The sequence below is a fragment of the Sorex fumeus genome, unplaced genomic scaffold (genome assembly GCF_029834395.1).
Source record: "Sorex fumeus unplaced genomic scaffold, SorFum_2.1 ptg000051l, whole genome shotgun sequence".
Taxonomy (NCBI): Eukaryota; Metazoa; Chordata; class Mammalia; order Eulipotyphla; family Soricidae; genus Sorex; species Sorex fumeus.
Genome location: NW_026606108.1, coordinates 14,097,824 through 14,386,181, shown reverse-complemented (window position 1 = coordinate 14,386,181; position 288,358 = coordinate 14,097,824). Strand labels below are relative to the sequence as shown.

At 42.3% G+C, this 288,358-nt stretch overlaps 2 protein-coding genes and 1 non-coding gene across 3 annotated transcripts; 1 reads left to right on the top strand and 2 right to left on the bottom strand.

Annotated features, from left to right (window-relative positions):
- The first annotated feature begins 57,365 nt into the window (after positions 1 to 57,365).
- Positions 57,366 to 186,819, top strand: STK32A (serine/threonine kinase 32A). Its single transcript, XM_056124593.1, has 13 exons — positions 57,366 to 57,478; positions 64,134 to 64,281; positions 92,518 to 92,573; positions 93,942 to 94,093; positions 115,449 to 115,622; positions 142,366 to 142,403; positions 164,788 to 164,877; positions 173,868 to 173,965; positions 179,640 to 179,756; positions 182,088 to 182,213; positions 183,958 to 184,086; positions 185,486 to 185,550; positions 186,555 to 186,819. The coding sequence occupies exons 2-13, from the start codon at positions 64,230 to 64,232 to the stop codon at positions 186,646 to 186,648; spliced, it is 1,191 nt and encodes a 396-aa protein (XP_055980568.1). The 5' UTR covers positions 57,366 to 57,478; positions 64,134 to 64,229; the 3' UTR covers positions 186,649 to 186,819.
- Positions 186,820 to 197,096: 10,277 nt separating this feature from the next.
- DPYSL3 (dihydropyrimidinase like 3) lies at positions 197,097 to 263,448 on the bottom strand. Its single transcript, XM_056124421.1, has 14 exons — positions 263,238 to 263,448; positions 234,002 to 234,090; positions 228,296 to 228,480; positions 225,498 to 225,662; positions 223,582 to 223,643; positions 222,033 to 222,113; positions 217,135 to 217,203; positions 214,221 to 214,341; positions 206,422 to 206,578; positions 205,632 to 205,773; positions 202,880 to 203,050; positions 201,324 to 201,503; positions 199,221 to 199,383; positions 197,097 to 197,348 (listed from the first exon to the last, which is right to left on the bottom strand). The coding sequence occupies exons 1-14, from the start codon at positions 263,274 to 263,276 to the stop codon at positions 197,260 to 197,262; spliced, it is 1,713 nt and encodes a 570-aa protein (XP_055980396.1). The 5' UTR covers positions 263,277 to 263,448; the 3' UTR covers positions 197,097 to 197,259.
- On the bottom strand, positions 257,576 to 257,708 carry LOC130033152 (small nucleolar RNA SNORA71). Its single transcript, XR_008793901.1, has one exon. It is a non-coding gene; the product is annotated as a small nucleolar RNA SNORA71 (small nucleolar RNA).
- Positions 263,449 to 288,358: the final 24,910 nt, after the last annotated feature.

The following is a 288,358-nucleotide window of genomic DNA, read 5'->3' as shown; positions in this document are numbered from 1 at the left end:
CGAAGGAGTCTGAGAAAGTTCAGTAATGTTTTTAGAGGAATGAGATGGCTCTTCTCTGGGGCAAAAGGAGGCCTGGCACATGTCAACTCCAGCAGGATTCTCAGGGGATGTATTGCTTGCTCTTTCCCGCTTCATCCCTGATTAGACTGATTTCACATCAAACACATAATGTTCAAGGACATCTTTCAAGATTGGGAGGTAGGAGAAGAGCAAGGGAGAGTGAGAGACAATCAGATATACACATGTGAGAAACAAGATGGAGTCATGCTCGCTGGCTACACAATCAACTTGTCTGAAAATGCTGTGTCCTCCTTACCCCCATTATTGTCTCACTTTCCAAAGTACTGCTAACCTTTGATGTCTTTCATGAGCAATGGGAGAGTAAGGTCGCTTTTTCATACTTGGCACAGATCTGAAGAGAGACCATTCTCAGCTGCTCTCTCAGAGAAAATGCTCCAGCTACAAAAAAAAAAAAACTAACAAACTTTTCACAAGTTAACATTTGTTCAGCATAATTTCCTACCATTGACTTGTCCTGTTTTATCTTTGTAGATTGGAACCATCTTTCCTTCCCTGACAAGTGCCACTGTCTGTTCAAGCCTCTAGAATTTCTGACATGTAAAATGGGATATACAGTCAAAATAGTAAAATTACTATTTCATATTAAGGAAGCTATTATCATTGACACCCACAAAAGAAAGATTTTTTTATACCTTTTAAAAGAAGGAGTTTTGAAATGATGAAAAAAAATCACTGACACCCACAGATGGAAATTGGGGTTTTCTATTTGTAGACCCTCCTCTTATTTTATTTTTCCAAGTGGCCAATTTCTTATGTCCAGTGTAAAGTTCATCTATGTTAACCAGACCCAACTAATTGGTGTCCTTAAATGCTCTACACGCCTTAATATCTCAGAAGTCTATGGTCAACATATAAATTTAACCAAGTGGTCCTATAAACAGAATGCACATATCTGCCCTCAGCTGAAAATGTGCATCTCTGATCATATATTTAAAAAAAATCCAACACATGAGACCAGATGGATAGTGTAGTAACTAGTGAGATTACCTTGCATGAGGCCGATCAGGGTTTGATCCCTGGCAACCCATGTTGTCCCCTGAATCCATCCAGGAGTGATCCCTGAACACTGAGTAAGCCCTGAGCTCAGCTGGGTGTGCCCTTCTACCACCCCACTCCCAACCAAAAAAAAATTTCATCACAGTCCTGTAGCAATGCCCCAGCACTGGCTCTTTTATTGCAATAGTTTTTAAATTATTTTTTTATTACTCTCTGATCACTTCTTTTGTTTATTAGTTTGTTTTTTCCATTTTATGTATTTGTTTATTTTCATGTTTGGGTTTCAGTCATAAAAATGGTCCAAGATTCTCTTTTCACCAGTGTACATTTTTCCTTACCAGTATTCCCAGTTTTCCTCTCCCCACCCCCACTCATCTCTAGCAAGCACATCTCTCTCTCTCTCTCTCTCTCTCTCTCTCTCTCTCTCTCTCTCTCTTTCTCTCTCCCCAGCTTCCCGGCTTGTATTACTGAAACACTTTCAAGCCTGTCCACCCACTATCCTCAAGAAAAAATTCCAACATCAAGGCCTTGTGTTCAAGACCTTTTGAGATCTAGCCCTGACAAATGGGCAGTCGCTATTCTGTTCACTCTTGTCACCAACTGGCTCAGCTGCACTCCACTCATTCATTATAGTGACAATATTGGCTCTGAGATACAGACATTATGAAAACAAATTTCAGGTGCTCACTGTTCAAACACCAACTGCTTGAGAGAGGAGGGTTGGGGTGGGGTGATAAACTGGCTTCTTCCAGTTCCAGCAGCAGAAAAAGATGGTGGACTTGTGGCCCTAAACAAAGTCTTACTTCCAGGTTACAGGCTGATATAGGAATAACTGGAAAGATAAATTAGGATAAATAATGGAAATTGGCTTGGGGGAGACAGGGGTCCTTCTTGAGACAGCCTGACTGGCGTCAGTGGTTTAATGAATCCCTAGGAGATGATAGTCTGTTCCTTATAAAACTTTGTGATAAAGTTAATGTGAAACATACAAGGACAACAGCCCTCAGGCTGGGAGCCAGGGCAAAGGCCAAGGGAGGGAGTCGCTAAGAAGCACGTCTGTGGTTCGAACCACTTGTAGTCTCTCATGTTTTCTTGTTTACAGGCCGAAGCTGATTTTTGAAAGAAAAAGGATTGGGAGAAAGTGTCTTTCTCCTCCCCACTTCACATAGCCACCTGTGGGATCCACTGACATCACCACCAACACCAACTTCCCTCCACCAGTGTTCCCTGGGTCCCTCTCCTGCCCTCCTACCTGCAGCCTGCCATCTTGACAGGCACCTTTTTAAATTTGGTTGCTAAGTTTGGGTCTCATGCATTCTCCTCCCATTGGATCACTGGTTTAGCTTAAAGTTCTAACTCAAAAGTTACTCAGGCGCTGCAGTGTCAATGACTGAGCCACCTTGGCAGTGCCAGCCCCATGGAGGTTGCTCCCACAGATGCTTGGGGGAACTTGTGGTACCTGAAATCAAATCTGTGTTTGGGTGCAAGTCATGTGCCCTAAACACCTTAATATCTCAGAAGTCTATGGTCAACATATAAATTTAACCAAGTGGCCCTATAAATAGAATGCACATATCTGCCCTCAGCTGAAAATGTGCATCTCTGATCATATATTTGACAAAGAAAAATATTTGAAAACAATCATATGTCTATCTATGTATCTAAGATATATAAAGAAGTCATACGTTATTATAAAGAACAAAAAAAGAACAAAGTTTTTAAAGAACCCATTCACAAATAAGATCTCTAATAAACATGCTTTGAAATGATGTCTTCTAAATAAAATTAAACTAAATTTAAGCAAAAATTTTATTCAAAGGAAAGATTTCAAGTTACATTTCAAGTAACATATATATATATATATATATATATATCACTGTCACTGTCCTCCCATTGTTCATCGATACATATGTATATACATATATATACATATATATATACACACATATTGCTCCAGCTGGAGTAATAGCACAGAGGGTAGGGCATTTACCTTGCACACGGCCAACCTGGGTTTGATTCCTTCGTCCCTCTCAGAGAGCCTGGCAAGCTACTGAGAGTATCCCACTAGCACGGCAGAGCCTGGCAAGCTCCGCATGGCATATTCGATATGCCAAAAACAGTAATAACAAGTCTCACAATCGAGAAGTTACTGGTGCCCACTCAAGCAAATTGATGAACAGGAGGACAGTGCTTATAGTGTGTGTGTATATATATATATATATATATATATATATATATATACCTATAGATATATCTATATATATCTATAGACAGACAGATAGATAGATAGATGTTTTTTAAGGAAATGAACAATAAATGTAAGAGCACCACACTCACCAGAAGGACAAATAAAAGATGTCTGCACCCAGAGCTGGTGAGAAGAGCAGCTCACCATGGACATCACACTTAGCAGACCTCGGGTAACCATCTGTGGTGCCAGGCATTGACCCTGGGTCAGTCTCATTCCAGACAAGTGTCTTGAGTCTGATAGAATTATCTGGAGGGCTCAGTCGATATGACGATATGACGTAGGCAGGTAGATAAGGAAGGCCCCCTCCTAAGGCAATGGTAAAAGCCAGCCCTGTGGAAAATAGGAAAATAGGAACTAAGGCTTAATAAGACCCTCACCTGGCTCCAGCAACAGACTCAAAGAAGCTCCTGCAGGAACAAAAGGCCAGGAAAAGAATTTCAAAGAAGACCATCACCTTTCCCAACCCCCCCTGGTAACCTTCTTAACAACTGGCCCACCTGGGCGAGGTTGGAGAAACCCTGTAAAGATCACCTTCAACAAAGGAAGGGCACGCATATGCTGCTTGAGCCCATGTGCTGCTTACACCCACATGGCAGAGTGCATGTGGTGCCCGAGCACATGTGTTACCCACATCTCCCCTCTTGAGATGTGTACTTTCATGCTTTTGTGTCTAATATTAGGATGTGTGTAGGGGCTCTCTCTCCGCCCTTGGAGAAGCCTGTGTTCTCTCTTGAGTACATTACTCTCTCACTCTCTCCCCCTCCACACCTTAAAAATCCTCCAAATAAAATCTATTTATTTCACTACTTGTCTATGTTGGGATCGGGAGTTCCCTAGCCCTGGTTGGCGCAGAGAGACCAGATAGACACAATTCCTGCCGGAGTAAAAAACGGGGTTTATTTACACCAGCATGCTGGGGCTCCGCAGCATACCCCAAAAACGGGCAGTGGATGAGAGCCCCGAACTTCTTCAAAGGAGATCTTATATAGGCCTTCACTGGCCATTACAGCAAAGCCCGCGCATTTCATAGCCAATAGATTTGTAACAACATATACTTTCTTAACCAATCCATTTAAAAGTACCTCACTCCTTAGCCAATAGATTCAAAGATCAGCATTTACGTACATCGATTGTCAGCACAAGCAAGGTTATAGCGGGAATCATTAAGCCTTAGGTAATCTCCCTTGACCATCCACATTTTGAGTTACCCAAGTCTGCAGGGTGCTTTAGTGAGACAATACATTCCAGGAAAGGGCAATTTCCCCCAACCACCCGCATCCTGGGCTGGAGCGATAGCACAGCGGGTAGGGCGTTTGCCTTACAAGCGGCCAACATGGCCGACCCGAGTTCCTCTGCCCCTCTCGGAGAGCCCGGCAAGTTACCGAGAGTATTCGATATGCCAGACACAGTAACAACAAAGTCTCCAATGGAGACGTTACTGGGCCCGCTCGAGCAAATCGACGATCAACGGGAGGGCCTTTACTTTACTTTACCCGCATCCTGAGTTATCCTTTACCCAAATCTGCAGGGTGCTTTACTGAGACAATACATTTCAGGAACAGTAAATACACCTGAATCCTGTCACACTTGGTTTAGAAACAAGTTATGCCCTGTTCACTTTCCAAGTTCCCTCTCCCCCAGGTGCAAAGCAGCCAAGCAGTTTTACAGAAAGCAATGTTGCAAGTTAGCTGAAGCACACAAAAATTTGATGCCCTAATATGGATTCTTTCAGTCTACTCCTGAAATTCCTTTCTGCGAGGCGAGACAAGGACCCAGTAACTCTGGGTCCCGGGTGGCAGATGCGGTTGGGGAAAAAGTGACTGTCTTTCTCCTCCCCATTTCACATAAGTCACCCGTGGGGCCCACCAACATCACTTGCAGCCCTTTGGTCTCACCCCATGGACCATTTCTGAGACTTAGTGGCAGTGGTTTTTGCTGAGGAGTCTTGAAGCTGGATCAATATATTAGTTACTTAATTAGAACAAAGGGTGTAACTAAGAACCAAACAGAAAAGACACATCGGACAGGTATCAGGGCAGGTGTGAAACTTCCCTGCCCCTTGCAGGTGCCTCATTCTCCCCAGGCCTCAAGTTCATTAGCCTGAAGCTTGATCCTCTCCTGTTTGGGGTTTTTAATGAAATTTCTGGACTTAGACCTAGTTGATTAAATCACTGGTCACTAGCAACTGAGCTTTATCTCCATGCCCCACCCATCCCCCCAGTCTGAGGAACATTCATTCTAGTCTCCTTGGTTTCCCTGACAACCAGCCCCAGCACAGGTATTTTGCACACTGTCTTCATTAGCATGACAATAACCACCATCACTCTCAACACTTTGAAAATCCTCCCTGCTTTAGAGACTTGGAGCCAAGAACTGTGGTCAAAGACCCACTATACATAAAAAATAAGCCTTTGTTGTCCCCCTGAACAACAAAATATATATTTCTTAAAATTCAGTCTCACAAAGATTGCCCCAGAAAAGCATCAACCCACAGGTTTCTGTAGACACCTGAGCTGCAGGCCTAAAGCCAGAGGTCAGGACCGGTTAGCAGAGAGCTAGGAGACAAAGGAAGGGTCTGAAAGCAGGAAGAATTTCAGAGGCTGGATCCAGCTTTGTCAAAAGGCTCCTTGAAAACCCGGCAGCCTCTCTCAGGAGCCGGGAGTCTATGGAGCCTGGAGGCTTTCGAGCACTCAGAAAACTCATTTCAACAAATGGAGACAGGGTATGAGGGGCTTGAAGGAGGTGCTAGAACCCAGGCCTCATGGGGTTTAAGCCACAGGGTGGTGAAAGAATTTACCAAGCGCGAGATGGTCGAGTCAGAGCAAAGATGGTTTATTGAAAGAAAGAGCACTGAAAGGATGCCTAAATTACCCTGGACCCTAGATTATAGTGAAAGAATCCATATTAGGGCATCAAATTTTTGCGTGCTTCAGCTAACTTGCAACATTGCTTTCTGTAAAACTGCTTGGCTGCTTTGCATCTGGGGGAGAGAGGACTTGGAAAGTGAACAGGGCATAACTTGTTTCTAAACCAAGTGTGACAGGATTCAGGTGTATTTACTGTTCCTGAAATGTATTGTCTCAGTAAAGCACCCTGCAGACTTGGGTAAAGGATAACTCAGGATGCGGTGGTTGGGGGAAATTGCCCTTTCCTGAAGTGTATCTTCTCACTAAAGCACCCTGCAGACCTGGGTAACTCAAAATGTGGATGGTCAAGGGAGATTACCTAAGGTTTAATGATTCCAGCTATAACCTTGCTTGTGCTGACAATCGATGTACATAAATGCTGATCTTTGAATCTATAGGCTAAGGAGTGAGGTACTTTTAAATGGATTGGTTAGGAAAGTATATGTTGTTACAAATCTATTGGCTATGAAATGTGCGGGCCTTGCTGTAACGGCCAGTGAAGTCCTATATAAGATCCCCTTTGAAGCAGCTCGGGGCTCTCAGCCACTGCCCATTTTGGGGTATGCTGCGGAGCCCCAGCATGCTGGTCTAAATAAAGTAAAGTAAAGTAAAGGCCCTCCCATTGATCATCGATTTGCTCGAGCGGGCCCAGTAACGTCTCCATTGGAGACTTTGTTGTTACTGTGTCTGGCATATCGAATACTCTCGGTAGCTTGCCGGGCTCTCCGAGAGGGGCAGAGGAATCGAACTTGGGTCGGCCATGTTGGCCACTTGTAAGGCGAACGCCCTACCCGCTGTGCTATGCTTGGCTGGAGCGATAGCACAGCGGGTAGGGCGTTCGCCTTACACGCGGCCAACATGGCCGACCCGAGTTCGATTCCTCCGCCCCTCTCGGAGAGCCCGGCAAGCTACCGAGAGTATTCGATATGCCAGACACAGTAACAACAAAGTCTCCAATGGAGACGCTACTGGGCCCGCTCGAGCTGGTCTAAATAAACCCCGTTTTTACTCCTGCAGGAATTGTGTCTATCTGGTCTCTCCGCGCCTCCCAGGGCTAGGGAACTCCCGATCCCAACAATAGAAATGAGGACCGGGGAAAAAAATTATCCAGAAGGGTGGTAAGAAGAGATGGACAGGAGATACTAGGGGCAGTGGGAGGGGCGCCTGAGCATGGTGGTCGTGTAGAAGTGTGGCTGATCTATGTGTCTGAACCCCAGAGCCAGAGCAATGCAAGAATGAAACCAAAACGACAAGAACCAAAAAAGTTTAAAATGTGCCCATGAAGAAGGCAGGCTGCGGGGTGGAAAGGAACGTTAGCGACATTGGTTGAGGGAAGTTGGCACTGGTGGCAGAATTAGTGTTGGAAGGTTGTATGCCTGAAACTCTATCATAACAATTTTGAACATCACTGTGCCTTAAAAAAGATAGAGAGATATGAGGCTGGAGCAATAGCACAGCGGGTAGGGCTGATGTCGGTGGGCCCCACGGGTGACTTATATGAAGTGGGGAGGAGAAAGACAGTCACTTTCTCCCCACCTCTGCCACCCAGGACCCAGGGCTACTGGGTTCTTGTCTCGCCTCGCAGAAAGGAATTTCAGGAGTAGAGAAGCAGTGAAACAATATAGATTTTATTTGGAGGACTTTTAGGTGCGGAGGGGGAGGGAGAGAGAGAGAGAGAGAGAGAGAGAGAGAGAGTAAAGTTGGACACGAAAGCATGAAAGTACACATCTCAAGAGGGGAGATGCAGGAGACACATGTGCTTGGGCACCACATGTGCTTGGCCATGTGGGCACAAGCAGCACATGGGCACAGGCAGCATATGCGCGCCCTTTCTTTGTTCAAGGTGGCCTTTATAGGGTTTCTCCAGCCTGCCCCCACGTGAAGCTTCTTTCCAGGTAAAAGTCCCTTGCTAAGGAGGTTACCAGGGAGGTCCAAAAAGAGGAATTTCATGGGGAGGAGGCCTATATCCTCAGGGTCTGCGGATGGTCTTGGAGGGTCTTATCAGGTCTTTGTTTTCTGTATCCACAAGGTGGGTGGATCATTCCTAGAATTCTTCTTCCATGAAACTTTGTTAATTCACGTTTCATCACCAAGGGTCTTTTCCCTATCTACCTGCCTACATCAGGGCGTTTGCCTTGCACGCGGCTGACCTGGGTTCGATTCCCAGCATTCCATATGGTCCCCCAAGCACCATCAGGAGTGATTCCTGAGTGCAGAGCCAGGAGTAACCCCTGAGTATCGGCTGGGTGTGACCCAAAAAGCAAAAAAAAAAAAAAAAAAGATAGATATTTATAAATTTCTTCAGCTTGAAAATAAGCCACCTGTCCTCTTCCTGGGGTGGCAGTCATGGGCCACCCCACATCTTAGGCCATACACCTTCCTCTCCAGTAGGTGGCACCACCTGCACGTCCTGTGCCCCAGAGGACCCCACGCCATGGAGTGCAGACCCAAGAGCCCGCCCAAGAAAGATGACATGGAACTGGAGACTGGGAGAACACCCAGGGCCTCCAAGATGTGATGGCAGATGAAGACTAATGAATGTAAGCATTGTACCCCCAACATCCGCGGGGTCTTCAGTGTCTCTTTTTTTGTACAGCAACTCCAGTATTCAGCACCAGAAAACCTCTCTGTCTTCCTCCAACAGTGGAAGGAACACAAAAGCCACCGGTAGAGACAAAAGGGGCAGCAAAGGTTGCTGGGAAAATTTAGAATGGTAAAATTTGAGACCAGGTCCAAAGCAGCAAAGTCCAGGAGGAAAAATAATAAACATGAAAAAACAAGCAAAAACAAACAAACAAAAAAAACCAGTCACTGAGACTTGCAGAAGCAGCTTGAGGAAGCTGGAGCAGAGCCAGCAAGGCAGGTGTGGCAGCGGGTGGGGGGGTGGGGTGGGGGGGGGTGTTGGGAGGGTAGCAGCAGCATTGTCCCTGGTCCTTCATAGTAGGGTACTCTCTCTGACTGTCCCAGGAAAAGTCACTGAGATCCCAAGAAGCGCCCCCCAACCCCACTATGTAGGTTATCCATCACCCCTTGCCCGCCGGGACTGAGGTGGCCCCAAGGAATTGAGGGTTTGTCCAATCAGCAGCATAAGCCACCAACAGGAGACTTTAATAATCTGGTGCCTCCCTCCTCACTTGCTCTACCACAGCTGTATTGGATGGATGATTTGGAATTTAGCAGCAGAGCTTCAAACCTGTTGTGGGAAGGCACATAGAAGCCATCAGTAAAGACAAAGGGGCAGAAGCGGTAGCAGCACATCTCTGTTTGTTTGCAAGCCTCAGGTTCTTTAATATTTTCAAGAATGAAAATATTGAATAATAAGGATGCTCAAACTCAGAGTAGGAAAGTAGAAAATTTTGTTGGAACGCAGAAGAGAAAAGAAAAGTAGCTCCCCCAAGTAGGGAGGAGCAAAGTATAGGACTAAGTTAGCTATGGCTCTTTCCATTAGATTTTTATAGTCAAACCAAGTCTTTGTGTTACAGGGAATGCAGGAAATCTACAGGGCGATTAGGCTGGTTGGAGTCTATCTGACCATCTGCTTCAGGTGTTGTCCATCATCTTAGTCTCCCTGTGAGCCTAAGTTCTGGGGCAGATTTTATGATGAACAATCTCACTGTTATTTATCACAAAAAGCCCTGGAATTTTCAGGCAGCCAAAAGTGGGACTGCTCACAGCAGCTGGCGAGGGTAAACTGAGGCCTCCTCTTTCAAACCCCTGATCAGATTTCTTTCTAGAGGCCAGGGTGATACTCTTGTCCTAGGAAGGCTGCCCTGAGTTCAGGCACAAAGCACTCCCCACTGAAAAACTTGCCTAGAGCTCTGGCCTTTCAGAAATCTCTGTTTCTGAAGAGCAAAGAACTGAGGCTCGGGGGCATGGTGCTGCCAGCAAGTCAATCTGTACCTGTGAGGCAAGTGCATCAGCAGCCTAATGACACCTTCAGACTTCCAGATATCCTAAACTTGCTGCTGTGCCTTTGGCCAGACCCCAAAAACTTGGGGCAAAGTTTACCAAGAAAGTAAATGGCCAAAAGTTAGGTATGTGGGAGACACACCCACAAACCACTTCAGGCTCAGCTATATAATTGGAGGCATGGCCTCTCTGGTTCCTGATTGAATTGCTTAACGGCCATCACCCCAGAGACTCAAAAACAAATCTCGAAACCCAATGGCTTTTGGCAGAAATGCGTCTGGACCCCGCAGTAGGTTACTGTCGCCAGGTCACCCCATAGGGGAAAGGGTGTTATCCCTCCGCCTTCTCCCCTTAGGCGGCTCGGTGGCTGCCATCCTCCAGAGGCCACTGGGCAGTCAGGTTTGGGCCCTCAGTGACAAGACACGTGGGGCCTCATGGGATGGTGGTGGAGCCGGCCCTTTCCTCCCCATCCCAATGAGACCCTGAGTCAACACCCATGAACAGCCTTTCTGGTTCCTGCTCAAGCTGCTTAATGGCCATGAGACTCAGAAACAAATCTCTGAACCCAGCAGGTTTTGGCAGAAATCCCTCCAGATTTAAGTGTTAAAATTTTGGAATTTCAAAATTGAGCAGCCACTACTGTAGTCACACGACAGCACATGTTATTCTTAACCAGCAATAGAAAACAAATTGTCTACTGTTGCCTTTTCAGCAGATCTGAGTGTTGGAGTAAAATCCCAAATAATTATGGTGGGTCTGGTGTCAAAATATTGAATGTGATCAAAGTAGAGAGAGAGTAATGTGGAAATCATCTGCCCCACAGGTAGGGGGAGGGTGTGGGATGGGGGTATACTGGGGATTTTGGTGGTGGAGAATGGGCACTGGTGAAGGTACCGGTGTTTCATTGTATGACCGAGACTTAAACACGAAAGCTTTGTAACTGCTCTCACGGTGATTCAATAAATAAAATTATAAAAAGGTAAAGGTAAAGGTAAAGGTAAAGGTAAAGGTAAAGGCCCTCCCGTTGATCATCGATTTGCTCGAGCGGGCCCAGTAACGTCTCCATTGGAGACTTTTGTTGTTACTGTGTTTGGCATATTGAATACATCACGGGGAGCTTGCCAGGCTCTGCCGTGCGGGCGAGATACTCTCGGTAGCTTGCCGGGCTCTCCGAGAGGGGCGGAGGAATCGAACTCGGGTCGGCCATGTTGGCTGCGTGCAAGGCAAACGCCCTACCGCTGTGCTATATCACTCCAGCCCAAATGAAAAAAATTAAAAAATGAAAAAAAAAGGTAAGGTGGAGTTCATGCCCAATTCAATCAGCTAATCGGTGGCTGAATAAGTAACAGTACTCCTACATTGAAAAAAAAAAAAAAAGATCTGAGGCCCATTCTGTAGCAGTGTCTATTTACCATCGCATGCTATAAATGGAATCTGCCAAGCAGCCTGTGATTTCCAAAGGTGGGCAGTCATGGAGCAGAGGAGACAAGCATTTCGACCTTCAACCTAGCTGAGCTCCTTCTCCACCATGTCCTGCAACTCTGTCTATAAACACTGAAAAGTTTTGTTTTGTTTTTAATTATTTTTTTCTTTTTATTGAATCACTGTGAGGTACAGTTACAAGGTTGTCCATGATTGGGTTTCAGTCATACGCTGTTCCAACATTCATGCAGTGTATATTCCCCACCACCAGGGTCCCCAGTTTCCCTCCCATGACCCACTTCCACACCAGTCACCTGTTTTCTTCTTTTTCTTTCTCTCCTTTGGTGCATTATGGTTTGCAGGTACTGAGAGGTCACTGCGAAATTTTAAAAATGGAAACACATGTCCAAGGAGGACAGAAGTGAAGAACTGGTCTTTGGCAGGAAAGTTATCCAGGAGCGGGTTGCGGGGAACAGGAAAACACAGGACACTCTAGTAGAGGGTGTGGTGTTGGGCTGTTTTAGCATGAAACTTACTCTAACCTTTTTTTAAAAAAACACACACACAGCGCCTAATTTTTTAAATGAAAATACAATAATTATTGCAGCAAAACTAACCAGAAATCAAGGTTGCAGTGTCAATTCAGAACCTGGAGGAAGCAAAAGCCTCGGAAGACAGACTTTGGAAGCAAACGCTGCCTGCTGCTGCCCTCTGGCGGACGCCGGTAAGAATGACTTCTCAGCACTGCCATGTTAAATTCTAAGGAACTTGCTTGGGCAAGTGAAAAACAGAGCTGTTTTCCTGAACTGGGGGAGGGAAGCGCTACTGTGATTGGAGGGTGTGGTGTTTAGAACACTGTATGCATGAAAGCCTACCACTCATAGTATTCTCAATCACGTGACTAAAATAAATTTTTAAAAGTGAACTTGTGGCTGTGTGCTGAGCAAGCAGCAACAGTGAACTGGGAGACCTCTCCTTGGTTAAGATACCCAAGTAAGCACTCTAGCGGTTTAGAAGTGCGCCAGAAGTAGAATTGTAACCCCTACTGGCATCAGCGCAGGGCCCCTCCCCCACAGGTAGAGCGCAGGGGGGAAGGGAACACGTGACCTCCCGGAGTGAATGCCCACCAGTTAATTTCTCCTTTCATAGTGCACTGGACTCATATTTCAGCCTTCATTGCCTCTTATGAGGGAGGGTAACCTAGCTACTCTAACCACATTAGGTCAATAGTCCACTAGCCTATTTCAATCAGAATACTCCCCAAACTCACCAAATTCACAGTGAACACAAGAATCTGTACAAACCTAATATAAAAGAACTTGTTTCCTGAAACTGCGCTAGAGACCTCACATAAGTCACACAGGAACACCAAAGAAGAAGGTAATAGCCTTGAAGGGGAAAGAGGAGACCACCATTGACCCGAGCTCGTTCAGAGTCCTCCCTTGCAGTGAGAGGGGGACACTGAAAGTGAATTAGAGGAATCCACCTCCACACTACTACAGCAATGTGGGGAAACAGTGCAGATTCCCAGATTCCCAGTGTAGATGAAGAAAAGAGTCCTGAAAGAGATGAAATGGTGAGGATGTTCAAGGAGCACAGTAATATACAGGGACATCAATGTTCAAGGACATCCAGCAATATACAGGAGTATATAAAAGAAAGAGTGGAATGGGTCAGCCAATAAAATACAGGAAGAAATGGGAGCAGAATAAGCTACAAATAGAAGTGTGACTAATTAAAAAAACTTGGTAGATGAAATTAAAAACTCAGTAGTTTCCCTCAAGGGGGAATGACACCAGTCAAAGACAGACTCAGTGAACTTGGAGATGAGCTGCAAAGAGCATACAGGCAAAAACAGAAGATGGAAAAAGACCTCAAAATAGTTCAAGAGTGAGTAAGAGACTGACCAAGCAAGTGGAAGCAAAGATAAACAAATAGGACTATCTTAAACTAAGATGCTTCTGTACCTCAAAAGAAACAGTGAACCAGGATACAATGACAGCCTATGTAATGGGAAAGGCTATAACCCATTACCCTTCTGATGAGGGGTTAATATTAAAGATATAGAAGATACTGGTTGAACTCTACAAGAAAAATCATCCAATCCCATCAGAAAATGGGACATTGAAATGAGCAGAAACTTTCTCAAAGAAGAAATTTGAATGGTCAAAAGCACATAACAAAAAGCTCCTCAACACTAATCATCAGGGAAATGCAAATCAAAATAACAGATGATATTATCTCATACCACAGAGACTGGCACACATATAAAAGAACAAGAGCAACCAGTGCTGGTACAGATGTAGAGAGAAAGGGCCTCTCCTTCATTGTTGGTGGGAATGCCGACTGGTCCAGCCTTTGTGGAAAACAATACGAACAATCCTCAAAAAAATAGAAATTGAACCCCCATTTGACCACTACCACTTATGGAAATATACCCTGGGGGTCCAAAACCACACAGCAGAAACATCATCTGCTTTTTCATTGCAGCACTATTCACAATAGCCAGAATCTAGAAACAACCTTAATCCCCGAGCACAGACAAATGGATAAAGAATTTATGGCACATCTACATAATGGTATATTACTCAGCTGTTAGGAAAAATGAAGAAGTCATGAAATTTGCCTATAAATCTATGAAGCTGGAGAGTATCATGCTAAATAAAATGAGTAAGAAGGAGAGGGACAGATGTAGAATGACTGCATTGATTTGTGGTATATAAATACACACACATATATATATATATATATATATATTTATTAGGAGGAGACTGATATCAATGGCCAGGAAATACAGGGCTAGGAGGACTGGCCAAATGGTTGGAATCAACCATAAGTGTGTGTGGGGATGAGGGTAGATACCATAAAGAAAAGACCAGTATGATGATAATAGCTGGGGATTGTGAGTTTCAAAAGAAAGGTGAGTGGGGGCATGTGGGACTCGAGTGTTCCATGGCCAAGTACCATTCCCCTGGCAAGCTGACGGCGACAGATGGACAAAGGACCCGGGACCGGAGAAACAGGTACTGGGTCCCAGGCTTGTTGGCAATCAGTTTATTTCTCTTTCCTACCCAACATAGTCCACTCTCTCCCCTTACAGCACAAGTTTTGGTTGTAGTCCCAGTCATCATAGTTCCATCATCCTAGTCTCGTCATAGACCTCAAAGTTCTCTACTTTGTTATCTCCCTCTTTCCCTTTAGAGCATAGTTATATAGAAATCATGAAGGGTGGGGGTACACAAAGGTGGGGTTGAACATTGTCATAACAACAAATAGAGGTAAAGCTATTCCTTCAGGGGAAGTCTAGGAGATTAACTCAAGGACAAACTTTCATCTCAGTGTTCAGCACTCCAGATTACTAGGAGATCCACTCAAGGGTGGGATTCCATCTAGGATATATTGCTTTACCTTTACTCAGCCAGTAATCCATTTAAACAATCATAGTAAATTTACTTCTTCGAATATTTCTAGTCATTTTTTATGAACACAGTGAGAGATATATTAAGCTCAAAGTTTGACTCTTCCTGGGCACATCTCGCTATATATCCCAGACTATAGTCCTCAGGCCATGTTAGTCTTTCCTAACCCCAAGAAGGGTCTTTATTGAGTTACTTGTTGGGTCATGACAGAGTTTGTCCCATGACCATGTTCTTAATTTATTATACTTATGATGCTTAGCTTGTCCCCTTTACAGGCCAGGTAGTTTACAGCTTGCCCTGCGTCCATCCAGTCCCTTTGTTGGGACCCTCCTTTAGGAGGTGTTAGGAAGTAAGGGCAACTGAGGTTTAAGTCAGGTAAATATAATGGATTGCCAGGAGTAAATATTATTTGAAGTTAATTAACTCCTCCCATGTTACAAAAGCGTAGCTTCAACTGTCTTCCTGTGTCTATACAAAAAAAAACATTGCTAAACCATACAAGTGACATAAAGGAAAGAGAAAAGCAATATAGGATTATTAGTGCTTGATGGAATTGGGTATGCCTCAGAAGCACTGTTGTGAAAGTAACTTAATAAACCTAAGCTCCTTGCAGTAGAAGCAAGGACAACCCAATGATATTCAGCAGGGAATGATCACACTGGACAAGAACTGAGTGTTAAAAGTAGGTAAAGGGATATTCTTTATATCGTTTAAGTAGCACTATTGCAAACCACAATGCCCAAAAGAGAGAGAGAGAGAAAGTAGAGAGAAAGACAGATAAAGGCAGACAGAGAGAGAGAGAGACAGACAGAGACAGAGCCAGAGGCAGAAGAAAAGCACCTTCCATAAAGGCAGGCTGAGGGGTGGGAGGTGATGGGAGGGAATCCAGGGACACTGTTGCTGGGAAATGTACACTGGTGGAGGGATGGGTGTTGAAATATTGTACGATTGAAAGCTAATTGTGAGCAGTTTTGTAAGGATCTATCTCACAGTGATTCAATACATTTTTTTCCTATAAAGTGAACTTGAACATACTAAAACCAAAAGCAATAGACCTCTGTCCAAATTCAGGTCTTCTCTGAGCAGTTTTATAGACATATACCTATTGATTACAGTGATTATTATCCCCCCTAAAATAGTAATCAGTGTATGTCAAAAACAAAGGCATTTCCCAAGACTCTAAGGTTAGGTAGCTCAGGGACCAAATGTTTCTAAAACTCATTTTGTTCCACTGTAAAATGGATGAAAGAATAAAATGTTTTTACGCATGCTTTGTGGGATGTTATAAGAGTAAAAGGAGGATGTCTATCTATGTGACATTATCATACAGACTTTTATGGGGGTGTGTAAGAACTCAATATAGACACATTTATTAATTGTTGCATTTATTATTATCATTTTCATAATTAAAAAAGCACACGTGTGCATGAATACAATCTCTGTAATTAGGAAAATAATCAAGAATTATGTTTGAATAGTATAATTGTGCATATTTTGCATGTGTCCTATGACTTCTGTAAGCTGGTCAAAAGCAACTTTACTGTAGTTTCCTTTATTTTGACCTTAATGTTCACTCGCTATTTTGAAAAACAACCCAGAGTCTCTCATGATTGATTTTCACCCTGGTTCTTTCTCCTTCAGTGGCAGTTGTCTAAAAACCAAAGCACAGGAACACCTCTAAGTCTTTTTCGTGGAAAGTTACTGCCTAACTTGAAAACCTCCAAGGAAGTTACAACTTAACACTTGCTTCCTTGTTGATTGACTGTTGTATAAGTACCAATCCACAATATAGTGAATTTAAACAATATTGATTTCTTGTTCTTGTCTTGCGGGGTCAGAAAAGCTGTTCATCAATCCACTGGTCTGTAACAGCTTTGCTTTTTTGGCTGGATCATCTGTCTACATGGCCTCTTGTCTCTCAGTGAGCTCCTCTGGGCTTGGTACAATGCGGCCTCAGAGTCCCAGCAGCAAGAGGACTGACTTGTGTTCAAGCTCTTCTTGAATCTCTGATTTTGGCACATGTACCAATGCACCATTTGTCTAAGGGAGTCCCAAGTCCACTTGATCCCATGAAAGGATGGGAATGTCCTCCTGTCTGGAGGAGTGGTGAAGCTACTACAGAGGGGTGTGAATTTGAATTTTGTGGCTATTTTTTGGCATCTGTCACACCAGCTGAAACTCAGGTTCTGCATCTAGCTTGTCATCTAAGTCCACAAAAAAATAGCAACATGCAGCCTAACTGATAGCATCTGACATACACGGACCACTGTCCAGGATTCTTTTGCTTCATTGTTGATAGGAACTTGACTACTATAGAAGGCAAGAGATGATTTTAGGGAGGGGATTATGGAAAAATATAGTCCACAAACAAATTTTCTTGTAAAATATAGTTCAAAGACCATTTTCTTTCAGCAACAGCTATTGCCAGAAAGGACCAAAGGTTAAGTATTTCTAGACTCTTCATTTTTTTTCAGAAGATGGCAAAAATCCGGATTGTTATATAACATGTCCTAATATTTCAAATGCTGACAATCAATATAATTTCTTAAACTTGGTGCAGGCATAAGCAAATTATTCATTCTTCTGTGGGCAATAAAATGCATTGAGTCTTCTGGGTTATGCATGTGGAGCTGTAATTTTTATTAATATGGATTTGGGAACCATCTGATCCACACAAATGAGTTGTGAGAATTTGAGATGATGGGCACTGGGGGTCTGTGGGAGAGGGAGGTGGGTACACTGGTGATGGGTATGTTGTTTAAATTAAGTGCATAAGAAACCATTACTAACAGTGTTATAAACCATAGAATCATGATCACGACCACCCTGTTGTTCGTCGATTGCCTCGAGCAGGTGCCAGTAACGTCTTCTTTGTTTTAGCCCTGAGATTTTTTTTTAAGTGCCATATTCAAGGTTTTTTCAGGGTTAGGAGAATGAGACTCATCATTGTTACTGGTATTTGGCATATTGGGTATACCACGGGGAGTTTGCCAGACTCTGCCGTGTGGGCAGGTTACATTTGGTAGCCTGCCAGTTTGTCCAAAGTAGGAATGAGATGATAAGATGATAAGATGATAAGATGATAAGATGATAAGCTTCTGGGAGCTGAGTGTGATAATCTCTGGATCCTGGTCGTTGTTGGAGTTACACGGCAGTTGGTGGGTGTAACTGTCTAGTTACTGGCAGGTCCAGTCCCAAACCATGCAGGCTTGGAAATCTCAGTCCCGGGTCTCACACACCTGGGTTCCTCTGCCAGTTCTTTTATGCGTGAGGCTCATCCAAGTGTGTGGAGAGTGGTCCCAGCATGGCCTTGGCTGGGCCCCGGAGGTCTTCAGCTGTTGGGCCCTGGTGGAGACAGTCAGGCACAGGGTAGGAGACTCAGTAGAGCAAACCATAGAATATCAACCAAAAATTTAAAAAATAAATGAGGCACAAGATGGGAGGAATCCATAGAGTAGAATTGCTGGGCAGAGGGCAGAAAAGTGTTTGGAGAAAGAATTAGACTTTTAAAAACTTTAGTTCAATCTGTGGCACTTGCTGGGGTGCATAACTATATGGATTTTAGAGGCAGATGGATCCGCTTTGCTGATTCTCTCTCACACACTCTCTTCCTTTCTCTCATGACAAAAATTTTCTTCATTTTGTTAAAATTCAAATATTTTCTGAGAATTCAAAAGTACTACCCACGGAACAGACTGCCAGCATTGCTCCTTGCCAGTTGTGTGAATGTGCTTTTCTTGTTGTCTTATGTTTGCTAACAAAGCACTCTGCATATAAAGAGGCAAGAAAACGTTACGTTTGCTATAAGTCGACCTACTCTGCTCACCTCAGTACACCATCATCTAATAATGATACCAAGGATATTGGAAGATATTTAGCTTGTATATATCCTATGCCTGGGGAATTGAATTATTTACAAGCATTGTGTCAATTAGCACAAGTCTAGGACAGTCTTCTTATTATTCCAGTCATGTAGACAGTAAACAGAGTCCATAAAATGAAGTTAACTTGTACACTCAGTTTACTCTTTAGAAAATTGGTAATATCATTTGAATTGATAGATTGACTATAGATTCCCTGAGTTTGTGCCAGGACATACTTTTGAGTTTTACCATTTCTCTAAAATTTTTTAGCTGTCGGATTTATTTAGGAAACATGGGACATTTCCCATGAGTGCTTCTTGAATATCTGGATGCTCACTTTCTAAATAAGTACTGCTGTGTGGTTTTAGTGTCTAGTTCACACTGGTACTTGGTGACATTGTGATGTCATAGGCTAGAGACTAGAGGAAGAGTCAAATGACTACACCATGCTCAAATCATGTAAAGTCCAAAATAGATCAAAATAAACAGAAGCATCTTGGCATATTGGATAAAGTGCTGGCAGAATTGAGTCACCATGACCCACAGTTCTTGGGCATGTGGAACCCAAAATAATTTTCACTACAGATTTTCATACTACACTTGCTATGAGTGGTAGTTTAGTTTTCAGTAAAGCAACTTTCATTTCCTTCTTAAATTGTGTTGACTTGGTTTTTTAGAATTTGTCTTAGTAGTTTACAAATATATTTTGGTTTTTATGTGAGCTGTAAATCTATGAAACATGAACCTAAGTATATGTTTTCAATTATAATAAATCTATAATAAACAAGTAAGCAAGCTAATGATATTGATTTTTTTCTTTAAGAGTTTTTCTTTAACATTGATTAACTGTGAGGACTTAATATTATACTTCAGTATTCCTTAGGGTAAAGTAAAGTAAAGGCCCTCCCATTGTTCATCAATTTGCTCGAGCAGGCCCAGTAACGTCTCCATTGGAGATTTTGTTGTTACTGTGTTTGGCATATCGAATACATCACGGGTGGCTTGCCAGGCTCTGCCGTGTGGGCGAGATACTCTTGGTAGCTTGCCGGGCTCTCCGAGAGGGGCAGAGGAATCAAACTCGGGTCAGCCATGTTGGCTGCGTGCAAGGCAAATGCCCTACCGCTGTGCTATCACTCCAGCCCTTAGGGTAAATTCCTTAGGGTAAAGGACTGAAAAGGAATGGCCTAGGTTATGGATTCTGAAATCACATACATTAAATGAGTTTAAACTCTAGTACCTATTCACTTTATTAACTGAAACAATTACTTTTCTCTAAGCCCCCTGGCGCTGTGTAATCCCATCAGCGGCCAAGATTCAGAGACTATAAAAACCAGCTCCCGGAAGAGAACAGTGCAGTATCCTGCCCCCGCACCTGACTGTCCTCACCGCTGGGGCCCCTTGGAGGGGAGCGGGTTGAGCTTTCCTCCCCGCCCCGACCAGGGCTCCGGCAGCCAAAGACCTCCAGGACCAGCCACCACCATGCTGAGACCACTCTTGGCACACATGAAGGTACTGGCAGAGGGACAAAGCCACGCGGGTTCCGGGGCCGAGACCTCCAAGTCTACTCGGATTGGAGTCGAGCATCTTCCATCCAGATCCTCCAAATTCCAGTAGGCAGAGGGTCACACCCACCAACTGGCCCCCTGGCGCCGTGTAATCCCATCAGCGGCCAAGACTCAGAGACTATAAAAACCAGCTCCCGGACATCTTATTATGACATCTTATTATCTCATTCCTACTTTGGACAACCTGGCAGGCTACCGAATGTAGCCTGCCCACACGGCAGAGTCTGGCAAACTCCCCGTGGTGTACACAATATGCCAAATACCAGTAACAATGATTGGTCTCATTCTCCTAAAGAGCCTTGAATATAATCTCAGGGCTAGGACAAAGGAGACGTTACTGGGGCCTTCTCGAGACAATCGACGAATAACGGGATGATTTGTGATTTGTGATTGTGAAGCCACAGTTTTATAATTGATAAAATAGGATAATAGGGGTTGCGAGAACATAAAACATAATGCAAGCAGCAGTGGCAATGTACCTGGGACATCAGATAATAAGGCAACAGAATGTTTTGTCTAAGGATTCATTTGTAGGGGCTGGAGTGATAGCATAGCAGGTAGGGCATTTGCCTTGCATGCAGCTGACCAGGGTTCAATTCTCAGCATCCCATGTGATTCCCCAAACACCACCAATTCGTGAGTGCAGAGCCAGGAGCAACCCCTGAGCATCACTGGGTGTAAAAATTTAAAAAAGAATTAATTTCTAGACTTTGATATAAAGTTTTTGTACCTGAATCAAGTTAAGAACATACTAGATGAAGGGGAAAATTTTTACTTTTTGTATACCATCTTCGTCCTAAAAGTTTGTCATTCCTGAGAGGCAAAAAAGTCACTGTGCTTGTGTACCGAAAGTAGATAAAGGACCATACATGATAACCTCTCAGTACCTGCATCGCAAACTATAATGCCCAAAAGTAGAGAGAGACTATGGGGATATTGTATGCATGGAGGCAGTGGAAAAGTGGGAAAGGTGGGGTATACTAGGGATATTGATGTTGGGGAATGTGCACTGGTGGAGGGATGGGCGTTTGATCATTGTGTGATTGTAACTCAAACATGAAAGCTTGTAACTATATCTCATGGTGAATCAATAAAATTAAAAAGAAAAGAAAAATAAAGTCATTGTGCTTTATACAGCCATTTAATTTCTTAGAGCATCTTTCTTTTTTTATCTTACAGAGTAACTTTCAGAAATCTGGGAGAGCTTCCAATTAAGCAATTAGATTGGTTTCCCAGAATTCATTTCTTAATTCCAACTCAATGCATTTCAAAACCTCTCTCTTCTCCTCATATGTCTTTGTGATCCAGAATATAGGAAATTTACTGCAGATATTACTTAATTTCATTAGGGAGTAAGTACCCTGCTGACCCTTGGTTTGGCAAGTCACTTGAAATAATTTCAGAGGAGGAAATGTAAACTTTATAAGAAAAAACATGAATCTCAAACACCATGAATACTTTATTGAGATAGTGACATTTAAAGTAGTTGTGTAATAATTTTGACCACTATGCCACTAGCTAAATATCATAAGTAAAAGACACCTCCACTACAGTTGCTGACATGTAGCACAAAAACTGTGTGATTTCAGCAGCTCAGACTGTCTAAAGTTTGAAGTCTAGCTTGAATGTTTGAGTAAATCTAAAATAACTTTTTTGGGGGTGGTAAATAAGTTACCCACCATTTCTTTTGGTAGCCTCTGCTTCCCATATGACAAAAAATTATCATTTTGATAGCATGAATGTCAACAATTTCATTTCTCTTTCTACTCTCTCAGAGGGTCTTCTGCCCCAATACACTGTTATAGCTATTTCAGGGTGTGTGGAATAGTACATTTCATTCATTGAGCAAACACTATTTGCCAAGTTCTCTGGGGACTCAGTGATGGGGAAAAGAATCAAATTCCCTTTTCTCAAGAATTATTAGCTTATCTTTTGGGGTCTGATAGTACAGCAGGTATGGCACTTGCCTTGCACATGGCTGACCAGGACTTCAGTTCCTGGCAGCTCTTATAGACTCCCTGTCCTGCCAGGAGTGAGTCCAGAGCACAAAACCAAGAATAAACCCTGAGAACACAGGTTGTGTATGAAAAAAAGCAAAAAGAACAACAGAAATAATCTTTTCTTTAACTGAAGTTTTAAATAAGAAACCAAATAAGTTAGTTTCAAATCTGAATTAATTCTGATTTTAGCCGAAGAGAAGGACTACATGGAGGGCGGGATCCACAGATCCTGAAGGAAAAAAAAAAAAAAAAAAAAAACAGGTTCCAAAAAGAGCCGAGATCATCGGGAAGTCCCAGATGGGGTAGGTACTGCATCCCGCCTCCCCCAGATGGAACCCCGGTGACCAGAAACCTCTACAAGCACAGCTCGAGTATGCGGGAACTAGGACTTTTCCTCAAAAATGCCGGGACTACACCTCCCAGGTAACCTCAGATTCCGGAAGTCACGCCCACAGCCCGCCCCCCAGCGCCATCTTGACAGCACTTAGCCGAAGAGAAGGACTACATGGAGGGCGGGATCCACAGATCCTGAAGGAAAAAAAAAAAAAAAAACAGGTTCCAAAAAGAGCCGAGATCATCGGGAAGTCCCAGATGGGGTAGGTACTGCATCCCGCCTCCCCCAGATGGAACCCCGGTGACCAGAAACCTCTACAAGCACAGCTCGAGTATGCGGGAACTAGGACTTTTCCTCAAAAATGCCGGGACTACACCTCCCAGGTAACCTCAGATTCCGGAAGTCACGCCCACAGCCCGCCCCCCAGCGCCATCTTGACAGCACTTAGCCGAAGAGAAGGACTACATGGAGGGCGGGATCCACAGATCCTGAAGGAAAAAAAAAAAAAAAACAGGTTCCAAAAAGAGCCGAGATCATCGGGAAGTCCCAGATGGGGTAGGTACTGCATCCCGCCTCCCCCAGATGGAACCCCGGTGACCAGAAACCTCTACAAGCACAGCTCGAGTATGCGGGAACTAGGACTTTTCCTCAAAAATGCCGGGACTACACCTCCCAGGTAACCTCAGATTCCGGAAGTCACGCCCACAGCCCGCCCCCCAGCGCCATCTTGACAGCATTTAGCCGAAGAGAAGGACTACATGGAGGGCGGGATCCACAGATCCTGAAGGAAAAAAAAAAAAACAGGTTCCAAAAAGAGCCGAGATCATCGGGAAGTCCCAGATGGGGTAGGTACTGCATCCCGCCTCCCCCAGATGGAACCCCGGTGACCAGAAACCTCTACAAGCACAGCTCGAGTATGCGGGAACTAGGACTTTTCCTCAAAAATGCCGGGACTACACCTCCCAGGTAACCTCAGATTCCGGAAGTCACGCCCACAGCCCGCCCCCCAGCGCCATCTTGACAGCATTTAGCCGAAGAGAAGGACTACATGGAGGGCGGGATCCACAGATCCTGAAGGAAAAAAAAAAAAACAGGTTCCAAAAAGAGCCGAGATCATCGGGAAGTCCCAGATGGGGTAGGTACTGCATCCCGCCTCCCCCAGATGGAACCCCGGTGACCAGAAACCTCTACAAGCACAGCTCGAGTATGCGGGAACTAGGACTTTTCCTCAAAAATGCCGGGACTACACCTCCCAGGTAACCTCAGATTCCGGAAGTCACGCCCACAGCCCGCCCCCCAGCGCCATCTTGACAGCATTTAGCCGAAGAGAAGGACTACATGGAGGGCGGGATCCACAGATCCTGAAGGAAAAAAAAAAAAACAGGTTCCAAAAAGAGCCGAGATCATCGGGAAGTCCCAGATGGGGTAGGTACTGCATCCCGCCTCCCCCAGATGGAACCCCGGTGACCAGAAACCTCTACAAGCACAGCTCGAGTATGCGGGAACTAGGACTTTTCCTCAAAACCGCGCGGCCGCATAAGCGGCCGCGCGACATCTCTCTATATACAAAGTGATCCATGGGAAGTAAACCACCTAACGTTTCTCTCTGAAAAACATAGTTAAGCTTTGAGCATGGCCACAGCCCCAGAAACACAAGTACTTAATGCATAACCCAGCAGCTCGGAGCAGAAAAGTGAATGGGTTATGTGTTAACCCAGGCCATCAAGTCTGCCAGAGGGGAAAGGGTGTTGGTCCCTTCCACCCTCCTCCCTCTGGAAAGAAAGGTGGCGGCCATCCTTCACGCCCTACCGAGGCCACCAGTTGCCCCCCACGAGCGGCTCTACAGCACGGCCACAGCCCCAGAAGCACAAGGACTTAATGCAGAACCCAGCAGCTTGGAGCAGAAAAGTGAACGGACTATGCGTTAATCCAGGCCATCAAATCTGCTGGAGAGGAAAGGGTGTTGCCCCATTCGCCCTCTCCTCTCTGGAAAGAAAGATGGCGGCCATATGGGAGCCTTGTGGAGAGCAGGCATGAGCCGGGGGAGCGGGGGCGACTAAAACCTCATGGGAAGGGGGGCGTTCCGGTCCGTCCTTCACGCCCTACCGAGGCCACCACTTGCCCCCCACGAGCGGCTCTACAGCACGGCCACAGCCCCAGAAACACAAGGATTTAATGCAGAACCCATCAGCTTGGAGCAGAAAAGTGAACGGACTATGCGTTAATCCAGGCCATCAAATCTGCTGGAGGGGAAAGGGTGTTGCCCCATTCGCCCTCTCCTCTCTGGAAAGAAAGATGGCGGCCACATGGGACCCTTGTGGACAGCAGGCATGAGCCGGGGGTGTGGGGGCAAATAAAACCTCATGGGAAGGGGGGCGTTCCGGTCCGTCCTTCACGCCCTACCGAGGCCACCAGTTGCCCCCCACGAGCGGCTCTCCAGCACGGCCACAGCCCCAGAAGCACAAGGACTTAATGCAGAACCCAGCAGCTTGGAGCAGAAAAGTGAAAGGACTATGCGTTAATCCAGGCCATCATGTCTGCCCGGAGGGGAAAGGGTGTTGGTCCCTTCCGCCCTCCTCCCTCTGGAAAGAAAGGTGGCGGCCACATGGGAGCCTTGTGGACAGCAGGTATGAGCCAGGGGTGTGGGGGCGACTAAAACCTCATGGGAAGGGGGGCGTTCTGGTCCGTCCTTCACGCCCTACCGAGGCCACCAGTTGCCCCCCACGAGCGGCTCTACAGCACGGCCACAGCCCCAGAAACACAAGGATTTAATGCAGAACCCAACAGCTTGGAGCAGAAAAGTGAACGGACTATGTGTTAATCCAGGCCATCAAATCTGCTGGAGGGGAAAGGGTGTTGCCCCATTCGCCCTCTCCTCTCTGGAAAGAAAGATGGCGGCCACACGGGAGCCTTGTGGACAGCAGGCATGAGCCGGGGGAGCGGGAGCAACTAAAACCTCATGGGAAGGGGGGCGTTCCGGTCCATCCTTCACGCCCAACCGAGGTCACCAGTTGCCCCCCACGAACGGCTCTCCAGCACAGCCACAGCCCCAGAAGCACAAGGACTTAATGCAGAACCCAGCAGCTTGGAGCAGAAAAGTGAAAGGACTATGCGTTAATCCAGGCCATCTTGTCTGCCGGAGGGGAAAGGGTGTTGGTCCCTTCCGCCCTCCTCCCTCTGGAAAGAAAGGTGGCAGCCACATGGGAGCCTTGTGGACAGCAGGCATGAGCCGGGGGAGCGGGGGCGACTAAAACCTCATGGGAAGGGGGGCGTTCCGGTCCGTCCTTCACACCCTACCGAGGCCACCAGTTGCCCCCCACGAGCGGCTCTCCAGCACGGCCACAGCCCCAGAAGCACAAGGACTTAATGCAGAACCCAGCAGCTTGGAGCAGAAAAGTGAACGGACTATGCGTTAATCCAGGCCATCAAGTCTGCCAGAGGGGAAAGGGTGTTGCCCCATTCGCCCTCTCTTCTCTGGAAAGAAAGATGGCGGCCGCATGGGAGCCTTGTGGACAGCAGGTATGAGCCGGGGGTGTGGGGGCGACTAAAACCTCATGGGAAGGGGGGCGTTCCGGTCCGTCCTTCACGCCCTACCGAGGTCACCAGTTGCCCCCCGCGAGCGGCTCTCCAGCACGGCCACAGCCCCAGAAGCACAGGGACTTAATGCAGAACCCGGCAGCTTGGAGCAGAAAAGTGAAAGGACTATGCGTTAATCCAGGCCATCATGTCTGTCCGGAGGGGAAAGGGTGTTGCCCCAGTCGCCTTCTCCTCTCTGGAAAGAAAGATGGCGGCCGCATGCAAGCCTTGTGGACAGCAGGTATGAGCCGGGGGAGTGGGGGCGACTAAAACCTCATGGGAAGGGGGCGTTTCGGTCCGCCCTTCACGCCCTACCGAGGCCACCAGTTGCCCCCCACGAGCGGCTCTCCAGCACGGCCACGACTCCAGAGCACAGAAACCAATTTCTTAACTATCTGACTCTCAGTATAAATACTTCCAGGGTCAATAAGTAAAATAGCAGAAATCCAAAACCAACATTTAATTCTTGAACCCAGCTGTAGAAAGCAAATCACGTCACAATGCTTTTTCAGCATGTCTGATTTGGGGGGGGGGGGGTAAACTCTAAATAATAGTGGTGAATCTTTTATTGAAACAATGAATCTAATCAAAGCAGATAGAGTGTTAACTAGAATTCATCTGCCCCACAGGGATTGGGAGGGGTGGGGGGTGGGGTTTTATTGGGGTTCTTCATGGTAAAAAAAAAAAGTATTGGTAAAGGGAAATGTGTTTGATATTTGCATGACTGAGACCTAAACCTGAAAGCTTTGTAACCTTTCCCAAGGTGATTCAATAAATAAAAAAAAAAAAATCTGAATTAATTCTAAACACAATGCTAGGATGCCAATTAAAGGGTACAGAAGCAGTGAATGGGACCTATTTTGGAAGGCCTCTATGATTAGGATCATCATGGAAGTTACTTATTTAGGGGAATTAAGACCTGAAGAGAGAAATGTTTATGGTTGTGTGAGGACATCAGGAGGGAAATTCTATACAGAGGGAATATCCATTACAAAAGCTGTGAATGAAAAAGGAAACTGAGCTTATGGATGATGCTAACTCATGTTACTAGCTGAAAAGACAAATTCTTAAATTTGATCACTTGATCACTTGACATCCCATTACTCATTGATTTGCTCGAGCAGACACCAGTAACATCTCCATTTGTCCCTGTCGCATGCTAGTGTAGCCCAATGGCGTCTGCTAGCTCCAGGAACACGAAGAGCCTCAAACCGATTGTTCAGGGTCTTCGTGAAGAAGTCTGACCATCCTGTAGGTGGGAGGCCATACGATCTTTTGACATCCTGTGTAATTCAGTTGGTAAAGGCTCTAGTCCAGCGGTCATCTCCAAATTGCATTAAGTGTCCAGCCCATTTGATTTTCGATGCCTTGGAAAACGAGACAGCAGCCCTGATTCTTGATCATCAATGGAGGTTGAAACTCCGGATTCTTTCTCTCACTTGAGTGAAGCGTGATACTCCAAGCATAGCTCTTTCGATTCCTCTTTGGGACACACAAATAGCGTTCTCATCTTGTTTTCGTAGGGCCCGACCAGGTCTCTGAGGCGTACGTTAATGCAGGAAGAACAGTGGAATCAAAGAGATGTGCCTGGAGCCAGAGGTTCTGCATCCTCTTAGCTATTTCTTTGATGCTCTTAAAGGCATTCCAAGCCACTCTGTTGCTCCTGCGCAACTCAGGTGCCAGGTCATGCGTCATGTTGACTTCTCCACTTAGGTACACATAACTGTTGCATTTGGAGATATTCTTTCCATTGAGAGTGAATGGAACGTTGAGATGTTCGTTCCATTGAGAGAGAATGGGACGTTCAGGAACGAGACTGTTTCTCATAAACATTGCCTTCATGAAATTCAGCTGTAGTCCGACCTATCCATACTCATGGTCGATGTCGGCCAGCATTTGTGCTGCTTGGCTAATGTTTGGTGTTATTAGAACGATGTCATCAGCAAAGCGGAGGTGGTGTAGTTGCTGACCATCTATCTTCACTCCCATTTCTTCCCATTCCAGTCGTCGCATGATGTTCTCGAGGGTGGCACTGAAGAGTTTCGGTGAAATGGTATCACCCTCCTGAACTCCTCTCCTGACATGGATGATCACTTCCTTGTAGAATGGTGAGATCCTGGTAGTGAATCCATAATACAGCTCATGGAGAATCCTGATGTATTGAGTTTGAAACCCTGTTTGGCTAGGGCTTTGATGACTGATGTACCTGAGTCCCCGTCATCCCTCCCCCTCTCTGTTGCTCATCTGTCTCTTCTCCTTTCTCCTCCCTATAGTCAGGGTACAAGGGTGATTGCACATTAGACATTGCATTCCCTCATCCAATTATTCTAAATACCACATACAAGTGATATCATCCTGTGTTTTTCCTTCTTCTTCATTACTTAACATGATATCTTCCAGTCCCATCCATGTTGCAATGAATTGGATGATTTCATCATTCCTTACAGCTGCATAGTATTCCATTATGTATATATACCACATTTTCATGATCCACGTATCTGTCATTGGACATCTAGATTGATTCCTGCTGTTACCTACTGAACTGAGTGCTGCAGTGAATAATGGTGTTCATATATTCTTTTGAATGAATGTTTCTCTGTCATGGGTGTAGATGTCCAAAAGTGGAATTGCCAGGTCTTATGACAACTCAATTCTAAGTTTACTGATAACTCTCCATACTGTTTTCCATAGGGGATGAATCAGACAACATCTTCAACATTTTCACCAGCAATAGATTAGAGTTCCTTTTACATCACATCCTTGCCAGACACAGATTGTTCCCAGTAAATCTCTAAATATTCTATAAAAAATCACTTAGTTATTGTATTCAATAAAGTGGCAGAAAACAAACCAACACATAAAAATCTGTGGTGTTGTTGTATGCAAACAATGAGTCATTAAAAAGGAAAATTAAAGAACAATTTCATTTAAAATTGCATCAAAAAAGATTGACTCCAAGGAACTCTAACAAAGAAGGTGAAAGACTTATCTATGAAAACTATAAGACATTGCTAAAAAGGTAAAGGCTCTCCCATTGATCATCGATTTGTTCGAGTGGGTCCAGTAACGTCTCCATTGGAGACTTTGTTGTTACTGTGTTTGGCATATCAAATACGTCACGGGGAGCTTGCTAGGCTCTGCCGTGCGGGCGAGATACTCTCGGTAGCTTGCCGGGCTCTCCGAGAGGGGCAGAGGAATCGAACTCGGGTTGGCCATGTTGGCTGCGTGCAAGGCAAATGCCCTACCGCTGTGCTATCGCTCCAGCCCAAAGACATTGCTATTTCACTGTAAATGGAAGACACACAAAGAAACTCAAAAGACATCCTGTCTAGAGAGATAGTACTAGAATTAAGACACATGCCTTGCATATAGGGTACCCTAATTTAGCCCTTGAGCACTAGCAGGAGTGACTCTTGAGCACAGAGACAGAAATAGCTCCTGAACATGTATGACTCCAGTTCCCTTTTCCTTTCAGTAAAGGAAGAAAGACATATCATACGAATAGATTGGAAGAGCAAACAATGTTAAGCTAGCCAGATTATGAAAAGTATACAGATTTACTATGGTTCCTATCAAAATACCAATAATATTCTTCGATGAAAGAATATGAACCCCCAAATTTTTATGGAGCCACAAAAATCTCACAAAGCAATTTTTAGAGAAAATGAAAAAAATGGAGGCATCACTTGCTCTGACTCTAAACTATATTACAAAGCAATGTTAATTAAAACAGTATGGTACTGAGACAAAAATGTTTATTGAAATAGAAAATAATAGAAAGTCCAGAAATAAACACACACTTATTCAGACATATAGTAAGGTAAGGTAAGGTAAAGGCCCTCCCGTTGATCGTCGATTTGCTCGAGCGGGCCCAGTAACGTCTCCATTGGAGACTTTGTTGTTACGATGTCTGGCATATCGAATACTCTCGGTAGCTTGCCGGGCTCTCCGAGAGGGGATTCAGACATATAATCTCTGAAAAAAGAAAACATGGCCAAACTATGGAGAAAGGAAATCTCTTCAACAATTGGCACTGCAAAACTTGGACAGACAGTTACATTTAAAAAAAAATTGGATCACTGATTGAACCCACACAAGTTAACTCAAAATGAATGAAAGCGTTGGATAAAAAAAAATCACAAAGAAGAAAAATTGTTGATACAGTTCAGGTTACCAACATCAGAGATGTAACAGAAGACTTAACTTCAATAATATGGGAAATAAAAACAAGAATAAATACATTCTACTACATCGAATTATAAGACCTTTTTGTATAAAAATAAATTTCCATAGGCAATGAGTAGATAACTCTAAGGGCTGGAGCACATGAACTGTAGTCAGGAGCATCGTGCTCCACCCCACACACTTAATGCTCCCCTGGGCATTTCCAAGAACAACTTCTGAGTACTGTTAAGTGTGACCTAAAAATAAGAAGGAAAAAATAGAGAAAAAAATCGTCACAAAACCCAAAAGTTAGTAGAGAATTTAGAGAATTTATGATAATTTATGTATATCACACATCTGATAAAGGACTAATGTTCAAAATATGGAACTCATACATTCAACAGATACAACTGGAAGTGACCTAGTAAAAATGGTCAAAACACGTGATTAGATACTTCTCCAAAGACATACAGATGCCCACACACACATGACAAAAGCTCAACACCACTTATTATTAGGGAAGTGCAGTCCATAACTATATATGATATTGTTTAACATAGGTGAGAAGGAACTTTATCAAACAGATTGGAAACAATATTTGTGTGTGAGAATGTGAAGAAAGACAAAACGCCTCTTCTTTGGAAATAGTAAGGATACTCTTTAGAAAATGAAAATGGATATTGCATATGATTTGATACAAAATGATTTGAGACAAAACCATTCCTAGGCACTTGTCCAAAGTATATTTTAAAAAGGTATGTAAAAACACTAAATTTAAAGAATATTTGTAGTTCTTTATTCATAGTACCATTGTTCACAATCCCCCAAACATGAAATCAAACTAAAAGACTATTAACAATGAGTGGATAAAGAGTCTGTGGGATTTATACTCAATGCAATGCTACTCTGCCATTTAAAAAAATGGAATCATGTTAATTGAGACAAAATGAATGGATCTTTGAGGAGATTCTGTTCTTTTAATTTTTTTATTTTTATTTATTTATTTTTTATTAGTGAAACACCATGAGGTACAGTTGTAGACTTACAAACTTTTGTGCTTGGGTTTCAGTTATACAATGATCGAGTACCCATCCCTTCACCAGTGGCCATTTTCCACCACCAATGAACCCAGTAGCCCTCCCACCCACCCTCACTCCACCTCTTCCCATCCCACTCCTCCTCTGTGGCAGGGCATTCCCTTTTGCTCTCTTTCCTTTAGGGTGTTGTGGTTTGCAATAGAGGTATTGAGTGGCCATAGTGTTGGGTCTATAGTCTACTTTCAGCAGCCATCTCGCATCCCAAGCGAATCCTCCAAACACCTTTACTTGGTGTTCCCTTCTCTATCTAAGCTGCCTTTCCCCCCAGCATCTGTTGCAGGCTTCCAAGCCATGGGGCAACCTCCTGGTACTTAGAGGAGATTCTGTTCTGAAATAAGCAAGGAAGTGAAGATAACTGGAAAGCTTCGCTCTTATGTAGATGTGAATAGCACAACAAATAATTGGTTTACAAAAACAACAACAGAGTTGTAATTCTTAATGAAACTATGGCAGTTACCAAGCAAGAGTAGGGATAGGAGAAATGAGTAGAGTGGTTCTTTCCTTGTTGTTCTTTTGTTTTGGGTTTTTTGTTTTTAACTTTTATTAAGTCACCACTACTGAATACAAAGTTATTCAGTAGTTTTGAGCATACAATGTTCTAACACAAATCCTAACACCTATGACCCCTTCCCTCCACCAATGTGCCCAGGTTCCCTCCCACCCCCAGTATGCCCCCCTTAATAGAAATATAACAAATTCATTTCATATTACTTACTTCAACAAAAGGAATGGCAAGTAAACTTATCAGAAAATAAATCAATAAAAGTTAATTTGTAATGATTGATTTACTTGGTTTACCCTTTCTTAATCTTGGAAAACCATATTCAACATTAGTGAGTGCCATATTCAGTGCCACATGTTGGGAACTTTCTCCTGTCCTTCAAATTAAAGGAGCTCTTTTTAACACTTCTTACAAAGTTTGTTTCAGAACTATGAATTCCCTAAACTCTTGTCTGCCCATGAAGCTCTGTATAGTTCTTTCAAATATGAATGATAATCGAGTTGGAGAGAGTATTTTTTGAGAGTTGTTTATTTCATCGAGTTTTTGTACAATATTCTTCTTTAGTCTCTTGGCTTGCAGAGTCTCATTTGACAGATCTACTATACATCTGGGCTTGAGCAATAGCACAGCGGGTAGGGCGTTTGCCTTGCACGCAGCCAACATGGCCAACCTGACTTCAATTCCTCTGCCCCTCTTGAAGAGTCTGGCAAGCTACCGAGAGTATCTCATGTGCACGGCAAAGCCTGGCAAGCTAGCCATGATGTATTCAATATGCCAGACACAGTAACAAGTCTCACAATGTTACTGGGCCCGCTCGAGCAAATCGATGAACAATGGGAGGACAGTGAGAGTGACGGTGACTATACATCTATTGGGCTCTCCTTGGTAAGTAAGTTCCTTTTTAGACCATTCTGTTTTTAACATTCTGTCCCTATCTTTGGATTTTGTCATTTTGAATAAAATGTATCTTGGAGTTTTCAAAAAATTTGAGACTAACTTTTGTTGGCATCTTTCAGGCCCATTGGATCTCTGCACCTGTATTCCTCAACTCTGGGAAATTCTTTTACTTTTATAAAATTTTTATTAAAGAGTCATGATTTACAAAGTTACTGATAGTTTCATTTTAGGCATACAATAGTTCAATATCAATCTATACAGGTTTTTTTTTTGTAGTAGGTTGGCACTGGAACTGGAACTTTAGTGGTATAAGTGGTGACAAACATATGTAGAAGCATGAAGTGTACCCCACCACAAGATAAAAAGGCATTTTTTCCTGTCAAATACTTTCATATTTTGTACAAAGTCTGTAACAGATTCTTCATCTTCTACTAACAGCATAATGAAAACAGACTGTTTAACCTTGTTGTTATTTTTAGTTTACTTGTTGGGTTGATGGATTGATGCGATTTTATTTGTTACCCTCCCAATTTTGAAAAGAGATCTTCCAAGACCATGCTGGATGACACAAAAGGGTTGTATTCCACTACAAAATGACAAACACCCCTTCATGGGTAGGCAAAAATATTGGTGTTGAATTGCAGCTATATCTACCAATTCTGTTTGGATTTCCGGCCTCCCAACCCCATGGATCACATTTTGGGCCTTGTGACATGTTCTTTGGACAACCAGGACACAAATTCCTCTGGCAGCTCCCTTTGTTCCTGTCCTCATTGGAAAGTTGTGCCCAGAGACTGCAGCTGGCAAACAGAGGCGGAAAATCATAAGGTTTTCTTGGGCTGCCTTGAGGAGGGGAGGCTGGGAGGAGATCTTCTTGTTTGTTTGTTTGTTTGTTTGTTTGTTTTTGGCTTTTGAGGTCACGCCCAGCGATGCTCAGGGGTTACTCCTGTCTCTGCACTTAGGAATCACTCTTGTGGCACTTGAGGGACCATATGGGATGCTGGGAATCAAACCCAGGTTGACCGCGTGCAAGGCAAGCACCCTACCTGCTGTGCTATCGCTCCAGCCCCTGGGAAGAGATCTTCTAATGTGTCTCCAAACTCCTTATGTCAATGTGCAAGTGTCCAAACTCCTTATGTCAATGTGCCAGTGCACAGGTTCAGACGTGGACCTGCAAAGTATATAAGGAATGATTGGGTGACATGAAGAACCAAGTACCCTCAGCATGGTTACATGACAGGAAACAGTTTAGAAAGCAGCAAGTTAGAGTCAAACCAGCTCCTACATCTGCATTTTATCCCCACTCTCTCCTATTCCCTCTCAGGTCATCAGTTACTTGGAAGAAGAGTTAGAAATCCCAGCATCACAGAGAAGCCATGGTCTTTGGGGAGTCACATTGGTAAGGTTAGATTTTCCATAATAAATAAGAACCTATAAGATTAGGTAATGCAAAAAATAAGATCATGCAAAAACAGTTTGTCTCTCCTTTTTCAGAGCATCTATTTATTTTCAGCCAGGGTATGGAACTCATTATTTGTAAGTTATAGGTTTTGTATGGATACAAGTTGGCTGCTATTTAGAAACCAGTTGTCTCTGAGCTTTCCATTGTTTAGGTTAATCCATAGAAACTTATCCTCTTCATCTGAGACTGTCTTGGCAGTAGCCCGGTAGTGGCCTTAAGAGTTTTACTTTGCTCTTGTGCATTTGAGAAGTGGAAGCTCCTGTCCTCGCTGGTGCCAGCGATAGTTGAGATAACATAACTGATGACTGGACTCTAGTTGATTCTAGCAATGTGCCCGGGCAAAGAGACCCAGGATCTCTCTTCCAGTAGAGCCCTCCCAAAGTCCTGCAGCCATAGGAAGAATGTCAATGAGGGGCATGTGAGGAACCTTCCTTAACTTAGTAATTGTTGCCCACAAGCAACAGTTATTACCTACAAGTGACCTTTCAGAGACTTTTCCCAGCTGAGTCTCCTTCAGAGAAATTTGCATTATCCAGGACCACCCAGGATACAGGAAACCTGTTGGGGGTGTAGGAGCAGGAGGGTACCAGAGGAGTCCTTTGCTTTGATAAGTACTCTAAGTACTCTGCAAGCTTAGATTTTTTTTATTAAAAAATAATAATAAGGGCTAGTCCTAATAGAACATGGTCCTTGTGGTCAGCAAGAGTGATGCTTAAGGGTTACTGGAACCAAATTTAGTGGTGCCTGGGGGAGCCCATCAGGTCCACACTCAACAGTTCTCAGTGGGGATGATAGGGCTTGACCTGATTATGCTAAGGGGGGCATATGGTCTGGGTTACGGAACTCAGAGCTTTGTAGGCCTCTGATCTGCCATTTGAGCTAATTTTCTAGCCTCTAAACATTCTCACCATTGTCCCAATAACATTTACAGATAGTGGCAGTAGTGGACATACACAGGCAGTAATTTTACTTGTGCATAATCTTAATAAAATGCCTCTCGGGTATTTTACCTGTTTGAAGCTCTTAGGCCTATTTGTCAAGTATGTGACATAGTTTAGAAACAAAATTTTTACTATCGTTCATCAAGTAGGTATTAGAATTGCTGTCAGTTCTTTAGGTATAGAAACAGAGGAACAAAACAGTGAGCAATTTTCTGGGCCACATGGAAAATTAGCAGAGATACCAGGGCCCAAACCCAGGCAATTGAACTCTAGAGCACATTGTGATGATGCATGTACTTGTCTGTGTGTATGTGAAAGCTAAAGAGAGAAACGTGGAGTGATGGCATATACTTAAAATTCAAAACAAAAACGTATGGAGGATGTTGTACCTTTTTTTGAGATATAAATAAAAGCCATTATGTGAATGTCCATGTCCTCCCACCCCAGTCTATTCCAATTCAGATGTGTAAATATGAATGCTAAGTGTGATGGTATTAGTAGGCAGGTCCTTTGGGAGGTGCTTAGAACTGAGCATGTCACCCTCAGCAGGAGGAGGCCCTGGAGAGGTCCCTTGTTCCTTCTACTGAAGAAGATATAAGGGCATAAAATGTGACTCTGGTAGAGTGCTTGCTTTGACTGTGCAAGGTGCCAGCTTAAAAACAAAACAAAGCAAAAACCTTCTAAACAAAAATAAATAAAACCACTTTAAAACCACTGGGTGACGATATAGCCACAAGGCATTGGGCATAAGCCAGGAAAAGGATCCTCACCCAGAGACAACTGGGCTGGCACATCCTGCTAGACTTCCCAGGCACTAGAATCCTGAACAATGAACTTCTGTTCATACCCAATCTGTGTTATTTTATTACAGCTGCCAAAGGACTCAGAATTAATTTTCATGGTTTGTGCCTAAGGGAAAGATTAATTTTTTTCTCTGCTTCAAAGAACTTCTGTGGAGAGTAAATTTATTGATTGATTCATTCAATAAGTATTTATTATTAAGTGTTTTTATATGTTCAAAGTATTAGATGCTGGAAATAAAAGATTTGAACGGTGTTTTTTAAGGAAATTCTAGAGAGGGAACTAAATTCTTGGAATTATAATACCCTGAGCAACTTATACTACAAGTTCCTTCCCCTGTCTTCTCTCACCAATACATACACACACACACACACACACACACACAGAGAGAAAGAGAAAGGGAGACAGAGAGAGAGAGAGAGAGAGAGAGAGAGAGAGAGAGAGAGAGATTTTGGGTCTTATACTGCATCTGGATGAACCTTGAGGACATTATCTTAAGTGAAATAAGCCAATGCAGATGACCTCTTATATATTGCATAATCACACTTATATGAGTTAACTGAAGTAGTTAAATTCATAGAAGCAGGAAGTGAAATTGTTGTTGTCATGTGTTGGGGTGGGGTGGGGTGGGGTGTGCAGAAAAGATTGTACAGTGAAGATGAGTTTCAGTTACGTCAGATGAAGACGTCCTGGATGTCTGGATGTCTGTTATACACCATCAGGCTTAGAGTTGCTGCTACTGTCTATACCTTGCTAAGTACTATCACTGTATCACTGTCATCCCGTTTATCTTCTATTTACTCGAGCAGGCACCAGTAACATCTCTATTCCACCCTGCCCTGAGATTTTAGCAGCCTCTTCTTACTCGTCATTTCCCAGTCATTGGAGGCTCTTTCAGGGTCAGGGGAATGAGATTTATTGTTGTTACTGTATTTGGCATATCAAATATGCCATGGGAGGTTTGCCAGGCTCCACCTGTGCAGGCAGGTGGGTTACTCTTGGTAGATTGCTGGGCTCTCCAAGAGGCATAAATGGGTAGGAAACCTTATAATGTGTTGTGCGGCCGAAAAGTGGCATGGAGCATGGTGGCGGTTGGGCACTGAAGGTCAGCTTTCACCTGCCCCACAGCCTGGTGCGGAGTCCAGTGGCATGGTTTTAGGGGCCTCTTTTTATACTCCCGTCTGGGAGGAGCATCTTTGAGTTCTGGAGGGTGGCCAACGAGAAGATTATCTGGGTGTGGCTTATGGGTATGATCCCTGAGTCACCAGAGACTGATAGAAGCAGGCAGAGGATCTCTGTTCTGGGTCCCCCGTTGAGTCCAGAGTTCAAAGTCACAAAGTTCCGCATTATCTGGGTTCTGTGGGACTTCATTAATGTGTGAAGCTCATCCTGAGCGTCCGGAAAGCAGCCTGGAGCGTGGCAGTGGTTGGGCAGTGGAGGTCAGCTACCAGTGCTGGGTCCCTTGGGGTGGGAAGGGCTCTCACCCTCCCCACAGCCTGGCGTGGACTCCGATGGCATGGTACTATACATTAAAAGTACTATACATTAAAAAATTTATTGAGACTATGTCTTGGGCTGGAGAGATAGTGCAGTGGGCAAGATGCTTGCCTTGAATGTGGTCAACTAGAGTTCAATCCCCAGTACCCCATAAAGTCCCCTGAGCCCACAGGAAATGATTTATAATTCAGTTTATGAGTCAATGTGACAATAAGCACTCAGCATTATCTTCAGTCCTTTGCACCCTCGTGGGTGAGTATACGAAGAAAAGCTGAGCTAAGGCTTGGTACTATCTACAACTTATTACTCCTGAGTTGAGTCCGGGGTAAACCCTGAGCACTGTAGGATGTGATCCAAAAATGAGAGAGAGAGGAAAGGCGAGCGAGCGAGAGAGAGAGAGAGAGAGAGAGAGAGAGAGAGAGAGAGAGAGTCTTTCACCAGAGCAAAAAAAAAAAACTAACTTAAAACTAACCAAGAGTTTAGAAAGACATTTACCTCAACAAAAGTTTTCATTTCCCAGGAAACAAAATATGGAATTACTTAACTTTTATGTTTGTAAAGCAAACTAGTATGTCTTTCATCACCAGAAAATACAATTCTTCACATGTTAACAAGCTTCTGTGGAAAATTATCAGGGCTGCACAAGTAAGCAGTGTTCATGAAAGTCTTGAAAGGGGCAAATGTGAACACTGGGTGTGCTGTGTTCACTCCAGAAAATGGAAAGAATGCTCCTCTTCTTTTATAACATTATTCTCTTTGACTCTCTAGTTGCATCTGGTTTGAAAGAGAATTATTTATATCACAAAGATTATTTGTGCCATATTATCTAGTTAATACAAAGAAAGGGCAATGGATTTTTTTTCACTCAGCTAATAATTTGGAAGGGTACGTTCAGCAAATAGTCACTGACTGCATGAACTAAAGAGTACCAGCAAGTAAATTATAATTAATTGGAGAATTACACAGCTTGTAACTCACAAATAATAATCATTATTGAACAATATTTATCATCACAATTTGTCCATAGTGTTGAATTAACTAAGAAATTATATTGAAACACGGTATGTCATCTATTCTTGTGGCTATCTTCTGCCAAAGCAGAGAGAAATGACATTTCCTTTATGATATAAAAAAGCCATGCTGAACATAAAAAAATGATAGGGGGAATTCAAAATTACATGAGTTATGATCAGTATGACTATGGGTTGACTCCCAAGCACAAACTGAGGTTGACCATGGCTAAGGGCCTACATTAGTGCTACTATATTTCAAGTATGTTGGTTGAACCGTTAGTTTTATCCCATTTCCTCTGTAGGGTGAGTACTTGATATAGATATCTAAATGACAAAGGTAAACTCATGGTTTTATCACCTAATAAAGTTATCAGGAAGGTAAAGAATATTCTTTAGCTCTGATCATTATTTGCTTTCTCTAGTTATCAAAAAATCATTATTAAAATAATGAGTAAAGATCCCTTCTAGAAGACCATTCTAAGATTTTAAAGGAACAGGATAAATTATTTTAGTTTATGAGTCAATGTGACAATAAGCACTTAGCATTACCTTCAATTCTTTGCACTGTTGTAGGTAAGTATACAAAGAAAAGTTGAGTTAAGTCTTGGTACTACCTTCAACTAGCCCATAGGAAAGATGAAAAGAGTCATCAGGGAAAAAATGATCTAACTCATCAAAGTATGACTGACTATGGATAGACATTCGTATTTTGTATTAGTATTACAATCCTTTTTAACTGGTAATTAATGCTAACACATGCTTTTGCAAGTCTTTAAGTCTGCAATCAATTTTTAAAACATAATTATAATTATACTCTAATTAAATTTTAATTTATGTCAAATAGGTTTGTTTAATATTAACTATAGATAATAAGTAAACATTGACTGGTTTGGAACCTTGCTACAATCTTTCTTATTTCAGAGGATTTTAGAGTTGTTAATGACTTCATATATGTCAAAGAAATAGAGCTCATTAGCGGATACATAATTTTCTGCATCTTTAACTCTCCTTAGTATTTGAATAACAATATTCAGTTCCTAATTACTGAACAATTACCATAAAAGGAGTGGTAAAAAACTGGCTAGTGAGAAAAAAACTAGACATTATATGATTCATTCAAAAGAAGAATGTCCTCTATAGTAAACTTTATCTGATTCTACATGCTTGAAAGAAAGATGGCAATAATGATGGAGAAGGCTAGTAACAAGGACCATATTTACAGGGGCTTAATATACAAATGAAGGAAGAAAAAATGAATTAATAATTCAGACATTTTCAAGATCCTAGTTATTTGCACATAAAAAACAAGGTGCTTGGACTCACATTAATACACATGTAATAGAATCTAGATTAATAATTAAAGCATTAAGATTTATCTATAAAAAAGATTTATCTACTAATTTTTTAAAAACCATAAGTATTAATCTTGTTGAACTAAGCCATAATTGGCAGTAAATGCTATTCACTACTGAGGTGAGAGCATAACCTCACCTCAGTCTGATAACCAAGACTCCCTGAAAATCTAGTTGGCAGGAACCAAGTCACATGCTGTGTAGATCAAGTGTGTTTGAGTTGCAGCTTCCTTAGTGGGACTGGGAGGACTCACACAGACTGCTACCAGCCTTGAATTCACTTCTGCAACACTGCAGTGAATCATGCAGGCGTGAATAGCATTTACTGGCAACAAATATGTGTGTATGTATTATACAGTTATTATTTTATTTAAAGTTTAATATGTATAGTCTGCTAAATGCTAAAATTCATTAAAATGTTCTTTTTCAATGCCGGAGCTATTTATACCCATTACATATTTTTTTACTTTATTTTCTAATGATAAAATTATGTTTTTGATTGTTCTAGAAATACAAATCTGTTGTATTTGTTTCTGCTCATATTTAATTAATGTTGTTTAAAGAAGTTGTAGACGACAGACAACAGGCAGATTGGGCGGAAGTTCCCAATGTCGTGGATGTCTCCCTTCTTGTACAGTAGAACAGTCCTGCTGGTTTTCCATTGAGATGGAACCTTGCATTCAGAAAGGTAACATGTGAAGAGCTGAGCCAGTGTATTGATGAGTACTGACGGCAGGTTCTTCAGGTGTTTGGGTCTGACCTTGTTCTGGGCCAAGTGCTGTTCGCTTCTTTACCAATGAAATGGCATGTCGGATTTCAGAAGGGAGAACATTGGGAACAAAATATCCATCCTGCGGAATTTGGTATCCACCCTGCGGAATTTGGTATGTGGGCAGGTGGACATGGCTATCGAAGAGATCTGAGTAGAAGTCATGGATAATCTTCTCCATTGCCCTTCTGGAAGATGTGATAGATCCATCAGAGGGCAGTCATCTTGGTCTTGTAGTTGGCAAAGGACAGGCGGGCATTGCGAATGCTTTTGCCAGCTTCTGCCGCATCTGCCAGCACTGCTTCTCTTCTCTCTTTGAGGTCTTCCTTTATCGCTTCTCTGCACTGCTTTGCAAGCTTGGACCTTCGCTTGTGGTAGCCTGAGGTTTGCGCCAAGCCACGGTGGGGAATGAGCTCAAGAGTTTTCAAAGACAGGCATCTTTTTGTGGCTCTCTCTCTCTCTCTCTCTCTCTCTCTCTCTCTCTCAGCGTTCCTCACACAATCATGGAGATGCTGAACTAGTCGATCATATTCCTTGTCAATGTTGTCAAAGACAGTATCTTCCCATGTTGCCCAATAGTGCCAAAGACCACCAAAGTCCCAGTTGGTGGTCATTCTGGGAGTTCTCTTCTTAAACTTTGCAGCCCTTTCTCCCTGCTCTGTGAAGCAGAATTTTGCACGAGGGAGACGGTGATCCGATCCCGTTTGGAATTTTGGGACAACGGTGACATCAGTCAGGCAAAACCGTCAATCAAATATGATGTGGTCAATTTCATTGTGGAACCATTCACCGGGAGACTCCCATGTCCAACATTTAGATTCGACCTTCTGGAATTGTGAGTTACCCTGGATGGTCTTGATCGACATGATGAACTCAGACAGTCTCTCACCCTGTTTGTTCCATTCCAGGTCATGGGTCCCAATGTGGTTCTTTGGCTGATCTTCTCAGTCCTATCTTGGCATTAAAATCACCAACAATGATCTTGTAGAAGGTGTGGTCTTCTTTATAGAACTTCTCCAGCTCCATGTAGAACTTCTCAATTTCTCCTTCATCATAATTGGATGGTGGTACGTAGACAACAAAGATAGAAACTGCAGGCAGTGAGCCACATCCATTCAAGTGTAATCATCCTATTCGGGTTGTTAGACTTTCGAATGAATCAATGTTTTTGGCCAAATTCATGTTGACAAGGACACTGACACCACCGATGCCTCTTTTGTCGCATATTCCAAGGAACAGTTCCTCTCCAGTGTCAAAAATGGCGTGATGTGATGGATGCCTTCTCGTCTCAATCAGACCAATGATGTCATACTTGATCTTTCATGCTTGCACCATCAGGTCCTTGATGGGTGCATCTGATGCCAGCGCATATGCATTGAAAGTACAAACAATAATTTTTGTCTTTCTTCGTTTTGACAGCCTAGTTCCGCCCTGATATTTTATTAGCCTCTCCTTCCTCATCCTTCTTAATGCTGCTGTATTGGTGGCTCTCTCAGAGTCAAGGGAATGAGATCTATTGTATTTACTGCTTTTGGCATATCAAAAACACCACGGATAGCTTGCCAGGCTCTGCCATGCGGGTGGGATACTCTGGGTAGCTTGCCAGGCTCTCCAAGAGGGATAGAGGCTTTTAAGGAAGCATCTAATTGTCCTTGCAGGTTTTCCCATGGTTCAACCATATTTGAACCTCGAGTCATCCTGAATAGGATTGGCAGAACACTAGATGAAGGACAACCATGCGAGCAAGCCAGGTTCCACAAAGGATTCAGCACAATCAACCATATCTACATGATAACCAAGCTCATTGAGGTTTCTCGGGAGTTCAAGATGTCACTCTGTCTAACATTCATTGGTTTAAAGAAGGCCTTTGATTGTTGAGACTGAAGCGGTCTTTGAAACCCTAGCCAAACAAGGCGTTCAAACTCAGTACATCAGGATCCTTTGTGAGCTGTATTGTGGATTCACTACCAGAATCTCACCATTCAACAGGGAGGTGATCATTGACATCAAGAGAGGGCTTGGCAAGGTGATACCATTCCACCAAAATTCTTCAGTGCCACCCTCAAAGACGTCATGTGACAACTGGAATGGGAAGAAATGGGAGTGAAGATAAACGGTCGGCAATTACACCACTTCCATTTCGCTGATGACATCATTCGAATAACACCAAACATAAGCCAAGCAGCACAAATGCTGGCTGACTTCGACCGTGAGTGTGGAAAGATCGGACTACAGCTAAATTTCATGAAGACAATGTTTATGAGAAATGGTCTTGTTCCTGACATTCCATTCACTCTCGACGGGATGAACATCTCCGAATGCAACAGTGATGTGTACCTAGGTCAAGAAGTTCAACATGACGAATGACCTGGCACCTGAGTTGCACAGGAGGAACAGAGCAGCTCTGGGTCCAGGCACATCTCTTTGATTCCACTGTTCTTCCTGCAATAACATACCCCTCAGAGACCTGGGCCCCATGAAACCAGGATGAGAATGCTATTCGGGTCTCCCAAAGATGAATAAAAAGTGCTATGCTTGGAGTATCACGCTTCACTCAAATCAGAAAAGAATCCGGAGTTCCAACCTCCATCAACTATCAAGAATCAGGGACACTGTTCCGTTTGCCAAGGCATCAAAAATCAGAGGGCTGGACATGTAATGAGATTTGGAGACGAACGCTGGACTAGAGCCGTTACCTACTGGATTCCACGGGACGTTAAAAGATCGCATGGCCGCCCACCTATGAGATGGTCAGACTTCTTCGTCAAGTCTCTGAATATTCAGTTTGAGGCTGTTCATATTCCTAGAACGAGCAGATGCCATTGGGCTACACTGGCACGTGACAGGGATGAATGGAGACGTTACTGGTGCCCACTCAAGCAAATTGATGAGTAACGGGATGTCAAGTAATCGAGTGATCAAAGAAATTATTTCTTTGCTCAATATTGAAAAAATATCAGGGTCTGAAAGCAAGAAACCTGAGAAATACAAGTATTTTTACTTTAAATCTTAAAGAGCAATAGCAGAACTCAGATTTACATAAACTATAAATGTAGTTGTTTTGAATCAGAGGAATGATTGAATCAGTACTTATGGAAAAATAAGGACCCTAAATTTAGGGCCCCCATGATTCAAACCCCATTTTGGCTTATTGTCACTTTTGACATATGACTTATCTTTTCAGAATCTCAGTCTTCTTATCCTTAAAATGCAAATAATAATAATAATAACCAGGAATCATTATGATTCAGTTAGTGAACATTAAGTGACTTTTGAATACTTAGTGCTAAAAAAAGGTTATAATTGTTATATAGCCACCCTTTTATTCCCTTTCGGACCAGCCCACTAGAATGAAGTGAAAGGAAAGAAGAAGAACCCATTAAAACTACTTGAATTCATGAGAAGGGAAAAACATTCCCTGGTTTCTTTAAAAAATCTACTCTATTACCTAGTTTTTCAAGAGTTGATCCAGGAGACAAAAAGGTAAAAGTCAAAAAAACCCAAAACTATCCAATGAAACATTGTTCCCAGAACAATGAGGTGAATGTGTCAAACATTAGAATGAGGAACCCACAGTCTAGTTTTGCCTTGAATCATCCCGTTAGCACTGAAAATCCTAATTTTCCATCAACTTTTTACTTCTAGAAAGGGACAAGTCCCGTGGTGTATTATAAAATCCCAGAGTTGACTTTTCTCTTGTCTAAGTGCCTGAGTCAGGCCTGATGCTGAGGACTCCCTATCCAAGGGGCATCCACTTCAAATAAAACTAAAAAATTCAGACACATGCACAGTCACACATCTCAGTAAGAGCCAGACTGCCTGCACCATTGAGGCTGTTTAGTTTCACAGACTCTGAGAAATTTATATAACCAGTCATAAAGACTGACTTGTGTCCTTCCCTTTACCCTTCTCATTCTTTTGTTTTTCTTTCTGCACTTTTAACTTCCTTTCCTATAACTTGAATTTATTTAAATGATTCGTCGATTCAAGTTACTTAAAAGTAAGTCCTCCAAGTTCTGGACACTTTCTATGGCCTTCGGACCTATTAAAGGAGGAACTAATTCTCTTTCTCCTTGCAACTTTATTTTGACCCAGGCTGTTATAATATTTTCAGTTTTCAGGTTTTGTAAGTAATGAAATGCTCCTCAGCTTTCTGGTGGCTATCATTGAAGGGAATCTTTTATTTATAACAAGAACCCAAGGAACTGGCCCTTTGCTATTATTAATACTAACTTAAAAGAGAAATTTTTGTGAGTAACTGGGAAAATTTTGGTGCAGGTGAGTGTTCCCAGTTATTTATGACTTCTGATATTATTACCAGTAGATTGAAACCAACACAAAATCCATAGTCATAGAGTGGCAACACTGGAAGAGACTAGGAGAATACAGATTCCAGTCTCATATGGATCAGGCAGAAGGTCAAACTCCAAGTATGGGTTGATGACATCTGAATGCTGCAGAGCTAAATGCAGAGAATGTTTCAGATGACAGATGAACTTAACTTTTGGATTTGTGAATGTCACACAGAAGGAAAATTTTGAGGTGTCAAAAAGAACCTGGACTTGATGTCAGATTGCTTATATCTCTATTCTATGACTCTAGGCAAACTATAAAAGTAATTTTAGACTCTAATACTATTAACTAAAATTGCTATTTCTAGCATTAACTGGAAAGGTGGATACAAAATAAAAGCACTAATTATTTGTTATTATGAGTGGTAATCTTATTGTATTTATTTCATTCCCCTCCATGTTGTTATCATTATATTTCTATTTTTTTATTTTTATATTATTTTATTTTTTATTTCTTCCTATTTTTATTTTTTATAGGCAAACACAACAAAAATAATAAAACTATTTCTTGCATTTTCACTAAAATCATATTGAATTCTAATTACATCCAAGATGTAATTGTGTTTCACAATTAGAATTTCCTTAAAATAAGTCATTATGGACTGCTTTCATGCTGATTTGAACAATTTACAGTCACTTTTTACAGATAAATATACCTAAATTACTTGAACAATTTTGCTTCAAGGTGCCCTATATGACTCTTCTAAAAGGCTCATTTCAAAATACATAATTGTCACCACCATTCCCTAGATTCAGGAACATTCTTTGTACAAAGCCACATTGTTAAGAGTACTCACCATGGGACAGACCTCCTCAAATATGTAGTATAATTTAAATAATTTCCTATACAAATAAGACAACACAGTTTATAGAACCAAAGTTTGGTATAGAAGTAATGCTCATGAATATAACTAGTATTCAAAAAAATATGGGCTGATTTGGGATATAGGAAAGAAAAATGCACAGCATCTCTTCTTCTAGTCCCTTTTTTTGTTATTGTTGTTTGCATTTTTGTTTTGCTTTTTGGTTTGGGGGCTCAGGGTTTACTACTGACTGTGCTTAAAGATCATTCCTGTTGGTACTAAGGGGCCATATGGGGTGCTGGGGATTAAACTAGAATCCACCACATGTAAAATGCTGCACTATTTCTCCAGTTCTTCTGGTCCTTTAAAAGAATTGTTTTTCATTTGGTGTGGGGGGGGGGGGAGCACAGCCTGAGTTGTTCAGAGGTTACTCCCACTTAGTGCTCAAGAGCCACTCCTGGTGATGTTTGAAGAACTATATGGTTCCAGGGACTGAATCCAGGACTTCTCCATGCCTGTATATAATACATACTCAATCCATTGAACTATCTTTCCAACCTATTCTTCTTTTGTAGTTCAGTATAGTAATTTGTTAAAATCTAAATCAGAACTTACTTCCCATGTGTGAGGTCCTAGCTTTTATCGATAGCTCTACCAAATAAACGAAAAACCAAAACATGGGGATATGGTGCCTCCAGCAGGTCAACCTGTACCTGCGGGGCAAATGCATCAGCAGCTTGATGGTGTCTTCAGGCTTCCTGATAATCCAAAATTGCTGCTGTGCCTCTGACCAGACCCCAACAACTTGGGACCATATTTCCTGATAAATTAAATGGCCAAAATTTAGGTATGTGAAATCACTCCCACAGACCACCTCAAGCTTAGTTTTTGGTCTTGCTTCAGAGACCCATAAATAAATCTTGAAAGACATCAAAAGCTGCAGTTAATCTTAGACCCACGCAATGCTGAACAGACTGAGATAAATTGGAGGGGGCAGGTTAGTCTGGTGTCCACTCAAGCAGAACTCCTGGCAGCCGCTTGTTCTCAAAATCCAAAATCACTGCCATGCCTCGACCTGACCCAAATATCTCAGGGCAGATCTCACTGAAACATAATCTGCTGAAAATTCTGGCATGTAGGTTTTGTGACTGAAATCTCCATGCTTTCTCAGGGTGAAGATGGGCTACTTCCCCCACCTCTCTGTACTTCTGGAAGCCTCAGCAGTCACATTCACACCACAAAGCTGCCACCCAGTTAAAAAACTACTCCAGCATTACCATTCTGATAAAAATACTGAATGCCTTAAACAAAAACAATGATCTCTTAGTACCTGAATTGTAAACCATAATGCACAAAACTGGAGGGAGGCTGGGGGTGGAGGGTGAGGTTTTGGGGAATAGTGGAAGGAAAATGGAGGACATTGGTTGTGGGAAATGTCCACTGATGGAGAGATAGGTTTGAATTATTTTATGACTGAAACCCAATTATAATCAGCTTTGTAATGGTCTCTCTCACGGATATTCAATAAAAAATATTTTTAGTGTTATGTGGAGTCCATGCCTGCTTCAGTCAACTTAATCAGAAACTGAATAAATAGCAGTACTCCTACATTTCAAAACAAAACAAAAACCTAAAATCAATTCCATGCTCAGAAATACAAATAATGATAGATTCAACAAATTTTAGAAATCAATTCTGGTGCCTATGAGAATCTAGTGCATTTTCTTAGGTGTGAATTAAATGGAGAAATAATTAGGAGGAGCAGAGAACTATATTTTGTCTACATTTGCATTCATGAATTCGTAAGATATTTTACAGTTTCCTGATTTTATTGGTAGCTTGGATATATTTCATATATTCCTTTACTAAAAGAAGAAGAGGAGAAAAATAGAAGATTTTATGCATTTTCTATGCTAACTAGGTAAATATTAAGTCTATTTCCCTAATGTAATCTCTCCTTCCCCTCACTTTCATTAGCATGAGTTTATCAAATCTTTGATGAGAATTAGGTGCAAATAAATGATGTAGAAAATAGTCAAGATGTGAGCATCTGATCTTTTTCTTAGTAATACAAAGAAAAAATTTTAAGAAATTGTTTAAAGATGTGGAAAATATGTTCAATGTAATTATAAGCAGGTGAAATATATATATAGACATATATGTATATAAAGATGAAATTTTTCCATTTGCAACAACATAGATGGATTTAGAGGTTCACTCAGCATAGAGAAATACATATGCACTATTTTACTGATATGTTTTCAAGTGAATAAACAAGAGTAGAACAAATTAAATTAAAAAATAAGACCAAATTAATTAGCGGTTACCAAAAAGTTAAGGGGAAAAGGAGTGGCTAAATCGGGCAAAAGGATCAATTTTATGGAGCTAGAATAAAGGTTAGTAGTAAACATAATACACTTAATACTGATATTGATATATAATGACAAGCATTTAAGACTTTTATAATACTACAAATCAATTTTGCTTCAATAAAAGTTAAAGAACATATTTAGGTATACATTTTGGGTTGCTATTCATAGATCGTTTGGTAGAATAATATGAAGAGTTGACATCACATAAACCATGTTTAAATCTCCTGCCTTCAAAACACTTAGAGATATTCTCTATCTAAGATTGTATTTATATAAATTATTTTAATTTGTGTACAGAAGATATTAACATTGCATCACACAGACTTAACACACATATACACACATAAGCACGTAAACATGCACACAGAAAGGAAGCTTATATTATAATGAAGAGTATTGATTTTGTAGTAAACTAGAACTGGGAAACTTATTTAAGCCATTTGAGTTTCTATTTCCTGTTCTGAAAACAGAAGATAGCTCCATGCTGTATATGAGCCTGTCAAGCAGATTAGATAAAGTGATGAGTACACATCGCCTCTGTCACTTCCAGGATATTGCACTACTGCTTTCTCTGTACAATACAGGGGTTAGGGGTGTTGAACCGCACAAAGCTGAGAATCCAAGTATAGCTTTGGCCATCAGCCACTCAAAATTAAATGACTAATAGTCTGGTAATTACCAGAAGCCTTCCTGATAATGTAATTAGTCAATTGCATAAAAGTTTGTATATTATATACTGCATTTGTACAATAAAATAAGAGAGAAAAAGAAATATCCATAAGAAAATCATAAGGAAAACGTCTTCATAGCATTGCACTGTACTCATTGCACTGTACTCATTAATACCGTAAGTTTCCTCTTTTAAAGAAAATCCCCATAAAAGTGGACCAGTGCAGCTCAAATTTTGAGTTGTACAAGGGCAACTGTATAGAGAGTCTGTCTCCTCCACAGTGCAGCCTCTCTGAAGTTCCTTTTTTTTTCTTGAACACAACCCATTTTCTATTGCCAACACACTTCACACATGCTGTTCCCTTGGACTGGAGTATTTGTTCCCCTTTCCTTTTGTATATTCCTTGTACTTTACCACCAAAACTGAATTTGGATACCTTGGATATCTCTGGATACCTTTATTGACATATTTGATGACATTCTTCATTCATGTGCTCATGGAACACTCTAGTTTCTATTATCATGTTCCTATTACCTTGCATTCAAATTGTTACTTCACCTGCCTGAACTGTTAATATACGATTAACTCCTTCTAAGAAAAATCAACCTTCCTCAATATTATAGGTACATCTCCTAGGACTGGCCTTTCAAATGAACATACATGTTCATTTCTTTTGTGTTTAAACTCATACTCATTTTTCTTTTTTCCTTCCTTCCTTCCTTCCTTCCTTCCTTCCTTCCTTCCTTCCTCCTTTCCTTCCTCCCTCCTTTTTTATTTTCTTAATATTATCTTAAAATATTATATAGTATTCATGTATAGGGTTTCTTATCTTGGCAACTACATACACGCATGCATATATACACAGATATCTACCATGAAAAGTGAGTTATTCCTAATAAGCACTTATGAGAAAATAATTTGATCCATATATTTCATCTGGACACTAGGAATAAAATCTTCCTTTAATCTTTCTTTATATTTTGTTTCTCTCTCTCTTGATTAAACTGTCACGCGCACAACCTGAGTAGAGGCAGTGACAGTGCTGTGCACATCCCAGAAGTTGCCTGTGCAGAAGAGGAGGCTGGTTTGTTTATCTGTGTCTGCAGCTCCATCCATGGCATGGCCCCAACCCCGCTGGAGATAAGTGATAAACACTGCAGAAATGGCTTATTAGAGAAAGCATGAACTTGAGTTCACAGAATTTGTAAAGGCAATTTAGAAACTGTGAATGTCAATCAATGAAATTGAAAAACAAATGGAGACTTTTTGCAAAGATAAGATCAAAGAGAAAACTTCAAGGAGTTATCACAATGGATAAAACTGAACATTGAATTGAATTTAACCAATATTTGTGAACTTGCTGGAGCAATAGCATAGCAGTAGGGCCTTTGCCTTGCACGCAGCCAACATGGCCAACCCGAGTTCGATTCCTCCGCCCCTCTCAGAGAGCCCGGCAAGCTACCGAGAGTATCTCACCCGCACGGCAGAGCCTGGCAAGCCACCCGTGATGTATTCGATATGCCAAACACAGTAACAACAAAGTCTCCAATGGAGACGTTACTGGGCCCGCTCGAGCAAATCGACGAACAACGGGAGGGCCTTTACCTTTGTGAACTTGCTAAATATAAATGTTTATATAACCACTATATTATAATAAAGGAGAAATTTGTTCCTACTAGATGCAACTAATTATTTTCGAAGCATGAAATAATTTTCATACCAGACCAAGAGAAAATAAAGCTTCATTGCACTTAAGAGAGGAGCAGCCTCAACTCTGATAACTCTCCATTATTTCTTCTCACTGTATCTTCCTTTATTCGCTATGTTTCCATTTCAAGCAGTTTCCCTTATATTTGGCTCTTCACATCTTTCTGCAATTCTCTCCCATTCCTCTGTATTCTTTATGGACCAGCCTCACTACAAAGGTCCATTGATCCCACAATGCTGGGAGATTTTGGAAGCCTTTCTCTACATCTAGTAAGTCTACATCCATCTCTCAAGTCACATGCCTGATATTGAAAAGCTTGTGGCTCCTTTAGGCAGAGCTATCTTATTTGATGAGTTTTCTCCACGGGTTACCAATCTATCTCTCTCAGCTTGGGGTTGCTGTTTCCACCCAAACACAAAATCCTCTTGTCTGGTTCTTATTTCCGGCAAGCTACTCAGAGTATCCCGCCTGCATGGCAGAGCCTGGCAAGCTCCCCGTGGCATATTTCGATATGCCAAAAACAGTAACAACAAGTCTCACAATGGAGACATGACTGGTGCCCTCTCAAGCAAATCGAGCAGTGCTAAACTTTAAACACTGCCCATAAGGACAGTGTGTGTGTTGTGAGACACTTTGACACTTTGGCACAATAACATTACACCAAAAGGATAAACATAATTGTAAACTTTGTTACCTCCACCATAACACCACCCCCAACAACAACAACAAGAGATCCCCCAGGGGTCATTTATGTCTTGAGAATGGTTATCACTTTGAGGTATGTTTTCTTTGTATAATGAAAATAGTCACTTATTAACTCTCATTATACAATAGACTTCTTCATCAAGACCCTGAACGAAAGGTTTGAGGCTCTTCATGTTCCTAGAGCTAGCAGGCTCCACTGGGCTCCACAAGCACCTGACAGGGACCAGTGGAGACGCTACAGGTGCCCACTCAAGCAAATCGATGAGTAACGGGATGTCAAGTGACCAAGTGATACTATATATATATATATATATATATATATATATATATATATGTATAAGTAAAGTAAAAGTAAAGGCCCTCCCGTTGATCATCGATTTGCTCGAGCGGGCCCAGTAACGTCTCCATTGGAGACTTTGTTGTTACTGTGTCTGGCATATCGGAGCGATAGCACAGCGGGTAGGACGTCTGCCTTGCACGCAGCCAACATGGCTGACCCGAGTTCAATTCCTCCGCCCCTCTCGGAGAGCCCGGCAAGCTACCGAGAGTATTCGATATGTCGATATATATGTATATATATATTCATATATATACATATATATTAAATGAATATATATATACATATATATATTCATTTAACTTGAATTCCTGCCCTTCACTCTATGGAGGGAAACAGAGAAATGAAGTTACTTAAGGAAGGTGTGTGATTAGTGATTAAACTAAAGTCACCGCAAGGGGGAATGAATGGAGGAAGTGGTGGGTATTGCCTCAGGGCAGGAGATGAGGGAAGGTCTCTCAGAGCTACAGTGAGGGGAGCTGAATGCTGAGTGAGGGAGTCAGCTGTACATGGAGTCAAGAGAATGTCATGAGGCAGGCCCAAGTTCAGCGTAATCTGCAAAGAAAAATAGGTCAGTGTGGCTGGAGTGAACTGAGGAACAGTGATTCAAGAGGAAGCTAAAAATTGGCAGGAGATGGGCTTTGTCATAGACCTCTGGAACAGCAAAGAATAATATTTTAAATGCAGTGAAACCAGCTGCAAGCCATCGGTATGATTGGATTTGTGTGGTATGAATGTCTGTGCTAGAAACATTCATACTTCTGTTTTCTTTGTTTTTGTTTTCTTTTGAATCCTCCACTATTCTTATTGAGGTAGAGTATTATTAATACTTTTTATGCTTGCATTGTTCCAACACCACACCCATCACTAGAGTGCTAGCTTCACTCCATCAGTGCCCCCAGCGCCCTTCCTAGCCACCCCTTCTCCCAGGTAAGCTTAGTTCTGTAGACGAAATCTCCAGTGGATGAATTTAGTCGTTTGTTGTTTGCCTAACTATATTTCCTTATATTCCACATATCAGGAATTCTTTTTTTATGGTGGAGGGGATGACACCTGCACACATATGGTGAATAAAGCAAGACTCCTGAAATTCCACAAGATCTTAAATCAATGATAAGCTTTACAATTTTTTTCAAACAAAAACAATTTTTATAATAGACATATAAATTTTAAAAATTCAGAGTGAGTAATTCTGCTAACACATCTTAAAATTTACAGGCAGGCAGGAAATAAATCCTACAAATATACACTTTTGTGAGGAGAGGAAAATTTTAAAAATTAAAGGAAAATCTGAATAGCCCTATACAATTGTGAAAGTGTATTTCTTACTAAAGTGAGACTATTGCTTTTATGTTTTAAATATTATAGATAATTTCTGAGTCTGCATTATTTTTTAAGATTTTTTAACTGAATCACAGTGAGATAGACTCTTACAAAGCTTTCATGATTAGATTTCAGTCATGCAGTGTTCCAATACCCATCCCTCCACCAGTGTACTTTTCCCAGTGCCAGTGTCCCCAGTTTCCCTCCCATTACTTCCGCCCCACATACCCCTCCCCAAGCCTGTCTCTATAGCAGGCAATTCTCTTCTTTCTCTCTCTTTCTCTCTTTCTCTGTCTCTGTCTCTCTCTCTCCTTCTCTCTTCCTCTCTCTCTCTCTGTATTATGGTTTGTAATACAGATACTGATAGGTTAGCATATATATTCCTTTACCTACTTTTAACACTCAGTTCTTTGCCCAGCGTGATCATTTCCAACTATTATTATTATTATACTGGTCCCTTCTCTATCTTGCCTACCCTTTATACACTTGTGGTCAATGCCAACCATTGACTAATCCTCCTAGCCCCTATTTTCTGACAGTGGATATTAGTCTTCTACCATACAATTTTATATACCACAAATGAATGCAGTCATTCTATATTTGTCCCTCTCCTTCTGACTCATTTCACTCAACACGATACTCTCCATGTCCATACATTTATGAGTCTGTATTATTAAATAAAAGATTGTAATAAGCGTCTTTATAGATGTAAAAAAAATCACCTGGGTAGATAGAATGGTCTATATAAATGAAGTGTTAATTAATTACTGGAAAAAGTATAAAAACCCTTATAAGACAAGCTAAGAATCAACATTTACTAAACTAATAAAGGATAAATTGTGAATTTCTATCTGGATGAGACTTCCTCTGGTTCATGTTCCACTTTATTCTGTTCTCCACTGGGGGGCTCTAGAGATTGTCTGAAATATCAAGCCTAATTTGATATTTCCTAAGTAACTCTAACAATCTCCCCCTTGCCCCCCGCCAGTTTCTTCAAGATTTTTTAAAATAGGAACTTTGTTTAAGATAGGAATATTGACCAGAGAGTACAATGACATTAATTAAAGATTAAAATGGGGCCAGAAAGATAATACAGGTTTAAGGCACTGCCCTTCCACTCAGCCAACCAGTAATAAACCCAAGCACCTCCGTGTTTAACCACCAAATCAAACTCTCTGAGCCTCAAAAGATAAAAACACATTTAACTTTGAAAGACATTAGGCATTTGCTAAGATGCATGTGTTAAAGTAATAAGAATCACTTTTGGGGGTCACAGAAGCTAGGGTATCCCAAATCTTTACATGGCATTAGGACTGATTGGTAATTGTACTTTCAATAAAAGCTACTGTACCCGAGGAAGAAAGATCTTTTGAACTGATCTGAAAATATTGGGACAGAACCTGACAGCCTTTAACCTTGATAAGCTGAGGAGTTTCCTGTATTCCTGGCATCAGGCTAAGTGCGTTATCATGCACATTATTTCATGCAATCCTCTATCAATCATCACTGATAGAAATGACCCCTTTACTGAAATCAGAAAACTAAATTTAGGGCCGTGACATAGTCGACATTTCAGAACTATTAAGCTAAAGCAGCTTTTGCTATGAAGTCTGGCTGAGCCCAAGGCCTTTCTCCTAACCAGTATACTAAAATGAAGAAGTTTCCAGAGATTTAAACCTTGGCTTCTGTTTCTTTTTTAAAAAAATATTTCAGTTTTCCCAGAGGAAAAAAAAGAATATTATTGGGATTTCATTATCTGTTGAGGGCAGAGGAAATAATTATATAGGTCCACCAAATTCCTAATGCATATCCAGTGCCTTGAAGACAGTCAAAATGTTCTGCAAATGTCCAGATGCTATGCAAAAGTTTTCTGTTTTTATCAAAGTTCTTGATTTTGTCTTTAAAAAACATTCTTGGGTTGAAGAGATAGAGTAGGACGTAAAGAGAGATCCTTGAGCACAGAGACAGGAGTAAACTCTCAGCAGTGGCAGGTGTAATCCCCCCCTCATCCATCTCTCTCAAAATTAATTTCATTAAAATTCGATTATTATTATTATTATTATGATTATTATTATTTTGAACCTGGTTACCCTCTTCTGAAACTTGACCCAAATTCCACACTACATGATTATGGCATCAGATCCTCTGCTGGATATGTTTCTTATAAAGAGTTAGCCTCAGTCTCTACCACCTACTCACAGTGTGACTTTGGGGAAATCCCGTCCTCCTCTGGATTACAAATCTAAAAGGAGAGTGGTGGGTGAATTGAAGTTCAAGGCTGTTACAAGTTTTCTATTCCTAGCATAGACAGTACCCCATGGCTGAGACAAGCGAAAGAGGGAAGGGAAGGGGCAGGTAGCAGGAGGGATTCAGTGAGCTGGAACTGAGACTTCTACCTTGGAAAAGCATACTCAGTACTGTGATTGATCTGGAGCACTCCAAGTTGGGAGCACTCCACCCCGATTTCCTCCAGCACTGGTAGCTATTGAGGAGGGGAGAAGGAGAAGGAAGAGAAAGAGGGGGAGGAAGAAGAGGAGGAAAAAAGAAGGAAGAGAAGGAAAGGAGGAGAAGGAAAGGAGACAGAGAAGGAGAAGGAAAGAAGAAGGAGGAGGAGGAGAAGGAGAAGGAGAGAAGGAGGAGGAGGAGGAGGAGGAAAAGAAGAAGAAGAAGAAGAAGAAGAAGAAGAAGAAGAAGAAGAAGAAGAAGAAGAAGAAGAAGAAGAAGAAAGAAGAAGGAAGAAGTGAAAAAAGAAAAGAAAAGGGAAAGAGGCTAAGTCCTAGTTTGGGAAGAGTTACGAAAGAAAGAAAGAAAGAAAGAAAGAAAGAAAGAAAGAAAGAAAGAAAGAAAGAGAGAGAGAGAGAAGGGAGGGAGAGAGGGAGGGAGGGAGGGAGGGAGGAAGGAAGGAAGGAATCAGAAAAGTTGAGGCTCAAGAGATAACACAGCGGGTGGAGTGCTTGCCTTGCACCAGGCAGGCCCAGGTTGGATCCTTAACGTCCCATGTGGTCCCCTGACCACTGCCAGGAGTGATTTCTTAGTGCAGATGTGGAGCCAGGAGTAACCCTTGAGCACCAAAAAGTCAAAGCAGAGAGAGAGAGAGAGAGAGAGAGAGAGAGAGAGAGAGAGAGAGAGAGAGAGAGAAAGAGAGAGAGAGAGAGAGAGTTTAATCAATTAATTTAATGAAGCAGTGTGCAGCTGACTAGGACGTGACCACTGATGTCGGTCTTCAGCAACATCAGCATATATTTTCGATGCATCCCACCGCAGTCTAGGAGCTGATTCTAGACGTGATGAACAGGGAGACTGCGCTTCCTGAGAGGGCAAGTGGGAGTCTGGAAAGGACATGTCAGCCGCAGATGCCTTTGTTGGACCGCGCAGTTTACTTGCCAATGTTTAAATGATGGGCGATTTCACACAGGACTTCCTAGCTTCTCCTTTAAAATCTAGACAGCTGGCGACGCTGAGCTGTCGTCCCATCCCACCAGGAAATTAGAAGCTATCCTCGGCACCCCCACCCCCACCCTCGCCGGCAGACCCGCTCTGCGCTTCTTCCCCTCTTGCTTCCCGGGATGCTCAGACTCGCCCTTTGGGTGAGCGCCACAGGCTCTGCTGGCGTGCGCCCTGGGCTCCCGTATCCCTACGAAAGGTCTTCCTGGGAGGTGCCCTGCAGAACAGCAACAACTCCCGCCATCTGGCCTTCACGGCCGCCCCCAGTCCAAGTCCCCTCCTGGGGTGTTGGGGGTGACAGAATTGCGTGCACAAAACCGGTGCTGGGACCTTTCTAGAACTCTGGGACTAGGAAGCTCAGCGCGTTCATCGGGAGGCTATTGGGCAAGTATTTTTTTCCTTCCCCGGAGTCCTGCCAGCCCTGTGCCCAGCACCACCCTCTCGAATCGAACCCAGCGCCCGGAGAAGGAGAGTCTGGCAAAAGAAGCCCGGCTCGCACCCGAGCTCCGCCGCACGGCCGGGCGTCTGGGGAGCGGGAAGTGGGGTCACTTCAGGGGATCCGGGCCTTGGTCCGGGAAGTTGGGGAGCGCTGCGCTTCCCGGAGGCTCCAGCGGGTGCCAAGGCGCCGCGGGATCCCCGCCGCCGCCTGGCAGCCGCTCCCGCCCCTGGCGACGCCCCGACCCTGGGCGACCAGCCGGCGAGGCGCACCCGGGAGGAGCTGCTCGCCCGCACCCCGCCCGGGCCCCGGGCTCCCCCTCCGGGAGCATCTGCGCGCTGGGGCGGCGCTCCGAGTCCTGGGCGGCCGCAGGTGCGCCTGCCCCGTGCGCACCGCCCCGCGCCCCGGCTGGGCCAGAGCTCCCGGCCCACTGCTCCCCGCCGCTTCTCGACTGGCCCCTGCATGCATCCCGGGGGCAAGCACAGGGCTGAGCTTCCAGAAAGGCGCGAAGGTGAGTGCTGGTCTCCAGATCCTCTTTTCTTTGCACGAAGCCTGCACGTCAGGGGCACTGTTGTTGCAAAGCTAGGAAGTTACAAGGGAAGCGGGAAGAAGACAAAGGCGGGCGGTGAGGAGAACCTTCCCAAGACGGGCAGGGCTGGGGCCCCATCCCAACCTGCCCTATTCTGGGGTATCGCACCTTGCCCCCCACCAGCCTCTGCCCGTGGGTCAGACTCGGACTCGCAAGGATTTTTGCTTGGTGGAGAAAAGTGAGGACGGCGTTTGCCACTTGTTTCGCTTATCCAGCATTTTTTTTTTTTTAAAGAAAGCAATAATCTTTTTTAGAAATAAGCACAATCTGCCTTTGATGTTTGGCTGGCTTCGTCTCTGCAAGGTTGACGAAGCGACAGCCTCGCTCCTTCTAGATTCCACCCCTGACCCGCACCTCAAGTCTGGATGATTTGAATATATTTTATGCAAATAATTTGCCACTTGTGGTGTTCATAGAAAGGACTGCTATGCAGCGCTTTAAAAGGAAGAAACCAGAGCTGCAGAGGTCAGCATGCCTTCTTCGCAGAGTAAAATGATAAGTAACGCAAATAGACCTACTCTCAGATGACTTTTGTGGGACTTATTTTAAAGCACCGGTCACGTTGTAAAATTGTAGAAAATTCTTGATTATGGCTATCTTTCCAATCTATAAAAGGGAAATTAATTTGACATGGGAGTTAATATGAAATAGTTTTTAACAGATAAAAATGTAGTAGACCCCGTACTTTTCAATAAGAATAAATGATGAGACACCAGTGAGAGAATACACTTATTAATTGTGGGTGGTTTAAATGTGGGTTTGTTTTTCATGTTTTCTTCCTTCCCATGTTTCTAAATATTCCTCCATTGAAGAGGTTCTGTGTTTCAAATGCAAACAAGGTAAATTATGTGGGGGCTTCCTGTTGCACTGAAATCCAAATGATTGTGTGAAAAGTTGCAGCTTTTTGGGGCTTCACTCCCTGTGTTCTCTGATTTCTGGAGACCAATTTCTCTGGGAGACAGCTAGTTGAGACAGCTTTTCATACGAACCCCCCCTCCTTTTCAACAAAGGTCAAAGTAGAATTGGAGAAGATTCCGGACTTAGTAATCTGATCATTGGCTAGGACAGAATCTGAACACTTCCTGGGTCCCTATTTAACAGTTTGCTCATTGCTCCTATTTAACAGTTTGCTCTTTCCTCTCCTTACTGTTTCTGAGTGTTTGCGTGTCATGCCCAGTAATATTCAGGGGCTGTCCCGCTTTCTGTATAGGAGTGATCCCTGGCATTGCTTGGCGTGGAGGGATTCCAACCCAGATTGGGTTGCAAGCAAGGCAAGTGCCTTCAAACCCTTTTCTACATCTCTTGCCAATCTGACTTATATTTTCCATGCTGAAGAGTTTCTTTCTTTCTTTTTTTTATTGAATCATCGTGAGATACAGTTAAAAAACTTTCATGTTTGAGTTTCAGTCATACAGTGATCAAACACCCATCCCTCCACCAGTGCACATTTTCCACCACCAATATCCCCAGTATCCTCCCCTCCATCCCAACCCTCCCTCTGCTTCTATGCAGAAATTTCTCGCATACTCTCTCCACTTTTGAGCATTATGGTTTGAGATATAGATACTGAGAGGCTATCACGTTTGGTCCTTTGTCTACTTGCTGAAGAGTTTCATTGTCATGTGTCATGGCTGTGCTCCTGACCTCTGGGAATCAAACTTATTTAACATTTCCAGGAAGTCACTAAAACTGTGGATTTGGAAGAAGAAAGTCCTATAGCTCTTCTGGGCTCTGTTCAACAGAATGAAAAGGATGTGTTTCCATTTTTCTGTTATAGAAAAACTGATTTTTTTTCTGGATATGATAAAAGTCCTCAAAATTGGCTATTCACATAGAGAATAAGAGAGAAAAGCAATTATAAACTAATTGGTGTATGAGGCACAAGGGGATGACTCTGCCCCTCTCCTCCATCCACTATGCATAGATCATTGAGGGGGTCACTGTCTGCAAATTTTCTTCTCTGCAAAATCTGGGTCTTTGGAGAACAAAGTTGAATGCAGGTCAGAATGGAACTCTCTATGTGGCAAACTGGTCATCTTTCTTCCCCTTTCTCTTTTCTGATTTGACAATGTGCAAGTCTCAGTGCTTGGCACGTCTAATGATGAAGGAAGACAAAGGGCTACTTGAGAAATGCCTGAAGTGTGAAGAAAAGTCTAACAATGACAGAATCAGGTGTGGTGTGAAAATTTAGGGTATTGAATTTTATGTACAAAATTTAAAAAAAAAAGTGGATGGAACTGGGGCATGCGTGCCGGAACTCCCAAGAATAGTTGAGATAAGTACCAGGAGGTCTGCTCCACGCTTGGAAGCTGGCAGCACATGCTGGAGGAAAACGCATCTCAGATAGAGAAGGGAACTTCAAGTAAAGGGTCTTTGGAGGACTCGCTCGGGAAGCGAGATGTGCGCTGAAAGTAGACTGTAGACCGAACATGATGATCACTCAATACTTCTATTGCAAACCACAACACCCTAAAGGAAAGAGAGCAAAAGGGAATGCCCTGCCATAGAGGTAGGGTGGGGTGGGGGGACTGGGGGGTGGGAGGGCTACTGGGTTCATTGGTGGTGGAGAATTGGCACTGGTGAAGGGATGGGTACTTGATCACTGTATAACTGGTACTCAAACACAAAAATATGTAAGTCTACAACTGTACCTCATGGCGTTTCACTAATAAAAAAAAACAGTGGAGCCCCATTTTGCAGTTATCAATTGAGGTTTCTGACAGTCAGTGTTGTCTTTGGTGTCATTTCTCAAATGTCACATGTGGTTCAACCCATACATGAATTCTTATTGGAGACTCTGAATGCAGCACTAGCACCTAAGTGCTCTCATTTGGCTCCTACTTCTATGAAACACTAACATTCTATTTCCATCTCTTTCTGCAAGAGTTCAAAGCTCTTTGCTCTCTTGGGAGAGACTGTTGAGTCCTTTCTGTTTTCTGGATCTCTGTAACCTCCCAGAGCTTCCTCCTCCAGCCACCTGTGGCTGCCTGCCCCCTCCCTGCCCTTTTCTCATACCATCTAATTGCTTGCTTCCTAATTGCTGACTCTTTATTTATTCTCTATTTAATGCATCTTTTTAGGTCCACAAGGCCCTTTGCCAGCAGTTGGCTTTTAGTATGAAAAGTAGCATTTCCTTAATGAATCTGCCTTCTAAATGAAAACTTTACTTAAATTTTCCTAATGGGAAAATGAGATTTTCTTCTCAACTTGCTTTGGGGTTTCTCAAGTTCCTTTTCAATAACTTACACTAAGTTCAGGTTAACTTGGAACACTTGATTGAATTCTGCCTCTAATCTGTAATTCCAATAGAAAACAATAAACAGGTGTTACACTTAAAATAATACATGATAAGAAAATACAGCGTTATTCAAAACAGCCACAGGTGAAACATTATTATTATTATTATTTTGCCTATTATATCCTGGACATCATGCTAGTTGCCTTACATTTATTGTCTTATTAAGTATAGTCTCAGAGCTCTATTTGTCCCATGGGTGACTTTTGTTCAGTTCATGTAGTTAAAATTAAATTGTAAACATAATTTTTGTATAAAATCTAGGTCTTCATCCTTTTTTTTTATAGATCTAAAGATTTGACTTCCGGGTCATGTTATCTCTTGGCAATAATCCTTTAGATCTGAGGGCAACGATTTTAGAAGGGGTCTGAGTTTCCCAGGGTCCTAAGATTCCCACCAGGAGCTAGCACTTGTACTCTCAAAACTTTCACTCATTTGCTTTCAGGTGACATTGGGCAGGGGCGGGGGCCATGCTGAATGAAGATGTCCTGATGCCCTGTGCATGCCATTATGCATTCCAGCCTTTGAGCTATCTCCCATGCCCCACCTTTGCTTCTGCTTGATTCTCACAGACATCTAATCAAGCTGTGAATTCACTTGTATCCTCCATTTTATTTATTATTTTCATTGGGGGCTCCCTGAGAGAATCATCCTTCTGGTGATTTCTGTCCAACCATGCCAAGTGGTTCAGTGCAAGGACCCAAGGCTGCAGTACTGCCCAGGTCCTGCAGTGATGCCACTCAGGAGGTTATGTGCCAAAGATTATCCGCATGCTAACATCAAAGCCTTTTGGTTTGGGAGCCACACCAGCAGTGCTCAGGACTTGCCTGGTGGAGCTTGGGGGAATGTGTGTGGTCCTGGATATCGAACTCCAGTTGGCAGTTTGCAGGCAAGGCAAGAGCCTTTCCTGCAGTACTAATGCTCCAGATAATCTCACTGGCCACCCTCCCAGAACTCATGGCTGCTTCTCCCAGAAGGGAGTATAAAATGAGGCCCCCATAATCATGCCATCAGACTCTGTGCCAGGTTGTTTTCACTCAGGGCGCCCCAGAGGGGAGCAGGTGAAAGCCCTCCCTGCCCCAAGAGACCTAGCCCTGGCAGCCGACCTCTACTACCCAACCGCTGCCACACTCCAGGCTGCTTTTAGGTCGAGCCTCACATATGAGTGAACATATTCCTGGACACATCATAAGAAATTCCCTACCCATTTTCCATAGTTACCACACCATAATTGATGAGGTTCAGACAGTAGGCAACAAATCATAGAGGGAAATATGTATATCTCGGATATGAATATCTTGGAGAGCCCGACAAGCTACTGAGAGTATCCTGCCCACATGGCAGAGCCTGGAAAGCTCCCCATGGAATATTCGATATACCAAAAACAGTAACAATAACAGGTCTCATCCTCCTAACCCTGAAAGAGCCTCCAATATGGCAGCTTTGGGAAAGACAAGTAAGGAGAGGCTGCTAAAATCTCAGGACTGGGAAGAATGGGGACGTTACTGGTGCCTGCTTGAGTAAATCAATGAACAATGGGATGACAGTGATACATTGATACAGTGATACTAACGCGCCAGCTCATTTCCCCCATTTTAAAGATGAGAGATTAAGCACCTGATCTAGTGTGACTATCAAGTTTCAGTTTTGGAACCCCACATTTCTGGTTGTTGCCCTTTGCTACCAATTTCAGAGGAAGTAAAATTCATTATGATTACCTTTTTTAAAAAGTCATGAATATATATTGGCAAGAACTTTGTGGCTTTTGCAGACAGCATTTAATTTGAGCTTCGGAAGGGCTCACTGTTATTGAGCATTTCTGCCACAAAAATACTTTACTTATTGTCTCATTAAATCACATTTAATTTGCCTTTGAGATAGGGACCATTATCATCTCTAAGTTCTTAGGAAGGAACAAAAGAATCATAATCAGCAAAATTCAACGACCAGAAGGTATAAGAAAGCCCTAACACAGACGAAATTCTTTCTTTTCACAAGGAATACCTTATAGGGAAGGAAGAGGAGATAGGGGACTATATGTACACAATATATACTACATGCACACACATATATCCTAAGGGTGTACATATGCACATTCGTATCTCCTAAGGCTTTGTATATATATATATGTATATATGTGTACATATGTACCCTTACATATACATGTATACATGTATATATGTTTACATACATATCCTTATATGTATATGTGTGTATACACATATATTAATAGATTATATGAGTAGGGGCTGATAAATTGTGTCTATATATTTAAATAGGACCACACCTAGCAGTATTGGGGGGCAGGGTCACTCCTAGGGATGCTTGACTGAGTGGTGGTTAGCCTGAGCTGACAGCTTGATGCTCAGTCTTCAGGTCCAAGAAGTACACTGGCACCATACCTGGTGGTGCTGGGAGGGTGACAACATGCAGTGTTGGGATTGGACTCAGGGCTTTGCATATGTCAGGCAGGTGTTCTGCCACTTGGGCCACTTTCACCACTTTCACAGTTCAGACATATATTTTTGTAATTATGGAAAAACAAACTAGCCCATCACACATCAAAAAAGTTTTTAAAATAGTTTATTTTCTTGATAAAACAAACTGTCCTCCCGTTGTTCATCGATTTTGCTCAAGCGGGCCCAGTAACGTCTCCATTCTCAGACTTCTTGTTACTGTGTTTGGTGTATCGAATACATCATGGGTAGCTTGCCAGGCTTGGCCATGCGGGCGAGATAATAAAGCCAAAATTATAATAATAATAATAAAATATTTTCATTTTATCATAAAAGCATTACTGACTCACTTTAAGATTGTTTTATACTTCATTTTTTTTCTTTTCCTTTTCCTTTTTTTTTGTTTTGCTTTCCTCTCTTTTGGTTTGGGGACCATACCTGGCAGTACAAGGATCAAGTCCTGTCTTGGTGCTGGGGTGGGGGTGGGGTCACTCCTGGTGGTGCTGGGGATCAAACAAAAACAGCTTCTGTAGGACCAGCTTGTGCTCCCATCATTTGAGTCCACTCCCAGCTCCTGCCTTTCTCCTTCTGAGCAGGTCTAATTTGACTAACTGACCGGAGCTACTACTGATGAGACCAGCAGCAGATACTCCCAGAAGCTCAGTGCTGTGTTCTTACATGATCAATTTCAAACACTAGAAATTCAGCTACAGTGGTACAGATTATTCAGTATTCTATTTTACGATGTTAATAATTTGATGACAGTGCATACTCCTGGGGCCCAGAGTGCATTTCTGTAAGAATATAATTTCTTTCTCTCCTGTAGATATTTAGCTAAGGTTTCAGGACCTTTTTTGAGAGAAGATGAGTGTGTCTGCCAGGATAATGTAACTGGAGGGCCCAGGTTTGTGCCGACTCAGCCATGGGAGCCAATACTTCAAGCAAAGCTCCAGTGTTTGATGAAAATGCAGACGGTAAGAAATGCATGAGAGTTGTGGTCAAAATATAGACTTTGCATAATTCAAATATGAACTCTTAGTCTCACAAGTGATTTGTAATGTAAGAGCATTCTTCACAAGATAGAACAAGGCTAAGTGCAAGGACCTTGTATCTCTGTAGTTGGGCGCTATCTCCCTCATGCCCTGAGTACTGAGGCACCTCTGTACTTGCCCCTTTGTCCAAAGGGAGCCGCACTGAACACCTTGTGGATAAAAGACCTAGAGTGAAATGATATTTATTTTCTGTGCTATTAACCCTGACAGTTGAAGTTACCTTTATTGCTTATTTTTATAGAAAATGTTTTGTGGAAGCATATTGTATGACAGTGTAATGGATATTCATGATTTTTTAAAGCAGAGTTGTGTGAGTGAGTAACTTTTGAGTTTCCCACTTATATATGTTACATATATTATTATATTATATTATTATACATATTATGTATACTATATATAATCAGCATTGGCTTAAGGCATTTTCTTGGGTTAGACTGAATGCCAGTGCTGAAAGTAGACTATAAACCGAACATGATTGCTACTCAATGCCTCTTTTGCAAACCACAGTACCCAAAAGGAGAGAGAAAACAAAAGGGAATGCCCTGCCACAGAGGCAGGGTGGGATGGGGGGATGTGGGGGTAGGAAAGATACTGGGATCAGTGGTGGTAGAGAATGGACACTGGTGGAGGGATGGGTAACTTGATCATTGTATAACTGAAAGCCAAGCAAAATATTGTAAGTTTACAGATTTACCTCATGGTGTTTCACTTATAAAAATTAAAAATAAATAAACATTCAATGACATAAAATTTAAAAAAATAGACTGAATTCCAGGTAACAGTGGGGGGAAGACAAGTTTAGGAAGATGAACTTCAAATGAATGATCTATAGATTCTAGACACGAGGCATCAGGAGGCATCAGAAGGAAGTGGATGGCCTAAGACTCAGTGGGACTGGGTTCAAAAGTCACTCTCTTATCTGGGATTCAAGGTCCCAGACCCATGCAACCAGAGCAATAGAATCAACCTCGCTGGAGAAAAGACGAGCTTGCAAGGCCAGGCTCGGACAGAAGAGACTTCAAGGCATAGATGATTCTGATCTCCTGTCCTCTGCCAGGATAGGTCATGTCTTTCTTGTCACCTCTCTTCCTTTTATGAATGGGTGAGTAGCCCCGTAGGTCAGGGTTGTCTTGGGAGTAATGAGGGCCCAGGTCCCAGTTAATCACTTGTCCAGAATTTCTAGCCTGAGTCTTCAGAGTCATTTCCAGGGAGTTCTGCCAATTGGACTACAAAGGAAAAGAACAAAGAACTGAAATGCAGGACCCTAAACTGGAACTCCTCACTCCCTGAGGCTCACTTTGTATTCAAATGTCCTCATCCCTAAAAGGTAGGACAGGGTGATTTTGAAGACCCTTTTTTTTTAACCTCATCAGTTTTTATCTTTCTGAGATCTTCATGTTTCAAAAATGATGATGCATTATGTAAGTCATCACGGAAAGTGTTTGTGTAAGAATGTAAGGTTGAGTCTTAAAAGAGTGAAAATAGTGGCCGAAAAACAGATGGACGTGATTTTCTGCGGAAATCTCTGCAGAACCCTGCAGGTGATTTGTGGGTGGCTCCAAGCCTGAGGGAACTCTAAAAAGCTTTCTCTGCTCTCCTTCCCTCCCCTGTGTTATGCTGACCTGCGCGGGCCATTTTGGAATTGCAGCCCTTAGCAAGGAGAGACTATGCCCCATCCTTTTAAGCTTTTGATCCAGCTACAGCTTTTTATATTCAATCACTTGTTTAGAAGTTATAAGGGAGACCAGGAAATTGAGTTATCTGTGTGCTCATAAATCTAATTTTTTTTTGTAATTAAAGGCAGAATCAACTATTTGCTGTGGTAGGAGAGTGATGGAAAGTTTGCTACGATTGTTGTTTTTAAATCTCTGGACAAACTCATTTAGCTAGATAATTATTTTTATGGTGCTGAGGATTAAATTTAAGGCTTCACCATTGTGACGCTTATGCTCTATGTCAGAGCTACATCCCTGACTTCTGTATGCACCCCTTTAAAAATAAATATCTGGGATCCAGAGAGATAGTACAGCAGGGAGACCCAACCCAGGCTAGATCCTCAGCACCCAATGTGGTCCCCTGAGCACTGCCAGGAGTGAGCCCTGAGCACAGAAACAGGAGTAAACTCTGAGCACGACCGGGTGTGTTCCAAAATCAAAAGTAATTAAGTAAATAAAATATCTGACTAATTGAGATACATTTCTTTTTATTTACTATTAATTTAGAGTCATAACTGTACAAATTATACTAAATATTACATACAATCTCTAAATTGTCTAGTTAGAAAAGTTTTAGGGAAGATTTCCTCCCCCTGCATTTTTTTTTGTTAGTTTAAGGGCCATACCTGGCAGTGCTTGAAGCTTACTGCTGGCTCTGGGTTCAGGAATCACTCCTGGCAGTGCTGGGTATCACATGTGGTTTGAGGGATTGAACCGGAGTCAACCATGAAAAAAATAAGCATGTTACCGTCTGTACTATTGCTTCAACTCTGCATTGCTTTATCAAGTGATAATGGCAAGGGCCAAAAATTGAAAATATTACCTGATTTTTTTTTTCCGCTGGAGCCATAGCACAGTGAGTAGGGTGTTTGCCTTGCATGCGGCCGACCCAGGTTCGATTCCTCCATCCCTCTCAGAGAGCCCGACAAGCTCTCAGAGAGCACGGCAGAGCCTTGCAAGCTCCCCGTGGCATTTTCAATTTGCCAAAAACAGTAACAACAAGTCTCACAATGGAGACATTACTGGTGCACGCTCAAGCAAATCAATGAACAGTGGGAGGACAGTGCAGTGCTGCCTGATTTTTTTATCACTAAGCTTGGAAAACAAGTAGACTGGGACTTGTTTCATCTTGGTTCATTACAGGTATCATTTAATAGTATTAGGTAAAGGTAAAAGGTAAAGGCCCTCCCGTTGATCGTCGATTTGCTCGAGCGGGCCCAGTAACGTCTCCATTGGAGACTTTGTTGTTACTGTGTCTGGCATATCGAATACTCTCGGTAGCTTGCCGGGCTCTCCGAGAGGGGGGGAGGAATCGAACTCGGGTCGGCCATGTTGGCTGCTTGTAAGGCGAACGCCCTACCGTTGTGCTGTCGCTCCAGTATTAGAATAACATTATTATGATAATACACAGAAATGACTATGTCCTCTAGAATCCAACTTTTTTATGTGGAGTCCTCCCACTTTCTAAAAAAAAAAAAAAAAGACACACCGAAGGGATTATGGCAAATGGAGATTAAGTGCCACTGTTAGGGTCCGAGCTCAGGACAGCCTCACCTGTCAAGGAAAACTCTGAGAGACCAAGTCCATGCAAAAGCAAGAGGTTTATTCCAGCATGCTCGGGCACACAGCATGACTGCAAACTGTCAGTGACTGAGAGCCCCAAGTCTCTTCAAAGGCGACTTTTTATAGGGCATCTTCCCACGCATTTCAGAAAGCCCGCGCACAAATCACCCAATACATTTGAATTATCACATTAGATGCTGCACGCAGGCAGCCAATCATTTTGCAACAAGCCATCAGCACCAGCCACTCTCTTCTGTACCTGTCACCAGGCCCTCCGAACGGGCAGTCAATTAGGCCTTTTCTGGCCTTATGGCCCTATTAGGTGAACTCCAGGGCAAGAAAATACCTCATTAGGCCTTCTCCGACCTTGTGGCCTTATCTGGCGAATTCCAGGTGCAAGGAGGAGATGGGGGTACTTGGTGTTGCTAGCCTGCCGCAGCTGCAGGACGGGATATGGGCTGGGACTTGCTTTGCTAGGGCCCAATTGTCATGGGGCTATCTTTCACCACTATATAAACTTCTTCAGGTAACTATGGAAAACTAGATTGAGGCAAAGTTAACCTTCGAGACCTAGCAGGTCCTTCTTTCTTAACATCCTCTAGATGGCCACATATTTGTTGTTTGGCTCCCCAGTCCATTGAGACGAACAGTACCGGTAGAGTGAATCACAGGAGTGGATCACAGGATTATGTGGGTACATGTGTGAGTCACAACTCTTGTCTGTTTCCACTCTCAGTTAGAAGGCAGCAGTAAGTAGCAGGGCAGATGCCCCTACTGTGAGTCTGTCACTCTGCTGGGCATGAAAAATAGAGTAGGAACCAAGATGGGTACTATTCTGTGCCTCTAAGCTCATGTTCTAATTGTGCAAGGCAGACAATACGCAAGTGAACACATGAAGCAGGTAACTTCAAATAGTGCTTACAAGTCACCAAGGGAATGTTTCTGAGGGGTCTTATGGAGTGTGACAGGGTGACGATGGAGCCCATTTGAAATAGGGTGCGATGAGGGTTGACCTTTTGAACAGGGGACATTTGAGCTGAGCGTGAAAGATGAGAAGCATTCATGAAATGACATGGGAAGAAAAGTTCAAGCACAGGTAAATGTCACTCAATAATTAAAATAATGACAAAATTGGAAATGAGTAGCTAGTTTTATAATAACATTCTGATAAGTACTACTTTTCACTAGATAGTTGTCACAGATATTTTTACCTCTTTATTTTTTTCAAAACAACTGATGTGTGATTATTACATGAAATTTTATTTAAAAATTTTGCCAGTATTATGTAAAAGCAAGTAGTAATGAGACATAGTATAGACTTTTATTTTATTAAAAGAGACTGCATATTTAATTACAGATTAGCATATTTGTTTATAGGATCATTGATTTTGCAGAAAATTTGCCATTTTGGGGAAATCTCTTTTATCTAAATAGCTAAATTTTATTAAGTTCACTTGAGTTGATTGCTGTGAAACTTCTGACCAAGAAAACAAGTACAGAAAGCACAATATAATCAAAAAACATTAATGCTCCTGTCATTGTTTTTGAGATCACATTTTATATAATCATGGGACAGAATCTAGGACATATAAAATGAGCCAATTTAATTATTTTAAAAATACTGCTGAAGAAAAACTCTCATATGGGATGCACAAATGCCTGATGGTTCTTTCAAAGTATATCCAACTTACAGATTCCAGAGAAAATTAATTTTTCTTTCCCCTACTTTCTCCAAAAAAGTATTTCAAAGTTTCTTTCTCATGGAAAAATACTTTGGTTTACTTCACAGATAATTAAAGAGTAAGGTAAAGAGTTATTGGTGGTCCCTTGAGCTAAGCTAGTCTTACAAGTATTCATCCTAACAACATTACACGCTGTTCCATCTAATAACTGATCTAGAAAGAACCCTTTTATTGCGTAAGTTGATCTTCAGTGACTGTCACTGTCACTGTCACTGTCCTACCGTTGTTCATCGATTTGCTCAAACGGGCCCAGTAACGTCTCCATTTTGAGACTTGTTACTGTGTTTTGGCATATTGAGTAGATCACGGGGAGCTTGTCAGGCTTTGCCGCGTGGGCGAGATACTCTCAGTAGCTTATTATTTATAGTACTGTTGAACACAAGACTTATTTGGTTTTTAACTCATCTTCTATTAAACAGATTTTTCTTTAGTTTTTCTTGTTGTAATTCAGGTGTTTACAATAATGTTAATGTTTATGGTCTTGATGTATAGTTACTGATCCTCACTACCACCAAAGTGCCCAACACCTTCCACCAATATCCTTCTGTTTCTTCTTTATTCCCTCCCAAACCCTCCCTACAAAATAGCTATTAAATGAAATGTTTTATATTGTGGCCTTTTGTTTTGTTTTGTTTTGTTTGGAGGCCACATCTAGTGATGCTCAGGGATTACTCCTGGCTCTGCACTCAGGAATCACTCCTGGGGGACTCATATGGGGTTCTGGGATCCAATCTGGGAGAGCTGCATGCAAGGAAAATGCCTCACCTTTTGTATTATCTCTCCAGCCCTTGTATTGTGGCTTTTTTACTTTTTATATTTTAGTTTAAACTTAAGTCCTAATTGCTATATTTTGTGGAATATACATAATAAAATATAAAATTTTAATGATCTTTTAGTGCATACTACTGTGAAGCAAACATTAGTACAATCTTTCTTCACCCTTTTTATCTTTCTAAATGGAAACTCTGACTCTATTCATAATTGTTCCCCATTTCTTTCTTTCTGCAAACTCTAATTCTTAGCAATCACATTCTACTTTTATATCTCTTTTGGACTTGACTCTTCCAGGTGCCTGATGTCAATAGAATGATGTAGTATTTGCCCTTTGGCGTCTAGCTTTTTTCACTTAGCTTGTTTTCAAGGCTCTTATGTATCATTGCATGAATAAGGATTTCATTCCTTTTAAAGGCAGAGTGAGATTCTAATGCATCTATGTACTACATAGTTTTATACCTTTCTCATCAGTAGTCATTTCTTTGTTCCTCATTTTATAATATTGTGAATAATGTTAATATGAACAGTGGTGTACAAATCTGTTCAAATTTCTGTTTTTAATCTTTCAGGTATATATAATATATCATATACATGTATATGTATGTATATAATATTCGGCAAGTCCTTTTCTACCTATAGTTGATGTAGTAATTTCTTCTGATAAACTACCATGTAGTTCCTCCCCAATTATGTTTGGCATTTGGTGATGAGAGACTGTCTAGCCTAAGATCTACCAGTACAGATAGTTCTGGCTAGTTAGTTTCACAAAGATTCAAATCTCAGCTGGGCCAAAGACTAGTATTCTGTCTGATTGGTAAAAATCAAAGGGGATGTAGCCCAGCCAATTGTGATCATAGATTAGTCAATTAGCCTAATTATAAACATATTCTAAAGGAGCTAGGTACCGATTTAGAAGACCTCCAAACTTATTTAACTATTAGTGAATCAATTTGAGGAAAATGTCTTCTATTTTGCACATTATTAGACTTTTATTTTAAATTGGTTACTTCCTATGTAAATTCAAGTAACGGGCATGTTTCACTGAATCATTGTGAATATTAAAGAATTTAATGCAAGTAGGATACTTAGGTAGCTCATGTGAACTGATCAATTAATGTTATTGTATTATTTGCTGGCATCAGAGTCTCTTCAGATGAACTCTTTGAACTATTTGAATATCTAAAAGAGAAAAATTCTGCAGATGCTATCTACACTTAACATCACTTATTTACAATTGTGTCAATGGAACTGTCTTCGGAATGGCACATTTTATAAATTCTTTGAAATTTTATACGGAATCCTCTGGTGAAATCAAGTTAATGACTGCACAAACATTTATTCTAGTTCAGTTTCTCTTATAACTCCATAGGGTGACTATTATTATTTAAAGTAACATCAAGAGCTTATTGGACAAAAATCAATAAGCTCTAATTTTTCTGATAGAAACCCAAAGCCATTTACTTAATCGACTGATACCATGACAGTTGTTCCTCACCATCAACTACCATATGATCCTCTGAGAAATAATTAACTAAAAATACGAAAAGATATTTTAAGTTTTCTGAAAATAAAGGAGGCAAGTCATTCATGTGTTAAATGGGTTTTATTTTTCCTCTTCTCCTTTAAGTCTGCCCTTTCCTCTCAGTGCTGTGCTTTTGTTTTGAATCAGGTTCTTTTATTTTTACAAATCTAATCAGTGAGTTTTTGAGACTGAAATTGCATTTTTTAAAAAATGACATAAGAAAATGAATTTGTTTACAATCTAGAGTTTAGAGTTCTTTAGAAGAAAGAGGTCTTATAATCTGTTTTGGTAGAAGGTGTTTTTAGTATACACAAGGGATGTAGCTGCTATAATTCTAGTTTTGTTAAACCAAGACAGAACTTTCTTCTAGAGCAAAGAAAAGTTGGCTTTGGGTTAAAAAAACAAAAAAAAAAAAACCCCAAAAAACCTGCTGCTAAGAGTACATCAATGCCCTGAGTTATTTTTTAGACTTGCTGAAAACTCAATGTTCTACTTTCATTTGGCAACACTTGTGTCCTAAGATCTGTGACCTTTTCCAGTTTTTCTACACCTTCAGCTGTGACAGAAGCAATGGCTATTGAAAAAATCTGGTCCAAGGAAATTGGCTATGAATTTTCAAACAAAAGAAATGGAAGGCTACAGAGTTGATTCCAGGGAAAGAACTTTCTTATTTTAATATCTGTTCATTGCATATTTGTACCCACTTGGAGAGGAGATGAATTTCAGACTTCCCCTCTCAACCTTGAATGAAGTCTGATTTTTATATTTCCTAATTTACATTCAGATTACTGGAAAAGAATGAGGAAAAATTATCTCCTGAGAATTTTCTTTTTATAAAATTAAGTCATTTTGAAGGATCGAACAGTAAGTATAGGCCTTTGTCATAAATTCCTCAGATCCAACTGTATCTGCAAACACTTCACTTGTGAGGACTTTATTTCTCACTTCCCAGTGTATTGGAAGAATCAAAGAAAAACAAACTAGACAACCAGGAAAGCGGATCTCAAAGACTGAACCAGTGATTGACACTTACATATTCCCTGAGCAATTAGTTACAACTATACGTTTAGGAGAATCTATTTCAATGAATCGAGCAAAGTTATGCCCTGCCTTTGGAGATTCATGATGCTCATTAGCATATTGAAGTCTGAAACATCCTACAACATTGAAATTTCAGTATTCTGACACTTTTCAAATTTATTTCACAATATAGCCTTTTCTGTGGACAAAGTTAATGGCATAGTATTTTGTGGATCTTTATTTGGGAAACGCTTCGTGATCACAATCACTCTGTTCTAATTAGAAATACTTTTCCTATTGCTTCCTCACCACCATTGTAATGGTGATAAATCATGAACGTGTGAAATCCATTCCCCATGTAAAGTTTCCTTACAAATAGCTCAGGCAGAATAAGTCAAGTTTATTGAGATTTCTGAGTAAAACTTAGGTCGCTCTGTTAAAAGTAGGGGATAATAGATAGTTATTATCCATTATTATTATTATTGTTATCCCCTAAATAGATGGTTCTAGTTCAAATAGGAAGCAAGTTGGATCCAAGTTATATTTGTGAATTTAAGCAAAAAAATGAAAAATAAGGCTAAGGTGCTAATTCACGTGGTATAACATATACCAAGTATATAAAAAGTCTTGTTCATGCTATCCCCTCTGAATAAGTTCTGAGTTCGATCCCCCAAATCAGAATGTTTATTTCCCACCCTAATAGCATCACTGGCCCTGAGCACCAACAAGAGTGACCCCTATAAAAACAAAATAAGCAAAGTAAATTAGTAAAAAAATGAAATAAGTGAAAAAATTAGTCCAAAGAATGCCTTAGAGATTATGAAGTATTCATTGAATACTAAATAAATATGTTCCCCAAACTATCAGTGTCATATCCAAAGCTATATGTTATTTTTATTTTCAATGAGATCAGAGTGAAAATCTTTGGAGGATCCAGTTCTTCTGTTTGACTTTACCTGGCCAGTTCCAGTGAGTAGGGTTGGCTACCAGAATTTTGCTAATTCAAGTTCTGTGAATTATACTGGAATTTCAACTATTCATTGCTATTTGACTGTTCATGAAAATTTTATTTTGAAACACAAATACTAAAATTGAATAATAATTTAATGATAATTGCCACCAATTGAATAAAACTCTTGGTACAGTACTTTATTGAGCACAGCTTCTATGGCTGAAAGGACAGCAGAATTTATGGTTATATATTTGGAATTCGATAGACTGGTGCGGGCTTTATTTTTTTCCTTCTGAATGATTTTTTTCTTTCCTTAATTGAGGTGAATTTTCAGTAAAATAAGCAATATTAACTTTATCTTACGCTTGAGTAACTTGTGTATTCTGTTGTTTCTGAGAGTGATTTAAAGTAGAGGCTGACATACTTTTTCTGAAGAGCCAGATAGTAAATATTTTATGCTTTGCAGTTTCTCCTCAGTCCCTGGACCCAATTTCAGTGTGTCTAGAGTTCCCACATACAATCAAGCAATTCTCTAGACACTAGTTGGGTGTCCTACAACTCAATTAAGTTCTAACACTCTCTACTGAGAAATAGCACCAAATCCCAGAGGTTAAGGAGTCAGTCTTGAAAAATTTTTTCTTATTCCAGTTTATATGCAGTCTCCTATGCTTTTGACTGGATGGCTAAAAATCTGAGGTTTCAAAACCCTCTGATTAACTGGCTGACATGGCTCACCCAACTCGTAAACATTTTACTTATTAGAACAGTAGTTTATTGCAAAAGTCTGTACATCTAGAATATCAGATGGAGGAAATGGAAGAGGGAAGACTGTGGAAAAGGTGTTTCCATCTTCTCTCCAGGGGTTCCAGTTCCCCCAAATTTTCATGAGTTTACCAACCCGGAAGTTCTTCTGATCCCATCCTTTCTGGTGGTATCTGATATAATCTGCCTTATATACAGATGATTAATCAAATCATAGATGATGTAACTCAATCTCCAGTCCTTCCTCTCTCTTCCTGAGATTTTGGAGGGTTGGGGGCTGCGGGGGGTGGGGGCGGGTGGGGCGCGGGCGTCAGAGATCTAGACTGAAATTTCTGTTTATATTAACCTCAGGTTCTTGTCTCTAAGTAAGTCAAAATTGGAAGCAGGAGACAAAGATTAATGGTTGAATTCAGAAGAGATTTGATTTAAAAGACAGAAGAGAGGGAAGGGGATGGAAAGCAGGAAGGCTCACAGGACGGAAAGGGGCTCCAAAGCAGGGTTCCAGAGAAAGGACGGGTTCCAAAAATTAAAAAAAAAAGGAAGGACGGGTTTCCCCCTTCTCCTTTCATGTCTTTAAAACTAGAGGGATGGATGAGCACTTTATATTAAATTTAAAGCAGGCAGATTGGTAGGACAGAGGGCAGGACTCTGATATGATTATCTTGTTATCTCTCTTCCTGACAATCAATTTTCACAAATTTGTGGAATCTGGTCCAACCTCATCCCCATCCAACCCCAGTCAATTCCAGTTTTCTAATTGCTTAGATGGCAGCACAGATGCTTTTTGTTAGATTAATGAGGTAACCTTTGGAAAACAGCCCCAGATCCTTTAGGTGCTTTCCTTGGTCACCTCATTAACCTAACAAAGGGCATTTTGATCACTCAGCACTCAAGATGCAAATGTCTGGGGATTTGGGAACCAGAAACTTTGGATAAAGATCAAGTACATAAGAAAAATTTATATCTGGTTGTCCAGTATATTTATTTTACATATATTTACATTATATATGTATATCTGTAGCACTGTAGCACTGTCCTCCCGTTATTCATCGATTTGCTGGAGCCGGCACCAGTAAAGTCTCACAGTAAAGTCTCTGAGACTTGTTGTTACTGTTTTTGGCATATAGAATATGCCACAGGGAACTTGCCAGGTCCTGCCATGTGGGCAGGATACTCTCGGAAGCTAGCTGGGCTCTCCAAGAGGGGCGGAGGAATTGAACCCAGGTTGGCCGCATGCAAGGCAATTTCCCTACCCGCTGTGCTATCACTCCAGCCCATATATATATATTAAATCAAAACATGGATGGTCAGGCTCTCTACACAATGACTCAACTCTGCCAGAGCATAAAAATAATTCTAGCTAATAAGGAAATGAATGAAGTGGCTCTGATTCTTTAACAATTTATTTATCAGCCCTGAAATTGGACTTTTCCCACAGTTTTTTCACTTGTTACAAAGCATTCCTTCTGTCTCAGGCATTTAAAAATATAAAATTCAGAGCCAGAGAGATAGCTCAACAGAGAGAGCATATACTTGGTATGCTGGAGGCCCAAGTTTTATCCCCAGCACCAAGAGCAATACTAAGAGTGGTTCCCAAAACATAGCCAAATATGAAAGCCGTTCTTAGCTTACAAATCATATAAAATAGATGGTGGGTTGGATTTGGCCTGTGATCCCCTTTATGCAATGCCTTGCTCTAAAGCATCCTCAGAGATTTATTAATATGTCCAGGCCTTCTCTGCACATGTTCATAACACTAAGTCATAAACTCAAATGCTGAGCAAGGATGCCCCAAACATCCTCTACAGATGCTAAACACATTCACTCTTTACTGACTCTTCTGAGTTTTAGGGGTGCCAGTGGATGTATTTGGACCCAGAAAACCAATGCTTTGGAAGATACTATTTTTATAAGACATATTACTTATGATAGCTATGCAGCTGGGTTCAATTAAGTAGTTAGAATCTATAATTAATTTATAATATGACAAAGTTGAACTTATTTGTGACTAGGGGCTTTTATACAACCGAGAGACATTAATAAATGGGGTTGTTGAATTCCTCATCCTGCTCCACTGTTCTACTTTGGGATGTTTTCTAAAGAAATAGCCAGTGTATTTCTGACTTCTGAACAGATTCATGAATTGGAGGCCAGACAGCAGGAAAAGAAGCTGTTGGTGCCCATTGTTTGGTGTTGGCACCAGACATGGGCGTCAGTAAATCCCAGACGCCCTGGGGCACTGGGCCTCAGAAAAGGGAAGTGCTGACTATTCAAACAGATGCCATCAATTGGCCTTGGAGACTGCTTTCTGGAGAGGTTCCAAGTATATTCTTAAAGTACCTGCCAAGCTCCCCATGAATTAGTGGCAGCCATTTGCTGGCAGCCATTTAGGATGATAAAGAATTGGTGAACCAGCTGAGTCAATTTTCATCTGTGGATCACAAGTGAATATGCTCTAGAATGACCTTCAGCCTTAAGTAGTACAGGGAGAACCCAGAGTAACAAGTTAAATAAGTGGATCCCAACTCCTTCAAGGAATCTGTGAAGCTATTGCAATGTTTTTCTTTGAGGTGAAAAGAGAAAAATGAGGACAAAGTAATAGGTTTTTTCTTAAAGTTAAAATGGAATTTTAAAAAAGTACAATAGTTCTATTAAAGAAATATAAGGAGAGAGAGAATGTGTGTGCTTTGTGTGTGCATGTACGTGTGTATGTGCGTGTGCATGTGAGTGAGAGAGAGAGGCAGAGAAAGAGACAGACATAGAGACAGAGAGACACACACACAATTGAAAGAGAATAGTAGCTTCTTCAGAGGGGAGACAGAGAGTACACATCTCAGGTTGAGATCTGGTTAAACCTTGGAACGGGGAAGCACATGAAATAGATTTTTTTTATTAAGGTAACATGATTTATAAAGTTAATCATAGTTGAGTTTCAGGAACACAATATTCCAGCACCAACCCCACCACCAACACCCATTTCCCTCCACCAGTTTTCTCTCTATTTCCCAGACTGCCTTCTTGGCTGGTACATTTGTAAGTCTGATTGTTATACTTTCAGATTTTGCTTACAGTGCTGTTGGTCCTGTGGTTTAGATACGTAGATACAGCTCACCTCTACACCACTCATGTGCCCAGGGTTCCTGATTCCTGCCCCTGGTACTTTTGTTCCCCTCTTCTTACTTTTCCCCCTTAAAATTTTCTTTCCCTGACCTCGTTTCTATAATCTATGGTCAAGGGTAATAATGTCGGCATTCCACACTTTGATATCTTGCATTCCCTTGTCCTATTATTCTCTATATCCTGGATAAGTGAAATCATCCTGTATTTGTCCTTCTTCTGACTTCCTTCATTAACATATTATACATATTATACAGTTCCATCCAAGTTGCTGTAAATAACATGATTTTGTCTTTCTTTACAGCTGTATAATATTCCATTGTGTATAAGTGCCACACCTTCATTATCCACTCCTTCATTATTATTGTATACCTGGGTTGATATTTCATTTCCTAGCTTTGATTCTATATCCTAGCTACTTAAAACAAAATCCTTATCTAGCTTTTTTGGGGGGTATTGCTATTTTGGGGCTGAGCGATAGCATAGCGGGTAGGGCATTTGCCTTGCATGCAGCCAACCCAGGTTCTATTCCTCCATCCCTCTCAGAGAACCTGGCAAGCTACCGAGACTATCTGGCCCCATGGCAGAGCCTGGCAAGCTCCCCCTGGCATATTCGATGTGCCAAAAATAGCAACAAGTCTCACAATGAAGACATTACTGGTGCCCGCTCAAGCAAATCCATAAACAACAGGACGACATTGCTACGGTGCTACACATTCTGTGGCTGCACCTGATATGCTCAAGGCTTACTCTTGACTCTGTGCTCAGAAATCATTCTTGGTAGAGTTCAGAGGACCATATGGGGTGCTAGGAATAGAATTCGAGTTGGCTGTGAGCAAGCGCCCTACCTTCTTTACTACATCTCTCCAGCTCATAATTTAGTAAGTGCTGCAATAAATAATGGCATGCCTATATCCTTTAGAATGAATGTTTTTGTATCCCAAAGGTAGATAACAGGAAGTGAAGTTACAATAGCAGCTTTTATCTTATGTTTTGAAAAACAATCTCCATACTGTTTTCCATTGGAGTTGAAACCAACAGTATTCCTACCAATAGTGTTAAGAGAGTTCCTTTTTCACCACATCCCTGCCAACATGAATTGTTCCCGTTTTTTTTTTTTTGATATGTGTCATTCTTACTGATGATATCTCATTGTTGTCTTGATTTGGATCCCCTTGATAATCTGAAATAGAGGTTTTTTTTTTTAACAGTGAAACTATACACAACTGATTTACCTCTTTGATCCCCAGTTTTCTCATCTGTTAAAGGGGAACTAATAATAAATAACATTATATACTTCTATGGGAACCAAAAAGGAATTATCCATATAGTATTTAGCATAATATTTAGCATAGTAGTTGCTCCATAAATATTATTATTCTACCATAGTTATTGCCATCATATCATAGTTTTTAATGCCTTACATGGCAATTTAAAAAATAAAAGCTTTCTCACATCAGATTCTCATTACTTCCGTTAGTTTTTTTAGATATCCGTGGTGATTCTCAGCAGTAACTCCCACCTCAGTGCTTGAGGGGGTCATTCCCAGCAGTGCTGAGAATTGAACTTAGGCCTTCCACATGTACAACAGGTTTCTAGAGCCCTTTGAACTATCAGTCTGGCCCTTTAGTTTTTCTTTTGTTATTGATGCAGTTTTCTGATTTGTCAAATACAAATATAAATTATTGTTTTCATAAAGATTCCTTAGCTGCTGCTTGCTAAGATTAAAAAATAATGTGGTTCTAATTAAAAGAAAATCAAATAATTTAAGTGAAGGATAATAAAATCTATGCTAACAATGACAATGAAGATGGAAAACAAATTTCTCAACTTTTATTTTTGATATAAAAATTGTGAATTGACATTTATTATAGGTGAAGAATTGAAAGAGCAAAATCAAGAATGAAGTTGAGCTGTTTTTCTTGAATAGTTAAGTATTTGGCTATGAGATTTTGCTAAAATGGGAAGAGGAGCCTTTGAGGGATTAAAGACATGTTTAGATAACACTAAAGAGATCTAATTTGTATGCTTTCACTTCAAAGTTTATACCTGTTTAGAGTATGTCTAAATAGCATTTTTAATGACATGGTATTCCACATTATATGTACAGTCATATATCACTTAACAAGATTTTAGTCTTAGATGGGCCACATGTACATTAGTTGCCAAATGACTAACATTAGCGTTCAGTTCCTATTTCACTTCTGAATATTACAGACCTATTGTTTTTTCATACTGGAGGATTGGGTACTAGCTATTTTTGCCCAATACTGATCTCCTTTGGGAGAAGAGAGTCCATTTATCAGGAATGCCTGGTGGCAGCGGAGACTTTGTGGAGAATTGGCGAGCAAGTAAATGCGTCCTGGGGCTCAGGTTCCTACTCCTTCTTGGCTCTGATGATCAGTAGACTCATCTTGCTGACAAGAGGATGGCAGAATCTTTCCCAAAGATTCTGACCAATGTAAGAGGCAAATCGAAAGTGATTGTCAGGGGAGTTGTTCTCTCCCCCCACCCTAACCACAGTTCTTTAGAGAGAAGATTACTATTGATAAGATGCTTTGACATGCTTAGAAGTTTCAAACAGAAGTTCTGGTCTTCACAATAAATATGAGCAGACAAATGATTTTCAGATATGTGAGAAAAGCTTCAAACGAGATTGACAGAAACACAAATGAAGGAAAAACAACTTACGGAATGCTAACAGATGTTAAAAGATGAGGCAACCAAATTTTTAAAAAATAGATTTAAATAGAATACTAAAAAATCATTGAATATTATTTAGAGAGAAAAGATAGCTTTAAGGTGGAAATTATATGAAAGGAAAGATCAAAAAATGGTTAAAATGTAAATATAGGAGAATTTTATGAATTAATGAGCAAACATATAAAAATATTTACATAGGGCCAGCACAATAGTACAGTGGGTAGGGTGTTCGTCTTGCATGCGGTCGACCTGGGTTCGATCCCTGGCATCCCATATGGTCCCTCAAGCACTGACAGTAGTAACCACTGAGCATCAGTGGGTGTGACCCAAAAAGGAAAAAATAATTTACATAGGTTAAAATGATATAGCAATCAATCATCTCAAATTGACTTTTATTTATTTATTTATTTTCTGATAATTCTATATACAATTCCTTTAAGTTTTGTCGGATCAAGCAATATAAAATAAAATTGTTTATATGCCTGATAGAGGGGCAGACTTGGGAACATGAGTTTAGAGGGAAGGTCACACTGGTGGTGGGATTTGTGTTGGACCATTGGATACCTGAAGCAACTGTGTACATAGTGCTCCCTTAATAAAAATAAATTTTAAAATGAAAGAAAGATACATAAAAGAAAACAGAAGGGCTGATCTATAGTTTCTAAATAATTGAAGTTCCGGAAAGAGAATAAAAAGAGGGAAGAACTCATCACCACATAATTAAGGAGAAAATGAAAAGCCCAGATTGAATGAGTCTATCAGACCTGTGACATAATGAATAAAACAAGCACACATCATTGGGAAATCTCAAAACATTCAACACAAATGCAGCAATCCTGAAAAAGAAACTGTTACAAGAAAGGATCTGCATCAAAATAACTTTAAATTTCTCAATGATGACACAAGAAGCTAGAAATTAAGAACAATGCTTCTAAATTCTGAATAAAAATAAGTTCTCAAACTTGAATTCAGTACTCAACTAAGCTCTGGAGTGTGAGTAGAATAAAAATAGTTTTCTCCAAGGCAAAATGTCAAATGTTATCTCCCAGTGTTTTCTCTGACACAGCTGTTCTCAGAAGCACTACTCCAAAAAAACACAGGAGGAAAACAAGAGGGAGAGAGTTTGAGTAGCAAACAGGACATCCATCATGAAACAGCTGTGAAGGAGGCCCTGGGAGGATGGGGAAGAGGAACCCCAAGGTGATGGCTAGAAGCAGTTCTAGTTGGATTCAGTTAGAAAACTCAGGAAGATGGTGAATGGATCTATACACCTCAACATGTCAAAAGGGAATTTAGATAACTAGAGAAGAGCTTGGGAATGAATTCGGAAAACAAAACATTCTCGAAAAGAAATCACATATATAAGCAAGATAGTTATTAATTCCAGTTTAAAAAACACACAAAATTATGTGAAGTAAAGGAAAGCTTATTACTGTTTTCTGCATAATTCAATTACATGTATATTGACATATTCATAAAAATGTAAATGCTAACTTTGGAGCATATTGAAATGATATCAGTATCAGCTGCATTGGAAAAGATGGGAGCATTTTGGTTTTCCTTATTTGTTTGTTTTTGTTTTGGGGCCACAACTGGAGATGCTCAGGGGTTTCTCCTGGCTTCTGCACTCACGAATCACTGCTGGTGGTGCTCAGGGATGCCAGAGATTGAACTCAGGCAGGCCAATACAAGGCACATTGTTTTATCACTCTGGACCCTATTTTGGTGTTTTAATATCAAAAGCACATTTATCTAATTTTAAAATAATCTTCATTGTGAACAAGAATATGAAACTCAGAAAGGTCAGATAAATTTCTTCTGATGGGTGGATTTTACAGTTTTCCATTAGCTCCCAAATACTCACTGGATCATTTTAGTGAGGCAGAGACTTGGTCCCAAACTCTTTCTTTTTTTCATCAATGCATAGCAAAGTCTTGGGCATGCAGGTGTTCAGATGTTCAGTGAACATTTGTTGGTTTGACTTGTTACCAAACCTATAGCTTCTGGAGAAATGATTTTTATTATATCATTCTTTACTTTTGTTTAGGGTCCACATACAATGGTGTCACCCATGGCTGTGCAAGGCACTGGGAGTAGGGTGATGGAAAGTAGAGTCCAATTAGTACCAGGAACTGAATTCTAGTCTTCCATGTGCAAATCATGCACTCCAGACTTTTGAGCTATCTTTCCGGCATGGAGAAGTGATTTTAATTTAGTTCTCACCCAGAATGACTGTCTTTAAAGGAAGCTAGTGAATAGTTCTGTGTAACTATTCATCTCATTTGAGAATGGAGTACCATGGTGATTCATTTAGCGAATAGAAAATTGTAAGATCCATCCACCAGAAGAACTGCGTTTCTAACCAGAATTTTATATTTTACTGTCTTCCCTCTGCCTTTCTTGATAAATCATGCAATGTTCATTGTTAAAAATGAGTAATGTGGCAGCAGGACTTGGAAGAAGACTGATTTCATTTTTATTCTGATGAGGTATATGGCACATTGTAGTTTAATGTTTGTGCCATTTTGTTGCCATAGTGAAACCGTTTTCTTATGTTCAAAGATCATGCAGTGCTGACAAAGCAAATGCCTTCCTATTCTCCCACCTATTATTAACCTTCAGTGTCTGAGAATGGGGGGCAAGGGTGGGGAGTTCATCCATGTCTGCCCTTGGATACTTTAAAGTTGTGGGGTTCATGGGTATTTAGGATAGTTGAACATTTCTGAACTGAAAAATGAGTAAGTCAATTGTCTTTAAGATCTGATCCATTCTTCTGAGATATCTGAAATTACAGTATTAGAATAGTATTCAAATGAGGACTTTATTGCCTACCTAGGATTTAAGAAGCCTTTTGTTAATACATTTTGAGTGGGACATTTCTTAAAGGACCCAATAATAAATGATGATGACTAGGAAATAAGTATGAATAAAAATATCTTTATAGTTTTTCCTCCAAAATCACCCATATTTTCTAAATCTTCAATGGCAGTGCTTCATTGCCTCTTTCTTCCACTTCACAGGGTTTTTTAAAATTATCTACCCAGTAAGTGCTTCTATAGGGTTATAAGGTAGATAAAATGCTATCTTTCTGGAGGTTATAACCTTGGCACTGTTTCTGCTATCTGAAATACGACATCATATTGCCTAATGTTTTGGTAAGAAAAGTGCTCTGGATGGATATCAGGATGAATCATCTAGTATCAATAAGAAAAACAGCACTAATAGCAATATATTTTTTGAGTTTGACTACTGCCAAAAGTATTTGATATGTACCTTTGATATGGCTTATTTTATAGTCCTCTTCATAATCTTGGAAGGGATACTGTATATGACTAAAATTTCACAGAGGAAGATATTGAAACTCAGAAGTTAAATCATTTATTTAACTCCCCAAACTAGTAAATAATGCAGTGAAACCCCAAGCTCAGAATTTCATATCTCAACCTATATTGTTTGGCAGAGCATCTGGGGACTCATCTGTAATATTAAAGTCACATATCTTGAAGCCACTGAAAGCCACTAAAAATTCCCATCCAAGTCTTACTCTGCTAAATTTAATGGTGGACAGGGGTAGGAGGGGTGTCTCTATGCTTGCAGAATAGCAAAAGTATTATTTCATGGTGTTTTCATGAGGATAAAATAATACAATGTATGTGTAGTGTATGGATAGTGTCTGAATGCTTGCATTTAATAATGAAAGCAATTATCAAATATGTCCTAAGGTGGCACACTGCAGACAATGATCAAGATCACGATCTTCCTGTTGTTCGTTGATTGCCTCGAGCAGGCACCAGTAACGTCTCCTTCGTCCTAGCCCTGAGATTTTAAAAAACGCCATATTCAAGGCTCTTTCAGGGTTAGGAGAATGAGACCCATCATTGTTACTGGTATTTGGCATATTGGGTACGCCACGGGGAATTTGCCAGACTCTGCCGTGTGGACAGGTTACATTTGGTAGCCTGCCAGGTTGTCCAAAGTAAGAATGAGATAATAAGATGTCGCACGGCTGCAGACAACAGAGGCCTATTAATAAAAAGCCTCATTATTAATGTATTTCATGCTTACGGGATAGAGACAAAGCTTTAAAGAGAGAATTGAGACCACTGCTTTATTCTGCACTCTCTATGGAGAGTCTCTTCACCCCAGGGTCTGTCACTCTGTAAGCACACCCTTCCTTCTCCTTCCATTGGCTGCCTATTGAATGCCAACCAATTCTTCAAGGTCCAGCTGAATTGCTGTCACTCCTTGAAGTTCTTTTATCTTTATATTTGGATAGTTCATCCACCTTAGGAGTCTGGAGTCTTTATCTCTGTGTTTCAGCCATGAAAAAAATAAATAAAAAAGACCTGAAAACTGGTCACAGGTAAGTGTCCATCAAAATCCCTCCAGGAAGTTGCATACAGGAGACTTCTCCAGGGCTCAACTCCTTAGACTGATTCCAATAGAGTCCATGACTCACCACATTTTAAAAAATCAAGTAAATTTTGATGGGCTGATACAACTGGCAGTCACTGTAGGCCCATTCACTGTATCGCTGTCATCCTGTTGTTCATCAATTTCCTTGAGCAGGCACCAGTAATGTCTCCTTTGTCCTAGCCCTGATATTTTAGAAAGTGCCACATTCTAGGCTCTTTCAGGGTCAGGGGAATGAGACCCATCATTGTTACTGGGTTTTGGCATATCGAATATGCCACAGGGAATTTGCCAGACTCTGCCATGGGGGCAGGATGCTCTTGGTAGCCTGCTGGGTCCTCCAAGAGTAAGAACTAGATAATAAGATGCATTCGCAGCTGTGAGCTTCTGGGAGCTGGGTTTTATAGTCTCTGGGTCTTGGCCATTGATGGAATAACATGATTCTGGGGGCAGTTGGTGGGTGTAATGCCAACCTACTGGAAGATGGGGGTTCTTGGTGGAGGAGGCCCAGTCCCCATCTGAGCAGGCTTGGAAATCTCTGTTCCAGGTCCCTCATTCAAGGGTTCCTCTGCCAGTTCCTTCATGCGTGAGGCTTGTCCAAATGTGTGGAGAGTGGTCTTAAGCATGGCTGTGGCTGATTCTAGAAGTCTTTGGCTGCCGGGGCTCTGCTCAGGGTGGGGAAGGAAACTCAACCCGCCCCCCTCCAAAGGGCCTAGTGAGGACTCTGCACTGTTCTCTTCCCAGAGCTGTGTTTTATAGTGTCTGGGTCTTGGCTGTTGATGGGGTAACACAGTGCTGGGGGACAATTGGTGGGTGTAACGCCTACCTACTGGAAGATGGGGGATCTGGGTGGAAGAGGCCCAGTCCAAATCCGAGCAGGCTTGGAGATCTCAGCCCCAGATCCCGCATGGCTGGGTTCCTCTGGAAGCTCCTTCATGGCCCATTCATGAGGTTCTTAATATGTACACATATTGCTTTCTAGTGCCATTTTTCTTTTTTTTTTTTTTTTTGGCCCTTTATTGTATTTTATTTTTTTTTAAAGTTGTAGATTTACAATTTTTTGTGCTTTGGTTTCAATTATACAATGATCAGATACCCATCCCTCCACCAGTGCCCATTTTCCACCACCATGGATAATATCCCTCCCACCCCCATCCCCCCATCCCCCCTGTCTCTGTGGCAGGGCAATCCCCTGTGTTCTCTCTCTCCTTTTGGGTGTTGTGGTCTGCAAAAGAGGCATTGAGTGGCAAACATGTTCAGTCCATAGTCTACTTTCGACATGCATCTCCCCTCCTGGGAGGATCCTCCAAACATCCTTTATTTGGTGCTCCCTTCTCTATCTGAACTGCCCTTTCCTCTAGGATACCTGGCTGGCCTCCAAGTCATGGAGTAATCCTCCTGGTGCTGATCTCAGCTATTCTTGGGTATTAATCTCTTACTTTGTTACTTTATATCCCCCAGATGAATGCAATCTTTCTATGTCTATCCCTCTCTTTCTGACTCATTTCGCTTAGCATGATACTTTCCATATTGTACCACTTGTATGTAAATTTCATGACTTCATCTTTTCTAAGAGCTACATAGTACTCCATTGTGTAGATGTACCAAAGTTTCTTTAACCAGTCATCTGTTCTTGGGCACTCAGGTTTCTTCCAGTTTCTGGCTATTGTAAAGAGTGCTGCAATGAACAAACATGTGCAGATGTCCCTTCGACTATACATTTTTGCCTCTCTGGGATATATTCCCAGGAGTGGTATTGCTGGGTCAAATGGGAGCTCAATTTCTAATTTTTTGAGAATCGTCCATACTGTCTAGTGCCATGTTTCACATACCACTTTCCCCCATTATGCCACTGGGAATAGAAGGTTCAAGTTTAATGTGATTTACGAGGTTATTTTGGGGTCTGTGAATGCTTACAAACCTTCCATATAAAGTGTTACTAACACCATTAAGTGTTAGCATTGTCATTAAGGTGGCATTTGCTGGGCACCCTAACTTATATTATTCCCCAAGAATGGTGGTGGAGTAGTAGTAAAAGTAGTTCCGGTACATAAATTATGCATTTTGCACATGTTAACTAATGTCATCTTCTTATAGACTATTGTGGGGTACATAATGTTTTCAACCCTATTTTACAGATGAAAGAACTGAGCTTAGAAGCAAATTGTTATCATTACACAGCTATTCATTGTTAAGAGCAAGCATTTACTTCCCTTGTGTTGCCTAGCCACACAGACTATGCTCTTGTTTTCAGGAACTGACAACCATTTTTGTACATGTCCAGCTATTAAATATGCTAGATTTTTAGATGGCCTTGGCTGAATATTTTTATTGCTTTTTATATGACCTTTTAAAAATGTCAAAGCCAGTCAACGGCAAGTTGCAGGCCTATTCTGTTCTGTGAACTGCACGAAATCTGCTGACTAATACTGCACATGTGGTCAAAGCTTTAAGGCCACAGTGGGTATGCTCTTCCAAACTCTCTTAGACAAATTCTATATGCCTATAGTTGATTGATTTCTGTTGAAAAACCCCCAAATTCTCTCATTTTGTTTAAATTTATGAGATTGGAAATTTTTGTTTGTTTTTGTTTGTTTGTTTGGGGCCACACCCAGTGATGCTCAGATGTTATTCCTAGCTCTGCACTCAGAAATTATTCTTGGCTGTGCTTAGGGGACCATACCGGATGCAGGGATCAAACCCAAGTTGTCTGCATGAAAGGCAAATGCCCTATCCACTGTACTATTGCTTAAGCCCTGTTTGGAAAACTTTTTGATTCACCTAACTAGTGGTGCTACTGTTGGACTTTTAAGAAGAGTCTACACAAATAGAATAGGAGGTTCTTCTTCCTGTCACTTAATCTGTGACTGACTTTCTCTGCAGGTTACATTATTTCGCAGGGAAGTGGTGACTTTATGCAGGATAGGATTACACTGAAGTCTGTTCTTCCATTGACTGACTAGAAATAAAAACTAATTAAAACCATTTTCTCTAAGACTTTCAGCCTGTCATTTTTGGGGGCAACTGACCTGAAATTAATTAAAGTTTTTCTCATAGAATTTATCAGCAAATTGGCATATCTTACTCTACCATTTTCATTAAAGCTTAAAATTACTGGGGCCGAAGCGATAGCACAGCGGGTAGGCCGTTTGCCTTGCATGCGGCCAACCTGGGTTCGATCCCAGGCATCTCATATGGTCCCCCAATCACCGCCAGGAGTAATTCCTGAGTGCAGAGCCAGGAATAACCCCTGAGTATCGCTGGGTGTGACCCAAAAAGTAAAAAAAAAAAAGCTTAAAATTACTCCTAAAAGAGAAAAGTTTATGATATGGGTTACCGTAACAGAGAGCTAGTACTCTAGGAATTGCTGTCAGCTTGGAGATTCAAATGTTATCACAGCGTTGCAAACTAGATGGACTAGTGCAGAGATTATAATAAAATATTAGACTTGCGAATAAATCCTGCTCCCTTTTTGGATAATGCTTCCAGGGTACTTATCATATCACTCAGCCTCACGTGCTGAGCATGAAGAAATTATTGCTTTGGTTAGGTCAGTTTGAAACTTAAGAGAAGGCTTTCATAGAGTTTCCCTAGTTATTTCATAACCCAAATAAAAAATATACAAGCTGATCATGTTATGATCTTGTGCTTATGCATCTGCATACACATGTAAAACAGAAACACAAGTTTCAAAGGAAGTAGTACTCAAACTACTTTTGAGGGGCAGGAGAGATAGTACAGGGGTTAAGGTGCATGCAACTGACCTTGGTTTGATCTCCAGTACCACAGACAGCCTCTGAACAATACTGAGAGTAATACTGAGCATTGCTGATCTCCTTCCCAAACAGAGAAACAAACAAACAAACAAACAAAATACTACATTTGAAACATCTTTTATATCTTCTAATCCATTCAATCCCATTAAATAATTTTATGCCAAATTTATTTTGTAAGTAATGGCTGAGTCTTGCCTCAGTTTGCAAACACTTGTTAGAACCTAAAAGCTCACACTGCTCATATTTGTGGGAAAGAGTTGTGGTTTGAGGTTCAGTCTACCTTGCAGCTCAGTTTGATTTATTTACTCAGAACCAAACCTGTGTAAATCTCTGTGTTAGACTCTGCAGGAAATAAAAAGAATTAGGTCTTCAGCAACCTCAACAAGGAGCTTGGAAGTTGCCAGGGAAACCAGGGTGAGAAAAACGGCATATCATCTTTGCCCTCGTGACTTTATGATTTAGGAAATAAAAGAAAGCCAGAGCACAAGGAATTTGAAGAGATAAGTCTGACTAATTATGCTAAGTGAGTAAACCATTTTATCAGTATTTTCTGGGAAAAATGAGTTCTCTTACTGAGAGGGTCAATCCTGTTTCACAGATGAGAAAACGAAGGTTCAGAGAATCTGTTTTTTATCCCAAGTCATTTGAGTATAGATCAAGGTTATTCAGAATTTACATGCTACCTCTCGTGATTAGATAGGTTTGTGCTAGCAATAAAGATATTTGGAACTTAAGAGAGGAGAAAATAATTGTTATTATAAAAGTAGCTTGACCCTCAACTTTGAAAATCCTTAAGATGTGAACGTAAATTGGTGTAACCACGATCACGATCATCCTGTTGTTCATCGATTTCCTCGAGCAGGCACCAGTAACGTCTCCTTCTTCCTAGCCCTGAGATTTTAAAAGAGCCATTTCAATGCTCTTTCAGGATTAGGAGAATGAGACCCATAATTGTTACTGGTATTTGGCATATTGAGTACGACACGGGAAGTTTGCCAAACTCTGCCATGCGGGCAGGATACTTTTGGTAGCCTGCCAGGTTCTCCAAAGGAAAAATAAGATAATAAGATGTTGTGTGGCTGCACGCTTCCGGGAGCCGGGTTTTATAGTCTCTGCGTCTTGGCCGTTGATGGGACCAACCTGGCGCTGGAGGCAGCTGGTGGGTGTGACACCTACCTACTGGAAGATGGGGGGCCTAGGTTGAGAAGGCCCAGTCCCAATCCGAGTAGGCTTGGAGACCTCAGCCCCGGGACCCGCATGCCTGGGTTCCTCTGGGTTCCTCAGAGTCTCCTGCCCCCACGCCTGGCTATCCTCACCAGGGTCCCTTGGAGGGGGGAGGGTTGAGTTTCTCTCCCCCCCACCTGGTCCCGAGCAGAGCCCCAGCAGCTGAGGACCTCCAGAGCCAGCCACGACCATGCTGGGACCACTCTCCACACGTCCGGATGGGCCTCATGCATGAAAGAACTGACAGAGGAACCCAGGCATGCGGGTCCGGGGGCTGAGGTGTAACCACTTTTTAAAAAAAATGATTTTAATTGAGTCACTGTGAGGTGCACAATTACAAAGTTGTTCATAATCAGGTTTCAGTCAAACAATGATCTAACATCCTTCCCTTCACTAGTGTCCATTTCTTACCGCCTATGATCCCCTGCCGCCTGCCTCTATGGCTTTATAGCAGGCACGTTCCTTCTTTCTTCTTCTTCTTCTTCTTCTTCTTCTTCTTCTTCTTCTTCTTCTTCTTCTTCTTCTTCTTCTTCTTCTTCTTCTTCTTCTTCTTCTTCCTTCTTCTTCTTCTTCTTCTTCTTCTTTCTTCTTCTTCTTCTTCTTCTTCTTCTTCTTCTTCTTCTTCTTCTTCTTCTTCTTCTTCTCCTCCTCTTCACTTTCTCTCTCACTCTCTCTCTCTCTCTCTCCCCGCCGCCCCCTCTCCTTCTGGGCACTATTGTCTGCAACACATATACTGATGAGAGGTTATCATGTTTGTTCCTTTACCTACTTTCAGCACTCAGTTCCTATCCAGAGTGATCATTTCCAATTATCTTTGTCATAATGGTCCCTTCTCCATCCCAATTACCTTCTCTCCCAGCATTTGAGGCAGGCTTCCAACCATAGACTAATCCTCCTTGCCTTTGTCTCTACTATATTAGTCTCATATTATATTTTTTTATTCTGCAAATGAGAGCAATCATTCTATGTCTGTCCTTCTCCTTCTGACTCATTTCACTCAACATGATACTCTCCATGTCCATCCATTTATAAATGAATTTCATAACTTCCTTTTTCCCCAACTGCTGCATAGTATTCCATCGTGTAGATGTACCACAGTTTCTTTAACCAGTCATCTGTTCTCGGGCACATGGGTTGATTCTAAATTACGGCTACTGTAAATATGCTGTGATAAACATAGAAGTGCAGATGGCATTTCTACAGTGTGTTTTTGGGCCTCTGGGATATATTTCCAGAAGTTGTGTTGCTGGATCATATGGAAGCTCAATTTCTCATTTTTCAGGGAATGTCCATATTGTTCTCCACAAAGATTGGACCAGTTGGCATTCCCATCAACAATGAACACATCCTCACATCCACTCCAACACTGGATTTGGATTTCTGATATTTTACTTATTAAGCCTGGAGGTATTTCTGTAAGAGCCAGATAATTACGAGATTGGTTTCTGTGGCTCTGGAGCCATGGCCGTGCTGGACAGCCACTCATGGGGGGCAACTCGTGACCTCGGTAGGGCGTGAAGGATGAGCCAGGAACACCCCCCTTTCCATGAGGTTTCAGTTGCCCTGTCACCGCCGGCTCATGCCTGGCTTTCCAAAAAGCTCTGAGGAGGCCACCATCTTGCTGCCCGGGGGAAAAAGGCAGAAGGGAGAGACACTCCTTCCCTCCCGGGCAGGCATGGTACTGTGATTAACGCATAGTTCATTCACTTTTCTGCTGCAAGCTGCTGGTCTCTGCATTAAGTCCTTGTGCTTCTGGAGCCATGGCTATGCCAGAGAGCCACTCATGGGGGGCAACGTGTGACCTCGGTAGGGCGTGAAGGACAAATAGCTCTCAGTTTTAAAAGCACCATAAGAGGTATCCTTATTGCTCTTCCTCCCTGAGAAACTAAGCTAATTAATCTAGGGGCAAAAATAAAAACCAGTGCTTTTGAAAAGAGTGATTTCTTCCTGCGCATTTAAAACACTCTAAATAACATCTGAAAAATTCCTCATTTGGTAGTTTACTAAAATCTTATTTCAAAAACCAGGAAACAATATAGGACCTTTTCTCACTATCAAGGTAAGAAACTACAGATGATCTTCCTTCTGAAAATCTTAACTTGTTTCTTTTCATTATATTCTCACCAAATATTTCCTGAGTACAGATCCAATAGACCAGCTCCCTCTAAATTAAGAACACATTGCTGTGACTTCTAGGAAATGGAGTTTTAAAATGTAATGGTGCATTATCACTCAATATCAGAGCACAATTCAGTGGACTTCAGATGTATATTAATCCTAATTTAGTTATATCTGTGCTTCTTCTTAAATTAAGGAAATAGTTTCCTACGTGGAAAACTTAAAATCATTTAGTTCCAAAAGGAGAGTATAGTCAGATTATAGGAAAGAAGATTTTTAAAGTGTCGATCCTCAGCAGAGGATTATACAGAGGAACAGATCTTTCAGTATGTAGAGATGACTCTTGGATCTTGCAAACTGGCAATGTGAAAAGTCCATGTTAAATGCTATTTCAATCCTCTAACTTTTCTCTTCCTTAACTCTGGTGTCTGTCCACTTATTTAGACTATTTGATTCATAAGACTCTCCACCTGGAGTTCTAACTTTAGGATCCATCAAGGTAAAGATTCAATATCTATTATCTCCCCAGTACTGTGGTTAATGCATATGCTTAAGAAATATTTACTGGCTTAAGAAATATTTATTGGCTAAAATAATATTTATTGGACAAACAAAGGGTCACTCATTCATCCTATCTGAATTCATTCTACCTGGCATAACTGTTGTTTTCAGCAAGGTAGTTGGATTTAGTCCAATCTTTCCTAGCTTCTAAAGAATGACTTATGAACTCATGATGTTCCTCTTTTTTGTTTTACAGTCAACTTTGACCACTTTGAAATTTTGCGAGCCATTGGGAAAGGCAGTTTTGGGAAGGTGAGAACCACACAAATTAACCACTAGCAGGGTTATCTATGTGTCTCAGAGTAGAGAGTCCTAGATGTTCAGAATAATGAGTAATGAAGATCGCAGAAATGATCATCCAAAGATGTGTCTAGAGTGAATTTTATAAAATTGTCCCCACAGTTTGAAGATATCTGAGTCACTGCAGGCAGCTGCATATAGAGTACATCCTGTTCTCAAAATTACAGCCGAGCTGAATTCATCTAGCATTTGAAACTATTCAGGTGGTAAAGAAACCCCCCATGTTTGCACCATGTTTTTATTTCAAAAAAACTACCATGAAAAAGATCTTTATCTAGCCTAACTTTTTCATGGGCTGGAGTGATAGCACAGTGGGTAGGGCATTTGCCTTGCACGCAGTCAACATGGCCAGCCCGGGTTCAATTCCTCCGCCCCTCTTGGAGAGCCCAGCAAGCTACTGAGAGTATCTCGCCCACACGGCAAAGCCTGGCAAGCTACTCATGACGTATTCTATATGCCAAAAAACAGTAACAACAAGTCTCACAATGAAGACGTTACTGGGCCCGCTCAAGCAAATCGATGAACAACAGGGTGATAAGTGACAGTGAACTTTTTCATAATAATTTCTAGGTTCAAATCTTGATTATTAATTTTTTGATAGACACTTTCAGTATGATATTTTTAGAGTTCCTATTGAACTTGCATTTTAAAAATCATCTGATGGGGACCTGGAGTGACAGTACAGTGGGTAGGTCGCTTGCCTTGCATGTGGCTGACCTGGGTTCAATCCCCAGCCCACTAGTAAGTGATTCCTGAGTGCAGAGCTAGGAGTAACCCCTGAACATCACTGGAAGTGGCCCAAAAAGAATTAAAAAAAATCATCTCATGTCTTTTTTTGTTGGATATTATATGAGCATTTAAAAAAATTTATTTTTTTATAATACATTCAGTATTTCTCCAATGCTTACAGTGTTGTTTGATTTTATCACCCAGGTGGTTAGCAGAAGATCTTTTGCATGGTATTGTTCAACTTGATAGCTTAGCTATGCCCATTTCAGTCAATGAAGCAGAATAGGATGTTACCTGCTTTGTGAATATTCCTGACCAGTAGGGAGATGTTTTCTTCAAAATGTGGTCAAGACAAAATAAAATTGTAAAGAGCAGAAACAAGGCAGGTTGAAAAAGCAGAGAATCAAGCAACTCTCTGTAGGGAAAGGAAATGAATTGTCACCCTATATTCAGAGCCAAGTGGCACTTTAACCTTAAAGAATTTATGAATGATCAGGCACCCAAAGCCATGTGAAAACATAAGCTTTGTTCTGTGTCTTATTTCTTGGTCTGTGGTATCCCTGATCACTTTCCCATTCTGTTTTGCATTAGGTCTGCATTGTTCAGAAGAATGATACCAAGAAAATGTATGCCATGAAGTACATGAACAAACAGAAGTGTGTTGAGCGAAACGAAGTGAGAAATGTCTTCAAAGAACTGCAGATCATGCAGGGATTGGAGCATCCTTTCCTGGTTAATTTGTGGTAAGTGGTCCGGGTTCTAATGCATCTATGAATGCAAAATGAATCACCCCAATGCTATTATGTAAGTACACAACTTCTAGGCGAGTGTATACAAAATCCCCAGTAGGGACTTCCTTCAGGGCTTTTGTTCTCTTTCATTTCTGGGACTTTATAACAACAACAACAAAAATTGTTTTGTTTTCTTGTCACCCATAAATACTATTTTGGCATTGTCACAGTTCCACTGGTTCTAAATGTCAATTAGTTTTCAAGCACTGTAATGAAATAGGCTGCTAAGAACTGAGTTCAGGTGATTTTCAGAGCCTCCCCATGAATTGTGGGTTAGAGCTGTGGGTCTCATTAAGTACATGCATTACTGACTGACTTGAGGTTGACCGTTAGAACTGGTACAGTGTGCTTTTTCCTTAACATGATGGGCAAAAAAAGCTGGTTTCTTTTCAGCAGACTTCTTGGCTTAGAAAAAGATCAAATAGTTCTAACAGAGCTGGTCCAACTAGACTTCAAATGACTGTGATCAGATCTCAATGCCATTGTCACAATCTAAGGTTTAGAAAATGGGCATGGTGCACTCAGTGTCTATTGCTTCCTGCTCTTTTCTTGTTCATAGATTTTTTTTAAATGTGCTTCCCTCATATTTTAATGCATTCAGTATGTTAAGATCCAGTTCTTAGACATAATTCAGCGCGACTATTATTTAAACATGCATAGCAAGCAGTTCCCTAGAACTATCAAAGGCAAAAGAAGCCTTTATTTAGAGAGTACTAATGGAGAAATAATTGAAGTGTCTCTGCGTGTTTAGGGGGCATTCCTCTGGAGGAATCAGTGCGTAAAAACTGTCTCTCTCCATCTTTAATTAATCCAGTTCACTTAATGTACAATTTGCTCAAAGACTCTGTGCCACATTTGAAAAGGGGATGGCTCTGTTTGACTTGGAAATAGGTCGATTAAGGTTTATGCACTTCTCAAACACGGTAGAGTCTAATTTTGACTCAGACAGTGTATTTAATCCGTATCATAAAGTAGCCTATTCAAAAGACTGCTGTGGAAAGAGTTAAAATAATTCAGTTCTTTCTTCCATCCTTAGCAATCATCAAATTGCCTCCCCATGCCCCAAGAATGACAGGTGTTACAACTTTATAGCCTTTGTTTCAAGTTATATTTTCCTTTCTTCAAAAGTTCAACTAATTTCCTTCTTAAGAGTAGGAATCCTTCAGGATGATGTTCTTTGTATTTTGCCCTCTCTTGCTTGTCTCTCATTATATTGTGGGCAAAATTCATTCCAATTCTATCCACATTTTTTTAGAACATGGGTGTTAGGATACTTAAAGCTGGCCAACATTGCTAAACTTTTGCTAATTGCTAACTTGGTGTCATTTCAAAAAATGATCTGTTCACTGTGCATGCCCACCTGGTGATAATGGACCGTGTTTTCTATTGGAGAGGGCAGAGGGAAATTTCTCTCTACCTCTGTAGGTTCTACTAATTAAAATAAAGTAATGTCACCCAGATTAGCGGGAGAAAAATGCAATTAATTAAGCTTGCCTAGAAACCCCCATTGAGAATGAGGAATCTAACTATGGTAAAGGAAATAAGAGAAGGTTTATATTTGAGCTAAGGAATGGGAAAGGGGCCCCGGGGGTCCCAGGGAGAGCACTCACATGATGAGAAGAGAATGACTCATACAACAGAGACTTGATACTCTGCAATGCCATTTGCTTTGCTGTTATTCCTAGTAAAATTCTGAATTCTGGGAAAGACGTTCGATTTTCGTTCTTTTAGTTAGGATAGTGATATATTTTCTCTTAAGTCCAAGGCTTCTGCTAAAACCAGCCTGAAATAATCTGCACGCTAAAATGGCATGCTTTAGGAAGACTGTTTTGGAGCATTTTCACTGTTCTTCCTTTTTTTCTCATGGTGCATTGCAACGTGGAACAATGAACACCATGACTATTGAGAGAGGAAATGGAAGAGACCCTCCTTCCAATAAGTTTAGCACCACATCCCAAACTGGAAATTATCCAGAGAGACAGTTCCTAAAGGTAGAATAGAAAGCCTTGTCATCCAACCCTTGAGATTTCAATCTTCAAAAAGCAGATTTATTCCTTCCCATAAAGGAATATAGCATCATAAAATGTAAATGACTCTGCCCATAACTAGCGAGTATCTTACAATGCTTCTTGAAGTGTGACTGAATATAATTTTGTCATTATTAAATCACATTTTCATAAAAAGAAGTTAATATATGTAACGAGAGTATTTTATGGGTGACATAGGAATGTACTCTGTCCAGTGTTCAACATATTGGAAATGTCTTCAAAGTGGCATTTTCTCTTCCCTGCTTTATGAGATGGAGCATCTTGAGCTTACCCATGGCTAAGGGGTCAGAGTGGCTTTTGAAAGCAAATTTAGTCAAATAGTCACACCTAGTCAAGAGCCACATGAAAGTGTGTGTGAGTGCATGCATGTGTGTGTGCAGAAAGTTAGGGGCCTTCAACTCATTCTGTATAAAAGTATGTTGGTTTCATTTTGTTTTCTTCCCTTATTCAACAAATCAAAACAGTCTCTGGCTCTGTCCTCTGGGATCACTCCTGACACTGCTTAGGAGGAGACCTTATGTAGTGAGTTGGCTGCATGCAAGGCAAGTACCTAAACTGCTAGACTCTCTCTCAGCCTGCATTCTATATCATTTAATCAAGGTTTTGTGTCCTGGATTCCATGCATCTTTCTAGCCTCACTATTCCAGGAGCTGATTCCTTAAGAAACATGACATAGCATCAGTATTTGTGCTACCATTCCCTTTGCCTCCTCCACGCTCCTGGAACTCTGGCTAGCCCTTGACATTGCTTTTAGGAATCCTCTCAGCAGTGCTCACAATGGTTCTGCCTGCCGGGGATGTGTTAGGAAAATTCTAGTTTTCAGACTGAGGGAAAACAAATTGTTTTGCATTAATATTAACATATGTATGTGTGGATTGTAGATATGGATATACACATAATATTTGAGATATAAAAGATTTTTCCGCTCATTGCAATTTCAAAAACAAAAAAAAATCACATTAAAAAATAAAAGTGTTCCAATAATTCTATCATATCACCTTGCAACAACCATCCTACCATGTTGCTGTGTTACTTTCTTGTAAAATGGTTGCATTTGGGCACCTGGAGAGATAACGTAAAGGGCTGACACACGCTCTGCCTACAAAAGGCTTGGGTTCAGTCCCCAGCACTAAATGGTCTCCTAAGCACTGCCAGAAATGAGCTCGGAACACAGAACAAGAAGCAGACCCTGAGCACAGCTGGCTATGGCCTCCAAGTAAAGCAAAACAACAAGTGTTCTGGTTTTGATTATGCACTGGGCCCATGACATTGATATTTGGAGCGATAACACAGCGGTAGGGCGTTTGCCTTGCACGCAGCCAACATGGCCGACCCGAGTTCAATTCCCTCCGCCCCTCTCGGAGAGCCCGGCAAGCTACCGAGAGTATTCGATATGCCAGACACAGTAACAACAAAGTCTCCAATGGAGACGTTACTGGGCCCGCTCGAGCAAATCCACGAACAACGGGAGGGCCTTTACCTTACCTTTACCTAACATCACATAGGGAGACTTTCCAGGTGAAATACAGTATCCCATAGTTAAATCTGAATTTCAGATAAATCACCAGTTATTTTCTGTGTAGATCTCAACTATTACCTGGGACATGAATTTGTGTGTGTGTGTGTGTGTGTGTGTGTGTGTGTGTGTGTGTGTGTGTGTGTTTGAACACATTCAATATCCAATCGACTTTCTAATTTACATGGGCATCTTATGCTGTTTATTTGCTAGATGGGCAGCTCTATAAAGCCCCTGAATGGTAGGGAGCAGTAAGGTGATGTAGAGCCCCTCATCTGCCTGACAACACCGTGAACTACAGTAGGAGACCCACAGTGAGCTCAAGCCCAGGAATCCAAAAAGGGGTGGGGGGGATTGCAGGAAGGAAGCCGGAGAAGGAGGGCTGTGTGTGCCAGGGGCCTCTGGGAAGGAAGTTCGATGTGTGTGTGTGTGTGGGGGGGGGGGGGGGGGGCCGCCGCGTGTTCAGGGTAGAAGGATATCCTGAATTAACATTCGTTCCCTGGGGGGGAGGGGGGGCGCAGGTCCTGGCCCCACTCAGGAACAGAGCCGTCAGATGTAGGCCACATTTTAAAGTGAAGGCTGCCAGACAGGGCAGGCATCCAGAAAAAGCAAATAAAATTTCCCTGCTCCCCAGGGCTGCTAACAAAGCCCTGGCAACCCGCAGCCTGCAAACAAATAGGCCCCCGGTGCTGCCCATCACTGCCGGCTCCCCAGGTGGCCTTTGTTAATTGAGCTGCAGCCTGCAGCTGCACACCGCGCCCGCGCCCTCCCGCACCGGGCGCCTGTTCCCGCCAACACAAAGGGTCCGCATATGGCTGCAGGAAATTAGGAGGCGCGATTGTCTGTCTTTGAAGTGGAAAGGACCACCTGCACTGAGCATGAAAAGGGGGGAATCCTGTCAGAAGGCGGGACTCAACTCCCCCCGAGAGCTGAGGCCCTCGCAGCAGCCTCGTGTCTAAGTGCTCAGGAGTCTCAGAGTTGCGAGGACCCTTCAGAGCTCCACCCTAATCACCCCAGTCACCCCAGTCATCCTGGCTACCCAGTTTCGACTCTGGGGCTCGGAAATGTCATCTCACTTCGCAGCTAGCAGAACTCAGGAATCCTGACTTTAAGTTCCTGTTTTGCCCGGGTCCTCTTCACTGTCCTCTGAGACTTCTTGTTTTGGGTGGTTTTGTTTGGCGGCCACCCCCGGCTCTGTTCAGGGCTTCCTTCTGCCTCTGTGCTCTAGATTCATTACTGACATTGCTTAGAGGACCTGATGCAGGGCTGGGTATCAAACCCTCGTCAACCGCCGTCAGCCCCCGTCAAGGCAAGAGCCCTACCCACTGTAATATCCCTCTGGCCTCCCTACAACTTCTTGTGAGACTCCCTTGTGAAAGAGGAAAGGAAACACACTTTATTTTGTTTGTCTTTCACGAAAATACAACATCATAAGGCAGATGTGTTTGTTAAGTATCTATCACTTAAAAAAATAAAACCAGGTCACCCCAGAAATGCTGGGAGATATCTTGTGGCAAATCTTATTTTTCCTTTGGTTTCTGGGCCACACCTGTGATGGAATCATCGTTGGTGGTGCTAAGGGAATCATATGGGGTGTGCAGGTACGAACTCATTTCTGTACTGTCTCTCCTCTGTGCAAATCTTGAAAAAACTCTTACCTTACCTTAAAAAAAACTATAGTTGATCATGTTTAGTTACTCTTTTGCATATAACACAACATACTGTATGCATTTTACTATTAGTAAAATAGTATTTACTATTAGTATTATACTTACTTTATCTTCATGTTTATATGCTATTTTAATTTATATTTATTATAAGGTTTTTATTTGCTTGAGTGGGCACCAGTAACGTCTCACAACAAATTGTGAGACTTGTTACTGTTTTTGGCATATTGAATACATCACGGGTAGCTTGCCAGACTTTGACTTGAGGGCGAGACACTCTCAGTAGCTGGAGTGACAGCACAGCGGGTGGGGCGTTTGCCTTGCACGCGGCCAACTTGGCCGACCGGAGTTCGATTCTACCCCTCTCTGAGGGCCTCAGGGCAAAGCCTGGCAAGCTACCCGTGACATATTGACATATTCAATATGTCAAACACAAGTCTCACAATGTTACGGGGCCCCCCCGCTGGAGCAAATTGATGAACAACAGGAGGACAGTGGCAGTGAAGGTTTTTGTAAAGTTTTTCATAAACAAATGCTTTGAATGCAAAAGAATCTGAATGGAATTGACAATGTTGTATACAAAGGGGAAGATTACCAGAGAGGTTCTGATCTGGAGAAAGCGTATGATCCAGGGCACAGGGAAATGGGCTGCCCTTGAAAGCAGAGGAGAGAAGACAGAGTGTGGAAGTTTATATACTTGTAAATTGGTGTATCTTTAAACAGATAAAATAGTTCTGTGACACTGCCTCTAAAATAGATGAGGATGTCCATGGAGTGTAAGGAGAGGGTATAACAGAAAAATTTTGAGGAAAGAGAAACTAGGTGAATAGAAGTGTAAAGTTAACAGGCAATTAGAACAAGATCTCCTGTCTATTTGAGACTTGTGGTTACATATTTCATCAGTCAGTATAGTTTGGATTTTTCTTCCTAGGTTGCACTTAATAGCTGCTAATTCGGTTGGTTGCGCTTTTAAACCAGAAAGGTGCGTTTTAGAAGGATTGGAGTATAATTAAGTGCCAAATATCTTCACTACAATAAAATCTGAGAAGTTGAATAGTATATAATTTAGGAATTAGAATCAAGAAGTGGATTCTTAGAAGAGACTTATGGAAATTACCCAAATGTGAAATTATTCTTTAAGATAACTGATACTTCTTATTTCTCTTTTTAAAATGGATTTTTTAGGGTTCAAAGAGATAGTCTAGGGATTGGAGCTCCTGCCTCAGATGTGGCCAACCCCTGGTTCAAATTACTGCATCACACGCAGTCCCCCAAATGCTGCAAGGAGTGATTTCGAGCACGGAGCCAAAAGTAAACCTTGAGCACCACAGGACAAGGCTCCAAAACAAACAAAAATGAAAGAAAAAATTAGTTTCCTTATTTAGCAATACATGTAGTTTCAAAAGTGCTCTAAACAACAAAACAACTCTATGTTTATAGAACTCACTGCACCCATTATCAAAATTTCAGCTCCATCCTATAATGAAAAGATCTTTTTAGCTCATTCCTTCCACTCCTCTTTTCTGCCCTCTGGTAACCATCATGGTTTTGTTTCGTTTAATTGAATACAAGAGTTAGTTGTGTGGTATCTTGCCACTATTTGCTTTGGTTATTAATATTATATACATGAGTAAAATAATTTGATAATTGTCTTTCACTTTTTTATTACTGGGCTGGAGTGATAGCACAGTGGTAGGGTGTTTGCCTTACAAGCGGCCAACATGGCCAACCCGAGTTCGATTCCTCCGCCCCTCTTGGAGAGCCCGGCAAATTACCGAGAATATCTCGCCTGCACGGCAGAGCCTGACAAGCTACCCATTACGTATTCGATATGCCAAACACAGTAACAACAAGTCTCATGATGAAGACGTTACTGGGCCTGCTCGAGCAAATCGATGAACAATGGGAGAACCGTGCTTTGGACCGTGCTTTCTTATTAATACAGTAGGCAGGATCACCTTAATACTTAACCATTTGCCCCAAATAACACATTTTTTTTCAGACCAGTAGTCAATTGAGTATAACTATTACAGTTTCTTTATCCATATATCAATAGGTGGGTATAGGTTGATATTCCACATTTTGGCTTTGTGAAGCACAAAATTTGCTTGATTCTCTCTTAATTTTTTTTCTGGACCCCTGATAAACCATATGGGTGTGCATCTCATTTAATCATTCTCAGTTTTCCCTCTCATATGGTTAGCAAGATATTGTTATTCCCTTTTACCTATTTACTTGAATCTCTTATTCTCTGAGGTAACTGTCTTGAGGTGTTTTGTAGAAAATAATAATAGTCAAATTCTCCCCCTGGAAGCTTCATATATAACATCTCCAGAGTCAGTATAAATGAACTAACATATCTTGAGCATAGCATTCAAAGCTCTGTTAAAGTGTATTGTACACCCAGGACTTATATAAACCAATGTTTCTTCAATTAAAGTAATCAAAGAGAGAGAGAGAGAGAGAGAGAGAGAGAGAGAGAGAGAGAAGTCAATTTTGTGGTGGCCTAGCATTGTAGCATTGTTAAAGAGTATCCATTAAGAAGAAAGAGTCTAGAATCCTCTAGTGATGAGATACCGCTTGCAAAGAAACTGCATTGGCTCTGATATAGAATCAACTAATTGACATTTTAATTTAGAGGTAGGGAGTTGGGCCACACCTGCCTGGAGATGCTCAGGGTTTACTCCTGGATCTGAGCTCAGGGATCATTCCTGGTGGGTTCAGGAGACCATATGTGTTCTGTCTCTGAGCCTCCATAACACCTTACAGTGAAAATTGGGACCTTTTCTGCATCTCTATCACAGTTCAATATGCTGTCTTCCATAGCCCATTCCATGTCTTAAAACTAAACACTTGTATACACACACTTATCTTTCATGAAAAACTTGTTTCAAGAAGAGAGAAACCATTTTTTAAAAAATTTACTCCATTATCCTCAGCACCTACAGCAAATAAATAAACAAATAATACTTAGTTGCAATGGCCGTTGAATATGTATTACATAATATGTATATTAAGTAATATGTCCCAAGCTCTATGACAGGGATACTGATGGATTCAGCAGATGTAGAGATAAACAATCACAAAATTGTTATGCTTGGTCAAATAGGAGTTTAGGCAAAAATATTCATGGTTATACTACAATTCAAGCACACACACCTGTTTTTCTGGAGTGTTCTGTGATAGAGAAATATCTGTGTGAGGTGGAAGCTCAGAGAGGGATAAAATCTATAGTCTGTTTAGCAGTGTGGCCCGAAGCACTAATGTAGATGAAAGATGAACTCAGACCAAGATTTCTGTCTTCTAAATGTACATAAAAGTTCATTCTTCAAACAAAAAAGGAAAGTTTTAATGAACATTTACTATAAATATTTGATAGTTCTTCAGATTCATTTCATGTACTGTCAATATAATCTGCATAAATTCTAAATGATCTGTGCTTATGGATTTTAAAGAAGTATTTGTTTTGATTTTAGAGAAGTATTTGATTTGGTACATAAGAGTAGATGGTATTTAGCACAGCGGTAGGGTGTTCACCTTGCTTGCAGCCGACCTGGCCGAGCTGGGTTCGATTTCTCTGCCCCTCTCGGAGAGCCTGGCAAGCTACCTAGAGTATCTCGCCCGCACAGCAAAGCCTGGCAAGCTACCTGTGACATATTCAATATGCCAAACACAGTAACAACAAGTCTCACGATGGAGATGTTACTGGGCCCGCTCGAGCAAATCGATGAATAATGGGAGGACCGTGACCAGACCGTGATACATAGATATTTATTTGTTGTTTGTTTTTTAAAATTTTTAAATTAATTATTTTTTTTATTAGTGAAACAACATGAGGTACAGTTGTAGACTTACAGATTTTTGTGCTTGGGTTTCAGTTATACAATGATTGAGTACCCATCCCTCTACCAGTGCCCATTCCCCACCTCCAATGCTCCCAGAATTCCTCCCACCCTCCCAAAAGGGGCTTATTATGAATAATATAAAGATTCTACTCCTATATCGTGTAATTTATAAAACTCCAAGGGGTTAGAAGCTATATACAAGACACTATAGAAAATGACTATATAGATATGTTTAATGGGGCTGGAGCGATAGCACAGCGGGTAGGGCGTTCGCCTTACAAGCGGCCAACATGGCCGACCCGAGTTCGATTCCTCTGCCCCTCTCGGAGAGCCCGGCAAGCTACCGAGAGTATCTCGCCCGCACGGCAGAGCCTGGCAAGCTCCCCGTGACGTATTCGATATGCCAGACACAGTAACAACAAAGTCTCCAATGGAGACGTTACTGGGCCCGCTTGAGCAAATCGACGATCAACGGGAGGGCCTTTACCTTTACCTTACCTTTAAGATACTGCAGATTTTTAGAGATAAATTTACATAGAGCTGAGCAAAAATTACATATATTTTTACTTGTCATCTTTACAGACTGTCTTAAGACTTAATTTTAGAAATCTATAGAAACATTAGTCAGGATAGTATAGAAGAAGACACAGAAGAATCTATAATGATTTTTCACTGTAACAATAATAGTAACAGCAAAAGATGGAGATCAATCTGAATGCCCTTAATAGGAATCAGGTGAGTAAATATCTACCATGCAAAAAATGTAGCACTATGTAGATGATATAGGAAATGAAACCTATTCCTAGATACTGTTATAGTCTCCTCTCTGGTAAGTGGAAAAAACAATGTTACCACAAATTGGTCTATAGGTCTACATATGAAAAGGAATCTTTTCTGACTTCTTTGCAGAAGTTGACAAACAAAAGGGAATGCCCTGCCATAGAGGCAGGGTGGGGTGGGGAAAGTGGGGGGTGGGAGGGATACTGGGACCTGTGGTGGTGGAAAATGGGCACTGGTGGAGGGATGGGTATTTGATCATTGTATAACTGAAACCCAAGCACAAAAATGTGTAAGTCTACAACTGTACCTCATGGTGTTTCACTAATAAAAATTTTTAAAAAAAGAAATTGTAAAATTTATGTTTTATAACTCATAACATTTAAGATTTATAATTCATGAAATTACATTTTTAAAGGTCTTGTAAAAGAAAAATTAATTCGAAGGAATCAAATTTGACAATTTCAAAATGACTTCAAAGCTGTAGTAATCACGACCATGGGGTACTGACATATAGACAAAGAACAGAACTGAGAATCTAAAAATAAGCCCTCACATTTTTAGTCAAATGACTTTTGACAAGGGTGCCGAGACAATTCAATGAGGAAGTTTTTTCCACAAACAAATGCTGTGGAGATAACTAGACGTTCAAACTTAAAAGTATGAAGTAGGGTTCCAATTTATATCAAATACCAAAATGAATTCAAAATGGATGATAGACACTAATAAAAAAGCTTAAATTATAAACCTGAAAAAAATAAGGGGAGATTTTAAGGAGGAGGGTAGCCCAAGTAATCTTAAGTAATCCCAAACATCACAAGGCCTGAACATATCCTTAGGCCTTCACATTGAATCACTACTGACTTAGCCAGAAATAGTTTAAAGAGGCACTCAGAGGCCCCTACACACAGCTTGGGGACTCCCCATCAAATATCATAAACCCCAGGGAATTCTTGGATGTAGTTCATTCAGATGAGTTATACCGGATAATACCATGAAAAGGTGCACTTTATATAACTCTGATCAAAGTTATGCTACCACCTGTGAAGTATTATTCTATTCATTTTGCTATAAATCTATCTTGAATCTAAGATAGCTTTGAAATCTAACAACCAATTTTTATGCTCTACAGATAGTTGTACAATATGTAGAACTATATTCATCAGTGAAGTCAACAAAATTAAAAGGGGTTGGAGAGATAGTACCACAGCTAAGATACTTGCCTTGCACACAGCAAACTTGAATTCAATCCCTGGCATCCCATAGGGTTCCCGAGCTCCATCAGGAGTGATTCCTGAGTGCAGAGCCAGGTGTAATCTCTGATCCTCAACCAGATGTGCCCCCAAAACAAAACAAAAGAAATTAAAACTGAAAATGTTACAGAAAAAAAAATGACTTGGTTTCCTCAGCAAAATGTTACTAGAATAAAAAGAATTGGTTAGGGAAGCTGTAAAGATCATTTTAAGGACATAAAAAAGGACACATAAACCACAAGTGTTATATGGACTTTGTTTGAACACATTTATATTACCAAAATTCATGGAGTTAAAGAAATGAAAAAATTGGGTATTTGATGATAGCTATAGTCTAGATAATTTTTATAGTTTTTGACTCATCTGTGCTAGTTTTCTTGATGAGACAACATTTATTAGATATTTCAGGCTAAAAGGAAATAGTTTGTTATAGTAGGCATTTAAACATATAATCATAAGTAAAAATAAATTATAATCCTATCATTTTGATAACTTATAGACTTATTTTCAGAAAAGCATTAAGCATACATAAACATACTTATATAAGAAGTATATATTTATTTTATTTTTGAGAATCTATGTCCTGTTCTTGAAAATTCTATGGGAATTTTATTTTCATCTAAATAATACAATGTATAAGTATAGCTTAAACATTCAATGCATAAATATCTTGGAATTATTTCTTAACAGTGTACAGATCTACCTTATTTTAAAAAATATTGTGCAAGTAGAGGGTTTGTTTTTCACACAGCTAACCTAGGTTCAATCCCTAGTACTCCATTCCCCTGAGCACCACCAGGAGTAATCCCTGAATGCAAAGCCCGGAGTAAGCCCTAAGTACAGTTGGGTTTGGCCAGAAAACAAAAAGCCCCAAAACAAACAAACAAATTTGCTGTATTTTGTCAACACAAAAATCCCCCAAACAAAAAATTTGCTCTGTTTTGTCAGCACAATTTTCTAACAATTAACTCGTAATTATGGGCATGCAAATTGTTTTTATATCATGTAATTTCTATTTTTATAGATACATGATGCTCTCATTTTTCAAATGTGTCCATTGTACAAATTTCTAGAAGTGAAATGACAAAGTCAAAAGCTGTGTGTTTTTCAAAAGAGACAATTTGCAAGTTGTCCTCAAATGTCACCCAATTGCCCTTGACCCAGAACATGTGCGAGTGTCCATTTCCAGCAGCAGGTCTTGTCTAGCTTTGATGAAAGTGTTCTCTTTCCAGTAAAGAAAGGGGTCGAAGTCACAGAAAATAACTGTTAAACTTCTCTTAGCTTGTTATGAGGTGGCATTTTAGATAACACACACACACACACACACACACACACACACACACACACACACTAATTAGGTAAAATAACCTTCATTTGCTTTCATGTTTTAACAGATTTTAGACTAGATACATTTCAGAAAACTACTACAGAATCATGAAAAGAGAAATGGGATCAGTCTTTTCTCAAAAGAAAGATTTAAAATTAAAATTTAAAAACTTCCTTTTCACCCATTCCTTTGGGATTTTTTTTTTTCCCCACAAGGACTGCTGCTTTTCCTAAACTGTGTAACATCTCCTGTGAATTCTCCCTGTTCAGAGTCTGGAAAACACAGATTAGTTATTTGATCAATTTAGTACATGGGAGATTAGGTTTTAAAAAATTCTGCTTCTTCACAAAAATGTGTAAGTCTGCAACTGTACCTCATGATGTCTCACTATTAAAAAAAATTTTTTAATAAAAAAAATTCTGCTTCTTGTCAGGAGCGTCGTGACTGATGATCAGAAATGTCCCACCATGATACAGAGACTAACCAGGAGGCATGCAAATTGAATTCTGAGAATTTATTTAAAGGGCACAGAAATATTTACCCTGTTCCCACAGGGACTTCATTATAAACTCCTGCTGCTTTTTTGTCTTGTGAACTTTGATGGTCATTGTACACACAGCATGCCATGCAATTTTAGACGCAGCCTAGTTTCCATGATTTCCTAATAGTGAGCAAACTTTTAGCCTCTCTACACCATAAATTTTTTGGAGGAGGAGAAGGTATTTCCAGATGGGTTCAGGGGTTGCTGCAGGCAGTGCTCAAAGGACCAGGCTGGGATCAAACACAGGCCTTCTATATACAAATCATATCTATAGCCTATGAACTTCTTTTTCTTAACTTTATTGAGGAACATTTTACACATCATAAAATTCTCTCATTTCAAGTATACAATTCAGTGGTTTTTAATAATGTTTCTAAGTAGGTGCAACACACATCAATTATGGCCTTACATTTATGTCACTAACCTATTTGGGATTATGGTTGTATGGAGTATGGGCACTAAATTTATCTTTTTTGAAATTTGAGTACCTAATTGGCCCAGCATCTTTGTCTAAAATCAACTGACAACAAACATTTAATTGTTATTCAAATTCTGTTTCTTCCATAGATAAATCTGTCCTTAAATTAATTCCACACTGTCCTGATTCAGAAATTGGGCCGTGGAAAAACTATTTTCTTCTTTAAAATTATTGCGCTTACTCTTTAGTTGTTTTGCATTTTGTTTTTCATATCCCCTAAGCATTTTGGGAGATGCTTGTGAATTTATGCAAAAACAAAAAACCCTTTGGGAGCAATTGTATAGAGGGTAGGGTATTTTCCTTGCACAAACCTGACCCAGATTCCATCTCCAGCACCCCATAGGGTCCCCTGAACCTGCCAGGAGTGATTCCTAAGCACAGAACTAGGAGCACTGCTGGGTGTGCCTCCCTTTCTCAAAAGCCTTTTGGGAATTTATTTTCACATTGTTCATTGCCTGTGAAAAAATTCAGTTGAGTTTTGTATATTACCTTATATCCTGATATCTTGCTCTCTTGAGTCCTGATAATTGAGTTCTTTTTGCCTTTGCCTATGTCAAACTATGTTTGTGATTAAAAGCAGCTTTGTTTCTTACTTTCCAATATGGATATTTTAAAAATATTTTTTGCTAATTAGACTAGCTAGAACTTTTAGTACTATTTTGAATAGGAATAGGAAGGAGTTGAATTTCTGTACTTGAATTTCTGATCTTGAAGGGAAAGTGTTATGTTTATCCTCATTAAACATGATGCTCACAGTTGATTTCACCATAAGTACCCTTACAGATTGAAGAAATGTTTTTTCTTCTTAAGCATATTATCAACAGCAGTGTTGATATAATGTTAATTAGACCATCATAAATGTTACAATTTTGTCAAATGGATTTTTATTGTCTACTGATATGATCAGATGTTTTCTCCTATAAAAGACATATATTTTATATTATAAAATATAAAAATTAGTTTGAAATTCAATTTTATTTTTCTATTTTCTATTTTAATTCCATTTGGGCATCATGTATAATTTTTAAATATGCTGATGAATTTTGGTGAGCTAATTTTTGAGGATTTAACCTGCATTTTTATGATGAGTGAAAATGGGGATAACAGGAACCAATACAGCAGGTATGGTTTATGCCTTGCATGTGACTGACCTGGGTTTTAATCCACAGAACCCCAAATGATCCCTCAAGTCCTGCCAAGAGTGATCCCTGAGCACAGAAACAGAAGTAAGCCCTGAGCACTTCTGGATATGACTCTCAAACAAAAATCAACTAAAAATATGGTATAATGGGGGCCATAGTGATAGTACAGCAGGTAGGGCTTTTGCCTTGCATGCAGCTGACCTGGTTTCAATCCCTGGCATCCCATATGGTCCCCAAGCACTGCCAGGAGTAATTCCTGAGTGCAGAGCCAGGAGTAACTCCTGAGCATCGCCAGGTGTGACTCCCCCCCACCAAAATAAATAAAGATATTATTAAAAAAAAATAAAAAGAAACTTGTTCACATGTAATATCCATTCATTTCATTTTGGGCCTTGTAAACAATGCTCAGATGTTTCAGGGCTAGTCTCAGTGATATTCGTGCTGGATGGTTCAACACTAGAGTCTGAGGATGCAGAGTTGCTTGGGCCCTGCTATGCTGGGATTCACATATATTTAAACCCAGGTCTGAAGCCTCTGGGTTTTCATGAAGAGCATGTTTTAATTTATTGATTTCATCTCTGGTGAATGAATCCATGTCTTTTTCACTAAAGCTAGTGTGAAGTCCGATACCTTTCTTTCTTTTCCCTTGCTATGATAAGTGGTGATGTGTGAGCTGAGCCTTGCTCAGGTAGACTGTGAGTGGGGACTTTGCCAAGGAGCTCTACCATGGGCTGCTATGCCCTCTTGCCCCAGGGTTTTCAAGCTTTATGGACTCCAACTCATAGGAAGAAATATACCTTCTCCAACAATACAATAGATAGATTCATACTGACACACATTATATCCACAAGAACAAAACTTTCATAAACAACATTAAGCATGATGTTTAATAACATTTATTCTGTTATTCCATTATTTTATTTCTTTAATGAAATTGCTTGTCATAACCAATGAAACTGACTGCAGCACCCATTACTCATTGATTATGAGCCAGAATCTAAAAAAGCTGGCTGCAGTGAAAGATATTTTATTTCTTAAAAAAAAATTGGGGGGGGGGGGATGTGGTACAGCCAATTGTGCTCAGGCTCACTCTGCCTCTACTCAGGGATCACTCCTGGCAGGTCTTGGGGGAACATATTAGATGCCGGGAATTAAATCCAGGCTAGTCCCGTGCAAGGTAAATAATGCATACCCACTGTACTATCTCTCCTGCCCAAAGTGTATGTATGTGTGTGTGTGCGGGGGGTGGGGATGGGTGGGGAGATGGATATTTCAGATCTCTTTCAGTATTCAGATTCAGATGTATCACAGGGTTCCTTTCAAGGGCTAGGCATTTGAGCAGCATCTTTTAATTTCCCTTGTGCCATGCTAATTTCTAAAAGTAGAATCCAGGGGGTTTATATCAGACCGACCCCAGACTGCTGTGTGCTTTAACCTTGCTTATAACCTTTTCAGTAATTCCTTTATTGTTTTATGAGGTGCCTGTGGAGTGTACAGTTTAGGTAGGATATAGGTATGAGAAGGGAAGGGAGAGTTAAGGCAGACATCTATACTCATGGCCTGGAAGGAAGGAAAACAGTTCATCCATAAGTGCACAGGGAAATATTTTCAAATCATAGTAAATTCTGTGACTACAACATATTATAATGTCATATATCAGAAAACATTGTTATAGTGCAGGGGAACTTGATGGGGATGGAGGAATGTCTCTGCAAGGCACCACTGGATCAAGAGGAGTTGAGGAAGAAAGAATAAGCAAGTACTGGGCAATATCATCAGGGCAGATGCAGGTCACACCAGAGAACCAACTTGTAAGGCTGAATGGGCAGAACTGCAGGCTGATATGTGAAAGGAAAAAAGCATCACGATGATGTCTGAAACTTAAAGGGTCCAAAGATATCTAGATCATGGTAAGGAAGTTATGAGTCTTGATAAGCATGACTTACATTTTCAATGTCTGTCATTTATATGTAGATGAACTGGAGAGCTCCAAGCAGACACACTGAGAGCTGACCCACCGACTGCAAAGGTGAAGGTCAAATATGAAGGCCAGGCAGGTCTCGCTGAGAGACTCAGAACAGACCTTCCCCCAGATCCATATCCTCACCCAGTCTCTTCACCACCTAGAAGAACTGACATTGGGAGTGGCCACACCTGGCAGTACTCAGGGATAGTCCTGACTCTGCACTCAGGAGGCTGAATGCCCTTGTGGGCTCGGGGACCCATATAGAGTGCCAGGAATCAAACCCAGTTTATCCACACGCTAGGCAAATGCCCACTATATAATCTCTCCAAGTCCCCCAAGGTATTATTTTTACAGATTTATCTTTTCTATCAGTTAAGAGACAGCTGTTGGAAAGGCAGGGCCAAATCTCTAGTGACAGAGCATCTGCTGTTCATCAGGCTTGTGCTCTTCATGTGCAACTCCTTCCTTGCTCCTTGGCCCTCCCTATTCATCCCATTTCTTAGCCCGTGATAAAAATATGTGGATTATCCATATAAATGTAAACTTGATTGTTTGACTAGCTTCAGAAAGAGCACTAGAAGAAGGGAAAATCCCTCACAGTTCCTGAAAACATCTTGAAGTAGATCACAATGGGGTGTGGTCTCTCAAATCTTTTCTTCTCTTTCACAGTTTGTCATGCATCTCCTAGGCACTGAGACCAGACTTACTATTTTGGAGCAGTCCATTAAGAAATAAATAATCATGACAGATGAATTAAAATAAAACCATATAATAGGATTGGTGTTTGAACGTTGTATGCCTGAAATCCAATTATGAGTAACTTTGTAATTCATGGTGATTCTATCATTTTTCTTTTTAAATTTTTCTTGGTTAACTAATCACCAATGAATAGAATGAATGTATATGGTGTACCCATTGATTTACTTATTCCCCAAATAAACATAAATTCTATAAACAGTAATGCTTAGATTCAAGTTATGTAAAATATTTCATGAATACTTATGTATAGACTTCTGCATGGCTGATTAAAAAAGCTTTCTTCTTCTTAAAAAAATCATAAGAAAATAGGCTAATAAATGCAGCAGTGAATCTGTTTGATAATCAAAGTACAAGGAAACTCTTCCTCTTATTTTTCTTACATTAGATTCTGATAGAAACTGGTATAGTCCAGTTTATCAGAAAACTGTGTGATACCCACGGATTTGACTGGTGAGTTCTGGAAAGAAAATTATCTACTCTCCCTCTCAGAGTTTAGAATCTGTAGTCAAGGGCTTCAGATCTGATGTGCTGAAGCATAAAGATAATTTTTTTTACAGCTAAGCCTGGCTCTGTGATTAAATCTATATTCATACTGGGCTAGAGAAGCGTGCTGTCTCTTGCCAAGACCTCTTCTTCATTAATAATCTCCTCCACGGTAGAACATTTTTGTTAACTCGCCATGCCTGGCAACTTTGTTTTGGGGATAAAAATAGCCTATCAATGTTCCAGTAAAATGTTTGTCCATAAAACCCCTGTCCCCACTGTGTCCCCTGCTCCAAGCTGGGGTTGGACCACGCTGCTCTATGCTTGTCCCATCTGCAGAATTTGTTTTCCTTGGCACTTGATTAGGTCAGTTCCGTTAGTTTGGTTAGTTCTCTCTTCTTCCCTTTCAGGTTCTTCACGACTTGCACCCCACTGGTTCTGCTGTCCCCAAATGACTCCTTCACATGCCATGAGCTGTCAGTCTTTCTGTTTTATTAGCCTGTGGCACGCCACCAGGTCCAGACCCCACATCATATTATTTGTACATTACTGAATGTAATTTGGTTCCATGGGACTGATTGTGGCCCAGTGGCCCAGCTTCCTTTAGAACCAGGGCAGAATTGAGTTCAGCCAGCCACTGCATAGCAGTGATGATGTGAGTACCTAAAAGACATCACCCAGGAGGCCTTTGTGAGACTGTGACAAAGCACTTCCTGGTTTGTCTACTTTCCGCCTGGGCTTCATTTCTGATCTCTTCTGTGCAAATCAGACTTCAGCAGTAAACAAAATTGTAGTTATTGAACAAGCAAGCATCAGGGATCATTAGTCTTCATTAGACTTCCCCCCTCTCAGATTAATGCTTCATTGGATTTCTCTTCCCTCTTTTGTTTGTTGAGTTTCCTGCCTCTGCTTTTACACAGGATCATTATAAAGAAAACACATGTACCAAGTGTAGTTCTTCCGTTGTTGGTATTCCGGGCTTATTTCCTGAGCAGAGAATTTGTCACTCGGATTTGGTTTGCCTCCCTGGGCTTTGCGTGCCTACACTGATTTATTTGATTCAGATAAAAATTTAAAAGGTGATCTCAGTGACATTATGTAAAAAGAGACATGTCAAAACAGTGTGGATACAAAGAGCTGTACTTTGAGAAAGGAAAATAAATTGGATCACTAGGAATGCATTTTTACAGGTTCTTTGTAAGCAGAGGAGGCCAGAACTGCTCTCCTATGTCTCATTTCCTCTTCCTATCTCTCCACTCCACATTCCTTCAAGTATAAAGCTCACATAGGCTACACTTCTGCTCGTACATTCTGCATCTAGCATCCCACGGTTTCCCTCACACTTGAAAACTCATGAGCCTAGGGGCCAGAGTGATAGTGCAGTGGGCAGGGCATTTGCCTTGCATGTGGCTGACTGGGGTTAGATCCCCAATGTCCCATAGGGTTCCCAGAGCACTGCCAGGAATGATTCCTGAGTGCAGAGCCAGCAGTAACCTCTAAGCATTTCTAGGTGTGACCCAAAGAGAAAAAGAAAGAAAGAAAGAAAGAAAGAAAGAAAGAAAGAAAGAAAGAAAGAAAGAAAGAGAGAGAGAGAGAGAGAGAGAGGGAGGGAGGGAGGGAGGGCAGAAGGGAGGGAGAAAGAGAGAAAGAGAAAGAGAGAAAGAGAAAGAGAAAGAGAGAAAAGAAAATAGACCTCATGAGCCAGCACCTATCTTTTTCCCTTTGCCTTCTCAAACTTGCCATTATCTTTGGGGTTGGTTTTGAAGGTAGAGGCAGGGAGTGTCCAGCTAAACTAAACCACACTCTTTACCCCACACATGTCGACTTATATTTCATGCTTAGTCCTATGCTAAGCATATGCCATGTTTTTCCTCTTGTTTTGAGGGAAAGAGGGATCAAAATTAACACCCTGTGCTCACCTTGACTCCGAGTGATTCTTGACCAACGTGGCTGGTGTTTCAGTGTTAGAACCCAAGGCTACCCTGCTGCTTGGTGTATCCTGGGTGCTGGGGACAAAGAGCCACATGGCCGTTAGTGCTCAGGGGTCTCCAGGCTACACCCCACAGTGTTCTGCAGTGTGTGTGGGGAAGGAGTGTTTCTTTTAGACAAGAAGTACCTTATCTAAGCGAGCACCCTGCTCTCCTATTTAAGTCATATTTGACCTGTGCTATTTATCCAGAAGAAGTTTCTGGTTAAGTGACCTCCTCATTTATAAAATAGAAGCAAAAAGAGATGAAGGGGTCACAATTCTAGAATGCTTTGGAGTTGCCTCAGGTAAGTGACTTGTCATTTGAGGGACTGAGGAAATATCACAGGACCTAGGGGCAAAGCATAGGAACCACCACTCTGGTTCAGTCTCGGACACTCGGGTCCTAGCCCTGAGCCATATAGCTTGATTGAATATCTCCAGGAGCGTTCTCTGGGGCCCCTGAGCACTGCTTAGCTGGAGTCCAAAAAGAAAGAAAGAAAAAGAAACATTGGTGATTTTAGCTTTATTCTGTAGTTGTTATTGTTGCCATCCATTGGCATTTAACTCTGGGGTTGAACTCAACTCTTATATTCTCATTTTGTTCTTTCCCTTACTTCCCAAATCTAAGTCAATTACTTCCTTGCACTATACACTTCTTTACTGCTCTCTTTAGATCTTTCTCTCCTTTTTCCTTTTTTTGTTTGGGACCACACCCAGGAGTTCTCAGTGCTTACTTCTGACTATGTGCTCAGGGATCACTCCTGGCAGAGCTCAAAGGGGTCTGAGGATTGACCCAGCTTAGGTTCAGGTGCATGCAAGGCTAGCAAGCACCTTAACCACTGTACTATCTTTCTGATCCTAGATCTTTTTCTTAACATTGGTACAAAACGGATTTGTTTTGACTGATTATTATTTTTGTTTTTATTTTGCTTTTTTGGGGTCACACCCAGCAATGCTCAGGGATTACTCCTGGCTCTGCACTCAGGAATTACTTCTGGTGGTGCTTGGGATGGGATGCTGGGGATTGAACCTGGATCGGCCACGTGCAAGGCAAATGCCCTACCTGCTGTGCTATTGCTTTGGTCCAGGTAATGAAGTTTTTAGTGTAGCAAAATGACAGGAGAATGGCTCAAAAAGTCCTTATAACTCCTATTTTAAGGACTTCCTGCAACTGTGTGGCAAAGATGTGATCGGGGATGAAAAGTACCTACATGGAATTTTCTTTCTTTCTTGGCTTTGCAGCTTTGTCAGTAAATAATAAATGTCGACATTCTGTGTGCCAAGCTTGCCTTGAAATACTAGCCTTATCCAAGTTTGTCTTTATTGTGATCAGATGTGGATCAGATATTCTTATTATCCCCATTTTTTTTTCAGTGAAAACTTCCTGGGATCCTAGCACTCAGGATGGGCCATCTATTTCCTAACCTTGAGCGCTTAGCTCAGGAACATTCTGTTCTAACCTGTGATGTGCCTGCCTCTCAGAATCTCTAGGGTGTGGCTGTGGTTAACGTGATGTCATTCCCAATTCTCTTGCAGGTACTCCTTCCAGGACGAGGAGGACATGTTCATGGTGGTGGACCTCCTGCTGGGCGGGGACCTGCGTTATCACCTGCAGCAGAATGTTCGCTTCCAGGAAGACACTGTGAAGCTCTTCATCTGTGAGCTGGCCTTGGCCTTGGACTATCTGCAGAGTCAGCGTATCATTCACAGGTCAGTCCAGGCCAGGGAGACACAGAGGGAGCTGCAGGCCTGGGAGAGCACTTAACCTGCTGCTTCAACAAGGCCGTCTTTGCCAGATATTAAATTTTCATTTAGCTCATGCAACAGTCCCTGGAGATGGGGTCACTGCATTCTCCAGGTGAAAAAAGGCACTGAGCTTAAGGTGACCAAGATTGCAGTGAGTCAACAGGACAAGGATCAGTGAATATCAATGCGCTTTGGCAGTCAGGTCTAGAAAAAAGAGGAGAGAAGGTGATTTGGATGGATCTTGTAAATATAACAGAAGTGGAGAAAGAAAACAAAGGGACAGAAATAGATTGGGCGAGATTAAAATTGGAAGTGAGGGCTTGGGGGGAGAAATGCGATTCTGTTTCAGGTGTGGGGACTGCAAACAAGTCAAAAAGAGCCTGTGTCTCCTTCATTGGGCATTTGTGCTAAACCAGTAAATAAAATGGCTCTAAGCCAGATTGAGACAAAGGGATGATACTTGTTATTAGTAAGAGTATTGCTGATTATAGTGATTTTCCATGGAGCATTTCACTGGATTTCTATAATAACTTGTGACAAGTGATCAGAACAGGTAGAGTTAGGCTAGTATTAAACCTGAAAAAAAAAAAACGGTGATTTGGTGATGTTACTTATCATTTAATTTACAAGGATTTGGAACCTGTGGCATGGGTGACTGGAACTCAGGAGGGGTGATGGTGTGTTATTTTTTTTCTAACGCTAGAAAATAAAAAGTATTTTTATATTTACAAAATAAAAGAATTTGGATCAAGTGTCCACTGATAGCTTAGGAGCAAGAGTACCTCTCTTGCAATCTTGAGCATGGTGAGACCACTAGTTGAATTCCCAAGACCACCTCACATACCTATTGTCATCATCCCAGTAACTGATTTATTTATTTATATATTTATTTATTTACTTTTGCTTTTTTGGGTCATACCCAGCAATGCTCAGGGATGGCTTCTGGCTCTGCACTCAGGAATTTCTCCTGGTAGTGTTCAGGGGACCATATGTGATGTTGGGGATTGAACCCAGGTCAGCTGCATGCAAGGCAAATGCCCTCCCCACTGTACTATCATTCCAGTCCCCCCCCACCGCCATTGACTGTTGTTTGGGACCCCTGACTCCACAACTAGTGGACTGATGGAAATTGTTCTTTCAACAGTTATTGCAGCTATGACAACTAAGGGAAAGGAAGTAGGATTCAACAAAGGATAATTCATTTGAACCTAACCACTATCAAAGCAACTTACTTCCACTGAGAACTGTCATTTATTATTTATTATCTTAAATTATCTAAATATAAAGAAGACTTAATATTTTTTTCCTGAAGCCCTCATTAGAAAACTGTAGCTCATAGATTTTCCATGGATAAATGGTTGTCAGATGGTATTGCCCAATTTAGAGCCAGACCTCTCTTATCCCACAAAGTTCCTTCTATTATAGCTATTTGTGTTAACACACATATGAAACACATGTGTTAATTGATTTCACATCATTAAAAGTCCACATATGTGACTGCTACTGTCAACTCTCATTGTTGAAGAATTTTCCAAGTTTTCTATTTTGTTTCCTTTAGTAAAGCCTAACTAGATAAAAATCTAACTATGACTAATTGGTGCTATTCTGGAATTTACTTTGATGAGTAGCAAACCTGTGGACAAAGATGTCAATTGATAGGTTCTCTGTGCGGGCACCATAGACTGATCCTTTTGTTAGTGACGAAGTAGTTATTATGTAAAAATAATATTGTAAGAATTATTATATAAAGAATAATGATCCATTCTTGGAAAGGCCTACTTGCATGGAAATGTGCTTATGAAATAACAAATGAATGCATACCGGTTCATCTCTCAAGTGAATTTACACTCTTGGTTCTTTTGGTAACTCAACTCTTGTTTGAACACGGTCTTCTTCCCATACTAGTTTTGGAGTGTTTCTTGATACTTTTGGAAAAGAACTTGTGTTAATATCTGCGATGTCCCTCTTAAGCCTTCACAAATGTTCATACTCTCCAAATTCTCCATCATCAGTGTTTTTTACTTGCTGGCTTACTAATCTCAGAAGTTAGCATGGCAATGCCATTGTCGTTTAACTCTGTGGGCATTTGGGTTCTATGAATTTCCTTCTGTAACAATTTCATTTTCTCAATCTTCACAAGTTAATATGCTCTGAACATTTTTGCCTTGTACTTAGATTTGTGTTCTAAGAGAAATTCAGGAGAAAAAAATAAATGAAACATTTTCACCCTTAAGGAACTTAATAATACCAAATCTCAATTTCAACTTTTTATCCACATCATCACCGGTCATTGCTCCCATCACTGAATTGCCACTTAAATAAGAACTCAGGTTTAATTTTTCTTCCTTGCCCTTTAAACACTGATAATTATAATGTCATAGGCCTTAAGAAAGATCTTTTTCACTGAAATGTCTGTTCATCTTGGCAAACAAGTGAAAGGTCAACATGGGGATACTATGAACTGTGTTAAACCTAGTGCTATCCTCTTGGAATCAAAGACCAATTCAGAAGTATTTCTATTGCTGACTGGCTCCCTGCCTTACATCCCTGTATGTGTGTATGTATGTATGTGTATATATATATGTATATGTGTATATATGTATATATATGTGTGTATATATATATACATATATATATATATATGGGTAGGGAAGCATCTAGTGGTGCTCAAGGCTTACTCTTGGCTCTGCAATTAGGAATCTCTACTGGTGGACTTGGAGGACCATATGGGAATTGAACATTTGTCTGCCATATCTGTTGTCTATCTTCTGTCTCCTTTCATGTTATATTTTATTGACAGGACATCATGTAGCTTTCCTGAGGAGTTGTGCATTTTTAATGTGTAATTAATTAATGTAGGTTATTTCTACTAAACTGTAAATTCCTTGTGAGTAGGGCCTTGTGTGTTTCTCTTTCAATTGTAAAAACAGCATGCAGCAGAAGTATAAAGGCATGAACTCTGCCTAAAATAGAAATGACTGATGGACCATAATTATGCAAAACTCAAAACTGTTTAGGAAATAAAAAGACACATCTCAATTTCACTAAGCCTTTACGAGATACTGTGAACCAACTATAGGAATTCTTGGGAGATATTGCAGGTTCAGTTCTAGACTGTCACAAAAAGCTAATATCATAAGGTAGGTTCCAGCAAGTGTTTGGTTTCTCGGTGAATGTTAAAGCTACAGTTATATTGGTCAGTGGTCTATTAAGTATGCAATAGCATTATGTCTATACAATAATGTACATACTTCATTTAAAAATAGACTGGGGATGTGGAACACATACTTCGCATGTATGAAGATTTGTGTTTGATCCCTGGTACTGGAAAAAAATGATAAAGATCTCAGCTTTTAGAAATCCTATTTTTTTTTTGTAGCAGAGGGTTTTAGGGCACCAAATAATTTGAAATGGTTTCAAGTATCTCTTTGTCTCAAGCATGTAGAAAATATTAACAGTGGCATTCTGAGACTGGCCATTTTGGACAGAGATAAAACACCAATAGCAGAAGAAGGGAGATAGGCTTCTGAGAACTGCAATTGTCTTTATAAGATTCATTTTTTCAAAAGAACATGCAAAGTCATGATGGATTTGATTGAATTTAAACAACAGAACAAAGCTTCTTTCAGTTATTTAGAAGACAGGATTGTAAGACACATGCTGAGTTACAAAATACAGAATTCACAAAATACAGCAGGTTCCCCAAATAAGGAAAAACCATCTGCATAAAACTGCAGCTATAAAATATGTGACTTCTTTATTTCAGTTTGGGAAAGGCATTTTGCCTCTGGTCATGCTAGTTGATTTCTTAAGTACCCACAGCAGCCTGTAAATCTATGTGGTGGTGTGTAGGAGGCTTTCTAAGCTCTAGTGAATTACTTCACTCCATCTTCCCACAACCCCAGGAGGTTGATGATGTTATAGTCCCCATTCTACAGTCGATGAAACTCTGGTTCAAAAAGATTAAATAACTTGTCCAAGGTCTCCTGGATAATAAGGAGGTGTGACATCCCTTAATGGAAACGCCCAGTTCCAGCCTTGTACTGCTCCTCGGACCTGCAATGAAAACCCAGGTCAGGGCTGTCCCACTGCACTCAGGTTATACACAGTCTGACACAGGTGAGGGCACTAATAGACCAATCAGATGGGAGAGAACAGTCTAAAGATAAAAGCTGCTTGAGAAAGATTTAAGTACTTCAGAAAAGATGAGGGTTTGGGATAATCAAAATTATTTTCTTAGTGCTTAGAAGGTTTAAAAAAGTATTTAAATTCGTCGGAGCAAAAAAAAAAAATATTCCCAGTGCCTGTAAAGTGAAATAAAAGAGTGGTAGTACTTGTGATCTCCCTATGCAAATACAGAATGAACTGGCTTTAATTTTTTGTACAATTTGACTTTACTTCCCAACCATGTCTAGCTTAGTTATTTTTTGGCACCATTAGTCCTGTTTCAGGCATAAATCCCAAGCAAGACATCAATGGGGTTTTGTGTTATATTTTTCATAAAATTTTTAATCCACAGACTTGATTTTTTTTTGGGAATTTTATAAATAGGTAGAATATAAAGCTGACTTTCCTTAGTTTTTGAATTTTTTCCATAGTTCTGTTAAACTCTGAATTGTATAATAAACATTATTTTAGAATTGTTACAATTAGACAATGCTCTTGTTAATCAAGAAGTCAAATGTTTTTCTGTGAATTCAGCTTGGGAATTAGCATTCATTTCCAAATTATGCCCAATTTCTAGCTTAGTACTCTCTGTTATGACTTTTAATCAGATGTTATACTGAAGATTTTAAAATGTGAGCAATGTACTTGTTTGTATTTCAAAAATAAGGAAAGTAAAATCATAATCCTTCCTGTGGGGCTAGTACCACTTGATTTGTTTATGTCAGTTTTCTCTGCTGAATAATATAATTACTACAGACCAAAGATGAATTTGTATTCACTTCTTTGCCAGACATAAAAACAGATCCATTATGATAATAAACTAATGAGGAAAATTGCATAGAAAAGCTAAATAGTAAGTCATCTGATCAAAATGCTATTTGAATAGATGTTTGATTGCTTTTCCCTTTCTAAGAATTACCCAACTCCAATATGTTATAACTCAGATTTTTCTAAATCCCTATAGGAATAAGATAACAATCTAATTAGACAATCTGTGCTAATAGTTGTTGTATGAAGAGAGTCTTGCAGAATGGAACATAGAAATGTTGAGGAAATAAAAAGAAAAAATGTCGAAAAAACACAGTGAAAATTTTATTCATCACCTTTTTCTTCTTGCTATAATTGCAGAACGAGTAGCAAACCTACAAGTTCCTCTCAGGACCTCTGTGAAATGCTTTTTAGGAATTAATCCTTTTAATCGCCTCTTGAAATGATGCTTTTAAGATATCTACTTTCCTATCAGAAGCTAAATCTTGATTGTAAAGAAAAGAACTGAGGAATAATGGTGCTTGCACAAACATTCATTCAAAAGCTATTTCTCTTCCCTGCCCCCAAAATACACACTTTATTTAAACACTCAATCTAAGTTAGGTGGTTACTGGGAAAATTAAGGACTAACCAAATGAATGAGTTCATTACAGACATTTGATTCTTGGGTGCTCGTGACAGTCAAGATTCCTGTGGATAATGTCTTCAGTGGCTTTCTAATCACCTTACATGGGTGTCCATGGTCCATGGGCTCATATGCTCTTTCTTCTTTGATGTCTTTTTTTCTTCCCTATCCATCGAACTCGGTGACTTTAGCTAGCATATATTATCTCATATTTTCTTGGGATCAGGACTCTGGACACAACTTACCTGGGACTCGGCAAAGTTGCAATAAAAGTCTGGCCAGAAAAGAATTATCTTCTGGAGGCTGGAGTAGGTGAAGGTCCGCTTCCAAGTTTTTTTGAGATTATTGAATAGAAGGGATTTTCCTGTGGTTTTAGCACTCTGGGCAGTTGGTATGTTCAAATTCAGCAAGGAGAGTGACTGACAGTGCAGGCTAGCAGGACAGAGTGTAGAGCAGAGAAAAATAATCACAACGGTAAAGCTTAACATAGTCAAGTGTTTGACATCCCATCACTTTATCACACAGTATTCTTTAGTCATTAGCCATACATTCAGGTCACTTGCAGGGACTGGGGATTATACAAAACATGAACACCAGGAGGTCTCGGGTGACCATATAGTCTCTCCCAACCCCACCCTCTAATTTCTTCTAAAGAAGTTATTTAATGATGGACTGCTACACCAGTTTTTCCAGTGACCTAAACATAGCCCTAGATTTCCAGTCAGGAAAGAGGGAAGAAGATGGGACCAAACAATAAGAATTGGTTCTTTCCCACTTAAGCAATAGGATTATTTCCCCACAGCCTTCTGAGAATGTTCTGCAAAGTATGATCTCGTTATTCTGCTTTCTTCCCCCCTCGTTCCCAGAAGTCTGCAGGCCCACTAAAATGATCTGTCTGAAGAACAGGTGATGATGAAGTGAGATAAATAGCTATTAGCACACTTACTAATCAAGGTTTTGTTTGCAGTTCACTTGTGAACCAAAAGTACCTATGCTTTAATCAAGGCGTTAGATTTGCTAGCAGGCCTCATCATCTGAGCTGAGAGTTCACCTTTTTATCTGACTCACTCATCCTAGTGTGTTTGAGAATCATATTTTTCTTTCCTGACATGATGATTACAGGAAAAAATAAAAATCTTTCTCCAGATAATCATTTTCATCAGTCATCACTGAGTGACAGGTGAGCTCCCAATGGATGAACTGTGGCTGGCACAGTGACACCTGAGTTTTCTGAAGCCTGTGGGAATGAGTGACCCAAGGGAGATGCTTTTCAATTCCTGACAGTGTTTGCATCATTCTGCTCACCAACAGCTTTTAACAGTGCTGTAACTTTACAACGCATGTATTTTCTTATTTACTTAAGAAAGTGACCGTGTATTGTGCATGTATGAAAGTGACCATGTATTGTGCATGTATCAAGAACTGGGCTCACCCTAATAATAATTTACATACATGCCCTCATTCGATTGTCAGCAACACTGAAAGGGTTAAGTAACTGGCACAATATCATCTAGTTCGTGTATTGAAGCTGGATTCAAAGTAGATAAACCTGCTTCAAAGACCCTGCTCTTAGTTTTTCACTTTTTAAATTGAGGAGTTGTTCCTCAGCAGTGCTTGGGGGGTCCAGAGACTGCTCCTGGCAATATACCTCCCAGGTGTAAGGGTGAAGTGCCACAGTGCTCAGATTTGACAGTTCTGGGCATCACCAGAGGTAGTCAGGTGGTGTTCAGCAGCCACCAGAGTCACACTCTGGTGTGTGGAGAACTATGCAAGGCAGGAATTGAACTCAGGACCTCAACTATGCAAGATATCTCTGCCAGCCCTTTGAGCAATCTCTATATTAGTACTTTTATGAAATTATACTCAAGGTTAATTCATTTACTTAGTGCTGGGACCAGAGAGATAGTACAGCAGATAAAATATTTGTATTGCACGCGGCCAACCCAGGTTCAATTTCTGGCATCCCTTATGGTTCCCTTGATGTTGGATGTCGGTGGGCCCCAGGGGTGGCTTATGTGAAGCACAGAGGATAAAGACAGTCACTTTCTCCCCATCTGCTTCTGCCAACCAAGACCCAGGGTTACTGGGTTCTTGTCTTGCCTTGCAGAAAAGAATTTCAGAAGTAAATGAGCAGTGAAGTGAAACAAATTTTATTTGAGGGTCTTTTTGAAGGGAAGGAGGGGGAGAGAGAGAGAGAGAGAAAGAGAGAGAGAGAGAGAGAGAGAGAGAGAAAGTGTAGCACACTCAAGAAAGAACAGGCTTCTCCAAGGGTGGAGAGAGCCCCCAACATACATCCTAGCATTAGGTATGAAAACAAGAGAGCACATATGTCAAGAGGGGAAATGAAGGCGACACATGTGCTCACAAGCAGCACATGGGCTCCGGTGGCATATGTGCACACCTCCTTTGTTCAAAGTGGCTTTTGTAGAGTATCTTCTTGGGATGTCTTGGTCTGAAATGTTCTTAAGTCTTCTCTGGGCTGAATTGCTAAAGTTAATCAGATTAAGGGAGAGGTCCGAGGGTATTCAAGAAATTTCCTTCATGCGGAAGGATCCAGTCTTCTTAGGGTTCATTGCTGGTGTCAGGTGAGAGTCTTATTGGGCCTAAGTTCCTGTTTTCTGCAAGGTTGGTTTGCCTTTGCAACTTCAGAGCTATTATTTCCCAGGAAATTTACTGCCATTGTCAGATAGCTGTGGCATTTAAAAATAGTATTTTTAAATAGTATTTCAAGGTCAGAGAGATAGTGCAGCAGGTATGGCACCTGCCTTGAACCTTTCTGACCTGGGTTCGATCCATAGAACCCCATATAATCCTTTCACTCTGCCAGTAGTACGCCCTAAGCACAAGTGGGTATGGCCCAAAAACCAAAACCAAATTTAAAATGAAATATTTCTTTGGTTCAAGGTGTTTGGGTTTATTTTTAAGTATCTGCAAGAGAAGCTAATCTATTCCCATTGATCCAAGCAGCAGACTTGGTATGATAAAAGCAAGTTTCATTATACACTATCTTATTAGTTATCTTGAATGTGTCCCACTTGCTGCTGCCTTTTCCTTTTAGCATTTTCACACTTTTTCCTGATGGAGTGGTGGTTAAGAACTTGCCCTTTCTTTTTGTTTTGGTAAATCTTTTCTTCAGTAGATCACAAACCCTAACAAACATTCTCTTTTGCTAACTTCCATGATGGAAGGGCCACTTGATCCTCAAAAACAAAACGGCAATGCAGTAATGAGGAGCTCAGGTTGATCCGTTCTATTCAGCACCTGCTCCCAAGCTACCAAATAATGAATGAGCATGAATAACACATTGTGAAAACAGGAGAACCTGCCTTCTTTGTGTTATGCTTCAGAAGTTTCTAAGGGAGCTTTGAAATGACTTCTGATACAAGGCCTCCCATCTGTGAAAATCCCTATTAAAAAGGCAAAGAACTACTTGTTTACAGATTAGTCTTTAACTAGCCTTGCTGAGCTCTAATGACTTCTATAAGGTTAAGAATTTTGTTAATATGCAACCAGGGACTTGCTCCAAATTAAATCTGACTTTGTCAGGTATATATTTTAGTTCAGTGCTTCAGTTTTGTTCATTTAGCACCTAGTATCAATCAGTCATGCACCAGGCATAGCTCTGTGCTTAAAACTTTGAAAAGTGAAAATATGGTTTCTATTCTCTTAGAGTTTATAATTTTGGTGGGGGAGGGGAGAGAGAGCGAGAGAGAGAGAGAGAGAGAGCAAGGAGCAAACAGATTGTGTGTAGTGCATCATGGGAAATAAAAAGAGAGCTCAGGGAGAGACTTCAGTATTAGGGCTGTAGCTACTTACCCTAGCACTGAAGCAGAACTGGTTGTTAATGACATTTGCAGGTGGAAGGCTATGATGTCCTGGAGCAGAAAGAGACCTTTGTGGTTGGGACAGTGAGAATAATTCAAAAAGGCTTGGGAGAGGTCAGGTGAAGGCTGGTGACTTTGCCAAGATCAGCCAATGCTCTAGCTCCATCTTTCTGTTATCAGGGCTACAGAGCCAATTAGGAAGAGAACAGGAATTTGAATCCTCTGTTTAGAAATCAGGATGCAACCTTCACAGTGGCTGGTAAGAGGAGAAAGATGGAAATAGAGATTGGGCTCCTTCTGTTAGTTCAAATATTAGTGCATGATAGAACTGGTGAAATGGTTACTCCAACCTTTTCATTCAGCAAATAAAGGATCAGCACTTTTTGTTTGGGGGTCAAAGCCAGTGGTGCATAGGGATCATGCTCAGAGGACAATCTGTTCTTCCTCAGGATTGAACTGGGAATGGCTACATGCAAAGAAAGTGTCTTAACTCCTATTCTATATCTCTGTTCCTTTTTTATTTACCCCCTGGAGATAGGGGGCAGAGACTAGATAATATTTTTGCCTTTGCAGGCTCTGAAGTCTCTATCATTGTTCATTAATACTGTCAGTGACAGGGATAATATGTAAACAAATGAACATGTCCGTGTTCCAATGAAACTTTATTGAAATTTTAATCTCACATAATTTTATGAATTCTCAATATTCTTTATTTCTTTAGTCATAAATATAAAGAATGTAACCATGGAGATGGCCTAATAGTCAGGAACACATACTTTGCATAATCAGGGATCCAATTTTGGCCCCCAGTAGCCAGCAAGTGTGTTCCTGGTGGCCCCCAGTGTTTCTGGGCCCTTGTAGAACCATACCATAGAGTTTGAGTGTTGACTGAGCACTGCCAGGCATGACTCTAGGGGCTCCTGAGAATTTCTTGAGAACCTCTATTCCAGTTTTTTCAATGAAAAATTAAATTTATAGCTCACAATCCATATAAAAGCATAAAATATGCTGAATTTATTTTTTGTATTTTTTCTTTCTTTGTTTTTATTGAATCACCATGAGTACAGTTATAAAGCTTTCATGTTTGAGTTTCATTCATAAAATGGTCAAACACCCATCCCTCCACCAGTGCACATTCTCCACTACCAATGTCCCCACTATCCCAACATTTCCCCTGCCTCTATGGCAGACATTTTCCCCCTTACTTTCCCCCTTACTCTGCCTCTCCTTTGGGGCATTATGGTTTGCAATATATATACTGAGAGGCCATCATGTTTGGTCCTTTACCTACTTTCAGCACACATCCCCTTTTCTGAACCATCCCTCCAACCATCATTGACTTAGTGATCCCTTCTCTATTTCAGCTGCTTTCTCCCTCAGCTCATAAGGCAGGCTTTCAGCTATGGAACAATATTACTGATCCTTGTGTCTACTTGTCCTTGGGTGTCAGTTTCATATTATGTTATTTTCTATTCCACAAGTATATGCAGTCCTTCTATGTCTGCCCCTCTCTTTCTGACTCATTACACTTAGCATGCAGTCTCCTGCCCCTGCGCCTGACTGTCCTTGCCACTGGGGCCCCTTGGAGGGGAGCGGGTTGAGCTTTCCTCCCCACCCCGACCAGGGCTCCAGCAGCCAAAGACCTCCAGGACCAGCCACCACCATGCTGAGACCACTCTCCGCACACATGAAGGTACTGGCAGAGGGACAAAGTCACGCGGGTTCCGGGGCCGAGATCTCCAAGCCTACTCGGATTTGGGCCGAGCTTCCTCCGCCCAGATCCTCAAAATTCCAGTAGGCGGGGGTCACACCCACCACTTGGCCCCCTGGCGCCATGTAATCCCATCAGCGGCCAAGACTCAGAGACTATAAAAACCAGCTCCCGGAACTGACATCTTATTGACATCTTATTATGACATCCTATTATGACATCTTATTATCTCTTTCCTACTTTGGACAAACTGGCAGGCTACCGAATGTAACCTGCCCACATGGCAGAGTCTGGCAAACTCCCCGTGGCGTACCCAATATGCCAAATACCAGTAACAATGATGGGTTTCATTCTCCTAAAGAGCCTTGAATATAATCTCAGGGCTAGGATGAAGGAGATGTTACTGGGGCCTGCTCAAGGCAATCGATGATTAACAGGATGATTTGTGATTGTTGTGACACTTAGCATGATGCTCTCCATGTCCATCCACTTATTAGCAAATTTCATGACTTCATCTTTCCTAAAAGCTGCGTAGTATTCCATGGTGGTAATTTTCACTATGAAAGTTAGGAGGGACCTCAGTAAAAAGATGACATTAATGATTCTCTGTGGGAGAGAAACAAGGAATCTGAAAGGCTCCATGAAGAGAATTTTTCTTACTGTCTCCCATTGGCTTAAGTTTGTAGTAAAATATGCTGAATTTAGCTCAGAGGCTATGGCATATCACCCCTGTTACAGATGATAAAACCAGGCCCAGAGAAGCAAGTGACAGGTTTAAAATCACAAAGCGTTTCAGCAACAAGAACAAGACAGAAGAGGATGATCTTGATATTGAGCTAATATTTTTAAAAGTGTTTTCACTGATAATAAAAAGCACCATAGTGCTAAAAAATGTAATATTTAGTTCAAATAAAGCAAAATGATGCACATGTGTATTTTAGAAAATAAAGGTGGAGTGGGGGGTAGGAAAGTTTCGTAGAAAATAAAAACCTCGTGCTACTATTTTCTTTTTAGTCTCTTTGGTGGGTTCTCAACATATACTGAAGTCTTGTGTAGAATTGTCACAATATAGAAGTAGACACAATATAGGGCTGGAGCGATAGCACAGTGGTAGGGTGTTTGCCTTGCACGCAGCCAACATGGTCGACCCGAGTTCGATTCCTCCGCCCCTCTCGGAGAGCCCGGCAAGCTACCAAGAGTATCTTGCTTGCACAGCAGGGCCTGGCAAGCTCCCTGTGACGTATTCGATATGCCAAACACAGTAACAACAAAGTCTCCAATGGAGACGTTACTGGGCCCGCTCGAGCAAATCGATGATCTACGGGAGGGACTTTACCTTTACCTTTACCTATAGAAGTAGACTCAAACATGCTTACATTCCTGATCTCAGAGACTTTATGATCACAGCATGAAGATAATCTGTAGCTCAACCTTGTTAAGGACTTACCTGCTATGACATTGACCTTCCTACAGCAAGTCTGTGTCTTATGTTCAGCCTATGCAGTGAACAGACAATGAGGGTTGTACACTGACCCACCACCGTGGACAGTTACTTTGCATATCTATCTTTTGTTTATCAGTGACGTAAAAATAATTAGCCAAGAAAGTTGAAAATTCTTTGTAGACTCATAAACACTTCTTTCATATTTTTTAGTTATGCATTTCAGTTATGCATTTTTTTCTGTGATTCTTTTTATTGAAGCAACATTGGTTTACATGAGTATTTAGTGAGCATGTTCTTTTGTAATAAAATATTAACAAATAAATATCTTTTTAACAAATAGGTATCATTAGAACTTAATAAAATGGGTATATTAAATTTTATAATACTGTTAAAGTATACACAGATGTTGAATAATAATGCTGTATACCTGAAATTTGTATAGTGTTGTAAACTGTGGTGCCTCAATAAAATGTTATTTTAAATAAAGGTAATTATGCATAGATTGCAGGCTGAAGTGAGGATAAATTCTATGTACACACAGAGAAAGTGCTAAATAAACTAGAACCATTCATATTGATACAGTATATCCATTTGCCTTTACTCATCTTATTTGCATAGCTTATATGAGGAATATTTATATTCTTTCTCATATTCCTGAATGCATTACCATAAAAATCACACATTTATCATAAAAATATAACTATGCAGAAAAACAGTATCTTCAATATATGACAGTGTGGAGAGGTTAAGGGGCTTGGGAATAGTCAGATCAGGGTCCATGCTGGGGCTTTTATCAAGCTACAAGCCATAGCACTGTGTGCAAATCATAAACCCTGAGATAACTCTTTCTACTTTGTAAAATGAATTTAACAATAGGATCTACAACAAAGCAGAACTATGGGGAAGTTCTTACTGAATGTGCATTGCTGATCAGAGGGCCAATCTGACTGCTAGTGGTCTGGTCTGCAAACAGTGGGGAAGAGTTGGATGGGAAGGTGAGAGCCAGTGAGTCCTGCCTTTTCTCAGGGTTGAGTGCTCCATGCATGCTCCTGTGCTCTGCATGGCCAATGGAAGCTGGATTTTCTGTCACTTGGAATAAGACTCTTTCTTAACCACTACCCTAGTTCATCGCAGCCCTCACACACTATCGTTGCCTGGTATCTTTGCCCATTTAAGCCAAGTACATCCTTTTCCAAATCCCTTTTGGCTGCAGTACCTGCAGAAACACCTCAGCTGACTTTCTTTTCATTGTACTGTCCTTTGCACAGCTTAACTTCTTCTCTGATGGGTTGTCCCCAGCATCAAGCCTTTCCTGTCTGGACCCCTTTAGATAGTGGAGCTATCACATGTTCTCTCCCGTGACAGTTCTGTTACCCTCTCTCCTTCACAAGCTTTAAAAGACTCAGGACTCTGTGCTCAAACTGTCAGTAGCTTCCAGGCTTAGAAAGCTCTTTAAACCTCCATTTAGACATGGAGAGTATCATGCTAAGTGAAATGAGTCAGAAAGAGAGGGACAGACATAGAAGGATTGAACTCATTTGTGAAATACAAAATAACATAATATTAGACTGACATACAAGGATAGTAAACACAGGGTGAGGAATATTGCCCCATGTTGGAAGCTTGTCTCATAAGGTGGGAGAGAAGGCAGCTGGGATAGAGAAGAGATCACTAAGACAATGGTAGTTGGAGGAATCGTTCGGGATGGGAGATGTGTGCTGAAAGTAGATAAAGGACCAAACGTGAGGACCTCTCAGTATCTGTGTTGCAAACCATAATGTCCAAAAGTAGAGAGAGAGTATGGGGCAAATTGTCTTCCATGGAGGCAGGGGAAGGGTTGCAAAGTGGGGGCAGAGAAGATATACTGGGGACATTGGTGGTAGAAAATGTGCACTGGTGGAAGGATGGGTGTTTGATCATTGTATGATTGAAACTCAAACATGAAAGCTTTGGGACTGTATCTCACGGTGAGTCAATAAAAATAAATAAATAAACCTCCATTTAATTATCTGTAATATCAGTATAGTAAATAAGAGCCTGGCAAGCTACCCGTGACCTATTCAATATGCCAAACACAGTAACAACAAGTCTCACGAAGGAGATGTTACTGGGCCCGCTCAAGCAAATCGATGAACAACGGGAGGACTGTGACTGTGACTGTGACCAGGGATTTGGCTGGGGTGATTAAATGAAATAATACATGTGAAACATTTATTATTATGTTTTGTTTTGTTTGGAGGTCACACCTGGAAAGTGCTCAGGGCTTATTCCTGGCTTTGCACTCAGGGATCACTCCTGGCAGGGCTAAAGGGGACCATATGAAGTACTATTGATAGAACTCAGATCCAGAGTGTACAAGGCAAGCACCCTACCTACTGTAATATCTCTCTGCCTCCACAGTTTGTGATACATAATATGTATTTGTATGCATATCATATACACCCCTCTCGGAGAGCCCGGCAAGCTACTGAGAGTATCTCACCCGCACGGCAGAGCCTGGCAAGCTCCCCGTGACGTATTCGATATGCCAAACACAGTAACAACAAAGTCTCCAATGGAGACGTTACTGGGCCTGCTCGAGCAAATCGACGAACAACGGGAGGGCCTTTACCTTTTTTATCATATACACAATATGTATAATCAATTTTGATGCTCTGTTGTGTATTTTTGTTTTTATAAGATCATAACACAAGTGTTCCAGAATGTGCACTATTTTTTAAAATAATTTTTTATTAATAAATCACCATGGGTCAGACTGTACACTATTTTTTATTGTTTTTATTTTGCCAGACATAGGTCTTGTAGACAAATCCTCAATGGTTTGTTTCTAGGGTTTCCAAAATCAACCGGAGGCACCTTTAGCTCTGGACTCAGATATTCTCACTACTTCATTTCTTAAATTCTCTTGGTGCCTAGGAGAGTTCATTTGTGTCATTTTTAAGTAGCAAGTTTATTTTTCTTGCTGTTAGAGAGGGTATGATTAGTTCTGGAGCCAGAATGCAGCTAATTACCTTTTCTCCTTAATTAAAAAAGCAGCCTCTCCTGAGAGTTTGTCTTTATTATCCCACAGACCACAATTGATCTTGTTCCTTCTTGGATTTCTCTTGCTTTGTAGATCTGCTCCCTTCCCCTACGGAGTACATTTCTTATTTTAATCTCTCCTTGAGGCGAGTGAAACCCAAGATTTAAGTTCAGGAGATTTGAGTTTAGGCTGGTTTCTATAGCTGATTTGATTCAGGCCCTTAATGCCCTTATCTTTGCTTCCTTGGCTGTAGAGTGTATAAATGTGGTATAGGTTTCTTCTCTGTGGATCAAACTGAAAACTGTTAAATGAGCTCTGGGAAATGCCACACTGGAGGATGCTAAACTACCATCTAATTATTTTGTTTTCAAAGGTTGCAGGATACTTAAAACTCTAGAATTTCTAGAACTGTGTATATAGAACCCTACCTCTCACTGCACTTGTATACTGTTGGGAATCTGTAATGACAGGAGAAGTATGATTCATATTCGTGGAACAACAGAATTGGAATTTTGATGAAATAGAACTTCATATTGAAAATACACAATATGGGATTCAATTGGGGAGAAGAGCTGCATGGATTTCAAATATGTCTGTCATAGGAGCTATAAAAAAATTGAAGGCTAGTCAAACTCACCTAGGTGCCTGGTATGTAAAGATACTCTTTTCTCTCCTAAGAAGTAAGATACACTAATAAACTGTATCTCACATCCATGGGTCATGTGATCACCACTTTGCAACTTGTCACACCTCCTTGGATACGCAATTTAAACTCTGCACAATCCCTTCTTAAACTGCAAAAATATTTTAAGATCAAAGTTATAGATCCATTGTGAGGAATAAATGATCATTTGTCCATCATATGCCTGCCAAATGCTTGCAAAAGTTTGTAACATAAATAATGGTTTAACCCTTTCATATTAGCTGTGGGACATATAGCAGTTTGGAAAACTTTTCTCAAGTCTTTTTAAGTATCTGTCCATGGCCAGAATAGATCAATCTTGATACTTTTCTCTCTGAACATAAAGGGATTCTTTATCATTGCAGACAGATGCTACTAATTAAAAAAATGGTTGCCAAGTTTTGAACTTAGGTGGCACCTTGCTTATTGCAAATGGGTGTGTAACTGTGGAACTTGAAATTCAAATCTCAATCTTCAAGTTTTGAACTCTGTGATTATGGGTAATGCAAGCCCTTGAATTTCTGTTTCATATTAATAAAATGCCAATACTCCTGCTCTCCTTTGATATCTAATACTTTCGTGAGAACAGTCTGCCTTCTGGGATTGACTTGCTTGACTTGGATGATATGATGCTAAATGAGGTAAGTCAGAAAAAACTGACATAATACTCAGTTGACTTGGATGATATGATGCTAAGTGAGGTAAGTCAGACAATGGAACCTGAAAATCAAAAAATCAACACAAAAAACCAAAATGGTGGATACTGAAGATAAGATAAGGGAGAAAATAAGATCTCTGGGGTTTAGGGGTACAATCTTGTAATGAGCACTCAATAAACCATGGACACCTAACACACTGCATGATGATCATAGACAATAATATGATATGAAAATATGCAGCATGATAAAATTTGCTTTGATTATGATCATGTTGGGTTGGAGCGATAGCACAGCTGGTAGGGCATTTGCCTTGCACACGGCCAACCCAGGTTCCAAAACAATGAAATGGTTATATGTTTTAATATGAGACGAACACCCAAGGACAGTAGAAACAAGGGCCAGGACGAATGGTCCATGGTTGGAAGCCTTCCTCAAAGGCTAAGGGAGAGAGCAGCTAGGATAGAGAAGGGACCACTATGTCAGAATGGCTGGAAGGAGTTTCTCTGGATGGGAGATGTGTGCTGAAAGTGGTAAAGAACCAAACATGATGACCTCTCAGTATCTGTAATGCAAATCATAATGCTCAAAAGGAGAGAAAGAGAAAGAGAGAGAGAGAAGCTACAGAGAGACAGAGACAGAGACAGACAGACAAACAGAGACAGAGAAAAGAGAGAAAGAGGGAGGCGGGAAGTTCCTGCCATAGACGTGGACTGGGAGGGGGTTGGCAGGATACGGGGGATATTGGTGGTGGTAAATGTATAGTGGTGGGTGTTGAAATATTGTATGACTAAGACGCAGCCACTAAAGCTTTGTAACTGTATTTTACAGTGATTTAATAAAAAAATAAATTTTAAAAAAGATTATATGTCTGTGTTAATGATGGATATTAACCAGATCTATCAGAGTGGCCATTTGGCAAAAGATACAAATATTGACTCATTATTTGATACTCTTGAATTATAGGTTACATATTAATGATAACTCAGCTGAAAGTGTAAAAGGTACCACCTAGCTGGCAACAAAGAGATAAGAGGGAGAGTCATGGTTGTTCTATAACCCAAAGCTGGCAGCTTTTCATCTCCGCCTTCTGTTCCAGACCCTGGTTTTGATGTCAATTTCTCTTCATACTTCTTACCTCCTTCTCACTTTTTTTTTCTTAATGTAGGTCTCTCTACATGATAGAAACTTTAGTGTGCCACCCTAAATCATGTAGAACTAAATATCTAATAGTATTCTCAAGAACTTGGTGAAGACCTGATCTTAGCTAACATCATAGAACAAAGAGAGAATTGAACCCACATTGATCTGTCAGAAGCCAAGGGTTATGGGAGTCCATTCTGGCTCGCATGCTCTGCTCTCTTCCTACCTGCTCTCACTATATCCCATATTGCATTACAGGGTGAGCAACCTGATGCCAGGGGAGATACCCTGAAGGGATGTAATTAGCCTATTAAGTTCCCTAATGTTTTGTATAGTCATTCAAGTGAGAACAGCAGATCTATCAGTTCTGCCACCGGCCCTGCCAGGCAGAGCATTGCATCTCCTCACTGCTATTTATAGAACCCAGGATCTGAACCAGCTGATGTGGTAGGACCTGGCCTTTTCTCAAACTGGATGCCACGAAAAATGTCTACTGAATGTGGGCATTCTTAGAATGACATTTTACCACCCCCATGAATCTGCACCCTAAAGCCATCAGCTCAAATTATGTGCACATCTCTTCTTTATTACTATTCTCCAGTTTATTCTCACAGAAAATATGAAGTTTATCACTGGCCAACAATAAGTATCATACATCTTCATACATTGAGGGCTTCCTTGAGAGCTTTGTTCTTTTTCCCTCTTTCTTTTTAGGGGAAAAAAGAGAAATGCATAGTTTATTTGTTCTAGAAATTTGAGATGCCAAAGAACCATAGTGACTCTTTTATGACAAATTGTTTACCAAAGCACTATCTTGGGAGTCATAGCCTTGAAAACCTAGTCCTTTCTCTGGAAATCATGCTCTGATGGGGCAGAGTGGAGGAAAAGAATCAACAATGGCAGTAGCAGGTATTGTGCTGAAAATAAGATAGACATGGGGAGATAAGGATGGAGTGTGGTACTGTTCTAAGTCGGTGGTTAGGATAGGACCTCAAGGAGGTGTATTAGGTGTATTAGTTAAAATCTAAATCAAAAGGCCAGAGAAATGGGCTTGTAGGAGGGCGGTGAGTCTAGGCCAAGGAGACCCAACAGTGTCCATTGCTCTGGAGAGAGGGTTACCTGAGGGCTACACAAAAGCAGAGCACACTCTGGAGAGATAAGAACAGGGGTAAATGGTTCATATTTAAACTCGTTGGGAACCAGTGGATGACAACAAGCAGGCAGACATGAGTCACAATAAATACCAGGTTCAGTGTAGATAGTGGATTGTCAAAGGACAAGAATAGAAGCAAGAACAAGGCACTATTGAAATTTCAACTGGAATGATAGTGCTAATGTAACTTACCAATATGTTTAGTTTACTATGTTTATTAGACTCAAATATACATAGTATAAAATTTACCATTGAAACTTTTTTTAATGGAATCACGGTGAGGTACATAGTTACAAAGTTGTTGTTCATGATTGGGTTTTAATCATACCATGTTCTATCACCCATCCCTTCACCAGTGTACTTTTCTCAATACCAATGTCCCCAATTTCCCTCCTTTCTCCCTGCTACCTGGGGAGCCTGCCACTATGGCAGACACTTCTCTTCTCTTTTCTCTCCCCCCGCCCTTTGGGGCATTATGCTTTGCAGTGCAGTTGCTTAAAGTTTACCATATCTGTCCCTTTGCCTACTTTCAGCACTCAGTTCTTGTTGTTCAGAGTGATCTTTTCCAACTCTCATTGTCACAGTGGTCCTGTCTCTATTATAGCTGCTTCTCCCAGCTATCGCGTGTGGCAAGCTTCCAACCATGGACCATTCCTCCTGTTCTTTGGGCATTAGTCTCATAATATTTTTTTAATTCACCAAAAATGAGTCCTATCATTCTATGTCTGTTTCTCTAACTCTGACTGATTTCACTCAGCATGACACTCTCCATGTCCCTTCATTTATATGTGAATTTCACGACTTCATTTTTCCTAATGGCTGTATATTAGCTCATTGTGTAGGTGTACCATAGTTTCTTTATCTAGACATTTGTTCTCAGATACTCAGGTTGTTTCCAGATTCTGGCTATTGTGAATAGTGCTACAGTGAAGTTAGAAGTACAGATGGTTTTTCTGCAGTGTGTTTTTTGGGGTCCTCTGCTATATTCCCAGAAGTAACATTGCTACGAGTCATATGGAAACTCAATTTCTAGCTTTTTGAGGAATGCCCATATTGTTTTTCTAAAAGACTGGACCAGTCAGAAGTCCCACCAACAATAAAGGAGAGTCTCTTTCTCCCCCACATCTGCACCAAAACTGGTTGATCTTGTTTCTTTTGATGTACGCCAGTCTGCCAGTCTCTGTGGTGTGAAATGATATATCATTGATGTTTTGATTTGCATTTCCCTAATGCTTAGTGATGTAGAGAATTTTTTTCATTTGTCTTTTGGCCATTTGCATTTCTTCTTTGAGGCAGTTTCTGTTCATTTCTTCTCCCATTTTTTTGATGGGGTTAGATGTATTTTCTTGTAAAATTCTACCAGTGCCTTTTATATCTTGGATATTAACCCCTTATTAGATGGATATTGGGTGAACAATTTTCCCATTCCATGGGTTATCTTTATATCTTGGTCACTGTTTCTTTTGAGGTATGAAAGTTTCTTAGTTTAACCATTGAATCATTTTAAGTGATAATTTAGATTCACTGCTTGTTTAGCTCTTACCACAATCTTTAGTACTTTTTCATCATCCCAGCTCTGAATAACCACATTATTCAATATTATAGAAACCATAACTAATCAGTCCACCTTCTCTGTCTTGGGCAATCACATCCATTTCTGTCTGTGTCAATCTGACTATTTTAAGTACCTTATGTAAGTGGACTCATAATAATTGACTTTTTGGATCTGGCATATTTCACTTAGTTTAATGTCAACTTATTTATTGTCATAATTTCATTTTTTTAATTTTAATTTTTATTTAGGGGCAGGTTATTTTTATTTAGGCACACCCAGTGGTACTAGTGGTGTTGTGCTCAATGTTTGCTCCTGGAGTTGAACAGGGAACAGTGAGCTACCAGGATCAAATCAAGACATCCTTTTTAAAAAATAATTGAATATATCACTGCATGTATATTGCATATATATATATATATATACTACATTGTTTTATCTATTTAGCCATTAACTGATATTTGGGTTGTGTTACTTCTTCACTGTTATGAATAGTTGTGTTATGAACAGAAGTATATAATTATTTGTGTAACTACCTCCTTTCAATTTGGGGTATACATACCTGAAGTAGGATTGCTGGATCATTTATTAATTTTTTATTTTAAGTAAACCACCACACAATTTTCAATAATTCTATATGAAATAATTATGCCTTTAAAATAGTTGCTAAGATTTGATATGGGTCCAGCATAATAGTTGAGAGAAAGAAAAGACTTAGTGTATCTGTGTGTGTGTATATATATATATATATATACATATATATATGTATTTGTGTGGGCTGGAGCAGTAGCACAGCGGTAGGGCATTTTCCTTGCATGCAGCCAACATGACCGACCCAAGTTCGATTCCTCCGCCCCTCTCGGAGAGCCCGGCAAGCTACTGAGAGTATCTCGCCCGCACGGCAGAGCCTGGCAAGCTCCCCGTGACGTATTTGATATGCCAAACACAGTAACAAGAAGTCTCACGATGGAGGCATTACTGGGCCCACTCGAGCAAATCGATGAGTAACGGGAGGACCGTGACCGTGTATAGGTGTGTATATATATATATATATATATATAGAGAGAGAGAGAGAGAGAGAGAGAGAGAGAGAAAGAAAGAGAGAGAGAGAGTTTTGGACTTTAACTATTGTAATATTATTGAGCAATATTCTGTGGCAAAAGATTTTGGAATAAGATTGTTTTGTGTTTTTGTTGGGTAGATATGGACTTCAAAGGTATATCATGTTGTCAATGTTATTATATATATGAAAACTGTAAAAAATGTTTCATGTGGTAATTAAATATCAGGATCAAGATTGGAGGTATTATACATATATAATCTATGCTATACATAACATATACATAACATACATGAAGTGTAGTTGTAGATAAAAATGTGTCCTCGAGAATCTAACAATTTAATGATTGTACCAAGAATTTGCCAACAATTGACGCTGAGGAGAGAGCTTTGCAATATGAAGAGAACCAGGAGACTGTGGTTTTTTTGAAATCCCTCAGAGGAAAGTGTCAGAAAGAAAAGAATGACAACCCACTGAAAAGCTAAGTATAATAAAGAAAAATAAAGCAATTGGCTTTGTCAAGCTGGGACCATCTATGTGCTTAACAAGCAATTTAGGAAAGTCAGGGAAGATAAAGTTTGGTTAGCATGGACTGAGAAGAGAATGACAGTTGCTCTAATCCTAACCTATCAAGACTCAATTGAGAGGTGTTTTGAGAAGAAAAATTTCAAAACCAAAATAGTAGGTGAAGCTGGTTGTGGGTCAAGAAAGGTATTTCAAAGAGACTCAGTCCTAAAAGAAAAGGGAGAAGAAAAAGGTATAGGAGAAGAAAGGGCATGTCAGAGGGATTGATACAGAGCCACGCAGAGGGGGAAGAGTATGGGGAGTCTTTCTTTTTCCATAGTACTAGAGGTGGGGAGAGGCAATCAGTATTGGATACAGGAAACTTTGGTAGAATGATGTTAATCAGTTCCCAGACTTAGCTTTGTAAAGAGGAAGATTCATAAACCTAGAGAAGGTGTGAGGGAGATTATCAAAGAGGGAGAAGGTGTGAGGGAATGATGAAAAGTGTTCTTTGTTCATCAACACATTGCCTAGCATAGTCAGATTATTATACTTGCAAAGTTCAGATGCTTGGTTGCAGGCAAGATGTGTTTGAGAGGATGGGTTTAACCAACATTACAGTTTTATTTGGTGAATAAAACTAACTGAAGGAATGAGAAAATAAAAGTTTTTTTTTAAGTGCCATAAAGTTAATTAAGTATATGAGAGGTTTCTGTATGAAGATGAAGGTACAAGAGCAACACTTGGTCTTGGTGTTTCTCTTATGCCAGATGGAATTTATGTTAGATAGAAAGTCATGGGCTCAGCAACATTAATTACAAGAGAGTGATTTGGGAAATGGAATTAAGGAAATCGTGGAATAAAGAGATGATTAGAGGTGAGATGTTTATTGGAATATCCATGCAGACATGGACATCAACAAGGATGATTAAATAACAGAAACAAAAAATGAGAAGGAACATATTGGCTTTCTATTAATAGTACATAGGTTTGAAGAGACCTCCATATATATATTTAAGTTTAAAAATTTGTTGAGTGGTTGTGTGGTAGGTAGTAAAGGCTTTACAACCCATTTACATTCTTACATAAGCTTTTCACAGGTTCGTATTTTAAAATCCAATTGGTTTATTTGCATTTGGACAATGGTTGGATGATATTTCTGAATGTGATGACATAGAATATTCTCAAGGGTTCTTTTTGTTTGGAGACGCATATCCGGGTCTATCCAGAGAGTCTCTATAGCCTTAGCATGTGCAAGGTCTGAGAACCCATGTTGCTCAATGGTATTCTAGTGGCTTTAAATATATCCAGGTTTAATAATGCCCAAACTAAAACGTATTACAGAGTTCCTTAAATGAAAGAAGCATCTAAAATAGGTTGTTTCCTATTTAGGCTTATTTTAAAGGACTGAAAATATAAGGATAAAATGCTGAATTTCAGAACTAGAAACCCCTCTGTTCCTGTAGAACTTTTTGATCTAGCTTGCTGAATTTGTTTTCATTTTCTTTCTCTTGGCACAAGAATACTCAAGTAATCATTTGTTTGTTTTGTTTTGGTGCTATACCCAGCCGGATTTAGGGTTTAATCCTAACTCTGTGCTAAGGGATCACTCCAGGCAGGACTTGAAGGAACCCAACATAGAACCCAGGTCTGCCACATGCTAGGCAAGTGCCTTATTAACTGCTGCCCTATCTCTCCAGTTCAAGAATGTGCAATCTAATACATCAGTCTACCATGCAGTAACTAGGAATTACCTGATCATATTTGCAAGAAACTGTACACTTAAGATCAATATCAAATACTAGAATTTGTTGCAAATCTAATTTTTGTAACTATGGTACTTGGCAGAAAAAGGTGAGTACAATAGGTGGGAGGAATGGGTATAATGAGGCTGGGATAGACTGCAGCTTTGGTGGTGGGTGTGCTAAGTCATATGTTTTACAATACATTGCCATGCTATGTAAACTAATCAATAAAAAGGGGAAATGTGAATTTTTTCTAAGATTTTCACCCATTGTTCTTAAAAATTAGGCATGCTTCTTTAGCACTCTAAATGTCTTTGGCATGATTCTTATTGACCTTCTGTATCCGCTCTATCCTTGGAAGATATTAATTAAATATTTAATTTAGCTTCATATTTCCTATACAAATAGCACAGACTTACCAAAATAGATAAATAGTGAAGTAAACGAAAATGAAGTTAAAACTAGGTGTACCACACTACTCTAATGGTTCCCTCTGATTTCTGTATTTATTAGCCTTCAAGGAGGTTTCTTGAAAAAGTTGTGGACATAGTGGTAATTGGTTTTAATAAATAGTAAAACTGAGCCTTGGGGATTTAGCAGAAGTCTCACATTAAGTGTCAAATCCACAGAAACTCAATTCTCCCAGCAAGAAATCATTATTTTACTCATGCCCCATCATCTCTCTCTCTTTTTTTTTCCCTGGCGGCCTGCAGGAGCACTTCCCTCCCTAGAACACTAATGCCCCTTTGGTCAGATCTGAAAGAAGTGGCAAGAGCTTTACACCTGGTTTGCCATGAGCTTTAAACTAGAGAGATTTGTTGGTGCTCTATAGAGTTCTATGAGATCTTGTTTGGGTTGACTTTCTTGAGCAGAAGAAAAATTTCCTTGATATCATTTAATCATTCATTTGCTGCCTCCCAGATCCTATGAGCCTATGTGATGGAATATGGGTTCATGATTTAGTTGGGGAAAAGTAATATGCTTGTGATAAATGCTGTAGTGAAATACATGTATTCTGCAGGGCACATGAGAGGTGTGAGTTCGGGGGGTCGGGGGTGGGGGTGGGCATCGATTTAGAATTGAATAATCAAGGAAAGCTCCCTGCAGGAAGTGGCACCTGAGAAATTGAATGACAGATCTGCCATATCTGGGTACAGCACTAAAAGGGCTCTGATTCAAGCAATGGAAAAGCAGAATGGAGTACAGGGAGCATTAGGGAAACTACACATATTTCAAATATTGTTGGAATCCAGGGCCAGATTATAAAAGGCCTTTATGCTATCAGAGTCAGTTTGGACTTGCTAATTCTTAAAATAGCGGGAACTTTCTGCAACACCAAATTCTCCATCACAAAAATGTGGCCAATTGAAACCTAATTGCACACTCTGTAGCAAGTTGTACCTTACACCCTAGAAAAATTTGTTTTTATGAAAACAGGGCCCCAACAGCCTGGACCTATCCAATCCAGAGACTAAGGTCACCTAAACCTAGTGACATAAAAGCCACTTGATTGGGCTGAAAATGTGTTCTCAAAACTTTGTTCAGAATTTCTCTCCTGATGGTATCTGTGAATTTAGGTTGAAAATCTTTTAATGGCACATTAGGGAAGAGCAGTAAAAACCTATGGGGGAAAAGTGAAAGCTGTTCGGAGGTTTGTTCTCTGCTATAAATTGAAGGATCTCATGCATGCATGGAAGACTGGTACACATCCATTAATTACCCCCAAAATAATTTTTATTTATTTTTTGGGGCCCACAACCTTTTATTTATTTATTTATTTACTTTTTAATTTTTATGAGTGAAACATCATGAGGTACAGTTGTAGACTTACAAATTTTTGTGCTTGGGTTTCAATTATACAATGATCAAATACCCATCCCTCCACCAGTGCCCATTTCCTACTGCCACGCCAAAATAATTTTTATTAAGTAACTCACATCATATTGTAACAGAATGAATACTCTATATTTTACTATTGCTGTTTTACTACTTATAAAAACCAACAAATAGTAACATTGTAGAGGTAAAATAACATCATTTTTAAAGCTAGTTTAAAATAAAGTTTCACTATTGCTATTTATAATAGTTTATAGTTTAATTTCACTTCATTACTGTAATTCCAGAAAATAATTATTATCACAACTGAAATGACCCTCACCCAAGAAACCCCATGGATTAATGGATAAATTTGCTTAGATACCATTGGCTATAGAAATTCAGAGCCTGAGCTTTTGAATGCAGGAGACAATGCATTCCATTTAATACTCTTAGGTCATTGGGTTAGGTAAAGTTAGCCTATTTTGTTAGTTTTTTGTTTGGGCCATACTCTTTGGTGCTCAGGACTTACTCCTGGCTATATTCAGAAATCACACCTAGCTGTGTTCAGGGTACCATGTGTGGTACAAAGGATCAAACCAAGGTCAACCAGATGCAAGGCAAATGCCCTACTCATTGTATTATTTCTCCAATCCACTTTAAGATCTTTAAATTTTAGTTTTATACCTCATTTATTGACTGTGATCATTTAATGAGATTGTATGTGAGGAGGGCCTAGTATCTTGTTTAACTTCATCGTTCTTGAACATTTTTTCATCTATGCTTTAGTTCTGTTTTGTTATGAGCAACTTTTTCTTTTCTTTTTACTCTCCTAGGGATATGAAGCCTGACAATATTTTGCTTGATGAACATGGTAAGTAAATGATTTGTTTGCAGTCAACTGTATAGCATTTATATAGAAAAAGTCACTTATCTATAGAAAGGGAGTATTTCACATGGAAGAGGTATTTTTCTGATTCATTTGAGCTATAGGGACTAGTTTCATCTTAAGGGTGGTATCCATGCAGTGGGGGAACTTTATTATTTGCAGCAATGACTTGGTGCAACAAAAAACCCTTAAGTAACAATAAATGTATGCAATTAGCAAGTAATTCTCTTTCCACTTACTAATTTCTTCAAGAAAACCTTCACAGTGTTTTGGTGCTGGCTTGTCTTAATATCTGTATGACACTTAATAATTATTTTCTCAGTTACATAAAGATATAATAGGTTTTCCAACATTTCACAGGCAATAATATTAACCTAGAAACTAGTAACATTTTGGGTTCTTATTTGTCTACTTTTTTTAATTGAATCACCTTGAGAAGCAGTCACAAACTTTCATAGTTAAGTTTCAGTTATACAGTGATTGAGTACACATCCCTCCACCAGTGTACATTTTTCACCAATAATATTCCCAATATCCCTCCTGCCACTCCCATTCCATCCCACCCCCTGCCTCTGAGGCAGGCACCTTGCTTCTTATTTTCTCTGTACTTTGGGACATTATGGTTTGTGTCTACTTTTGTACATTTATTTATGAGTGTAAATTGGTTTGTATTTCCAGATTAAATATAAGGTTTTCTGTTCAAGTGCTTTTCAATTAAAAAATAAAACAGTTCAGGACCAAAGAAATAAGCCAACAGCAGGCCTGAGTTAAATCCCTGTATCTCATGGTCCCTGAGCACACTTGGAGCCACGTTTCAGCAGAAAATGCAGAGGGACCCTCAGTATAACTAGGTATGGACCCAAAAAAATCAGTTTAAAAAAAGTAATTTAGATATATATAATCCAGATACAAAAGTGATACAGCGGTAGGGCATTTGCCTTGCACGCAGCCAACATGGCCGACCCGAGTTCGATTCTTCCGCCCCTCTCGGAGAACCCGGCAACCTACCGAGAGTATCTCGCCCGCACGGCAGAGCCTGGCAAGCTACCCGTGACGTATTCGATATGTCAAACACAGTAACAAAAAAGTTTCCAATGGAGACGTTACTGGGCCTGCTCGAGCAAATCGATGAACAACGGGAGGATCATGACCGTGACCGTGACAAGTGATAGGGGTATGTCAATAACTATAAAGGTGGTAAGTGAATGCTTGAAGTTTAAGAGTCATTAAGGTACTCAGTACAAGATTTTGTCAATGATTAAATGTGAAAAATCTCTCCTTCATATTTATTTTAATGTCAATTTAGATGTATAAGTACATCAGAGTAAACCTGAATGATATAGCCTGCATGTTCTCAACATTATTGTGGCAATAAGATTCTTGTTGTGTTTTAGAAAGCTACTAGATGAGGGAATTCTGAATCTATAAAGCTCCTTATTCATTTTATTTTTGCAATAAGGATTTTCAAGTGAGACGGAATCTCCAGGTTTCATCCATAACTCATTATTTATTTACCTAGTTGCATTTTAAACCTCATTTGCCAGACCCCATCTGGGCTCAGAGGGCTAAGAAACACTTTTGTGTATGACCTCTAATTTCAAAGCATGGGATCTTTATTTATTTATAGGCTGTCAAAGAAGATTTTTCCACTTTATTTCAATGCCCATTTCTTCCTTGCCTAAACTACTTCTGGCACTTGGGAACATATCATCCGGTTCCTAGAAATGTGAGCAATGGGGAGATCTAGAATAAAGGCGACTTCCACAAACACACCAGTTATCCTTGCCTTGGGTGCCACCCCAATACACCCTACATCCTTAACATACTTCCTCTCTTCCCCATGCAAATGAACTCTGTGGAACGTGGTGATTGTGGAGAAGGCCTCCTCTAGACTAGAGAGGTCACCTTTGTGCAGCTGAGAAAAGGTGCCTACCTTAGTCTTTTGACGATGCATGACTAGTCAAAGAAAACTCAGGTTGGTTCTGTTCCCCATAGCCAATTCAATTCGGTGATAGTCATGAAATATGTATAGTGAGGCATCAAACTGAACACATTGAATGAACATGTAGTACATATAGTTGTTGTTGGATAATGATGCAGTCCAGAAACCTGTGTTTTATTGTAATGCAAGGCCACTCAGTTGCCTGTATGCATAATACCTGCTGCTCTACCATTTGTTGAGATCTTGAATGGAGACATATTTTATCTATCAAAAACTTTTAAAGATTTATCTTTCATGCAGAAAAAAATATTTTAATATTTTATCTTGACCATGGCTTTATCTTATTTCTGCCATAGGGTTATTTTATTCTCTCATATTTAGCTTCCTTCTCATTTATCTGGCCACTGGTGATTATAGAATAATTTATTGACTGTTTTCCCTAATATATACTTTTGTGTGTGTGCTTTTTGGATCACACCCGGTGATGTACAGGGGTTACTCCTGTCTCATTCACTCAGGAATTACTCCTGGCAGTGCTCAGGAGACCATATGTGATGCTGAAATTGAACCCAGGTCCACTGTGTGCAAAGAAAACACCCTACCCACTGCTATCACTCCAGCCCCACCTAACATATACTTTTAACCACCCCTAAAGAACACCATTGTGAAGGATTAATTCTGTAATATTGCAGTTCAGAGTGTTGTTCTTGAAACTTACTGCCTGATTTTAAAATCCAATTCAGTTAGGTAAAAGGTATCCAAGAAAGATGGATTTGGACTCTTAATGGTGAAAAAATAACCCTGTTGGTTTATAACAAGCACATATGAAACATATGGTTCTCCAATGCAATGTCACTTCAATTAATAGTCATAGTTAACACTCCAAACACAATTTCCCCACTTGTGAATTCGAGGATTCTAACAGGTACCTTAGTTTATTTAAGGTTAAGCAGAGTGCCTGCTTCTTAGAGTCATTGACAGTTTTACTGAAAATGTTTATCAAATGCTTTATTGCCAATATCTGCCATATGAAAAGCCACTCGACCAAAAAAGAAATATTAGCATATTTTCCTTGAGATTCCGGTGGATTTCTTATATTGTTTTACATGATTTTGCCTAAGTCAAATGGTGTCTGTGAAAGCTGGAAACTTACCTTCCTTTATTAAAGAATTATTTTTATTCAAAGAGAGACATCCCAAAGAATCTATGTTGATATGTTAGACCTTGGTTTACAGAGTTTTGCCTAATTCTTACATCTCAGATAACGACACTTCAGTGTCTGTCTTACATTTCATTGATTTCTGCAAAAGACTGGACCTATTGTTCAGGTCTTTTCTTCTTGGGCTTCCATAACTTAAAAGTATGAGCTTGTATCCCAGTTGTCTAGAGAAAAGGCTTAAGTCTACACCCGCAATCTGGCATATTAAATGTAGCAAATTCTTCCACTCAATTTTTTGGGGTCTAGGCTATGTAAGAAGTGTTTTTTTGTATATGATATATATAAGAAGTGTTTTTTGTATATGATATTCCAATCCTGAACACAACTTGATAATGACTATAGTTATTGAGAGAAACATCACTTTTGAAAGGACTGGATATGTGAATGAGATAGGAACAGAGGCAAAATGTTGACTGCCATTTTCTCTTATTGTCCTGGGGATCCCTTTCTAGAAAAAAAACTTGAGGCGATATACTTTCTGTTTATTCATTTAAAAGAAAAAAGTCTTTCAGTCACTGGGCCATAAGTTGCCAGTTTTAAATTTTTTGTTACCTTTGATGCCTCAAAGCTCATTAGGCATCGCTGTTCTGAGAATCAAAAAATCACAAATCAGTACCTGCTTCTTGAAGCATTAAAGCACATCTGGTGTGATTTCTCATGTTTCAGATTTGGACCCTTCTTTGTTGTCTCTTTCCACATTTATATTTCACTGCTTATCTGCCAACACATGAAATTCTTGCCTAGATTTTAGCAACTATGAAGGATCCCTCCTATATCCAATCCCATAAATGAACTCTGAATCACATTTTTTTTCTCTTTTTGGGTCAAATCCAGCCATTCTCAGGGGTTACTCCTACCTCTGCACTCAGGAATTACTCCTGGTGGTGTTTGGGGGACCATATGGGACAACAGAGATAGAACCAGGGTCAGCTCTGTGCAAGGCAAATGCCCTACCCGCTGTACTATAGTTCCTGTCCCAGTATTACATTTTTTATATTAGATTTTGTACCATTCAGCAACAGACAGAACTTCCACTTTATTGCTTTTTTGGTTTATATTGGTTCATATTCACAGAAAAGATTGGTAGTAGAGGGAGTCAAATCCTTTTGTACAACAGAGAATCAATCTTTTCCATAGCATAAGCAAACATTCCTTCTACTTCAGAAATGGACTCTAAAAAATGTTTTTAATTTAGAGCAGCCTGTTACTGAGGCCTTCAAATGCCCTGTTCACTAGTTCAGAGCCCAAGATGGTCATATGTCTTGAGTGACTCATAACCCCACTCTCCTGCTATGTTTTTTCACATCTTATGAATTTATGTACTTCTTTCAACTTTTTAAATTCCATACTGTCTAAAATTCATGTGGCTTTCTTAAATTATTCAGGAAACAAATGCAGCCTAGAGAGGAACAATATTATTTGCCTGGAATATCCGAGAAAGGAAATTTATGGCACCATCTATAATTTAACTTTCTTAATGTCTTCTCTAATAGTCCAGAACAGAGAAAGGCAAGAACTCAGTCTGGGTTGTAAGGAATGGCTTCTCTTCACAGAGACCCCAAGTGTGCTTAAGAATCAAGTGGGCATGATAGTTGAAAATATATATACACAATTAAAACTGCATGTGCATCATGAGCAGGTGTGCAATCTTATGTGCAAGCACTGCAAGTGAAAGTGTGGAAGCCTGAGCAAGCTCTCCATGCAAGTGTGTTGACATCACAACCAAGTATGCATGCAGTCCCCAGACATCGCAACAACAGCAACAAATAAAATAGAAGGGGGATTTTTAAATACATATAAATGTAAACTGCCATTCATTTTCTCCAAATAATCAGACTAATTAACTCTCTGCCCAAGGATGTGCATTTTTAATAAAAAATCCCATTAAGTCATGATACATACATTCTAACATGTGCTGGTCTTGTTTAAGGAAAAAAAAATTGAAGTTAGAGACTAAGTTTGCTGATTGGTAATGATGTTCTGGAGTCTGCTGAGAAAGGTCCTAAGATTAAACAAGCACAATGAGAAGGAGATAAATAATGACAGAATTCAATTATTCAATGATATGACTATGGATTTTAAGTGTGATCCTATGTTCCAAGGCAAAGAGGTGAAAGCAAAAGAAAAACCCTCTCCTAATGTTTAAATAAATTTTGAACTTTTAAGTGAAAAGCTTCACATGAAGATAGAGTTCTAACTGGGGTGTTTTTGTTCTACTGCACTTTCCATGGTGGACGTTATTCAACTCTGGAGACATTTGTGAGGGTTAATATTCCTTTCCTGGGGCTGGAGCAATTGCACAGTGGGTAGGGCATTTGCCTTGCACATGGCCAACCCAGGTTCAATTCCTGGCATCCCATATGGTCCCTGGAGCGCTGCCAGGGGTAATTCCTGAGTGCAGAGCCAGGAATGACCCCTGTTCATTGCTGGGTGTGACCCCCCAAAAAAAGATTCCATTTCTCCTAGGAGTAAAAAGTCTTCTGGGAATTCAGTAGGTCAAGTCCAGGATACCTCTTAGGATCATGCCATGTCCAGGGATTGGCCCACCAAAATGAGCAGACTCAAAGTCTAAATTATGCTGAGAAACTATGAGAAAGTGTGCACAAAGTCTGGGCATGTAGAAAAGTCATATAAAATTCAGGATTCCTCAGAGTGTGTCAGAAGAGTGGAACTTCCCCCACTATGCCAGCCCTCATTCTTTTCCAGAGCTAAAGGAAAATCTCCAGGCAGATCTCTGTGAGTGTTAGTTGTGTCTGGGGATGGAGATGAGGGAGTACAGCAGGATCCCGAGGCCACAGGCTCTATAGTGCTCTTTCCTTGTTTAGTTTAATAACGTTGGTTCCAGTAGATCCCAGCCCATAAATAATTTCTCTCCTTTTTCACTCTGCATTTGGTTAGGGAAAGAAACAGAGAGTAAATCAAAAGGTAATAGTTTTAGTTGCTTCACATTCTGGCAGTTTGACGATGTAGCCCAGAAAGTTTCTGGGGGAAATTCCTAATCCAGCAAAAGGATTCCGGACCAAATACTAGGTCCTAATCCCAGCTCTGCTTTTTCTAAACTCTCTGTGAACTCAGCCACAAGCAACTCTCCTGTAAATTAAGGTCTCTTATTTAGACCCTGTACAATAGTAATCTTGTATACACTGGACTGAGTGTGTGCAATTGATGACATGAGGGGGAGTGCCAGTAGGTCAAGAACTGGCAAAGAATTTGAGGAGGTTCTGCAAGATGCACTCGCTCTGAAGGCAGCTGTTAAACATACTTGAGACCCACCTGATCTTTGAAACCTGGGAACCTACTCCTACCATTCAAGTGTGCTGTGAGTCATATTTCTCAGGTTGGGTAAGCTTATGCAATTTGCAGAAAAAGGAAAGTCTATTACAACCTTTACTCAGGTTTCAATTCCTTGCCTTTTGCTGTAGAGGATAATTTTTTGAGAAGATGATAATGTTAAATAATTTTATTTTTTTCATTGTTTTCTTTTTTCTTTTATAAAGTAGTTCACAATATTTGATTACATTTAATATTCAAAAACCAGTTCCATCACCATTACACCTTCTCACCACCATATTTTGGGTGTTTCCATCTCAAATCCCAATCCCTGCCCCAAAGAAGAACCTAAACAATATAATATTTATCTCTAAGATTGTTTGCCTCCTACTTTGAATTCCATCGAATGTGAAGCAGTACTCTTGGAGTATGGGTACGGTGTGTGCTATGAAGTGTGTAGGAAATGATTCACACGTGGCTGAGATTCTGCCTGAGCATGTGGAGAGTGGCCGTAAGCATGGTGGTAGTTGAATTCTGGAGGTTTTCAGCTGCTGGGGCTGGATCCCTTGGGGCACAGATTGGTCTCACCCGCCCACCTCTGGGGCGCCCCTAACGAAACAGCCTGGTGCAGGGTCTGAGGCGTGGTTATGGAGAGCATCATGTTGCTCCCTTCTGGGAGAGGACATACGATCTGGATGGTGGCCAATGACGAGATTATCTGGCACCAGTCAGGGGTAAGTCAAAGAGTTTTAGGGAGGAAAGATATATCATCCTAGAAAAAGCCCGGGAACAACTGAGTAGCAAAGAAGTGCTTTACTGGCAATAAAACACCTTAAGTTGGGAAGGGTGTCTACCAGCAGGGACTGGAGAACAGCTTTAAAGAGAAGGAATGGGATGTCTGGGTTTATGCCCAGTAGAGATAGTGACACACAGCCTACATATATTTTAGTAGTTCTTTCAGGAAACTCATACATATTTATGAAGGATATCAGGGAGCATGCACAGTTGAGGTACCTACAAAAATGTATATCTCAAGTACAGTAAACGGTAGATTTGGTCCAGAGAGGTAGCACAGAGGTTACGGCAACTTGGGTTCACTCCCAGAAACCCATATAGTCCTCTGATCATGAGGTCAAGAGTAAGTCCTGAGTACTACTGAGTGTGGCCCCCAAACAAAACGAAAAAACAGTAAAAGGTGGAGAAACATCATAGGACGAGTGCTTTAGCATGGTAATCAGGCCAGAGGAGGCTAGAGACTGGAGAGGACCCTCCTATGCATTCTCTGCTGGCCTCCTTAATGGTGCAAAGGTGAAAAATCTGACTTTGCTTAATCAGAGTCATTAGAATACACCAGGCAGCTTCTCACAGAGACTTCTTGTCACACCTTCCAAAGTACCAGCCTCTGGCATCTATTTTGGCATTTCCTACCCCTAAAGAGTCCTCCAAATTTTTTTTTTAATTTTTAATTTTTTTTTTTTTGAGGAGATGGTGAGGCAGCAGAGAAGGGCAAAGTTGCTATGGCTATAACGATACTAATTCTCTGGAGATCAGGGATGAGAAAGATAAAGAAAGAAGGAAAAGGTCAAAGAAAATCCATGCCCTAAGGACACAGGCAACCCCAGGATGGAGACTTCCACATTCAGAGGTGGGATGTCTTGACCCCAGAGTCTGCTCAGCTGCTTTGAGAAACCGATTTTGTATTGTTTCTTTTTTTAAGCCACCTCAGCTAAACTTGAGGATACTTGAGAACAAGAAGGTCTTAGCTTTGGAGGTCCTTGTATTTAGAGTTTTATCAGGGTTTTTGTTCCTGCTAAAATTGTCTCCTAACGGGATCCATAGAACTGGATCCTGGGTTACCTTGAATGAGAGCCTCAGATTGGTCTTAAATCTGGGCTGGGTCATTTGACAGTTCTAAAGTTTTGGACTGGTACTAGGCATTACGACTTTTTCTCAGATCCATTCTTGGTTTTATGTATTTGCTTCTTTAAATTCTTTACCAGGTGTGCTGGATCGATAGTACAGCAGGTAGGGTACTAGCTTTGCATACAGCTGACTTGCATTTGATCCCTGATACCCAATATAATCTCCTGAGCCCTGCAAGTATTCACCGCTGAGTGCATAGCCAGGAGTAATCTCTGAGCAATACCAGTCCAAAATCCAGTGACCCAGTGTTTGTGTGTGTGTGTGTGTGTGTGTGTGTGTGTGTGTGTGCGTGGTGTAACCAAGGAATTCCCTTCCCTGATTGTCTCAAGAACATTTAAAAACTGAGTTTAGTCATACAAAAATAAGCATTGTAAACTAAAACTTGACATTCTTTTAACCACATTCATAACATATGTAAGGAGTATTTTCAAAGGTCAGGCATTTCTGCTAAGCCACGTTTTCTCTTGGAAGAACGTGTTCGAGCATTCTTCAGTTTCATCTGAGGTTGGGGAGACTCAGCCTTCGAAGTTTCTTATTTAGTAGGCTGGAGCAAGGATTAGGTTTAAGGCCCAATAAGTAGCAATTTTAACAACTTCCCAGGCAAAGCTGCTGATGCTGGTCTGGGTATAACTGTGAAGATTCTTTTCTACTACAGCATGAGTTCACTCCATGAGATAGATACTGTATGAGGTCAAGAGATTTAAAAAAGAATTTTTTTTAGTCACTCTGACTTATAATAAAATTAATGACAGAGTTTCATGAATACAGCGTTCCAACACCAAACCCTCTTCTCTCCACCACTGTCTCAGGGTAACCCCTCATCCCCATCATATCCCTATCAGAGCAGGCTCAGTTCTAGAGACCAGTTCTTAGGTTCTGTTGCCTTTGGACACTTGTCATTTCCTGGCTATACTTTTTTTTTTGTATCACCATGAGAACAGTTACAAAGCTTTCAGGTTTAAGTCTTGGTCATACAATGATCAAACACCCATCCCTTCACCAGTGCACATGTTCCACCACCAAGAACCCCAGTATGCCCCCAATCCAATCCCTCTCCCCTTCCTGTGTGGCAGATGATTTTCACTTTTCTCTCTCTTTGTTTACATTCAAATTTTCGACCAGAAGTCCCACTATTATTATTAAAAAATTTCCCCCAACTATCAGACCTGATGAAAAGACATCATTAGATAATTTGTTTTCTATTGTTGATAATGAAGAGCATATGATTTTGGATTTCTGGTATTTTAGTAATTAAGTCCAGAGGGATTTCTGCCAGAAGCTGCTGGGTCCCGAGATTGGTTTGTGTGACTCCGGGATCATGGCCATTCGGGAGTGGAGTTGCTATTCGTGGGCAGCAACTCGAGGTCTTGTCTGGGTGGGGGGAAGGGCCTGGCTATGCTTTTATTTATTTATTTTTTGACAATTAATCTTATTTATAATTGTATCATTTTTAGTTAAGCAAAATTATTTTTTTTAATTGAATCACTGTGAGATACAGTTACAAAAATTTCATGTTTGAGTTTCAGTCATACAATGATCAAGAACCCATCCCTTCACCAGTGCACATTCTTCACCACCAATGTCCCCAGTATAACTCCCCTTTCCAGCCCTCCCACTGAATCTATGGGAGACGATTTCCCCCATACTATCTCTCTATTTGGGGGAATTATGGTTTGCAATATAGATACTGAGAGGCTATCATGTTTGGTCTTTAGTCTACTAAAGATGGCACACTTGTCCCATCCCATACAATTCCTCCAACCATCACTGACTTAAAGATACCTTCTGTATTCCAGCTGCCTTCTCCCCAAGTTCATGAGATAGGCTTCCAACTATGGAGCAATATCCCTGGCCCTGTGTCTACTGTCTTTCGGTGTCAGTCTCTTATTATGTTATTTTATATTCCAAAAATGAGTGCAGTCATTTTATGTCTGTCCCTCTCTTTCTGACTCATTTCACTTAGCATGTTACTCTCCATGACCATCCACTTTGGCTATGCTTCTTTATATTCCACATATGAAAGAGATTTAGTGGCAACAAACTGGCAGGTTGGAGGATAGTGGACTCACGTTCTCAATCAAAGCTACTGTTTTGTCTGCTTGGTCACAGGGAAAGTTTTTATAGGGAATGAACAAGGATGCACACTTTTAGAAAGGGTTGCAGAGTTAGAAAGGGTTGCAGATCAGTGGGTACCAGAATGAACAATACCTCCCTAGAAAGATACCAACTTATTGGTAAAGGCAGAGTAATAAGCTTTTGAGGAAATGACAAGATGAGGACAACCAGTAGTCCAGAAGACTACTGGTGTATCAGTTCAAGATTTCTTTGGAGTTGGTGTCATGGGGACCATGCTTTGAGAACTCAGGAACTCTAAAATGCTCTTCCTTCAACTTCTATACCAGCACTTCCAAACCTGTTTGGCCCTTTTCAGAAAAGAAATCATTCATCAAACAAATAGAAAATGCCCCCCTAGTTATACCCAAGGTTGTTACTGTCCCCTTAGATTGTTCCAGTAATCTTTGAGTATGGTTCACCGACTTTGAGAAAAAAAAAAATCCACACTTGCAGAAAACCAAGGACCAAGTGGGCCTAACGTTCACTCAGGCTAGAGATGTGTGGCCACTGCCTATTTGAAACACTGTGAAATTTGTCTCTCACATGAGTGCTTGGTTCCCCCCAATATTACTGCATGAGTATCTCAGACAGGGAAGTCATGGGATGTGTGTTTGACATAATCTTACTGGGGTCTCCTATATCATCAAATAACTATTCTAACCTTCCTGCCCAATGCTAAACTAAGTCTATCATGGTTATTATTTCAACAACCTTCCATACAACTTCATGAGAACATTGGTATAATCATTCCAGTATAATGGAGAGGAGAAGTTATATTTTTAAGTACCATAACTACTGGTTATGGTTATGGTTACTGGTAGATCCTCAGACTTGAAGCCAATAATCTGACATCAGAGAATCTGCTTTTAACTGCAGAGTCTCTGTGTTCACCTAATGTCTCAAGATTTTTGAATCACTCATCCAGTGTTGGGGAAGACCAAAGAAAGGGAGGAAAATAAAAACCAGAGACAATGCATGCATTTTTTTTTCCCCAAGATGAGCACTACTAATTCCCTCCACTGTGACTCCCTCCACTGTGGGGGAACATTAAAATGATGAGGGGCGGATGGTAGTAGCCTCAGATGCAATACGGAAACTTCTTTTCATCTCCTTAAAGAATCTGTATTTCCAGCAAGGTACCTAATGATTTGTTTCCTGAAAAGGGGATGGTAAAACAAATAAGTTTGGGAACCTCTAGTCTATTCTGTGAAAGGGTGAATTGTTGAATCCATTCATTGGTTTCATACAGACAAAAATACCTTAACATTTTGCTATCTGAGTGTTATCTTACCTTATTAAAATGTCATCACATAAACAAAACCAGGAAGTTTTTTGCACAAAACAACCCTGAAGATAAAGGCTTGAGAGTATAGCAGCCAGTTGCTATCTGGGAGCAGACAGTGAAGGGAGGTTGTGGATTGTAGTGCATGGAAGGGTTTGATGACATCCCCTCCAATTATAGTCATTTTCCATCAAAGCCAAAGAAGCATGCAAATGAAAATGCCAACACTTCAAGAGCTGTTGAAAGCCCTTGACTTTTGTGCCAACAGCTAGGATAATAGGCTTGTCTACCTGAGCTCCTGGTGTTGCCCTTTTCTCCTTCTAGCTGTTAATCTAAGGACTACATCACATTGGAAAAATATGGGGAACTTAGTGTATTGCTCTGATGGTTAGAGCTAATAAAGACCATAGAACAGCTACTCCGCATTATTATTATTATTATTATTATTTGCTTTTTTGGTCACACTCAGCGTTGCACAGGTGTTACTCCTTGCTCATGCACTCAGTAATTACTTCTGACGGTGCTTGGGGGACCATATGGGATGCTGGGAATCAAACTCAGGTCGGCTGCATGCAAAGCAAATACCCTACCCTCTGTTCTATCACTCCAGCCCCAACTCCACATTTTTTTTATATAAAGGAAACTTGGATTCAATAGAAGAAAGGATGACATTGTATTTGTGAACTCGTTCAGGACACAAGCCATGTCACCAGGTTACCAGTTTAGTGATCTTTATATGGCATATAAATAATCATGTAAGAGCAAACTGACAAAACACATAGATTCAATGAAAATTATGTTGATTACCTAAGGGAAAGGTGAGTGGCTGGGAAGAATGAATAGGGGGTATTTGGGTGGTGAGATGGTACTGAAACCTTGGTTGTGAACATGATAAAATTTGATAAAATTGTAAAAATGATAAATCAGTTAACAAAAGGGAAATTTATTGCTGTATGGAGATCTCTCAAAAAATTAACAATAGACTCAAACCAGAGCCCTGAAGCTTGTGGCAGAAAAGTGAATGGACTATGTGTTAAACTACGGTGCCGAAAAAAGTAGCTCTGAGCGTCTGCCTTCCTCTCTTCACTCCTCATGCTGCACTGATCTCGTCCCAAACCCAGGTCAGTTCATCCGCCAGTACTTGAACCTGGGACTTGGATCACTCCCTGCAAGACCCCAGGTGTCTTCCCAGACGCCTGAAGAAAAACGGTTCTGAGCGGCTGCCTTCCTCTCTTCACTCCTCACTGCTGATCTCCTCCCAAACCCAGTTCTCCGTGGGGGGCGTGACCTCTTCACCAGTGGGCGTGGTTTCTGCAGAAGTGGGCGTGGCCTGTTTTCAGTGGGCCAACTCTCACAACTACGAAGGTAGTTTAGCCATACTAAGGAACCTAGTCCCCAAGGAACCTAGTCCCCAATCTACATAGCAATGTGAAAAAACAATGCAAATCCCCACCACATGGGGAGGACAACAAAAAGAATTCAGAATTCTCTGTCGATACTGCTCACCTAAGGGAACTCTCTGACATAGAATTCAGATATGAAGTCATGAAGATGTTCAGTCAACTCAATGAAACAGTCAGACAGATATCCAGTAACATGACAGAAAAAATCAACAAATTACGCGAAGAAATGAGAGCAGAAATATCACGATTAAAAGATTCCGTAGATGAAATGAAAAACTCAGTCTCTTCCCTCAACAATAGAATGACCGCAGCTGAAGAGAGAATCAGTGAGCTGGAAGATCAGCTGCACCAAGCCATCAGGCAACAACAAACAGTAGCAAGGGACCTCAAAATAAATCAAGAGCGAATCAGAGTCCTAGGAGATGATTCCAAGAGGTACAACATTAGAAACATTGGACTACCGGAAGCTCAGGGAAACAATCCCAATGAAAAAAAAGCGGTCAAACAAATCATTGCTGAAAAATTCCCAGAGCTCCACAATGCAGCCATTCAGGTTCAAGGAGCCCGAAGGGTACCAGCTAAAAGAGACCCTAACAAAAATATTCCAAGACATATCATAGTTAGAATGATTGATGCTGCCGATAGAGATACAATACTGCAAGCAGCAAGGGCAAAGAAGGAAATCACATACAAAGGAGCACCCCTTAGCTTCACAGCAGATATATCAGAGGAAACCCTCCAAGCCCGAAGGCAGTGGCAAGATATAGTGAAAATAACTCACCGAAATGAATGCTTCACCAAGAATACTCTATCCAGCTAAACTCTCTCACTGAAAATAGAAGGAACAGTACACTATTTTCTACACAAAGATCAGCTCAGGAACTTCACTGATTCAAAACCAAACCTAAAACAAGGGCTAAAGGGGCTACTATAAGACAAGACAAACCCTACAACCACAACAGACCCTCAAAGAAAGATGACACAAAACCCCATAACAATAATCTCTCTCAATGTCAACGGTCTAAATTCACCAATTAAGAGACACAGAGTGGCAAAATGGATTCAGAGACAGAATCCAACATTCTGCTGCCTACAAGAAACCCATCTCAACAGCCAGATCAAACACAGACTCAGAGTCAAAGGATGGAAAACAATCCTGCAAGCAAATAACTCCCTCAAAAAGCTGGGGTGGCCATACTAGTATCTGACAGCATTAATTTCGCTTTGAAAAAGATTAGAAGGGACAGCGAAGGCTATTTTCTCTTCATCAAGGGATACGTACAACAGGAAGAAATCACACTCTTAAATGTATATAAACCTAATGAGGGAACAGCTAAATATTTAAAAAAACTGCTAACAGATTTTAAGGAGGACATTCTAGCAACACAATAGTAGCTGGAGATTTCAATATCGGCTTATCTCCTCTGGATAGATCAACAAGAACAAAACTCAGCAAGGAAACATTGGCTTTGAAAGAAGAAATAGAAGAAAAGGGCTTATAGACCTATACAGGGCTTTACACCCCAAAAAGAAAGAATACACATTCTTCTCCAATACGCATGGAACATTTTCCAAAATAGACCATTATCCTAGACCACAAAACATACCTCATAGAATCAGGAAGATAGAAATAGTATCAACAATCTTTTCAGATCACGTTGCACTGAGGATAGAAGCGAATCACACACAGACAAGGAGAACCAAATCAAACACCTGGAAATTAAACAACTCAATGCTGAACAACGAGTGGATCAGAAAGGAAGTCAAGGACAAGATCAAAAGATACTTGGAAACAAAAGAGAATGAAGACATGAGCTACTAGAACTTATGGGATGCAGCGAAAGCTGTTTTAAGGGGAAAATTTATAGCTCTGAAAGCATATCTCAGGACAGAAGAAAGGATGCACATTAACAACTTGACTTCACAGCTCAAGATCTTAGAAAAAGATCAACAGAAAGAGTCCAAATTGGGCAGAATGAAAGAGATCATAAAACTTAGAGCAGAAATCAACGACATGGAAACCAAAGAAAAAATCCGAAAGATCAATGAACCCAAGAGCTTGTTCTTCGAGAAAATAAATAAGATAGATACACCACTAGCAACACTCACAAAGAAACAGAGAGAACCCGAATAAATTGAATCAGAAATAAGAATGCGGATATCACAACAGAAACCAAAGAAATTCAAACGATCATCAGAGACTACTTTGAAAGTCTTTATGCAGCGAAACAAGAGAACCTAGAAGAAATGAATAAATTCCTGGATTCCTATCATCTCCTAAAGCTGAATCAAGAAGATATAGAGTACTGAATAGACCTTTCACAGCAAAGAAATTGAAACTGTAATCAAAAAGTCTTCCCAAAAACAAAAGCCCAGGTCCAGATGAATTCACTAGCGAATTTTTCCAAACATTTAGAGAGGACCTACTGCCAGTTCTTCTCAAGCTTTTCCAGGAAATTGAAAAAAACAGAAACTCTCCCAGTTTCTATGAAGCCCATACCTCTCTAATACCAAAAGGAAACAAAGACACAACAAGAAAAGAAAACTACAGGCTGATATGCCTGATGAACACAGATGCAAAGATTCTCAACAAAATACTAGCAAATAGAATTCAGCAACTCATCAAAAAGATCATACACCATGACCAAGTGGGATTCATGCCGGGGATGCAAGGATGGTTCAACATTCGGAAATCAATCAACATAATCCATCATATCAATAAAAGAAAAGATAAAAAACATATGTTCATATCAATAGATGCAGAGAAAGCATTTGACAAGATCCAGCACCCATTTATGATGAAAATCCTCTCCAAAATGGGGATAGAGGGGACTTATCTCAATATAGTTAAAGCCATCTACCACAAGCCTATAGCAAACATCATCCTCAATGGGGAAAAACTGAGAGCCTTCCCCCTGAGATCAGGGACAAGACAAGGATGCCCACTCTCTCCACTACTGTTCAATATAGTACTGGAAGTACTTGCAATAGCGATAGGCAAGAAAAAGATATTAAGGGCATCCAGGTAGGGAAGGAAGAATTCAAGCTCTCACTATTCGCAGATGACATGATACTATAGTTAGAGAACCCTAAAACCTCTACCAAGAAACTCCTAGAAACAATAGACTTGTATAGTAAAGTGGCAGGCTATAAAATCAATACCCAAAAATCCATGGCTTTCCTATACGCAAATAGTGAAATAGAAGAAAGTGACATGAAGAAAACAATCCCATTCACAATTGTGCTCCAGAAAATCAAGTACCTAGGAATCAGCTTAACTAAGGAAGTAAAGGACCTGTACAAAGAAAACTACAAAACTCTACTTCAGGAAATAAAAGAGGACACGACAAAATGGAAAAATATCCTCTGCTCATGGATGGAGAGAATTAACATTGTCAAAATGGCAATACTTCTCAAAGCACTGTACAAAGTCAATGCGATCCCTATAAAGATACCCATGACATTCTCAAAGAAATGGAGCAAACACTCCTGAAATTTATATGGAACAATAAGCCCCCACAAATAGCTAAAGCAATTCTTGGGAAAAAGAAAATGGGAGGAATCAACCTCCCTAACTTCAAGCTCTACTACAAAGCAGTAATTAAAACAGCATGGTACTGGAACAAAGGCAGAACTGTAGACCAATGGAACAGAGTTGAATATACTGACATCTCCCAAGCATATGATCATCTAATCTTTGATAAGGGGGCAAGAAAAGTGAAGTGGAGCAGGGAAAGCCTCTTTAGTAAATTGTCCTGGCAAGATTGAACAGCTACATGCAAAAAAGTGGGCTCAGATCTCTGCCTAACGCCATGCACAAAAGTAAGATCAAAATGGATTAATGACCTCAACGTCAGACCAGAATCCATAAAGTTCATTGAAGACAAATTTGGCAAAACTCTCCATGATATCGAAGCTAATGGTATCTTCAAAGATGTCACGCCACTGACCAAGCAAGTGAAAACAGAAATAGACAAACGGGACTATCTTAAACTAAGAAGCTTCTGCACCTCCAAAGAAATTGTGACCAAAATACAAAGACAGTCTACAGAATGGGAAAGGATATTCTCCGAATACACATCCGGCAAGGGGTTGATAACAAGGATATACAAAATACTGGTTGAACTCCACAAGAAGAAAACAACCAACCCCATCAAAAAATGGGGCAACGGGATGAACAGAAACTTTCGCAAAGATGAAATCGAATAGCTAAAAGGCACATGAGAAAATGCTCTACATCATTAATCATTAGGGAGATGCAGATCAAAACAACAATGAGATATCATTTCACACCTCAGAGACTTGCCCACATCCAAAAGACCAAAAGCAACCGGTGCTGGCACGGATGTGGCGAGTAAGGGACCCTCCTTCACTGCTGGTGGGAATGCTGACTGGTTCAGCCCTTTTGGAAAACAGTATGGATGATTCTCAAAAAATTAGAAATTGAGCTCACATTTGACCCAGCAATAGCACTCCTGGGAATATATCCCAGAGAGGCAAAAACGTATGGTCGAAGTGACAACTGCACTTGTTTGTTCATTGCAGCACTCTTTACAACAGCCAGAATCTGGAAAAAACCTGAGTGCCCAGGAACAGATGACTGGTTAAAGAAACTCTGGTACATTTACACAATGGAGTACTATGTAGCTGTTAGAAAAGATGATGTCATGAAATTTACATACAAGTGGTACTACATGGAAAGTATCATGTTACGCGAAATGAGTCAGAAAGAACCGGATAGACACAGAAAGATTGCATTCATCTGGGGAACTTAAAGTAACAAAATGGGAGACTAACACCCAGGAGTGGCCGAGATTAGTACCAGGAATTTTGCTCCATGACTTGGAGGCCAGCCACACATGCTAGGGGAAAAGGAAGCTCAGATAGAGAAGAGAGCACCAAATAAAGGGTGTTGGGAGGATCCTCCCAGGATGGGAGAAGCATGCTGAAAGTAGACTATAGACCAAACATGTAGTAAAGTAAAGTAAAGGCCCTCCCGTTGATTGTCGATTTGCTCGAGCGGGCCCAGTAACGTCTCCATTGGAGACTTTGTTATTACTGTGTCTGGCATATCGAATACTCTCGGTAGCTTGCTGGGCTCTCTGAGAGGGGCGGAGGAATCGTACTCGGGTCGGCCATGTTGGCCGAGTGTAAGGCGAATGCCCTACCCGCTGTGCTATCTCAGTGCCTCTCTTGCAAACCACAGAACCCAAATGGAGAGAGAGAGAACAGAAGGGAATGCCCTGCCACAGAGGCACGGTGGGATGGGGGGACGTGGGGTGGGAGGGATGCTGGGACCCGTGTGGTGGAGGATGGGCGCTAGTGGAGGGATGGCCAGTTCTTCTCAAGCTTTGATCATTATATAACTGAAACCCAAGCACAAAAATTTGTAAGTCTATGACTGTACCTCATGGTGTTTCACCAATAAAAAAAAATAATAAAAAAATAAAAGAAAATTTACATAAGAAAAACTACAGTGCCATGCCTCCCCGGGATGGAAAGGGGGTGTCTCTCCCTTCCGCCCTCTACCCCACCCCCCGCGTAGCAGCAAGGCGACCGCTGGCTCAGAGCTTATTAGAAAGCCAGGTATGAGCCGGAGGTGATGGGGCAACTGCAGCCTTATGGGAAGGGGGGAAGTACTGGCTTGTCCTTCACGCCCTACCGAGGCCATGATTTGCCCCCCACGAGTGGCTTTCCAGCATAGCCATGGCTCCAGAGGCACAGAAACCAATCTCATAATTATCTGTCTCTTGACAGAAATCCTTCCAGACTTAATTAGTAAAATATCAGAAATCCAAAATCATATGGTTCTCATAACCAGCTATAGAAAACAAATTATTTCACAATGCCTTTTCAGCAGTTCTGATTGTTGGGTGGAAATTCTAAACAATAATGGTGCAGCTTTTGTTGATATAATGAATGTAATCAAAGTAGAGAGAGAGTTAAGTAGAAATCGTCTGCCTCACAGGCATTGGGAAAGGTGGTAGGGGGCATATATTTGGGTTCTTGGTGGTGAAAAATAAGTACTGGTGAAGGGAAAGGTGTTTGATCATTGTATAACTGAGACTTAAACCTGAAAGCTTTGTAACTTTTCCCATAGTGATTCAATAAATTAATATAAAAAATTAACAATAGGATTTTCACATAATCCACTTGTTCCATTTTTTTCTAGACATTTCACCCAAAATGTTTTCATTTTTTAAAAAATAGCACAGTGGTAGGGCTTTTGCCTTGTGTGCAGCCAGCCAGGCCGAGCCAGTTTCGATTCCTCTGCCCCTCTTGGAGAGCCCGGCAAGCTACCGAGAGTATCTTGCCCACATGGCAAAGCCTGGCAAGCTACCCATGATGTATGTGATATGCCAAACACAGTAACAACAAAGTCTCCAATGGAGATGTTACTGGGCCTGCTCGAGAAAATCGATGAACAACGGGAGGATGGTGACAGTGACATGAACAGATCATGGATTTCAATATTATGGAATTTCAGAGATTAGCTTCACAACTATGTGTTTATACTTGTTACTACTGCCACCACTGAAGTTATAGTCTCATTCCTCCACAAAGGAGAACCCTCTGTTCATCCCTGTCATATACCTTACCATTCTCTCTGGTAACCTGTTATTCATCGATTGCCTCGAGCAGGCCCCAGTAACGTCTCTTTCATCCTAGCCCTGAAATTATATTCAAGGCTCTTTAGGAGAATGAGACCCATCAGTGTTACTGGTATTTGGCATATTTGGTATGTCACGGGGAGTTTGCCAGACTCTGTCCTGTGGGCAGGCTACATTCGATAGCCTGCAAGATTGTCCAAAGTAGGAATGAGATAATAAGATGTCATAAAAAGATGTCCTGATAAGATGTCGCGTGGCCGCCATAGTTTTTCTGAATCTAGGAGTCTTTTTGATTGTTTCCTATAAATTAATTTGCTTTAGAAATTCATACTCCACATGGGAGTGAAACCATCTGATAATTGTATTTCATTTCTTATTTCAGTCATTTCTAATGCTCAATCAGTTCTTAAGTATCTTACTTATATCAGTTCACAAAATCACCTCAAATTCAATACCCAGATTAACTTTTATATATGCAGAGAACTCCAGGCCAAGACAATTTGGAGGAATTGTATATAATCTTCTCCCAAAAGTCATCCAGGCTTGTCGGTTTGTCTACTTACTTGCTCTTTCAAACCTTTGTTCTTTCATAAACATGTATCTCTCTCTCATTTTTGACACTCAGGAGAAGCCTGTGTTCTCTCTTAAGTAAGTGTTTCTTTCTCTCCCCTCCTATCTTTTTAAGTACATTCCTTCTCATTAAAAACTATCCTGCTTCACAAAAAAGTAAAATCAAATCTTACCTGTGAGGTCAGGGGAACTCTCTTCATTTTGTCCAAAAGACTCACTCTTTTTAAATGGTAGAATAGTATTCCATTGAGTATATATTTCCCACAGCTCCTAGGGGGGCAGGGCTCGCAAGCAGTGCTCTGAAGACTCATGGGCCCCAGCTAGGACCCTCAGTCTCACAGAGGGAACCAAGCATGTGATGTTGCTCAGTCCCTGCAGTGCAACTGGGATGCCTTAGCTATTATAACAATATATGGGACCTCTAGAGCCATACACAGTGATACTCAGGGTTATCCAGGCAGGACTACAGCCAGTGATGCTGGAGAACCTCGAGATGCCAGGTATTGAAACGAGGTGGGGCACATCTAGTCAAGCACCCTATTCACCATTCTTTTTCCTAGCTCCTCCCAGGAGTTTAGAGAGCCTCTTTATCCAGTCCTATCTGTGGATGATCATATAAGTTGATTCAGTGTTTTAGCTATAGTGAGTAATGCCACTGTAAACATAGGGGTGCGAATAACCTTTCATATTTGTGCTTTTGTATCTTTGGATAAAGGCCTAGCAGTAGTATTGTTAGATCATATAGGATTTGCATTTATATGCTTTTAAGAACTCATAACATTTGTTTATTCATCTGTTTTTCTGCTCCCTGGGGTTGAATCTCTGAATATATCTCTGATGTTGATGTCCTGGGATGTTTTCTTATTTGATTGTTTCAGTTCTGACATTGAAATCTCATTTTGAGTTCATTTTCAGAGTTGTTGTTAAATTATGATCAAGTTTGAACTTCTGTATGTGGATTACAGTTTTCTTAGTACCATTTGTTGAATAGTCTCTCTTTTTTCTCCATTGCATGGACCTGTGGACTGACTCTGTCTTGATTCTTATAGGTTATACCAATTCAAAATGTTGAAATTTTTGCCTAAGAAGATTTAGGGAAACATAGGTTTTTTTCCACCAAGGCCAGAACTTTCTGAGGTTGAACTGCAATTTTATAAGGATACTTTAACCTTTGCAAATTATGTTCTAGATGCTGGAATATTGCTGCTTTTAAGATCATATTAATCTCCAGGGCAGAATTAATTGAGCTTTTCCTGCCTGTTCCCAATTGCAACAGCATACACAATTGGCAGATAGATTCCAGATGCTTTTGATTAGAAGCAGGGTGCCTCTGGGTTGGGGGGTGTAGGATACCATTGGTTTGCTCTTTCTCCTCTGCCACAAGGAGCTTAGGTTTATTGAGTTATACCCATCACAGTGCTCCCAAAGCACTCTCATTCCCTTGGTATTCATCTTTAACTTCTCTGTGCTCTGCTTTCTCTATCTGTTAATCACTCATTTTCCCTAACCAGAACCTGTTACTTATAAGGTCAGATCCCTCTAGGACTCTGAATTTTGTATTTGAAAGTGAATTATTGCTTTTCTCTTTCCCTTATGCCCTTTGCATAGTTTATTTTGGAGCAATGTGCTTTTTGTATAGACACAAGAAGACAGTTAATGCTGTGCTTTTGTAATTTGGCAGTTAATTGATTCTGGATAGTATTTTCTCCTGGGCATCTGTCATATTTACTCGACTTAAGCCTCAGTTGTCCCTAGTTCTTAGCATCCCTAAAGCAGGGTCCCAATGAAGGGACTGAACGGACTCAGAGCAAGCTATGAGCTACCCTGGTATTGAAACGGGACAGGCCAAGTGTCATACAACTTATAAATAACAGGCTGCACTGTTCCCTCCGTCATGTGTCTGTTAGCAGCAACTGCAGGCCAGGGTGAGGAAGCAGCTCATGGTCACCAAAGGCACCTGGCAAGGAGAGCACATTTATTTGATGAATACACAGAGGAGACTTAATGCTTTCTGTGATCCTTCTCTCTCTCCAGGACATGCACACATCACCGACTTCAACATTGCTGCCATGTTGACCAAGGAGATGCGGATCACCACCATGGCTGGCACCAAGCCTTACATGGGTATGTGCTTCATACGTAGCTGCAGTAGTGACCAGGAGTAAGGCATTTGTTTTTCATTCCTGCAGACACCATTTGTGGGTTTGTTTGTTTGTTTGTTGTTGTTGTTGTTTTTGGTGTGGAGTGGTGGGGGAATCACACCTAGTAATGCTCAGGATCTACTTTCAGCTCTGTGCTCACCAGTGGCTTTTGGTGGTGTTCATGAAACCACCTAGTATTGGGGGCTCGAACCTAGACCTCACACACTGGACGGAAAGTGTGTGCTCTGTTTTTATGAGTTCGGTCATCTGAAGTTATCTGAAGGTAGAAATGCCAAGTCCCCTTTGGACTTCATGGGGGGAACTCTGATTTAGCGGCTCTGAAGTGAGCCTCCGAATTTTCTATTTATAAGTCCTTAGTTTCACCTTAACTTAGAAGAATCATTGATTACATTTTTAAAACACTATGTTTTATTTAAGACAGTGTCTCCCCACCTTCAAACACTGTAGCCCTGTAGCACTGTTTTCCCATTGTTCATCGATTTGCTCGAGCAGGCACTAGTAATGTCTCCATTGTGAGACTTGTTGTTACTATTTTTGGCATATCAAGTACATCACGGGTAGTATTAATTAATGTGACCATTATTTTCTGGGGCTATTTCAAGCACTGTAAGCTATAGTGAACAAAGGTCTCTAAGATAACAGAGATACACACTAGTGAGAAGACTTTTAACAAATAGAATCAGGGTAAAACACAGCAATATGTGGGATGGTTGTGCATGTTATTATAGTGTTATTATATAATTCCGTATACCATGCACAGGGGGCTGGAGTGATAGCACAGCGGTAGGGCGTTTGCCTTGCACGCAGCCAACTTGGCCGACCCGAGTTCAATTCCTCCGCCCCTCTCGGAGAGCCCAGCAAGCTTCCAAGAGTATCTCGCCCACACGGCAGAGCCTGGCAAGCTCCCCGTGACGTATTCGATATGCCAAACACAGTAACAACAAAGTCTCCAATGGAGACGTTACTGGGCCCGCTCGAGCAAATCGACAAACAACGGGAGGACCTTTACTTTACTTTTACCATGCACAGGACTATAAAGTGTACAAAATCTCTTGCAGACATAATTTTTTTTACAGTTGTAGATTTATAATTTTTTGTGCTTGGGTTTCAATTATACAATGATCAAATACCCATCCCTCCACCAGTGCCCATTTTCCACACCATGGATAATATCCCTCCCACCCCCATCCCCCCCATCCCACCCTGCCTCTGTGGCAGGGCATTCCCTTTTGTTCTCTCTCTCCTTTTGGGTGTTGTGGTCTGCAAAAGAGGCATTGACTGGCAAACAACAGACATAATTTTTGTTTTCACTTTATAACAATTCTAAGTGTTCCCTTTTTAAGAAATAAAGAACTAGCCTCTGTCTCATCCAGATTTACCCAGCAAATGAGGATAAGGGTAGGGATGCATACCAAAAAAACCATAAATTCATATTTATAATATCTCTGTTAGAAATGAGTATAAATTCTAAATTTTGTGATTGAAGGCTATTAACTCTGTATAGACCTCATTCCATTTGAGTAAGTCCCACCTTCCAGGCACCCCTCGGATTAGAAAGGGACTCCCATGCACCCCTTGAAATAGAAAGGGAGAGCTTTTGTCTTTGGGGTCATATTTTATTCAGGAGTGAAACAGCATGCCATTTTCCTGCTGTTATAAGGCAAGTGGTTCAGACATCAAGAGAACTGCTTGGAAAGTCTGGGCAGGATGGGGGCACTGTGAGGAGATGGATCTGCTGCTCTACTCTTGGTTCAATGTCTAGTGACTACATTTGCTAGCAGATCCCTGCCCCAATAAAGACTGAGCTGGCTGTGGCAGGATAAAGCACTTGGAGTCAAGTCTAGCAGGGGACAGTAGAAACAGGAGACATAGACAAGCTCTGTGTGTGTGCACATGTGTGAGAATGTGTGTATGCCTGTGTGTGAGAATGTGTGTTTGAAACTGAATGTGGTTGTGAGAATGTACGTGAGTATAAGCATGAAGTTTATGGAGGGGTGTGTATATGTGTGTGTGTGTGTATAAATACATATATATATATATATATATATATATATATATATATATCCGTGAGTCTATCTGTGAGTAGGCAAATGTATGTTGTGAGTATTGTGCACATATGTGAGTGCAAGTGTGTATGTGTGAACATGTATGTGTGTATATTGTGAATGTGTGTACATATTTGGAAAAGAGGTAGATTGCCCAGAGAATGTTGTTCAACTTCACAAGGGTCATAGGGGTGGGGTGTTAGGTGAGGGGCAGAAGGGACTGCAGTATGAGAGGATGGAGTCCCCTGTTCTCATTGCTTAGAGAGACCAGCAGTCTCAATAAGGTTCAGCAATATTAGAAAATCTGGTGTGACTCCCCAGGGCAGAATGATCTGAAACCATGTTAGGTAATGCAGTCATACAGTCAAGGTTAAGAATTTCTGCAGCAGTCCTTGTACTAGGTCAGCCAATGAAGGAGCTAAACTAAATCACACAAGTCACATGTGTTGTGGTCCCTCTGCTTCCTCTCCTCCTCCTCCTCCTCCAAGTCTTAAGAAAAGATGGTGTTTTTTATGAAAAGGGAAAATAAGCCATGTAAGAATCAGATAAGACTTCCATTTTTTTCAGATTGGTCATATACAATGGAGGGGGGGTCATTTAATCATATTTAATCATGTATGAGATAAGTCTTTTTGTTTGGTGCTTTATGGGGGCCCACACCTGCCCACCTGCAGTACTCAAGGGCTACTCCCAGTTCTGTGCTTAAGAGTTACTCCTCGTGGTGCTGGGGAAGACATGTGGTACCAGACATCAAAACTCAGCTTCCCTCAGCCTATTATGCTCTATCTCTCCTGCCCAGCAATTAGTTTTTTTTTTTTAATTCAGAAGATTAAATTTTCAAGCAACTGTTTTAATAAGCAAAAGAGGATAAGGGGTATTTAGTAACAGGCTGAGCTCCCTTCCTAGTAAAAAACTCTGTTGTTACCAGCAGGATACCAGAAAATAAAAATTATTCTTACTTCTTCTATAATTTGTGGAGATACTTAAAGCAGCAGAATTATGAGTTAAACTAGTAGGATTAAGTCAGAGGTGGAATTAATTGTATTACCTTGTGATAGATTGGCAGTAATTCACAGCCTAAATGCTTGTTTTTTATTATTGTCATTGATAAAGTTAAAATAGATTAAAAATTATTTTGGTATTAATATACAAACTACATCCCTCCATCACCAAATTGCCCATTACTCTCTACCATATGCCTTTCCCAGTCCTTTTTTTCTCCTTTCCTCTTCCTCCATTTCTCCAATTTGGTAATCAGTTCCAGACTAAATATTTAAACTTGAAATCAAAGGAAAAAAACATGACACTCTTTGGTTATTTTGTAGATTTTGATTTTTTTTTTTTAGCTACACTCAGTGATGCTCAGGAGTAACCCCTGCCTCTGCACTCAGGAATCACTCCTGGCAATGCTCAGTGGACCACATGGGATGCTGGGGATCAAACCTTGGTATGCCCCATGCAAGACAAGCACCCACCCACTGTACTATCTCTCTGACCTGAACAATACAACTTTTAAAAAATATATTTCATTCTCCTTCCTTTGTAGCTAATGAGAGAGAGGACAAGAGAACCACAATATGTAAAGCCACTTTACTTTCCAAGAGGAAGGTGAAAATAAACCTTATTTTCTATAGTATTTGAACAACCTGCCTTCCAATTACCCATTGGGGCATGGCAGGGATGTGGGGTGGAGATTTCTCTGTCACTTATAAAATAATGGACACACATAATTCAGTCTATTTCCTACCTAAAACTGTTGGTCCTCAAATGATGAAAAGAAATACTTCAGACGACTGCTCTGATGAGTTTATTCTCTAGGAGTCCTGGGTTTCCATATTAAGGGCTATTTTCTTGGAGTCAAATCAGAGAATGTACATCTGGCTTTTTGAGGTCTGGTTTCCATGGTGAGAGGAGTAAAGGGAAGTCACCTTTCCATTCTCTCCCCAGTGCTTTCAAACACAAGATCTGTGTAATTTAATTCTCTTCAAAGTTGGCTTTTCTCATCTTTTCATAATACAGAGCTAGGAAATTGGAGTCCAGTCCAAATGCTCTGACCTCTCCACCACCATCCTTATAATTAGCAATGACTAATATGTATTGAAAGCCTGTCTTGCACCAGACAACATGTCAAATGTTTTACAATCATTCGCTTATTTATTTTTTCTCAACAGCCCTATGGGGCAGGCAATCATTAGCACCACTTTACAGCAAGGAAAACAAGACACTAAGCTACTGGAAAATGTCTAAATTTAAAGCAAGCTCTATCAGACTTTAAAAAAAAATCAAGCTTCTGCCTGTACAAGAGTTTTTTTAAAAAAGTATTTGTGATTCTTTTATGATTGTAAGCAAGTTTAGATGAATCAAATTGTTAGGCAGGTTCCTTGTGCTGGAGCGATAGCACAGGGGGTAGGGCGTTCGCCTTACACGCGGCCAACATGGCCGACCCGAGTTCGATTCCTCCGCCCCTCTCGGAGAGCCCGGCAAGCTACCGAGAGTATTCGATATGCCAGACACAGTAACAACAAAGTCTCCAATGGAGACATTACTGGGCCCGCTCGAGCAAATCGACGATCAACGGGAGGGCCTTTACCTACCTTTTAGTGCCTTCTCTGTCCTACCTATCCTGCTCCCCACACACACTTGTGGTAGATTCCAACCATTGACCAGTCCTCTTAGCCTTTGTTTTTCCTGGCCATGTATATTATTAGTCTTCTACTATATCTATTTTTATATACCACAAATGAATGAGGTCATTCTATATCTGTCCCTCTTCTTCTGACTTATTTCACTCAGCATTATACTGTCCATATTCATCCATTTATAAGAAAATTTCATGACTTCATTCTTCCTAACCATTGCTTAGTTTTCTGTTGTGTGGATGTGCCATATTTTCTTTATCCATCATCTCTTCTCATGTCCTGTTGTTTTAAAATCTGAAGACCAAGTAATGGGAATTTAAATAATTAATAACTATTCTTAAAATGTGGCCCAGCTTGTTACTAATTAGAGAAATGTCCATTTAAGCTCCACTGAAAGATGAAGGAGCATGACATACTCACTAGACCGACACAGAAGGTAAGTTAACACCAGGTAGGCAGTAGAAAAGGTGACTCAGACATTGTTGCTCTCTGTTAATCCATATAGCTATTTCACATATAGTTGGGCATTAGCTAGTATTCATGGAGACATACATATCATTTCTACTAATTCTATCCTAGGAATGAACTTACAGAAGCCTGGACTTACAGGAGTCTTCCATATACAAATGTTCCCAAGTACATTATTCATAATATTCCCCAATTGGAAACATCCCAAATGACTCAACAATAGGATAAACAGGCAAATCATAGTGTATTCCTGTCGTATCAAATGTGAGCAGACTATGTTGTAGTAACTTGGATGACTTTTACAGGCATAATATTGAACAAGAAAAGCAAGACACCAAAGAAGACCAGGAGTAGAATATTACATTGTGTCACATACGTATGCATATATATATACACATATCCACATAATGTTTTATGTACATGCACACATATGCCTAATATGTTACCTATATGGTCCTGAAAATGCATAATAATTTGTGTATTTTTGCACAATGAAAAAAATTGCTAACATAAAATTTAGAACAGTGGCTATTTCTATGGTTGCCAATAGGGCAGGACAGGGGTGTGTGTGTGTGTGTGTGTGTGTGTGTGTGTGTGTGTGTGTGTGTGTGAAGGGAACTATAGAGTATAAAACATGCACTTAAAAATAGTAAATGGGGGTGTGTGATAGTACAGAGGGTAGGATGTTTGCCTTACACATGTTTGACCTGCGTTCAATCCTTGACACCCCATACAGTCTTCCAAGCCCTACCAGGAGTGATTCCTGGTGCAGAGCCAGAAGGAATCCCTGAGCACTTTATCTCCAAACAATGTGCCCCCCAAACAAGCAAAAATGTAATAAAATAATGTATTAAATGTAATTAAACCTATTACATTTATTTATAACTACTTATAAACAAATGTGTTAGTGTTCCTTTCTAGTTTTCTGAATGCAGACAGAGAAATACACTTAAAATCAAACCAAGTACTCAGTGGTGTTAGGAAGGACTCTTAGTCCTTCTCCAGCTCCATGTGTGCCTGCAGGGCTGGAGCACCCTGGAAGAGTGGACAGAGCTTGCACTATCTCCCTACTCTGGGAAGTGAGAGCTTCCAGGCTTTCCAAGGATTACCCATCTATTATGCTTCTGTATGTTGAGATGTACTTTTTCCTAATGTTCTGCCCGAATTTCTCCATCTGTCATTCATGACTTGGCTTTATACTCTGCAAAAAGTAGAAGAGGATATAAAGGAAGACTCACAAAAGAAGACAGAGAACACAGCTTTGATCATGTTCAATGTTTCTTGGCATGATGGTTTGCTTATCCCTCAAGTTTTCTGCAATGTCTCTGAATTACAGGTCTGTCGCCTGTCACCTGGGCACCCTTTAAGGTGACCTGCTGTGAGATGCTGACAAGAGAACAATGAAATATAGTCCTTTCCATCCAGTGCCCGGCGGCCCTGGCAGGCAGAACCAGTGTCTCCCAGATTTTGTGGGGCACTGTGCATGCAGAGAGGGGCAGTGAGGCATGAAAATGAATTCCCTGGGGCGGGAGGCCACTTAGTGCAGCTCCAGCAGCTCCTACAGTCAAGGTCACGCCTGGGCACCGCCATGGCAATGTCCTCTCAGGATGGATGTTGCTCCTGGATTTAACTGATTGCCCCTGCCCAGGGCTGACACTGAACTGCTAGAGGCATGGGGCAACTGTGTACAGCACCCGATTACAAGCAAATGTGGCACTGTGGATGTTCGTGTCTCTAGAAGATTGCCTAATTATTTATTTATTTTTCAGTACTTTCTAAACACCCCATGCAATGCTGACAATTTGTGTTCTCATGTCTAATTTCTCTCTTCTGTAGTGTTTGCCCTCTTATTGTTCTGATTTTGCTCAGGAGTATTCAATTTGTTCAAGAGGACAGTAAAGGGTGAAGGCAGGGTTTGAATGTAAAATGTTAATGATTGCAACCATTGCTTGGTTAATTGAGTGGTCATGCTGTTATTCCCAAGAGGAGAAACAAGTGTTGAAGAGGATGTGAGGGGAGTGATGGTAGGAATGTTAACTGGTAACAGCTGCTACGGAAAGCAGCATAGAAATTTCTTTAAAAATCGAAAATCTCGAAGCTGAGAGAGTACAGGGGTGAAGGTGCTTGACTTGCATGAGGCCATTTCAGGTTCAATCCCAGGATGGTCCCCTGAACACAGCCAGAAGTGATCCCCCAGTAAGCCGTGGGCACAGTCAAGTATGACTCCCAAACCAAAAAAGAAATAAAATTAAAACCAAAAAATTCCATATCACCCAACTTCCCCACTTCTGGGTATTCTTGGGAAAGAAAAAATTCTACCAATTCTAAAGATATGTGTACTCCCCTGTTCATTGAAGTATTATTTATAAGAGCCCAAATCTGGAAATATCCTGTGTCCATATACAGATGAGAAAGTAAAGACAGGGTTAATGGACACAACAGAACATTGCCATTTTTTTTTCTTTTTGGGTCACACCCAGCATTGCACAGGGTTTACTCCTGGCTCATGCACTCAGGAGTTACTCCTGGCGGTGCTCAGGGGACCATATGGGATGCTGGGAATTGAACCTGGGTTGTCCGCGTGCAAGGCAAACACCCTACCCGCTGTGCTATTGCTCCAGCCCCAACACTGCCATTTTTTTAAATGATGAAATCCTGTCATTTGCAATAGTAAGGATGGCTTTACAAAGTATGCTCAGTGAAACAAGTCAACAGGAGAAAGATAAGCAGCTTATGATTTCACTCATATGAAAAATAAAGAAATACAACAGATGAACTAGTGAAAACCAAAGTAAACTTTCAAACTCTGAGACCAAATTAGTGGTTGCCAGAAGGGAAGTAGGTAGATAAACTTGGGTTCAGTGGAACACCTGTATGGTAAAGGGTGGCATTGGGCTTTTTATTATGTATTGATCATGTTGCATGTTCATTTGTAATGATTTACAATGAAAACTTAGTATTATAATGCAATGTCAGTTCAATAATGGTTGAGTTAATTCTGTACTGATCTTTCATTGAACAAATTTCTGTTGGCTAACTGAATGCCAGGTCCAATTCTGGGACACTAATAAAGCTACTTTGTGCTTCAGTATCCGAGACCCGTTGGCAGTTAGCACTATTCTGGGGAAGGTATGTAGAAGGTTTGCATATGTGTGGTAGTGCTTGGAGAGTGTGTACAAGATGTCAAGCCTGGGGATAAAAAAGACTGTGACTCTGTCTTCCCTTGCAGACTGTGCTAAGCACAGAGTGACACAGTGTAAACTCCACAGCTGGAAAAACCTGGTGTTTTCCTGAATGTCTCTCTTCTGCCCATCCCTCACTCAGTAGGAGGCTGAAAATCTGCTCTTGCCTCTTCCAGACCGATGAGAGGGAGAGTCACTCCAAGGTAGAAATCACACCATTCAGAGCACAAATTGCAAGCACAAATTTAGGCCCTGCAGCTCAATCCTTCCCAATCAAGAAAGCAAATAATTTCTCGTTGGGCTTCGTGATTTTAGAGTCAGTCAGACATTTAAGGCCTGATAGGATCTGATTCCTAGCAGTACAGGTCTAAATAAGGATTTGTCTCTCAAGGCCTGTGCTTGCCTGTTTGTGTTGGTACACAAATGAGGCCACTCAGAGAAATAGAAAATTAGAGATTTGTGCCTGCTGTGAGCAAACTAGCATTGGATGATAAACATCCATTAAAGATTTTATGCTCTGAAACCCCATTTACATACTGTTTGTGACCCTCTACCGAGGAATATAGATTTGTTAGTGTCTCCGGAAATTAAAATGGCTTAACTGTTTTGTCTTCTCAGCTCCTGAGATGTTCAACTCCAGAAGAGAGGCAGGCTACTCCTTTGCCGTTGACTGGTGGTCCCTGGGAGTGACGGCGTATGAGCTGCTGAGAGGCAGGGTATGGTACAGTCCATTTTGTTCTGGGGTGAGGCACTTCCTGAAAGACTCATTTTTAGAATGAAAACATGAATTGTTGATGTAATTTGTTTTTTGATGTATTTTCTAAAACTCAAGTAGTTTGTTTTGGAGGTGCAAACAACTATGTCATATGATAACACCCCTTGGGATTTTTTTTTGCACAGATTAATTTCCATCTTATATCTTGGTCCAAGCATATTAGCATTAAATGATGCAGATAAAATTAAATAGTATAAACATGATGAACTTCTAGGGAGGGGAAATTAATACCCTTATGAAAAATCTTGTATAAGTACAGTTGCTTGGATAAAGAAAAACATTTAGCATTTACAGTACTGGACTCTAATTCAGATGCATTTCTCCAAAGAGAGTGTGAATTATTAATTCAACACTTCCTGTCCTGTCTTGCTGGATCCTGGCTGTCATTTGGCTCCTGGGTTCTGGGTTCAGGGGCAAAGTAATGTAGCTTTCCTTTAAAGCAAAATGTTTCTTTTTCTTCTTCGGTTTTTTTTTTAAACAGTGGACTTCTGGTGATTTTCTTCTAAAAATCCCTTTGAAATGAATATTTGTACTTTAGGCATATTCTGTTACTGCACTACACCTATCACCAAATAACCAATATCCGTAATCCATTATCCCTGGGTCCCTTCCCAGACAGCCCCACCCCCTCCTAGGTGCACTCAGTTCCATTGATAAGACTCCAAGGGTTCGTTTTTACTGGATAATTTTCATCCCCTTGCTTAATATTTTATGTATATTACATCTGAGTGAGATCATCCAGTGTTTTTGTCTCTCTCTCTCTCTCTCTCTCTCTCTCTCTCTCTGATTAATTTCACTTACCATCCTTCAGTTTCATCCAAGTTTCAACAAATTGCAAAATTTTACCTTTTCTTTTGCTTATCAATATTCCACATTTTCATTCTCTACTCAGCTATGGTTGGTCACTGTGCTCTTGGCCTATGTTGGCACTCTTAAATCGTGCTACAATAAACATCGGTGTGTACCATTTTGAAGAAATGTTCTATGTTTTTGAAATAAATATCAAACAGTAGAATTACTAGATCATGTAGGAGTTCTATTTTCTTTTTCTTTTTTTTCCCCAAATTTTAGGGAGTCCTATTTTCAATTTTTGTTTTTGAGAAACCTTCATATATTATAAGGAACTATCTCTTTTTTCCATCATTTCAAAATTGGCCTTTATTGAGGTATTACAGTTTATAATCGTAAACTATAACATAGTTTACTGTTGTAGTAAACTACCAAATACATAAACATATAATAGTAAACTATAAAATAATTGTTAATTTATATTTTCAGTGCTATTATTCTATGCCCATTTCCCTCCACCACAATCCTAGGGTTCCTTCCCCTTCACTTAGCCTCTTCCATTAATAATTCTAGCAAACATGTCTCAGGTTTTGTTTTCATTGGGGATTGTTGTTGAAGGAACTATTTCTTGGTTTTTTGTTTGCTTTGTTTTATTTTGGACCACACCCAGCGATGCTCAGGTATTACTCCTGGCTTAGAGCTCAGGAATTGCTCCTGGTGATTTATGGGGACCATAGGAGATATCAGGGATCTAACCCGGGTCAGTTGTGTGGAAGGCAAGCACCCTACTCAACGTATTATTGCTTCTGTCTTGAAAGAAATATTTCCTAAATGAAGAAAATGCCTGGGAAGAATCTTTCTGAGGAAAAATGTTTTCCCCTCTCATGTTATTTTCTCTCCCTGTAGTTCCCTGTGATCTGATATATTAACATTGTTGGATTCATTTTTTCTAAAGCAGAGGTCTTACTTTTTATGTTTTAAAATGTCAATGTTCCCCTAATACAGTCACACAAATATGTTGTTATAGCACAGCGGGTAGGGCGTTTGCCTTGCAAACGGCCAACATGGCTGACCCGAGTTTGATTCCTCTGCCCCTCTCGGAGAGCCCGGCAAGCTACCGAGAGTATTCGATATGCCAGACACAGTAACAACAAGGTCTCCAATGGAGGCGTTACAGGGTCCGCTCGAGCAAATCGACGATCAACGGGAGGGCCTTTACCTTTACCTTTTAGCAAAAGTAGATTTATGCTTTGCTTTTCTGTTATGACTTTTTTTCACTGAATAAAATAAAATGCAGAATTTTTTATTTCAACCTAAATCTGTTTTTTCTTTGCTTAAAAAATCCATTTATAAATTTTTCGAAGCATATCAGTTTTTATATTATTACCTCTTCTGTATTATTAGTTTGTAAACTCATCAAAGGTGAAGTATTTGTTTCTATTATTTGGTTTGATCCATCGCATTTGTCTTTACATGAGAAAACAACTAGTGAGAACAAAGAGAAAAGGAGTTACTACAAATCAATGTTGACGTGTTCTAGGAAGGAACCCCCAAGGAGGCTGCCTGTAATTATGTTTCAAAATACAGCTAATCTGAAGCAATCAAATGCCAACATTTAATTGCAAGAATTGCTACAACTAAACTACTGAGGAAGGGGGCTAAACAATAATTTCTTCTGCACTTCTTGATCCTTATTTACAGAAAAACACATGCCTTAGAGGCAAAAGTGCCTGAAAGCATAACCACTGTCCTGTTTCAGTTTTGTTTAGTTTGTGGGATTGCTCCCTCCCACATGCAAAGCATGCACTCTGTCTCAGTTACCTCTTAGACCCTCCTCTGACATTCTTGATGGATTTGTCCCTAGCTGTTAGTTATTTTTGCTTGATCATCTCTTTGCTTCCCCACTGCCATTACCATTGTAAAGGCAAGGACCATATATTAACTCTGTATTACCCATAAATCCAACATTATGATAAGGACATAGACTTTCGCATTAATTGTGCAACTTTTTCTTTGGATTTTATACTCCTCAAATATGACCACAATGACAAAACCTTCATTTACTCCCAGCTCACATCTCAACATCTCCATCCTGCTTGTTCTTTAAGTTCTCACTCTCATCTATGCTACTCTACCATTTTTTGGCAAAATCTGATAATGCATGCCATAATTTTCATTAGAGTATATAGTTCATTGATTTAAGTGTGTGTGTCTATATGTGTATGTGTATAGTTCCATATGAGTACCAATGATTTCTTTATGTAGATAATAGGGTCCACTAACAGAAAAATCACTTCTGTCTTGTTATCACTTCTGCAACACCCAGCAGACTATACTGGAACATAGAAGACATTCAATCAATATTTGCTTAATAAATAAACACATAGCACTTGTTATTGTTTAATTATCACAGATTTTACATTTTAGACCCAGAAAGATAAGTTACTATGTGAAGCAATCTGACTGTTTTAAACACATTCACGGGGTATTTTAAAATGTTAAATTTAGTCATATGTCTTCTAAAATAATTGCAAAACACCTGATAGGCCTGAGATACCCCTTAGTAAATTTACACAAGCTTGTAATCATTTTATATTTTGTAATGCCCTAGAAACTAGGGTTAGGAGCATCCATGAGCTGAAGGGAGAAGGAATCAGAAGAAAGAAAATAGCACACATCTATACAGTGCTGGGAGTCTGAAGTGGCCTGACCTGCCCCCGTACGATGGACATATGGGACGCAGCTGGGATGCAGGCCTGGAGTGGTCCTCCGTGTCCTTGCACCGTAAATAGCCAGCATTGAATTTGAAGATAAGGGACTAGCTCTTCTTTCCTGACACTCCAACACCTGAGTTGAAAGCTGCTCAGACCGAGACAAATGTATTAGTGACACTTTATTCAATTTTGAGGGAAGAAAATAAATGGTGGTTATTTTTTGAACTTACACAAAAAATCATATTTGACCAGTCTCCTCTTTTAAGGGGGTCAGCCCCTCCCCACCCCCTAGTGGTAGTATCCTGAGTTACTGACCTTGACATACACTGGGGAGAGCTAAGCCTTTCTACAGATCCCTTGATTGAAGTTTAGTTTTCTGCTCACTGTTGAATTTTATATCCTTCCATCCTCCCCCTCTTCAATAATTAAAAAAAGTATTTTTCCTGTATGTATTCGTTGTTCTATGGATAACTCTATGCATGGTACACTCCTTCATTTGTTTTAAACAATCTCATGAGTCGTTCACTTTTCAGATGTAGTTGCTTCATTTTAGAGATGGAGATAAAATTGTCACTCAAATTGAATGATTTAGTTAAGCCCTCAAATTCTTTTGCCTTCAGAATACAAAACATTTAATCTCATCATATTACCTTTTAGTTGTGATTTGCAACAGGGGAAAAATCAAACTTTCCATTACTTTCAATTTAGTTGATTAGCTCACATTTATTTAGTATCTCAATAGAGGCATACATAGGATGAATGCATATATATCTAAATTAGCTGTCTTTTGGGTTAATTTAATTAGGATATTTTGTTTATTCAATGGACATGTGAGAATGTGCTATGTTCCACAAATGAAAATGTGAATGTGGTCTAATGCTTGGATTTACGCAGTCAAAAGATCACATAAAAGACAGAAAATCCTGTCTTTAAAGATTCTCTTTTTAAAAAGTCATAGAAAAAATTTTAAAATTCAGAGAAATCAGATTCCTAGAGAAATTAATATGGGCAGTGGCTGCCCTCTGGTGGAAAGCTGAGAAAATTAAGGACAGCTTTCGCATCCCCCAAAATACTGGTTCTTTCAAAAAACTGAAATACTTCTGTTTCATTATACTCTTCACTAGCCACTCTGTAAAACCCTGATCTTATACTAGTTAATAATTGAAATAAAAATTTTGTAGGACTCTTTCTATTCTGAACTTATTTATTATGGTTCAAATTAGTAAAAAGATATATATCTGTATATATATATAAGCTATGGGCTGGAGCGATAGCACAACGGTAGGGCATTTGCCTTGCACGCAGTCAACATGGCCGACCTGAGTTCGATTCCTCCGCCCCTCTCGGAGAGCCTGGCAAGCTACCAAGAATATCTTGCCCTCACGGCAGAGTCTGACAAGCTACCCGTGATGTATTCAATATGCCAAACACAGTAACAACAAAGTCTCCAATGGACACGTTACTGGGCCCGCTCGAACAAATCGATGAACAACGGGAGGACAGTGATATAAGCTATATATGTATAAAGAAATAAGACAATGGGTTGCTTTATAATCAGCATTTAAACTTATATTTACTAAGAAAATATACAGCATTTTATGTAATTAGATCATCTTAGGACGAGCGCTAGCACAGCGGTAGGGCGTTCACCTTACAAGCGGCCAACATGGCCGACCCGAGTTCGATTCCTCCGCCCCTCTCGGAGAGCCCGGCAAGCTACCGAGAATATTCGATATGCCAGACACAGTAACAACAAAGTCTCCAATGGAGACGTTACTGGGCCCGCTCGAGCAAATCGACGATCAACGGGAGGGCCTTTACCTTTATCTTTTACCTAGGACACAGTTTCATGTTGATTTCTCAGAAATGTGTTGTTTTGGCCTAGATGAATGATCAACTTTTCTATTTTAATCTGTATTTGGTATTTTAAACTACATATGTTTGTTATTCTTTAAAACAAATATGGACCACCATATCATCTACCCATGTAACAACACAACCATCCTGTGTCAAGCTGATATTTAGCTGGCTCAAATTTACCTCAGGAACACAAAAGTACTTTCTTTATATCCAGTAAGAATGAAGACTTACTTCTCACTTCTCTCCCTTAAGAGACCGTATCACATTCGCTCCAGTACTTCCAGCAAGGAAATTGCACACATGTTTGAGACGGCTATTGTGACTTATCCTTCATCCTGGTCACAGGAAATGGTGTCACTTCTTAGAAAGGTAAGAGGGTGGACTTTTACTGAGATGCTCTCTTTCAGTAATGAGGCTCTTCTTAATCCACTTAGGTAGCCAAAAATCACCCATCATTCCATGTCCCATCTAACTGCTCAGTAATTGGGCCTTTAAATATCTTTTGAATCTGTCACTTCTTTCCATCTCTATTCTTCTGTCCACAATCAACTTATTATTGATAAGGCTTACCTTACAACTGATTTCACTCCTACTTTTATGATTTTATTCTGTTTTCTGTTTTCTCTCCCCATAATAATCTGTTCAAAGAAAAGTTCATTATCTTCCCATTGTTCACAGAATAAAGAATAAAATAAGTTTGTGGTATCAAGCTATCAAGCTTTATTTTGGACTTTTGTTCTCCTCTTGATTTTCATAAATTGCTGTGACCCTTTCCTTGTCTCATTTTCCTTTACCGTCTACACTCACCTCTCAGTCTCTCACCACAGGGCCTTTGCATATACTGGTTCTGAATCACTATTCCTTGTTTCACATGCTTGTCCTTATTCCAGTGCCTTCTTTTGGATCAGCACTACTTAACATGATTCATTGACTACTGTTTTGAGTCTGTGAATCTTAGAGGTCCCGTGACAAGTGAAGAAACTGATTTAGAAACTTTTATAGTAGTTAGTGCCTCTAACCAATCACACAGTTAACATATTCATGGATCATGGTGAACCCCATTTGGATATGAAACTCAAATATAATAGCACATGATGTACTGCTACTCACCAGCCGTGCACAGTAGCACCAAATATTAGTTTCAGTGGAGAATGGGGAATTAAAACCACTGAACTATAAACAGAAATCATAGCTTCTACACAGGTAGTTTGAGAAAGATACCATTAGATCCCAGCTCAACCAGCCCTTCCTTGGGGAGTCTTCATCTGCTGTATATCCACATAGTTCAGTCTTTCCTTCGTGGCATTTGTCACAAAGTGGAACCCTGTATCATATGTGTATGTGGTCCTTGAATTATGTTCACTGTCTATAAGCCACATGAGGCAGGGATCATGCCTGGCTTGTTCAACGTGGCCTCTTCATTATAAAAAAATATGGTATTTAAACAAAGGAAGTCCATAACTTTCATCAGTTGTAAAGGTGTCCTTACTGAGGCACTCGGGCACTCAGTGGTATATATTGAATGATCCTGTGAAAGAATGAGCTGCCCATGTAATGGAGCTTGGTTCCTTTCAAAGATCAAAGCACATTTTGTAACTAATCAAGAAAACTATTGGATGCTAAGAGCCCAAACTGTGTCTTATCTTTGGGGTCAACTTCCTGTTTGGTAATAAGGATATGAGTAACGTCAAAGGAAGAACGGTCCCATATGGCCCCCTGAACACGACCAGGAGTAATTCCTGAGTGCAGAGCTGGAGTATCCCCTGTGCACTGTTGGGTGTGACCTGAGAAGCAAAAAAAAAAAAAAAATTGGTGCTGGAGTGATAGCCCAGCGGGGAGGGTGTTTACCTTACACTAGGCCAGCCCGGGTTCAATTCCAGCATCCACATATGGTCCCCTGAGCACTGACAGGACTAATTCCTGAGTGCAGAGCCAGGAGCAATCCCTGAGTATTGTCGGGTGTGACCCAAAAAGCCAAAAAAAAAAAAAAAAGACCGGAAGGTCATTTTTTTGTAATATTTCCTCAGTTCCAAGACAGTCCTTTTTACCCCAAAACTGTATGCCCTGTCTCCTGATTGTGAGTGCCTGGAGCTTTTTAGGACTGATATCTGAGCCTGAGATTGATGAATTTTAGTTCCAGAGTAACTACATAGGGATTTTTTTTTAAAAAAAATCTTCATTCTAGCTGGTAAACTTCATACCTTTAAATGAAATCTTTGTCTCTTATTTGCTGTGGCACAATATAATTGGATTAGTGATTAAGGCAGAATCTTAGTGGGAGATGAGTTTCATTTGTGAAAATGAACCACATCTCCTAACAACTGCAGTTTCTCTTTTCATACATACAGTGTCACTGAAACCTTATGAAATAAGTTGTTATCCCCTTTTTAACAGGTGCATAAATCTGTTAGCAAGCAGACTTGCCTTAACTAGTAGTTGTATCAGGAATCACAGACAGGTTTGACTCAATCTTGCAAACTGGTTTCACATGCTATACCACAGAACCTATATATGATTCATTCTCACCATGCACCATTGATATGGCTTATGCTTACTTGTTCAACATAAGTTATTTATGTAGTTGGGCTAGGGGCACACTGCCTTGTTTCCTTCAACATTTGAAATTCTTGTGATTTTTTTCCCTGTATTTTCCCATATTTTGATCTCTTCCCCGTCTTTATGTTTATATTCCACTGGCAGCTACTTGAACCTAATCCGGACCAACGGTTTGCTCACTTGTCTGATATTCAGAACTTCCCCTATATGAATGACATGAACTGGGATGCAGTTTTGCAGAAGAAGCTTGTTCCAGGCTTTATCCCTAACGTGAGTCAACCCTAACCAATGCATCACAACTCTCATTTGACAAAAACTGGTGTGTGTGTGTGTGTGTGTGTGTGTTTGTGTGTGTGTGTGTGTGTGTGTGTGTGTGTCAGGTAAACTGGTGTGTGGTCTCAGATAATCAGTCTGGAGCTGAAAGTGCTCAAACTCCCTTTTTATGGGTGACAAGGTGACAAGGTACACACAGGAAAGTTGCTTACCAAAAGTTACTCACCTAGTAAGTACTCAGGTGGTATTTGAATGCGGATCTGCCTGCATCTGGAGTCTAGCTCCTAGTGACTTCTTAAAGCAAGCTTTATTGGAAAGAGACCCTAGCCCTCTAAATAATGAGCACATTCCTGGAGAAAGAAAACATTTTCTTTGATTGTGAATATGGAGAAATTATATCTATGTTCTCTGGATTCAAAAGGCTGGGAACTATGAGAGTGTGGTCATGGTAGTTTAATCAGCCCCCTTCTCCTTGGATCATTTCATGCTAGGGTCTTTATTTGTAATGACTGACAGCAGAAGGAGCCAATGCCTACAGATGAGTTCCTGGTCACAGGCTCATGTGTCCTACTGCAGGCTTCTGACAAAGACCAGAAGCTTAAGTCAAGGACCCCGCTGAGAACTCAAGTTCCTTTTGTCTTGCACAGCTTAATTCTACATATTCAGTGGTAGGCATGTTGGGTAAAAATTAAGAAGGCTTTGAAGATCCTATTAAAAACAACTTAAAATTTTGTTTTCTGTGTTTAAGCCAAAAGTAGGTGTTTGATTTCTGTGTGTGTGAATGGGTAGAGTCCTGTGTGAGTGAATATCAGAGGAGTAGGCTCATGGGAACATACCTGAGAAGGGGAATGGAGGGCTTCTATGGAATTCAAGTGGACAGCACTCTTTCATGGAGCAACGAAGAGGCTGGGGTCAAGGTCGTTCCTGGTCCTTTGGCAGAGTTCCAGAAGGGCAGGATGTAGGCAAGGGTCTGTGATGCTCTTGGGGGAGGAGGAGGAAACACCTACCACCTGCCATGTTTCATCTCCTTCTAGTGCCCCCCACCCCTCATCTGCAACCAGCCACCAGTGTTGCTGCAAGAGTAGCTCTATATCTGGGTCTCTGCTGAATTATGAATGGAAACACTGGGGAGCATGTCCAAAGCACAGTTTGGGGACAATCCATCAAAAACATTGATTTGAGAGGTCTGGCTGGGAAAAACGAGGATTTGAGCAAACCATTTGGGTGATTCAAAGACATTCTGAAACATCGTCATCAAGTTCAAACTTTAGAAAACTGAATGTCTTTAGATTTACTTCCTATCTCACAGAAAACTTGGTGGAGAGTTTAGGAAAATAACACATCACAGAATATGAAAAGCAATGCTTGATAAATGATCTAAAACTTAGGGTGGGAATTCTTTCTTGTTGGTGGGGGTCAGTTCTGTCAGGATGGGGAGCGCTTTTTCATGTAGCCGTTGGGCTGGAGTAATAGCACAGCAGTAGGGTGTTTGCCTTGCGTGCAGCCAGCCCGGCCGAGCCAGGTTCGATTCCTCCACCCCTCTCGGGGATCCTGGCAAGCTACCAAGAGTATTCAATATGCCAAACACAGTAACAAGAAGTCTCACAATGGAGACGTTACTGGGCCCGCTTGAGCAAATCGATGAACAATGGGAGGACAGTGTTTGTGTTTGTTGGGCTCTTGGTAACTGAACATAAGCATAGAAGGATTCTCGGAGTCAACCGACCTGTCTCCCTTGCAGAAAGGCAGGCTGAATTGTGACCCCACCTTTGAACTTGAAGAAATGATTTTGGAGTCCAAACCCCTTCATAAAAAGAAGAAACGCCTGGCAAAGAAGGAGAAGGAGATGAGGAAATGTGATTCCACTCAGGTAGGCAGGTTCCTGAGATACGATTCCTGAATAAACACCTCACTCCTCAAAGATTGTATCATCTTGTGGTGTGGGCAGCTGTTCCAGCAAGTACATAAGTATCCTCTGTGCCCTTCCTTTTCATCCTCCTCTGGGACCACTATATCTTTCTAAGATCGGGGACCCCAAGTCTATATTCTGTTTTATTATAGAACTGTACTCTTGCCAGATTCCATCTATCATTTTTTCTAGGGTCCAGTGGCAAATGATTGCTCTGCCACAAATCCACCTTGCCAGTTTCTTTTCATTTAATTCATCTTTCTCATAGTTATCAGGGTATTTTTTTAAAAAAATTTATTTTATCAACATGAGATACACAGTTGTGACAAGGTTGTTCATGATTGGATTTCAGTCTATACTGTACCAATACCTACCCCTTCACCAGTGTACATTTCCCACTACCCATGCCCCCAGTTTCCCTCCTGCCACCCTCCCCAACTGCCACTCCCCAGTTCCGCCCCAGCCTGCCTCTATGGCAGACACTTTTCTTCTTTGTCTCTCTCTCACTCACTCTCTTTCCTTAGGGGAATTATGGTTTGCCATATAGGTCTTGGGAGGTTATTGTGAATATCCCTTTAGATCCAGTCTGCTTTATAACTCAACCTAATAGCATCCTCGTACTTGCTATTTCTGTATACCTGTTGAGGAAAACTGGCCAAGACGGAGAGATAATTTGTGTTAGGAGCTTTTCTACAGTTTTAGAGTTGATACCAGTTAATGAACTAAATTTTCTCACTATGATGGAATTACATTAAGAACTGAATAGTGCCACGTCAAAGCAAATGTTTTCGCATGTGTGTGGAAAAGGCAGAAATAAAATGCCTCCGCCTACTATAATTGAGGCAGGATTCATCCTCCCTAAATTGTTGAAGGAAACATCTTACCAGAGTTCAGTGTGGAAAGATATTTCTAGGTTCTTCATCACATCCAAGTAGAACCTCCCTTTCACAGGAGTGTTAAGAGGTGAAGGGCAGGAAGGTCACCAGCTAACCAGCAAAGTAATCCCTGCCTCTACTTAATTTTAACCGAGAATATGGTCTATGTGTGGTTATGATTTCTTCTTGGGTTAAATGTCAGAAGCCAGAGCTCATAACCCATAAGCCAGGCCTTCCTTACTGGCTTATTATTGGTTAAAGCAGCTTCGCTTGGCTTCGCCTCCTTTTGTTTCTTTCTTTTTTTTTTGTCATCTCCTGTTATTCTGGTGGAGGTCTCAGTCCTGTCATAAACTTTGTGATAGAATCAAACTGAAGGTACATTACTTCCTTTCAGCAGATACTTAAGAGGTGGTTTCTGGCTGTTTGAAGAACTTTGCTCTTCTGCTAACCACACTCTTTCTTTTCCCTCATTGTTTACCTGGAAGATGTGCCTTCTCCAAGAACACCTGGAATCTGTCCAGAAAGAGTTCATCATTTTCAACAGAGAAAGGTAAATTACCTCTTGGAAGAATAGCAACTCAGCTAATGGTGGATATTTTACCCAGACTTTATCTTCCAAGTCTTCAATGTTTTAAAATGTCTTTCATTATTTCCAATTAGTAAAATGATGAACATTAAGCATAGAAGATCTATAAAAGGGAGACACCTTTTTATTTTGTCAAGATTTCAACAACTGTACTAAGTTACCTTGGCATCAAGTGTCCCCTTATGGAAGGGCAAAGGAGTTGGCACCTCAACATTTATTTAAAGACAATTCCCTGACTTGTGTTTCTATAAATTATGAGACTAATGCTTTCATTTTGAAAGCTGATCTTTTCTTCCCAATGAATATTACTCATGGGCCAGAGTGATGGTACAATGGGTAGGGCATTTTCCTTGCACTCAGCTTACCTGGGTTTGATACTGATATCCCATATAATCCCAATCCCCCAAGTCCACCAGGAGTGATTCTTTTTTCTCTTTTTTTTATTTTTCAATTTTTTAATGAAACACCGTGAGATACAGTTACAGATTTATAAACTTTCATTTCATTTCATTTGATTACGTTTCTGTCATACAATGGTCAAGTACCCATCCCTCCACCAGTGCCCATTCTCTACCACCAATGTTCCCAGTATCTGCCTCCCCCCGCCCCCGCCTTTGTAGAAGGCACATTCCCTTTTATTCTCTCCTTTTGGATGTTATGGTTTGCAATACAGGTATTAAGTGGCCATCATGTTTGGCCTATAGTCTACTTTCAACACGCATCTCCCATTTCGAGTGAGCCCTCCAAGCATCCTTTGCTTGGTGGTCCCTTCTCTATCTCATCTGCCTTCTCCCTCCCACATGTGAGGCCAACTTCCAAGCTGTGGAGGAATCCAGGAGTGATTCTTGAGCACAAAGCTAAGAGTAGGTCCTGAGTACCACTGGGTGTGCTGCCACCCCCCACCCCCACCACACACAAAACAAAACCAAAACTAAAACCAATCACTCACTTTTTTTTTCCCCCACAAGAGTAAAAAAAGACTTTAATAAAAGAGCAGCAGACCTAACCTCGGAACAAACCAAAGGCTCACAAGGAGAGGATGGGCAGAATAACAACCTGTGATGGACAGGACACCCTCTGCATCTTTCTGGACATCCTTTCCCCCAGGTCAGCCACTTTCATTCTCTACATCCGGGAAAGGCTGACAGACCTGCTTGTCTCTCCACTCCTCAGCTGCCTTGGGAATCCACATGAGCATCTTCAGAAGGAGTCAACAGGACATGGCAGAGAGGGTCTCTGGACTCTTGGGCTTTAGTTTCACTGCTCTGTGACCTTGACCAGGTCACTTAACCAGATCTTCCCTCTGCTTCAGCTTCTCCATTCACATGAGAGGGCTATCCTAGATGAGTGATACTTGCTTTTTTTTCTACTTCCACCATTCTGTTACTCTAAGCAGGTTTAACTTTTATTTTAATAGGAAGACTTGGTTGTGATATATTTTTGCACTTTTAATTACACTGCAAGAAATGGGCATATGTGGGTTAGGCTCTTCAGAACTAGAAAATATCATAAAGGGATTGGAACTCCTCAGCTCTGCTGAAAAGGAGTAAAGGCTTCCACCTGGAAAAGACACATGTGATCCTAACTGGTGTAGTATCAGTTTGCAAGGGCTCCTGGTGGGAACCTTGGGAGGGTATACCCCATCACCTCTCATGTCAGTAAATAGGAGTTTGTCCAGCACCTTCAGGGATATAAGGTATGGAAACAGAAATTGGAGATCATGGGAAGATTTCACTGTCACTGTCACTGTCACTGTCCTCCCTGTTGAACCTCCCTGTTGAACTGTCACTGTTCATCGATTTGCTTGAGCAGGCCCAGTAACATCTCCATTGTGATACTTGTTGTTACTGTGTTTGGCATCTTGAATATGTCATGGATATTTTGCCAGGCTTTGCCGTGCAGGCAAGATACTCTCAGTTGCTTGCTGGGCTCTCCGAGAGGGGCGGAAGAATTGAACCTGGATTTCCCTGGTCGGGCGCATGCAAGGCAAACCCCTACCCACTGTGCTATCGCTCCAGCCCATGGGAAGATTTACACCATGAAAATTGGCAAATGCTACAAGTCAGGACCTTTTTTCTATTGTTCTTTCTCCAGCAAGCAAATTGTTAAATATTTCTTAGCCAGCCAGTCTTCTTTTAGTAAACAAATTCCTTGAGCTGATTCATTCCCTTAATATTATCAGAGGCTGGAGAGAATCAGAAAAGAATATTGTCACTATCTAGACAAATCCACCCTGCAGTATAGAGCAACTGTACCTTATACAGGGGTTACAGAGTAAATGAGAGTGTGCCAGGAGTTTAGAAAACAGTGACAAAGGTACCTACACCTGCCAAAGCTGATGCCCAGTCAGTCACCCTCTGATCGTGGCACAAATCACCATTTGGGGTTTGTTCAGATTTTCTTTCTGACTCTTATATTTTGTTCTCATCTTCGGCTAACTTCAGAAGGTCTAAACTGTTGGCCAAATTATAAATGCCTTTATGAAGTGAATTAAGCCTATCACCCACCGGGGCATGCCCACATATGTGAGAAATCAGAGTACATGGAGACTCCCTAGGCAAGTGTAGTATCATCCCCACCCTGTTCTCTTGTTCTTACTCAAGGACTGGGGCCGGGGCAGGGGGGAGGGGGACGAGGGAGAAAGGACTGAATTGCCAGTAACTGGAAAAATGATTGCAGTATCACTCTTTTCCCTTATACTTGCCAAACACAGTTTAATTCGCCTACAGTGATGTGCGGGATGTGTGGGATGTAACCCCACCCTCCAGACACAGAGGCCTCCCCAGAGGAGGTAACTCACAGAGTCAAGAAGTGTAGAGGCCTCTGGGGACAGTTTTCACCTCAGGCCACTGGGATTCCAAAATCTTCTACTGATAAGACTTTTGGGTATGCAGAGATGACAGTATGGGGACAAGCTGGCAGTCATTCATTGGGAAACCAAACAGACAGAAATCAGGAGAAGTAACAGAGACACCGTCTGTTGCAGATTCTAGAGGTCACATTGGGCAGCTACACCCACACAAAGCCAGGGCTAGATTTTAATTCAGTGTCCACATTTTCTCCTCACGGACCTATTATGCCCAAATTTTGTTTTGAAATGATTCATCTCTCTACTGGAAGAGAAACTCTTTTTTTTTCTTAAAAATTAAAAGCCAGGGGGCTAGAGTGATAGCACAGTGGGCAGGGCATTTGCCTTGCACGTGGCAGACCCTGCTTCGATTTCCAGTATCCCATATGGTCCCCTGAGCACTGCCAGGAGTAATTCCTGAGTGCATGAGCCAGGATTAACCACTGTGCAGTGCCAGGTGTGACCCAAAAAGAAAAAAAAGAATTAAAAGCCAGATCTTTTATTTCATTTAACTCCTCTTCACTACATATACCACATATTTTCCATGCAATTTTGTTTTCTCCAGAAGCTGTAAGTTCTTAGCTAATAGTTGCCCTGATTCAGTTTCACGAAGAGGGGGGTGGGTTGAAAAGAGCTGTGATAAGAAATGACCAATCTCTGTTCCAGCCTGGGGCTTGTTTAGACCCATAGCTAATGTGCTGGGATCTTATATGCCCCAGTACCTGGCTCCTTCTCTGGCTATGTTCTTGTATGATCCCAAAGGAGATACTGGGTGAAGCATTAAACATAAGGCAGTGATGTTACAGCATCTCCACAGGGAAGGGACTCATGGGCTCATCATATCTATGCTGCCCACCTGGTTCTAACTGGGTCAGAAGCCAACAGCATCTACAGTTTGAGTGCCTGGCTTTGATTTCCAGTGAGTTGCTTCTGTGTCTGGAGATTTAGAAGATGATGGTCATCCTGGCAACTAGAGCACAAACCTCAGAGATAGAAGATGATGTCCAGACCCAATCAGCCAACAGACCCAAGGGGTGTCTCCAGTTAGGGGAAAAAAGAAAGACGTTGAATATCTCAGTACAGAACTACCAGCCATAAGCACCACCCACCACAACACATTTTCAACAACAGAACAAAAATGTACCACGACTACTGGTCACTGGAATCTAGAACCTTTGGTTTGATTGCAGAATTGGGCTGAAAGTTCCTTCCTACAGGGGAATGTGTCTCATTTAGATTTGTGATAACAGAGACTGAAGACTGAGAAACTCCAAACACATGTGATGTTGCATTCCTCTGTCTGGAATTCCTGGGCTTTAGAGAAGTCCGAAGCTTCCTCCCTTCCACGGATGGTGCACCTGAAAAGTCTGAGTAAGTTCTGAGGATCAGAAGCTGCTGGTACAACATTCCAGTTTCCATGCCTGTGTCTTCATGGAGATCTTAAGACAATCACAAGGCAGGCCCAATTCCACCTGGGCTTCGAGGAAGGAAATGCTCTGCTCTTGGCTAGCTTAACTTCCAGGGTAACATGGTTCCAGCTGAGGTCATTGCTAGGGCAGAAACAAATGCCCAATAGCTTGGAGCATGGCTAAATTAATTAGGATAATTTCAATATTTTGGGGCCTGACTGACAGCACAGAAGTAAGGCCCTTACCTTGAACGTGGCTGACTTGGGTTTGGTGCCTGGCTTCCCACAAACCAGGAATAACCTCCAAGCATCCACAGATGTGGCCCCCAAACAAAACAAATAAATAAATAAATAAATAAATAGCGACTAGGCTTCTGCTAGTAATATTTTAACCACGACACTTTTTTTTATTAGTGAGACACCGTGAGGTACAGTTGTAGACTTACAAATTAACCACGACGTTTCACCAGAGAGACTTCCTAGCTTCGTGGCTTTTTCTAGACTGGATGGATGCCTCTCTCCAGGGAAAAGAATTGTCCCAGCCAGCAGGGAGCAGTGTCACTGTATTTGGCTGACAGTCATTGTAGGTTTTCTTTCTTCAAAAGCTGAATGAGCAGGCATGAACATGCAGTGAGTTTCTTTCCACAGCCAGTTGTCCCAGTGATCTGTCTGCAAAAAAACCTTGTTTCCTATTTTGTCTGGTGTGATTACTGTGTCCTACAGCTCGATGTGCCTGACTGACATTCAACACTGATATGAAAAATTCAAAATTCAGTTCCCTGTGCCGTTTTGGAGGGGAAAGAAATGCTTGTGTTGAACTGTAACGTCATCATGTACTGTGTCTGTATGTATTAAAGTCTAAGTGTCTTCTGTCTATGGGAAGTCTTTTGTCAGTCTTTTGCGTGTGTGTGTGTGTGTGTGTGTGTGTGTGGTATGTTTGCACCAGGGCTGTGGATACCCAGGGTTACCTATTTTCACCTCCAGTTCCTATTGGGAGCAACGTCCTTCCCCAAGACCAAGTGTGTCAGATGTCCCACCAGCAGCGAATGCAGACCTATTCTGCTGATGCAATACTTCCTCTGCATTCTTGCTACACCTGCATTCACACCTCTAGAGCACTGCCCACCCTTTGCCTTTCACTGGGACCCTAAGTCTGTCCAGTCTGCCCATTTCTCTTACAGCAATCTGCCTTCAGGCTCCTCCGTGACTTTCTCCGGCCCCATTTCATACACTTAAATAACAACAGCTGCTCCATGACCCATAATCTGGCATAGAAAGGAAATAGCAGCCCTAAACTTTTACAGCTTCAAACAGCTTCTGCCTTAGCCAGGAACAGAGCAACCTTTAACTACCTTCAGACTCCTAATGCTGAGAAGGGCAGCTGTTTCTCATTTGGCCTGAGATAAATACTTTGCCTTGGTCTTGAGGGTTCTCTAAAATCCAACTTGCTGTGTGTGCTGCTTGTGATGTCATATGGCACGTCACGTTCTTAGTAGCACTTGAGCCAGAGCAGGATCTAGAATGCTCTCTTCTGAAGAATGCCCCCATGAACACACAATCTCATTTTTGCAGGCTGCATTGACCTCTTTCAGTCTCATTGTTCTGTACCCTCTTTCTGGTGACTGGTAGTAGCAGAGGGGGTTTCATAAAGTTTGGGGAAACCAAATAGACATTGTTATTTCTAGTCAGTGTTCCCATTCCTTAACTTGTCAGATGTGACTCAGCCTTGCAGAAGCATGCAAGTTGGTCATTCTGAGTATCTTTTGGTTTCCCTCCACACAAGCTAAGTTTATTGTAAGTATTGGCCATGACTTCTCAACCCACCAGGATCTAAGGCAGAGCTCCTTCACTGCCTGACTCATGAGCACAGAGAGCTGCTGTAGTAATCCTGAGCTGAGCAACTAAATGGGAGTTTAGTATGCTTCAAAGCATCTTAATATCTAGCCCGAAATTTCGAACTAGAACCACTCCTCATGGATTCAGACTGGCCTGTCCCCCTTGGATTGTGGGCCACGCCTGGTGATCAGTGGGCTACTCCCTGGCTCAGTGCTCAGGGGCCCATGCAATGCTGGGAATCATACCCGAGGATCCAGCATGCAAGCCTGTGCTCCAGCCCTTTGAACCATGTCCACAGCCCTCAGAGTAGCTTTTGGTGTGATTTCCAAGCTTGTGTGTTAGTAGGCAGCATCACTATGTGCTTCTGCACAAACTCCATGTCTACGAAAGAGGTTCACAGGTAAAAGCAATGGACAAGCCAGAACTATGCTGAGATCTTCTCCTCCAGGCCCATCCTACATACTGACCCTTTGCTGAGCAAAACATCACATCCTGCTGCTGGCTCTTTTTTTTTTTTTTGCTTTTTGGGTCACATCTTATGATGCACAGGGGTTACTCCTAGCCCTGCACTCAGGAGCTACTCCTGGAGGTGGTCAGGGGACCATATGAAATGCTGGAAATCGAACCCAGGTGGGTCTCGTGCAAGGCAAATGCTCTACCCGCTGAGCTATCTCTCCAGCCCCCCTGCTGGCTCTTAAGTGATGTGCCAGCCCAGTCTCCACCACTCCCACTCCGCTCTGGGATCTCTAGGATTTGAGGAGTTAGGGACCCACTGGTCCACTGGACACCTGGGGGGTCAGCAGCCTATCACCAGCTGAGGGCACTGTTTTCTTTCTCTTCTCTTTCTTTTCCCCACATACACACCCGTACCCCCTACAATCTATATTCCAGGCCCAGAATTTGTGGCAGGACCAAACTAAGGAAGATTCTCCCTTTCCTTTGAAGTACAACAGGTCAAAGGAAGATCTGCAGATGCTGAAGGCTGGCCTTTTTCCCATATGAAAAGCACTTTTGAAGGGCCAGAGGTATAGTACCCAGGCAAGGTGCTTACCTTGTACGTAACTGACCTGAGTTTGCTCCTCAGCACTTCATAAGGTCTCTTGAGTCTGCCAAGGAGTAACCCCTGAATGCAGAGTCAGGAGTAAGTCTGAACACTGGTGTGCCCACCCCCCAAGAAAGAAGGACAGAAAGAAGGAGAGAGAGAGAGTGAGTAGAAAGAGGAGAGGAGGGAGGAGTAAAGGGAGAGGAGAGAGGAGAGAGAGAGAGAAGCAATGAAGGACTTGCTGAAGGTGAGCTGAGTGAAGAGATGGAATATTCTAAGTCCAGCTGTGTTTGATTCTATCCCCAAACTTTTCAACAAACCACATCCTAAATTATTACCCATTTCACCCCAATTTTGGGCACATACTTGCCCATTATTTGCCGTGAAAACTACGCTATGTAAATTTGTCACTGGATCCAAGAATACTTCCCCAAATGGACTTATGGTTTGGTGGAATGTTAAATGATGATTTAGATAGAAAAGGTTTTCTTCCAAGTGTAAAGAGACATGAATCAATTTTTGGAAGAGTTTAATTTTGATAGTATAAATCTTAAATCTCTTAGAGTTTAGCCTACATTCCTTTCCAATACTTATCCTTTGCTTAAAGACTATACCTTGGATAACACTTAGCTTGAGTTCTCTCAAAGTTCAAGCTTTTAGAAAGAAGCAGGATATGCTTCCAGGAGATGTACAATGACCACAAACAAAACTAAAACTTTGGGGTTGTTCCCAAGCAGCGATGCCTTTTATGCAACTATAAACACTGATTGAAAAAACATGCAAAACTTTAGCATTCCCCAAATTTTCATAGCTTCCTCAACCATGGAGGCCAGAATAAAAACTCCGCCTCAGTGACAGCACCCTCTATGCCTCCCATATCTTCCCAAGAAACTCTATTCTCATCACATCAGGACCTTTTACCATCCCATTATTTTTTTGTTTTTTCCTTTTGGGTCACACCTGGCAATGTTCAGGGGTTACTCCTGGCTCTGCACTCAGGAGTTACTCCTGGCGGTGCTCAGGGGACCATATGGGATGCTGGGAATGGAACCCGGGTCGGCTGCGTGCAAGGCAAACACCCTACCCGCTGTGCTATCACTCCAGCCCCAACCACCCCATTATTTCGATAGCGCAGTTTCAGCATGGGGTGACATGATATGCAGGCGCAGAAGAAGGCTCCTCAGTCGGTCATTTTAGTCATTTTAATAACCAGGTTTACAGTAACAGTCACTGGGTGAACTTTTTTTTTTCCTTTTTTTTTTATCTCAGCTAAACTCAAAACACAGTTTTTTCACGGTTCAAACCGAACAGCTCGCCATGTCCCGCAGCCGCTTCACAGCTACCACAGATCACAGGAGTGTCAGCGTGTGTCCACACTCACCAAACACGGAACTGAACACCCACACACCACTTTCCAAAGAGGGAACTTATACCGGGTGCTGGCTGCCTGTGACAGCCCAGGAATCGATGGGGGGGAGGGGGACTCGAGGGGAAGGATTTCCAGGAGAAGGCCTGGGGCGCGGGGGGCTGGTGCTTGTGACAGGGCCCAAAGCTGGGGGTGGCCCAGACTGTAGGCAAGAGTCCAGCCTTAGAGTGAGACCCTGGAGGCAGAGCTTGACCCTCCAGGTGAAGCCATGAAGAAAAGGACCTAAGGGTAATTGACCTGGAAGAAAACCCCTTTTTCTAAGATAACTACAAAAAACCCTGCCATTTAAAAATAACCCCCAAATTATAAGAAACATCTTTGTTATGGTGGCTGATTTAACAGCATCACCAAGAACTTCTCAGCTACCCAAGACCACGGCCCTCAGAGGAGCCAGCTGACGGCGTCAGGGTTCAGAGCCTGTGAGAAGCTGAGGTTGGGTGGGCATCCTTCAAGAGGGCCCAGGCTGCCATGAGCTGAGGCAGCAGAAGAGAGACTTGAGGGTGGGAGGGTGGAGGAGCTGGACTGTGTCCCCCTCAGTTTGGAGCAAGAGGACGTGCCTCCCTGTCACGCTCTCTTCCTAAAGCCTCTGCCTAGGGCTCTTCGATATATGGGACAGGAAAAAATCAAAATAAACACTTAACAGCCAGGGTGGAAACAGAGAAAGCAGTGGTGGTTTCCTTGGCATCCTCAGGAATATCTGTGGTACCCAGGGAGAAGGCATACAGAAGCCGGCCCTGAAGCAAGGAGAGCAGGTGCCAAGTATGATGTTCTGGCTGTAGTGCTTACTCAGAATTCCCAAGTGCAATGACCTCTGCTGTGAAAGTCCCATTTCGTATCAGGGAGGGGATGAGTTGATCACAGGGGCTGGGGAACAGCCCCAGCTCTGCACCAGATGCTTTGATCGGGTTTATTTTCGTGTCTCTTTCTCCATCTGGTGGTTGTGGCCAGTACTGCAACATGTCCCTGTCTACCTAATGAAGCGGAGGCTCAGTGTCTCCAAGTTCCCTCTGCCTGCAAAAACCGTGACCCAGACACTCCGAGTTTTGAGTTATAAATCAAGAGCTGCACCCTTCCCTTGAAGCTCCCCTTAAAATATAAAAGCACCATGGAAAAAAGCCCTAAAAACAGAATGCTTCCCTACTTTGAGGAGAAATCTTTTTTTGTGTTTGTTTTGTTACAACAGAAATGAGTTCGGGTGGGGGAAATCCTCCAAGATTCCTCTTTAGTCACATGTTCTCTTTTCTCTGGTCTTCAACTTAGTAAAACCTGCAGTCAGAGACAGTGGTTTCTCCTAAGCACTTAAAAAGAGTCCGAGGCCTGCTCTTGCCTTCAAAGTACTTAGTGCTCACAATCAGGGCTTCTACCAGTATCTCCCAGAGCGCGGGAGGCTGATCTGGGGCTCCCAGGCTGAATACATTGTCCCTGCATACGGGGCCTTATCTGGTTCACAGAACTGGTTCCAGAATGAGTTTCTGGAGGAGGCCTGGGAGAAGAGCACACATCCAGCTCACAAACAGATGCCCAAGTCCCAGGCTAAGGTCCCTTCCAGGCCATGACAACAAGCTGTGTGTCACGGTGACTGACCTTGGGGTCTTGCAGGCCCAACCCACATGTTCCCCGCAGGCTGTGCTGATGAAGGGGAGACTGCTGGTTTCGGTAAAAAACAGAACCAGGGCCCCACAGCTGGCTCCCTCTGCTCATCTGTGTTTTGTTTGTTTTCGGGGGACCATTAGGGGGGTCAGGGATGGAACATGGGTCAGTGGTAGGCAAGGCAAACACCATGCCTGCTGTACTACCTCTCCAGCCCTGATGCTCTCTGCTGTTTTTTTTTTCTTTTTGGGTCACACCTGGTGATGCTCAGGGGTTACTTCTGACTGACAGTGCTTGGGGGACCATATGGGATGCTGGGAATCAAACCTGGGTCGGCCGCGTGCAAAGCAAACGCCCAACCCGCTGCACTGTTTCTCCAGCCCCCTGCCCTCTGCTCATGACTGCCTTTCCCAAGCCCCCGCTTAATTCTTGTTGAGCATTAAGCATGAGAGCTGAGATTACCTACCAGTGGCCGGAAGAGGGAACATCTAATACAAGTACTTTTCCAAAGGAAGATTCTAGTCCCCCAGGGCTGTGTCTGGATTTCAAGAGTTCCAGAGATTGAAACATATCCTAGCCCAGAGAAGCCCAGCTTCCCTCCCCCTGGGAATGGAGGTGCAGGGAAGGGGTGGGCAGAGACTTGCCCCTCTCTGTGTTCACAGAGGGGGAGTGAGCCAGGAGGGATCCCCAATGCCTGGGGTGTGGCTGCCCCACACCGGGGCCTGCTCGGCTCCCAGGGGTGGCCTTTTAGAAGCACCAAAGAGGCAGGTCGGTAAGAGCAGGAGAAGGAGCCTTGCCTTCCCCCATCTCCCCTCCCGACCCAGGAAAGGATGGAAAGCAACTCGAGAGAGAGGCTCGCGCCAACACTGGCACGGTCAAGCAGGTGGAAGTGATGGCTGGCTGTTGATGAGTTCACACATGTTCGGAGGAATAAAACCTACAAAGAGGAGATGTGACAGAGTCTGTGGCCCACGGCGCCCACCTTCTCGGCAGAACCGTGAGGGGGTGGGGGGATGGTGATGACGTGAAGCTGCTGCAAGTGGCCAAGAGGCCACGGAGATCAACACGCTTCCACAGCACAATACACAAGACCTATGCTTCCCGACCAACCCCCTCCCCGGCTCACCTGACCCAGCCCTCCGCCCACAGACCCCAAAGAACTCTCCCTTTTGTTCATTTTCCTGACATCCCAGCTTTGTCTGTCCCTTTGTCGTAAGATGCAACACTACACACGCTCTCAAACACTATATAGCACACTTGACCTTAGTGGCCTGATTGCATGCATGTAAATGGGGGGGAGGGGAGGTGCAAACAGATCGAGGCTATGCATAAACAGAAAACAAAGCAATATTCGTAAAGCTAGGCAAGCGAGCGTTAACATTGGAGAAACATAAGGCTTGAGGCTTATTGATTCTATCCATCGAAACGGTTTGGATTCGCTTTCCTTCTTAAATATCGGTGTACCATTTTGGCTTCAAAACAATCTCTTCTTGCTTCTGCCCCTCTCTCTGGGGAGAGGCGGCTTAACTCAGGGACGTGATATTGGAGCGGCCGCCAGGGGGCGCCACGATGCGCTTGCTGGCAGAACGGACCCCTTCATCCACTTGGGTGCCTGTAATGCGTTCATCCCCAGGAAGAAACAGGAAACGGGGCGAGGGACAAGAGAGAAAATCAATTAGTTTTCAATGTAAGATATTGGGTAATTTCTTAGTCTCATCTCCCCAGAAACTTCTGGTCTATTTGAGTCCTGAGAACCATAGAAATGCAGTAAAAAGAGCCAATAAGAAACCCAAGCACAAAAATTTGTAAGTCTACAACTGTACCTCATATGTCTCACTAATGAAAAATAAAATAAAATAAAATAAAATGAAATACTGTTTAATCGTAGGGAACAAGTTTCACCTGCTTCTGGGTTCCTTCCTTTCATGCCCTCATTCCTCTTGGAGAAGCACTTGGATTCATCCCATTTTACAGGGGATGACTGAGTCTGTGAGAAGTGTTGGTGACTTGCCCAAGAAATGTCTCCCCTACAAAGCAAACAGGGACCCTCCCCTCTCCATGGTCACAAACACAAATTCTGCTCCCTCATCAGAAAGGAACAGCTCCAAGCTAAATGTCGCACTAGCCAGTGGCTGGCCCATGGGGCTAATGACAAATATTTCTTGCAAATCACATGCCGTGACCCCTAGCAATGTCAGCCCCACATGTTACACCCTAAGGGCCAAAGTAATAGTATGGCAGTAGGGTGTTTGCCTTGCACACGGCCCACCCAGATTTGATCCCCGGCATCCCACATGGTCCCCAGAGCACCACCAGGAGTGATTCCTGAGTACAGAGTCACGAATAACCCCTGAGCATCAACTGGGTGTGCCACTCAAACCCTCCCCTCAAAATGTTTCACCTTATCTTTTGCGCCCCCCTCCCTCACCCCTGCTCCCCTTTCTCTTTTCCAATGTCTTCCGTCCCTCATCTCCTCCCTCACACATGGATACTTCCCTATTATTCATATCACTTTCTCTTCTTTTTTTGAAATTACTTTCTCTTTTTACTGGGCTTCCCTCACAGTGTAAAATATTAACTAGACAAATGCAAATCCATATCTGCTTCCCCCCCCCCCCCCATTTTACAACTGCTGGTTATAGAGCAACGGAACAAGAATTTTCTACTAATATCAGATAGTAGAATCTTAAAGTAATTCTAAAGAATGAGATAGCAGTAATAAGATAGTAATAATAAGATGGTAGGAATCTCAAAGATAAGATCACGGCTAATTCATAATAACACTAAATATTGGTAGCTACTGTCAGCATTTTAACTATCATTTTATTAATGAGAGGAACTTATTTAAAATCCTACTCTAGAAGCTATTGCACTTTATAAATAATAATAATAATTTCCATGACAGGGGCTGGAGCAGTAGCACAGCGGGTAGGGTGTTGGCCTTGCATGCGGCTGACCTGGGTTCAATTCCCAGCATCCCATATGGTCCCCAGAGCACCGCCAGGAGTAATTTCTGAGTGCATGAATCAGAAGTAACCCCGCTGCATCACTGGGTGTGATCCAAAAGAGCAATAAAATAAAATAAAATATTAATAATAATAATTCCCAGGACAGCTGAAGCTACTGCTCTTTGCAAATAATAGCAACGGCAATAATAATAATCAAGTTATCTTTTGACCTGGACAGATAAGCTCAGTGCTTGGCACAGCTGGACTGGGCACTGTTCAGGGCAGAAGCCCAGCTCATTCAGTCAGAAAGCACGGGGTCTGGCCTCAGGTCTGGCCTCCAAGCAGAATGGTTTATCACCTCCCCTTGTGGAGCTCCATCTGACTTTCTCAACAGGCCCTGCTGGGTGCAGCAGCCCCTCTGGCTCTGTCGTCTCCGCAGCAGGCACTGGGGCTGAGCCCCCCCCTCCCCCCCGCCTTGGGAACTCTGGGCTCCTCTGCTCATCGTCCACCTCCGGTCTCCCTTCCTCAAGACTCACCTGACAGGCTGAATCCCGACTGATGGAGGTTTCTCACGGGTGGGTTTGGCCGAGTAGGGGAGCCCCGAGTGGAGCCTGCGGGGGTGCCCCCCTTTGGTGTGGTGGTCAGGTCAAACACCGGCCCATCATACATGCCCCTGGGGACAGCGTGCAGGTCGGCCGTCTGCGGGAGAGAAAGAGCCACTGCTGGTGCTTGTCCAGGAAGGGGAGAGGTGGAGGAGGGAGCGCACAGGCTAAGGGAGGACCAGGGATGGAGCCCCACACCACAGGAACCCAGAGCAAACACCTGTGGAGCCTTGGTGGGTCCCCACCCGCTGAGGGGGAGCACAAGCATAGCCGGGACTGGCCCTGAGCTCCCCGCCCCTAGCACTAGGGAGTTCTCCTCACCCGCAAAAAGGAAATAGAGGAGAAGTTTTGTCTGACACATCACATAATGTATCAGTGAGTTCTGGGCCGATAGTGGGAGCCAGAACATGCTAAGTAAGATAGTGATGAGAGCTAGAATGATTTTAAGAAAAGTATAAAATAAACCAAAAGGTGGGGTCAAGAGCTAATATAGTGAGTAGGCATTTGCCTTATGGGCACCAGGGCTGGGTTCGATCCTCGGCATCCCATATGGGCACAAGAGCCCTGCCAAGAAGTGATCCCTGAGGGCAGAGCCAGGAGTAAGCCCCAGGTACCACTGGCTGTGGCCTCCAAACCACAATAATAATAATAATAATAATAATAATAATAATAATAATAACGAGCAAAAGGTAGTGGTTTGATGATGTGACAAGAGAAGTGGTTGACAAAGGTCTCTCCAAAGTGGCTTTCATCTGAAGCAGCTTAGCTGGAGCTGAGGGCAGGGGCAGCGGGACAGGGTGGATGGTTGTTTCCCAGGGTAGCATGGATGGCTGGTTCCTGGGGTGGTGTACCCAGTGTGGACGGCTGGATCCCGGGGCAATGTGGATGGCTGGTTTCCGGGACAGTGGGACAGGGTGGACAGTTGGTTTCTGGGGCAGTGTGGATGGCTGGATCCTGGGACAGTGTGCATAGTGTGGATGGCTGGTTCCCCGGGCAGTGTAGACAGCGTGGACAGCTGATTCCCAGGACAGTGGAGCAGTGTGGAGTGCTGGCACCCGGGACAGTGTGGACGGCTGGTTCCCAGGGCATGTTACAGCAGGTTCTCAACAACGGGACCCGACAGAGCAACACAGGATGGAAGACCCGGGTCAGAGAGAGCACAGTGGGGAGGGCAGCTACCTAGTAAGCAGCAGGCGTGACTTTAATCCTGGCACCCATATGATACCCCCAACCCACCAGAAGTGATCCCTGAGCACAGAGCCAGGAGTAAGCACTGCTGGGTGTGTCCCCCTCCTCCAGCTCTGCCCAAAGACAGAAAGGAAGAGCTGCAGGCCAGTGGGAAGGGCTGGGGCTCAGGGCACGCGTTGAGAAGCCGCAGGCGAAGTTCCCCTGCACTCAGCGCATACACCAGCTGTCAGCCTGTACATGGGCATCCTCTGTGCTGCCCCCTGACCTCAGACGTGACCATGAACATGGCCGGGGACCTTCCCCCTCCCTCTATGCATGCTCTCTGCCAGACCCGGGGTCATGTTCCCCCAACTCCCACCTCACCAAGGGTTCCTGGTCTCGTAGACAAACTGCAGGGCTACGCCTGACAATGGTGCAGTGCACACACCACTGCCCATTGCCTCCTGCAGGCCTTTGGGGGTCCACAGATCTCCGTGAGGCAGAGACTTGGGGCAAGGCCTCAGCCCTAGTAGGGCATGGCTCATTTCAGCTGCTACTTGTGACTCAGGGGGTCAGAGACTGCATCTGTCCCCTCCCCACCCTGACCACTAAACTCCAGCTCACTTAACACTTGGGGAGGGGGCAAGATTTTGATCACATGGATGCAAATGAAGAATCAACAGGAGGGAGGTTTGTGTTTTAAGCACCTTCTCTACAGCTGAAGCAGAACCTAGTTCTCCAAACTACCAACTTTACTCATCATGAGTAAAGAGACGGGAAGTGCCAAAGCTTCTTGTTACCATCCCTGTGCCAAAGTGGGGTGCAGAGCCTCCACCCCCTGCCCCCACCTTCCCACCATCCACTACTCACCCTCCTCCGGGCCTTGATGCGCTTGTAGACATAGTCCGAGAAGGGGCTGCAGGGGAGGAAGCGGCCGCCCCCCTGGGTCACGTGCAGGTTGCCGTCTTCCAGCATGATCTTGCCCTGGCAGATGACCACCAGAGGTGCCCCGCGCAGCTCCATGCCCTCGAAGATGTTGTACTCTGCAGCCTGGACACAGGGGTGAGGCCAAAGCCATGGGTGCCAGCACAGGCAGCGGGGAAAGAGCCACTCACTTCTCTGCTGGAGACCCTGCTCCAGGGGCACTAGAACCAACCCATCAGCAGAGCAGAGATAGCTTCCACTCGTCTGCACACGGTCCATGGAAGAGGTGCATGGGGACTGACTCTAGATGAGCGGATTGCACCTCCCACCATCAGGAAGCATAGTCAGGGCAGTAGTACACCCGGTAAGGCACCTGTCTTGCATGCGGCCAACCTGGCTTTGATCCCTGCATCCCATATGGTGCCCTGAGCAACACCAGGAGTGGTTCCCCAGTGCAGTCAGGAATAACCTCTGGGCACTGCTGGGTGTGGCCCCCCCAAAACAAAACAAAGCCAAATAAAGCATCACCCTCTACTGAGGTCCTCAGGGAGGTGCTCGGGACTCAAGGGGAAGCTGGGTGAGACCCTAGTTTTACATGGGTTAGCACTGAAGAGAACTCAACTACCGTGATGTGAAAGAATGCTTAAGCCCACTGCACCCACAGCGGGATTTCACTGTCCACTAAGTGTGAGGCAGAGGAATTGCAGGCATCTGGAGTCAGCTTGCCCGGGCTGTCCTTCTGGCTTCACTCTGAACTTGCCGCCCAAAGGAGTGAATTCCTTTACCCGCTAACCCACCCCACCCCCGGCCAACCCCTGTACCCTTATCTAAATAATGGGGGCAATAATTATATCTGCCTGTAGGCTATTACGGAAAATCAATAGGGTAAAATCTCATTGCCAAATAGAAGTGTTTGACAATATCAACAATTTTTCTAAGCAAGTAGCTCCGGGTGTTAGGGCTTCAATCTGGGTCTTCAAATACCATCTCCCACGTGACACTCCTCATGAGGAGTTCAGGAGGTGTGACCCTTTCTTGCTCCTTCTAGGCCCAAGGTAACACTGTTCTTGCCCTGAGAGACAAGGCCACAGGTCTAGCTTAGGCAAGGCAGCGGGAGAGGGGAGTCATCCTGGGAAAGCTTTCTGGGCCTCAGACACTCACCAAGTCCCAGTGTTGGCCCAGCAATCATAACAATGAGTGGCCAGATGGAGCCAGGATGCCTTCCTGCCCAGGACACTAGGATGGGAAGACCTTCAGCTGATTCAGCTTGGAAAGCAGGAATGATACTGCTAAGGTTTAAGTCACCAAAAACTAGGTCTATATGTGTGTGCGGGGGGTGGGGGGAGTGGTAATTGTGACACATGAAGGCTGTCAATGTGGAACACGTGTGTACATACGCACATGCACACACATGCGTGCACATTCACAGCCACCCTCAGTGAATTGGTTCCGTTCCAGAGGGGCATTGTCAATTCTGTGTCCCTCCCAGCAGCTCCACCTACCGACTGGTGGTTCTTGGCAGAGACGATCTTCACAGCATCCGGATCCCAGATCACTAGGTCACTGTCGGAACCAACTGATATTCTTCCCTTGCGGGGATATAAGTTGAAGATCTTGGCAGCATTTGTGCTAGTCACAGCCACAAACTGGTTTTCATCCATTTTTCCTGTAGCCTGTTAAAGGTGGGAAGGAAGGAAGGAAGGAAGGGAGGGAGGGAGGGAGGGAGGGAGGGAGGGAGGGAGGGAGGGAGGGAGGGAGAGAAGGAGGGAGGGAAGGTGGGAGGGAGGGAGGGAGGGAGAGAGGGGGGAAGGAGGGAAGGGGGGAGGGAGGGAGGGAGGGAGGGAGGGAGGAAGGAAGGAAGGAAATAATGAATGTGGGGGCTTCTCAAGGGCCTCACAAGGTGCAATTCTAGGACAGACATAACTGCAACCCAAAACTTGACAATCTGTCCAGCTGGCAGGCAAAGTAGTTCTACACACACCTTCAGACATCAGTCACTGTCTTGGATCATTTTTCTTCCTCAAAATATATGCACATATTTACTTATTTATCCATTCTATTTCCATAAAGGATTACCAAGGGCTCTTAGCAAACCCAAGGGTGAGCCCATTCCCAGGTGCTACATGAACACAGAATAAATACAGAAGAAACTCATCAGTGGACAATAATGGCTATCCCCGAATTGTGAGACTAGGTTTGATTTTTTGTTTTGTTTTGTTTTCTGTAGCAAGTTTGCTTTTTCTGTGGTCTCCAAGTTATGGTGTGAGAAGACATATGTACATTTTAACGATTTATATGATGTCAAGATAAAGCATCTCTATTTATAAATATGAAATAATGCTTAGAATGAGGCAAAATCAAATTAACTACATATGAGTAGAGACACAGATAATTATAGTTTCCTAGCTTCAAAACAAAAATCCTGGTTAAGGAAAGAAGAATCTAGTTTAAGGGCCGGAGAGTTAATACAGTGGGTAAGGCCCTTGCCTTGCATGTGCCTCACCCAATCTGATCCCAATATGTTCCTCTGAGCACTATCAGGAGTGATTCCTGGATGCAGAGCCCAGAGTAAGCCTTGAGCACTGTTGAGTGTGTCTAAAACCAAAAATTAATTTTAAAAAATTGGTTTAAAATATCTAGCTTGGGAACCAGAATGATAATACAGCGGGTAAGGGTGTATGCCTTGCAAGCAGCCAGCCTGCATTCGATCCCCGGCATCCCATACAGTCCCCCGAACACTGCCAGGAGTAATTCCTGAGTGCAGAGCCAGGAGCAACCCCTGAGCATTACTGGGTGTGAGTCAAAAAGCAAAAAATTAAAAAAAATCTAGCTTGGAACTTCCTGGAAGCCAAGAAAAAAAAAAAGGAAACTTAATAGTTTCTATTACACCATGCAGTATAAATAAGACACTAGTCCATATGCAGGGACCGGTCCCCAGGTCCCAAGATTATTCTACCTACTTCTAAAATGAGTGTTTTGCAAATAAAACCCAGGGGCATTCGTTACTTAATAATGCAACAATTCCTAATTTTACTAAGATCTTTTGGAGAGTATTCATTAGCATGGCTATTTCTTTGTCAACCTCAGTGACATTAAAAGGAAAATGAAGACGCTGTTTTACAACCACCTGCGCAGGGTCTGAGTACCCCAGGGAGAGGCAGCCTTGAGAGGGGCATGCTGGGCTCAGGCAAGACCCTCAGCTCAGCTTTCAACGCATCTACTAAACCCTCTCTGAAGAAGACATAGAACTCTCCCAGTGTCTCAGTTCACCACAATTTTACAGATTATCTTAAGTATAGATGGGAAAACCTGTATACCTGGTTCCTAGTCCTTAACAACTCCAGAAGGTACCCCAGTCCTACTCATTGCTGCCCTCATATCATGCCATGCTCCGTCCCACCACCCCCCGCCATACATTTTATTTTCACTTGTGTCCCCCTTGGAATATCCCGAGTGCCCATTGGGAGCTATAGGGCCCCCAGTTGAGAAACACTGCTCGAGATAATCATACCCAAAGTGGGCAATGCCGTCCATTTCTTTCAGTAGGAAAGAGAAAGCTACAGAATAACCGCCCTCCTACGTGGGGCTTACAGGTGCCCATCAAGGCAGCAAGAAAGAGCCAAAGGTAGTGCAATGAGAGAACTGATTCATTCAGCTGAGTTTGGTGGTGTGGGAGGAGGAGTGGGGTACTGAGGGGGCACGATGATGTAATCATCTGCCCAGAAGCCTCCATCACTGCCAGTACTGCAAACCACAGAACCTTGATCAGTTAGAAGCAATGTGGCCATGCCAGCCATGGGGGAAGGCAGCAACAACCAGGGTGGTGGCAGGTGCCCTCGCTGCAGCTGGGGGTCTTTCTGTTCACATGAAGAAGGTGTATTTATGGGGCCGGAGCAATAGTACAATAGTACAGCACTTGCCCTGCACTTGGCCAGCTCCCTGGCACTCATATGGTTCCCCAAGCCCTTCAGGAGTGATTCCTGAGCCAGGAGGAAGCCCTGAGCACCACTGGGTGTGGCCCAAAAATGACGACAAAAAAGTATATTTTTAGGGATCAAAAAAGTATATATAAATTTGGAGACCTCCAGAGTCTAGACATTCCATTCCTCAAACATGGGAGTCACACGCTTCCAGAGGCATATCTGCAGCTCTAAGGACCCATCTGAACCCCACACAGCCCCCTGAGGGCATGAAGGAGCAGAGACAGGAGGCTGTGGCCTAGCCCTGGCACCGCTCCACAACCTTTATTCTTACCACGGCCTTGTCCCAGATGACCGACATGCGCTCCTCCACCCCATTGGTGCCCTCGGGGATGGCTGTGAAGTTGTCCTTCCCAACGGCTTTCTGGGCAGTGCTGAAGGTGCAGTGGGCACTTCCGGAGAGCTGCAGGTCCCCACTGACAAAAAAGAGAAGGGAAGGTGAACACAAGAGTTGCCAGACTGGGGTCCAGACCCGAGGGTGGAGCCTAAGTGTGTGAGGCATAACTGTTTGGAGCACCAGCACTGGAGTCTAGAATCCTCCCTCTATCACTTGCTGCCCTAGGGAATTTGGGGTAACGTTCTCCCATCTCTGGCACCCAGTTACCCTATCCAGAAAACGAGGGGGTGGGATTTCATCATCTCTTGTGTAACAAAATCAAAGGGACTCAAATGTGTGTGTGTCTGTCACCTGAGCAAATGAGCTGTCATATAATTGTGATTTGGGGGTTACCACGGTGGCAGTTCAGAATTAGGCAAGTGGTTCACCTTTTTCACCTGAGTTGCAAAAGGGGGTGATGCGTCCTCCCTCATAAAGTTATGAGGATCAGTGAGCTCACGTGTGAGGCACCTCAGAGTATGTACTACATATGAACTGCTATGACCATTGCTAACATGACTGCTGGGTGGGCTGAAAGATGAATGGGAAGAGCCGATTGTCTGTCCCAGACTGCAGGGAATAAGATGTTTTGTGCCCTGCACACTCTCTTCTAGCAGACAGGGGTGCACCTGCCCCATGGCTCTGAAATGTTGGCATGCAGTGGAGCTGTAGGATGAACCACACAGACCTGGCCAGCAGGGAGTTGATGTAGTCAGGGGTGGTTGGGTCAGGGCTCAGAGGAGGGGATGTCACAAATGCAGCCGCTTTGGCCCAGTTCTTGCTCCAGTAATGGGTCCCATCTGTGCCGAGACTGGCAGTGATGGGCTCACCAAAGACCACATTTCCTGTGAGAGATAGGAGATAGAAAAAGGGTTTGCAACAGCAGAAACACCATCTGCACTCCTATGGTCATTGCAGCATTATTCACCATAGCCAAAATCTGGAAACAACCCGAGTGCCTGAGGACAGATGACTGGATAAAGAAACTATGGCACATCTACACAATGGAATACTATCAGCGGTTAGGAAAAATGAAGTCATGAAAGTTGCCTAGAAATGGATGCCTTAATGGATGGAAAGTATCATGCTGAGTGAAATGAGTCAGAAGGAGAGGAGAAGGAGATATAGAATGACTCCATTCATTTGTGGTATTACCCGCTCTGCTATTGCTCCAGCCCTATAATACATATATATGCATATATATTATATAGACTAATTTCCATAGCCAGGGAAACAGGGCTTGAAGGAGGACTGGTCAATGGTTGGATATGCCACAAGTCTGTGGGGGACAGAGGGTAGGTGAGATAGAGAATGGACCAGTATTACAATAATAGCTGGGAATGATCACGTCAGAATTGGGTGTTAAAAGTAGGTAAAGGGATATGCCTGATAACCTTTCAGTATCTGTATTGCAAACCACAATGACCCAAAGGAGGGGGGGCAAGGAGAGAGAGGGAGGGGAGAGAGAGAAAGAGAGAGAGAGAGAAAGTGAGCACTTGCCATAGAAGCAGGCTGAGGGGGTAGGTAATGGGAAGGAAACTGGGGTTGGTGCTGGGAAACTTAGACTGGTGGAGCGATGGGTGTTGGAACACTGTATGACTGAAACTTAAACCTAATCAAGAATAGCTTAGTAAGGATGTATCTTACAGTGATTCAACAAAAATAAAATCTTACCAAAAAAATAAGAAAAAAGAAAACAGGTTTGCAGAAGCTATGGTTTTCAGTGGTGCTCTCGATCATTCCAGCCCTGCAACCAGCTCCAGGCTGTGGCGATGGAGCTGGGTTGGCCTGACTGCTAGTCCAAACTCTCATCTCTGGTTTTCTATCTGCTAAACGGAAATGATTCCTAATCCATAGATTACAGGAAGTCACTGCCTGGAAGATGCAGCATTCATTCCAAGAATTTGAGGCCAATTGAAATTTGAGGTGACAGATAGATCGCTAACAGAGTGAGAGCCAGCTAGGGTTGACCACCAGCCAGAAAAATTACCAGGTGAAACAGACCATCCTGGAACTGATGAAATAAGATTATGCAGACTTCTTGGGCTTGGGAAAATGGAATTTGACACAGAGAGTGTCTGCATTTGGGAGGAAACTTGACTTCTCCATGCTTCCTATATCCACCGGAGGAGGCCAAGTTCCCAAAGGTGCCCACATGACATTGTCCTGTGGTCCCAAGGATAGCCTTTGGCTCTACACGATTAATTCTGTTCCCAAAAGATGAAAAGCTCCCATGATAATCCTGCTTGTTACTTCTTAAGCCAAAACCAAGAGTGACCTACTACAAAATACCTAAAAACCTGGGACACGATCAATCACAATCACAACCATCCTGTTATTCGTCGATTGCCTCAAGCAGGCCCCAGTAATGTCTCCTTCGTCCTAGCCCTGAGATTTTTTTTTAAAAAGCGCCATATTCAAGGCTCTTTCAGAGTTAGGAGAATGAGACCCTTCATTGTTACTGGTATTTGGCATATTGGGTACGCCATGGGGAGTTTGCCAGACTCTGCCGTGTGGGCAGGTTACATTTGGTAGCCTGCCAGTTTGTCCAAAGTAGGAATGAGATGATTCACGGCCGCATGCTTTCGGGAGCTGGGTTTTATAGTCTCTGAGTCTTGGTCGTTGATGGGATTACATGGCGCCAGGGGGCCAGTTGGTGGGTGTGACCCCCACCTACTGGAATTTGGAGGATCTGGGTGGAGGATGCTCAGCCCCGATCCGAGAGAGGGGGGAAAGAGAGAAGGAGAGAAAGAGGGGGAGAGAGAGAGAGAGAGAGAGAGAGACGATAAAAATACTGAATGCCCTGAATAAACACCATGACCTCTTGGCACCTGTATTGCAAACCATAATGCACAAAAGGAAAAGGAGAGAGAGAGGGAGGGAGAGAGAGAGAGAGAGAGCAAGAAGGGGAGGGTGGGGAGGAAGGGGATTTGGGGGATGGTAGTAAGGAAACAAGGGACATTGGTGGTGGGAAATGTACACTGGAGGAGGGATGGGTGCTGGATCATTGTATGTCTAAAACTCAATTATGAAGAGCATTGATATTCAATTAAAAAAATTAATGTGGAGTTTATGCCCAATTCAATCAGCTTAATCAATGGCTAAATAAGTATCAGTATTCCTATATTTTAAAAATAAATAAATAAATAAAAACCTGGGACACTTACATGGGTCAGATCTCTGTTCTGTTCTGGACTGAGGACTCAAATGTCACAAAAATGAGGAAAGCTGCTGGGAACACACTGATCTAAACCTTTTTTTCCCTCTTAGCAGGAGAGGGTCATTCTACCCCAACATGGCACCCAGGGCGCTGCTTCTGGAAATGCTCAGTCCAGGGGTGCAGGCTGGGGGCCAGCATTTGATTCAGTGTTCTCAGTGCTGGGATCACCCAGACCATAAGCAGAACTACTTGGCGTGCCATGAAGTGCTGGGTTCAAACTCAGCGCCTTTCACATACTATGCATATGCTCCACCCTCTGAGCTGTCCCTGAATTTCTCTGGGATGACAGATTAGTACAGCAGTGATAGGTTATATCATAGGTTATCTCAGAGAAGATGACTTTGTACCAAGTTTCTTGGAGCCAGAATCTTGGGCTCAATATACCCCATACAGACCTGGACTCCTTCATCTACCATCCTCCACCCTCCATATTCAGTGTCCCATGAGATTGAAGGAAGAAGGCTTTTTGCAAAATTCTAAATATATGTAACCTTTTTTCAACTTGAATCAATTGATCCTGGTTGTCTAGAATTCTGTGTCAGGAAGAATCCTAATAAGCTTCTGGTCTAATTGTGAAAGTGAGATTAAGTGGCCAGAGAGATGGCTCAGTGTTCAAAGCATGAGCTTAACATGGATTGGGGACCCAAAATTGTATCCAGAAACCTTTTGCCGCCTGAGTACCACCAGGTATTGCCCTCAGCCCCTGAGCACCACTATATGTCTCTCTGGAGCCTCCCAAGCTCCACCAAGTGCAGCCTTGGAGATCACTTCCTCCACCAGAAGTACCACAGGCTGGCCCAAGCAGTCCCCAGCACTGAAGGACATGAGTAGAGCCGCATCCTCAGGCTCTTGTACTGCCTGGTCAGAAGTGGGCTCTGGGTCCTCTGAGCACTGCGTGCGAGTTCCCTCTCCCTCCAAAAAGAAGAGTGTGATTGATTTGTTGATGCCTGCCATAGGCTAAAGAAGGGAGCAATGACCCATGGCAACCCTCCTCTTGGCAGTCAAAATAGGACTGCTAAGAATTACAAAAGTAATTGGGACACGGTTCAAAGGCAGGAGCACATGCTTTGCATGCAGGAAGCCTGGGTTTGATCCCCAGCACCACTTGGTCTCCTGAGCACTGTCAGGAGTGGCACTTCAGCATATCACCATAAATGGCCCTGAACACTACTAGCTATGGCCCTTTAAAAAAAGACTTTCAAAGAAGCTCCAAAAATAGCCACTAAAAAAAAATAAAATAAAAAGCATGCAAGTTAGGGCACTGCAAGTGCAATTAGGATTAAATAACAACATGGACTTGAATGTAGAAGAACCCACTGATTCTTCTAGACTTTGTGTTGAATAGAATAACCAAAGCCTGCCATTCTACCTGGGTTAGAAAGTGAGCTCAGCCAGCTAGAAGATCCCGGGCAAACCCTTCCATCAACTCCTCTGATAACTGATGCTAATCATGCCTGCGTCTCAGTAACCTTGGAGAATCCTCTGTATAAGGCACTGAAGTATTTACCTCCATGCATGGCAAACTGTTGGTCCTCATTACACTTGTGAATATTAATTTGGAGCAGACTGATGGAGTACTAAAAGCACTTGGTGTTTCAGTACATTGGGGTTCCAAGTGTGCACTGCGTGGGGTGGGAGGAAGCCGCCATGCTCTCTGCATCTCCCTGGACACAGAGCTCCCACTAACAATGCAGTGCCAGTGCATTCAGGGGATACCGACTGCTTCTGTCCACGGCCAGCTTTTCATCACTGAAAATGTCTTCCTTCCACCTAGAGAGGCAGTGGGACAGTTCTCCATGCTGGGGAATCATGAGCTAGAAAGTGACTGGGGAGGAATTCTTTTATAGGGAGACCCAGTTGTAACTGAAAGCCCCTTCCCATGAGGTCCTGGGGCCACCCTGGAGTCATCCTGGGAGAAAGCTCCAAGCAGAAAGGAACCAGGAATAAGCAGATGGTACAAGAGGGAAATATCAAAAGTAGGTTTGGAGGTGAAGGGGAAAGGTTGGGGTGGGGTGTCCCGTGAATGCCCCTTTCTCTTTTCTTCTCTTTAAAGCTCTTCTCTCTTCCCTTCCCTGTTTTCTGTTCTTTCTTTTGCCTCCCTTTCCCGCCCCTCTGTCTTCTCTTCCTTGCTGTTTTCCCAGAATGGGTAAGAAACATGGGGTTGTTTTCCTGGTTTCCCCCAGTGACTCATAGCCATGGAGCAACCACAGGGTGTCACGCTGGGATATTTCAAAACTGAGAGAGAAAACAGCAGGCTTGCTGAGCTTGGGGCCAGGCAGGAGACTCTGCAGACTTGTAGGTTCAAAAGGCTGTCTAGACAATTAAGAATACGCCCTCCTCCTCCAAGAACTGGGTCTCCCCTTGCCAGAAGTCAGGCAGCTGAGAACTCAGTCATCAGGCAGCCGGGGCTATTTTTAACTGTCAGGCACTGGCGTTCTGGGTCTGGAGGTTGGATCCAATCGCCTGCCTCTCACCACATGGCCAAAGCACACAGCGGTGACACACACAGGCTCGACTGCCTCCAGCCTCGCAACCACACTCTGCCCATTTGCCCAGTGCTGTCAGAGAGCCATTTGTGTGTTGAGAATGGGAACCAAAAGCCAAAAAGCAAGCTTCATACAAGAATGAATGGATGTGAGGGGCCGGAGCGATAGTACAGTGGGTAGGGCGTTTGCCTGGTGCTTGGTCGACCCGAGTTCAATCCCCAGCATCCCATATGGTCCCCCAAGCACCGCCAGGAGTAATTCCTGAGTGCAGAGCCAGGAGTAACCGCTGAGCACTGCCAGATGTGACCCCCCCCCCAAAAAAAAAGAATGGACGTGAAGGACAGACATGGAATGGTTGCACTCATTTGCATAGCGTAATATGACACTAACACCTAAGGACAGTAGAAATAGGGCCAGGGAGATTACATCATGGTTTGAAAGCTGGTCCCACATGCTGGGGGAAAAGGCAGTTAGGATGGAGAGGGGACCAGTAAGTAAATGATGATTGAAGGGATCACCCAGGTTGGGAGATATGTGCTGAAAGTAGACCAGGACCAAACACAATGGCCTCTGAGTATCTGTATTGCAAATCACAATGCCCAAATTAGAGAGAGAGTAAGAAGGGCTGTACCTGCCACAGAGGCAGGGAGTGGGGTGGGGGGTGGGGTGGCAGGTAAGACATTGGGAACAATGATGGTGGGAAATGTGCACTGGTGGAGGGATGGGTGCTTGACCATTGTTCAAATGAGACACAATTGTGCAAGTTTGTAACTGTATCTCACGGTGATCCAATAAAACTTGTTTAATATAAAAAGAGAGACAGATAGAAAAAAAAAACAAGAAAAAGAATAGACGTGAACAGAAGGCAGCACACAATGCCCAAAGGCAGCCGGAGAGAAGTGGCAGTGTGACAGAGGTGGTGTGTGTGTGAGTGTGGAGGGGGGCAGCCTGGGCCAGAAGCCCATAGCACTAGCAAGGTGCTGGAGATCACTGAACCCGTCTTCCAAAACACGCTGTGTTGACCATTTGGCTCAAGTAGTGGAATCCCCAGCCTGCACTCTAGACTCAGTTCTGCTAAACCAGAGCTGACGCTGGTTCAGGGGGAGGACATGACCTACAGCAGGGCAGTGACAGTCCTGAGGAGGCTTTTCCGCCTGAGCTGGTGGGAAAGAGGGGTCCTCTTTTGGACTTTCCAATGGGCCATTTTTGCCAGTTCTCTAGGATTACCGGCGGCCGCCATCTTTTAGAACTCAACAAATAGCTCCAGGTACGAGTGGCAGTGATGGGAAACGCCAGGCCTCACGGGACAGGGAAGGAGTCCAATGGGATTCTGAGAATATGTCCACAGCTGGCCACCATCTACTTAGGCTCCCACATATCATGATCCAGTGACACACAGATGAATCTCTGACCCCAGCAGGTTGCTGCAGTGATCTCTTCAGACCCCAATTATTAAAATTTTAGAATTCCTAGAGCATTGTATAGATACAATTATATTGTATCCATAACTAGCAATTCAAAGCACATTGTCTAGCATTGCATTTTCAGCAGGTTTAAGTGTTGGTGGGACTGGGCTCAAATATCGAAGGTAACCAAAGTAGAGAAAGATAGTATTGTGCAAATTGTCTGCCACACAGGTGGGGGAGAGGGGGAGATATTGAGGACTTCGGTGGTAGAAAACATGCACTGGTGAAGGGATGGGTGTTTGATGACTGCATGATCGAAGCTCAAACATGAAAGCTCTGTTGTTACCTCACAGTGAATTAATTGCACTCTACTGCACTGTCCTCACATTGTTCATCAATTTGCTCAAGCGGGCCCAGTAACATCTCCATCGTGAGACTTGTTGTTACTGTGTTTGGCATACTGAATACGTCAAGGGTAGCTTGCCAGGCTTTGCAGTGCAGGCAAGATACTCTTGGTAGCTTGCCGGGCTTTCCGAGAGGGGTGGAGGAATCGAACCCGGCGCAGCCAGGCCGGCTGCATGCAAGGCAAACGCCTTACCACTGTGCTATCACTGCAGCCCAGTGAATTAATAAAAGGGGGAAAAATTAATGATATACTTAAAGTGAAAAAAAAGAAAGGGGGCCCTCCCTCCTCCTCAAGCCCCTCTCCAGCAGGCCCCTCTAGGTGTGTGTTCTTATCCTGTTCATACTAAGAAGAAAGTCAACTGAGTGGAAAGCAGCACCAAGGCAGGAATATGAGGGGAAGACTACCAACGCCAGGGCTCTAACTCCCTGATCTAGCCATTCCTGAAACCCACAAGCCAGTCCTTTTTTTCCAAAGTCATTTGTCTTGATGTTTCCATGATGCATCGGAGAAATCGAGGTGGATGGGTAGATGGAGAGGGGACCGAGATGTGATCAAGTGAGCTGTTAATGGTGAGAGTCCAGACAAGTGCCATCCACTCCTATCAATTCTATGTCATAGAACTTAGCTATATGTGTTTTAGTCCAAGTTGGAGCGAGGATCTCCTCACAATTCCAGCTCAGAGAGAGGGCAGGAGATGAAAGAACAAAGTGGAGAGAAAGAGGCTCCCGCTCTCCAAACAAGAGATCCAAGCTGTATTATCTCAGGCAAAACCCTGAGCTAACTCAGTACTCTCATCTGTCATCTGGGAGCAACTTTGGGGTCCTGTCTTCCACATTAATATGTGGAAGGGATCCACACGGATGTGCAAACTGGGCTTTCAGGAAAGGAAGGCAGTGAGCAACACAGGCACCCTTTAAGGCGTGTAGGGGTGGGGTGGGCGGAACCCTGGGGCTTCCCAACTACAGTCACCTTTCTTCCTGGCTTGGGAGATGAGGTCAGCTGCACTCTTGCTCATGACCTTTGTGATGTACAGGGGGCAGTTGGTTTGGCTGGCGATGGTGATGGCACGGAAGACGGCCTCGGCTTCCAGCTGCAAACAAACACACAGAATGCCCAGGAGTCAAGCAGAGCACGGGATGCCCTAATCAGATCTGGATTGATCTCAGAGATCGTGTCCCAGCTGAGCAACTCTGGGCCTCTGCTGCCCATCTTCCCAGGGTCCAGACCCTGCCAACACACAATACACCTGTAGATCAAGTAACTTGTGAAATCAGCTCAGCATTAAAACCTGGCTGCACAAATGGGGCCAGGAATGGGTTCATGCCAGCTAATTCCAGTTACTTTCTTATAATCTGCAGGCATCGCAGCAGTAAAATCTTGTTGCATCATGCTCCTCCCTTGCATCCTACAGTAGGACCCATGCTTTCTAATAAGCTACCCACCCCGGATGCGAGTATTTAAGGCAAAAGGATAAGATTCATGGAGCAGGGGCGAGAGCTCTCTGGAACATTCTAGAACCTGCCAGAGTCTGAGACTCCTTGTCTGTCACATGCGGGTGAGGAGAGGGATTGCTTGGGGGTGAAAGCTCTTCCTGATCAGGGCATCAGCCGCTCCAAGTCTCACTGCTGATCACGGTTTCTGACCAGTGAGAAAGTCAGTGTTGCTCCAAATTTGAAGCCAGCTCAATTCCACCCAGAGTGGAGACCTTGACAACCTCCCATTAATTCTACAGGGATCCCTTTTTTTGCAGGGACAGGACATTCTGTTTCGTCTATACAGCCAAACACTAATATATACCCCAAACTGGGCAGAAACAATAGTACTAAAGGTAAGTGCTTGCCTTGCACACAGCTGACCTAGATTTGATCCCTAGTACTCCATACAGTTCCCTGAGCACTTCCAGGAGTAATCTTTGAGTGCAGAGCAGAAGTAAGCCCAGGGCACCGACTGCTGGGGCCCTAAACCAAATAAAATATACCCAAAAGAATGTGCAGATATCTAAGGTTATGAAATACAGCTCAACCATGGGGTGTGTGTGGGCGGGGGGCTCAGCAGACAGATTCTAATGACTTGGATGGTCCAGCTGGCATCCCCCAAGCTATACTGTGTCCCCCGAGACTCTGGAGGCCCCGGAGCTAGGTGAAGGTGGCCACTTTCCCGATGCACCCATGTTTCTGGCTTCTGGTGCACTTTTTGTGCATATGGGGAATGGGGGAAGGGGGCCCAGGACCCAGCCTGGATCTCTGCACAGCATCACTTGATGTGTCTCTGGCTGTGCTTTGAACAGCAAGAGCCTGGCTCCCCTGTGGCCGCTGCTCCTTGCTCACACCTCCTCAACCACTTCACTGCCTGCCCAGACGCTGTCCTGGCCCTTTTGATCTCATTCTCTCAGCACCCTGACAACATGACTATCTCTGGAAGATGACATCACCCTCCTAACTTCCTCCTAAAGGGCTTCCAGTGGTACAGAGACCTGTAGACTAGGTGACGCGACATGGGAGAATGAATAAATAAAGCAAGGAACAAAAAATAGCTCTGCCCAGCAATTGTGCTGTAGCTCCACCTGGCCAGGACAGTTCCCCAGAAACACCAGGTGACCCCTGGGGCTGGTGTTTAAAGAGAAGGGTTGTCAGTGGTGCCAATCACCATGGGCTTCCTCGTACCTCATGCCATATAAACTATTTCCCAAGCCCTACAGGATGATGGTTGCACCTCACTGAATCTCTGCTTCCTCAGGTAATGGGAGCACCGTCTGCCCAATGCAATGGCAGGGAAAACTGAGACCATGCAAGTAGCAGGGTATTGGGTGGAGCAATATTCCCTAATGTGGGATTTGCTGTGACTATAGCTCTGGTACATCACATAAGCATTTCAACTGGCCACATAGACATCATTAGAACCAAAAAGAATTTCTGGGTATGCCACCGATATTCTCTCGCTGTATCACCTTGTTAAAAAATTCTTTTATTGTTTTTCCCATCTACCCTCCTCAACTGGGAACTAAAGACTATATATTTTAGTTAGGTAAGTTTACTGTATCTTTCTGATTGGAAAACTTTTCTCTCTGCATGTGAGACTCTAAAAGAGACAAGCAGAATCCAAGCATTCCTAGTTCCAACTCTGCATCTACTCGCTGATGAATTTGAGGCTTGCACAGACAGAAGGGGGGTTGCCTAAATAACATGGACAGTCTTGAACTTACTCCAAGTGCCAAGACCAGGCTGGCACCAAGACCAATTAGGTCTCTGTCAGATGGACAGCAGATGCCCATCTTGGTGCCCTGTGCCAGTAGCTAAGCTTGCTAATGTCTCAGAGACAAGAGACCTAGTCACTAGTGATCGCCCATTCTCTCCTTAGCTGCTAAGCACAGACAGCAATCATCAGTCATTATTACATGTGGAACAGTTTCATCCCTGAGGTAAAGCCAACATGGATTCGACTAACCAACTCAACCTCTATCTCCATGGCCAGTATTTTTCAGGACTCACAGTAAAGCATGGAGTAAGGATGGAGGCGGAAATGCCTCTGAGGCTCACACTGATTAAGAAAGACTTAGACAGTCATCAACACTCCTACTGAAGCTCTGTCTGGAAACTCCTGCTAGCTCTGTTATCTTTAGTGAGATTACATATGCATTATCCTAGCATTCCTTTCTTATTTCCTTGGGGTCAAGTAGAAGTGGCCTTTGGAAGAAATGCCCCAATACTGTAGTCTGGTTTTCACAATCTCACCACCTTGCATGGGCCTGTGTCACAAGCAAACCTTCAAATAAATAGGCAGAGACCCTAGGCCAGGCTGCTGTGATGTGATAACCTGAGTCTCTAAGGCTGGCAAAAGGAGAAACTTCCCTGATACCCCACTCAACACCAAGGATACAGCTTACCTCCTCTGGTCTGCTCAGTACATGCCCTTCTGGGCCAGTTATTCCCATTTCCAACATCCGGGTTTGCTCCTAGAATGAGAGAAGAATAGGCATATAATTTGTAGATAAGCCCCAATGAGGATTCAAAAAATTATGCTGTTATGTTTGAATCCAAAGATGTGTGCATGTGAAGGAAAACAACTACAACATGAAATGCATATGTTGAACAAACATGTTCATTCCTACCTGGGATTTTAAAGCGAAGAATAGTCTAAAGTCAAAAACTTAAGTAGAGAGGCTAGAATGATAGCACAGCAGTAGGGCTCTGGTCTTGCATGCAAATGACCTGGGTCCAATATCTGGCAGCCCATGTGGTTCCCCTGAGCCTTCCAGAAGTGATCCCTGAGCACAGTACCAGGAGTAAGTCCTGAGCACCACTGAGCATTGAACACTTAGAAAAGTGCCTGTCGGGAGGGCCAGTCAGAGAGGTGTCGGGGATACGGAGGGAACCCGGGGACACTGGTGGAAAGATCAGGCTAAAATTTTGTACATCTAGAACTCAACTATGAATAGCTTGGTAAACCATGGTGCTTTGATAAAATTTTTTAAATTAAAAAAAATGTCCTATTTTAAAAAATTCAAGTAGAGGAGCTGGTACAGCAGGTAGGGCATTTGCCTTGCACACAGCTCTGGAGAGGTTTGATCTCCAGAACCACCTATGGTCTCCCAAGCCAATCAGAAGTGATCGCTGAGCTCAGACGCAGGAGGAAGGACTGAGCACTGCCAGGTATGGCCCCAAAATGAAAAGAAATAAAAAAAGCTAAGTAGACAGTAACAAAACATTTATGGGCTGGAGCGATAGCACAGTGGGTAGGGCGTTCGCCTTACAAGCGGCCAACATGGCCGACCCGAGTTCGATTCCTCCGCCCCTCTCGGAGAGCCCGGCAAGCTACCGAGAGTATTCGATATGCCAAACACAGTAACAACAAGTCTCCAATGGAGACGTTACTGGGCCCGCTCGAGCAAATCGACGATCAACAGGAGGGCCTCGAGCAACTTTCTCCATGACAAGGATGATGGAGAAACAATTCTTTCCCCAAATCATACATCAAGTCACAGCTGCTCAATTAATGTGCAGTTTCTTGGATGTTAATGCCCTTGAAAGTACTCGCGCTTATGAATCACTTGCATATTCATTCACAAATTACAAAACCCATTTATTCAACCAAATGTTCCCGCTCCCTGATTAGGTTTAATTCTTTCATGAAGGCAGTGACACTCTCCCCTTCAATCCTCCACCCCCTTTGTGGCACCTCCAGTCTTGAGCTGTTTCCCAAACACTGTGCCACCCCCTTCTTTGCCCCCATCACAACCTCCTGGTCTACTTTTGCAAGGGTCCGGCTACGCAGGCCCACCACCTCAGACAATATTGGGTTAACTCCTGAGAATCTACATCTTAATAGCCCCTCTGGCTTTTATTTTTCTGCTTTAAATTTATGACTCAAACGAATGGATTCATAACTGAACCACAGTACTGCCTCGAAACAGCATTACTGAGTTCAAAGCTTGGGCAGAATCTGTGTAATCAGGTTGTGTTTGAATCGAGGCCATCCTCATGCAGGCTGATGGATCCATTCTAAGCTCCTGCTTGGCTTTCTGGATGGAGCAGGTGGCCGGACAATAAGCCCTCAGGGGAAAAGACACCAGGGTTGTTCCCATGACCCACTGCACAGGTGACAGCAGAGATTAAGGAGATAAATAAACCAGAGCCACAGAGGTGTGGGGGGGGATGAAGGGGGAGGGGTGTGATATGCTGAGGCTCATCTCACTTTGGAACTAATATCTTTAGGAAGGAAGCAGTTCCTTCAACCTGAAAAGAAAGGGCTTATTTTATTTATTTTTGCTGGTTGTGCTTTTAATAATCATTTTTTAAAAATAAATATTTTCAATAAACCTTAAAAAAAAAAAGCAGAGGGGCTGGTGCAATAGTACAGCAGGTAGGACATTTGCCTTGCACTCGGTTGATCTGGGTTCAATCCCTGGCATCCCATGTGGTCCCCCAAGCAATGCCAGGAGTAACTCCTGAATGCAGAGCCAGGAGGAACTTAAAAAAAAAACAGTAGGAAGGTACATGCAGCTAGTATAAGCAACCTGGAGAAGTAAGATGGTCTCTCTGTCTGTACAGAATGGAAGAAACGTCAGGGCTGACTCTTCCTGTCATGTACTCCCCTTTTCTTTCTGATGGTATCTTTTCATAAAATATGGATGGAATGACACCTCTTCCCCACTCTGGGGACTTTTCACTCTGAATGCCACACAGGTTCGAAGTTTCTGACAAGAGCCAAGACCTCTGTCTTAGATAATGTTCTTTTGTTTTGTTTTTTTTTTTTTCTTTTTGGGTCATACCCAGAGATGCTCAGAGGTTACTCCTGGCTGTGCACTCAGGAATTACTCCTGGCAGTGCTGGAGAGCCCATATGAGATGCTGGGGATAGAACCCGGGTCAGCCACGTGCAAGGCAAACGTCCTATCCAATGTACTATCCAGCCCCTTATACTTCTGTCGACCTGAATGTAGTGTAGCAAGAACAGGATGAAAGCTGAGGGATCAGGGATTGCAGACATGTTGGGATCGCCAGGAGAATGGACCTCATATAAGCATGTCTGAACTCTCCTTACTTACCCAGATGCACCCCGGAATCAGAGTCTCTGGAAGGAGGAGACACTGGCCAGATACTGTTCCTGAAGCTCTTGCTCCTAAAGCACAGCCCACACTACAAAGCTCTGATGTTCCCGAGGCTGAAAGCTGGAAACAGCCCAGAGACCCATTTCCCCTCAAGAGCCTCTTGGAGCAGTTAGAGCTTTGAATTTCAGCACCATCTTTGGGGTCATGGCGCCTTTCCCCTTCACACTGTGACAGAGTCTGACTTTTTCATCTTCCCTCTGCAAGAGTACTTGTCTGACGAATGGTTAAAGATGCTACACTGCATCAAACTGTCCTCATGGCCTGAAACTTCACATAATTTCTTGTCACAGGATTTCTTTTTGCTTTTTAGTGAATCTGCATAAAGTACCATCATAATCTGAGGACAGCAGCGGGCCCTGTTTAAGCCAGAAATTTCCAGACTTAGTAGGCCTTTGGGGAAGAAAATCACTCAGCCCTTCCTAGGAATCAACCTTCACGCAAACAGAAAGTGCACCCCCTAATTTCATAAAAAGTCCAGTGCCCCCCCCCACATCAATCCCTTGGAGGGGTGGGGGTGAAGGGAGAATTACCAGAGTTGGAAAACACTGATCTGGACAATGTGATAAAGATCTTCCAGCTCAAGCTGAATTTAATAAACACACAAGAAACTCGTCCAAATGAAAAATATCCTTCCTCTTTTTCTGACTGAGAACAGACCTTCCCGAGGTGGGGAAAGGGTAGGCGAGGGGGTGTCCAGCTGAGGACACACAGAGGGTGCTAGCAAAGGACACACAGAGCCAGGGCCCCCGGGCTCCAGGGGCCTAGAGGGAAGAAACAGGGGGCTGGGTTCCAAGGGCCTCTGAGGGAGGCCGACACCTCTGGAGGGAGATGACTGCCTGACAGAACTGTGTAACTCCACGGGAGCGAGGCTTTTGGACCTTCTTTGAAAAATGATTTCATTAACTCTGGACCTGTGGAGGATTGTAGGAGAAAGCTGTCAAGGAGCTGACTAATTAAATCTTCTTAGACATTAGGAGAGAAAACTCACACTTAGCTCACCCCTGCCATGAGCAGACAAGCCCCAAATCCCAACTTCCAGGTGACTGTGTCACTGGGTGTTCCCTCTTAGCCAACCTGAGGCTGGAGAGGAGCAAGGGGCCCAGACGTGCTGTCTCTGAGTGATTATGTCCATGGAGCCTTATTCTCTAATTGCTGACCGTGAGGCTTGGATTAGGGACCTAATCCTTCTTAGCTTCCTCATCTATCAAACAGGGAGAAGGGCAGCCACCTTTAACGGGCAGGAGGAAGAGTGAGAACACACATGAGCACTTCCTGTGCCCAAAGTACAACATGGAACTCCCGACAGTCCCTGCTGGAGTGGAGAACCAGCCTAACGAGCGTTCCTACACTCAGGTCAACCTCAGCCCCTGAGCCCCAGACAACTTCTGCAGGCATAGCCCAAGCACGTGTCAGCTAGGGAGCGTATCTGCTCGGGCTCACCCTTCTAGTCAAGTGCCTAGCACCAAAGGTTCAAGGAAACACTCCTTGAAACAAAAACTCATGGTTTCTTGCTGTTAATCAACTGGACTGAGAAAGCACACATTTTCCTGGCTGCTAGCTCTGAGCAGAGGCTCATCCAGAACGTTTCTGAGATAAACCAAAACGCTGCTAAAACACATGTGTGCAAAAAGCCCCTTAAGCAAGCCAGGAGCTGCAGAGAGAATTGCTTCTGCTTCCTTTCAGATGCGCCATTTGGGCCGTGGGGCCCTTGCTTCCATCACTCTTTCCTTGGGTTTCTCAAAATTATTTCCTGGGAACCAGTAGAACCTTCAATCTCCCAGAGCTGATTCCTTTGTCATCTAAGGACTTGAGTTCTGCAGCCCTGGATTCAATGCCTGCCTTCTGAGAAACACTGTATTGGGATTTTTCTTTAGGAGAGACAATGGTATATAGTTTGGATCCATTTTCAAAAAGAGGAACTAATGATGGATGTTCTTACATCGGTTAGCTCCATCAGAAATGGGAAACCTTTTCTGAATCTCCCAAGAGGTCTGATTTTTGCTAACTCCTTCTTTCACCCTCACTCACATACAGGACCTTTTCCCTCTTTCCTCTCCCTAAAGTGGTGATGGTACTTCCGAGCAGGTGCTGCTGTTAGTCAAGAATACTTGTGCTGTGCTCTTTACAGATTGAGTTCATACAACACTGAAGAAGCAAGGAGGCACCGGAAGTTACCTGGGCGATGATATCCCCATTCTCAGCATGGACTTGAGCAAGAGCACCCAGCTCTCCCAGACAGGTGAAGATCTCGTAGAGCTAAAACAGAAACAAGTCTTTGTCATCTTCACAGGAACTAACAACCTCACACAAGCACCAATCACTAGAGTCAGAGGTAAAAGGAATGCACCAGGGCTGAAGAGACAGGACAGGGAATAATGTCCCCAGTTGACCTGAGTTCTATGCCCAACATGGATGGCCCCCAAAGCACTACTAGGAGTAAACACTAAGCACAATGAAGGTAGTAAGTTCTAAGCATTACTGGGTGTGGCTCCCCGCATACACACACACACACACAAAAAGACCAAAACAAAATAATAGAATACACCTGGAGAAATACGGGACGAGAATAAAAATAAAATCCTTTCCAAAGGGAAGTGCTAGTCCCAAGGACTCTGTAGAGAGTTCTGTGGTCAGTTCTTGGGCAAATAAAGGGGTAGTATTACTACTCTCACCAGGCTGCCTCTGGCTCCAAATTTAAATGAATTATTTTCCACTAAGCTTCAGAACCCAGAGAAGCAGGGGTGGGGTGGGGGGATAGGGGGTGGGGAGAGGGGGCTAAACAAAGTCACTAAACTTCTGCTCACCTATTCCATTTAGCCTCCCAGGAATCCCCAAGGCCTGGCTGAAGGCTGAAGGTTAACCCAATAGCTGACACTTCTCTTGCATAACCTCTCAGGGATGATATCCTTGAGCTTCTAATGGAAATTAGTTCCTTGTACTTACTCTTGTACCTCTTAAGAGGCCTGGGAATTAATATCTTACATTTCCCCTGAAAATCCAAGATTTGACTGAATCAAATACATGTCAGTTTTCTTGGGGAGAGACTCAGAGGCAAGCTAACACATTAACCCCAAGAGAGGACCCTTTTCTGTCCTGTCCCTGTGCTCCTGTGGGATGTGGAGTCTGGTAGAGAGACAGTGGCTGAAGTGCTTGGACCTGGTGGCCACCAAAGACCCACTCGGGAATACCTGGGGGACCACCTGGTGCCAGGGATTAACTCTGGCCTCAAGCATGCTAGGCATGGCCTCTATCCCTGGAGCCATATCCCTGGCCCTTCTTATTTTTGATACAGTTGCTACTGGTGAAAATTCTAATTCCCTGCTTGCTGGGTAACAGGAAACCTCCTCCCTCCACCTTATTTAAAATGCAGCATGTGGACAAGAGAGACAGCTCTACGAGCTGGATGTGCCAATCCATCATGAGACCTCTAAGCCCCGCTGGGTATACCCTTAAGGCCCCCAGGTACCACCAGGGTGCACTGAATCACTGGCCTGGTAGGAGTGGCCCCAAGGACACCCTGAACACTGCTTGAAAGGTCAAAAAAGGAAACACATAAACAGAACAACAACAAAAATTGTAACATGAGCTGAGAGGATGCTGGAGGCATTCTGGCCTGGCCATCTCTCACAGTGACCACAGTGACTCATATCAAAAGAGCTGAGACCATCAGCAACAACAGCAACCTCATCCAGAAACCCCAAACCACACAGCAACGGGGCGTTACCTCAGTGTTAGACACTTGATACAAATCCTTATAGGCCATGTAAACCATGAAGGAGTTGACTCCTGTAAGGGAAGAAAGTAGAAGGACATTAGTACCGTCTCATTCTGACATTCACCCCCACTATCATTGCCCATGGCCCGGTGCATCATGGACTCTGGTTTGACACAAGCTGATGCTCCCCATTGATACAAGGCTCTACATATTTCCTATCGGCCCTACAAACTCATCAGTTTCCAAGTGAAGCTATAGCAAAACAGTGTGCTCGAGGCTTCTTTCTTGCCGCCCGCATCCCAGGGGGTCCGTAAGCTCTGGAATTGCCCTACTCAGCATGCATCACCGAGAATCACCATCGCACACATCCCATAGCAGAGAGCTGCTCAATAGTTTAATGAGCTCAAAATCCCTAATTTCTGGAGTGGGGGGCAAAAAAAAAATTCCTCATCTCTGGAGTCACACTTTCCTCATGTGGAAAGAGTAAAAGTGGAACGCATACTTGGTAAGGAGATTGACGATGTACACTGAGAACACAGACTTCTCTGCACAGAGCTCAGGAGTGACCTCTCAGGGTCAGTCTGGTTCAGTCTTTTGAACGCAGGTCCTGTTTCACATGCGGCCTGTGCAGGGTCTGCACTTGAGCGGAATCGAGGTTATAAGAGACATTTAACTTTTCGGTCCAAATCAATTATTAATATAGAAATTTATGGAAGCAGAGTCATTTTGAGGAGAGGGCAATTTTGGTCTCCAACCATTTGGGCCATCTCAGCCCACAGTGTTCTAGGCCAAATGTGGGTGGTAATTGGAGAACTTCTTACTCAAAGTGGTTCAGCTCAGAGCTGTTTTTTTCCAGCACCACTTCAGGTTCACCCAAGAAATGGCCGGGGCTCTTTGGAAGGAAGAGAATGTTAAAGCCATTTCATTGTCTAACCCAGTTGAGGTGCCCAAAGCTAAAGAAAGAGGCAAGAAAGAATGCTGGCATTCTGTATTAGGAAGAACTAGATAAAGCACAGTGAGTTAAGGACAGGGAGAGGAGAACTTGGCCCCTGGAAGGCCATAGTTCCCCTAACTTCTAGCACCATCCACTCAACTCAGAGTATCTGCATCCAGATTACTTCCTGGGGATGGTTCTGAGTAGTGTGGTACCAACTTGGGTGTATGCACGGGGCTGCTTCCTTTTGCCCCGGATGCTCACTGATGGATCTCTTTCACGTCCATTAGTCTAGTCCCCCAGGATGCCTTTTCACTCTGTTGCCAGCACAGTAAATCATTGCACAGACAAGAGGCATGCGTATGTGCTTGAAATGTCTGTTTGACCACCAAAACACATGAAGAGGGAGAGAAGAGTCTAAGACAATGCAAACTTATACCAATTTCTCTTTGGATATACACACACACGCATACACTCATGCACACATACATACATGCACACGCACACACGCACACACGCATGCATGTTTTATGTCCTAAGCTCCTAGCCTCTATAAAATCACAGCCTTAACCATGCAAACATTTTCACCTATTCTTCAAGATTAGAATGTTTTATAATAATAATGGTGAGATCGATCTTTGTGGTGAAACTGATGGAAGTTAAAAATTCCCAGTCTCACATAGTAGCTATGTAACCTTAGGTAAGATGCCACATTTTCCAAGTTTCTTCTCTGAAAAATGACAAGTTTCCCATGAAACAGCGGAAACAGCAGACAGAGCTGTTTGCCAGCTCTGGGACCCGGGGTTAATTATTCTGAGTTCCATCTCAGACCCTATCTTGGGAACCCTGTAAGGTGTTCACTGGATGCTGCACACAGATACCTGTTCCTGGTACCCTCCATCTAACACTAACGCTCAAGGTTTCCCGGACTCCCAGTAAAGATGGTATGGGAAGGATAGACAGCTGGAGGGACAGGGGATGTGGGACCCACCTTTGTCCTTGATGAGGCTCTGCACTTCCTGCTTGACGCTGTCGTTCCAGTGGGTGATGTCCACATGCAAGGCGTAGTCACAGCAGCTCTTGCCGTCAGCCCATTCCCTCCACTTCTCATAGGCCTCCGTCAGGCTGGACTCAGGCTCAGGAACCACGTGATCGACTGAACGACAGAAGTCCAGGGGGTGACTTCCTGCTACAGCCTCTGTCCTGCACCATCCCCACCCCCAACCAGGTTGCTCCTACTTTCGAGAAACAAGCACAAATACCAGAGGTGTTCTATAGAGTTCCAATTTCCTGAGCATGGAATTCACCTTGGAAAGTGCTCCCTGGCAGCATCAAGGGTGCTGATGCTAGAAGTGTCATTTAACTATATGAGTTGGGGTAAAGGACTAGTCTCTTCATACCTCGGTTTTCCTATCCATAAAATGGGTGGGGACAGGGAGAAACAGTGCCTTCCTTCTGAGTTTGTTGTAAGACTGAACGGGAAATGCAGGCAAAGGGCTGGTGGATACCTGGCATGAGTGGGAACTCCACAAATGCTTTCTGCAAGTACTGCCACATGCCCTTAGAACTGTTACTGGGACAGATAGGGGTTTATTCAGGGTACCACTGTGACCAGTCAGACTGTGTTCTATGGATGGTAGGATATTATGTCAGGGTACAAGTGATGTTCCAAGGGATCTGCCATAGGACACAACCAGGGACCAGGTACAGTCACAGGTCTTGTCTGCATGTAAATTTCTTGTCCAAATCTGGTTTCCTGGAGATCCAGATCTACTTCTGCAGTACCTGCCACCATGGATAATTTAAACATTTAAAAATATTATTTAAAAATAATATCACCGAGAGTTGATGACGATAAGGAAAAGTGACACTCACAGTTGCCCTGAGCAATTAAGGAAAGTATAAACAGGAATGACTTGCCTAAAAACAATTCTGAAACAGGTAGCAAGAGCCTTTCTTTTCAGAAATAAGCAAGGGAAAAAATACTAAATAAAACAAACAAAAACCATTTAGATTTCAGGCCAAATTAGGGGTTAGCAGGAGAGGAGGGGGTGGGTAAATCAGGTAAAAAGGGTGATCCACATGGCAAAGGATGAAATTGGATGCTCTATGGGGAACATAATGGGAGTTTCGAGAAATTAATTCATTTGTAATCATACTCACATAGAACTTAGAAATATTACAGTGCAAAGTTACTTCAATAAAAATATTTTTTAAAAGCTTGACACTTTAATTCTTAACTCAATAATCATCCCTATGGAGATAAATGTGACTATATGCAAAATCTGGTTTGGATAAATTTTTGCTGCTATGAAAGTTTCAGTATATTTTCTGTAAGTGGGGAACTGGAAATAAGAAATATCTTTAATAAGAGACAAATCTAGTTAAATGTACAATTTGTGATGATTCTTTCATCAAATGGCTGGTTTTGTCTCCAAAATAAATGAAATGGAAACATATTCACAATGTATTTATTTAAAGAAAATGGTAGGTAAAACACAGTGCATCTATTATGATTCTATTTTTGTTAAATAAGGGAAAAAATAACCAAAATGTAGCAATCATGGGACTTCTGGGTTTCTTTTCTTTTTTTGCTTAACTCTGTTTTTTAATTATCTACAGACACGTATGCTCCTGTGGATGTTTGCTTGCTCTTCTTTTTCATCACCCAGAACTCTTAACTCCTACAACTCTTTCCTGACAAAGAAAACCAGGCATGATACATGTCTAGGATGCTGGGCCCCTCCAGCACCTAGTCCAGTAAAAGAAAACCATCCCCAAGAATATTCATTTTTTTCCATCTTCCATTGCTGCCTACCCAAGTCCATTTATTGGAAAAATAAATGCATGGAGCTACCTTTGGTGTATGGCCCCACAGAAGGGATATCAAGACAGGAAGTGGCTTAGAGTCAGCTGGAGAAAATCTCTGATCTCCTTGAAATGACTTTTTGTGCTGCTGATGCAATTTTCCTGAGCTTCCTAACCAACTGGTTGAAGCTGAATACTGCTGTACTCTCATCAAAAAAATAATAAATAAGCAAAAGCCCCCGAATAATTCTAAGACTCAGGCTATTTGTGTTCTTGGGTGAAATAAGAAGTGCTCTTGCTGATCTAGTTTAGGGCTAGGGCTGGGAGAGCACCCAATTCAGATTCCTCTGGGATAGAAAAGAGTTCTCTGGAATGCTATCTCAGTAAGCCAACAGTGTGCAACTCCCTACGTTTCTCTGAAACTGCAATAGTTACCAGAAAAATAAAACAGAAAACAAGGGAAATCACCCCCTCAACTTACCTAATCTTAAAGATATGCACTGGTCAAAGTACAGCACAGATCAGTCAGCACTACATGCCAATGAAGCCCACTAATTTCCCAAGAATTCTGTCTCCACTATCATTCTCTCTGATCCCAGAGAGAAAAGGAATCTAGCCCTATACAGCCTCACCCCCTGCCTCTTGGCCTCCCCCTTGCATAAGGTACAGACAGAAAATTCTGAAATAACACTTAGCTCACTCTCCAAATTTTCAAGTCCACATTCTTTAATGATGGGCTCAGAAGTGATACCTCTAGGTTCTGCACCCACAGTGAGGATTGCTGCTTTTATGGTCATGAACCTACAACTCTCTTCCCTAACTCTTAACTAAATATAGTTGCTTTTTTTAACTCCCATTTCATAGGCTGAATGTCTATAAACTGAAGGAAATGTGCACAGCATTGTTAGAGGGTACCGTTGGTGCTATGTTAGCTAAGTGCTCTCTTCTTGGGACTAGCAGGGTATCAAGTTGGGAACTTACTGATCATGGTGGTGCCCCCTGCCAAGGCAGCCTTGGTCCCCTGGAAGAAGTCATCCACTGTGGTCATTCCCTTGTACGGCATCTGGAAGTGAGTGTGGACATCAATGCCTCCAGGGATCACCATCTTCCCATTGGCTTCGATGGTCTTCACTCCTCCAGGGACAATCAGATTGTCTCCAATTTGCCTAGTGAGACAGGACAGCTGGCAATTGAAAAGAGCATCTTCCAAGACAAATACAGTATGGCAATATTTCAAACACTGAGGCTTATTTTTGTCAAAATAATTCCTTCCAAGTGACCCTCTAGAAACAAAGGTATGCATATATCCACAGATACAGATATGATTATACCTATGTGGAAGATGATTTTATAGATACAAAAGAATCCAATGTTCCACTCGAGAGGGACCATGTTCTCTGACTTGGTACTGTAACCCCAGTGATATGAGAGTGTCTGGAATAGTGTGTGCATTAATTTTTTTTTAAGTTTGTGTTTTTATTATCACCTTCAGTTTATTCTTTAATATGAAGGATAACATTTAGAGAAAGATTGAAAGATTCTAACAGATGGTCAGGAAAGATTGAAAAGGTCAACAAAGAGCAGGAATGTGAAATCAACTCTTGCTCACGGGTTCATCTATGCTCTCAACTAAAGGAAAATGCCTGGGTCATTTTCCCTCCATTCTTTACTCCAATTCCAACCTTCTCACAGCTGAAGGTACATTCACGAAATAAAACAAAAGTGCAGAAGCCCTCCGGAAATCAACTGCTCTTGTGGGATCAGCATCTCAACAGAAGCTTCAAGTCTAAGGGATGACTCCTCCACGAGATACGCTGTCACTAAAGTAGTTTCAGTGCATACCAAAGAGAAGGAAACGGGGATTCAGGTGGGGAATAAGCTGATGAGCACCTCAGAGACTCAATACACAAGGCCAGAGGGACATACTTCTGGCGCAATGCACCTCACAGACCACGCAGTTTTGCTTAACTTATGTGCAATGCACACTTTGGGTTTGAAGAGTAACTGGTTCCATTTGTCCACTATGGATTACAGACTGACTTATGATTCATAAGCCTCAACATTATCATGAAGACTCTTCCACCTAAAGTATCATGTTAAGCGAAATGAGTCAGAAAGAGAGGGAGAGACATAGAAAGATTGCATTCATCTGGGGAACATAAAGTAATAGGAGACTAACACCCAGGAATGGCCGAGATTAGTACCAGGAATTTTACTCCATGGTTTAGAGGCCAGCCACACATGCTAGGGGAAAAGGGAGCTCAGATAGAGAAGGGAGCACCAAATAAAGGGTGTTGGGAGGATCCTCCCAGGATGGGAGAGGCATGCTGAAAGCAGACTATAGACCAAACATGATTGCCACTCAATGCCTCTCTTTCAAACCACAGGATCCAAAAGGAGAGAGACAGAATAAAAGGAAATGCCCTGCCACAGAGGCAGGGTGGGGTGGGGGATATGGGGGGTGGGAGGGATACTGGGACCCGTGGTGGTGGAAAATGAGCACTGGTGGAGGGATGGGTACTTGATCACTGTATAACTGAAACCCAAGCACAAAAAGTTGTAAGTCTACAACTGTACCTCATGGTGTTTCACTAATAAAAATTAAAAAAGAAAGACTCTCCCACCTAGGGGCTGCATGGGCTCTGGAGCCAGTAATATGAATTCTTCCCCCTTTGTTCATAGTCCACCAAAAAAGATACTCTCTCCGGGCAGTGAGAAATCCACCAAAAAAAACAAAAACAAAAAAACAAAACTCTGAGTTCTGGAACAAAAATAGAATAAAGTACTCCTGACATTTCTGAGTTTGATTTCACTATGTCCCCTCTGGGTCATACCAGAGTGGCACAATTCAAAACACTCTAGGAAAAAATGCAGCCACTGATGGTGACTCTGTTCTATTCTGGATATTAGGGTTCCATTTCTCATCTTCAGTGATTTTCCTTTGAGAGAAACAGTGAAATAAGGGCTTCAAGAGTTGCTTGCCTATATATGTATGTACATGCAGCTGTGCATGTGTGCATGTATGTGTATATGTGTTCATTTCACTCATTTGGCAACAAGTCTGACACAGAAGTGCCTCCCCTCTTTTCTCTACTAAAGCAGTCAAGGACACATTAATCCTTGAAGGCTCAGCTTCCATCTCCCCTGCTGAGTCAATCAGATCTTCTCTGGGAGAGTCTATTTAAGTTCAGAATCTTGGCTCTGTCAGTTAGAGCTCTACAACTAGGTCCAAGTTATTTAATTGGACCCATCAGGTCACAATTCCTTCATCTGCAACATAATTAAAAACTTCCTCTCTAGGGTTGCAGCATAGGTTAAAAAGTCCATGGAATACTTTTAGGCATATAAGAATTCAATATCTCAATGAGAATAGTTCAGAGCACTCTACTCCCATAAGGCCCTTGGAGTAGAGTCTCTTCTATTTTTACTAATTTAATGCTTGATGTTTTTTGGGTTTTCTTTGTTTTATTTTGTTGCTTTCTCAGGGGTTAATCCTGATTCTGCACTCAGGAATTACTCCTGGCAGTGCTTGGGGGACCATATGGGATGCTGGGGATCAATACTGGGTCGGCCGTGTACAAGGCCAACGCCCTATCTGCTGTACTATCTCTCTGGCCCCAATGCTTGATGTTATTGGTGTCCTCTGCATTTGTACAGATAGCTTATGCCCCTAAAGCACTGCCAATTCTGTTGGGATTGGGAAGAAACTGTGATAATTGGTCCCAGTCACACATACACCATTCACCATGAAATGTAAAGCAGCTGAGACATTCCCAGTGCAGAAGACAACTGGCATTGCACGCAGCAGGCACTCCAGAAAAATGTCACAGACAACCAACTCTAATAAATGAGAGTAACTTTTTCTGTTTGTATGCTCAGAGCTAAGAATGAGGTTAAACATGTACAATTTCAGCATGGGTGGAAGATCGGGTTTATTCAACTTTTTCCTCTACCACAAAAACACACATCGAAGTTTGAATTTCTTCCGTAATATCTTTGGCAAGTGACCTTCAAACCTATCCTAAAAGAGAAGGCAGAAAGCATTCAAATTTACCTTTGTCATGAAAGTCTAAATTCCCACATGAGGATGGATTCTGAGTTCATAGTAAGAATCTATTGCAAAAAATTCTGTGACCAATTGATGATGCCTGTTGTAAACTCTGAACAAAGTAAAAATATCACCTGCACACTTTTCTGCTTCATCTCCCCAAAATGAGGAAGCTTTAAATCCTTCGAATGAGGAAGTTGTTGCCTCCATTAAAAAGAGTCATACACAATTTTTAAATACTACTTAGTAGAAAAATGTAAACTCAATTATGGTTTAACATTGGAGAAACAAATTTATATTAATTGGTTGGTCCAATGTTTCTATTTCTCCTTTTAATATGAAAAGTGTTGAAACTAGGCTAGGCCATTGTCAGGATGCTGGCATTATTTGCATACATTCATTCACTCTCAGGTTCAGTGTATTGGATTAACACGTTATTAGCAAGCTAGTATCTCTGTTTCTCTCTTTCCTTGTCTTATAAAACATTCACAATACTTCTTCACAGTAATTATCACGATCACGATCCTCCCGTTGTTCGTCTATTTGCTCGAGTGGGCCCAGTAACATCTCCATCATGAGACTTGTTGTTACTGTGTTTGGCATATCGAGTACGTCACGGGTAGCTTGCCAGGCTCTGCCATGCGGGCGAGATACTCTCGGTAGCTTGCCGGGCTCTCCCAGAGGGTTGGAGGAATCGAACTCGGGTCAGCCATGTTGGCTGCGTGCAAGGCAAACGCCCTACAGCTGTGTTATCGCTCCAGCCTACACAGTAGCTCCAGACTACACAGTAATTATAGTCAAGGTTAAATGCGACATATAGGACATTGATCAAAAGCATATAGGACAGTGCTTCACACACACTTATACTCAATAAAATGTAACTCCTATACAAGTTTCTATGAGCTAAGCACAGAGAACATGAAGATAAGGAAGATGTGGTCCATGTTCTCAGGGGCCTTCACAGAATGAAAGTATGACTGACACAAGCACTTTGAAGGGGGAACTAGTGCAGATTTGCAGGTGGGTACAGGATATTCACCTACAGAAAGCTACACCTGACCCAAGTTTTCAAAGGTGAGTATGAGGTTTCCTATAACTAGAGTCTTGAATTAACCAATGAAGTTGAATAATATAAAAATAAAATTGAGCGAGGCCAGGGACAACTATTCATAGATTGGATATACCGGTTTTAGACAAAATCTTATCTGAGGAGGGGTGAACCTTACTTAAGTGATGAAAGGCGATCCTTGTGAGAAATAAAAAGCTTCTAGGGGCTGCAGAGATAGTAGGACACTTGCCTTGCATGTAGCCAAACTGGGTTTGATCTTCAGCACCCGATATTGTCTCCTGATCACAGGAGTTATCTCTGAGTTCAGAGCCCGGAGAAAGTTCTGAGCACTGCTGGGTTTAACTCCAAAAATATACAATATAAATATATCTTATATGCTATATAGATTTATATATGTAAAGTTTACATGGCTGTGCTTCTTATAATCATCCTATAATAAACTCTTTGAGGGGGCAGGGTGCTGGGTGGTATTTGACTATACTCAGGTCTTAATTCTGGCTCTACTCAGGGACCACTCCTAGTAGTGCTCAGTGCTCAGTAGACTATTTGTGGTAATAGGGATTTAACTCAAGTTGGCTATGTGCAAGTACCCTACCTGCTACACTACCGCTCTGGCCCTTGGCAAATCATTTGGTAATTTATCCCTAATGCATTCATTTGGAATTTTTGCCTAAAATGTATGTCCTTCTGTTCTGTTCACCTAAGTCAGGGTTCCATTTTAAAGCTCATGCCACCAAAAAGTCATTCTCTGGAGGAATTTGCTCTTTGAAGTCCTTCTAAATCACTATATTCATTTAAACCCCTTTAGCACTTAGTACACAAGCCTTCTATTTTTTAGGGGACTATCATAGCACATATTTTCCAGCAACTTTAAGGACAGAAGACACATCTGTCCATTCACCAAGTAGAGAGCACCTCTCCATGCAGAATGCACAAAGGAGCCCTCAGCATCCGTCATTGATTGAGATTTTCCACCATGTTCATGTCATCCAGGTCAAGTCAGTAAAGTCCCTACTTTGAAGGCACTGCATGCATCCAGGCTGAAAGCCGAAGACAAAGACGCTTGTTTTGTTGATGTGCTGATTTGATTTTTTCAGTTGTGTTTTGTTTGGGGGCCACATCCAGCAGTGCTGAGTGTTTACTCCTCAAGAGACCATATGTAAAGCCGTAGACTAAACATGGGCAGACCACGTGCAAGGGAAACATCCTATCTTCTGTACTACCTCTCTGGCCCTGAAGACACGGTTTTGTGTTTATTTATTTATGTATTTTCTTTTAGGGGGATGGGGGACCATGCTTGACAGTGCTCAGAGTTTACTTCTGGCTCAGGCATCACTCCTGGCTGGGGTCACAGGGGAAGCCATCTGGGGTACTGTGGGTGGAACCTGGGTTGGCTGTGTGAAGGGAAGTGCCCTACTCACTATATTATTGCTCCAGCCACCTGAAGATTCATTTTTAAGGAGAAATGAAACATAAAGAGACACTAGTCTAGAGATCAAAAAGAAGCATTCCTAAAGAGAATACAAAAGGATAAAGTGAAAGAAACTTCATACTTTACTAAGATACCTACTTTATCAAACCATCTTCCATATAAATATCAGCATAAAAAGACTGATCATCGTTGACAATTCTGCCTCCCTTGATAAGAAGACGATCACTCTGGAAAAGAAGAAGAACATGAGTCAGTTTCACAGCAAGGATTCAGAGTGTTAAAGATCCTATTCAGAACAAATTACTCAAGACATGCAACACTCGACGTACTCTACACGGAGTCAGGGTGCTTTTGCTAGGGAGCCAGTTTTCCTTGTTTGCTCCTTAATCAAAAATCCTTATTCTGAGTTTTACATCTTGCTTTGCAACTTACCAAAGACATTAGAATCAGAGCTACTGCAGAGAAACACTCTTTGCACTGTTTACTCAGCTTAAGCACTATACATTTAAAGTAAAATTACAATATATTGCAATGTCTAACACCTTTTTTGATATTATTGACACATGCAAAGTTGTATTATATATTGGAAAACTGCAAGAAGAAAAAACAGTTAAGAGTATTTAGCTCAAGGTGAAGATATGTAAAGCACTGTAGCATTGTCCTCCCACTGTTCATCAATTTGCATGAGCAGGTCCAGTAACGTCTCCATTGTGAGACTTGTTGTTACTGTGCTTGGCATATTGAATATGTCATGGGGAGCTTGCCAGGCTTTGCAAGAGATATGTAAAATTTATGCTTGCCTTATTATATTCTGAGGTGTATTACTTTAGTACCATAAAGTACTGAAAAAAAAAGAAAGAAAAGAAAAACAGAGCCAGGACTAAGCCCAAAGCAAAGCTGGGTGTGCCCTGAAAAAATTTAAAATAATGAAAATTTCATTATGAGAAAAAAAATTTTCTTATGAGAAAATTATTTCGTTATTTTATTTTATTTTTATATGTGTAGTGCCAGGGATCAAACCCTAGGTCTAACATGCAAGGCTCTATTGCTGAACAATATTCCTGACCCTAGAGAAAAGTCTTTAAAATTGCAACTAAATGAAATTCAGATAACAGATTTGACTGAAATCGAACAGACACTCCAAGATTATTTAAAAAGCATAAAAATATATTTTATATTCCAGGAAAGAAAATCATTGATGTGTTTAGAGATCATAGATTTCATTCGATAAATGGCACTTCAACTACAGCATAAGGTGTGGATATAGCTTTGTTGGATTCAAGGGGGAGAAGAGAATTCTAAGGAGCCTGGTCGAATGAAGTTACAGCATGAATATGGAATGGTAGACTGGTATGGTAGGTTTTGTTAATAATTCAACACACGGGGCTGGAGCAACAGAACAGCGGGTATAAGGCATTTGCCTTGCACGAGGCCGACCCGGGTTCGATTCCCAGCATCCCATATAGTCCCCCGAGCACCGTCAGGAGTAATTCCTGAGTGCATGAGCTAGGAGTGACCCCTGTGCATTTCTGGGTGTGACCCAAAACATAAAAATTAAAAAAAGTTCAACATACAGAATTTATCTCCATCTGTCTACCCATTTATCTATCCATGCATGCACTCATATGTTCATCTGTTCATTCACTGATCCTTCTGCTCATCTATACAACCATGTACCCACTTGTCTATCTACTCATTCAGCCACCCGCCTACCCACACATACAACAGTCATCCACTCATTCAGCAAATAATTACTTAACATTTATTTATTAAGAAGCTGGGGAAGGTATAGCAATAAAAGTGTTGCACCAGGCCATTGCTTTTTAAAACTTAGAGTAAGAATCTGTCAAGTAGAAAACCAGTCAAGTCAACAAGACAAATAAAACAACATACAATTGCATGAAGCATTGCAGAATTTGGGGAGAAATTGGGGTGGGGGAGGGCTGAAATAGCTTTTTCAAGGAAGGTCGATTTAAATGGGGCTGAGAGCAGAGAACTCTTTCAGGTAGAGGTAACAATGTGTGCAACCCCCCTGATAAGTTTAATTTCTGGTTCTTTGAAAACCTGAAAAAGATCTATGGGAAGGGAGCTGAGCTCTGAAGAGATATGAGATAAGGTAAGGAAGGCAGACACTGACTTTGAAAGAGCCACAAGCTCTATGAGAAAGAAGGCCAATACACAGACTGACTTAGAAACACAAGCTTTTGAACAGGGACAGAAAATGAGAATTGAAGCTCCAGATGGCATACAAGAAATTGCCACTTAATTTTCTCCTGCTCCCAAGGTGTTACATGAGAATAAGAAATTTCATCATGCTGTATTGTCAAGGGAGAATATTTTTCAAAAATACATATATAACCAGGCTTTTGGGGAAAAGCCTACCCAAGTGACAAGAAAGATGACCTAAAGTCAAATAAAACTCCCACTACACAATTTACAATCTGAGCTGGCCTATGTCACGATACCCACCCCATTCTCATCATGCATACATCAAGAGATCAGTGGCTTTTCACATGTCAAACTTTCTGGACATTGAGCCTTTGCAGACATGTTCTGTCTACCTTCTCCTGTCCATTTGGCTCCCAACAACCAGTCCCTCCTTTGTCAAGTCTCCAGCCAAGGAATATTTTTTTAAAGCATGAATCCTGGCTTTCCAATAATTCCACCTAATCTTGCTGCAGTTTACTTCAAACAACTACACTGACGTATAATAGCGGTTTTGTTGTTCATTTGTCTCTTGATAGACCAAAGACAACTTTTGTTTTAGCACTTGAGGTCTTTTGATCATTTGATCTAAGTTCCTAGAGAGCTGTTTAACATTGATAAGATGAATGTGAGGTGAGAGCTGCATACTGTCAGTGTAATGAAAAGGTCATCAGTGTCAGAAAGTGAAGTGGCCACAAAACAGGTTTTTAAGAAAAAATTAGTCTCTATGGAAAGTGGCTATATTTTACCAAAATTGCAACTTTATAGGAGACGCTGCTAGGATTTTGCTTCCAAGCTAAAGTGTACATTAGGAAAATCAAGATCCCAAGCTCTGCTCTGAAACACCAAATCTGAGGTTTGTAAGCCCCACGAGGGCTCTCACACATAGCCTTCAGCCAATCCAGCACCAGGTCACAGAACAGCATCAGAAAGCACTGTCCCGGCCTTTTGTGTGTGTCAAGGACTGAGGGGGAACGAGCATCTTGAGTAAGAGCTTCATAATAATAATCTTGGTCATTTAAGAGTTTCCTCTCAGAGCTCATTGCTCTTTTGATGCTCTTTATCTTTCCAACAAGAGTTGCAGTAATCTAGTTTTTGGAAAGTGGCCAGTCACTGCCCAAAGCCAGACCAGATATGAAATAGGATCATCCTTCATCTAGGGATATCTCAGCCTAGAGCCATGCACTCCTAGGGTGATCATCACTCCCTTCACATGTCAGCAAAGGGACAAATGCTATTTCTGGCCCTTAGGATGCCAGAGAATGGTGAGCTGATTCAAGTGAAATTAACGCCATGGAGATACATCTGTGGAAATTCTTCAAGTGATAATTAAACTGTGTCTGGCTCAATCATCAGCAATCTAAATTGACAGAGCACAATCAGGAATCTAAATTGTTCGAGGCTGATCTAGATCTATCAGAGAAGGGAGTAATAAGACCCCGTGTCCAGAGTTCAATATAAATCAACTTGAAAGAAGTAATTAGTTTTTAAAAAAATAGGAAGAAAAACAAGAAGGGAGTAAGGAGTAAGTAATATCATTAATATTATTTTTTTAAAATCATATAGAACAGCAGTATGAAAGTCTCAACTCCCAAAATACTGCTTCTGGGATCCTCAGTTAATCCCCCTGATCTTTATTAAAGTGAATAATAAGCCACTTTATTATATCTATTTCCATTTGTGTCGGATCCACTATCAAGGGCAGCCTAGTGAACTGTTTTCAGGCCCAGAAGAATCTGAAAGACAGTGTTGGAACTTGGCAGTGAAGAAGACAGTCATTCATCATGTCCAGGCTAGAAACAAATGGGTGGCTATAAAATGGGTGGCTATAAAATGGGTGGCTATGCTTTGGGGAAAAATTCAGGGAGCAGAACACACTAGAGTAAAATATCAACTAGATGAACTGTCTTAAACATAATGACAAGAGGTCCTTTCTGATAAAGCTCTTCTCTCTGATACTAAATCTGACTCTTCCAGCCCTAAAACTGTAGACCAACTCTCTGCAGTAGGTAACTTTAGGAGTCCAGTAACTTCTAAGCCAATTTATAAAATCAGGGCATTAACCCTGCCCCTCATGGCCCACATGTGTTAGTGCAACTAAATGAGAACCTAGAATAGTGCAGGTCCTTGGGCCAGAGTGATAGCATAGCAGGTAGGGCGTTTGCCTTGCATGTGGCCACCCTGGGTTTGATTCCTCCGCCTCCCCCGGAGAGCCCAGCAGCTACCGAGAGTATTCCGCCCACACGGCAAAACCTGGCAAGCTACCCATGACATATGCCAAAAACAGTAAAAACAAGCTTCACAATGGAGATGTTACTGGTGCTCGCTTGGGCAAATTGATGAACAACCGGAGGACAGTGACAGTGACAGTGCAGGTCCTTGAAATCTGTTCAAGTCCAAACTACAACAATATAAATCAACTTGAAAGAATTAGTTTTAAAAAATAGGAAGAAAAACAAGGGAGGGAGTAAGGAGAGAGAGAGACAGAGAGAGACAGAGAGAGATAGAGAGAGACAGAGACACAAAGAAGAGAGGGAGAGGGAGAGGGAGAGGGAGAGAGAGAGAGAGAGAGAGAGAGAGAGAGAGAGAGAGAGAAATCTGATACAACAACAAAAAAATGCTAAAATTGCCTGAGACTGAAACTAGGGAATCTTGAAATCAAGCCCACTGGAGATGCTAACTCTCATTTCTGTTTTTCTTTTCTAATCTTCAACTTCCATTCCATCCCAGGGACGTCAAGTTGTATGTTTTTTGGTTTTTGTTTTTTTGCTTTTGGGGTCACATCCGACGATGCACAGGAGTTACTCCTGGCTTTGCACTCAGGAATTACTCCTGGCAGTGCTTGGGGGAGGGGGCCATATGGGATGCTGGGAATCAAACTCGGGTTGGCCACGTGTAAGGCAAATGCCCTACCCACTGCACTACTGCTCCAGTCCCCAGGGACACCAAGTTTGACCTCACATTTCCGCCCCACAAAGTCAGCCCAAGACCAGCACTTAAGACCCTTTTTCTCCATACTCTATATACTCCGGCAGCTCAGAATAAGAATGTTCCTCTCTAGCAGAGAAAATGAATAGAAATGGAGAACAAATATTCCAAAATCAAACATTATTGCCTGGGTTCAATGATAAAACACAGATATTCTGCCCTCAGCTAGGGACTCAAAGGTCTTTTCAAGTCCAGATGAAGACACAGGTGGTGATTTCAAATAAATTCCCAACAGGGTAATTAGACAACTCCCTAAACACATACACACACACACACACACACACACACACACACACACACACTCTCACTCATAGGAATATCCAAGAATAGCTAGACTACATGAATGAAATGAAGCTGCTTTTCTCCCCACAGATCAGTATTGTCTAAAGAAAAGAGAAAAAGCAGCATGCTTTCTCTAAGGGAGCGCGGTCACTCCACGTGGTCTCCAGAAAAGGCAGTGAATGTGGCCGGACTTCGCTATCAAACAGGCAGCCGTGATGACAGGCATCTGGACTCACACCACGACTCTTCTTCGCTGAGCTTTACTTACCTCCTCTGTGAAATGGGGGCAGTGATACCTTTCTCTCGGTACTCACCCCTTGGCAGGGTTACCATAGGACTGGACTCTACCTAGCACAGTTCAAATGACCTATACATGTGAGTGACTCATGTCACAACTGTGATTCCTTATAAGTGTGTGTGGCCTCTGTGAAACTCTTCTCACAAACCCTCAGGAAGAGCAGAACTAGCACTTTGTTCACCAAAACTGAAAAGACCTTGCTGTAAAGGGAATTCCAGAGACAGCAGTCAATCCGCAGCAACTGCTCTGGGTCCTGCCCCAGCAGCCTGAAGCAGCCAAGGCGTCCCCTTTGAACCCACCCCCACAGGCCACATTCCCATGGCCCCTTTTCGGGTACTTCTTTCTCTGAGGAGATAAAAATCTACAGGCCCTCTCCCAGCTGGAGGGAGAGTGGGTGGTGAGGTCTAAAGCCTACCCTGGGCCCACTCTCCCTCCCCACTGCTCGGATCTGTTCCTAGGACCCTCCGAGACAAATATGCTATTGAGACTGAGAAAAAGGAAAGGCTGGGGAGAAAAAAAAAGTCCTTTGCAGTTTCTTGGATGAGTCTTTGTTACATGTTAGAACTGGGCAGACTTTGTCAGGATGGGCTATTCCAAAACTCGAAACATCTCCTCATGAAGGTCTCCAAAACATTCTTCCTTCCTCTCATCATTCAAACATGCTAGTGACCTTCAAACAGTGCTGCATGGATGCCAACCTGAAACACTCCCTTCAGAGCACCAAGCTCTAAGCAGAATTCCTCACAAATGGGAAACAGTTTTCCATCTCTTCAGTATGCTTGGCTTGGCCCAGAAGGGTCAGAATGCCAGAGCAGAGCAATGGGACAGGAAGCATTTGCCACAGGCGGTGTTTATGGAGGTGGGTGGCTGTCCAGTCTTCTGAGCCAGAAGAGCAAAGTCAGTTCCATGCATTTCCACCTCCCCAACCTGCCTTTCACCATTTAAGGATACAGATGGGTTATACAGGGATGCAGCCTGCCCCCAATTAGAGGGCAATGTGTGTGTCTCTTTCTTTCCAGCCTCTGAACAAGGGCCTCTCCATCTTCACAGTTTTAGGCAGAAATAAGCCCCTGTGGATAAACAGACCAGCCCTAAGAAGGAAAGGTCAGGAGCAGTTACCAGGAGGTTCTACGGCAGGAATGTTACCTTCTTAAGAAGAGAAGGCCATGGGGCTAGAGCAATAGCACAATGGGTAGGGCTTTTACCTTGCATGCGGCTGACCCAGGTTCAATTCCCAGCATCCCATATGATCCCCACCCCGAGCACCACCAGGAGTAATTCCTGAGTGCAGAGACAGGAGTAATTCCTGTGCATCGCTGGGTGCGACCCAAAAAGAAAAAAAAAGATAAGGCCAGGTGGCATCTGGGAAAGACAAACTCTAGTCACATAGGGGACATCTCAAGATACTGGACATTTCCTGCTATCAATGCTACTGCATTCACTTAGTATCATCTTTAAATAGCTGCATTTTAAAAGTAAATATGGTCTGACTTGCATAAATTCTAGAGCAATACCATTAACCAAAAATAGACAGCCAACCCAGGAATGAGTGGATGCAGTAGAAACCCCGTGAAAATTTGGCTCTGTGCCCTGCTTTCAGAAGGGCTGTGAAGGGTGAACTCAGACCTGAGGTCTTAATTTTAAAAAAGGAAGATTAGCAGATGTTGAAAGGCAGCTCAAGAGAGCATCATGCTGGGACTTTCTCCTTGATCTCTGCAGGTGATTTAAAAAAAAAATTAAAAGGAAAGGACATAATTTCTCACTGTGCGGTTCAACTGTCATTGAATGTCCTTGTCCAGGATCATCTAAATTGATGCCATGCAGCAAAAGGACAATCATCCCACACTTCACACACAAATTAAACAGGATCTGCACAGGTCAGTGTGTATCCACATGGACCTGTCACAGGCAAAAGCAGGGCCTGAGGACCCAGAGAGTGAAGAAATTGCTGGCGATCCTAAAGGATGATCAACTAACTGGAGCAGCGAAGGCTGGGGAGGAGAGCAGGGTACAATGGGTCTAGGGGAGGAACAAAGATGCCCTAGCAAGCAAGCCAGACCCGGTACAAGGAAAAAAAGAAGGCACATCATTAGCAGTGATTTTAGGGATGAAACAGGGACAGGTTACTGCCATGTGCTATAGAGGAGATTTTTACATACGTAAGCAGACTAGGAAACTGGAAATCCAGCTTTTTTCAGATACCAGCCTATGTCCCTTTAGCCCCAAAAGTTTCCATGGAAGCCAAATGCTTACTTCATCAGAAGGGGGTGCCTTGAGCTTTCAACTCAGGCCTTGATTCTAGTGAAAAGGGGGTTTTAATCCTTCATTCTTGAAACATACTCTTGTGTGACGACTGACTGGGAAGTTCTATGCTAGGTGTATGGGGAAGCAAAGGTGAAACAGTAGGGAAAAAATAAGCCATGGCCACAAATAATAATGGGAAGTATAAGGGAAAAGGGTGGAATCATAGAGAAAGGGGCTACTAGTGATTCAGGGAAGGTGGAGAGGAGGGTAAAAGGTATATAGTGGCCATATTTTAATGGTGCATCATGGCATGCTGTAGTTGTTCAAACCCATAAATCAGTACAATAAAGAGTGACCCTTGGTGTAAAATTATAAAATTAGTAACATACCAATTGATTCATTGAGTTATATGCCAATTCTATAGGTAAATAATAGGGAATGCTTTTGAATGGGGGAGCGATGGGATGTACATGAAAACTGTATACTTTCTGCTCAGTTTCTCTGCAAATCTAAAACTGCCCTAAAAAGGACAGTTGAAAGAGAGAAGGGACATGGAGGGTAGGAATCAATGAAAGGTCCACAGAAGTCTTGTCAAGGTGGGCTCTGGGAAATAGCTGACTTGGACATGCAGTGTGTTGACACGTACATCACAGGGAGCAATAATTCAAAATTAACATTGACTGAAGACTTCTTAAGTGGCAAAAACTCCTAGGAGACTTTTACACATTGTGATCAATTAATCACAAAAAAATAAAATAATATGAAATGATAGAATAGCACTACCCTAATTGAATCGATGAAGAAAAGGAAGTTTAGGAAGTTTAACTTGTGGTCTGATATCATGCAATTAGACACTGGGAAAACCAGCACATCAATACAAGTCAGTGGGTGACTATGAAATTGGTTGGGAACTCTGAATTACAGGATCCCAGAGAGAAAGGCGACAATGGCTGCCTGGAAGCTGGGCCTTTGCTCTGTAGATGCTGGAGACTTTGGACAGATTCTGAGAAAATCAGTGAAATGCTGAGTTAAACATGCAAACAAAATGCAAGCAAACAGAATGGCCACAATAGAGAGCAAGAATGGAAGATGGTGTCAGCAACTGGCAGAAAGCATAAGCAAACGCTAAACTTTTACACACACATATCACTTGGGGGGCCAGAAAACAGGCAGAAAACTAAACTGGATTACAAAGGAGATGTATCTTCTATCTTTTTTTCTTTTTGGTTCACACCTGGTGATGCACAGGGGTTACTCCTGGCTCATGCACTCAGGAATTACTCCTGGCAGTGCTCAGGGGACCATATGGGATGCTGGGGATAGAATCTGGGTCAGCCACATGCAAGACAAATGCCCTACCCGCTATCCGATAGCTCCAGTCCCAGGAGATTTATCTCCTAAAGTGTGAGAAAGGTTGAAGGCAAGCAAAGGGCTGTGGAGTTTGGGGGTATGACCAACAGCAGGCAGCCCTCAAGGAATCCAGGCCAGAGGGGAGGGAGGTGGGGAGAGAGAAAAATAAAAGAAAGAGAGAGGAGAAGAGAAAGAGAAGAGAGAAAGGAGAGGGAGGGAGAGAGATAATGAGGGAAGGGAAAGGAAGGGAAAGGAGGGGAGGGGAGGGGTGGGGAGGGGAGGGGGAAAGAGAAGAGAGAGGATGAGGAAGAGGGAGAGGGAGAGAGATAGGGATAAAGAGGGAGAGAGAGGAGAGAGAGAGAGAGAGAGAGAGAGAGAGAGAGAGAGAGAGAGAGAGAGAGAGAGAGGTCCCAAAGCTGCAGAGGTAGCTGTGTGAAGAGAGCAGAGTGGCAGAGTTGTGACCTTCATGTGGAGGTACACAGTCACTCCACAGTGCCTGGTAGAAGGAAGCAGGGGTAAGCAACCCTGACTTCATTGTTCATCCTTCCTCCAATTTCCTAGCAGAGTCACAGGAACTGAATCCAACCAGGAGCCCCAGGGCAAAGATGTTCTGGATGAAGACCAGACAATCAGAACTCAGCAGGGTAAAATAAGCTGGCGCCAAGGTCTGGAGAGACAAACAGAAGCCATCCAACCCACACCCTGAATACTCAATGATGAGACACAAGTTAACAAACTATGACACCGTCACGCTACAAATTATTATACAGTTATTCTCTAAACAGAAAATCTATGTTTGTATGGAAGAAATGTTCAAAATAAGCACATTGCAAGATAATGTGTATTATCGAATTTTATTCCACAAAAGCAAACAAACAATACCACATGTAAATATGTTTATAATGTTTTGTGAATGCAGGAGAAGGGTCTGGAAGTGTGTGAACCAAATTATTAACGTTGAATACAGAAGGAGGAAGCGATGAAAGGCCAAGGAATATGGGAAACTTTGTAGTTTTTTGTTTTCTCTTTCTTTTCACTAAATTGGCTACTTTGTAGAATGCATGTGACATTTCTTTTAAAAAGGAATTTAAAGAAAGAAAATTATGAGAAGGAGAAAGAATATGGTACTGGCTATGGTCCAGTGGGAGAATAATATGAATTGAAAAATGGATTGTGTGTTTCTGGAGAGAGCTGGAATCAACTTAGTAACCAAAGGGGAATGGAAAGCGATGTGTGAAGAGTCCTAGAGTTTCAAAGCAGAGCAGCCAAGAAAGATGCATTAATCAAAACAGAGAGCAGAGAGGAGAGTAAGGAAGCAAAGGCACCGATTGAATAGTAGTAGTTGTGGAGAACTGCTCAACCAACAGACAGGAAGTAAAATAGGCTTTGAAATGGGAGAATGGTCTGGTGCCAACGGTTGGATTTTACTCAATCCATGATAAAAATGGCTATGCAAACTGAAAAAAAGTGACAAAGGAAAGTATAACAACCACCAGAATGGCAGTCAGGAGTCCTGGATCCTGGCCATGACTCAGTGACCCCAACCAAGGCACTTGGCTTGCAGGGTTGCTATGTCAACACGTAGTCCCCCTTTCCCTCTGGTTCTCTTCATTGATCATTTCTGACGAGCAGTTGGCTCTCACTGGAATTTTAGAATGACAGGGAAGCCTAACAAGTCCCCACCCGACTGCTTTTCAAAAATAAAACACTTTTTCAGTAAGTCTGAAGGCTGGCCAGAAGCAATCCCAGGGGATGAATGAGAGCTTAGGCCTTGGAAAGTGTGAGTGGCACCTTCAAATGACAGGCAATTGCTCCCCAGCTATTTATGCAGGCCTCAGGGGTCCTTTTCTAAGCCTGACCTTATACTTTGAAAATTGGCAGGAGCTGCCTGGGGATTGTGGTGATAGCACACAACCACTGGCTTATGCAACTTCTGCAAACTGTCATTGGTGGATGTGTTTAAGAGGAGAGACAGTGTGAGGTTCAAGCTCATACCACATCACCCCAGAAAGGGTCCTGGGAGAGAGAAAGTGGGAGAAAAGCAGTTTCAAAGACCAGAGAAGGCCATGAATTTGCTCTGTCACATGGAGTGCAGACCTCAGAGACTGTGTCTGTAGCAGAATGCAGAGAAGGACCTCCACAATCTCTTCTGGGTCAAAGAACCCAAGTTGGGAATCAGAACTGAGCAGCCTGGTGAAATGAAAATAAAGAAATAGAGATGAAAACTCTGGAGTCAGAGTTTTGGGTGTAACTGGAGGAAAAACGAAATCTGTCACAAAAGTACTGAGGTGAGGATTAAGCTCAGACACATAGGAGGAACTCAATGAACGAAGGATTTTTAAAAATTTGACCTAAATAGAACAAGTTACATCTGAAGGCCTACCTTCCACCCACCTCTAGTCTCAGAAAGAAGTTGACCTCTCATTTTTTTTAATTTGCATATATATACACATGCCTCAACAAAGTTCCTAAATGAACCCAAACATACTACCCAAAGAGGAGAAATGGGATGGAGGAATTCACTCTCTTTGCCCGCCCCTTCTTGACACAAAGAGTCAACAAAGCAATGACAGACACTTGGTTGCAGCCTCCTGTCTGCCTGGACGCCTGCATCTCTTCATCCAAGATAGCTGGTTATTAAAGCTCTCGCTATTTTTGACTCCAAGGCCCCAAACTTGTCTACAGAGAAAACGGCACATGCTCTGAGATCAAGGGCATCTCGGGGTCAGACAAACTCTGAAGGGAAAGAATCCTTGAGATAGGAACAAGTGAGGGAGTCCTTGAAATGATCAGAGTTCAAAACTGAGACCAGTGGGCAGTTAATCCAATAGTCAAAAGCCTCTTCTCCTCAGCAGTGATCTAAGGTTTTACAAACAGGCACCATCCAAAAAGGTATTCAAGATTGATTTCAGTTTGCAAACACCAGGCTGACATTCCAGATATCCTTCCCTGTGCCTCGGGCCTCACCATATTTATGACAATATTCTCCTCTATTTCCAAGGATCGCTATCTGACAGTTACAATACTTACAATAGTCTGGTTTTTTTCCCCCTCAAGGATCTTTTACTATAAATGTTTCAAAAGGGGTTGTGATTACTGAAGTTGATAGCTGCAGATGCAAGTTGTACATTTGACATGCCCGGAAAACTCAGGCTCTCCCCCAAACCACAGAGAAGTCGCAAGGTAATGTTTTGGTGTTGTTACGATTACCCCATGTCTCTCCATCTTTCATTCATAGTCTCATTCAATCAAGGTTAGCCTTGGTGACATCGTGTGGCTGACAAAGGCATGATCCTATCTCTCTGAAAACCCTGTTTTCTAGACACCCGTCTTTGCAAACCACTGAACCAGGGGACAGCAGATTGGTATAAAGCGACTTTCCATTCACTAGTTCATTCATCTCTTCACTGCATGTTTGTAAAGCCCTCCTGTTCACTGTTCTAGGGATACAGCCTGAAACAAAATAGATTCCCCTGCCAGTTTACGGCTATGGTTGAAAAGTTAAAGAACAAGAAAACTCCCAGTAGTGTAATTTTTGACAGAGACAAGGGAATTTTCAAAGAGCATAAGGGGTTGGGGTAGTCTTAGAAGAGAAACTGAGACAGCTTCTGATTAGGTTTATAGGCAAGCATCCCAAGAGCTAAACAAAGCTCTGAATGAGCTGAGTGAGAAAGTGAAAACCTGCTTTTAGAAAGTCTTCCCCACTAGGAGGGTTGGCATGGACAGAGGTTCTGAGCTGGAGATAAAGCCTCTAGTCCAGAGCAAGCAGAGGAGAGGATGGGTGAAACTAATTGCAAGAGTGGCAGTGGTGGGTCCAGACAGCTAGACCAGGCCATGTGGAACCACTGAAGCCAAGATCAAGTTTGAGACCTGGCATTAGATATGGTCCCTCCCTGAAGTGATTCCTGAAGACAGTAATAAGCATGGAATATACCAAGTGTGGCCCCCAACCGTCTCCCCCACCCTCACCCCCCTGCAAAATGAGGTTCTTAAGGCACAGTTGAAGCTGTGTGTTAGGTGGTGCTGAAAGACACTAAATTTATAAAGCTAGTGTCCAGCTAAACTGAACCAAGCAATCCCAGTATCCCTTTTATCCCTCATATTTGGAAGGGTGGGAACACATCTGGCAGTGCTCATGAGCTTGGATGGTTCAAAGACGATGCAATGCTGGGACTGGACCTAGACCTTCCTAGGTACATAAATCATGTGCTCTACTTCTTTGAGCCAGCTCCCTGATTCCCCACCTACCTGTGAACTTCACTGTGTCTCCTGACCAATGAAGTTCAGTTCAATTCAATTTAAATTTTTAAGCATCTATAGACCATAAAACCATAAAGGCATATGTAAGAGAAGTATCTCCATTAAAAATTTAAAGGCTACTATATTTCAATATGTCCTGTAATCTGACACTGGACTTACCAGTAACTCAATTTGATTTACTGGCTTTTTTAATTCCTTTTTTTTTTTTGGTTAACAGTAATTATATCAGGTCTTGCTAAAATACATTCTTGTAATACTCTGGCAAAGACAGTTTCCAAATCTGTTCCCATTACAGAAGCAATGAGCATGGTTTTCTATGTCAGCAAATAGACCCAGTGCGGGAAATTAATTCTTCTCAGTTGGGTCAAATTGCTGCAGAGCCTGGGGTTCACCACTACATTCATTCTTTAATACGAGTCAGCTATTCACTTTGCATTACTAAGATGTAAGATGCTGGGAAGACTTGATTGTGGAACTCAAATACCTTGATCATCTAAAAATGTTCCTTGATCTTATTTCCAATTTTTATATTTTTATTTTTTATTAAAGGACTATTGATTTTCAAAGTTATTGAGAGTTCAGTTTTAGGCGTATAATATTTCAACACCAACCCCACTGCCAATGTCAACTTCTCTCCACCCATTTCCCCAGATTCCCTCCTCACCCCCCATCCCAAATTTAACAGACACATTACAACATTTCAGGGGTTGCAGCTTAGGTCTCATGGTTTCAGTGTTGCTGAGCCTGTGTTTCAGATTTATGACTAACCCCTCTCACCCACATCACTGGTATAACTGCAGCCCCAATCCCTGTTCATCCATTACTTCTCATTCCCTTCCTCCCCACTTCATTTCTTTCCTTCTTCATCCTTCTCTCTAAACACTGGGGTCAAGGTAATCATGGCCTCCCCTTTTGCTACAGTACATATTTGTATTATTATATTTTAACATATTTCTGATATTTCTGGTGAGAGGCTCCCATTGTGCTGGAGGAGCCGGTGATGTGAGGCTGCCAGGCTCAGCAGTGACACTCACAACCAACAGGGCTATGGTGCTTGGAGATGCTGAGCACTGTTGAGGAAGAAACTTGACCTCTGCACAGAAGCCTAACTCCAGTCCTTTGAGCTTTTTTATCCCAGCCCAAACCTGATTTCTATTTTTAATCCTAAAATCTGGAGTCAAATATTCCCTGTTCAGTCCCTGACTTGGATTAAGTGGACTCCAAGTCATTGGGACTTTGAAGTACATTATGTTTTCTTCTTAACATTAAACATCCAGATAGGATCAGTTCCTAAACTCTAGATTAACTTCCTTATTAAGAAGTAGCAATGTGGGGCTGGAGCTATAGTACGGCAGGTTGGATATTTGCCTTGTACGTGGCCAACCCAGGTTCAATTCCCAGCATCCCATATGGTCCCCCGAGCATCACCAGGAGTAATTCCTGAGTGCAAAGCCAGGAGTAACCCCTGTGCATCGACGGGTGTGACCCAAAAAGCCAAAAAAAAAAAAGTAGCAGCAATGTAAGAGTCTTAAAGTCAGATAAGGAGGGCCTTTGACTTAGGAATTTTAGGGTGGTACATTTTAGCTAGTGGTAGATCAATTAATTCAACTCAGTGAATAAAAAACTGTGCAGTGGTAGATCAATTAATTCAATAAGCCTCATTTTCCTCAACTGTAAAATGGGGCTAATAAGAACTATAATCTAGGCACGTAATAAGGAGGTCACAGATAAAATGATGATGAAAACTCAGTGCAAATAGACTTTGGCATCATTGGATTTTTTTTTTAATTAAATCACCATGAGCTACAGTTACAAAGCTTTCACTTTGAGTTTCAGTCATACAGTGATTGAACACCCATCCCTCCACCAGTGCACATTCTCCACCACCAATGTCCCCAGTATCTGCACCCCCATCCCAGACCTCCCCCTGCCTCTATGGCAAACAATTTACCCCATACTCTCTCTCTACTTTTGGGCATTATGGTTTGCAATATAGATACTGAGAAGCTATCATGTTTGGTCCTTTATTTTCAGCACATATCTCCCATCCCGAACAATCCCTCCAACCAACATTGACTTAGTGATTCCTTCTCTATTCCAGCTGCCTTCTCCCCCAGCTCATGAGGCAGGCTTCCAACTATGGAATAATATTCCTGACCCTTGTGTCTACTGTCTTGGGTGTCAATCTCATATTATGTTATTTTATATTCCACATATGAGTGCACTCATTCTATCTCTGTTCCTCTCTTTCTAAGTCACTTAGAATGATACTCCATATCACTGGATTTTTTAATATCTTAAGTTCTTTATAATATCCATCCTGATCAGTTTTCCAGGTCTACCCAAATAAACTTATTCAGCTGGGTGTCTTAACCAAACAGAAACTCACTGTGCCACAAGGACAGAGGCTGACAGCCCAGGATGCAGGTGTCAGCAGGGCTGAGGGCCCGCTTTGTCTTCACATTGAACTCATTTTGTGCATCTGTCTCTTCTGTCTCCTTTTACATGCCATCCACTGGATCAGGATCACCCTAACGACCTCCTGTAACCTAATTACCTTTTGAAAGACCCATCTCCAAACATGGTCACTCTCTGAAGTGACTGCATATTAATTAAGACTTTGACTTAGGAATTTTAGGGTGGTACATTTTAGCCCAAACACCCCTCTCAAAAAAAAAAATCTGTGTGAAAAGCAATGAATGAGAGCAAGAGAATTGAGTCCCATGCCTTTTTTGTTTTTAAAGCTTACTTTGCTGTGTGACTTTTGGCAATTTATTTTCCGTCTTTGGTCCAGATTTTCTTAGTCGCTAAATTGAAAGGATTGTAGCAACAAATTTCTAATTGTTCTTCCTGCCCTTCACCAAGGGAAACTATGTTTCCTTCTTATTTTTACAGCAAAAAAAGAGAAAAGGAGAGGAGGTGGGGTCCAGAAGAGCATATAGAATGAACTACCTGCAATTTAAAAATAAAAAAAAGAACAGAACAAAGCAAAAACAAATCTTTGGGGGTGGAGCTGGGGAATGGGTGGGGAGAAGCTAGGACTTAATCTCAGGAAGTCAAGAATTGCAGTAAAACCTTCCAAATTGTTTCAAGTCCTTCCTTTCAGTAAAGCCATAATTTAAACCAATTCTGTTGCACAAAGCAGAAAACCCACTCAGAATTTATCAATATCTCTAAACAAAGTAATCTCACCAAGATTTAGGGCATAGATTGTCTGTTAGAGCGGGTATGATATTTGAAAGGCCTCCTTGAAAGGATTAAGGGGTGGAGAAGCCTTTAAAACAAACACACACATACCCAGAAAATGTGAAATTAAAACCAGCTTACAGGTTAAGCCAGTGAGAAGGGGAAAGAATTGCACAAATTTCCTCTCCAGATGTGTAGCTCCAGGACCCAAGACACCATACCTATGAATGTCAACACACTCCACAGGACAGGACAAGGAGGCAAAAAGAGGCACCTCGAGAAAGCCAATTGTTTATTATAGAGCAGAAGGAATGATGGGAAAGCAGAGATTTCCCTGGAAAAGAGCACAACAGAAGAACCCCCCAAGAACAAGGCTAATACGCATATATGTAATATTATGCAATAGAAGAATATTTAAAACATGAAAAGAGGCCACAGTGGAATGACAAGTAGGACATAAGACAGCATAAACAATATGTGGCATCATGTTAATAAATAATAAATACACATATGTATGTTTATATATGGTGAAAACCATTTCTAGATGGGTATACTCATAAATTTGATAATGGCTATCTCTGAGTGATTTTCATTATAGTTCATTTTTGTCCTAATTTTGTTCTTTTGTTTCTATGACCATCATCTTTTATTTTTGTAATTGGGAAAAAAAATGTCCTCCATTGTTTTAAAAGCTCAATACAGTAAAACCAGACAGCAGAAAAAGGCCTGCTTCAGTTCATTGCCTTTCAGAAGAGTCCCCCATAATGCTCTTGCTAATTTAATGCAAAAATTGCCTCAGGGCTAATGATGGGAAGCTCCCTCGAAAGCTGGCTGTGTAAGTGCAACTCCTGAGAGCTGTTTTAACCTGCTGGGAAGCAAGACTGATCCCCATGGAAAGACTAGAAAGTTTCCAGACACAGGGCAGTGCTGACAAGAAGAACCACATGCAGAGAAGAGAGAACTGACTAGCCTTCACACCTCCCATGATTGCAGGAGAATTGTGTACTGAAGACCTAACCCTAAACACGCAGCAAGTCAACTCTGTGTCTTGAACCTGCAGAAGGAGGAGTGGGGGGGAAAGGTGAGATTTAAAGCAGCACTCTAGAAAGGTTAAGGATGTGGACTAAGATAGAGGTACCCCATATTCATCATAGCATTGTTTACAATAGACAAGAGCTGCAAGCAACCTAAGTGCCCATCAAAGAAATGTGGTACATACGCAGAGATTTTCTACTCAGCTATAAACAGAGATGAAATCCTGCTGTTCCCAAGGACAGGGATGGGGACAGCTCAAGTTGTACAGTACAAGTCTAACATGAACATGACCCTACAAAAGTTCAAAAAGTTCAAAAAGAATGTGAATGGAGATAGAGTCTCATGCTGAATGAAATAATAAGACAGAGAACAACAAATACTGTACTTTTTCACTCATGTGTTACAGAGAGAAATTGAATACATTAATTAATTAAACAAAATCAAACTTTTAGACTGTAAAATGAAATTAATAGATGCCAGAAAGGAAGGATGAAAGTGGGAGGAGAAATCAGTTAACAAGAGATCAATCATGGACTGGAGAGAGAGAATACAGGATTTAAGGCACTTGTCTTGCATCCCACTGATCCTGGTTTAAATCCCAGGCACTGATGTAGTCCTCTGAGGCACTCCGGAGGACAGAGCCAAGAATAGCTCCTAAACAAGGCTGGGTGGACACCCCCCACACACATCCCAAGGGGGGAGGGGATGGGGAAAACATAAGAGATCAATTGTATGGTGAGAAGGACTTCCAGTGGAGAACAATGGCACAGAGGTGATGATTCATAATGAGGTACACCTGAAACTCACAGCTCATAATGCAGTTACTTCAACAGAAATTACCAGCAAAAAAAAAAAAAGAATGAAATAATATGGGTTGAGTTTGTTTGAATTTTGGTTCTACCATGTAAGATCTGCATAATCCCTGGCAAATTTCCTGAGATAAATTTCCTCATCAAAACAAGAAGAACTTCTACTTACCTAGGTTGTTTTGAGGAGTAGATGAAATAATACAGGATTCATGAAAGGTGTACTCTTGTTCTCATTAAACTAGATTTTCTTCTAAATTCAGATTAGATGCTTCTATAACAAGCATCATAGCACAATGCATAAATTAAATGTCAATAAAAATGCACTCGGCCAAAATTTAAAAAATGCTTTTATTATATCATATCTAATGATCGATTTGCTCGAGCGGGCCCAGTAACATCTCCATTGGAGACTTTGTTGTTACTGTGTCTGGCATATCGAATACTCTCAGTAGCTTGCCGGGCTCTCCGAGAGGGGCGGAGGAATTGAACTCGGGTCGGCCATGTTGGCCGCTTGTAAGGCGAATGCCCTACCGCTGTGCTATCACTCCAGCCCATATCTAATGATATGCAACATATTATAACACATTTATACTTCAAATTCTGACCTAAAGGCTAAGGTTTCATGAACTTTATTTATTTATTTTCTTTTTGGGTCACACCCAGCAATGCACAGGGGTTACTCCTGGCTCCTGCACTCAGGAATTCCTCCTGGCAGTGCTCAGGGAACCATATGGGATGCTGGGAATCAAACCCGGGTTGGCCACGTGCAAGGCAAATGCCCTACCCACTGTGCTATTGCTTCAGCCCCTCGTGAATCACTGTCACTGTCACTGTCCTCCCGTTGTTCATCGATTTGCTCAAGCGGGCCCAGTAACATTGTGAGACTTGTTGATACTGTGTTTGGCATATCGAATACCTGGTAGTTTGCCAGGCTTTGCCATGTGGGCAAAATACTCTCTCTCGGTAGCTTGCCAGGCTCTCCGAGAGGGGCAGAGGAATTGAACCCAGGTCGGTCGCATGAATATATACTTTAATTCTTCCATTTCACCATCCCTTTTAAAGGAATCTAGTGACTTGTATTACACTTGAGCATACTGATATCACAAGCTGTATGATTTATACCTGAAGAGAGATTGGTAAAATGCACATTAAATTAAACTGTCTATACCTCTCAAACCAAAGATTAGAGTTTACAATAAAAACTGATAACAGGAAGACTCCAAATAGAAACCTAGAAAAAGTTTATGTGTGCAACTGGGGGGATGTAGGTAGAAATTCTTTGCAAATCACATGGCCCCAAGTAAAAACTGAAACCCCTCAATCCCAAACTCATTCTAATTAAATTATCAGCTCTAACAGAGAAACAGAAAATAACCATGACCTTCAGAGCTGTAAGGATTGTAAGGCATTTTCCTTGCACACAACCAACCTAGGTTTGGTCTCTGCACACTTTATGATCCCCCGAGCTCCACCAGGAATGAGTTCCTAATTACAAACTCAGGAGTAATTAGGAGCACTGTGGGTGTGGCCCCCCCAAACAAAAACGCAACAACAAATTACAAGCCTCTTCTTAAGCAAGTTTGCTGTGAAAGTGCCCAGATGTAAGCTCTGAGCATCACTGGGAGTGGCCCTCAAACAAAACAAACAAAAAAAATTACAAGCTTCTCCTTAAGAAAGTCTGCTGTGCAAATACCCAGGCTCTACATAATTGCTGCTCATAACTCTAATGACTTGTGGTTTCTGTGCAAAAGGACCTTAGTTAAGATGCATGTTAAATCTTGGATCATCAAGATGACAATTTTCTTTATTTGAAAGAAGATACAAAGGTCTATTTAACTGTTTTTCCCCCCAATTGTTTGCAGTAAGAGAAATGACGGATCTGTTCGCAAGCAAGAAATACCCAGGTGGGTCCATGTCGTGGGCTGAGTATGAGGCCAGATGCAGAAATTGGAAAAAAGACAGAGATGGAGGCCTGAGAAGGACAGAGAAGTGACCGATGAGCATCTGCCCAAGTCAGGTTGCTGCAACCAGAACTGTGCTTGCGTGCAGTGTTCTACAGTGTTCTACATAGTCTGTCGATCTATGCCACTGTCCTGAGAGGTGCCAGTGAAAGGGAAGATGATGAACAAGTACACAGGTAGGCAAGTCCAATCATCTAGTGAAAAAAATCCACCTTAAGCATACCCACTCATTCCACAACAGAGAGTCTGCAGAGTTTCAATGCACCAGTCAAGGAAGACAGGCTGGAGCTTCACTGGTAACAAAGCAAAAACTCTCTGTATCTCATTGAGGACTCAGGACTTGGCCCCTGGGGCAAAGGGGATGTATTTCCATTGGAAGACAGTCAACACACTGAAAAACTGGCAAGAGCAATTGAGAAGAGTACTGGTGAGCATGGACAGACTTCAGGGTTGACTTCAGTTGATCTGCTTGCTTGTCTGACCAGTCTCTATTGAGGACAGCTGTCTGTGGCCTCAGCGCCCTTATCAATGTCAGATTTTATCTCAACGGAGATCGGAGGTGCCAAGAAATGAATCATAGAATTAACACTAAAGCCCTCCTAAGGAAATGGCCCCATCTATCATCATTATTATTCCATTTCTCCCTGCACGGAGTCTATCTGCCAAATCCACTCTCTGAATGAGAAAGAGCCTGGGATGTTATGGGTAAGAATGTAACCAAAGCCCCTTCTATCCAACACAGCTGTTGGCTGTCCCCCTAAGCATAAACCCGCCACTGTTACTCTCATGCATTTTCTCACTGTTCTCTCCTCCCTCCCTGGGAAGCCTCAAAACAATTCTCTGAGAATCTGGCAGCAAGTGCAGAGGGGCTGACCATGACCTCAGGCAAAGATAGGAGACAGTATCAGGGCTCCCAAGACACTTGCACTGGCCAGAGCCTCAGGGAGCATCTTGCTCAATGTCCTCTCCTGAGTGACCTGGAATCTGAGAAGGATGAGGAGGCCTTGCCTAGAGCCAGATGTCAGTTGAGAGGCCAGGGCCCCGCAATGTGCTGACACGCCATCCACATCCTCTTCCTTCCACTACAGCTGAAAGCAGGAACCTCCTCCTTTGCCCTACTCTCCTAGGTCAGAGGAACAACTCCATAAACAACGAAAGCTCATTCTTAACTTCCTCTCTTCAAGGAAAGAAGACTGGGGGAGAAGGGAAGAGAGAGACAGATGTACAGAAGAGATAGGCAAGCAGACAAACAGACAAATGTGTATTCTTGGATTTAGATGCCCCCTCAGTAGATGTCCCCATGCCATTCCATAGAAAAGCACCCCCTATCTTAGAATGTGGGTGTGTCTGGTGCTTCTCTCCTGGCCAAAAGGGAGCTGGAGGCAGGTTCCCACTATGCCTGGGGAGGACAGAGACAGAGTGAGAAGGGACTTGCGCATGAGATCTGCACTAATGCAAGATGGAAAAATCACATCTGCTTCTCCACCAGCTGCTCTTACACACTCCTGGGCAAAAGCCAGCAGCTAACTCAGACAGCTGGCAGGGCCAGGGAGGTACCAGCATTGGGAGGATGTGTGTCCAACTGCTGTTCCCAGAGTGATGCTAACAGTGGGTCGGGCCAGGCCAAATCCTGCCACCCTGTCAATACCCAGCCCCATCTGTGAGGTCCAGGTGTGGCCAGTTGGAGGGGTGGGAGCCACGGAGAGTGACATGTGGGCAGGAAATTATTGTTTTCTTGACGATGAAACCAACGCCCTCTAGTGGGCACCCACCCAGGGGCTTGCCTTTCCAGCTATGTGACCTAAGTCGTTACTTAAGCCCTGACTTCATCTCTCAAAGCCTCAATCAAGAATACCAAATGATGGCTAGTAATCTGTAGCTACAGGAGCTGTTTTGGTCAAACAATTAGTCCCTCTAATTTGCACTCAATTACTGGGAGCTTTCACAATAGTCCGGTGTGTTTAGTCTGATCTTTCTCACGACTGAGCTACCTACAACCTAATTAAGAAATGTAAGAGAGTGGTTGGAGCAACAGTACAGTGGGTAGGACGTTTGCCTTGCATGTGGCTGATCGGGGTTCAATTCCCAGCATCCCAAATGGTCCCCCAAGCATGACCAGGAGTAATTCCTGAGTGCATGAGCCAGGAGTAATCCCTGTGTATTGCCAGGTGTGACCCAAGAAGAAGAAGAAGAAAAAGAAAAAGAAATGTGTAAGATAGGGGGTCAGAGCAATAGTATGGCAGGTAAGGCACTTGCCTTGCATGTGGCTGACCCAAGTTCAACCCGCGGCATCCCACATGGTACCCCAAGCCCACCAGGAGTGATCCCTGAGTACAGAACTGGGAAGACCTAAGAACAGCCAGATTTGTTCTGCCACCAACAAAAAGACATGTAAGAGTGGTATATGTTGTTGTTCTCTGGACACAGATTATAGCCAACGAAAGAAATGGCCAAGTTCAAGGACTCACCCTACTTCACACCATAGCTGGGCCTACTTAATATTTTGCAATAAAGATACACTAAGATTGAGTGAGGATTGAAAGGTGGGGGTCTCACAGCATGAAATACTAGAAACAGGAAGCTATCAGTCCACTCGGCTCAGGGTCTTTCTCCTTTGTTTCTCCCTGACCTAATAAAATGGGAGAAAGGTACAATAATGTGTGATTTGAGGAGAAATCAGAATGGAGCAATGCCGTGCTATGAACCATTCACTGCTGGAGGTGATGACATCCAAGTGTTGAGTCCCCTTGGCTACTAGCACAGATTTAACCAAGAAGCATATTTATGCCCTGGTATACATTTATATACTGTAAATATATTAAATACTGCATATGAATTATATATTGTAAATATTGTGTGTTTTTTGCCAAATGTGATAAGCAGACATCAATATGTCAATAGGTACAGAATAGAGGGCTCTTTAGCAGAGAAAAAATGTTGTTTCCCCTTTGTTTGGCTTTTTTTTTGTACCAGGAGGGCGGTGGCTTCACCCTGCAGGCCAGTGAGCACCTGGCAGGGAGCAGCAGTGGAAGGAGCACCATGCAGGGAGCAGCAGGGGGTGGAGAGCATCCTTCAGGGAGCAGCAGGGACAGACTGTATGAAAGCACCAGAGTCTGGAAGGGACAGGAGACTCCCCGCAAACACGGGGAAAGGCTTTCGTCAGTTCCTCTCCCTGCACTATCAATGACCGGGACACGGGCAGCCAACGATCACTTTCGAATACAGAGGCTCTTTGGCTTTTAAGAAAATGTATTATATGTTTTTCCAACTGAGGAGAAAGAGCAAAGGAACATCCACTAAACTGGGAGTTGTGAGGAGTTGCAAGAAAGGGTACCAAGGATCTGCTTCACTCTAGTCTACAGGGAGCTGATTTGGACAAACTGGAATGAGGAAAATGTCCTCCATAGGTTCAGGGACGGTTTGTCCCTATGCCATTATTTCAAGGACCATGTAATGCTGTCAATCTGATTGTCAGGAGTGAATAACAAGCAGAATTCTGAGGAACACTGTAACCTAAGTAAAGCAGGGGAAAACTAAGGTATTTATAAAACACAGCGCTTGCTTTTGAACATTTTCACTATACAGTTTTCTAGGTAGTATCTTTCTAACCCTAAACTTTATGGGGCCAGAGAGATAGTATAGTGGGTAGGGTGCTTGCCTTACATGCAGCCAACCTGGGTCGATCCCCGGTTCCCTGACCAAGACAGGAGTGATTCCTGAATGCAGAGCCAGGAGTAACTCCTGAGCACTGCTTGGTGTGGCCCCAAAACAATATCACATCTTCCAAGATACATTTCTACTCTCTAAAGCAGAATTTGGGTTTTCAAAAATAAACTCATGTTTACTTCCTTGAGTATCTCTGAGGTCACAGACATTGTCTAGATAACTACCTCACTAGAGCTCTGAATAGCTCAGTAAGAGAAGAGAGAGAGAGGGTTGGAGTGATAGCACAGGGAGTAGGGTGTTCTCCTTGCACACAGAACACCTGGGTTCGATTCCCAATATCCCATATGGTCCTCCAAGCACCACCAGGAGTAATTCCTGAGTGCAGAGCCAAAAGTAACCCCTGTGTATATCTAGGTGTGACCCAAAAAGAAAAAAAAAGAGAGCGAGAAAGAGAGAGAGAGGAGAGAGAAGAGTCATATTCATAAGTCCTATGCCAATAGCTTGATTTCACTTGGGAAATAAACTTTTCCAGAATTCCCACCAAATGCCAATGGGTCCTTTTCCAGCTAATACTACTGGGCAAAATGGGCACTCTTACACATCCCAGCATTTAGCAAAATAAGTATTTGGCAAAGTGGCCAAGAATCATTACATGCCTTCTCAAAACTTCAAAGTAATCAGCAACAGCCCAACAGAGAGTTCCAGGATCTACTATCTAAAATACTTTCCATTCCTAAATCTTCCCTATTTTTTCTTGCTTTAGAGTTTCCCTTCCAAAATGCCTTTGGATGGCTTTTCTTTTCATACATCATACTCCCCCAAACTCCAAGTCTGTTTCCTCCCAGACCAAAGTGACCTGTATAGAAGCAAAGGGTTGACACAGTTCCAGGAACCAGGGGCAGGGCTGTACCAGTCTTGTTCAAAGGTTCTAGTTTCTTCTCGGAACTCAGCTCTCTTAAGAGCTGCAGAGCTCTGGGGGTTCCTCCAGTTTATGGTTCATTTCCCACCTTCAAATAAATTCCACAGTACCCACAGTCTCACAAGCGCCCCCTGAAAGTGAGATCAAGGCACTTTGCCCATGGGCCCCAGAAAGAACCATGTTTCATGCCAGGTTCCTGTCCAAGGGTGTGTCTGCCGGCAATTCCCGAACAACCACGCACACACAACCCAACCTCTAATGCACCACAAATGCAGCAGCTGCCAGAAATCCAATTAGTACGTTGCAAACAGCCAGTTCTCTGAAATGTGTCTCTTAGGAGTTTGCAAGCTCTTCAGCCACACCTTTCAATATTTCCACTGCTCTGGGTAACTGAGACTGCCCATCCAAGACCCAGGTTTGCATTCTATTGCTGCCCCCCACCTCAACAATTCTTGCTGTGTACCTGGAAAGCTGATTTTAGCAATGCAGGCTTCCTTCTCCTTAACGCTAAATAGGTTTTTGCAGAGACTCCATAAGCAAACACATATTAATCACTGGAACCCGGGAGCTAGATCTCCACCTGGCCCTGAGGTCAGCTTTGACTTGCTGCTCTTGTCAGAGGGACACAATGATTCTTCAACTCTCTACCTGATGAGATTAGGATGGTAGCTGCCATCCGCAAAATCGTGATTTCTATTTATTCTATACAAATCTTCACATAGCTAAGAGAGATGGAATTTAGGGACTTGTGGACAGTGGCAGGAAAAATCTGTTCACAGGGCCTACAACCCCTGAAGATTGTCTGGGTCCTCCTCTGAAACCATTTCAACTACCAACACCAATGATCAACTACTGACTCCAAATGATGGTAGGAGGTGAGAGGCCAGGGCTCTGCAGGAGCCGGTCATGCAGTTGGAATGTGCTCAGGAGTTTAAGTTTGAGTCTAGCCTCCAGTACGGACGAGCGCTCTGACAAATGCCTCAATTTTTCCTATGGGTTTCGTTTTCAACCTATGAAACTGGGGCAGCAGCAATTGTGTCTCTTAGGGTTGATTCAAGGATTCCACAAGACAATGCACGGAAGGCACCCTGCACAACAGAAACAGAATAAACACTCGGTAGGTGTGTGCTCTTCTACTGCAGAACAATGTTGAATTGAGGCGTGACCCTCTGACCAGACACAGTGCAGGAGGTCCTTGCTCTCATCTGCGGAGCCACCCCAACTCCCAGCCCCAGACACTGGCAGGAAGGGTGAGAGATGGAGCAGGACATGAAGGTCAGGCACTCAGGTAATTCTGGAGGAGATCTGGACTGGAAACCTGAGATCCCTACAGCAAACGCCCTTAGCACATTATACCCAAAGATCCTACTCTAGCGAATCAAAAAACTCAGGGACTTGGGAAGACTTTAACCTCAGGAGAATGGCAAAAAAAAAAAAAAAGAAAGAAAGAAAGAAAAGAAAAGATGGAAGGAAAAACAAAAGCAAAACTATCAGAGAGACCCCCAAATGATGGGAGAGAGTGATCTCTGGAGAAAGACTCTCCATCCATGCTCAGATTATTAGGGACATTTTAGCTGCTGGGTGGGGCAGTAGTCAGAGAAAGGAATCGAGATAGAAAACAAGAAAGGATTCAAATCCCATCACTGTACCATTGTTTTGAAAAAGATATCCTGGAATCCCAAGTAGAGGCTACCTGTTATAGCTGTCAAATCATCTGTCTGAACCCACATTCTTGTGTGTATTTTTAACAAGATCAAGGAAGAGTATCTCAACCTTTGTAGTATGCAGCTAATCATCATTCTCTCTAGACATGCACATGCATAAAGAGCTTATTCTAAGATAGACCCCTCCTTCATGGGACCACAGACACAAAAGCATGAGAAAAATGTACAAATGGAGTCTTTGCCCCCGAGATGGAGACAGCAACCCCCCACCCCCCGCCCACACCATGCCTCTCTTCTCCCCGTCCCTCTTTCTACAATGAATACCAGGCAGCCTGGCTAGAAAGAAATTCAGCACCACTGTCCATTCCCCTGGCTGCTGGGGGAGACGTGCCCCGGCTTTAGGCAGAGGCAGCTCTGCAGCACCACGCCCCACACGCCCAGAGAAAGGACAGAAGCCGCACAGAAAATGATGGCTGCACCCCCAGGGCACAGCATGCAGCCAGGAACAAAAGGGAACCCCTTGCAAACCTAGCCCTGTGACGGGGGCACAGCCACATTTATGGAGTGGGGTATGTGTGAGTGTGGGAGTGCGGAAGGGGGGGTTGGAAAGCACATTATCAACGGCAAACTGTGTCTCTTTTCTTAAAGGTGGCTGAGCTCCTAGAAGAATGGGCGTGGCCCTCCATGCCATCCCTGGGCTTTGCATGAGGGACCATTGCAGTCTTGAGACTAGGAAGGAAAAAAAAATAAAGAATCTTTTCTCTGTAGAGCTGGTGAATGCACACTAGGGCAAATGGCATCTACACAGAGAGCTGGAGTGAGGGAAATAAGTATTTAAAAAATGGAGCTGGTGTCCCAACCAACCCTTTTGTTTTTGAACACTAGTAAGGTGTGCATTGGAAGAGACCCGTCGTAAGCTCCTTCAATAGTGTCTAAGTCAATGATTTCAGGTGCTGGTAAAGGATGATGGGTTTGAACTCGCTCTCTCTACCTGGCAAGAGGATTCCTGATCATTCTTACTCTCTTAACCACTCGGCTCCCTTGAGACCGTTTCTTCTCAGGGACCAGCTGGATAGCAGGCAGGGGTGGGGTGTGTGGCTGAAGCTCAGGTGTCTGAATAAGGCAGGATGCCCCGACAGAACCAATTAGCCATAAAGTACAGTCCACCCAGGAACCAGAGTCCTCCTGCCTGTGCAAGGAAGGTCCTGTAGGGCAAGGCAGAGGAACTGGGTGTTCCCAGCCTAATGGAACAAGTGCTAGCAGACATGTGCCCGCAGCCCAAGCTGGCCAATGCCGGCAGTTGAAGTGCGGTGGCAGGTACAGCTCTGCCCTAGGGCGGCTGCCGGGCCTCCCAGGGGCCAGCTGATCACTTCCTTTGTTCGCCTTGCAAAGATGGAGTAGCCACCCATTCCCTCACTACACACACCCCAGCCCGTGCACAAGGATGCACAACCTCACTGATTCTGCTAAACTAACAAAGCTCAGTGGTTGGAGGGGGGGGGGGTGTTGTTTGGCTTTTTCTTTTTTAAAACAATAATAAATAATAATTTTATACCAGCCAGCTGTTGTGCATTCCTTCTATTCAGGAACATCATTTCAGCGCATCCCGGTGGAATCCGGAGAGCAGGCGCGGTGCTGGCCGGGGAGAGCGCCCGGCCACGACGGCCAAGATTCCGCTTCTCCAGCAGCCGGTCCCTTCCCCACCCCGCCCGGGGCGCACGTCCCGCGCCTCGGGCACCGCCGCCAGCCGCCGCGGGCTGGGTCTCGCACACAAAGGCAGCGGACTCCGCAAGCACCGCCGGCGTCTGCGACCTTACATCAGTCGGAAAATTCTGCCTTGTCCGGAGTTTAGGGGGAGAAATGACCGGGAGGGAGAGAGATGAAGGGGGGGGGGGGGGAATGCATCCAGGGTTTAAAAAAAAAAAAAGTTGGCCCTTCCAGCTCCGGGTCCAGCTGGTCCCGTCCCAAATAGGACGCACTGGAACAGAAACTGGGGAGCACGCAGGCGAGCAAAGGCCGGGAGAGGACCGACGGACGGACACTCCCCACCCTTCACCGCGACAGGGGCAGAGCCACGAGGCTGGCGCCAGAAGAGGGTGCGGCCGTGCGGCCAAGCATCCCTGGGCACAAGCTGTCACCTCTCCATACCCCGCCCCGCCTAGAGGACCCTCCACCACAAAGCACACCCCAACCGGGGTCAGCGCGGGGGACGTCCAGAGAGAGCCGAGAGCCCCGCGCTCTTGGGGAGTGGGGAGGGAGGCAGGGGGGGACTACCGGCTGGCGGGAAAGGCGGGGAAATCCTGCAAAGTTCTCCGCGCCCCGGTTGGGGTTTCCTCTTTGTTTTTGTCCCTCCCCAAGTATTGGGGTCGCCGGGTCTGGGTGGCGCCCGCCGCTCTCCAGCCCCGGGAGCCGGAGTTGGGGGGCTCCGCGTCTCTGCCCGGGGGTAAGGGCGGGGGGGACCCGGTCCGGGACACAGCGGGCAGGGCGGCGGCGGCGGCGGCACTCACCGTGATCCGCGGGATGTTCTTCTTGCCTTGGTAGGACATGGTGGCGGTGCTGGCGGCCGCCGCTGCCTCCCTCGCTGCTGCAGCTCCTGCTCGCCGGCGCCTTCCGCAGCGCCCAGAACCCCGCGATCAGGTGGAGCGACTGTGCGCTGGCCGCGGCCGCGCCTCCCTCGCCCCCGCCCCCCTCGCGGGCTCCCGCGGCGGCTGCCGGAGACAATAGTAAATCTCCCGGGCCCCCTCTCACCCCGACACCCCCCGCCGCACACACCCTCCTCCGCTCGCCTGCACTCCCGACCCGGGTTGCAGTTTCTTTCTTTTCTTTTTTTTTTTTTTAATCCTCCTCCCACCCTTTTTCCCCCCCCTTTTGCTATGCCAGCTGAGATCCGGTAAGACACAGAACGGTGGAGCCGCGACTCCTCCTCCAGCTCCTCTCTGATCCCTATTGATTTTCCGCGCTGCGTCGGCCTCACCCACATCCCACCCCTCCCTCCCCACCCCCTTGGCTTTTTTGTGTGTGTGACGGGCGGGTGCGGCAGCGCCGGTCGCCGACACGGCCGCCAGGGGGCGCGAGGGACCCTTCGGGGCGGGGATGCTGCTGCAGTCTCGGGTGCAGGAGAAAAAAAAAAAGAAAAAGCCACGCGGGCGTCGCCGCAGCCCGCCCCGCCGTCACGGGCCCCGGGGCAATGCCGTGGCCGCCCTCCAGCCCCCGGGTGCGACCGGCCAGCCCCGGTGGCCCCCTCACTGCTGCACGGCCACGGCCCGGGACCGCCGTCGCCGAGCCCGCGTCCCAGCGGCTGCACGGGCTGCAGGCGGGGGGCGCTGCCTTTGTTCCCGCCTAGCGCCGGGCGTCGCCTCGGCTGCAAGCCGACGGGTAAACAGCAGGCGCCGGCCGCTTTAGGAGCCGGCCTCGGCCCCGACGGCGCAGCCCCCAGCCGTCTCCGAGACAGCGAACCGGCCGTTTCATCGGCGGGAAACAACGTTTCCCCTGGCAGGCTGCGACGGGGGCAGTGGTCCTCCACCCATCTCTGTACTTGCGAAAGAGCCTCCAGATCAGGTCGGCGCAAAGGAGCCCCTGCGCTCGCCCTCCCGCTCCTTTTTTAGTGTCTCCCTGGAAAGAAGCAGTCACAAACACCTGTGGTGGCGAGAGCCCCGCGCCTTCCTTGGGGGTGCAGCGTGCACGGCTGCAAGTCGGGGTGGGGTGGGGTGGGGGAACCGTGTGCGCCGATCACAAGCGCGGGTTTCCTCTCCGCGGGGCTGAGACACAAAGGTCAGTGTGTTACTAGGCGCAGGAGAGAAAACGGCCTCTTAGCCCTGGGTTCTATTGTCCCCTTAGCCGCCGATCACATCCAACAGTCGAGGAGGACCTCTTTGGAGGAGCCATGTGGGTGGGGGCTGAGTGGGGAGTAGGGAGGAGGACCCTCCGAGGCTCGCCCCCCAAATAATCCCACGCATACTATTAAAATAACAAGTGGCTTGCTGCACAAAATCACAAAACCTTCTCAACGCCAGACTCTTTCCACTGCGCACCCCGCCCCCAACAATTGTGGGTCCCAAAGCCCTATTCTGCGATTGTCACTAAGCTTGACTGGGTCTGCATTGGTGATCTTGAATTTCTATTTCTATAAAGCGGGCTACTGACCACACTTACTGCACATCCTTTCATTAAACTGAAGGTTTCCTTTGCCATGTGAGAAGCTATATAAAGGACCCGGACGAGAAGGATACAGAATACTCCAGCTTGTGCTTTCTGTAACTTGGAATGAACCAACCAAGCCACATAAAGACAGGGCAGACATGACGTCCCCTTCCCCCCACCAACACTCCCTCTCGAATGAATTAATCCAGGGTTCCGGTTTTTCATGGGTAACTGGACAAAATGCAGTCTTCTCAGGCAGACTCCACTTTATTTCTGCGCCACTCTGGCTAAGGGATAAATGCCAGGCAAAGGTCACCTCCCTGCAAAGCACACGGGGGAAAGGGGAGGGGGGGCGGGGGTGCAGGGAGAGGAACACTGAAGCCAGAGGTACACCCTGAACATTTTGCTTTGTTCTTGAAGCATAAGTGCTGAGACCACTAGCCAAGAGTTGTGAAATTACAAAGCATTCTGGGGATTGGCATGCAAATGAGCAGGATTATATTTGGAACCGCGTAAAAAGAGAACTAACTATATGCTATAAAACCCTGTGGAGCTCCCTGGTATCTTTCCCATAGATTTTACAACCCCAAACTTGCTTGAAGGGATCTTGTAAATTCTTTTTTAAAGGCAAAAACTAAATAGGAAACATTTACAAGACTAAAGAAATACCATCGACTTTAAATGTTTTTTTCCTGGGCTTCTTTGCATCCTAATTATCTCTTGTTACTGTCATTACTGAACACTCCCTACTACATAAATTTATACCAATTTTTGATCACTTCATGATCCTGTGTGTTTCTGTGTGTGTGTGTGTGTTTCTGTGTGTGTGTGTGTGTGTGTGTGTGTGTTGTTTCAAATTACAACAAGCCTTGCTTAAACTCTTTGTGGTCCAGTTTGCACGCAAGAGATAATGCAGAGTAAGAATTGTGTTGTGTTTGGGATCAGGGTCCTGTGACTAACCATGCACAGAAATGCATAATAACCAGCTAACTAATTCAAGCTGTACCCATCACCAAAAATACACAATGAATGCAATTTCTTTCCCCTCTTTCATCCTCTTCAATCAAACAGAAACCCATGGAATAAGAAGAAAGGCAGTCACCAACACAGGATGCCTCTGTGTCTGGCCAAGAGAGTGAGAAGTGGAACAAGCATGGCTTTTTGCCAGCAGAATGACACTGAATGGTTTTCCTTGGATACACCGCTTGACTTTATGTCACTAAAAACTGTGAGGAACGGAAAGGGAGACACTAAGAATTGATGACTTCAAAGAAACAATTTTGATCACTAAAACCCTAGCACATCCATAGACTTGCACACCTCAGTCAATACATTTTATTTTAGTAGCTCATGCCAAGGGTTACCGCCATCCTGATTTCCTCTCCTGCAAACACACTTATATGCGATGTCAGGGTATGCTATTCGGTCTGCCTTTAAAATATAACCAGGCACTGTATTCTCTCCATTCATATCTAGTCACCAACAGCTGTTACACGAACACTGCAACATGGACCTCCTAACAGGGCTCTCTCCTCATCAATATCACTTCACAATATCTAGACAATATTTGCCCTGTGCTCACTACACATTATCATCTTTTTTTAATTCTACAATTTATTTAGAAATATAATGTAGTAACTTTCTAGTAGGTTTTTGTATTTGAATATCTTGAGTATATTCTATATACTCTATAATATTCTATATATTCCATAACATCAAGTTGATATTATAAAAATTGTTAAAAAGTAACCTAATTTCTTCTTCAGATTGTTGTCTAAATATCGTTTAATGAAGTCTTTGTTTTTTTATCTAAAAACTTTTAAAAATATACAGACACACAAAAAATGTTAATTAAAAACAACAAAATATACAGACACATATGGAATAAAAGCCAAAATTATAAAGTATTCTATAGTATGTGCCATAAGCAATACTGATAGAAAAATCCTTGACACAGTTCCTCCTCAAAGCATTTAGAAGTTCAGAAAAATTTATGCATGGAAAACATGTAAAAAGGTATCTATCAAAATGCTAGCAGTAATTTTCTCTGGGTAATACACACATTATTATCTTTCTAGGACCCTAGCATTCCAGGGATGAATAATAACCCTCTCCCCAATCTCTTGGGGTTCACTCTATAGCCTATTCAAAACTGCTCTGTGTTTTAGCTATTGATTTTCATGCTACTTTTCGCATGTTAATTTGTATTATTCTTTTCCCTACCACAGGAATGTAAAGTTCCTGGGGCAGAGGATGTGTCTTTTCATCACTGTGCTATATCTTGTGTGAAATAGGGTCTTCTCCTTGAAATGACTCAATAAGAAATATAGAAGTTAATGTAGGAATTGTTTTAGTAGTGTCTGAAGAAAGAGTAGCACTGCAGTCCTCCCGTTGTTCATCGTTGTTCATCGATTTGCTCGAGCGGGCACCAGTAATGTCTCCATTGAGAGACTTATTACTGTTTTTGGCATATCAAATATGCCACAGGGAGCTTGCCAGGCTCTGCCAAACGGGCAGGATACTCTCTCCATACCTTACTGGGCTCTCCAAGAGGGATGGAGGAACCGAAACACAGTCGGCCCACGTGCAAGGCAAATGCTCTACACACTGCACTATCACACCACGTAGAATCCAGATGTTCCTATAATGAAGAGCCGATGGCTAGAATCTACAATCTAGAGGCCAGAAAGACAGTACAGAGATTAAGGAGTTTTCTATGCATAAAGCCAAACCTGGTTTCATCCAATCATTCCTAGATACATCCCTGGATATATCTCCCTTTCCACCCCAAATTTAAACAATTTAGAAAGTAACCATATCTTTTCTGTTTTCATTTCTAAACCTTCTTAGAGTTTCCTGATTCTATATTTGTTTTTAGGGAGTTGGGGTGTGTGTGCAGAGGGGGCATTTATTACTAGAGAGAGAGTACAATGGACTCCAACCCAGAGAAATGTGCTGTTAAGAATCCAGATTTGGGAGGAGAGGGACCTCTATCCATATTCTGATTCCCCTACTTTACAATTCTATGACTTTCAGCATATTGCTTCAACTCTCTGAGTCTTACCAATCTCACCTCTAAAATAAGCACCTTATTACTTACCATACAGTATTGAGGTGAATGTGCAGTAATTTAGTCAACTAATATTTATATATACTACACTTGATCTGAGCCAAAAGGCCGAGAAGCCCGCTCTGCTGGGCTGGAGCGATAGCACAGCGGTAGGGCGTTTGCCTTCCTTACATGCAGCCAACATGGCCGACCCGAGTTCGATTCCTTCGCCCCTCACGGAGAGCCCGGCAAGCTACCGAGAGTAACTCGCAGAGCCTGGCAAGCCACCCATGATGTATTCGATATGCCAAACACAGTAACAACAAAATCTCCAATGGAGACGTTACTGGGCCTGCTCGACCAAATCGACGAACAACGGGAGGGCCTTTACCTTTACCTTTAATATTTATAGTTTCTACTACAGAAACCTAGGTACCAGGGATACAAATATTTAAATAAAATAACATCACTGCCCTCAAAGGCGTTCATTCTAAAGTAGGAACAAATCAATCAAGAGCAAAACATCTCAACTACCTAGTGTTTAAAAAGTTGGGAGAGGCACTGAGGATTTATAAAGGAGAGACAGAGAGGGGAAAGCCATTCCCCTGTCCTGAAGATGGGGTAGGATTTTACATAGAGAACTCCCAAAAGCCCAGAGACATAGGGCTAAAACAGAAGCAGTGAGAAGTGGTTAGATAGGAGGGACATTTCCAGGTAAAACCAACAGGATTTGCTAATAGATTTCACTGGGGTGTGAGATGAAAACAAGATAAAGGATGATGTGTTGGCCTCAGCAATTCAAAGATGAAAGTTATTTCACTCTGATGGGGAGCATGAGGGAGGGATGGGGCTGGGATAAAGGTCAAGAATATGTTGGTGGAGAATGGCCAAGATTAGTAAAAGGAATTTTACTCCATGACTTGGAGGCCAACCACACATACTAGGGGAAAAGGGAGCTCAGATAAAGAGGGGAACACCAAATAAAGGTGTTGGGAGGATCCTCCCAGGATGGGAGAAGCATGCTGAAAGTAGACCATAGACCAAACATGATTGCCACTCAATGTTTCTTTTGCAAACCACAACATCCAAAAGGAGAGAGAGAACAGAGGGGAATGCCCTGACACAGAGATGGGGTGGGATGGGGGGGATGGGGGGTGGGAGGGATACTGGGATCCATGGTGGTGGGAAATGGGCACTGATGGAGGGATGGGTATTTGATCATTGTAAATAAAAAAAAGAATATGTTGGTGGGATTCCTCTTAAACAGGTGAAATGTGGAGCACGTGGAGGGAAAATGCAGACTGGAGAGAAAAAGGGAAGAGTTGGGTGAAAGATACCACATTTGGAGTTGACTTTAGTACATGCGCACATATTTTTTTAAAACACCCACTATGAGTGGGCTGTAGCGATAGCACAGTGGGTAAGGCATTTGCCTTGCAAGCTGCCAGCCCGGCCGAGCCAGGTTCAATTCCTCTGCTCCTCTTTTTTTTTTTTAATTTTTTTTTTTAATTAGTGAAACACCATGAGGTACAGTTGTAGATTTACAATTTTTTGTGCTTGGGTTTCGATTATACAATGATCAGATACCCATCCCTCCACCAGTGCCCATTTTCCACCACCATGGATAATATCCCCCCCATCCCCATCCCCCCATCCTCCCCCCTGCCTCTGTGGCAGGGCAATCCCCTGTGTTCTCTCTCTCCTTTTGGGTGTTGTGGTCCTCTGCTCCTCTTAGAGAGCCCGGCAAGCTACCGAGAGTATCTCGCCCTCACCGCAAAGCCTGGCAAGCTACCCATGATGTATTCAATATACCAAACACAGTAACAAGTCTCACAATGGAGACATTACTGGGCCCACTCGAGCAAATCGATGAACAACAGGAGGACAGTGCTACAGTGCTACCCACTGTGAGAGTGGGTTATCAAGACATTCGTGTTATATATAACTTCTCAGTATTATATAAAGAAAAGAGTTGGATGAGAAGACCAAGATGTCTAGATAAAGAAGGAAGCTGGGAAAGCCTTTTATGGAGAAATAAGTGAACAGGAAAGGAAATCAAGAGAGTGTGATGAGAGATCAGGAAACCGTGAGAGTCATGATATTCTGAAGATCAAGAAACAAAATGATTTCTAAGAAGAGCATGTGCTCACTTTGTTCAGCTCTGTTGAAGGGTAAGGAAGATGGAAAATAATCAGGATATGAAAACAATGCCAAGGTCACTGAGAGCCTATAAAATGAGTATTCTGATACTCACCCTCACAGTGGGTTAAAAAAAAAAAACTGGTGTGCATGTACTAAATTAGCACTGCACTGTAGCACTGTCCTCCCATTGTTCATTGATTTGCACCAGTAATGTCTCCATTGTGAGACTTGTTGTTACTGTTTATGACATATCCAATATATCTACTGAGTACCTACATGTGTCTATGTGCCAGAGTAGTCTCAATGAGAAAGAGGGGTAAGTAAAGACTGACTGGAGTGTTGCCAAGAGAAAAATTAGAGTGGGAATTTGAGAAAGATAATATAGGCCATTCTTTCGAGGGATATTGTTGCGCACAGAGACCAGGTTATGGAGTTTTAGCAGGCAAAGAAAGAATTTAGTGGGAGAGAAAGGACAGTGGTTAAAGGTGGCTGGGGCTGAATAAGGAGAGGCAGGAGACTAATGGACAAACCGCCTGCTGCTTCTCCAGTAGGCTTCACAGGTGACATCTAGCGTTCAAATGGGGCACTTGCCTTTAGCAAGGAGCAGGGAATGTGATGAACGGAGTAGTATAAGCAAACAGGCAGCTCGGTCAAGTTTACGGAGGGAGGATATGGAAGTTCTCCTCTGACTGGGTCTCTATTCTGCCATCATCCCAGACAGTGTAGGAGAGAAAGCAGAGGAGAGAGGAGTTGGTATGAAATCATTTTCTAGGAGAGGAAAGGACAGCACTGGGAGGCGTGCTGTGATCATATGATAGCACCTCCTTCAGTGAGTGGCAGGGAAGAGGGAGCATTTAAGAGATGCTCCAAGCTGTACAGATGATGGTGTGCAATTTAACGATTTAGCGAGGGGTCTGCATGAGTTCTAAGAAGGGAGGAAAACTCCAGAAGTTGAGGACAACGCCTGGAGTAATGTTCAAGAAGGAAGGGCCCAGTGTGCAATCAAAGACCCATGAGGAGTCTGAGGGCAGCAAACAGAATTAAGATGAAATGTGATTATTCCTGTAAAGCTCTTAGCACAAAGTAAGTTGATTAGATGGGAGTTTCTCCTGCCATTACTTTTAATGTCCTGATTATTATTTGACAAACTCATTTATGTCAGAGACTAAGTCTTTGTTATCTTCATAGTCCTGAACTCCTTTATTATGCTTGGAATAGAATAAAATATAGAGTAGAATATCTGTGTGTGTGTGCACATCGAGAGTGGGTTGGTAGATAATTGAATACATGAGGGAGTACAAAATATGCCCTGTCTTCCTTTTAACCACTAATAAATTTCAAATAAATTCTTAGACATCTTCACAGTTTACTGAAAATGCTCTACATTTTAAAACAAATCTGCATTTCGCTATGTTAATCTAAGGAAATGTTTCATCCTTGTCCTGATTTAAGGAATGAGAAAAAAATATACTCCCCAGTTTGGAGGAGCAAAATCCATTTACTAGACCTCTGTGAAATACATAGATTAGTCTAATGTGAAAATATATAAACATTTAATTGCAGAACTGCCCATTAAGTCATTTGAGGGCCATTAATTTTACTTACAACTCAAACAAAGGAAGTCTTAGTCATGAATGTTCAAGGTCAAGAAACGAAAATCAAAGCAGTTATTCACCTGCTATTATTAGATGTTTATATATTAAATGCACAGAAATAACTTGGCAAACAATGATGCCCTTGGAGGCATAAACTAAATATACAAAAAAGAGAGAAAGGATTCCCAGGGGTTTATTCCAAAATCAAACAGACCAGCCTGAGTGGGGCATCTAGCATCTCTCCCTCAAGATGGGGTTTCCCACTAACTTCCCTCAGTAGAGGAAAGGCTAGTCTCATTAGTTTCCTCAGTCGCAGTTTCTGATCTTCTGCAGAAGCTGGGTGGCACCTCATTTCAAAGACAAACACAGTCCCCACTCTCTAGGGTTACTAGGCAAGGCTGAGAGCAAGGAGTGAATTACTATTTCCTCCATTCCTCACCTAACACACGTGAGATATATAGACCTCACATTCCACATATAGAAAATTTCTTGATAATTCTCCATGAATATCAGAGATGATAGTTTGATTTACTTAAGCTTCAAAAATATGTAAGGAATTTGCCTTCCCAATATTGTTGTTGTACATTACTCTCTAGAAACTGACCCTACATTCCTGCCGCTATGGGTGTGTAGAGTACTGCACAGATGGCACATACTTTTATTTGCAACATCTAGGATTAGCTGTGGATTTCTATATAATATATCGTCCCAGAAGAAGACCTAGTTTCTTTCCTATTAAAACCACACTTGTGGAGGGATCGCTCGGCATAGTAGATGCATGTTGATGCATAGTAGACTATGGACCAAACATGATAGCTACGTGTTAGTTGTATTGTAAACCATAACACACAAAAGGACAGAGTAAGAGGGACTGTGCCTGCACAGAGGCAGGAGGTGGGAAGGGGTGGGGGTATGAGGAGGGATACTGGGAACACTGGGGGTAGAGAATGGGCACTGCTGGAGGGATGGGTACTTGAACACTGTTTACTGAAACACTATCATGAAAGTTTGTGAGTCTGCAAATGTATCTCACGATGACTCATTAAAATTAGTTAATTAATTAATAAAATAAAACCACATTTGTGCCATGCCGTTTATTTGAAATTTCCATGAAAGAAAACCAGAAAGTCAGACTTTGATGTTTTAGAAGAATAGTAAGGCTGAATTTGGAACTCACTATAAATTCATAAATGATGACCTTTTATTTCATTCATTTTTTTCCCCACTGATACATGTATCAATTTAGAAAATATTATTTAATCCCCTTTGAGGCCAGGATTAATGAAAACTAGTCACAAGACCAAACTCACTTAGGATCTTGAAACTACAGTGGTAGTGGCAAGACCAAATTCTTCCAAGTCAGGTGGGCGGAGGCAATAGACTGCAATGCAGTAGCCCTACCACTCTGATCAATGTCTCAATACAGGCTATGGAATCAGAGCTCCCTTTCCCCAAAGAAAAGTCATCATGTGGGGATCATGCAAGTCACAAAAGGAACATAACTATTCACACCCCTAGGATTCTGCACAAGAGAATCTAGCAACAATTCAAATATGGGATCCTTTGGTGCTACTGGACACTAGTAAGGGTCAGGTTGGCCTTAAAGCAATTCATCAAAGGATGAAAATCATCTATCTTAAACTGAGCATAGAAAAGGACTACCTGACCCACTATTTTCTTCAGAACCTTCCTGTTAGCACACACCCAGGGCTCTTCATTCTGATCAGCTGCAACAGGAGGAAAACACTTACGCCTGATTCACAGGTACACTAACTCACTATGGTAAGCAAGATTACATACAGCTCCATTCAGAGGTAGTGGGGATAGTCAAATGAGAACTCTTCTCTAAAGTCCAAATTTCAGAGGGGATGCTCTGCAAGAGATCAAAACACTATATAAATTTCTATGCAGTGTGTAAAAGTTTCTAATTAGGTCAAGGACGGGCCAGAGTGGGTAGGGAGCTTGCCTTGCACACAGCCAACCCAGGTTTGATTCCCAGCACCCCGTGTGGTCCCTCAAGACTTCCAGGAGTGATTCCTGAGGGTAGAACCAGGAGTAAGTCCTGAGCACATCTGGGTGTGGCCCAAAAGCCCCTCCCCCCAAAAAAATGTCAAAAAAAGGGAGGCATTAAATAGAAGTATCTAGTGGACCTACAGGATTAGGCGTAAAGAGCAAAGATAAAGGTGTTACACCTCAATGGTTTGCAGAGTCCCCAAACACCCATGGGTGCCATGAGCTAGCATCAGTTACTGGCTGCCTGTTGGGCAGAACACATATTGTTCAATTAGCCATAATGTCTACTGTTTCTCTGGCTTTACATTGGGGTTTCTTCCATCTATTGATGCTCTCTGCCTGGATGCAGCTATTTGAATTTCTGACATCGATCATGAGGACACTGAGCTAGTTTGGGCACCGAAGAATAGGCAAGTGTGTCTCAGAGGTGAGGTTAGGTCTTTTCTGAGGCTGACTTTGGTGTCTGGTCAGCATCAAGAGAGTATGGGTTCTCTCTAGGGAGCTGCCGCATTCCCAGCCCACTAGGCCTTTAGCCACAAAATTGAACCCCAGACAGGTGAGGTCCTCTGTTACAGCCCGATGGAGATCATGGCCTAGAGCTGCGGGATGTATAGTTAATTCCATGGATTTCAACCTGGGGTTGAATGAAAACACATGTGGTTGTGCATGGCACTCTCTGCGAGCTCCTTCCCAGAGGACATGTGAGACTCACTCTTGGATTGAGGCTCTGAGTAGCAAGCCAAGCTCAAGTGCAAGACTGCAACCCCCTTTTATATTTTCCAGGTTTCTTTCTGTCTCCAGGAAGAGACTCTGGCAGCTTGGCCTTTTGTTTTTCCCTCTCATTTCCTGCACTCAGCTACAGAAATACTCCAGGGCCACTGCCCTCCCCCTTCCCCCCATCAGCCTCTGGCTTCTATATTCTGGGAGAAGCAGGAACAGCAGAGAAATGCTACTAAGGGTCTAGTCACAGGTTTCTCTGAGAATTCTCCCAGAAAGTGCCACAGAATGACTTAACAGGCACCTCTCACACTACTTTATCTGTCAGCCGATGAAGAGTTTTTGATCAGATTGCTCAAGAAGGAACTCTGGCTTTTCTGACCTCAAGAAACATAGTAGCAGACATTTATCTGGTCCCAAGCAGAGTGTTTGGTTCCTGGTAGGTCTGAGGTACTAATTTCTCTCCAGTTAGTGAACCTGAATGTAAGATTTAGAGACTGGACAATTTGGAAATATTTTCACTTTCCAAATTTATTTCAAATTATCTGAAATAATTTGGGATCAGCAACCAGGAATTTTTTTTTTTTTGCTTTTTAGGTCACATCCAAAGATGTTCAGGGGTTACTCTGGCTCTGCACTCAGGAATTACTCCTGGCAGTGCTTGGAGGACCATATGGGATGCCGGGAATTGAACTCAGGTCGGCTGCTTGTAAGACAAACACCCTACCCGCTGTACTATCGCTCTGACCCCAACCTGGAAACTTTCTTAGTTTTCCTTATCTTTCACTAGTCAGGGGTCAGGGTGATTATGCGTGTGGTATCAGACATGCTCAAGTTACTAGGTTCCTGCCCTTAGCACTGCATATACAGATATAGCCCTACTGACCCTTTAACACCCCCAGAATGGCCCTAGGACCCCAGCACCGTCAGGTCAGAACAGCCATCCTGGCTGTGCCTTGGACCTTGAGGTGATGGGCTAAGTACTACAGGTGAGATCCCACACCTCTTTCAGAATCCGCCCTAGCGCTGCTGGGGAATCCTGCTCCCCCTCCCTGAAAAAGGCAAACAGAAGACCTGAGCAAATATGCTGAACACGAACATGAAGGAACAGGTCTTAGCGGAAAGATGAGTCCAGTCATTTATCATTGTGGCTTAAAGAGATGACTTCAACAGGCCCAGCAATGGCTCAGTGGAGGAGCACCTGTCTTCCAGGCGCAAAGCCTCAAGTTTAATCCCTAGTGCCACCCACACACCAAGTGTAATCCAGGTGGCAGTGTATGATCCTCAAGCACACAAACAAGGGTGCAAAACCTGGTGATTGCAACGACAACAAAAAGGAGAGGGAGAGACTTTCTTAAAAGGAAAAATACAAAAAAGGCTATCTAGTCCCAGGAACAGTCCATTGAATATGGAGATTCTCTGCCCTACCTAGACCCCAGTTAAATCCCAATCTTCCTCTCTTCTGCAGTCATATACCAAATTGTACAAGGATTTCCAGCTCTCAAATATCCTGTAGGAGTATCTTCCAGAAAGATCCCTATAATGATGTATATTTTGAATAAGTAACTTAGTGCTGTTTTTCATTATTTCATAGCCACAAAAAACTTTGCCTCTCCAGACCACTGCTGACAACAGATATGCACATATTTTGTTACTGATACTTCCTAAATTATACACTTCATGAGAATTTACTCTAGCATGGGGAAAATATATCACAAGTTGCTAGGTAGAATGATGGTTGACTTGTAATAATGTTTTTAAGTTAATGCCTCCATGGAAAACGATTATTACAAATACCCACATATGTTTGACACCGCCTTCATTAGAAATAAAGTTAAATGGGGGCTCAGTTTCTTTTTCTAAGCAAAATCCCTGAAAATCACTGGGAGGGACAGCTGTATGGGGCAAGCTCACTAAGTATTTAGACATTTACTGCAGAATAGAAGAATAAGTCATTCTCTATTTACTTATCACAAAGTTAAATTTCTCTCTGGGTCCCCTAACTTTTGGTCAATATTTATTTCAATAAGATTCAAGGTTCTTTCCCTTAAAACCCTGGGACCAATAGGTCCTTAAAGGAAATGACCATCACAAAGCTTCTCCTGTCCCAATAAAAGCAAAGCTGGGCTTGTCACAGTAAGCTGATCTGACACATTAACTTCATGATTAACTACACTCTGATCCTACTCAATACCTATTCCTTAACTAGTATACAATGAATGTGAAGTGCCATGGAATATGGACAGAGACAACAGCACATATGTGAATTTCCCTCTGAGTCAAGCAGGAAATAACAACCTTGAGAACACAAGTAGGCTCTCTATTTCCCATAGTAATATCAACCCAAGATATCAATCATCAAGGATTTCCCAGAACGACCTCACTTATCCTTATCAAAAGCAACCACCTACCGTCAGGGTCTGAATGGGGTCCTGACACTTCCCCTCTCCTGCAGGAACTCCTCCAATCAAAGAAATTCAGGTCCTACCTTAATTCTGACAAGGTCTGTCTGATGCTAGCAGGATTCCACCTCTGGTCTTAACCTTACCTCTCTGCTTCATGGACGGTCTCTGGAGTGTGTTCCAATAACCTTGCCCCCTTTCCCTTCCCACGCCCGCCCCTCCCCCCCACACACATGTACAACTGGCAGAAATGGGAGAAGATTGTATGATGTATCTCAGAAGATAAATCCAGCTCTGCAAGAACATAGACATCAACTCTAATCCCCTGCTAGCTATGTTGCCCCAGTCAAATTCAATTTCCTCTTCTACAAAAATGGTTCACTTACATGGCATAAGAATTAGATAACAGTATATTTTATTCTGTGACAGTAACTCCAATGAAGTGGATTAATGAAACAGATTCATGAAAATATAGTGTAAGGTTTCCCAGAATACACAATTTTAAATGACCCAACACAAAGAGAGAAAAGAAGTCCTGTGGGTATACATCTTTGCCCTCAGGAGGGTGATTACACCCTCCCCAATACTGCAAGAGCCACTCAAGAGTTAGTCACCTCTGAATACCACAAGGTTCCAAGTTCAATAATCCAGAACTACCCAAACTCCTGAACACCACCAGGTATGGCCTCTAACTGCAAAATGTATATTAAAGATGGCCCGGTGGCAAAGTGTGCATTAATATGTGAAGACTGGGTTCGATCCTCTGCACCTGTGGTGTGGAAGAGGACGAGGGACTTAAAAGATGAAGTGAACATTCACATCAATGCCAACCTTGCATCTACAGCCTCTTCTTCCTTCTGGGCTCTCACCTTTACTCCCTGGACTTTATTTACATTCTGTAGCACTGAAGCATTGTCTTCCCGTTGTTCATCTACTTGCTCGAGCGGGCACCAGTAACGTCTCCATTGTGAGACTTGTTACCGTTTTTGGCATATTGAATATGCCACGGGGAGCTTGCCAGGCTCTGCTGTGCGGGTGGGATATTCTCAGTAGCTTACTAGGGTCTCCGAGAGAGACAGAGGACTCAAACCCTGGAAGCAAACGCCCTACCTGCTGTGCTATCACTCCAGCCCTTATTTATATTAGCTCAAATTTTTTGCTAAACATTGTGTGCTTATATTCTCCACTGTCACCACACTGACAGTTTCTTAGTCCAACAACTAACATTTTTGGGGTGAGTTCCTAGCTTAATCTAATCTAATCACCACTGGAGAAGAAATACCCTAGAAACATGTATGGACAGACAGACATTTGTCAGAGAAAGAAGAGACATTTTATCACAGATAGAACCTAAAGACTTTAAGTACACTGATTTGATTCTTTTTGTTTGTTTTGGGAGTCATACCCAGTTGCACTCAGGGAACCATATGCAATGCCAGGAATCAAACTGGGCTCAATTTGGCGTAAAGTAAATGCCTTGCCCTCTCCAGATTCTGAACTGCTGCTCATACAGCAAGACAGATGAGAGTACACAGAAACTCATCGATCATTACCAAGGAAAATTTGTTTCAAGAGCAATCAACTCAAGAAAGACCAACCTCAAACAAGAGAATGAAAGAACAAACAAGAGAATGAAAGAACAAACAAGAGAATGAAAGAACAGAGTGAGACACATTTCACAAAGAGACTCCTTGAAAATATAAGCTTGCTTACTTGCCAAGAAGCACTCTTAATCTGGGTATTTACATGGATCTATGTCTCTCTCAGGCATCTTCATCTGGATTTGATAATTTGTACTCACTTCAGAAAGATTCATTCCATGAAACCAATCATGGTCAATCAATTCAGACCCACATTTGAGGCATGAGACCAATAAGCACGTTTGCTTACCTCTAACCTGTTACACCACTGGTAGAAGGTTCTGACTCATAAGCTAGAGATCTACTTTTCTTTCCATCCTGCCTCACTTCATCCAAGACAAAAGGGGTTGGTGAGATACATAGATGTCATAATGTTAGTAATATTATGTTCAAACAAAATTGTTCATAGTCTCAGAAAGATATGAGGAAACGATGAATGAGAAACAGTTATTATTCTCAGCTTCAGATCTAATAATGAGGTGGTGTTGTAAAAGAAGAAAAAAGATTAAAGAACTGGGCTCAATGGATTAAGTACAGTGGATAAGGCATTTCCTTCCACAAAGATGACCCAGGTTCAATTCCCGGAACCCCATATGGCCCGCCTGAGCATCTCCAGGAGTGATTCCTGAGCACAAAGCCAGGAGTAAGCTCAAAGCCAGGAGTAAGCTCTGAATATCACTGGGTGTGGTCACCCACCCACCCTCACCCCAAAAATTAAAGAACCAAGGGACCCATTTTTATTTAACAGATTATTTGACCTTTAGTAAGTCACTCAACTGGGGCCAGAGCAATATTACAGCAGGGAGGGTGCTTGCCTAACATGAGGCCAACTAGGGTTCGGTCCCTGGCAACCCATATGGTCCCCTAGAGCACCACCAGGAGTAATTACTGAATGCAGAGCCAGGAGGAAACCCTAAGCATCACTGGGTGGATCCCTAAAACCACCCCCACCTCCTCACCCCCAAAAGTAAGTCAATCTCTCCTCATCTTCATCATCTCTGTTATGGAGAATAAATTATTTGCTTCCAATTTCTTTGTGTTGGTGATTAAACGATGTGATGAAACTGCTCCTGTTTGAAAAAAAATGCACCCCACCAGGCTCGCTACACAGCAGCCTTACAATTGATTTTTTTTTATCATGTCACAAACATATCCAGGAATGAGCTGTACTCAAAGGCCTATTTACCATTGATGCTTTCCAAGTATGACTCTCCCTTTGAGTTCCTCTCTGTTTTTCCAATTAGGTATTTCTCCAGATGCACATTTCTACTTTTCCAGGCTGATCTCATTTGTTCATTTCCTGTCCATATTTCTAATCTCTCTAGGCTGCTCTGTTCTATGTCTCTTCCTCACTAGAGGCTCTCACACCATCCTATTTACCCTCATCTGCAGATATAATTACCATAATGGATTTACAGCCTCTTCCCAAGCCATTAATAACAATGCAAAATGAAATGTGTCTGGAGCTGGTCTTGCAGTGCCTCCTGGAACTTGTAGCATGCCATTTTTCAAGCTTGTTGGGGTTTTCTGCCAGTTTTGAGGTCATTTCTTATGGTTCGCCTAACCCAACCCAAGACTGCTTCATTGTTTTTTTAAACCATATGTGAACCAGACCTTGTTTTTCCCAACTTATAATAAAATAAAATAAAAATAAAGCAAAATAAATTATATTAACTTTCAATAAGAAAATTGCAACATTACTAATATGCCATATGTGTTTGTTAGGGAATAATAGAGAGCTATAGTTGGGGGAGCACAGGCTCAGGTTAGATTCCCAAAAGGGCCTTTTGAGTGAGCCAGCTGAGGGCTCTTTCAGAGGAAAAAGAAAATGAATGGAGTGAAGGTGGAGGCAGAGAGAGAGTAACAGTCTGAGTTATGGCTCACAAAGTAATAGTCTGAGTAACAACTCAGGTGGAGGGGCCACAAAGTAAAAAAAATTGGTCAAAGTTTTCTTTATCAGACTTTTTTTTTCTTTTTGGGTCACACCCAGCGATGCTAAGGGGTCACTCCTGGCTCATGCACTCAGGAATTGCTGCTGGCAGTGCTCAGGGGACCATATGGGGTGCTGGGAATCGAACCTGTGTTGGCCATGTTGGCTGCGTGCAAGGCAAATGCCCGACCCGCTGTGCTATCACTCCAGCCCCTTTATCAGACTTTTCAAGCAGGATATTCTCATTTGTGTTGGCTTCCTGGAATGTTGGCAGTTTGAGCCAGTCCAGGGTCAATACCCAGTTACAGAGGTCATAAAGTGGCTCTTCTATAGTGGACTTTTCCTTGCCATCTTCTAATATAACTGCAGTGATGAAAAGTACTACTTTTCCCAGCTGTATCAGGCCACCATCATATCAAAGCACTAACAATCCTGAAGATTCATTGGGAGGTTCCTACCCAAAGCATTTTTCTCTCAAATTCAGATGAGAGTACTCACTGCAATCCTGCCTGATATCAAAATCAGGAAAAGCTAAGCTTTCCACATGGACTTCCAAAGTTTTGTGTTTCTTTCCAGTGGAAATCTGGAGCCAAGTTCCTCCATAAACCTGAGGAATAGGAAGCATAATCTTTGAGACTCACTCATAGAAGAAACAACTTGTCTTTGTTTGACATAAGTGTTCCTTTAGCGCTTCCATTACCACACTTGGCAGTTGTCTAAAGAGAAAGGAGTTTGAAGAAGAAAAAGAACACAAAGACAGATCCACGGGTGAATGAACCTGAGCAAAGGTTTTGATGACATATTACTGGAAACAATTTTCTTATGAGCTTGGCTTTCGTTTTTGTTTTGTTTTTTAATTGAGTTCACCATGGGGTGCTTTGTCTTCTTCTAATCTCTAGGAAGTCTCTCTTCACTTCATGCTGAGCAGTCCAGACAATGGACTGTCCCACCTACAATACTGCCTTCTGCAATTAAATTTTGATTCAACCTATAAGCAAACCGCTAAAAATTCAGGCTAACTAAGATCTTGGGGCTCTTTATGAACTACTACAAGGATCTCCAAATCTCTTGTCTAAAATGTACTAAAATATTTAGAGTAGAAGAGACTTCAAAATGCTAACTTTTAATTTCTTAATAAAGAAGAGAGAAATACTACAAATGTCATCCCGAGACTGCAAATTAATTGCAGTGTTTAAAGAAGTCTGATTTATATAAACATCTGTAAAAGTAGAAAAACTTGAACTGGGACGGGGACCTAGCTTTCTATCCTGGCAACATTAAATATTTGCTGTATGAAATGGAAAATTCTCTGAATCTTCCTGAGTGTGTTTCCTCATCTATAATATGAACTATTAATACTCTGCCACAGAGCACTATTTGGTGGATTAAATGTGTAAAATGGTGGTTAGTAAATACACTGACCCATAGGAAGACATCAGTAAGTCAGATGCTTCTCTTGTCTTTCCATATATACAATGGCAATATCCATCGTCTCTTTTTATTACACAGAATCACTTTTCCATAACACTGTTACCACACAGCCATAAACGGCAAGGAAATGTCTTCATGAATTCAATAAGGATAATGATATTACCAGGCAACCTTCTGAACGTATTATTTCATTTAATATTCTAAAATGGGAAGGGGAGGGAGGATATTTTACTAGTCTCATTTATAGTTAAGAATGGGGAAGGTCCATCTTAGGTTTTTTAGGTGGGGTAGACCACACTTGACTGCTCAGTTTACTCCTGGCTCCGTGCTCCGGGATTACTCTTGGTAGGATACGGTATTGACCACATGCAAGGCAAGCACCTTACCCACTGTACTATCTTTTTGGCCCCTCCACTCTCATTTATCATATGTCAATAGCTTGACTCTTCTTATTGCTTAATAGTTGTGCATTGTGTGGAAATCCAGATTTTATTTTTCCATTGACATGTTGTAGGACATTTGGGTTGTTTCCAGTCTTGGTCTGTTACTAATAAAACAGAATCGATAAATTATAAAAGGATATAAACCCTATCTTGAAGTTCAAGATAAAATAAGAGATTTCAATTAATCTATAATTTTGGAGTGGAAAGTTAGTTCCTCCTACCAATTTATTCCTTATTCACTAGACAAAAGAAAAACAAATTGAATCTATTTGAATTAGCATAAATTCTCAGCAATACAGGGTCCAATCAGAGAATTTTTATGATTTAAAAATAATTGATAAGCACAGCAATAGATTAGATAACCTAGCCCTCCCAGCACAAAATATATCAATGTATTATTAAGGACAAAAAACAATGGAACTGAAAATATTAATAATCAGGACCACTTCCACTTTGGCTGTCTTATGAGATTCTGGGACTCAAGAAAGGGTTTGAGAGATGAAGCTCCAGAGCAGACAAGAAACAAGGTCATTTGGTCCAGAGCAAAAAAAGCAGAAATCAGAACAGATCCCTCTCCCTCCAATGAGGAGGAGGAGAAAAAGGAGAAGGAGGGGGAGGAGAAGGAGGAGAAGGAGGAGGAGGAGGAGGAGGAGGAGGGGGAGGAGGAGGAGGAGGAGAGGGATGATGGGAGGTTGTCTCCTCAGAATTTGTAGTGCGAATATATCCCTTATACAGGTTTGAATTTTATCTAAGCCTGTTGGAATTCCTATAGTGAAAAAATTAGTTACGGAAAAGACACCACTGAGGTATGTGGGTGGCATAAAGCCAAACCACTAAATAGTACAGAGAAATGGTACAAAAATATTGCTTATTCTAATTGTAATCCAAGTAAGTCCCATCTAGAAATGGTTGAGCTGGATAGATAGCACAGTGGGTAAGGTGTTTGCCTTGCATATGGTTGACCTGAGTTTAATCCCCAGCACCCTACATGGTCCCCTGAGTCCCATTAGGAGTGATCCCTGAGCACAGAATCAGAAGTAAATCCTAAGCACCACCAAAAGACAAAACAAAACAAAACAGGTACTAATTTACCTGTTCTTTTATTTATTTATTTATTTATTTGCTTTTTGGGTCACACCCAGCTGATGCTCAGGGATTACTCCTGGCTCTGCACTCAGGAATCACTCCTGGCAGTGCTTGGGGGACCATATGGGATGCTGGAAATCGAACCCGGGTCGGCTGCGTGCAAGGCAAACGCCCTACCCGCTGTGCTATTGCTCCAGCCCCTAATTTACCCGTTCTTGTATGGAGTAAAAAGTTCTTCAAAATCTCTACCACCTGAGTTTAGTTTTAAAATGCGATCTGGGTACTTGAGTCATGCAAATCGAATTCAACTTCTATTACATTTGTTCTAACCTCGAACATATTATTTCATCTTTCTGCCTAATTTCACTTACTCATAAAATGGTAGCACTCATACATTTTGTTTTATGTTTTAAGTCACATGATCCATATAAAGTGTTTAAAACAGTGCCTCGAATATAGAAAACAATGAGAATTAGTTGCTGACATTATTTTCACTCTGTTTGTTATATGTTTGTTTGTTTCACATTTAGCAATGTAGTAGAGGCTTTGCTTTCACTTTCCCAAAAAATTATTATTTGGTAGTGAATGCTCATACAACACAGGTAGCTTGCCACGCTTTGACGTGCGGGTGAAATACTCTCGGTACAGAACCATTAGACGTTTTAAAGTTAGGGCCAAAGTTAATTTCTTTAATGTTGTATCATTTTAAGTTCTTTTTGATCATCGTTCTTTTTTTTTCCCCTTTTTGGGTCACACCCGGCAACACACAGCGGTTACTCCTGGCTCTACACTCAGGAATTACTCCTGGTGGTGCTCAGGGGACCAAATGGGATGCTGGGAATCGAACCCAGGTCGGCCACGTGCAAGGCAAACGTCCTACCCACTGTGCTATCACTCTAGCCCTGATCATCGTTCTTATGAAAATAAGAACTTTTCAGGGACCTGAAATGTGTATCAATGATAGAGTGCATACCTTGCATATAAAAAGCCTTGTTTCAATATCGGGAAAGACATGCTCGCCTCATTCACTCAGGAAGCCTCACAGCAATTAAAAAGATGTTTCTCAGCAAATGATCTGGAGCTATCTATTGCACAACACCTCTCCCAAAGCTTAAATATTCCCTTTGTATTTGTTGGTTTGATGGGGAGAGGGAGGGGAACAGCACATCTTCTTAAAACATACTCTCTGTTTTTGTTTGTTTGGGGTGACACCTGGCAGTGCTTGGGGGATCACGAGGTGCCAGGGAACCAAACCCAAGTTCTCGCATGCAAAGCATGCTCTCCAGTCCTTTGATCTATGTCTCCTATCCCCTCCCGTTTTGTTTTTGTTACATCACCAGGCTGTATGTACCATTGTTGGTTGGGACTGGCACTCAGCTATGCATGACTTATCTGTAAGGAAGATTGGCAAAAGAAACTTTTCCAGCCAGGTATGTTTGCCACCTCCTTAAACAAAACAAAATTGTCTTTGTTAGGAAAAGAAACCAGAGACGATTGGTTAGAGGATTCCACAACACATAAGAAGAGGTGTGGTCCAAGAAGTAGGTGGCACCTTTGGAAAGAAAAAGTGTTAAGAGTTCCCAGGGCCATGGCCCTGCTATGCTGCTCCATAAGGATGTGTCTAATTCTGTCCTGGCTATTGTCTCTAAGTTCAATTTATGCCCAATTTATGCCCTCACTCTCTATACAATTTTAGGGGAGGTTTTTTGTTACTCTTTGTTTTGAGGAGGGCAGTTGGAAATTAGGCCCCATCCAGTGGTTCTTGGGGGACATCCCGAAGCGCTCAGCAGACCATGTGCTCCTGGGGATCAAACCTGAGACTCTTACATAGAGACTTTACTCAGTCCTTTGAGCCACCTTCTCGGCCAGACTCTAGGTTCCTTGCTTAGAAACACCTCACACCCCTGTCCCCATACAACACACACCCACACCCACACACATTTCCACCATCACCACACCCTATGTGAATATTTTTCCAGACTAACTCAAATGCACATTGAGGCATGGGAAGCCCCACCTGTACCCAATTTCCACCAATCTCTCTTAGCCTCTGTGGCCCAGTGCCCATGCCTACTGTAACACCCATGACATAGCATTTGGTGTTCCTGAAAGTGGTCAACACCCCCTCCTGTTCCCACTCAGCACTTCCCAAATTGTTAGCATGCTAAGGGCTAGAACTGTTCGATTTTCACTTGATTAAGCTTGTATTTGTGATGGCTCCTTTTCTTCTCATTTTGGCTTTGCCAATTATTCACACTAAGTCTGGTGCATCACATGTGACCAATATATATTTGTGGACAAAATAAATTAATAAATTCAACCTTGAGTATTTCTGAAGTTCGTAAAAACAAATATCAAGCCTGGTAAGAAAGCAGTAAGAATGACTCTGACTTGGAGGGTTTATCAGATGTGAGGCATGCTAGATTTACAGGATTTCCTCTAGATTTCCTCTTTCATTTTCCTTTCAACCCTCTGATAAACACTTGCCATGCTCATTTGACACAGTGGGGAAACTGAGGCTTAGAGAAGCTCTTTGTGTCAGGTCAGAGTGCTAATAATACCTGGAATGAGGGGTTGAATATTGGTGGCTTCTACTCCATAATCTTAACCCCTCACAGCCAGGCCATGTGGCGGAAACACAAGTTGGCTGTATCTCCTGAGATGATGCAGCAGCATAAGCCATACCAGCTGTGGGTAATGCAAATTGACTGACCCAGGAAAGGACATTTTGTGTTGTCTGAAGACAGGATGACAAGAGGAAGAAGAGAAAGGTCTAGTGAGGGGTGGGGCTTTGGGGGAAGAGAAGCAGCAAGATAACAAATGAGGGACACAGATTCCCACATCACAGCAGCCACAGATCCACTCTCAGACGGGAGTGTCATCTCAGCATGCCATCGTGCCGGCCAGCTAATGAACCATCTCTAGGGGGAGGGCTCCCATCTTAACACGCCAAGGCAAGAGCTGAGCTCAGAAGTCTGTTCTCCATGTGGGGGTTAGCAAGGTCAGCTTCCCAGATGGCCTGGTAATCCCTAACGCCCAAAGGAGCCTAACACCCAAATCCCAGCGGGAAGCAGCAAATGTAGATGATGATACAGAAAGCAAGCTCTGATCAATGAGAAAGATGGAAGCACAAAGGTAGTGGGCACTGGCCATCAGCATCAAGCAACTGACTGGCTTTTGCAATAATCCCCAAAAAGAATACAGAGTGGGGCCAAGCATGCAACTCAGTGGTCAGAGTGTATGACCTATGTGGCGAGATGCTGAGATCAATCTCCATACCACACACATGAGGCACATAATGATATTATTTCCACTTCACAGTGATGGAACCAATGAACAGCAACTGTGCCCGGCACTTGTCCCTTGTTTCTCGGCCCCAAATCCATGTTTTATATTCTTTCCTAGGACACTGGCTGGAGCCCTGCAAACAGCACAAGCTAGGTACCTTCACCAAGTGGTATCCTAATAGTTTCTACAAAGAGAAGCAGAAAATAGAGCAGAGGAAACCAAGAAAAGGGAGACAAAACTATTGCTCTGCTTCTGGCCCCTGAGATATCAACGCACTAAGATGCAGGGGTCTCTGGTCTGCACTATCTTTGGGCAGGTCACTCCCAGTTTCACCCATCCTTTCCAGCACATCAGAGCAGCAAGGGGGATATCTCACCTCTGAAACTGGAGAAGTGCCGTTGGACCACTTCTGATCAGGTAGGTTGAGGTGGTTGCTGCCTTCTTTGGTTACCACATCTGAATTAATCTCTTTTCTTCTTCTTTGCTCCATCAGCTTCTAACTCCTCTACTCTCTTTCTTGGCATTGCATCCCCTACAGCAGTGGCCTTCAAACACCACTCCAAGAGTAGAGCTGATTCACAGGTAAGGAAATGTTGGAAATATCTGCCACCTTGGTTATGTGTCTATGCTGGTCTGTGGACCAATATGCTGGACAAAGTTTGAATCTCACGTGTAAAAATACTAAAGAACATTGGTATACTCTACCAAATACAGCATGTTTTTATGACTGAAGTTGGATAAATACAGAGACATTCATTATCTCATCCAGTGCCACACAGCCAGTAAGGAACATGGCCATGGCTACACCCAGGTATTCCATAGACATTTAGATCTGCAGCTTCAGGGGTTAGGAACATAATCATCTACATAATCTATAATCAACACATAATCAATATACATATGTTAGAATGGCCAGTTTATTAGTGCTGGTATCAGGATTGCGTTTGCATCAATAATAGTAACATAAATGTGTGATGCTTTAGTGTTTGAAAAGGATGTCACAGCTGTAACTGCCCACAATTCAGGAAGGAAATATAGTTAGGAGCTAACCTTTGAGTATGGTCTAGTTTAATTTTGTTTCTACCATACTGCTGGGTCACCTTCAGCAAGTTAGTGAATCTTGTTGAAACTGTAATGTTATTATTTATAAAAGCTGGTTACTAGAACTACCTACTACAAATGTCTGTTGTAATCACTGAATTAGATAACAGAATACTCCTAAGGTTTCAAGAACTGTAGAAAGCCTGAAATCTCACAACCCCACTAGTTACCTTATTACTAATAGATGTTGGAGGAACACAAGAGACTAAGGTTAGAGACACACTTGTCACTCCGGACAAAATATTGGCTGGACTTCTTTGTTGGTTTTCTTTAGTTGTTCACCGCCCCCCACCAAACCCCCCCACCAGTTCTTATTGGAACAGTGAAAAAGACATGATGCATATGCAGATGCCAGATGCATTGTGGGTTCTGTTACAGGAGAAGCAGGCTATGTCTGAGGGAGTTACTTTATGGTGAGTTGATGAAAGGCTGCTTGATGAGGGAAATGTTACTTCATTTCTCAAGTCCATTCACTGTAAATATAATAAAGACAAATGATCCAGCCAGGATATATAATACAGATATATTTACATATATGTATGAATATGTGAATGGAATACTACTTAGCTATCAAAAAGATAAAACCTTGCTTTCACAACATCCTGGATAGAATTTGAGGGGATTATGCTGAGTGAAGTAAGTCAGGAAGCA

Coding starts and splice junctions, on each gene's coding strand:
- STK32A (XM_056124593.1), top strand. CDS start 64,230: ATGGGAGCCAATACTTCAAGCAAAGCTCCAGTGTTTGATGAAAATGCA. Junction 142,404..164,787: donor TATTTTGCTTGATGAACATG/GTAAGTAAATGA, acceptor CTCTCTCTCCAG/GACATGCACACATCACCGAC. Junction 179,757..182,087: donor TGGTGTCACTTCTTAGAAAG/GTAAGAGGGTGG, acceptor TTCCACTGGCAG/CTACTTGAACCTAATCCGGA.
- DPYSL3 (XM_056124421.1), bottom strand. CDS start 263,276: ATGTCCTACCAAGGCAAGAAGAACATCCCGCGGATCACG. Junction 225,663..228,295: donor AGGGGGCACCACCATGATCA/GTAAGTTCCCAA, acceptor TCTGTCGTTCAG/TCGATCACGTGGTTCCTGAG. Junction 217,204..222,032: donor ATGGGGATATCATCGCCCAG/GTAACTTCCGGT, acceptor CTCTCATTCTAG/GAGCAAACCCGGATGTTGGA.